At 26.8% G+C, this 223,944-nt stretch overlaps 13 protein-coding genes and 1 non-coding gene across 20 annotated transcripts in view; 9 read left to right on the top strand and 5 right to left on the bottom strand.

The window, feature by feature from the left end:
- The first annotated feature begins 1,150 nt into the window (after positions 1–1,150).
- LOC119670704 (stathmin-like) lies at positions 1,151–1,946 on the top strand. Its single transcript, XM_038081083.1, has one exon. It carries the CDS (start codon positions 1,174–1,176, stop codon positions 1,810–1,812), a length of 639 nt encoding a protein of 212 aa, XP_037937011.1. The 5' UTR covers positions 1,151–1,173; the 3' UTR covers positions 1,813–1,946.
- An 8,516-nt stretch (positions 1,947–10,462) lies between these two features.
- Positions 10,463–24,284, top strand: LOC119670705 (ubiquitin-conjugating enzyme E2 H). 3 transcript variants are annotated; one of them, XM_038081084.1, is made up of 2 exons: positions 10,463–10,777; positions 22,508–24,284. In XM_038081084.1, exon 2 carries the CDS (start codon positions 22,613–22,615, stop codon positions 23,162–23,164), a length of 552 nt encoding a protein of 183 aa, XP_037937012.1. In that variant the 5' UTR covers positions 10,463–10,777; positions 22,508–22,612; the 3' UTR covers positions 23,165–24,284. The 3 variants fall into 3 exon arrangements, with proteins under 3 accessions (XP_037937012.1, XP_037937013.1, XP_037937014.1); XM_038081085.1 differs by lacking the exon at positions 10,463–10,777 and adding an exon at positions 14,303–14,373; XM_038081086.1 differs by lacking the exon at positions 10,463–10,777 and adding an exon at positions 14,333–14,473.
- Positions 24,285–29,959: 5,675 nt separating this feature from the next.
- Positions 29,960–34,721, top strand: LOC119670706. Its single transcript, XM_038081088.1, has 3 exons — positions 29,960–30,363; positions 31,137–31,260; positions 34,035–34,721. The coding sequence occupies exons 1-3, from the start codon at positions 30,089–30,091 to the stop codon at positions 34,143–34,145; spliced, it is 510 nt and encodes a 169-aa protein (XP_037937016.1). The 5' UTR covers positions 29,960–30,088; the 3' UTR covers positions 34,146–34,721.
- Positions 33,021–34,041, bottom strand: LOC119670700 (elongation of very long chain fatty acids protein F-like). The gene is made up of 2 exons (XM_038081080.1): positions 33,688–34,041; positions 33,021–33,620 (listed from the first exon to the last, which is right to left on the bottom strand). The coding sequence occupies exons 1-2, from the start codon at positions 33,775–33,777 to the stop codon at positions 33,051–33,053; spliced, it is 660 nt and encodes a 219-aa protein (XP_037937008.1). The 5' UTR covers positions 33,778–34,041; the 3' UTR covers positions 33,021–33,050.
- A 3,574-nt stretch (positions 34,722–38,295) lies between the features above and the next one.
- Positions 38,296–41,650, bottom strand: LOC119670699 (elongation of very long chain fatty acids protein AAEL008004-like). The gene is made up of 3 exons (XM_038081079.1): positions 41,543–41,650; positions 38,964–39,151; positions 38,296–38,903 (listed from the first exon to the last, which is right to left on the bottom strand). Exons 1-3 carry the CDS (start codon positions 41,601–41,603, stop codon positions 38,334–38,336), a joined length of 819 nt encoding a protein of 272 aa, XP_037937007.1. The 5' UTR covers positions 41,604–41,650; the 3' UTR covers positions 38,296–38,333.
- An 8,470-nt stretch (positions 41,651–50,120) lies between these two features.
- Positions 50,121–53,093, top strand: LOC119670697 (EF-hand calcium-binding domain-containing protein 1). Its single transcript, XM_038081077.1, has 4 exons — positions 50,121–50,424; positions 51,168–51,291; positions 52,511–52,870; positions 52,934–53,093. Exons 1-4 carry the CDS (start codon positions 50,150–50,152, stop codon positions 53,051–53,053), a joined length of 879 nt encoding a protein of 292 aa, XP_037937005.1. The 5' UTR covers positions 50,121–50,149; the 3' UTR covers positions 53,054–53,093.
- A 6,116-nt stretch (positions 53,094–59,209) lies between these two features.
- On the top strand, positions 59,210–76,970 carry LOC119670696 (17-beta-hydroxysteroid dehydrogenase 13). The gene is made up of 5 exons (XM_038081076.1): positions 59,210–59,379; positions 75,633–75,932; positions 76,024–76,201; positions 76,363–76,545; positions 76,612–76,970. Exons 1-5 carry the CDS (start codon positions 59,357–59,359, stop codon positions 76,870–76,872), a joined length of 945 nt encoding a protein of 314 aa, XP_037937004.1. The 5' UTR covers positions 59,210–59,356; the 3' UTR covers positions 76,873–76,970.
- A 2,243-nt stretch (positions 76,971–79,213) lies between these two features.
- Positions 79,214–88,696, bottom strand: LOC119670687 (sorting nexin-25-like). Its single transcript, XM_038081064.1, has 13 exons — positions 87,794–88,696; positions 87,460–87,556; positions 87,227–87,361; positions 85,230–85,406; positions 84,991–85,163; positions 84,682–84,930; positions 84,468–84,613; positions 82,522–83,241; positions 82,201–82,356; positions 81,636–81,773; positions 80,168–80,565; positions 79,636–79,918; positions 79,214–79,583 (listed from the first exon to the last, which is right to left on the bottom strand). The coding sequence occupies exons 1-13, from the start codon at positions 88,011–88,013 to the stop codon at positions 79,317–79,319; spliced, it is 3,159 nt and encodes a 1,052-aa protein (XP_037936992.1). The 5' UTR covers positions 88,014–88,696; the 3' UTR covers positions 79,214–79,316.
- On the top strand, positions 82,068–82,140 carry Trnam-cau. Its single transcript has one exon. It is a non-coding gene; the product is annotated as a tRNA-Met (tRNA).
- Positions 88,697–89,841: 1,145 nt separating the features above from the next.
- Positions 89,842–95,401, top strand: LOC119670683 (RRP12-like protein). Its single transcript, XM_038081057.1, has 14 exons — positions 89,842–90,022; positions 90,102–90,649; positions 90,704–90,820; positions 90,884–91,677; positions 91,742–92,357; positions 92,516–92,775; positions 92,849–92,983; positions 93,051–93,210; positions 93,279–93,551; positions 93,790–94,058; positions 94,132–94,310; positions 94,608–94,829; positions 94,892–95,177; positions 95,280–95,401. The coding sequence occupies exons 1-14, from the start codon at positions 89,881–89,883 to the stop codon at positions 95,380–95,382; spliced, it is 4,104 nt and encodes a 1,367-aa protein (XP_037936985.1). The 5' UTR covers positions 89,842–89,880; the 3' UTR covers positions 95,383–95,401.
- Positions 95,402–95,540: 139 nt separating this feature from the next.
- On the bottom strand, positions 95,541–97,920 carry LOC119670694 (transport and Golgi organization protein 2). Of its 3 annotated transcripts, none has more exons than XM_038081071.1 (5): positions 97,693–97,920; positions 97,337–97,617; positions 97,070–97,192; positions 96,537–96,780; positions 95,541–96,217 (listed from the first exon to the last, which is right to left on the bottom strand). In XM_038081071.1, the coding sequence occupies exons 2-5, from the start codon at positions 97,476–97,478 to the stop codon at positions 95,737–95,739; spliced, it is 990 nt and encodes a 329-aa protein (XP_037936999.1). In that variant the 5' UTR covers positions 97,479–97,617; positions 97,693–97,920; the 3' UTR covers positions 95,541–95,736. The 3 variants fall into 3 exon arrangements, with proteins under 3 accessions (XP_037936999.1, XP_037937000.1, XP_037937001.1); XM_038081072.1 differs by having other exon boundaries at positions 97,337–97,552; XM_038081073.1 differs by having other exon boundaries at positions 95,544–96,217; positions 96,537–96,663; positions 97,693–97,834.
- Positions 97,921–99,549: 1,629 nt separating this feature from the next.
- LOC119670701 (transcription factor Adf-1-like) lies at positions 99,550–100,853 on the bottom strand. The gene is made up of 4 exons (XM_038081081.1): positions 100,684–100,853; positions 100,372–100,587; positions 100,150–100,303; positions 99,550–100,080 (listed from the first exon to the last, which is right to left on the bottom strand). Exons 2-4 carry the CDS (start codon positions 100,523–100,525, stop codon positions 99,738–99,740), a joined length of 651 nt encoding a protein of 216 aa, XP_037937009.1. The 5' UTR covers positions 100,526–100,587; positions 100,684–100,853; the 3' UTR covers positions 99,550–99,737.
- A 5,690-nt stretch (positions 100,854–106,543) lies between these two features.
- LOC119670685 (nuclear factor of activated T-cells 5-like) lies at positions 106,544–183,070 on the top strand. Of its 3 annotated transcripts, none has more exons than XM_038081059.1 (12): positions 106,544–106,671; positions 159,316–159,440; positions 159,503–159,825; positions 165,356–165,721; positions 166,063–166,206; positions 166,274–166,556; positions 167,063–167,219; positions 167,293–167,504; positions 167,578–167,779; positions 177,512–178,943; positions 179,004–179,260; positions 180,438–183,070. In XM_038081059.1, the coding sequence occupies exons 1-12, from the start codon at positions 106,590–106,592 to the stop codon at positions 180,440–180,442; spliced, it is 3,588 nt and encodes a 1,195-aa protein (XP_037936987.1). In that variant the 5' UTR covers positions 106,544–106,589; the 3' UTR covers positions 180,443–183,070. The 3 variants fall into 3 exon arrangements, with proteins under 3 accessions (XP_037936987.1, XP_037936986.1, XP_037936988.1); XM_038081058.1 differs by lacking the exon at positions 106,544–106,671 and adding an exon at positions 141,776–142,102; XM_038081060.1 differs by lacking the exons at positions 106,544–106,671; positions 165,356–165,721 and adding an exon at positions 141,776–142,102.
- Positions 183,071–220,195: 37,125 nt separating this feature from the next.
- Positions 220,196–223,944, top strand: part of LOC119666887 (sorting nexin-25-like) — a gene marked incomplete at its 3' end in the record, with an annotated part of 10,759 nt that continues 7,010 nt past the window's right edge. The window contains exon 1 of the mRNA XM_038076165.1: positions 220,196–220,236. Within this exon, the coding sequence (XP_037932093.1) occupies positions 220,196–220,236 (41 nt within the window). The remainder of the gene's footprint in view (positions 220,237–223,944) is intronic.

The following is a 223,944-nucleotide window of genomic DNA, read 5'->3' as shown; positions in this document are numbered from 1 at the left end:
TGGTATCGACAAGGTTTTGTCGGAGTCCAAAGATGCTCTCATTTGTACACATGAAATGTTTGTCAATTACACCTTCAGCGCTTGTTACTATTGGAATGGTCTTGATTTCCTTAAGGTTCCAGTTTTGTTTAGTTTCCACTGCTAGCTCAGCATATCTGCTAATTTTCTCTATGTACGTACGACTCATGTTTCTGGTAGTAGGGATTGCAATATCAATGAAATAGCATTTATGTTCATTCTTATCAAGAATCGTGATATCTGGGCGGTTATCGAGTCTCGTACGATCTGAGTAGATTGTTCAGTCATAGTATATCTTGACATCTTCATTCTCCATAATTGGTTGTGGATTATATCTGTAGTACGGTTGTTCCTCTGCTTGGAGTTTCTATTTACTAAATAGGTTTTTGTGGAGGATCTTCACGACGTTATTTCTTCGCGTGTACTCTGTTTGTGTCAAATTCGTGCATCCTGATATTATATATTCAATGGTTTCGGTTTGATTCATACATCTTTTGCAAGTATCATTGGAGATATTTGAATCTTTTATGACATTCTTTCTACTATTTTTCGTTGGGATTACTAGGTCTTGTATGACGAACATAAAAGCTACGGTCACAGCATACAAGTTTCTATTTAATAGCAATTTGTTTGACATTAATTTATAAATATTGTCAACGTTTATGGACCTGTAGAATCGGCCGTGAATAGGTTTTATTGACAACTTTTGTTTTCTTAAGTTTTGTTTTCAGCTTATCGGTTGAAACTTCCATTTAGGTTGAGAGATGTTCAATTTCTAAATGCCGCAGTTATTATTTCTATAAGTCGAGATTTTTCCAATTTAAGCTGAAATTACTGGCGAAAACACTCTCTTTGGTTGTCATGGAGAGTTTGGAGATCGACTAGCCCTTTCGGTGGCTCGCAAGTGTGGCAAAAAACAGCAAGTTACTACCTTTTCTGGCTGACGCAAAACAACAACACTATTTTCTCTTTTAATATTTAATAAATAATAAATAAAAAATTGTACAGTCTAAATAAAATTTTATATAAACATAGTAGTGAATAAATATTTTAAAAAAAATGCGCTTAAAATAATTTTTATATCATTTTGTATGAAATTTTGTGCAATTTCTTTTTAAATATATATAAATACAAACAAATTTTCAAACTACAATCATGGTTCAAACTGCTGATAAAGTTGTCGCTGTAGATGATGAATCTGATGAAGCCACTGAGATTCACTGCCAGAAGAAATCTCACGGCGGTTTAAGTTATGAAGTGATTTTAGCTGAACCAGCACCATATGTTACTCTACCAAAGCGTCCACTTTCACCTAGTAAAAATGTCTCAGCTAAACAGATTGAGCAAAAATTGATGGCTGCCGAAGAGAGGCGTATTTTATTGGACCAAAAGAAAATAGCAGCTTTAAACAATAAGTTTGCTAAGATTGAAGAGGCAAAACGTAAAAAGGATGAAATCGCCAATGAATTCATCAATCAAATGAAGGAACAATTGGAATCTAAAATGGAATATTATGTGGAGAAGCGTGAAGCTATTTTTAGTGACCTAAAGAAAAAATTGAATATTGATTCACAAGAAATTGAAAAATTGGAGCAGCAAAAGATTTCTGAAAAGGTGTCAATCGAAGGGAAATTGAAAAGCGCTCTGTCACTGAATGATGATTATATTGATAAGATGTTGGAACGCCTTAAGGATCTTAACGCAAACAAAGTTGCAGAAATCAAAAATCAAATCGATCAATTGGAATCACAGAAAATTGAACATTATAATATAAAATTAAAAGAGGTGCAATAGAAGAAACGAAGATACAAACTGAAACCGAACACCAGTTCCGTAAGATTAACGACTATTTAAAGGAAAACTCCAAAAATTTTTATACTTATCAGCTCAAAAGTAGCAAGGGAATAGCAGTAGTTGTTAAAGGCATCGAACCGAATGCTGATACTGAAAAAATAAAAATTGCTGTTGAAAATGCTGGCTTTGAGGTAAAATCAGTTTTTAACATAAAAAACAAAGATAAAATTCCTCAACCTTTATATAAAATTGAATTAGAACCAGATACTAAAAAATTAAAAAATAACGAGATTCATCCAATTTACCACTTGCGTTTCTTGCTAAACCGTAAGATAACAGTGGAGGAGCCTCATAAACGCAAAACTCCAGTGCAATGTCTAAACTGTCAGGAATTTGGGCATACTAAAAGTTATTGTACTCTGCGCAAAGTTTGTGTGGCCTGCGGTGGTGCTCACCACTCAACTCAATGCAGTACAGATAAAAACAACATTAATTCCAGAAAATGTAACAACTGTGGTGGTAATCATACTGCAAACTACCGTGGCTGTCCAATTTATATCGAAATTAAGAATAAAGCTATCCCACGCTCCGAAAAGGTACCAAATGCTCCATCCATAATTCCACTAAATCCAGTCAATATTAACCAAACAAACACAAAAGAAGTTGAAACAGCTAATTCATACTCAGCCGTCTTAAAAAATGGTTTAGTTAAACAAATTCCTGAAAATTCAGTAACCCCCAATCAAAACTTAGAATCAATGCTAATAACTCTTACCCAGCTTATGACGAACTTTATGGCCTCAATGCAAAACTTAGTGCAAGATATAGTAAAAACTCAAAACCAAATGATGCAGTTTCTTTCAGCTAATAAATGAACTGTCTTAGAATGTGTCACTGGAATGCCAACGGCATCCGCCAGCACAAACTTGAAATCATAAATTTTCTGTCGTCCCACAATATTGATGTTTTTCTAATATCTGAAACCCATCTATGTAGTAAACACAACTTCTCTGTACCTGGATTCAATTTCTACTTCACAAACCATCCTGAAGATAAGCCCCACGGGGGAACAGGAATTCTAATTAATTCAAGAATTAAGCATCACGTCCTAGAACAGCACTCCACAGCCCACATACAAGCTACGTCAATATGCATTAAATTCATTGAAGATGAAGTCGTGCTCAGTGCTGTCTACTGTCCTCCTAGATTTCTTGTAACAGAAGCTCAATTCGTGGATTTCTTTTATAATCTCGGTAAAAAATTTATAGCAGCGGGAGACTTTAATGCTAAACATACATACTGGGGCTCCCGTCTAATAAACCCAAAAGGAAAGCAACTCTACTCTACCATTACAAATCGCCGCAACAATTTAGATTTCATATCATCAGGACAACCCACTTACTGGCCATCTGACCCCAAAAAAATACCAGATCTAATCGACTTTTGTGTAGTGAAAAATATTGACCGCGAACTAATATCTGCGCACTCTAGCTTCGAACTATCATCCGATCACTCTCCAGTTTTTATAACCTTATTTAAGGTACCTATAAGCAATCAAAGCGCATCAAAACTGACGTCAAAGAAAACCAATTGGCTAAGATATCGTCAATATATTAGTAGCCACTTAGATATAAACCCATCTCTACAGTGTGTAAGTGAAATCGATTCGGCTCTTAATGGATTTGACACAGTTTTAAAATTGGCTGCTAAGCACGCTACTCCTACTGATAAGATAACTTTTACTAGATCTACAAGAAAGTCTTCAGATGCAATTGAAAATATCGTCAGAGAAAAAAGACATCTGAGACGTATGTGGCAAAAGCATAGATCACCTACAAGTAAATTCAAGTTTTTGGCAGCTAAACAACGCCTAAAAAAAGCATTGCTCATAGAGATGGAAAATAGTTTGAACACCTACGTACGAAAGCTAACACCTACAGAAAGTACGAATTATTCCCTATGGCGATCGGTAAGGAAATTAAAAACACCTAAGGAGAGTGCACCACCGCTCAGGCAAGCCGACGGAAAATGGGCTAGGGATGAAGTAGACAAAGCAAATGTGTTCGCAGACCATTTAAGTCAGGTATTTCAACCAAATCCTCCGACCAATAACTTTGAACTACCAATTCAATCTCCTCTAGTCAATTATGGGCGTCTTAAACTCAAAACCAAACAGATTCAACAGGTTGCAAAAACCCAATTATGTGTCAACAAGTCCCCAGGATATGACCAAATTACAGCAAAAATGCTAATAGAGTTACCTCAAATAGCTTTCAAAATACTGTCAAAAATATTTAACGCAATACTTCGACTTGGGTACTTTCCTCAAAGCTGGAAAATTTCACAAATTATAATGATTCCAAAACCAGGAAAAAACTTAACATTACCGTCTTCATATAGACCAATAAGTCTTTTACCAATGCTGTCAAAACTTTTTGAACGAATGCTTCTCGGGAAGATAACAACATATCTACAGCAAAATAACATAATACCTCACCACCAGTTTGGTTTTCGTGCCAAACATGGCACCATCGAGCAAGTGAATCGCATAACAAATGAGATTAGGAAAGCATTTGAAGATAAAAAATTCTGCTCTGCTATATTTCTTGATATAGCACAAGCTTTTGACAAGGTTTGGCACGCTGGACTTATTTATAAAATCAAGGAACTCACTCCTGACTACTCTCACAAAATACTAGAGTCATATCTTCAGGACAGGAAATTCCATATAAAAGTTGGAAGCCATACAACAGCTAATCTAGACATAAAGGCTGGAGTTCCTCAAGGCAGTGTTCTAGGTCCAATACTTTATATCCTGTTTACTTCGGATATACCAAGCAACTCTCGTCTTGTGACATCTACGTTTGCTGATGACACTGCTGTCCTTAGTTCTCACCAAAATAGATTCATAGCATCTAGGGACTTAATTGAACACCTCGAACTCATTGAAACATGGTTAGCCAACTGGCGCATTCGTGTAAATGAAAGTAAATGCACACATGTAACATTTACCCTACGTAAGGATACATGTCCCCCAGTAACCTTCAACGGCATCACCATTCCGCAATCAAACACCGTATCGTATCTGGGTGTTCATTTGGATAGGAGACTAACTTGGCGTAAACATCTAGAAGCTAAGCGAACGCAAATAAAACTTAAGACGCAAAAAATTCACTGGTTATTGCATAAAAATTCCAAGTTACGGCTAAACCACAAAGTGTTACTCTACAATAGTTTACTTAAGCCAATTTGGAAGTATGGCGCTGAACTATGGGGTAATGCATGTTCCTCCAACATTGAGTTAATTCAGCGTACTCAATCCAGAATCCTTCGTATAATTACTGGGGCTCCGTGGTATATAAGAAGTGATAAAATTCATGAAGATCTGAAAATACCACTAATCAAAGATGAACTCACTAAAATCAAATGCAAATACAAACAAAAACTTGAAATTCATCCGAACCACCTTGCAAGGAATCTATTGCTAACGCGGCCTTCGTCAAGATTACGCAGAAAAGATGTACCAACGCACTGATTCCTTTTTCTATCTTTATATATTTACTTATTATCAACCTTATTTAAACTTTAATTTACTTCAATTTAATATACTTTTTTTTTTCTTTTTCGTTTATTTTTTATTTTTTATTTTATTTTATTTATTTCTTTATTCTTTGCTTTTCATGAAATAACTTTAACTTTAATTATTATCAATTAACTGCAGTTATAATTGTCAGTTCATTTGTTTGCTTTAGTTTTTTTAAGATTTGAATACTTATTGTAAATCTTCTTATAAAAGAGATTCAATAAATAAAATAGATATTTAAAAAAAAAAAAAAAAAATAATAATAAAATTAATTATCTATAACAAAGTTTCTGATCTTTGTCTTATTATTAATTCTTTATTAATTATATTTTATCATTAATGTAATTATTCATATTATTATAAATTTATTATATTGTTTTGATTTACTCCTTCATTTAAAATAGTTCCTTATAAGACAAATATTACATCGAAAAAAAAATAAAAGATAAGAGATAGCCATTTGGCCGTTCTTGTAATAATTCTTTTTATCATTAAATATATTATATAAATAGTACTTTTTTTAATTATATTATTTAATGATTATTATATTTTTTTTATTTATTTAGCACAATCGCTACTGTATTAGAAATAAAATCCCATGTTTATAAGTAATAAACTTTATGGAACCCAAATCGATTCATGTTTTTGAATACAAAACATCGAATCTTATAATAAATTTATAAAACAAATATTTTTTTATATTCACATAATATTGAATATGTAAATAATTACATATTATTGCACTTTATACGTTTACACTGTAAAAACAATTGTGCAGCAAAAAGTGCAATGGTACAATAAAAATGTGCTAATGGTTTCGATAATTATAATTGTAAACATATTATTAATTAGTTTTATGTCATTATATTGATAATTGAATGCTTGTAGGTATTACTTTCATGAAGTGTTGAAATTGAGAATGGAAATTATATGTTGATGAAATATCCTCAACACCCAATACAACGCTACTTTACTATGTATTTAATGAATGAGACTTTAGTTAAGGTCATGCTGGCGATCTTAAAGATCCAACTGTACCTGATGGCCTATTGTGTGTGTTACTGTAAAAGAAGTCAAAGGTTAAAAAACACTTTGAAATTACAATAATTTTTAGAGGACGGTTCTGTATCTGGCCATGTTACTCAATAAAGGAAGTTCCTAGCATAAGGTTTTAACATAAGAGTACTAACTACATTGTTCAAAATGAAGAGTTAGTGATAGATTTTAACGATTTTGGTTAAAGCTGTAAATATTTTGAATTAATTTAAAGTAGGTTATTACGCTGTTGCTATGTGATCTGTTTAGGTATTTTAGCCTGCAAAATTAGAGACTTGGCTAAGTCAATAGACTTACTTGTGGGAAACTTGGTTTACTTTCACTTAAATAAGAAAGTTGTACCTTTTATAGTTGTCTATACGATTTTCACTACAATCTTTTTGGGGGTCCTTCTGGTCTGCATATGAACAACGCTAATCAGTGTTAAATCAACGGTCCATTATTTTAGCTCTAGTGTGTTTTTGGGTGTACAAGTCAGTCATACAAACTTAATCTAAACTAGGTTTACTGGTCTATTGTTTTCCTTTGCGTAGACTCAAATGATTTATAATCATTTTGAACTTTTAATGATGGCCAAAATGCGTTTTTAATGGGAGATCTTGCAACTAAGATCGAAATGTACTGAATATTGACAAAGCAAATTTGAAGCACTTTGTTCATTTTCGTCACAGGGTCGGTTAGTATTATTGAAGGGAGTATTTTAGCATAGTTTCTAACCAAGAGTGATGTGCCAGCCAGCAAACTCACTATTAGATTGACATTTCTAAGAGGTACAAGTAAGACAGATTGTTAAATTTTTAACTATTTAAGATGGACCTACTTGTGTACCATTGTCTTTTTATTGTTGGGGTCTTTACATTTCCTATTACAATGTTTTATATAGAAAGAATTCAACAACCGTTTGCCTAATACCAGTGGTTAGTGCAGGTTTTTAAAATATTCCGACTATATTTTTAAGATAACCAGTCCGGCGTTATATCATCTACATAGCAATTGTCATAAATGCATGTAGAATAGAATAGAAATAAGCAGAGTAACAGCTTCCAACGGAACGGAGCACTGCGACCACGGATGATCTATTGTGCTGTAACAGACCCTAACCGAACAGAAGACATTTCGCCTTCCGCATGAAAGCCAAAATGTCAACCGTTGAAGACCTCCTAATGTCAGAAGTGGAGATTAAATGTTTGTTTGTTTTAGAAGAATTTTATATATAATTTGTGTAATTTTTTAAAATAACATCTGTTGTATCTCATGTTCAGTTGTTCTCATACATAATTTAATTAACGAAAAACAATAAATACAAAATATAATAATATTTTTTATTATTATTTTTGTGATAACAACAATAAAAACACCTTTTAGTTTTCATTTTTAATTATAACATACGATGGAAAAATTTTTATCTTCATCAGACCGATTTGCAAATAAACTATTATAATTGCTAATTAAGACTTAATGATGCATTCATTTCATATATGCATATATATAATTAATGCATTGTTAATATATTTAAATGTTGAAATGTTGAACTTAAATGCAGTAAACTATTTCAACAAAGAGCGATTGTTTTTAATCATTTAATGTAATTACCGATTACAAATAATAACAACAAGAGCGTTGACTCTGCTATTATTTATTACGTATACTTTATTTATAGAATTAATTTAAATTATTAATTGAGAACACAAAGTTCATAGCTGAATCAGTTTAAGAAGCAAGCGATTTATTTCTTTTGAATAATTATAACAACAATAACAATGACAATAACAACAACAAAAACAAAAACATTGCAAAACTATGGCACAACCTTCAGGCAGGCGGCGCTCACCAAAGATTGGCATCGATTATTCACAAAACACATACAAATTGAAAATCAGGCGATTTTGCTTATCAGCAAAAAAAAAAAATGAATAAAATTAGTTGTGCGAGACGGAGCGGTGGGACGCTACGATGACGCGGTTTATTATGATTTTACGTTTTTGAAAGAGCGAAGTACAAAATATTATTTCGCAAATTCATTTTTATTACTTTAAACACATATAAATGGCATATTAAACAAAATTAAAATGAAATTGTTTTAAGGCTTCTTTTTTGCCTTGCAAACTTACTGTAAACAATGGTATATGCTCTCGTATTGTTGTTTTTCTCTTGTTTAAGGTTTTATTATTTTCCGCAATATATATCTTGAATTTATAATTGTATTATTTTCATAAACATTAAGTTTATTATCAGTACTTCACATATTAAATTTAATTTTAAACTTTCCATAGCCAAATAAAAACAAGTCTGCAAATTTTCTTTTCTATGTTTTTCTTTTACATTTTAGTGTTGGTAAACAGGTAAAGTATATATTCATTGAAATTTTAACAGCAATTCACAATAAAATGTAATTGTGTCAGTTTAATTTAAAAATGTTAACTATGTTCATTTTGCGTTTTTCTTTGATATATGAAACAAATTTAATATATATTGTATATTGCAAACTTTGAACACTCTTTTTATAACAATAAAATATATTTATTGTTACAAATATTCCAATATTTATTTATTTATTTAATAAATTGTTAACATTAATTTATTTGATATTAAAAGTATGGCGGGTGTGTCTACGGCCGTGTGCGAGTTCGAGTAAATTGATGCTAAATTTAGTGAAATAGTAAATTATGTCGGTATGGCAGCGAATGTTGACATTTACTAGAATTTTAAGTAGGGTAAATAAGATAAAAATTAGATATTACCATTGTGAAAATTTTATAAGATGTTTAATAACTAAATAAATAAATTTGAAAACTTTTAACAAAAGATAATATATAAGTGCAATAAATAAGTGTTAATAAGTGCAGTGCTAAAAATCCCTAGCAAATTTCAATTTACTTTACCTCAATTTACTCGAACTCGCACACGGCCTATATAAACATTTGCAGCCTATTGAATTATTTATTATATTGTATTTAAAAAACAATTATTTACAATTTATTTATAATTTATTTGTTGCACATGACTACATTTTGTTCTATTTTATAATCATAAGTAATACTTAATGTTCTTTTACAGGTTGTATTTAAAAATAATAATAAAAAAAAACAATTTCTCAACTAAAATTTTTTATATATATATATACACGAAAATAATAAAAACGATAACGATAATAATAAAGACAAAAATCAAATGTTTTATAATTTTTGGTAATATTTTGAATTTATTTTGAATTTGTATAATTTAAATTTTATTTATTTGTTTATCAAAAATTCTTTTTTTCTTGTTTATATTTTAATATTTTTTATAGATAGTTTTCGAACAGTAGTGAATTGCAGCAACAAAATTTTTATTTATTTTTAATTAATTGTATTTTTGACTGACCATACAACTGTGTCTATTATTGCCGAATACCCATTATCAGTGGTCTTGAAATTATAATTGGTATTATATTGTTTTTTGACAGCATATAAAAGGCATGAATATTCTGAGTATTTTTAAAATCGTCAGTCTTTATCACGCAGCGCTGAATGCTTAGGCCGTCCTCAGACTTTCATTCGCAGCTAGCGGGCTTTCAAAACATATAAAATGAAGCTTAAAGAAGGTTTCGATTTATATAATCCACTTTTAAAATTGGATAAAATGAGCAGTTACTAGATAAAAATACACCACCGAGTATGCTGTCTGTATTGGAATTAGTTTTAAAATATAATTAATCTGAAATAATATCAAAATATAAATAACAATTGTTTCTTCATAGTTTTACATGCAGCTTCGCTATATCACTTCACTTGTGTTCGACATCCATATATGATTTCAAGAATTATCTGAAGTATAACCTATTTTTTTTTATTATATCAAATAAATTATATGTATGTATTTGGTTTTTATTTCAAATGAATTAGTTTTACGAATTTCATAGTAAATATATCAAATGAATTATGAAATGTGATTGTAAAACTTTAGAGCTCAAATTTGTATTCGATATAAAACATATAAAAATCGAAGGTTTTAACGAAACTTGTAACCGAAATGAATATTTCAATAAATGGTTACTCATTGCGAAATTTTAAATTCGAATTTGCATTGATTTTGACTACATCACTAGTCGCTGCTGCGAAATTTTATTTCAGTTCTTCGGAGAACTTCGTTGTGTATGGTTTGCTGTCGTTGTCTGGACGGGATTGTGAATAAGAATACATGAAAGAATAATAAAATAAAAAGAACTGACAAATTGTTAAACAGCAAAAGTGAAACAAGTGTGTTCAATTAATTCAAAATTAACAAGTGCTGGTCTCAATATTTTGATATATTGGTACGCAAAATAAACATTGACGGCGACTACATGTAAGTACATTTTACCCTATTCAATTTTGAAATTCTGCAACTGTCGTCCTTCATTTTGTGTGTACATGTAATAATTGCATTTTTCTTCCTATCTACGTATGAGCGAGCATTCTGTTACTATGTACCATTTCTTCTGCAACCTCTTATTTAACCTTTTATTGATTAATAACTTATAAATATTATATTATCAAAATAAATTCAAGTCTATATAGAAAAATAATATCGACTTCAAATACGCACAACGATTTTGAGTTAATATATCTTGAATATGTGTTTTGGCCTACAATTACGCAGTTATATATATTTTAATGTTTAATCAAAAAAGAAATGTTCAAATCATATGTTTTTCTGTGGTCAATTCTGTGCTTTTACAATAAAACAAAAACAACAATACATTTTATATAAATTTTTATTTATTCTGCTTTTATGTTTTTATCATTTATTTTTTCTTCACTAATCTTTGTCAATTCTTTGTTTTCATTTGTTTTTTTACTTGGCTACGTTGCTATGCTTTTTTATGTACAGTGGCGGTTAGGACTTTTTAATAATATCTTAGAAAAAAAATTAGTTGTGTAAATTTCGTTTTATAAATATTTTTTTTAATAAGTTTTTAATTTTAAAAAAAGTTACATTTATTAGTTTGGTCTAAAATTTTTTATTATATATGACTCTAGTCTAAAAATTGAAGTGGTATATTTAGAAATATAATCAAAACTCTTATAATAAATAATAAGAATTATTATTGTTGATGAAGATGGTCTACGAAGTATATCGAACTATTTTTTATATAAATAATTTTTTATAAAAAATAAAAATATAATTAATTATTAATTATGTTAATTAATTAATATAATGTAATTTTTATTTAAAAACACATAATTTTATATGTTAAATACTCGAGATCTATAAAGAAACAATAAAAAAAAATTGAATTTTGGACGTATTAATAATATATTACGAATAAATAAGTGTATTTTTTTTTTTAAATTTATATGTGTTAAATAAATGACCTAAGCCTGATGAAAATTGAGAACTTATTAATAAAATTGGTCATATTACCAATTTCTTATAAATATTTTTTTTTATAATTTTTAATTTCACTTTAAAAATGTATAATCTACAAGTATTAACATAACTATAAGACAGGTTTCACTAATTAGATAGATTTAATGTTTAAAGGGTTGCTGCATATTCTACATTGCCTAGGCTTTAGGTTATGAATGGAAAATCCAGCAGAAACAATACGGTAGTCAAAAAAATCTTACTGAGCTAACAGCAAAATATAAACTATTATTAAACTGATATTTAATTAAATTAATTTCTTTTCGATGATACAAACTTTAAAAATATGTACATATATATGCTGATATAAATTACAAATTGTACCAAACATAGAACGATAGAATTAATTACACAAACCAAGTTGTTGTTGTTGTTATAATCCTTATCAATTTACATATGGATAAACCATGGAATGTCATATTGCTTTTCGTTTGTGATACCACAAAAGGTTTCGTTATGTAGACTGGTAGCTTCTCAGAACTGAACATATGGTTGATGTCAGCAACGTGAAAAGTTTAGACAAATTGTCTAATTGGATCCATATATTATTTATAATGAATGTTTTTTTATATGCTTATACATTTCAATGCAAGCTGTTGGATACATCTTCCTTGTTCTATCAATTTGATTGTAAATCAAACTTTTCAGTATTCATTTTTTCGTGTACCATGTGATGTTTGTCACTATTTACTTAATATATTTTTAGTTGTTTTAATTACTCAGTTAAAAAGAGCAAATTATGATGACTTAACGTTATTTGATAAACTTAAGACATGGTACGTAATCATTCTTTGGAATCAAATGAAGATAATAAACTTAAAATTACCATATATAGTGCGTATCAGATAATCATTATAAAAAAATTATTAGTCATTTAATTTGTAAATGTTGCTATGAGGATAAAATTGATTATTTATATAACTTTTTATGACTTCCAGATAATTTTGTCATTTTAAATGTTATATTTATACATATTTATATATATGTATTATTTACTTTAGATATATTAAGTGAAAACATTGGTAGTTGTGCGACAATTTTTTAATAAATACGGTCTTATTGTGGTGAAATAAAAGCAAAGCATTTTGATGAGTTAGTATTATGATGATTAATTCTTATCTGAGCTATTGGCTAATAGAGATAGAATTAAATTATATGAGTTATTACTTCTTAAAACTCTTATTTCTAGAGTTTTTTTATTATTTTGTTGAATGTTTTTTTAATTGTTAGCCTGCTAACTTCCAAATTTAGTATTTTTTTATTATGAAAACATTTTTATTAAATTTAATTATTTTTACCAAAAGGTACTTTTCTAATAAAGACAAAGAATGTATTTGTTTTGTTTCTTGTTTTGTTTTGCTATTCGATTCCTTGTAACTTTAAAAAGAAAATATTTTTATTGATATAAATTATTATATTTCTTTTAATTATACATTTATTTACTATATTATCCGCATGTATCTTAAAGTGTATAAAAATGCACTTTGTACGTATTATCAATTATAAACAATTAATTATCAATTATCAAAGTTAATTATTAAAGTTTTCTTTATATACAGAGTGTTTTTCATTACATTAACATTAAAAAATGATTCCATAGTCCGAGATATCCAAAAAGACATGAAATTTATTTTAGAAGCTTACGCGTAAAAAACTAGTCAAAAAAATCCTTAATACTGGATCCACGCGATATTTCTGTTTGTAATTTTAGCTGTCAAAAATTTTCATTTTACATTAAAAGTAACAACAATTGACAGTTAAAACTACAAACACGACAGCTGAAATTACAAACAAAACTAACGTGTAAATCCAATATAACATCTCTAACATAATTCATCTTAAAAGCTCAATTTTAATATGATAACTAATATGTTAAGTACTGAAATGGCTTTGCATATTATATGTATTTCTTTTAATTTTCATATATTTTTATTATATTCACATATAACTCAAGTACGTTAACTATAGCTGCACTTTATTCTCGAAGTAAACCCTTAACTTTGAACTTTTGTCACATTTTTGAAATATGAAACGCTACTGTTTAACATAATGCAGCAGCAGCTGTTTCTCTCTTTTGTTATTGTTTTACATATTCTTCTGTCCTTGATTATATTTTCTGTTGCTTGTTGTGCCTCTGTTTTTTTTCCATTGTTTTGTTTTGCTTTTACGCTCTTTCTCAAATTGCACAGAGCTGCCAGTAAATGTGTTAATGATTTACACAAAATAAGTGTTTGTGTGTGGCCTTTAAAATTTATGTTATTCTAATGAATATATGCTTAATTCTTAAAAGTTATATACATATTTAAGCTAAATATTTTAAAAAAATTTTTTTTTTTTGTATATTTAATATGTTATTTTAAATATTTTCATATAAAACCTTACATATACTCTCCTGCATTAGTGAACATCTTACACAAAAAAGGTACAAAATTTGTGTATAAAGTACAAAATGGCAGAACAAATTTTTACAGCTCTCAATCTGCAGTCCAGTTAATTTTTGAACTTCGTGGAATCAATTTTAATTCAAATCTAAGGTTTTGCAAGATATTTTCAAAATAAAAATAATATATTTAAATAAATAAACTTTAACGAATTTACAAATTTATTTTTTATTCTTATTTATTATTGTATTTTGTAAGTTTAAGTGCAGTAATTAAATTTTTGTACTTTAATCTAGAATTCACAGTGTGTAATAATAATTATTTAAATTTTGTTATCATTATTTTAATTATAAAACACTTACAAAAATTGATTTATATCATTTTTCTTTTTAATTATGAGCCAATGTCTTTATAATTAAAAATTATTTCATCTAAAGCCCGTGCCCGTGCCCGTGCAAGCAACAAAATACAACAACAATTTTGTATTTCAAAATTTTTATATTTTGCTCATGCGTATGTATGTAGTGTAAGTGTGTGTTTATCACGAAGGTGGTGATGAGGAGTTTAACAAAAAAAAAAAAAGTATACAACAACAATTCAAACAAATTGGAAAAGTGGCTGACAACATTAACAAGAACAACAAAAACAGCACAAAAAGAATTGGGTTTTTTTTAGTTTTGTTGCGCAAAGAAAAACAAATACAAAAATAGTATAAAGATTATAAGAAAAAAGAGTTTCTTAAATATAAATAAATTGTTGACACCTGATTTTTAAACATTCATCGAATGCAATATATATTATTAGCAATTCAAAAAAAAAAAATTAAATGTGTAAAATATTTAATTTGTGTTTGTGTTCTTTGCTTTGTAGGCAGCAAAATTATTTTTATTACAAATTGCCATATAAACAGATCTTCTTCTTCAAATTAAATCGTACTTCAAATTAATTGTATGTTATTGTCATTCATTATTCATATCTAAATTATACCACCCACAAACTTTTTTGTCCCCCCCCACCATTACACAAATGTTTTAAGTTAATTACCTTTAGAATTCAGTTGGCCAGACAAAAAAGAACACACAAGTTCGTTCGTTCGTGCATTTGTAAGAACGCAACTACGACAACAACAACAACAACAACAAAAACGACAACAGCAAGAAGAACAACAATAACAAAAACGTTCATAGAAACAAAGAAAGCGCACAACTTCTTTGTTCTGTTCTTTGCTTAAATAGAATTATTTATATTATATTAGGAGACATCATGACCAATTCTATTTATTTGTTTACCTAGTATGGGCAAATAATCTGTGTAATTTGATATTAAAGGCAATTAAATAAAATATTGTTTATTTTCATCTAAATAAAAATGTTTAAAATTTCATTTACCAGTTAATTTTATTGTTTTTTTTTCTCTTTGCTTCAAATTCATTTTTTTGTTTTTGGTTTGGTTTTACTTTCAAACCAAACTCCGCGACAAAATAAAACAATTTATGCCCGTAGCATATTTATGTACGTATGTATTGATGTTGATGTATGTCGTAATTTTTTTTATCGCTACAATGTTGTTGCCCTAAATAAATTGTACATTTGTAGCAATGGTGCAATATATTTACGCGTCACTCAACAATATTAAAATTTCAACAGATGTGTGGGTCGGACAGTGCGATTACAACGGACGAAAAATGTAGACAAATAGTCTAGGGTTTTCAAAAATGAAAATAAAAACTATCTTTCAAATTTGTTAAGTTTTATTAAAAAATTAGAATTTAGAGTATAAAAGTTACTCAAAATTTGTTGCATATATAAATGACATTGTCGGGAAAGTGCTGTTCTAAATTTTTTAAATAATATTAATCAGATATACATAATATATACATTTAATATGGTTTTACCATCTTTTCGGAAAGCTTTAATTTCCTAATTAATAAAATAATCCACTTTAACCCATTAAGTATTAAAAAATATTCAAAGCTAGCCGTGTGGTGCTCCAAAATGTGTTAATACTAGATTCGCACGAGAATTTTGTTTGTAATATTAACTGTCAAAAATTTTAAACTGACATCTGTAATCAAAAAGCAAAAACATCGATTCACACAACAAATCATTGTAATTTGATTATCTGATTTATCATATATCCACACTTTTCAACTACTTTTGAAAAATATTTACTTTGCATATATGATATATAAGAGTTTTATTTCATTTTACATTGAAATCTTATTCATTCCTGAAAACTATTCACAATAGTGCAAGTTTTTTACTTTACTACTATGTTCAGACAGCCAAATTTCCTTAATTTCATAAAAATGGAATTAAGTTAGTTTCGAAAGTGTTCATACTGGCCCAAATTAAGGAAATCATATATTTTTTGTTTATAAATCGAATGTTAAAAATTACATGCTCCAAACACCATTTGTATCTGGAAAATTTAAAATAGATTATTATAATTATGAAGGATTGCCATCCGTAGTTTTATTAGCTTTAGTGGATTTCAGGTATGTGAATTATTATTTTTCAGTCTATTTTAAATTAATAACAGTTACAGTTTTTTCTGTTTATTCTAATTAAAAAATTTGCAATACTTATAACAATTTTTCCCGATTTCATTAAAGTCAACTATTACTGACATTTATTTAAAAAAAAACGAAAATTTTTCGTTATCTAACCTTTATCTTTTGCTTAAAATTTATCTTATACATAGTTGCATTTAAAATGTCCCTTTATTTTAACCGTGCCCGTGCCCGTGCAAGCAACAAAATACAACAACAATTTTGTATTTCAAAATTTTTATATTTTGCTCATGCGTATGTATGTAGTGTAAGTGTGTGTTTATCACGAAGGTGGTGATGAGGAGTTTAACAAAAAAAAAAAAAGTATACAACAACAATTCAAACAAATTGGAAAAGTGGCTGACAACATTAACAAGAACAACAAAAACAGCACAAAAAGAATTGGGTTTTTTTTAGTTTTGTTGCGCAAAGAAAAACAAATACAAAAATAGTATAAAGATTATAAGAAAAAAGAGTTTCTTAAATATAAATAAATTGTTGACACCTGATTTTTAAACATTCATCGAATGCAATATATATTATTAGCAATTCAAAAAAAAAAAATTAAATGTGTAAAATATTTAATTTGTGTTTGTGTTCTTTGCTTTGTAGGCAGCAAAATTATTTTTATTACAAATTGCCATATAAACAGATCTTCTTCTTCAAATTAAATCGTACTTCAAATTAATTGTATGTTATTGTCATTCATTATTCATATCTAAATTATACCACCCACAAACTTTTTTGTCCCCCCCCACCATTACACAAATGTTTTAAGTTAATTACCTTTAGAATTCAGTTGGCCAGACAAAAAAGAACACACAAGTTCGTTCGTTCGTGCATTTGTAAGAACGCAACTACGACAACAACAACAACAACAACAAAAACGACAACAGCAAGAAGAACAACAATAACAAAAACGTTCATAGAAACAAAGAAAGCGCACAACTTCTTTGTTCTGTTCTTTGCTTAAATAGAATTATTTATATTATATTAGGAGACATCATGACCAATTCTATTTATTTGTTTACCTAGTATGGGCAAATAATCTGTGTAAATTGATATTAAAGGCAATTAAATAAAATATTGTTTATTTTCATCTAAATAAAAATGTTTAAAATTTCATTTACCAGTTAATTTTATTGTTTTTTTTTTTGCTTCAAATTCATTTTTTTTTTGTTTTTGGTTTGGTTTTACTTTCAAACCAAACTCCGCGACAAAATAAAACAATTTATGCCCGCAGCATATTTATGTACGTATGTATTGTTGTTGATGTATGTCGTAATTTTTTTTATCGCTACAATGTTGTTGCCCTAAATAAATTGTACATTTGTAGCAATGGTGCAATATATTTACGCGTCACTCAACAATATTAAAATTTCAACAGATGTGTGGGTCGGACAGTGCGATTACAACGGACGAAAAATGTAGACAAATAGTCTAGGGTTTTCAAAAATGAAAATAAAAACTATCTTTCAAATTTGTTAAGTTTTATTAAAAAATTAGAATTTAGAGTATAAAAGTTACTCAAAATTTGTTGCATATATAAATGACATTGTCGGGAAAGTGCTGTTCTAAATTTTTTAAATAATATTAATCAGATATACATAATATATACATTTAATATGGTTTTACCATCTTTTCGGAAAGCTTTAATTTCCTAATTAATAAAATAATCCACTTTAACCCATTAAGTATTAAAAAATATTCAAAGCTAGCCGTGTGGTGCTCCAAAATGTGTTAATACTAGATTCGCACGAGAATTTTGTTTGTAATATTAACTGTCAAAAATTTTAAACTGACATCTGTAATCAAAAAGCAAAAACATCGATTCACACAACAAATCATTGTAATTTGATTATCTGATTTATCATATATCCACACTTTTCAACTACTTTTGAAAAATATTTACTTTGCATATATGATATATAAGAGTTTTATTTCATTTTACATTGAAATCTTATTCATTCCTGAAAACTATTCACAATAGTGCAAGTTTTTTACTTTACTACTATGTTCAGACAGCCAAATTTCCTTAATTTCATAAAAATGGAATTAAGTTAGTTTCGAAAGTGTTCATACTGGCCCAAATTAAGGAAATCATATATTTTTTGTTTATAAATCGAATGTTAAAAATTACATGCTCCAAACACCATTTGTATCTGGAAAATTTAAAATAGATTATTATAATTATGAAGGATTGCCATCCGTAGTTTTATTAGCTTTAGTGGATTTCAGGTATGTGAATTATTATTTTTCAGTCTATTTTAAATTAATAACAGTTACAGTTTTTTCTGTTTATTCTAATTAAAAAATTTGCAATACTTATAACAATTTTTCCCGATTTCATTAAAGTCAACTATTACTGACATTTATTTAAAAAAAAACGAAAATTTTTCGTTATCTAACCTTTATCTTTTGCTTAAAATTTATCTTATACATAGTTGCATTTAAAATGTCCCTTTATTTTAACCTTCGTTTCAAGGAAATTAAGTCCATTTTCCTTAATTTCGCTCTAACCTTAAAACTGTATTTTGTATGGAAAAAACAACTTAATTTCGCTGAAACAAAGATAAAATAAAGATTTTTGCGAAAGTAAGGTGTGTCTAAACTTAGAACACAGAACTGTAAACTGTCCAAGTTAAAATTAACTTGGTTTTGCAGAAATTTCGATTCAATTGTGTTTTAAGCTACCAAAATTCCCATACAAATCTTCCTGATTTCAAATTGTTTTGTTGTCGAAATTTAGAATAATTGCAAATGGCAACTAAAATTACACACAAAACTCTCGTGTAAATCTAGTATAATATACTACGATTAAGAAAACGAGGTTAAGTTAATATGCATTTTTAATCTACATCGTTTACATTATACATTGGAGATTAATTTTGCCATTTGACGTCACAAAATTTGTATTTAATCTGCTATAGTTCCGTCTCCTTGTATTGAATTTCTGTCAATAAAACATTTAATTACAACAAAGACGTAGCGAACGTAAAAAACGTAAGCGGGAGAACGTGAAAAATAACAAGGGAAAGCAGGTTACCTAAACTGGGAGACGCTGAAATATTGATTAATTAAGGGAGTTATGCACAACCCATAAAAAACTATAAGAACACAAAAGACGTAGCAAACGCTCAAAACGTAAACGGGAGAACCAGAATACTGACTAGTTAAGTAGTTATGAGAGATCACAAAACATAAAGAGCATAAAAACACAAACAACAAAACTTTAATCCGATCACTTAACAACTCGCACATCAGTCTTTATCGGCGAAAGACTAAAAAAATTATTGATAAACGTATGTCCCACCCTAGTTTGCGTGATATATAAAACTGTCGATATCTTGCATCGACACCTATTACAACATCAACAATGATTAGTATTAACAAATAATAACCGCACTCTATATTAAAGCTGTGTTTTCTTCGAACCACAATTACTTTGTAACAAAGTTTTCGTCACTCCCTTTTTCAACAATCCGTCTTCACTCCTTTTCCCTTAATGTCACACACCGTGTCTTAACCTATGTATGTATGCGCTTTATTTCATATTTCCTACTCTATATGTGCTCGTATGTTACAATAACAACAATATAGTGAAAAGTGGAGTTTTCTATGTGACTTAGAATCTGAGCGACAGAGTTCCGAACGAAACGCTGCAGAAGAAGCAAAATTCAAAAAATCTTGTTAAGTTAAAAGTAAATATTGATTAGTTTTTATTTTCTTTTTACTTTCTCAAGAGTACTTTTTTCATAGAGTTCGTTCCATCAGGTCTAACAGTTAATGGGTTTTTCTTTTTCTCTCTTGTTGTTTTGAAGCCTTTGATCTCTCGTATTCGATTAGAATATGTTAGTATTTGTAGTATAATAAGGAGTCATCTTATCGATCGGACATATGGTTGAAAATTTTAATAATAAGTAGTCATCTTATTGATCGGACTTATGGTTGAAAATTCACATTTTAACTCTTGACGTCACACTGTATTCACTTGATTTGGAAAAAATGACTTACCAATAATAGAAAAGCATTTCGTGAGAGTAAAAACCATCTAAAATGCTTGTATTCACACCCTAACGGTTGTTGTTGTTGTAGCCCGCAAGAATCTATAAAGCAAATAACATAAAAGGAATAACAAGATGTATTTATGGGTTGAGATGGGGATAGGTATTGGTAGCGTGCGTGGGGAGGAGATTCTTTAGAATTGAGAATAGATTGGGTGGGATTTTCTGCTTGTGTGTGTAGTTTCTTTTAGGTGTACTCACTTGCTCGTCTAACTGAACGAGTGATTCGGTTGTTCTTGAAACCTGAAGATGATCTTGGTATACGATCTAAAACACTTATTGAGTATGTTTTTAGATTCTATAAATTATTTTATTCAGTCGGGAGGGAACTATTTTAACAAAATCTTCAGACAAAAACCAAGATATTGAAGATAACAGAAAAATAAGTTTAAAATCGGTTTTGTTTTTTTAAGAATTGTAGCTTTTATTGCGAGCGTTATTTTTAGTATATTTCTATATGTATTTCGGCAAACTTGCTTCTTTGCCTTCATCCGGAAAATTCCTAATAAAAATTGGTGTTCAACAAATAATTTGAGTTGCTTTTTCCTAGTTTCTATTTATAATAGTAATTGAAAGTCCTGAGTTTTTCTACATATACGGTAACACAGTACGCCAATAGGCCTAAGTGGATCCACCAGGGATCGCCGGTATAACCTAACCTGACCTAATAGGAAGTAATTGTCTAGTTATATTCCTTTATACATGGCTTATTCGTTAGTTTTTTTCGTAACAAGTTTTTTAAAACTTTAAATTATATACATATATATGTATATATTTGTATGTCTGTATGTATTTCATAACCTTTACTAAGGGTTAAAGTATAAATTCTTATACTTATGATATATTGCTTATGGGTCTTTATGTCAACCTATTTTTTTTGCTTATATTGTTACTTTAAAGTGATGACGTCAAAACGCCTCTTAATTAAAATAACACAAATATGTTCTCAAATATGTAAGCGCTTGTATGAGTATTAATGTTTTTTGTGAACTATTATTTTTTTATTTTTTTAATATTTTTTCTTCTTTTTTTTTTTGAAATATTTTAGTCTGAATACCACTTTTATTCATTCTTTTGATTTGCGTATTTTTTGGTTCAACTCAACGCTGTAAAGTATGCTTGTTTTAAATACGTATTTTAATGCTCCATAACTCTTACCCAAATACCTACACCATCTATCCTTGTAAGCTGATGGTGTTAGTCCCCTACCCCGAAAAACGAACCGAAGATGCATGCATATTTAACTTTTCACGTAGGTGCAAGCAAGTTCGCTGCCTAGTGCTGCTGCAGTCTTCACTAGCGTTGCTGTTGACCCAATTTATTTATTTAGGTTTTGAATACGTTGCATTAAGGTTGCCAACGTAGCATTTTTTTCTCACTACACATACACACACACGCATACACTGCAAGCATGCATTTGCATGTCATGGCACATTGTATGTGCTTTGAATTATTATGTGCAAGGTTTGAGGTGTACACTATTGAATTCCTTATATATAAAATAAAATATTTATATTGTTGTCTAAAAATAATATTTATAAATCGTAGGCATTAAGTTTTTTATATAAATATTTATTATATATAGTATATAATAATACATACTTTAAATATTTATTTTTACAAATTCTTTTAAATAAATAAATTATTTATAGTTTTTATTTATATTTTGCAGTTTGTGGTCGAGTTGTGATTTTGCTGCATCTCAGCCGTGAATATAACAACAATTTACATCCCGTCCAAAGGATAGCAGGTAAAAGTACATCAATTTGCAGAGAAAATGTCTTCACCAAGTGCTGGCAAACGTCGTATGGATAACGATGTCATCAAACTGATTGAATCGAAGCATGAGGTTACCATACTCGGTGGTCTTAATGAATTTCATGTAAAATTTTTTGGGCCTAATGGTACGCCGTATGAAGGTGGTGTTTGGAAGGTGCGTGTCTACTTGCCCGATAATTATCCATTCAAATCGCCTAGTATAGGTTTTGTTAATAAAATATATCATCCAAATATTGATGAGCAATCGGGCACAGTTTGTCTTGATGTGATCAATCAAGCGTGGACTGCACTATATGACTTGTCGAATATTTTCGAATCCTTTTTACCACAATTGTTGACATATCCAAATCCAGTGGATCCATTAAATCGTGATGCGGCAGCGTTGTTTTTGCATGAACCGGAAGAATATCATCGTAAAGTAGCAGACTATGTGCAACGGTATGCAACTGAGGAAGCGTTACGTGCCGCACAGCAAGACCGAGATAGCAGTGATAGTGAGTCGAGCATGTCTGATTATAGTGAAGATGAAGCAAGAGACATGGAATTATAATATCCGGTTATTATTAAGCTTATGATGTCAATCTGAATTTTTTAACTCATTTATCGCAAAACGAGACACCAACTATACACTCAAAAAACTCTTTTTCATATTAACAGTAGCAACATTTACTTCAAAACCCAAAACAAACATACATATTTTATATACTAAATTAGTGCAATTTATTTTTTATTTGTATAAAATTATTTTATCTGAAGTTTATCTGAATTTGTCAAAATGGAGCATATTTTTAATTTGTAAAAAATTTTTTGTTTTTCTGCTATTGCTAAATAATAATAAATTAAGTATTTTAAATTGAGAATTAAGTTGTTAAATGTTTTTACTTTTATTTATCATATATTTATATCAATTTGTATTCTTGTATTCTTGACAACAGTTGATTTAGTTAGAAAATTGTTTTTTGTTTTTCTTTGTTATGTTAATAAATTTATTAAATTTAGTAAAAAAAATATTCATTTATTTTTAAAAGGAAAATTTTGAAAAATATGTAAAAAACTTTTATATAAATTGTTCATATATACGAAAGTACCACAAACCATCCAAATACAAAAAGTTCATTAAATAGAAATATATGCATAAAAGTCGTACATACATATATAGTCAGAAAACATATATACAGTTTTTAAGTAAACTTCAATTAATCTTAATGAAAGTATACACACAAATGGCATTAATAACCAGAAAACAGAATTGTTTCTTAGAATTATGAAAGACAAAACCAAAATATAATAAAACTATAATGTTATATATATATTAGATTACACTTGAACGTATTTGTAAATTTAAGCGCATTTTTAAATTAATTTAAAAATTTTCAAAGAATCAAATACGCTTTAATAATATTTGCAGAATATACTAGTGTAACAGATGTATATACCAAGAAAAAAAAACCAATAAAATAATAAATATGAGCTAATGTTATGTAAAAACAAATTAAAATGTAATAGTTAAAATAATTTTTTTTTAAATATTCAACAGTTTAATATATCCAAATGAATAGATAAGAAATATAATACAACATAAATATGCATTCAGTAATACAGTTTTCAATGTTTAGTAGTGCAATAATATAAACGCAAGTTATTCAAATAAACGATTTTTGTATAATTAATAAATTTAAAAATATTTTAATTTTGTTAAACATCCAAAAAATTATTTACTAATGAATAATTTATATCTGAAAGATTCCTAAAACTATTTACTTTATTCTTAATATTTTCTTATTTTTTGGCATATGTTTTATTTATAATATTAACTATGACTAGAGTGAAATAATGCTCCCTCCCTACAGTTCTCTTCAAAATAGTTTAGAAGAAAGAAATTGAAATTTTTTCTCGTTTTTATTTACAAAATATTTTGCAACAGGATTGATTCTAAAAGTTGCAATGTCTCATCTTAACATTTAAATTTAAGGCATATTTAAATTTAATATTAGATTTTTATTATATATACAAAATAAAAACAATTACGATTAATTAATTATGTAATAAATACAAAATAATTACTTTTATAATTATGATTAATGTATGTATATATATACAAATATATACATATATATCACTGGTGATGATGAACATTACGTTTACTGATAATAAATAATATTGAATTATTTCATATAAGCTATTAAGTACATAAGTTAAAAAAATGAACAGACATAAAAATAATTCGTTTTAATTGACTATTTTAAGAATAACATATATATATATATAAATATATTAATATATATTAGACATTAAAAAAATTACAAAAAATTTATTAAGAAAAAAATATTAAGAAATTGTATTTTAGATGTTAACTAACATTTTTAGCAAGTCAAAATGTAAAAATTCGAACAAAATACAAAAACAAAAAAATTAAGAGAAAAATTAAAATTTATTTGTGCATACAAAAACAAAAAAAAAAATACAATAAAATATTTAAAAATAAAATTTATAGTTTTCCATTATTTTCTTTATGGAGTCTGAACAATATTTAATAGATTTGAAAAACTTTGAATTATAGTCTAAAGTTTTTTCGGATAGAGTAATTAAATGTATTCACTGTCGGCTTCCTGATGATTACAATATTTTTCATATCCCTAATAACGGAGATGACCACTATTAGGATAGCTATAGTTTGTCTGGAAGTGTATAAAATATTTAATAGGAATATATACATACTATCAGATAGTCAACCTGCTCTAAAACACTTGAGTTTAGTCGAACTTACAGCCAGGACTTACCTACACATGTCCAAACGAGTTATCGACGCAGTTTAATATTTCTCTACTTTGGGTTCCTGGTCATAGAGATATTTTTGAGCTGGCTAGACGGGGTACTTCAGGTAATTACTTGGAACACTAAAAAATCCAGACACATCGTGACATCAGCAAACATTTCTTGAATTTTTTTGTTGCTGAACAATTTAATAAAGAATAGAAAAACGCAACTGTATGGAGGCATCTACCATATATGCACTAAAAAATGCGCTAAAAAATATCACTCTTGTGGTAGGTTTGCTGCTGGATCACAGCTGATTAAGGAATCATGTTAAATCCGTCTTTTAATCATTACTGTCGCAGTTGTGGAGATAACGATATAAGTGCCTTATATCTGCTTTGTTATTGCCATGCGCGGCACTGTTTTTTGGCCGGGATATACCACTAAAAAATTTTAAGCTTCGCCAAATGTTCAAAGTGGTTTTTAAACCTTTGAGTTTCTTATACGGTAACACAACGGGCCAATAGACCTAAGTTCATTCTTATGAACGTATAGCCTAACCTAACATAAGTCTAAAGCAGAGCTTTGAACTTCAAACAGTTCAATGATCAGATGTTGAAGTTTACTTGTATTCGAGCATTTAGATCAAGTACGGAGAGACTCTTCACTCTTCGAGCAGGGCGAGAGGCTTGAGTGTTAGAACATTTGTTGGCCCAGTTATTTGCAAACCGAATATTGAAGTGTTCGATAAATTCGATAAATGTTCGATAACTTTGAGTCTAAACTTAAAACTGCACTGCATTTAAGATACTGAATATGTCAAGAATAATTATTTGTCGTCATATTTATCAAGTTTCATTACTTTTAAATATTATACATATTAAATAGATTTAAATAATCCGATATAGTAATAAAAATAATGTTCGGTTAATTAGAATCACAAAGTCAAAGTCGACACTTTCTGCGTTGGTACGGATAATGTCTAACTTTAGTATAGACCAGAATCCCTAGGTTTAATATGTACCCTTCTAGAAAGCATCGAATCTCAAACGAAAAGTGTGAAGAAATTTGTTTAGTATTGTTTCGATTAAATGCCAATTGCAATTCCAATGGCAAAGCATAACTAAAAAAGATTTTCGTTGGAAGTAATCATAATATAAAAAATTGATAATGCAATATATGATAAAAGATTTTAAAAGAAAATGGAAGAGCAATACAAAAACAGTCGAGTTCACTTTTGGATTTTTTCTTGGATCCTTCATGCTTCCTATCCCATTCCAAAGTGTATGTTTTGTCATCGATAAACGTCTTGGAGCTATTAATGGACAGGTGTTTAATGGAGCTTTCCATTTAATTTTTAGTTTCAACGGTAGTAAGAATAATGGAACGACTAATATTAAAACTACATCATTAGCTCTATAAGTTATCTGTGAAATAGTATGATTGTTTCTGAAAGCGTTCTTCAAGTTAATCTTTTTTATTCCTTGTAGTTATATCGAAGTGCTACTTTACTTTCTATAAATTATTTTCCAATTTCTATGTCAAAGAAATCATCTTTATTTTTTTATTTGAAAATAAAACACCCTATATATTTGTATAGGAAAACTCTATTTAATGTGCTCAAGCAGGTCGTGTTGTCAACATATTCGTATGAGTTGTTTTGTCAATAAATTCTGCATGCCATCCAAACTAAGAAGTACTTTCTGTCGATATCTTCAAGTTTGTTAATGTGTCACGTTTACCTACCATAATTGGAAATTGTTAACACAATTTCCTAAACATTTCAGCAAAAATATATAGGTAAGTTTTTTCTAAATATTAAGAAAGAACCATGGGTATTTACATTACTGTTATCGAGTTTTTAGATTAGTTGAAGCTTTACTTTTTCTTTGTTGATTTGTTTAATTTAATAAAAATATCTTATTAAGTATTATTAATAAAGTTTAATAGTATATAAATATGTATTATATTTTTTTTATTAATATTTATTCAATTCGAAGTGAAATACTTGTATTTGAGTTATATGAGTATACAAATGTTATCAAGGAAGTTTAAAAATATTGTATAATGATATTATCAATATTAATGAAAAAATCAGTATAAATAATAAACAATAAAATTAATAAAAATTAGATTCAAAAAAATTTGTTATAAAATATATAAATATAGATTATACAATTAAAAATATATGTATTTGGAGTTCACAAGGTAACAAATATATATAATACATATATAATATGCATTCATATATGAAAGATTTACAACTAATTGCATAAATTAATCTGTACATTATTAATAAAGTTCTTTTTTAGCCTGTTTCTTTCTCTAAGCCCTTCCCTTGAATGACACGTTTAATTGCCAGTAGATGGCGTAACAGAATATATTAGAAAGTGTCTTTTGGTAGTCTTTCTGCAATTTACTAAATCAATCAATTATAAAAGGATTTAGCAGCTGTTTTTATGCACATATCCAGGAGGGTTTAGGGTGGATGTATCTCCTAGTCGCGCACTTCTGAGCTTTTAATACGTCACTGCAGTTGTTCACACCTATACTTTTTGGTTCGTTTGGTTGTTAGTCGTCAATCGAGCGTCGTCTCTGCTTCTTAAGCGTAATCTCTGCTTTTACCTCCATCAATGAACTTGTTTACACACTCAATAAATCATCACTAAAATTAATGGATCATATTATAAACTGTTACATAAACTGTTGTAACAATCAGTCGATTCATCTGGAGAGAAAGCCAAGCAGCATATACAACGCAAAGCCGATGACAACTAAGCACAGAGGTAGGCCAAAAACAAGATGGGATGAGAACGTGTATGGAAGAAAAATTGGATTACTGAACTGGAAAAGAGTAACAGATGATCGGAACAGATGGTGACAAATCGTGAGGGAGCCCAAGGTTCTCACTGTACTGTAGTGCTAAATAAGAAGAAGAAGGTTTAGTTTTAATATTGTATATTTAAATCCATCTCAGATGTTTGTTGCGATTGCTGCCTGCTTTCTATGTGTAGATGAAATATGCACTTTTATCGATTGAATAGAATAGCTATAAAAATAAATTTTTAAATTTTATTTTAATTATGCACTACTTGGACAAAAGACAAAGCACTGCTGGATTTAAAACCTATGAATCGATTAGTTTTTAGTGGAATAAAAACCTCTTCGATCCACTAAGAGTATCTTATCATTGCAAAAAATATCATTGTATAGTGTCGTTTCTTTATAAGCCCTCTCTACACTTTGACTGAATTATTGTTTAGACTAAGCAATAATTAACCTCAGATCTGCATACCTCCCCGAGGAGCCTGTAACTATCCTGAAATTTAATAACGCGTTGTGGGTAAATCTGTCAGTTTTCGTAAAAAATTTCAGTGTTCTATCCTTCATATATTTTTTCATCGGATTAATATTGAGATCCCTGAGGATGTTATTCGTCCTAATGTTGCCTTCATCTATAATATAAGGATATAATGAATAAGTAAAGAATACAGTTTTTACATGTTCAATATTTAGAAACAAATTATTGAATTAAATTGAAAAAGTTTAAAATGTAATAAACATAAAAAGTTGTTGTCACGTATATGCAAATATTAATAACTATAAAAGTATATCATGTCTAATACACCTTGATATTTATATGTATCTACTTCTTAAATGATAAAATGATATTTAATATCATTTACGCAAAGCGTACAGTTCATTGTTCGAAGAGTTTTTATTCAGAGCTTTGATAAAGAAACAAATATTTACAATTTTAAATACACTCTCTATACACAAATATCTTTTACCATATATAAATTCCTTTAAATTCTTATACAAATGCAAATACAAAATTCTATTTATTTGTTGAATTTAATATTTAAGGAATTTAAAAATATTTTACGTCTTCTAAACTAATGCTTTTCATGCAAGCAATGTGCATGCACAACAGTGCGTATGAGTAACATTCATTCTTCATCTGCATATACAGACATTAGAAATTTAACCTTTTGGGTTTGTTTGCAAGAAGTGTGAATAACCTATAAAATATGGTAAAATGTGAGTTCAGAACTCATAAAAAAAGATATTAAAAGGTTTGAGTTACATTCTACACAACTATTGCAACCCCAAAATAAATTTAATTTGCGTGTTTTAGTGTCATTGTTGAGGACACGGTTCACACACAATAAAAAAAACTTATCTATAGAAATTATTTATATTGCTTTCCAAATGGCAAATTTATTAAGGAATATTTATTTTCTTAGTAGAAAAAACTCTAACACGCTTATATTGAAACTTGTGCTTTTGAAACTCGGGGTTAAAGTGAAATATATGATTAATAGGTGTTTGGGAAGCCATGATAATAGTTAAAGTAGTCATAAATTTGAAAGAAATTTAGTAAGATTTATTAATATTACCACATTTTAGAACAGTTTCAGTGACATTTTCACACACATAGCACATGAAATCTCATTTATATGAGTTTATAATTTTTTTTGGTTTGACAGTGCTTTCCAATTCAAATTAATATATAATTCTCGTTTAAATGTTTATTTATACTTTTATTTTCTATATTTTTTTATACATATGTTCTAATATCCCTATAATGGCAACACATATGTATATTCCCGGTTGTATTAACACTGTCTTGTTAATGGCGTCTAGAGTGTAAAATAAAGCTAAACAACAAAAAATAAAATTTTTAAAAAAGAACACAGGAGAAAGTACACCAAACATGCCTGGTACTGGTAACATTGCTCCGGTTGCTGGTGCAACGACTGCCTCCACCTCAACTAAGCCTAAGTCAACGTTGCATATGAACAAAACTATTCTGAAAACAGTTACAATTTTTTTGGCAAGTGGTAAACGTAATTCTAGTAATCAGTCAAAAAGTTTTGATACAACATCACAGTTGAAACGGCGTTCGCGGAAACAAAAAATGGACGAGTTGAGTGGTAAAATTAATCCAAAATTACTGGAAAGTCTACGTAAGAAAACGAAATTTACAAAGTAAGTGCAAATGTTGAAGTATTAATTATAGATTAAAAAACAATATGTTCGTTAAAAAAAATGAAGGAAAGAAATTGAAAACTTCTATATTTATATTTTTAAAAATTTTGAAGGTTTCGAATAGCAAAGAATGAAAAGACAAACACAAAAATTTAGTTAATTTATTGAAATTCGGCTGCCCATACAACGCGATTTCGAGTATTACCAAGTATTCATCATGCGTGGTCTTAGAAAATATTCCAATTGCTTCATTAGTTTATAGTCCGTATATAATTTATATAATTTGTTTGGACTGCATGTGCCCGCCTTACAAGTCGTGTCTGTCAAATTTTTACAATTATAAATGTGAAATGTTTATAATATATGAAACATGTGGTAGATCTCACGTAAAACATTTCAGAGATATATTGAGAAATACGAAGCATTCCTTCTTGACTAATAAAATTTTATGATCCTTTTGTATTTCTTATTTAGTCAAGAGCCTCCAAGATACCACTGTAGATTTACATGTTTGTGTTGTTTAATTTATTGTATTGATATTGTTTTATAATAATCTAATTAGACTTACCACCTATTCATACATTATATACACCATGTATCTCTAGGTTATATTGTCAAGGGAATCTATTTTCCTAAACGGATACGCCATAGTTCAGATAATACTGAGGTGACAATACTAGATAATACATTTAATACTGAGGTGAAACATAAAGCACTCATTATTAACAAATTAATGTTATCATATTTCTGATTTTAATAATTTTATTTTTTAGAGATGAAGTGGATGCATTATGTCGTATATATCGTAAACTGGTATCAAATTGTCAATATGCGGCAAAAACTTTAGCAGCTGGTTCATCTACAGCTTCTATAGCGAAACCACATTCGACAATAGAGGTAAGTCTCTATGCACAAACTCTCATTAATTGCATTTATTAATTGCAAGTCTCATTAGCGTAAAAGGTTAAAATTAGCTTTTTGAGTAACCATAAGAAGTACTTATATTTAGAAGCTATTAGTTTGAAAAAGGGACGTATGCTTGTTCATATATGATTAAATGTTTAGATATAAAAATAATTGTATTTAACTGGCTTGAAAACTCTTATGAAATAGTCCAAAGTATCAACGCCTTGCATTTTGCACATGATTAAAAGTAATTTTAAAAGCAATGCCACTAATTATACGGCGTTATAGTATAATTTCTTTGTTGAAAAAAATTTTATATATATATATATATATTTATTTTAAAAAAATATATATATAATTATTTAATTCATGAATACACTAGACAACAGCAAAAATTATTGTGCAATACTGGGAATCCGAAGACAAGTCAGTAAGTTGGTAGGGTTCCCATATACAATATTTTTCAGATTTAAGTCTATGTAACTATTTTCTATTTCCAAACTTTAGGCTTTTGCTAAGAGAAATTTATTTCTATGGAACAACTAATTGACAACACATAGGTTAATTTCAAGAGGTTAAACAAATCGTATTAAGAAGAGTATAAACCAGAGTATTTGACAATGAATTGAACCTGAGCTATTCTTTACTTTGCCGGGAAGGCATATAAAGAACAAACTTATATTGTATCATATTACATATCAAAATTGTATTATTGAGTTTATCAGGGTCAATGCATGTTGGAGCACCATTTCAAAAAAATAGACCTCTTAGACCTCTTGGTACACAAATATACTTACTTACCTATATTTCTTAAACGTGTTTATGGTTAGTTGTACAAAAGTAAGTGGAAAAGTAAGTGGAATATTTAAATTTCCACCTACTCCAAAGTTAATCTATATATTAATCTATATAAAGATTATACTTTTTTTGTATTATTATTATGTTGAAGCTCTTTGAGGTAGTGCACTTGAGGACTTTTACTCTTTTTTAACTCGACGTATTTTCAAAACCTCTCTTTACTCCTTGACTGGATTAATATTTATCACTTCATCAGACTAAGCAATAATTGACCTCAAATCTGCATATCTCCCCGAGGAGACTGTAACCATTCTGAGATTTGATAACGCGGTGTTGGTAAGTCTGTCAGTTTTCACAAATAATTTCAGAGCTCTATCCTTTATGTTTTTTTTGATCGAATCAAAAAATAAAATAAAAATAAAATAAAAAAAAATAAAAAAAATAATGCATGAGCAATTAAATCAATATATGTTTCAATAGATGTTTCTATAGAACGCTAGTAATGGATATTTGACGGTATCCAAAATAGCTAGGTTATGAATAGCCTAGGTTAAGTAGATACTGGACGAATAATACCGAAAATTATGTGTTCTATTGAGCTTTGCTCTCTAGATCTATGAAATTCTGCTATGTAAAAAGATAATCGACATGAAAAACAGGTTCACTTCGAGAACGGTATGATGTGGCACTACACACAATGGCATAGGCTCAGGTATACTGATACTATATTACGCGTATATACTATATTACCCCGTTCATAAAGAACTGGAACCCATTCACTTCATTAAAAATTAAACAAATTTTTGGATATGTACATTTGGTTAGTGTAACACCCTTTTTCATTTGAAATAGAATTCTAATCATAGCATAAAAGTAATTTTTAATTAAAAATCGATTATTTATATAATTATTATTTTATTATTTGATATTTTGTACACAAATTAATTAACAAACACTACTTTGAACTTAAATAAACTTTACACTTATTGGATTTTATAAGTAGATTTTAGTTTAGATTTTTGAAGGTATGATTTAAGATAGAAATTTAGAAAGAGCAAGAGAACAAATACACTTTGGAAACAACCCCACATTTTTGCCCATAATTGATAATCACATTCAATGAAGAGTGTAATCCCATAAGATATTATATATATAACAAATTGTATAATTTGAATTTGTGTTATATACCGTTTTAATCCATCAACATTAAAATATTTTAATCGGAGCGCAGACATAAGATAATAAAAATACATAACAACATGAACTATACTGTTAAGTATCAAAATCACTAGAATATGTCCTCCTGGACTATAACGGGCATATAAAAATGAACCCAATGCTACCATGATATGATGATACACATGTAAAAAAGTTATTTGTTTTGTGCTTTTACGTAGTACAAAGAAAACTGTATCCATTAAGTCCAACATTTTCAACAGTAAGTAACTATACACGATACGAAGTTCAACGGAAGCTGCTTCAGTATTGTCTTTCTGTATAGTCATACAAAGTAGGCTATCATATGGACGAAGAACGATCAAGCGATAGAGACCCTATATATAATATGAATTTAATGTAAAAATAATTATTGCAGTTATATGTAGATATATATATTCTTACCCAAAATGCTAAGATCCCATTTAATACCACTTGTGCAAAATTATACATTAATATCATGCTTTTAATATTCATCGGATTACGTTTTGACATTATTTTTGGTCCCAGATATAAAACAAAAATTGTATAGATTGAAAGTATTATGAAAACGAAATATGGAGTGTATTTAAATATAGATTCAGTGCGAGGATCTAGAAATGAAAAAATTGAATATTAATATGTTAACTAGTAATTAAGTTTAAAGGATTGTTATTATTATTAGTGAGCCTTGTGCGGCGTCATATGATTCTGCACTGCCTTCATACTGGACATAAGCTATTTACAAGTAATTTCCATTGCTTTCATTGCAGCGCAACTTCTCGTATCTGATGCTGTTATATGCTATGATGCTATTTCTGTTGGACCCTGCGTTCGATTGGTGTGGACCTTCTCTAAATCATTTTCGGACGACCTCTTCGTAGCCTTGTGGTTTATATCGGAGTGCCATATTTGCGATGTCAACTATCGATTTGCGTAGTGTTTGTTCTATTCAGCCAAATTCAGCCTTTAAATGTTAGAAATGAGGTTTGGCCAAAAACTTCTGATGATTTTTGCTGCACTTGTTCAGTGACGAACTACGTTTCACATCCATACAAAAGCACTGACAAAACGCAGGACTTAAATATCGTGATTTTGGTTTCAACACTGTAAAAATTTGAAGACCATATCTTATTCAGTTTAGCAAGTGCGCCGATCTATTTCTTTATTGCCGCTACATTCGTTAAAGTAGCTCCTGTGAAGCTACTTTGATCACTCTGTACTGAAAATGATGTTTAACAGAATATGTTATTGCAAGTGTTTTAATCGGATGCAATTTTTATTCATTCCCAAAATTCAATTCTTATATTTAATTGTTAAGATTTGGTATGAACATTTATAGTAGCTCAGTCCTGTTCTTTTTTTTATTAATATAATTATTTGTTTAACATATCTTGACATCCTTTGTGCTTTTTTAGTTGTCGTAAAAGTATATTTTTGCACTGAATTATAACTTAAAAGTTCTAATTTAAGTATTATCTAATCTTAATCCTCATAGACTCATAAGTAATTGTTATAAAATTATATCCAATAAAGCAATTATCATATGTAGATAATTTTACTATTGTTTAAATTATATTTAATTAAAGCAGTAAAACGATTAAAAGTAGTTTCCTTCCGCTGTAATTTATACCTCTATACGTGTCATCAATTTTTTTAAATTTCTCAAACACTTCACTGATCATTGAAATCATTATTTGTTTTATATAGAATACTTCGAATCTCAAATTAATCGATAAAACTATGTCTTTAACGTATGTAACCGTACTAATCAGTTTGATGTTTATTGTAAAACTAAACTTAAAACAGATCTCATATAATAATTTTGTGGAAATATGTTTTTAGAAAATTATTGTACTAGAAAAAATAAATAGTTAAGTTATGAAATCTGTACAAAGTGCATGCAGTCTATAAAATATGTAATCAATAAAAACGACATTAATTAAGAATATAAAATAAAGAGTTTTTTAAATCAATTTGGTACAATAAAACTATTCTTTTATAAACGTCATTATTATAAGTATAGTCTCTCAGAATCTACAAGTTTTCTACCATAATTCCGTATTGACAGCATTTTTCATCTTTAGAAGTAATCCAGTCAAGTATACTTTAGTTTTTTAAATTACTGAAATGTTACTGACTATAAGTTGTAACATAATGAAGGCGAGACTAGCGAGACAAGTCTTTTAAATAAGTTTTGATATCCTCAACAATATGTGGTGCACTATTGTCACTTCATAATCTAAGAAACGGCTACCACAAACGCTTCCTTTTTTACCGGAATAATGAAAACCAAAGAGTTGGATTCGTTAGATGGTAAAATTCCATTGTAAAATGAAATTGGAACAAAATCATGCAATTCATTGAAAATGTGTTAAGGGAAAAGAAGAAAGATCTGGACACAAAAAATTTAAAACTAATAACAATCTGATGACTTTCCAATTCGGATCAGGAGTGGGAGCCTGTACACAAGTTTTTCGAGAAGCACATGCATGGATGGCCAACTTATAAGGGATCCTCCCTGAAGTAATACGAATTTGGTTTTGGGGCGAGAAATCACACAGAAGAAGAGGGGGTGTTTTAGTCCATATGCTACAAAGTAGGAGTCGGACACACCATTCCAGCGAACTCCTCACAACAAAACAAAAAATAAGAAATTGATTGTAAAATGAATATAATGATGTAATATGCTGTGAGCTCTTGATTAAAGTCATTATTATTACCGATAATCCTTATTACTTATATAAATAAGTGTATCTACCTTATTTGGTCCCCTGCGGTATCTTGCTTTTTCACATCTGAAATTGGGTATAAAAGAAAATTTTTCATAAACACTGAGAAATAATCCGTTATTAACCTTGACATAAAAATAAATTCAAAACTCTGAAGCATGCGCATAGTATACTCCTACAGGTCAAATAATAGTTATGGATTATATATGTAGAAGTAGTAGAATAGCAGAAGCAGAAGAGTGATAAAAATGCCTGTTACTGAAAGTCAATACTAAAATCTTCCTCACAGATGGCTTCAAGTTAAAAGATGTAGTTTACTGCGAGCATTTAAACATAAGACAGTTATACCTGCTGCCGGACTAGTGCAGCTTTTTCGATGTTGAAATATGCTCTGTCCAAAAAAAAAGTGGAGCCTTGTGCTAGAAAAGTCGAGAGAAAAACAGGTTAAACGCTTTGATACATATAATATAGTGCGATAACTAGCAAGATATATCCAAACAGAAAACCGTCATAATTCTTAAATTGAAAAGAGACTCAAAAATTTTCTAGTAATCAGATAGTTACTTAGTAATATACTAGGGCTAGGTAACTCTATTTAAAACTAATAAACTTACCAATAGAGTGCAAACGTAGCTCCTAATGGACAATACGTATAAATTTGATTTATGTGAGAACCAGATATACTGACAATATTTCCCCATAATTATAGTATTAGAAAATAATTATTCATTCAATAACACTTTATTGTTCCGATTTCATTGACATAAGATCTTGGATTTGTGAAGTGATATCTATTAAATAAATAAAAAATAAGGTTTACTATAGAGTGAAAGGAAATGCGCATTTTGCACATGATTAAAAGTAATTTTAAAAGCAATGCCACTAATTATACGGCGTTGTAGTGTACTTTCTTTGTTGAAAAAAATTGTGTATATATATATATATTTATTTATTTATTTTAAAAAAATATATATATAATTATTTAATTCATGAATAAACTAGACAACAGCAAAAATTATTGTGCAATACTGGGAATACGAAGACAAATCAGTAAGTTGGTAGGGTTCCCATATACAATATTTTTCAGATTTAAGTCTATGTAACTATTTTCTATTTCCAAACTTTAGGCTTTTGCTAAGAGAAATTTATTTCTATGGAACAACTAATTGACAACACATAGGTTAATTTCAAGAGGTTAAACAAATCGTATTAAGAAGAGCATAAACCATAGTATTTGACAATGAATTGGACCTGAGCTATTCTGTACTTTGCCAGGAAGGCATATAAAGAACAAACTTATATTGTATCATATTACATATCAAAATTGTATTATTGAGTTTATCAGGGTCAATGCCTGTTGGAGCACCATTTCAAAAAAATAGACCACTTAGAGACCAGTATTTGTCGCTTTCTTATTATGCTTGTGGTACACAAATATACTTACTTACCTATACTTCTTAAACGAGATTATGGTTAATGGAACAAAATTTTTGAAAAGTAAGTGGAATATTTAAATTTCCACCTACTCCAAAGTTAATCTATATATTAATCTATATAAAGATTATATTTTTTTTGTGTTATTATTATGTTGAAGCTCTTTGAGGTAGTGCACTTGAGGACTTTTACTCTTTCTTAACTCGACGTATTTTTAAAACCTCTCTTTACGCCTTGACTGGATTAATGTTTAACACTTCATCAGACTAAGCAATAATTGACCTCAAATCTGCATACCTCCCTGAGGAGCCTGTAACCATTATGAGATTTGATAACGCGGTGTTGGTAAGTCTGTCAGTTTTCACAAATTATTTCAGAGCTATATCCTTTATGTATTTTTTGATCGAATCAAAAAATAAAATAGAAATAATCTGTTTCAATAGATGTTTCTATAAAACGCCAGTATTGGATATTTGACGATATCCGAAATACCAAAGGATAATACCAAAGATTATGTGTTCTATTGAGCTTTGCTCTCTAGATCTATGAAATTCTGCTATGTAAAAAGATAATCGACATGAAAAACAGGTTCACTTCGAGAACGGTATGATGTGGCACTACGCACAATGGCATAGGCTTAGGTATACTGATACTATATTACGCGTGACCACACCCCGTTCATAAAGAACTGGAACCCATTCACTTCATTAAAAATTAAACAAATTTTTGGATATGTACATTTGGTTAGTGTAACACCCTTTTTCATTTGAAATAGAATTCTAATCATAGCGTAAAAGTAATTTTTAATTAAAAATCGATTATTTATATAATTATTATTTTATTATTTGATATTTTGTACACAAATTATTTAACAAAAACTACATCGAACTTAAATCAACTTTACACTTATTGAGTTTTATAAGTAGATTTTTGTTTAGATTTTTGAAGGTATGATTTAAGATAGAAATTTAGAAAGAGCAAGAGAACAAATACACTTTGGAAACAACCCCAAATTTTTGCCCATAATTGATAATCACATTCAATGAAGAGTGTAATCCCGAAAGATATTACAAATATTACAAATTGTAATAGTTGAAGTTGTGTTATATACTTTTTCAATCCTGCAACATTAAAATATTTTAATCGGAGCGCAGACATAAGATAATAAAAATACATAACAACATGAACTATACTGTTGAGTATCGAAATCATTAGAACATGTCCTCCTGGACTATAACGGGCATATAAAAATGAACCCAATGCTACCATGATATGATGATACACATGTAAAAAAGTTATTTGTTTTGTGCTTTTACGTAGTACAAAAAAAACTGTATCCATTAAGTCCAACATTTTCAACAGTAAGTAACTATAGACGATACGAAGTTCAACGGAAGCTGCTTCAGTATTGTCTTTCTGCACAGTCATACAAAGTAGGCTATCATATGGACGAAGAATGATCAAGCGGTAAAGACTCTATAAATTATAAATGTAATTTAATAATTATAATTTAAAAAGTCAGACATGTGATCTTACCCAAACTGCTAAGATTCCATTAAGTGCTACTTGTGCAAAGTTATATAGTAATAGGATTCCTTTTATATTCCTTGGACTGCGATTTGCCATTATTTTTGGTCCCAGATATAAAACATAAATAGTATAGATTGAAAGTATAGAAAAAATAAATTGTGGACTGCCTATAAATACAGATTCAGTGCGAGGATCTATAAAAAATAATATTAAATATTAATACAAAAATTAGTATATATTAAAATATTTAAATTTCAATAATATTGAACAATGTTGTAACTATAAAATAATATATAGTATTTAATTAAATTAAAATTAATTATAATAAATTGACAATTAAGAAAAAGCGTAGAAATAGGTTTATAAAAATTTCAAACAATTTATTGAAAGTTTTTATAAATAAAATCTCTACGTTAAAAAATTATTTTATCAATTTAAAAATAATGAATATAATGATACGCAAATGAACCTTTAAGTAACTTATAGTATAGAGAAGTACTATAAATACTAGTATTAATAAAATTTTCTACATTTTCACTCGAATACATTATTTGCCTTTTGTGATGTGCTGAAGTAAACTTCTATAAACATTATTTTTATCATAACTCTATGATATATGTCTATGTCTATAACTTTATATTATAAAATGATACGGAAATGAACCTTTAAGTAACTTAAGTCAACGACCATTGAACTTCCTTATTTTTTAAATTCTATAAGTTAAATATAGCATATAAGCATAGCAGTGTGTTAGTTGATATTTGTTTGACGTCAGTTTAAAATACTTCTTTTGTTTTATTTATAAATTTTTAACATAATTTTGTAAATAGAAATGTAAATAGTAAATAGTAATTGATTATAGAAGTAGTTAGACTCAGTTAAGCAAGGCAACTTAACGCCTCTCGATTTCTTTTTAAGAGACTATGTTAAGTTACTGGTTTATGCCGACACACCAACAACTCTTAAAGCAATGTTCATGCCATTGACATTGACGTCATTGACGAGATACGGCCACATTTATTGCAAAAAATAGTCAAATCTTTGACTGATCGAATGGATCATGTTACTCGTATCCGCAGCGAACATATGCCTTGAAATTATCTATCAGATTATAATAAAAAAAATTTTATTCCAATAATATTTCTGTCTTGTATTAAAAGCACCCTATATAATAGAATGTTATACTTAACATATATATTTCACTGATAAAAGCGGTTCAATAGTGCTAAAAAATGTAAAATATTCGTAGAAAGATTAGGATACCCATTCTGAACAGAGAGGACACCAAAACTATTCAGAATATGTAGAAGTACAAGAATCTAAACTCATAGAACATGACCAAATCCTGAGAAATTATAAACAATGACCGCATGAATACTGCAAGGCTAACAGCTATCCTCTATGGACATTAGTGTATAAGAGCCCACGTTGAGAAACTCAGCATTTCTTTCAACACTCATTTGAGAAGTAGTGGATACTTATGAGAGCAAGAAGAAGAAAAAAAAGAGGTTTTTAGGAAGGTACTTTCTTTGACAACTTGGAAGATCGATAATGGCAAAAGAATCGAAGATTAATCTTTATTTATTGAAAATACAAGGATATTTACTGATCTGCTACTGCAATTAACTAATAAAGTATGACTGTAAGTATTTAGAAAACGTGTTAATCTAGAAATATAGCTTTATTCCATAATTTTTTTTCGTATTTTTTATTTTTCTTTTTATATCAAATATTACAGATACGTGTACTTATTGGTTAACTATTTTGTCACAAACCACAAGAATAAAACCTTACCTTGGGACTGACTATACGTAAATAAAATTTAATATAAATCACGCATAACAACTAATACCTCAATTCTATGACAATATACTTTAATCACATCATGTCTATAATCTTGGAAAGAATTTTAAGTCTAAGTAACTTTTTTGATCTGGTAAAGTATTTGATAATGATTTTTAAAGCAATTGATATTATTTAAGATTATTTAATTTTTTAAATTCCTTGTTCTAATATATATGTCTAATAGTATATAACCACATTCCATATAAAATTATGAAGTAAATAATTATTCTGTTATTGTAATCAATGAGCACTGTAGATAACATAAAATAGCAGGATGGACGATACGTATTGACCTCTGAAGCATAAAAGTATTTAAAGTTCTTATGTTCCTTTTCAAGGAACCTAAAAATTCTACAATTATTTAATAATTACACTAATAATATGTATATATATACATTAACTGTTAATTAATTAATTAACAGTTAATGTACACTATGAGTAAATTAGATTAATGGAACCAGCATGATGGAAGATACGATTTGCCTTTAACTTCTTATGATTTTACAAGAAAATGAAAAATTTTACAACTTTTTTATAATTACACCACCGACCTAGCAAAAACTAAGGTAAGGTACTATTTATTATTTATTTAAAATGTATAATAGAAACAATTTTTAGCTATAGGTACATACATTTAAGAGTATGTAATTAATTAGTTCATAAAATATCGTTTCAATTAAAATATATTATTCAAATAAAAGAAATAATGAAAAATTTCACTTTATTGTAGGTATTTTTACCTTTATAGGTTTCATCAATTTTCTTTAATTTATCCAATATATTAGTGATGATCGACGCCATGATTTCATGCAATACTACAGATTTTTATCTTGAACTAAAGTACTAAACCGCTTGATGTTAAATACAATACTAAACTTTAAACAAATCTCATGTAACTTGCTGAATTATAATTTTCACAAATGTTTTTTATTAAAAAAATAAAAATAAAAATAAAATTGTTTTATTCTAAAGTTATTATATGAAGTGATAAAAACCAAAATAAAAGTAAATGAAGTTCACGCACCCTGTGAACAATTTCATGTGTAATTTTCATTAAATGAAATGATGAACGTATTTAACTTAATCATTTTCGAAGTAATTTGGTTAGGTACTTAAAATCTTTATATGCATACTAAGTACGTACGAATATTAGAGTAGCACATGTCATATAAATTAGTTAAAAAAAATATAGATATTATATACATTTCACTTTGAGTGACTCTATTTTTTTTATAATTTTTTAAATTTATTTACGATATTTATAGGATGTTTTTTTAAGAGTTGTAGAATCATCAAAGTGAAATATATAAAACATAATTGATCAGATGTGTCAACATTTTTTTATTCAATAGATAACTTTATGCCATTAATGAATAATGATGCCAAATATCGATCACTTGACCATCATAGTAACTCTTTTGAACTACTATAGAACATCCTGTAAAACAATTTTGTTTCTGTATAATATGTACCAAATTATTGTTACATGTATTTAAATTGTATAGCACCCTGATGATGACTATAGATTACAGTCGAAATATTGGTAAAAATAAAATCTTTAAAAACAAATAAATATTTTTTAAAAGATCATTATTTAGCTGTTGACCAATAAGCCTGAATTTAAAAAAAAAAAAAACAAAATTGTTTTTAAAAAAATTTTTTTTGCTTATTAAAACATTAAATTATCATTTATATATTGTATCACCTTTACACTACAAAGTTAAGACTTCTTACAGAAGTAGGTTTATAAATACATTCACACGAGTACAATCGTAAGAGGCTTTCTCTAGCCTTCGTGCATTATGATCGTTACACGAGAGAATCCGAAATAGCATAAACATATACAACAGTAACAACGTAAGAGGGTTGAGTAGTTAATGAACATTAACTTCAGTCACCTGAAATACTTATATTCAATACATTAATTAACAAAATCATTGCATCTGTATACTTGAGATACTACGAGTACTTATAAAAATAATAGGAATTTTGAAAATAAAATAAGTGAAAAAAATATGAAATATCATAGCTGGATTATTCAGGTATTGTTTTTACTTTGTTTCTGAATTATCGAAATAATATTCGAATGTCCGAACTATTAGTTATTCGGATTATTGACGGTTCAAATTATCGAGAGACTACTGTACATTGTTTTTATATTAAGGCAATATAATATAATTAATGTAAACAAGACCACCTCACAAAGTTCACTTTCTTTATAAACAATTAGCTGACCCAACGAACGTTGTCCAGTCTAAACAATTAATTCTTTTGTCTTATACAATATATTTATTATAATTATAGTCGTTTATAAAAAATAAACGTGTTTTAATTCTAATTTATGTAATTAAAACTGATACATTTTTAACGGCAGCGTAATGACGCAAAATGTAATTAATACTGTAATTTGTATATTATTTTCGATATAAACTAACAGAAAAAATTATGATATAAAAGTTTTCTCTTTATTTTTTTTTATTTCATTAATTTTTTCTCATTAATTATTGCTCATGTCTTCCCTCTATTTTTGGGAATTCAAGCGTGTTATCTTTTAAGCTGTCCCATAATTATGGTTGAGATCCATTGCAGAGCATATTTAGAAGTGCAAAATATGAGACAGGAATACAGAGACGTTTTATTGTTCATCACGGCTTAAATTTCTATATTGATAGCATCAACAACAATATATGTATTTATTTATTGGACATATTATTTGTTAAATCGGATATCGACGGATATCGTATATTTTCAACGATTTGCATGCAATTAGAAAAACTAATTTACTTAATAAATTTATGTGATGTTAATTAATAAATGGCTAGAATATTTATAATTTGGGCACATAACATTAATAACATTGATTTAAGCCATTTGTCATATTAGCAATTAGAAGACTATTAACAATTAATGGTTAACAATAAACTAATAAGAGAAGTATAAAGAACTAAATTGCAGCTTAATAAAGTTATTTAGACCATTTAGACGCATTTAGAGTTCAGCATTGTTTTCCAAATTTTATATATATCGAGCTTACTAGCTGTTATTATATAATCTAATTATATGTATATCTATTATAATATGTATGTAATATGTATTATAATATGTATTATATACATATACTATAGTTTGAAAATAGTTATATGTTTCAATGCAACATCCCCGAAACATTTTTCTTATATGTTATGTATTCAATTATAGGATGTTTCCTATCTAAGATGTTAGTTCGAAGTCGAGATATGCAACTTGAGGCCATTTTCTTACAAATCAACCGTCCATAATATTTAAAATTACTTACTCGTATAATGTAAATATTGTTCGTGTTTTATTTTGTTAAGAACCCTTAGTGTCTCTTTGATCAATTGATTTTTTAATTCTTATTTAATTTATTTTGATAATTAAATTTTTATTTTAATTAATTATTTATTTGATTCTTATTATTTTATTTACTTTTAAGAATTTTATATCTAACATTTACTGCAAATCGTATCTTAATATTATTGAACCCTTCGATGATATTTTAATCTATAAATCAATTAGAAATCAACCAAATTCTTTTATACACATATCCTTCAATATTAAAGTGCTTCAAACGGTGTTTAGTATCATAACTATGAGTAAATGTCCACTTGGATAATACCTAATGTCCATATAGATATGCAGATACAGTAACCATTATATGATAACTCTAATAGTTATTTATATTACATTATAAACTAAAAAAGATGTGTTGGTACCTTGTTTTTCCTATTTTTATTCCGATAAAAAACTTTTAAAAATCATAGATTTATATCTTATATAGAGAATTACACTTTTTTAAGAAATTAAACTTAAAACATAATTTTATGTAATTTTTTTCATTGGAAAAAATGAATATAAAACTGAAATTCTATTTGAACTGCATGACACCGTTAATAAAATTAAGTATATTATCTTAATATTTTATAATATAAATATTTTTTTATAATATAAAAACAATTTTTAATAATTTTATAAGACGTCAGTAATATTATATAGGAACATAAAACTTTGTTATAAAAACAAAAGTGAATATTTTAAGTTGAACTATGACTTAAACTTTTTATTTGTGTAAAACAATTTATAAAAACAATTTAATTTTCAAATCACAATTATAATATTTTTTAAAAAAAATTGTGACGCTAATTTTAAATAAGTAAACAATTGTATAATAATTTTTTTTTAATTTACTGTTAATAATAGGTATCATTAACCTTTTTTAAAATAGGTTTAAATGTATATTTACTTTAAACTGCTTGTAAATTTTAAACTGAATGTTCTATATTGAATTTATCAGATTCATTGCGGGTTTTAGTTATTATATTATACCACGATGAGACTAAAATATATATAACACACATATTAACAATATCAATTGATGCTTTAGGATGAAATCATTATATCCTCTCAGAAATGACTGAAGGTAATCGCATTTTTTATTAAAATGTCTGCTTAGATGTCTGCCAAGAGTTAATATATATTATATATAAGGTTATAGATGCAAATTCCTAGTTTCATCCTTCACGTGGCGCGACCTAGGCAATGCGTCAAAGGGTGAACTATACCGTATTCAAAGAAATAAAGTGGAAAGGGTACATGAGGTACTTCAACATATTTTGAAGTTGAGGTCAATAGGCTTACATGGGAACAAATTAGGTTACTATGTTTTAGAGACGGTGGCAAAAGAATCTTTACAGGAGATCAATGGCAGCAATCGCAATCTCAAAAGTAGATTACCGATAAAAACAAAAGGATATCTTAATGACTTGCCATCATAAAAGGGGGTTGAGCATAGGGTTAACAATCCAAATACGAAAAATCCAAACTGTTATGAAACCACAACCTATGGTTGAGAAAGCACTGGTCTACCCAGGACTGCAATTACAATTATTATTTTTTTTATAAATTACAAGTATTATTCTTTATTTATTTTATTCCTATTAGCACAATACACAATTGGTAGACAAGTTCTTTTTTGTGTTTTTATTATTCATAACAAATATCAATATATTAAAAATTGTCGTTTCTAGCGTAGTTTCTTTAAGTTGATTTTTTAAATTTAAGCTTTAATTAAGAATTAAGTAATTAATTTTTTTATCCAATTATATAAATTGGTATTCAAAGATGAAAACTTAGAGCGAATTTTAATTTCACTGTTCAAAAAATCTGACAAATTCATATAATAAAAACAATAAATTAAAGATAAAATTTAATAATTTTTTTTATTTATTAATAATTAAAAATAGTGTATATTCTGCCCATTATTATACCCACAAATTCAACAATATTCTCAAAATACGAGTATCTCTCAAATGTTTGAAATAAAGGTTAAATTGCTATAGGTTAAGTTAGGTTATCACAACAGTAAGTAGTTTAGTCATAAACGCTCAGGCCAATGGTTCAATATAAATTTGTTTATTATAAAAATGTTTGCAAATGAATCAAGTTAAATGCACTTGGATTTATATTGAATTGAATTTAACGCATATATTTAGGTACAGTAAACGCTCACGCATTTAAATTCTAAGAGATTAGAACGTCCAAATATTAGAAACTGAGTTTGTCTTACGTTGAGTGCTCTGAAATCCAAACTTGAAGTTATAATTTTAGATAGTGTACTTTTTTTTTTAATTATTATGTGTATTGTATATAATAATTTATTTAAAAAATTAGATATGAAAATAAGGATTGATTGTACGACTGTTGAAAATAGTAATAACTTGATGAAATAATGCTGGAAGACTAAATTGTTTACTCTTAAGTACATGACTAATCTTTCGGCACTATATAATGACTACAATATTTATAAAATTATTAAAATATTCACTTTAGGATCGCTAAATACTTATAAAAAGAGTACTTAAACTCTAAAAAATATTGTAAAAATAACATATAATTTTATTTCACTCTTTCATTTTTTTTATTTTATAATTTTTAGAAAATGTATTTGGCTTTTATCTTATATTATTGACTTATATATAAAGGAAACTAAACATGGTTTGACATTGTTTGTATATCCTTTCCAACTACATTTATTTACCTTCTATGTGTATTCAACTGTCTCGTTACTAAGTATGAGTATTTGGGCACACGTATGAGTTATTTGATCAATAATTTCGACGTGCCATCGGAGGTTATGGGCAACACATATTTTCTGTCAATATTCTTAAGATTGCAAATGTATAACATATTACCATACTTGAAAAATGTCAACACAATTCCTTAAACATTTAACTAAATATATAAGTAAATATTTTCTAAATATTCAGAGAGAACCATGGGAACTTGCATTTCTGTTATTGAATTTCTAGATTAGTTCGAGGTTTACTTTTTCTTTGTTGAGGTGCTTAAAGTTCATAAAATAATATTTTTAAAAATATTTCCTTTATTAATTAGATTCTACTATATATTGTTAATAATCTAAAAATAATAATTGCTGATTTCTATTTATATATACGATATTTGTGTTGAAATATATGTTTGGAGCTCCATAAAAACGTTCAAAATTATTGTGTAAGGTAATATATCATCTTTTTTCACAGTGATTCAAAACATTTAAATATAAAAAAATATGAAAAGATCTATAAGTATTATAATTTTGACCCTAAAATAATATTGTAACAGATAAAAGCATCGTATTGAAAAATTAAATAGTTAAGTACCAAAAGAAAATAATTTTTGAAGCTTATAATATAAAAAATTTATATTCCAAGTATATAAAAGCTACTAATTCTTCATGTTTTTTAAAGAGTTCAATATATCAATTTATAAATCCAATTTTTTTTTAATCATATTAATTTATTTAAAAATTAAAGTAATAAAATAAAGTAATTAAAGTAAAATAAATTTAATAAAAGCTTGGTAAATATATTGTAATAAATAAATTATAAAGCTAATATTGTAAATATTTACATAATAATCCCAAAACTATAATACATATAAATACATAAATATATATATAAAACTCTAATACAGAACATAATATTCTCAACAAATAGAACCGATAAACTTTTGTTAATAAAACTAAAATAAACTAATTCTTAGATAAAAAGTGAATATGGTTTCCAGTTCAGTGACATTATAAAACTGCAATAATTCTATTTTTAAAATTTATTCAATATGAAAATATTTATTAATTATTCTAATGACAAGTGAATTTCAATCGCCAATGCTTTAATTACAAAAGTATTTGTATTTTAATTACAAAATACTCTGAGATTAAACTGCTTCTCTAAAAAGTGAAATAAATTCTAAAAAATAAATAAAGTTTTCAAAGGTGAACAGAAATTAAGCTTAAAAGTATTTCATGTTTTTGAGCGAGCACTGTATTTAACAGTTTCTCATTATGTATTATTACTTATTAATTTCTTACTGTATATTACATCTAACTAAACAAAAAAAATTTTTTTGTAATCATTAATCTTTTTAATTAAGCCGGTTTTAATTATTTTAGAATATACTATTAATATTATAATATTAAAAAATATGAATGAAAGTTTAAGTTTATTACTTAAAATAGTAAAAAAATTATTTAAAATTTATTTAATATAATTTGTATTAACTTATTTTTATTATTTATATTATTTATATAAACTAATATAAATGACACACAACAAATATGTTGTTGTCAATTTTGAATTAATAATAAATTATTTAAAATTATTAAAAATTATATAATATATTTTATATTAATTTTAATATAAATGACACACAACAAATATATTGTTGTCAATTTTGAATTAATAATAAATTATTTAAAATTATTAAAAATTATTTAAAAATTATTTAATATATTTTATATTAATTTTAATATAAATGACACACAACAAATATGTTGTTGCCAATTTTGAATTAATAATAAATTATTTAAAATTATTAAAAATTATTTAAAAATTATTTAATATATTTTATATTAATTTAAATATAAATAACACACAACATATATGTTGTTGTCAATTTTGAATTAATAATAAGTTATTTGAAAGTATTAAAAATTATTTAAAAATTATTTAATATAATTTATATTAACTTTAATATAAATGACACACAACAAATATGTTATTGTCAATTGAGATTTTAAGTAAATAATCTATAATTTTTGTAAGTACTGTATGAATTTTTTGAATCAGTAATAAATAATAATAATAATATTAACTTTAATATAAATATAATAAAAATAAATTTAAATGATTGAACCGCGATATGAGAGAGCTTTGGATATATATTAATTCTATATATTAATAATAATATATTAGTAATATCATTAATTATTAATATAATAATAATTCTATAGTATATTTCTTACTCTACATTTTATATTCTAGTATATATGTGCATCTGTTTACAACATTGTTTTGGTTGAAATTTTATGTACAGTATTTATTTATTTCTAAGATATAATATAATGTTATACGATAATATACGATATATTATTAAATAGTAAAGTAGAAATACATATATTTTTTTTATTTAGTTTCTCACTTTAGCATCAAATTTCATTTTTTTAACAATGGTTTAAATCGGATCAGTCTACAATACATGTACACCAGTGCGTATGAGTAACCTTCTGACTTTGCTTGCACGTGTAAACATAAACAATTAAACTGCTCGGAATTTGTTTAAAAGATGTGTAAATAACCTTTAATATTATAAAATATAAGCAGTAAATTTACAAAATCATGTTTTAAGATGTTTTAAATCGTACCGAGTACGAGACTATTGCACCCCAAAAGCAATTGAACTTACACGTTATTGACATTTTTAGGAGCAGACTTTGAACACAATAAAAGCATATATAAAAACCATTTATATCTAGTATTTCTAATATACTAAAAGCAATAAAGGTGTGTGAGAATAAGGCAATAATCCTCACACGCATGTAATGGATTTTATGGTTTAGAAATACTTGTTTAAATAAAAATATGTGATTAATAGCTGTTCAAAAAGTAAGAAAAAGAATTAAAAATAAATCAGAAGTTTTGAATGAAATTAATAACATATAATAATGCACATATTACAAATATAAGGAGTTTGTATATGCACATTGGCCGCATATGTAATATTAGGCAGGTAGGCATTTGGCAGTTAATCCTAAACATAAGCATAAATAAAGGAAGTGCTTCCCAGTTCACATTAAGATATGAAATTTGTATAAATACAAAATTGCATGATATGCACACATTTACGATTTCCTGCTTATTTATATTTTTATAATGGCAACAAATATATTTCCAGGTGTGTTAACACTTAAGGGCGTCTGTAGTGTAAAATAAAGCTAAACAACAAAAAAATATAAAACTGAATAAAGGAACCTAGTGGGAAGTACAACAAACATGCCTGGTACTGGTAACATTGCTCCGGTTGCTGGTGCAACGACTGCCTCCACCTCAACTAAGCCTAAGTCAACGTTGCATATGAACAAAACTATTCTAAAAACAGTTACAATTTTTTTGGCAAGCGGTAAACGTAATTCTAGTAATCAGTCAAAAAGTTTTGATACAACATCGCAGTCGAAACGTCGTTCGCGGAAACAAAAAATGGATGAGTTGAGTGGTAAAATTAATCCAAAATTACTGGAAAGTCTACGTAAGAAAACGAAATTTACAAAGTAAGTGCAAATGGTGAAGTATTAATTATAGATTAAAAAACAATATGTTCGTTAAAAGAAATGAAGAAAAAAAATTGAAAACTTCTATATTTATATTTTTAAAAATTTTGAGGGTTTCGAATAGCAAAGAATGAAAAGACAAACACAAAAATTTAGTTAATTTATTGAAATTTGGCTGTCCATACAAGTACTCATCATCCGTGGTCTTAGAAAATATTCCAATTGCTTAATTAGTTTATAGTCCGTATATAATTTGTTTGGACTGCATGAGCCAGGCTTAGAAGTCGTGCCTGTCAAATTTTTACAATTATAAATGTGAAATGTTTATAATATATGAAACATGTGATAGATCTCACGTAAAACATTTCAAAAAAATGTTGGTAAATACGAAGGATTCTTTCTTGACTAATAAAATTTTATGATCCTTTTGTATTTCTTATTTAGTCAAGAGACTCTGAGATACCACTGTAGATTTACATGTTTGTGTTGTTTAATTTATTGTATTGATATTGTTTTATAATAATCTAATTAGACTTACCACCTATTCATACATTATATAAACTATGTACTTGTCGGTTATATTGTCAAGGGAATCTATTTTCCTAAACGGATACGCCATAGTTCAGATAATACTGAGGTGACAATACTAGATAATACATTTAATACTGAGGTGAAACATAAAGCACTCATTATTAACAAATTAATGATATCATATTTCTGATTTTAATAATTTTATTTTTTAGAGATGAAGTGGATGCATTATGTCGTATATATCGTAAACTGGTATCAAATTGTCAATATGCAGCAAAAACTTTAGCAGCTGGTTCATCTACAGCTTCTATAGCGAAACCACATTCGACAATAGAGGTAAGTCTCTATGCACAAACTCTCATTAATTGCATTTATTAATTGCAAGTCTCATTAGCGTAAAAGGTTAAAATTAGCTTTTTGAGTAACCATAAGAAGTACTTATATTTAGAAGCTATTAGTTTGAAAAAGGGACGTATGCTTGTTCATATATGATTAAATGTTTAGATATAAAAATAATTGTATTTAACTGGTTTCAAAACTCTTATGAAATAGTCCAAAGTATCAATTTATAAAATGCAAAAATGGAATGATACGTCTATTTCTTGTTAGTATAAACTATAGATCGTAGGAGATCACAAATATCCTTCGTTGAGTCTATTCAGTAACCCAATATTCTCATTTTTGAGATATTTTTTTTCTTAGTGATATAGTATTCTACATTACTGTGAAAACATAAAACACAAAAAATCTATATTTTATAATAATAATGTTTTTTATTCAAACAAATTTACGTATTATAGGTTCGAAATAAACCGAGATCAATATAATTCAATTAATAATTAGTTATATATACTAATAGGTCAAAAAAAACCAAACTCATCAAATGGATATGTGAAAACAACTCGGAAAATAATTAAAATAATTAGTAAAACATGTCTAGCGAGTAGGACTTATAGACTGACATGGCTATGAAAATTTTTCTATTTAATAGATTAGCATAAGGCGCAGATTTTATCAGATAACGAGGTCTCATTGTGTTTTTCAGATAGTATTTTCCGTTTCAACTTTCTCAGATAAATTTTTCTATTCTAGATTTAATGAATTTAGTATTATAAACTAGAATAAAGTTTAAATTTTAATCTAATTTTTATAGTCAGATTTTCTCCATTTGGTTTCTGAATAAACTCAAATTAGTATAATTCTAAGTCTATTAAGAGATTAATTTTATTAATGTTAATTAACAATTATTCACAATATTATCTAATTTTACACCTATATGAAAGTGAACTAAATGTCAACGTTTTATTTATTAGTTAAAATATCATCTTTGAATCATCTATTAACAAAAAGTTGAAAGACCTCTATTCAAAATTTAAAAATTATTTCCCCTGTCAGATGTATTACAGTTAATATATAATTAAATACTGCATTATTTAATTTGATACTTTTGTGAAAGATTAATATTAAATATAAATATTAAAGATTCGTTTATTAAATTATATTAATCATTTTATTTAATTAATATACTTAATCGTAATTAATATATTTTTTACAGGGCATTGATCGCATCGTGTTTCGAGAACTTTTGCATAGCACTTTTGATATTGTCACTGAAGAATTACTTATGGAACGTATATTTTGCAGTTGGGATAAAGCACATGAAGGCTTACCTTTACGTTTGGAAGGTTGGCTTGTGGGGCTCTCAACATTTCTACGTGGGACTATTGCAGAACGTGCCGCATTTTGCTTTCGAGTTTATGATTTAAATGCTGATGGATATATAACCAAGGACGAAATGTTCACCTTATTGCGGAATTGTCTTATAAAACAACCGCAAGATGAAGATCCTGATGAAGGAGTTAAAGATTTAGTTGAAATAATTTTGAAAAAATTCGATTTAGATAAAGATGGAAAAGTAAGTTAAAAAATAATAAATAATTGCATAGTATTAAGTTTATTTAATATTATTGCTTTCAAGGTATCGCTACAAGACTTTATGAGCACTGTAACTGCACAACCCCTACTAATTGAAGCCTTTGGGCAATGTTTACCCAGTGAAAGTGCAGTGATGTCATTTTTTTCAACACTTCAAGTATAAGTAATATGGGAAGACATATCTAAACATAATATAATTTTATAATAACCATAACTGCATTAATTACCATATTAACTCGGAATATAGTAACATAATTAATCAATCAATTATTTAGTTGTTATTATTAATTAAAGTAAAGTATAATATATTCAGTAATAAATTTCCACAGATATTATTTACATAAAAAAATGAATTTATTATTCCACAATTAAATAATTAAAAATATTAAAAATAATAATCATAATTTACTTTAACATAAAATAATTTGAAAGGTGTTCGTAGAAACTACGAGTATTATAAGAACCAAAAGCAAAATTATAAGTAATACTACATATAATCACAAAAAAATGCTACAGTATCAAATAAAGAAGATTATTTATTGAGTATTACTAATATTCTTTTGAATCACTGAATCATCGATTCGATAATAAATTAACTAAGCTAAGGACAACTTTAGATATGTTTCAGAGATCTACACTTGTGAGCTTTATATCATCATACAATAACAATCTTATGAGAGTTTTAAAACAAAAATAGTCACTTATAGGCTAGAAAGGAGATAAGAAAGGAGCTTTTTGCTATAATCTGTTTTGTCATGAAACTAAGAAAACTCCATAAGTTCTTACCTTCAATGGTATGTATGTTTATAGTATTTTTTAATTCTCTAAAAACTTATAGCTATAATTTATGTACATTTCTGCAATAAACATATCAGATATATGTTAAATTCATCCCCTTCAGATCCATTTATTGGGTCTATCTGCATAAGAAGATGATAAGAAGATGAAAAGTAAAATTTCATTAAGGTATTCAATTCTTAAACGATATTAAATGTAACGGCACCATTAGCTACTAAACTGACTTTCAACACAGAAATTTAATCTAATCGTTTCAGTCTCGTGAGATTAACAAATTGTATGACACATCAAAACAGAGGTCTACGTGATAATAAGGTACACTTGCACCAATTGCTTCAGTATTTCCGGTGTTTATTGTCATTACTTATTTGAATCAATTTTAATTAAGCATATATCAAATATTTATTATATTTAAATATTTTAAATATTTAAATAATTTTTTAATTATATATTTATTTTCTTTTAAAATTATATGTAAATTATAAATTTCAGTACGATGTAGTATTACATATAGCCAGTTACGATTATTATGTATGAAATATGTTGTAGCCAAAGGAGATGAACCTTAATTAGAACATTGTAGTAGTAAATAGAGTATGAAATAATTTTATTTCAGATTTTAATTAAATATTTCATACTAATTGGTACTTTTTATGCAATATTGTTAAAGAGTTGTGAACTTTAAGCTTTAAATTTTGCTGAATAATGGCTATAAACTTATCATAGTTTCTGTCTACTGATAAGGATTTTTGCTTAGTTGTCAATTGGTTTAAAAAATAATAGTAAACAAATACAAATAATTATTAAAACTTTTGTATTCATGTATTTAAATGATTAAAAGAAAATAATATTATTAAATCAGAGTTTACACTTTGAACATTGAGTTCAGAATATACGATTATTAAATCTAACCATATTATGTTGTCATCCTAAGATAAATAATAGTTACATTATAAACTAAATTTTATTTCAAAATCGGAAAATGTGATCTTAATAACATTAATGTAGATCTGAAGATCACTCAAATATATTTAATCAAATGAAGAGACACTTTTTTCTGGGTTATATATATATATATATATACCATATATAAACATATAAATATTAATACTAACAACATATCTCCAATAAATATTTACTTACATACAATTATAACATATATATTAGTACTAGTTTTATTTAATAAATAATTTAAAATTAAATTTAATTAGCTTTTACCTGTATTACAATCTTTAATGAATAGAAATCTGTGAGTTCTTAATAAGTCTTTATGATAAACAATTCTAATAAGAATGAAGGTTTGTAAAAGTACAACAAAATTCGTATAAAAGTCCTCACCTTCTCTACATCTGTAGAACAATTTTCTAGGCTTTTGTAGTTTACTCACAACAAAAAAAGAAACGCAGTCATCCCATTAAGTTTAAACAATTAATGATAATTAAATTGTTTCCAGTTCCCAAATTATAACCTCATAATTTTTATTAACAAATTGTATATTTATTAAATTACTCAATCACTTCACGGGACGAAAATAAATAAAATGGCAGCTTTAAATGAAGTTAGCACCACTTTCAGGGTCCGCCTAATATAGATTTCAAAACACAATGACGTTTAAGGAAACTGTAAAGCTAACGATTTAATCAGAAGAGTTAATAATCTTCTACTGAATATAAATATAAACGATGTTACCTATCATACCTATGCTAACCTGTAAATTATTCTTGAAGAATACCGATGCACAAAAGTCCAATAAGCTTAAGTAAACTGAGTAATGTGGCTGATATTCGATAGAAGAAAATCGGGAGACCTACTCAGTCTATCGAAGGACAACATACCTTCTGCTCAAAAAGTCCGAAAAATCCGGATTTTGTTGTTTGTTAATTACTCCTTAAGTAATAGACCTTTTTCAAAAATTTTTTGTTATCTTGGTACACCCTTTCGTGACATATGGTACAAATTTGAGCGCCGTCTGTCAATTAGTTTATTTACAGCAGCTGTTAATGTGAGACTACCACAAGTGCATTTAGCGATTTTTACTATGAAAAATTCCTATTGTACGTGATTTTTTGACCAAACACGGCACCACTGTCATCGCTCAGGCACTATATTCGCCAGATCTGGCGCCATGCGACTTTTTCCTGTTCCCGAAACTCAAATTGCCCCTTCGTGGTAAGCGTTTTGAGTCGATTGAATCGGTAAAAGAGAATTTGCCGAAGGAACTAAAAGCCACACCTATACGGGCCTACGAAAAGTGAATGGAAGATTGGGTTAAACGTTGGCATATGTGTATCGCTTCAGAAGGAGCATATTTTGAAGGAGATAAAATAAATTTGGAATAAAATTTAAATTTGTGTGTTTTATTTACAAAATCCGAGTACTTTTTGAGCAGAAGGTATCCAAGATGGGTTGTAACAATACTCAAATATATATTTATAATACATAACCACATATTTGAATAATTGCTTCTCGATATATAAAGTTATATGACTGTACCTTAATTTCTTTGTATTATTCAAATTAAGATAATTTCATATTATCTAAATTAGATATTAGATGAAGAAAATGTAAATATAACATTAAAAAACTTACATTGCAATTTGTTTAATAAAAGCAATTGAAACAAAGTGCACGAATTACATATTTTAGAAAACTTCATAAGGTTCATTATCAATTGCTTTATTAGTCTGTTATAAACAAAAATGACTGCAATGGAAAACCTCAAAGTGCAGTGCAAAGTTGTCTTCGTAACAATTGCATCATTTCAATTGCTTAGAATTATTCGAATTATCTCTAAAAGTCTAATGTTCTGGCAAGATACATTGTCAGTCACGCTTCGGAATAATTTGCAATAAATAAATAGAGAAAAATATTTTTACACGTGAATGAACATTAGATAATGGTTAGATAGAATTTATTTTTTATCACAATATATGATTCGTATTAAAATACAGGAAAAGAAATTAAATATAATAATATAACGTCGATGTAAGGGAGGTTATCCGATAAAAGCACGTCCAGAACTTTTATTATATTGTGTGACTAATATACAATATTGTATAGTTAATTTTACATATTCAATATTTTTTATGATTTTTTTAAAAAAATATTTGTTAGTGATAGTATCCCAACGTGATAGTTTACTAGTCTTTTCTTTCAATGGAAAATCATAAGTAACTGGTTAATAATTGTTTGAATAATCTTCACTAGACAGTAGACAGAAGAAAAGGACATTTCTACAAGACTCTGCATAGTCGCACAAACTACCCACCCATTTAAAATGGTGCAGAATCAATGTTATACTTTATGCAACCGAGATATGTCAAAAAACATGGCAAAGCGATTTTGTTACGCGACGTCTCATACAGAAAAGCCAGTAAAATACACCTTAAAATCGTTTGAATAAGATATCCTTCTAGACCCGTCGTACTCCCTAGACCTGTCGCAGAGCACACTACAGCAATTTTGAGGAAGTTTGGTTTGCCAAAAAAGACAAAGTGTTACGAATTTAATCATGGCAACAATGGAATGATTGGAAATAATTTGATTATGTCAATTGTTATTTTAAGTCAGTTAGAATTATTTGAGTTGTGTGGTGTTTCGGAAAACTGCTCCGAATAAAATGCTAGAATTTTAATACTACTGACGAAATAAAGCGTATAGATTCTTAAGTCAAGTAGTTTCTTTCGCTGTACAAAATCCTGCGATTCGGACGAACACGCATTACAGGCGATAACTTAACATTTGTTGTCAGAAGTGGGATGCAGCAGTACAATGTAGGGGCTCTATGATGGACGAAATTTATAAAAGTCGTTGGCCAGTATTTTAAATAAATTAATTTTCTTTGACAATTACTTATTTTTTAAATAAAAAAGAAATTGAAAAACATTTATGCATATATCGCATTAGCTTTAAATGTTATTGAGCATATTTATTGTTGGTTTTTTTATTGCTTGTCAACTGTGACGCGTCTTATGACTACCTGGTACTTACAATCCAACAAATTCTATACGGTTTATACACTTATTAATTAAAAATTCGAATATTTCATAAGATGATTGATGATGAGTACTTGACAATACTCCAAACAGCGTTGTATGGTTAGCCAAATTTTAATAAAATAATCAAATTTTTGTTGTTTTTGTTTTTGTTTCTTCATTACTATTCGAACCCTTATTTATTATAACGTTTATTACCAAAACTTTTATTGATCAGAGTAGATTTTATATTGGTATCATATAAATACCATATACATATGTATAACATTTAAAACTGATAAACTCTTGATAATAAAAAAATAAATTCTCAATATTTCTGTGGGAATGGTATTAGGGTATCAAAGATATGGCAAAGCCAAAGCTTGTGTATATTTTTTTTTATATATTCTTAAATATTTTACATTTTTCACACTAAATTAACTTGAGTATGAATATAGTTATTATTGTTTATGTCTGCATAGTTAAAATAATAAACATCAGTAAAAAACAACTTAATTGAAAACCAATCAAAAAAATACAAAACTATCAATTTTATTCCGACAACAAACGTTGAGGCAACTAACTCTCAATTATTTAAAATATATTATTAAGAATAAAAACAACGTCGAGTCGATACGTAGTGATTTTTTTTTTAATTTGAATATTACTCATTAGATTTGTGATCTTCATCTGAATGAGATCAAATTTTAATAAAAACAAACAAAAAAATTGATTGCTGAATTTTACTATAATATTAAATGAGCTTATATATATAACTCATACGCTCCCAGACACAACATCAATACAACAATAACAACATACACCTCAACATATTTACACCTAAAACAATCATGAATTACAACAAACAATCTGACAAAAAGAAACAGAATTGTGCTGTCTACATTTGTACATATTTTTAAACATATAAACACGTGTAAGTGCCGTTAAATAACACATTTTTAAATCAAGCAAAACATGTGTTTTAGGTTTCCCTACTTTGTTTGGGGGCTGGAAATTAAACGTTGGCTGCTGCGCTAACATCAACGCTGACTTTGACGTCAATGCCAGCGCATTGCTTCGTAATGTGACGAATGTGGCCGACTGTTGTTTTAATGCTGTTGCGCTGGGATTATTTTTTTTTTTTTAATTTTATTCCAATATTTTCTCCTCTCAAAAATAGTTCAGTTCAGTTGCTCACAATTAGTTACATTATCGTTGGCGTCATTGATAAAAAGTTAAAATTCTGTATATAGAGAAACAACAACAAAATGTTATATTAAATAATTTCTAAAATGTTTGTGAGTAATTATAGTTAAAATTATCTCTCTACACTCATAAATGTTTATATCAATATAATAAATTTCGACCAAGACCAAAGCATTATCAGAAAAATAATAGAATATATATAATGAAGACAACAACAAAACTAATGGCGTTAAGTTAGCCGATAACGTCAGCGCAGCTGCTACGTTTTGTATTTGCTGCTCTTGTGCTTAGATGAAAATTTTGTTTTTTCAGTTTTCATAGTCTGTCGGCCGGTAACGGTTTAGCTGCGAATTTTGTGGCGGGTAAGCGACGTGCGCATATCCTGATCGAGTAATACTTATAAGGAAGGATTTTTGAATATTTTTTAATATTGAATTTTAAGTGGTAAATTTTTTAATTGACACAAAAAACAAGTATTCACAATAAAAATGGCAGAAACAAGACAACAGAGGTGAGTTTAAAAAATATATATAATATTTAATAATCAACATTTTATAAATATAATATTTAAGATTTATTTAAAATTAAAAAAAAAATTATATGTGAAAAAAATTTATAATATAAAATAATCAGCACTTTTATATAAACAATATTTATGCTTATAATAAAATATTATAATATATAAAATATTATATGTTCAATATGAAATTAAAAAAAAAGGAAGAAATTATATGTGAAAAAAATTTATAATATAAAATAATTAGCATTTTTATATGAACAATATTTATGCTTATAATAATATATTATAATATATAAAATATTATATATTCTAAATAAAAAAAAGAAGAAATTATATGTGAAAGAAACTTATAATATAAAATAATCAGCTTTTTTATATAAACAATATTTAAATTTCATATAAAATTAAAAAAAATAAATATATGTGAAAAAAAAATTTATAATATAAAATAACCAACATTTATATATATGCAATATCTAATGTTCATTTAAAATCAAAAAAAAAAAAAATTATATGTGAAAATGTTCAGCTGTTGCTTATCGAAAGGTACTCTTCAATTAAAACCACAAAATATTTTCAACTCATTTAATATGTAAAACCAACCAACGAACGTGTTGTGGATTAGCCATAAAATATTAATGATGTAATTAATACAGAGTGGCATAATTTCAAATCAATTCTAATAAAACGGGAAACAGTTAATATTTAATCAATATATATATATTTTAATATAAAACTTAAGAGAAATATTAAATAAATTTTAATAGCTCATGTCACACTTGTGTAAAATAGACGATTAAAATTAAATTTTATAACTATTTTCGCGTAGTTTAATAAGTTTATTGATTGAAATTTTACTCATGCTTTGATGCTGTTGAAAAGTTGACAAAACCAATACAATACAATAATTTATGAACACCAAAATAAAAATAATATTACTTCTCAATATGTTTTATTTTGTTTTCCTACACACGCACCACCAAGCAAAGTTCATGTATACAAATTTTCAATCTGCAGACTTCATCAAGTGTAGCAAGCATTAAAAATTTAAGCACCAAAATTAATCCTTAAAAGTTACTTAAGTGTGGCATGTGTCTTTAGTCAATACAAAAGTCATAATATTTTTGTATAATTTTTTTGTATAAAGTCTTCAATAAATTTTATGTATTTAAATTCTAGTAAGGGGAATGTACCTAATTGATTAATTTATTGTGAGAGAAAATAAGACTATAAGACGATTTAACGTTGTGACCATGAATTGGTTACTTGTGCTCTTTGTAAATTTAAGTCGTTGTGTTATGTTTACGAGAAAGTGGACGAATTTCTCAAGTTTAGTTCCCTTCAAGTGTGTTTTTAATCACTTATGTTTTCCAATGAGCAATTACTTAGCGCAGCCTAAAGTTAAGCAATTGCTGGTTAAATATTTTATTGTCTCTTCTGAATTTTAATCTCCTCCTAGTCTATTTCCATTTCTTTTTAGTATAAAAATCTTTCTAGTGGAACTAAGCTAAAGCTAAGAATTTCACAATTAAGTGCTTTATTGCCTCCTTTAAGTTCCTTTTCTTTTCTTTTCTTTTCTTTTCTTTTCAATCCCTTTCTAGATTGTTTCTACTAAGCTAAATCTAGGCATTTGCCTATTAAATGCTTCTTCATTTTCACAGCAGATTTGCATTCGTTGGACTTAGAGATATCTATTTTGTGCAGATGGTAATTGCAGTTTTGATACTCTTTGGTATTGCAAATTATTTATGACGTCTTGTATTATTATATTATTATGATCAAAAGCTTAGAACACATTTTTGGTGTATATGCAACTCTTGGTAGATAAAGGTTCCACTACTTAGATTGTGTTTTTATGTTTTCGTTTATACTATAATACAACAAACCCCTAAGTGTGCAAAAAATTTATGAAAACCCTTAATAGCAGAACGTTTAACAATATTATTTTCCTGTTTTAATTCTTAGTCTATGTTCTCAGTCTATGTTATACATAGACTTAGTCTATTTGGTCGTATGGTGCGTACTTATAAATTTAAAATAGAATTTGCATTAAAAATTTTTAATAACTAATTAATCAATAAATTAACATTCTAAACTGTAATTATATATTTTGATTTTGTAATAATAAATTGATTTTTTTCATTATATGTAAAAATTTATAATTATTAAGACTACTGATATTTTTTTTCTTTAAGCTTTCTTTACGCTAAATATTTAATAAAAGTGGCTAATAGTTTTTTTATGATAATATAATAATTTATAATACGAGTATCAAGACTGCTTTACATACTACATTCAAACAAGATTATTATCAAAATTTTCCCCACGTAACATTCCAACAAATTACATACAATGTATGTGAGGTATCACATTTACTTGTTTTTCATTAATTAAATTATATTAAAAATATTTAATCCAGTACAGGTTTAATTAAGATATACATTACATTACGTACTATATGACGTGTGCTAATATTTAATGAGCTCTAAAGCCAATTACAGCGATTTTTTAACATATAAGTCCTGTATTCCTATAACAAAGTAATTTGATATATCCTTAATGAATTTAATTTAAAAAGTAAAAAGTATATTTCTTGTATTTCCATTAACTAATGCAATCTAACTAATCAAATCTAAAAGCTAATATTGTAACATATTTCAAATGCAAGAATTAATTAATTTTATAAAAATTATATTTATATTATACTATATGAATTAAGTAGGACTCTAACTGACATTACCAAAGACGCCAGATCTATAGGTAATATTCAATGCCAACTAATTCAAATATTTTAATTGATCAAATCAAGAATTAAAGATTATTGAATGTTCTAATTTCAAATATTGATTAAACATTTTTCTATTATTTTTATATATTTTATATTTATATCACTATATCATGTCTTATAACAGTAATAAAGACGTTATTAAAAGTTATTTCCAAATACAGTATAAAATCACATAATATATTTGTAGTAATAATGAATTAATGATATTAAAACATTTAACTGAAAGTTGAACGATTAAAAAAATATATATATTTTTAAACAATCAAATAATTATTATTTATATAATTACTTTATTAAAAATAAAATAAAATTGATAATATATTTAGATTAAAATCTTATTGAATAAATATTTTTTATAAATTTAAAATATAACCATATATAAAGAATTTTAATATAAAATGTATTAATATAATATATATATAGCATATATATGATATATTATAATGCTATAATATGTAATACATATGTATTAATAAGCCATTTAAAATTTAATTTGTTAAAATAAATTTTAATTTGTTTAAATAATTTGTTTAAATTAAATATGCTTAATTCTTATAAAGTACAATTTAATTACAGAAATTATATTAATGTGTCTTAATAATTAAATAAAAAATATTTTAAATAAAATTAAAATATAATGATTTTTATTATTTATTTTTCACTTTTATTTTAAATAATATATTATATATCAATTATTAATTAAATAAATAATATGTAAAAATAAATTAGGATATATCAACGCAAAATTTAAAATTAAATCAATAACATTTTTGTTTTTTGTTTATTTTTATTATTATTAATAAAGATATTATTAAATATAACTATTAATAATAAAACATAGTAACATTTTTAGTGAAATATAATAAAACTTATTCAATAAATGTTTTCCATAAATACAAAAATATTACACAATGTTATTGTAATAATAAATAAAAGAAAACAAAATAAAAATTAATTTTTAAAAATTATTAATAACGATAAAAAAAATGATTTTTGCAAGTAAAAAGTAAGAATACAAAATAGATTTAACCTATTGCTTCTAAACTAATATAGTATCGTTATTAACACAAACTTAAATTAAATAAAATATATATATCCGGTCTTGAGAAATGAATAATATACTATAATAATATAATAATAACGTTATAAATCAATAGAAAAATATATTTCAAAAAATAATAACTCATCTGAAGTAAATACATTTTTTATAACAAAGTAAATTAATAATATAAAATTATATTTTTATTAATTTTTTTAGTATGACTTTCAATATAGTATAACTATACTATAACATATAATTTTCATAATTGCTTTTGGTTGTTTTTAATACTAACAAATTGTATGTTAGTAACAATTATAACATACATTTCTTATATCATACAAGTATCTATTAAAAATGAAATAAAATACTTAATAAATAATTAAAATTAATTATTTTAATAATTAAAATTAATTATTTATTTCTTAAGGATCGCAAAAAATTAATACGACACATTTTAATTAGTAATATTAAATACATAATATAGTCAAATGCAATTTATTGAAAGTTTTAAATGATCATATGAAAGATCATATGACCTTTTGTTCAAAACACTTTTTTTAATGTAGATTGTCTAAACTATGTTCAAAGTATACATATATAATTGTCTTTACTGAATGTAAGTTATAACATTTAGCAAGAAATGCTAGTTAGTGATTTTTCCTACTTTGAACTTAGAGATTTATACATATCTATATTCCATTCAGATTTTAATGTTAGCTTTATGCAATTAATTTATTTAAAAAATTTTTCTAAAACTCCAACTAAGCATTATAATATATATTTATTTAAATTTTCAATATATATTTAAATACATATTTTTGATATAGTATATTGATTTTTGATCGTATATGGCCAATTATATAATAAGCTGGGTATTATCGTATATAGCAAATTTCATAAGCTTTAATTATCTCGCTATACAATGTCTAAAAATTTATAGTTTATTCAGTAAAAACCTATCATACGAGACGTTCGTAAACCTAAATATGAAGATATATAAAACTATTTTTTGGAATATTTTTTTACACTTTTCTCATATAATAATATAAAACATTTGAAAAAAAATTTTAATTGTATAGATTCATTTCTTAAATTCTTTAATATATATAAAATATATTTATTGATTTACCACAACATGTCATAAGTAAATATGATCAGTGATACGAAATTGATCCACCGTTACTTATGCGATCTATATCGTATTACTACTTTATATTAATAATATTAATGAATTTATGACCGTAGCTGTGTTGTACATAGTGATTATAACTACACTATTGATCTCAGACTTTTAATGTATAATAAATTGCATTCGTTTTAACATGAAATATTATTTAACTATTTCCAACTAATTATATCTAATCTGTAAAGTGGAATAATTATTAGTTTGGTTGATTCATGTTAAAAATTTAAATATTCAAATTAGAATTTCAATCTTTGTGAACTTAAAAAATAAATTTAAATAAATATTTAGTTGTAAAATGTTGCAAAAGTAATTAAATATTTTTAGAATAACATATTTATTAAATTAATGTAATTAGTATTATATATAATATAAAACATTTACTTATGAATATTTATTACAATAACCAGTTAGCTATAATTGCTAATATGGTACATATTCATAAAAGAATATTCATTATATTATAATATGCATATGTTTAAGACAAAACTAGTATAGAAATAATAGAGAACCCTATATGTAATCTGAAGACGAACAAGTAAAAAGAATAGTAAATAACGAACCCTATGAACCAAGTCTATATAACAAGTCCTAACGTAATCTAAAAGGTAAATAAATGACTCGACTCTTTAAGATTTACCTGACAAGTTCCTAAGTGGTTTTTTTTTTGTTTCCGATGGTGATATTATTACCACGAGAAAACCCTATTGAGCCTATTCGGCCATTAAAGAAAATGTGTAAAAGGCCATATATATATTAACCTACCAAAAAAGGTTTAGAATATCTAGTCAAGTGCTGATATAGTTATATTTTATTCCTACTTTAATCTTTTACAAAATGGATTTCTATTGATTGATGTCTTGTGTATGTTTTTTAATCGTTCCTGGTAATTAAACTTAAGACCGCTATTAAATATACAACTAATAATTAATATTGATAACTCACTCGGAATTGTTAACAAAATAATTTATGAATTCTATTCGAGCAATATTTATATCATTTATATATAAAATATACTGAATTAATGTAGTTGGTATATTGAAAAATAACTTATATTTTACAAAAATATTATTTATGACTTGAACAACTTATAATTATCATTTAAATGATATACTTACAAAACAAAGATTAAAATTAACTATAATTATTAACTTGAGCAAGTACTTTGTACAGGTAATTCACTGATAGAATTACATATTTAAAATATAATGAAAAGGAGCCAATTTAAAATAAACTTACTATTTTAATTATAAACAAAAATAAAGTTGCATTATAGTTAAAAAGTTAAAGGTTAAGTTAAAAAGTTAAAAAGCTAAAAATCAAATCTATAAAAATTATTGTACTCATTATTGTGTATATAATTATTGTATATTTAATGTATTGTACTAAAAAATATATATAATGTAGTAAAACATATTTTTATTATTAAAAATTTAATTTATATCTTTAATATAATATTCAAAAATAAATTAATAATAAATGATCAGTTTGGCTAAAATGTTTTTCAAGTGATAATCGGGGCTATCCTAATCTCAGAACAATATGTCTTCGCTTTTTGCAAGAATACCATATTTAGTTGCCCATTGAGATCGACGGATAGTAGTACTGATACTGATCCTAATGATTTGAGACAATGGTATATATTTTTATTTAATTTGTACTGATACTTGATTGTTTCTATGTTCTACATTAGTCATATAGGCATAATGGCACAGTCATATAGACTGTGTGTACCAGATCAAATTCTAAAATTTTTCTAAGATTTTTTTTTTGTAATTATTGTTTTTATTAATTTTTTATTTTATTTATTGTAATATTAAAATACAAATTGATTTTTAAATAATAATTTCTAATAAATATTATTCTATTTTATTATTTACAAAATAAATTAAACTCTTCTCTATATATTTATATATATAAAATATATAGTTATTTTTTATTGTAGAACTTATTTATTTATTTAATTAACTACTTACAATTATTTATATATAAAAAGTACGACGGAAATTTGATTAACATCATGCGTCACCAACTGCATTGACTAGTTCTAGCTATACCCACTCTTTTTTTCCCAATCGGTCTCAGAATAATCATCTATCTCAAATAATTCCCTTCTTAACGTTTATATTAATAAATTTATGATTTAACATAAATAAACAGAATATGGTATAAAATGTTACTACCTAGTAACTGTCTAGTTTCTTGAATGGTAACTATTAAATACTTTTAAATTCCTACTTATAATTAAGATACATTATTCACTTGTAAATTTTTATTACACTTAGCCATGATTAAATCAGAAAAATTTACTGTTATTATCGAATGTTTTACGCTTAGTACATTTAATAATGAATAATTCATAAATACTTCTGCCTTTCTTACAAATTAAGATAACATTTTATTAAATGTTACTTAAAACAATCAAAAAAAATTTTTCATTTTTGCTATCTATAGTAAAGTCGATAACCAAAGATAGAGTATTGAAATTGTTTGATTCTTTGAATGTTTATATTAATACTGCATTACACACTTTTAAAGCAGATATAATCTATGTTTTGTCAGGCAGACATTCTTGAGTTTACATCATCGTCATTCTCATCCGTGACTATACAGTCCATGTAGAACCTAAGCCTGTTTAGTAACATACCTCCATTCTTCTCTGTTTAATGCTTTTGTTTTCCAAATCCTTACGTTAAGTTCTTTTAAATTCTGCTGCACATTGTCTTTCCATCGTTATCTTGGTCGCCCTCTTTTTTTACTGGTTCCTACTTCGTTCTCATTCTAATCACATATATTCTGGACTTCACGGTTAACCTTTATATAATCACCACAATAACTGAATAATATATTTGAATGGAAATGGATCATGTAAATGACCACACCAAATGTTAATTAAAGTGGTTTAGACGCTAACTCATGCTCTATCACAAACTAGAATTTTAAAAATATATTATTTAGAATGAAACGCTTATAGTTTTAAAATACAATTCTTTTACTTTAGGTATTACTTTTTTGAAACATAATTTCCAAAAATTTTGACAAAGGTTTATAGGATGAAACCTCAAGCCTAACATCAACTTTATTTTCTCCTTTTCCTTCATTTTGTTGCTGGTGTTCGAGTAAATACAGCAACTTTAATATTAGTTATTCAAATTAAATTAATATTTAAATATTAAAAATAATTTGTTTATTAAAAAATTCCAATAGATCTACTTACTACATTATTAGTAATATTTGAATATTATTTTTTAATTATATATTATTAAAAGCGAAAACTAATACTTAACCTATCTAAGTAAGAAATTTAAACTTCGCTCTAATATTTTAATATTATTTTTTAATTATATATTATTAAAATCGAAAACTAATACATAACCTAACTAAGTAGGAATTTTACTCTTTAATCTAATATTTTAATATTATTTTTTAATAGAGAGTTTTCGAAAATTAGTTTAATTTATTATTAAAATCTAAAACTAATAGTAAGATTATGAAAATAACTAAAATTGTTACTTCTTCATACATTATTCATACATATACAATATATAAACAATTACTCATTCAAATATTGATCTGAAAACAGTCATAAATTAGAATATTTATAGAAAAAAATTATTAAGTAATATAGTTTATCAGGTTACATGTATCTACAAAGGCCATAATTTGAATTTTTTTTATTTTTAAAGTCATGCTTCAATGCATGTTCTGATATTTGAAAAAGTTCTGTTAGTAACAAACGACAGTATCTTATCAAAAAAAAATCCACACATTTGGAATTTCATACACATTTGAAAAACATTATACACATAATCTATTTATTTTGAAACTATTTAGAACTTCGGTAAACATATGTGTCTTATCAGTTTTACTTTCTGTTCGTAAAGATAACATCAATTTTTACTAGACTTTGGAATAAGTTCACCATATTTTTATAATTAAACACATATTGCAGGTTTAATATTTTTATATACTTTAATATGGTCTGATATTCTAATATTCTATAATCTTATAAACTGGATTATTGTTTGCGAAAAAAAAAAATTAATTTATGTATAAAAAATATAATTAATCTTTTAGAAATTTCTAAATAACTTTTTGAATTGAAATAATTCAAAATAATTTTATTATTTGTATATATAGTTATACTATAATTTCATATAAGAGTTCACCTGTAACATACTTAATAAATTTTAATTGGAATGAGTGAAAAATAATCAAAGAAATTTAAAAAAACTTTAATTTATTTTTATTTATTTTTATACCTATGTTTATAATTATAAAAATGATTTAATTATAATAAATTATAAAAAAAAATAAAAAAAATAAATTAAATTTTCCTTTAAAAAAATTACTTAATTAATAAAATTTTAATGATTTTTCACAAATTCCAATTAAAATTTATTGAGTTTAAGTATCATAGGTCAACTAAATTACAAATATTTTATCAAATAGCAACTTGCAATTAGATTATCAATTATTTATATCTAATTACTTACATGAATTATTAAAAATATATTTACGTACAGTACTGATATTAAGTCAACTCAATAATTATTCAAGTTAAACATTAGAACTGTATCTCATAGAGATACTCCATAGAGATATCAGAATTTTTGTGAGTTTATTTACTATTTCTAATGACAAAAAAATGTTGCATTATCTGATGTACCACTGTCCAACATAAGCTCAATGAAGATTTAATATACTAGGGATTAACTTTTTAGAAGATCGTAGACAGCTAAAATACTTCTCTTTAAAGAACATCTTAAACCTTATTAAAGGTTCTAGATGGTATTACACCTTACCATTTTAGTACAAGTGCACAATTGGCCCTCCAGCTTAAGAAAATCTTGGTATTGCAGGTCTATATTGACTTGAAGAGGTTTTCAGAAACCATAAGGTTGATATGAGCACTAATTTATATTATATAACATATTTACATTAACATACAAATGACAAATCGAATAAACTAATATTAATTAATTAAAAGACGAACAAATTCGAAAATTTAATGCAATATATATATATATATACCTATATATATATATATATATGTATAACCAATTTTTAAATAGAAACTATTTTTTATTTAATATTCAAAGTACGACTATTTATGGAAACATGTCTAACAATTTTGTTGTTGTTACTTTTTTTTTCTATATACTTTATTAAATTTGAATTATTAAAAACAAATTTTTATATTTTAATCCATTTATTAGTATATTTATTGAGTTCTATATATATTATCTATCGATATCATTTCAAATAAAGTTTTTGGATCTCTTTTTAAGACTTCAACTAGACCGCTAAACTTTTAAAATATATTAAATATATATTTTATTCCCAACAAATTGAATTATCAGAACATAAAATAATATATATATAAGCGCTGTTATGTTTAGTTTTTCTTTTCTATTTATAAATATATAATATATATTAGTAATTGGCTTATTACTGGGAACATTCAAATTGTTATCAGAAACGACTCATACACACATTTGTCTCAAATATTTGCCTTATAAAATATAAATATACTATCTATATATTATTTTTAAAAAAAGATGAGTTGAAAAGGTGACTTAAATTTTTTTGCATTATATATTACTTGTTATCATTTTATATATTTACAAATATTTATATCAATGAGAAAGAATACTGTTAGTCATCTACAAATATTTATATTACAATGTGTTGTACGTGATTTATTTGTATATATTATATATTTTATGCCTATTATTATTCATACAAAGTAAGGGACTAACGTAAGTCTGCTAATTTCATTCTAAAATTTAACAAAAATGTTAACAATTGCACATTTTATTCTAATTATTTTATCAAATAATATTTTTAAATATTTAAAATAAACAAATAAAAATTAATTTAGTATAAATTAGTATAAAAAGCACTAAAACACTAAACTAGTATTAAATAATACAAATATTTAGAATAAATGCATAAAAATGGCATTGTTTTCCTACAAGAGATTAAAATGCGTTCGGGTTATGAGAATATACACAACACCCATAAAATTAAGATAATTTCCTTAATTATAATTTAAATATATTGAAAATAAAGCAATAATTACATGTAATAATAAATATGTATATAATTCACTTACTCATTTTCAATTGAAATTAATTTGTTTTGAATATTTAATAGAATACTGTATAAGCTTCATGATTTGTTATTAAAACTTTAAGGAAGAAAAATAAAATACGTGAAAATATAGGAGTAGAATAGCAAAAGGCATTAATATTCGAAAAAACTTGTATAATGTAAATCTTGCTTTTAAAATTTAATTATTCAATTATAGAAATTAAATAACAATGGAATTATCATAACTAAGAATCACTAGCATATTTATTTATTATTAAGTAATAAGATTTTATTTTCAACTTTTTATTTATCGATCGGCCAGTATTGACGTCATACTGGACGTCCAGAATTACGCAAAATTTTATTAACTTTATAAAACATTATTTCATTTTAGAACAATAAGTTTGTTGTATATATATTTTATTTTATATATATACAAAAATATGTATTATCATTTTGGTTTTTGGATTGTATATATTTATATTATCAGAACCAGTAGTCAAAGCATAGTGGGTTCTATTGGCAATTCAACAGATATCTTTCATATACTTCATGTATTTTACTACAACATAGAATTAGACACAGTATTACCAGACCTTCTATATCTATCCAAATATCTATTTTCAAATAGGCCTATTTACTTCCGGAATGGATACAGTACTTAAATTCTAGCTAAATCGATCTTAGTAAGAAATTCCGTAGCACTACAACTGTCAAAAAAAATTATATTACTCTATATATGATTCACATACTCAGAAAAAAAATTTATTTAATTTAACCAGATTATAATTAAATCTCAGGACATAATATTACATGTTACTCTTTATATCTTCTTAACCTAATGAGCTAAATTTTTTTAATGAAATGATCAAATCAATTTAACTAGTATGTGGTTAGAGCACTGCCTGTTTCACTGTCATTTTTATGTTCGTTAGAATTAGTAACAGATATTCTAAAATTGGCAAAATCTAACTTGATAATTGGAGAGTCCACAATAAAAGAGAATAAAACTCTAGAGAATTTATCGATAACAATATTACAAGACTATTAAGGAATATAGCTTAAGTATTTCAGAAATATTTTAAAACACAGAACTACGAAAACTCTTACTAGATTTATATTAGACGTCATATAGTATGTTGATGCTTTTTGCGAATATAAGAAGTGCTTGAAGCTCTTCCTGTACCCGACTTTTCATATCCTCATAAACTTAATTGAGTATAGTTTTAAGAAGTTTCTGAATTGCTAAGTTAAAATGACAATATTTATGCTAATGTACTCAATATTATTGTTTTGTTATAAATTTATTTTTAAAAAGAGTTTTTCAATAAACTGTTGATTTTATTGTATATTGTGTTTTAAATTTTTTTAGTAAAACATTTTCATTATTATTCACATTACACAAAAAGTGCATTAGAGTCTAATGACAGATCATAAACTGAAAATTAATAAAAAAAATTAAAAGATTTAAACTTTGTTATTTAAAAGAAACAAGTAACACTAACTTAACTAATAAAAATCAAATTAAAAAAAAATGTTTATACTCATTAATGTAAATAGTGATCCCTTAGAGATTACCTAATAAAGATCACATTTTTATATGACCACTGCAAAAAATGTACACTAATAAAAAAGCAAGTAATAAAAAATGCATTTACATTCAATTAATAATAAGTATAATTTTTTTGTTAGATAATATATTTAATTAACATTATTTTAAATAAAGTCAAATAAAAGTCTCTCAAACCGGCTGTCATTTATTTCATTAACTATTTTTAATAATCTGTATAGTTCTATTCTAATTCTAATTCTAACAAAATGTGTATTCCACAAATTGTTGCAACTGAGTGATCTTTAACATTTTTTGTTATTTGTACAAATGTGTTTTCATTTTTAAAATTTAAATAAAATTAAATTTCACACTAAGCGGATTTACAGATCAGAGATAATGAGCGATCCAAAAAAACAAAAAAAAAAAAAAACATATATTGAACTTTGCCACACATTTTGGAATATATTTTTATATGAGATACATATATTTATTTTTATTTAAATTTAGACTTTATATCTATATTTTTATCTGTATATATGATGATAGATAGACAACACAATTCTATCTGACATGCGCTCACGCAATGTGAGAAATAAATTCAAATTTTTATCTCAACTATATAGAGTTCAAGTATTTTTAATTATAACCATTTGTAGTATAGTATATATATAAATAATTCTCTCTAAATTAACAAAATGTTTATGAATGTTTAAATTTAAAATTTTCATGCTCTAAAAAAATTTTCTATCGCGTAATAATTAAAAACAATTAAAAAGCAAGCTTTGAGTTTGACGATGCTTCAATGTACTTCACCCAGATCGTTTTTTTTTTTGCTATATACATATACATATATATATATATATATTATACTCATTTCTGAAAACTATTTTTATGAGTATTATATTTTACAGCAAATCTATTTTATTCATTTATCGATTATATCCACCTGTATGGTATTGCACTTCTAAATATGTGACCAATATATGATTGTAATATAAAAATAGGTACCAATAGTCCCCTAAATGAAAAACTTTATGTAACCTATTTCTATGGTTTTGTCGAAACATCTTTTAGTTAAGGTTAGGGAAGCTTGCTGATGTGCGTGTGAAAGAACTTTAGTCAATTTTAATGTAATGTTCGACTTTTTTTGATCAATGATTAATTTATTTGATCAATGATCTAATTTTTTTGATCAATGTCTAATTTTTTCGATCATTCCGTTAAACCGACTTTTTAATGGTGGCCTTTAGATGTAATGAACTAATTTTTTTGTTCAATGATGTAATTTTTTTGATTAATGATCTAATTTTTTTGATCAATGATCTAATTTTTTAGATCTTAAAGTTAAATCAACTTTTTAATGGTGGTCTTTATATAATATTTTTATGTGAAGATGCCATTTTGTGTTATGTTCAGACTTAAGTACAGTTATTTTCATAGTTTTAAATTTCACTACCCTTAATATCATATATATAATATAATGTTATCATAGATGCAATATATAAATTCATACATTCATAAAGGAATTGCTTGTTTTTATTTCATTATTTATCAAGTAAAAAGTTTTTAATTAGGGAAATAATTTGAGTTCTTTCCTCACCTCTTCAGGATGTGTTGATGCTATAAAATTATGCGATATATCGTTTTTACTAGTTTAAACACATAATGTAAAAAAATTTTGGAATTGGTTTAAACGACATTTTAAATGTTTTATGTTTTAAACGCGTCTACTGATGTGAATCTGAAAAAAACACATAAATACATACTACCTATTTTTTACTTGTAATCATATTCTTCTTATTTGGCTATAGTCCAGTGTGTAGTGGTAAAATATTTCCGTTCCAAGGTTGCTGGCCTTGCGATCAACCTGGAGGGCCAGATCTCCTTATTTGCTACCCTGAAGATAGGATTAGTATGCAATATTTAGAGAATTTCCTTACAAGTATATGTTTTCAGGTTATATGTAAACAACAGGATGCCCCAGGGTAGGTGGGGTTGACAATTGAGAAGGTTAGGCTATATATTCGCATCACTCCTCCTTTGTAGCGCACGCTTTTAACCCTTACATCACTTTTTACTTCTAATATACGTTTTAAATTATTTATATTTTAATTTATTATAAATACTTTTTCATTCTAAATTAAAACTAAATGATTTTTTTACATTATTTTAATAAGTAACATAAGTAATATTGTAGTTTTGGTTTATAATCTAAACATTTTTATAGAACAACATTGATAAATTTAAAAATATTACTTGATATTACTTATCGTGAAAAATGCGTTCTCAGTTCAAACTTGAACTAAATTCTAATTTTATTATAATACTAAATAACCTTTTTGGATTTGTCGATTATGAAATAATAAAACGATAACACATTATCCGCTTGTACTTACAAATATATTTCAATAATTAATTATGTATCGTGGTAGTTTTTCAACAAGTATACCATATACCATATAAATTATATCTGTATGATAAGATAGAATAGAACCGAAAACAACAGCGTTCTGGTAAATATTTTGTGTTTACAACTGACCCTAACCGAAGAGAAAACATTTAGCCTTCTGATAAGATAACATTGAACTTGATTAAAAAATTTTGTTAAAAATATTTTCTTATATGTATATAGTGATTAAAAGAATTTATTAAAGATTCAATATTGATTAAATTATTATGTGTTTATATTTAAAAGAATTTGCTTAAAAAAGATTAATGCTCTTCAATCAACTACATCCATTTTGTTTAGGTCGTCTATTAGGATTTTGGCGTTTGTTAAGTCAGGGCTTAACTATGTTCAATTTTTTCTTGTTATGGGTCCCTACTATATTATCAATTATCTGGCTTTTCCTTGGTTTATATCTAACTACTTTCTTTTTGCCAAATGTACCATACAACTTTTTAAAACTTTATGGGCAGATGAATTTTCTACATAATTGCAATGCATATACCTAGTAAATATGTTCACAATAAAATTTATAGAAACGAAGTCTTTTTTTAAATAGTCAGACATTAATGAAAATTGTCTTCATAGCTTTCCTAAACTAGATACTGAGTTAAGTAAGTTAAACGATATATCGGGAGATGATTACTATTTGCAAGAAATTAATAAAAGCGCGTAAGAGCGTCCATTAAACAAATTGACCAAAATCGATGGCGTGAAGAAGACGTCTATCCCAAAAAAGTGTTCAATCATAGAAATCCAAATATCTCAAAAACAGTTTAAGGAGCTTAAGGAGCTTACTATCCTAAAAACTTTTAACCTTAAAACTTTTGCAAATGCTTTTTGTTAACCTTTCATGTACCTTACAAATATTATTCATCGAACATTCTATAAAGAAAGAGTTTTTCATCCCTTTTCCTACAATCCACCTTTGATGCAAGCTACCTACTACTGTTCTCTGGTGAAACAAGCAATATCACTCAAAGCGTCCGAGTAATAATAACAATGTTTATAAAATTATATTATTAAATTATAAAATTAAACTTTTTATATCCTTTTAAATATTTTTTTAATATATAAAATTCTTGATCTCTCTTAAAATTACTTAAAATCTCTAAATATATTTTCATTTACTTTTAGCTCCAACGGAATTGACCTTTACAGTGTTGTCGTCCTAGTTATTGACATTATTGTATTGCAAATCAAATTCTGGTTCACCTGTGTTCAATCAATCATTCAGGCATTCCTACCAAAAGAAGAGACTAATGTGCAAGGTGAAGCAGTTTTAGTCACAGGTACAGGCCATGGCATTGGTAAAGAATTAGCTTTGCAATATGGTAAACTTGGTGCTAAAGTTATTTGCTGGGATATTAACGAGAAGAACAATCAACAAACAGTTAAGGAAATTAAAGCTAGTGGTGGAAAAGCCTTCGCATACACGTAAGTCAAAAACTCTTTAAAAGAATTTCCATTCCAAGAAATTTAGTAGTATTATGAAGAATGATCACAACAATATTACCTATACTTACAGTTGCAATGTAATGAATCGTAATGATATCAACGAATTGGCTGACAAAATCAAAAAGGAACATGGATTCATTTCAATTATTGTCAATAATGCCGGTATTATGCCCTGCCATCCTCTCTTACAAACTACTGAGACTGAAATAAGAAATATGTTCGAAATCAATGTCATCGCACACTTCTGGGTATGTCTCTTAATATAACACACATTATACATAAATCGAACTATAAAAAAAATTCATTTTGAGAAACATAATTAAATACCCGATAATTAATATATGTTATACTATATATTATGTATATAAAGATACTATAAAGTAAATTTCTTATTCACGTATATTTACAGATCATTCAAGCCTTCTTACCAGAAATGATTGAAAGAAACCAAGGCAACATTGTCGCATTATCATCATGTGCTGGTCTTTTCGGCTTACCTAACTTAGTGCCATATTGCGGTACTAAATTCGCAGTACGCGGTATCATGTCTGCTTTAACTGAAGAACTCCGCCAAAATAATCCAAACAACAATGTAAATACTTTTTAATTATTGTATAATACACTGAATTAATAATTCTCTATATATTAACCCTTACAGATTAAATTGACTTCTATTTATCCTTACATGGTGGATACTGGTCTCTGTAAGAAACCACGTTATCGTTTCCCCAATTTAATGAAATTGGTAACACCAAGCGATGCTGCTGCCTCAATTATCAGTGCCCAACGTACTGGTCTTGAAGAAGCCAGTATACCACGCCATTTCGTTCATGTTGACAAAATTGGACGTCTTTTACCACGAAAGGCCATGCGTCTCGTTAACGACTTTTTGGACACAGGCGTTGATTCAGACTTGTAAATTCCTACAATAGTTTTATGCATTTAGTCATTTTGTTATTAATTAATTTTAATGTGAAATCATGTAGTTAAATTTGTTGTTAAGGACTGGGAGTTAATTTAATAAATATTTTTTATACCAAAAAATTACATATTAACTGTGGAAGTTTTATTAAATTTTTTTCACAGCCGTGAGCTGTATGAAGAACTATACTTTAAATATAAAATGGTCTGTTAGGCTAATATTCATAAACAGTAATACAAAAATAGCTCAAAAGTTAAATAATCTCTATTTATAGAAAAATTTTGTTCTTATATATAAAGTCCAGTTTTTTCCCAAAACCCTTACTTACTTGAAGAAGCCACATGGGCTGCACAGGAGTTACAGGGCTGCATTTTGAACAGATATCAGGAATAAATGAGTAGTTGTTGCAATTAGTAATGGAATAATAAGTATCTAAAATTTAAAGAAACTTATGCTAGACTAGCTCTTACTACTTTACGAAGTATATTTCTTCTTGAGAAATATGAAGAATGAATATTTTAGTATGCATCTTTTTACTTGTACTGGAGAACAGGTTTCGAGTTGCAATCTAAGTAAATGGGACCGCTTAGAATCGATAAGCCTGTCCATAAATCTTATGTCTATCACAAAATGCTCAAAAAGGATTAGGAACTAAAATCTACAGATATCTATAACGCCAAGTTGTTGTTTTTTTTTACAGAAAAAGAAAGCAACTCCATTTATGTTCAATGTAAACATTTAAACTTTATCACTGATTATATAAGCAGCGATAAAATCAAATACCTCTGACTACATTAAGTTCTTTCCTGTGTTCTAAAGACCAGGTAAGGCACAGAAAGGTTAGCCGCAATATGTAGATAGATTGGTATACACATATTATGTACCAATTCATAAAAAACAAAATAGTATATGAGATTGTCAACAACCCTGTTCGTAGGGAGTTGGAACGAAAAAATATGAAGGCAAGCAATGACAAGGTTTAAACAATGACTAGGTTATATCAAAATTAAACGAAAGAAAGTATACTCGACTCGTACCAGCGCTCTAACAAAAGGATTACAGACCGATCGTAGGTCTACTGGTTGGCTAAAATAGGAATCATTAATAATAAAACTTTCAGAAAATACGGAGAGCTGAAAAACGATGAGAATTTGGAACATTTCTCATGTTTATGCCCTGCGTTGTCACAAACACACTTTAAACGCTCGGTGGATCTTCAATTTATGAAGTTAGAAGACATATTACACTACAAGCACTATTTAGATTCAATATCTATGGTGTCATAACAGGTTATTATTTGTGCCCAAGTTAGCTTTGTTGCACCTTAAGCTAACCAAACCTTAATTCACCAAAAATGTTGAGATCCAATAAAAAAATCTATGCGGTACTTACATCCAAATCAACCAAACGTAACATCATACTTCCACAATTTTAATCTTTTATTTATTTTTGTTTTTTTTTTTTGAATAAATATAGACAAATTTATGAATCATTTTTACATAAACACTTACTTTATTTACACACAATACATAATATTTTTTAGGTGTACACATAACATATCTTGTATATAGAGAGTATTTATTTATTTTGTGACCACAAAAACCATTAAAAATACATTGCATTTAATTACATACATTTAATTTATAGAAACTATTTATATATATTGTATTACAATGTTTACATTTTATATTGTCTTTAAAAATTTTATATAAATTAATTTATTTTACATACATCAAATTAAAGTGTATATGATGTCAAAACATATAATATCTTTGGAATGTACAGATTTGTATTATTTTTCGAGATATTGAAATGAATAGTTTATATTAATACTGCTTACAAATCGAGTTTAAAACTTAATATATATGATTTCACAAAAACAAAAATTTCCTAGATTTTTATATTCTTATAATATATAATAACAATGTATAAAATTCATAAGCAAAAATAAAGATTTTTTATATAAACTTGAAATTTGCACTACATATCAAGACTATACTATAACGTCGTTCTTTTAACATAAAAGTACAATTGATATAAGAAATAATACCAAAAGCCATGAAAACTCAACACAACATATTAATTACATTATATGATAACGTAGGTTTAGTTTTAAAATATTTATAACGAAAATTTTTTATCAATTAAAACAAGTTTACTTTTTTCAAAAATTGTCAATAATTAATTAAAAAATTTTAACTGATTTATTTTTAATTTTTTTTTTTTATCAAAAAGCCACGCTAAAAATAAATTTGTCTGAAGAAAAGAAAAACGTGTACTAAATACAGGTTTTTCATTTATAAAAATTTATAAATATTTTCAACAAAATTTTATATGGTTCAAAAGCATCTTCTACTTATTTACTAATAATTTTACATTACAATTTTTTTTATAAAAACATTTCAATATCAAGAACAAGGTTTTATAATCTACTCTGAGCATTATTTACTACTGCCGCTTGTACCAAAATGGGTTTGTATATGCTGTTGTTGGTGTTGTTGTTGGTGTTGCTGTTGTGAATGATGATGATGATTGTGACTATGATTGTGATTATGATTATTGCTGTTGTGACTTGTTGTTGATGTTAAAGCATTTGCGTTAAATGCATTTGTAGTAGTTGCTTTGACTTTGATGGTCTTGCCATTGGCTGTCACTTTAAGTTGACGTATTTCAGGGAAAAATTCGATCATTAATATCTCAAGTAGTTCCTAATAAGAAATTTTTATTAAAATTGAATTAATAAATATTTTAATTACTTACGTAAAATAATTGCTTATTATAAATTGGATTTTGTAAAGCATCAAAGACTTTTAGCACACCATGTTTGGCAGCTTGTGCACCAACCAAATTGCATAGCACCTCCGGTATATTATCCATTAGTAATGCCTTTGCAGCATTTGTTGTCATCTCTTTCATATCATCAGAACGTACTGGATATGCGGAAGCTAAAACACCTCCTGGCCAAAATGATTTTAGAATGGCGGAAAAATAATGATGTAGCATTGATTCCTCAAAGAGACCCATCACAGATTCACGTATTTGCCTAAGTTAAATAAATGAAAATAAATATTGAATATATATATTTTAAATATTTTATATTTATTAAAACAAATATTTTAATATGTTCTTTTATATATAAAATAATGTTATATTAATCATTTATATTAATTTATATTAATCAAAATCGTCAAGAACTTCTAATGTATAAATATTTATTATAATATTAAATACATTTCAAGGTTAAATGTAAATAACTACTGCATATCGACTGATCCCCACTTTAAGTACTTACCTATTAATTGTTCTACCATAAGTTATTTGTACAAACGAAATCATACTCTTTCGTAGCCATTTAAAAACTCCACCCATATCGAATATTTCTCCCAACAGTGCATATAATGGTTCAGCTATAGAATCTTTAACATCTAAATCAGTTAGAAGTTTTGCATCACCTGCTGTGTCACCTTCCAAATATGTTGATATGTCTTCCTCATCACGATGTAAACCCCAAAATGGATCTGCTGCTTTATTTAATTCATTTGCTTTGGCAGCATCACTTTTAAATAAGGTTGACAATGAAAATTTGGATTTTTTCGGAGATGGCATCGTTTGTTTTAAATGATCTGAACTGGGACTCAAAAATGTATAAATTGCTTCGCTGCCATTTAGATGATCATCTTCTAGAATAAACTATTTTCAAAACAAAGGAAATTATTATAAAATATTATAAAATATGATAAGCTAGAGAAGTCAATAAATATATTATTTTTTTTCTGTTCTGAAATGCTAAGAGGATAAACTTGAAAACCTATAATTGATACAATAACTCCAATAAATGCTAATAATGATAAAGCATAATCTGACAGGATCATATAAAGTTAAGCTTAGCGTAGCTATACACAATATAGATTGCACATTTTAAATAGCACTGGTGTGATCCACAAACAATATATATAATTTTGGTTACATAAGTTTAGGATATTATAAGGTAAGGATGGAGTAAGAAGTAGTATTGTTTGGGATTAAGGATGGATGAAGGGTAGTTGGGTTTCCGGAGCAGCCGGGTTTACGGCCCAAAGCCAGACGTCAATCAGGAGAGGTTTACCACTCCTGCTAATATAGAAGTTTCGTCCTCTTGTCCTGACCAACAATTATCATTATAAAATTAACAACTTTGAGAACTTTGTTGTTATAAAATAGTGAATTTGAAGCAGTGGACATGCTGCAGTATAGGACGCAGAAAGTCATAGACGATATTCAACCTCACTGACGTTGTCTCCGTTGCAATAGATGTAGATGTATTTATGACATGAAGGAAGAGAGATCGAAGTATGAAACTAAAAGAAACGAAAAGGTAAGACTCTACTTACTGTTGAGTCATTTGAATGTTCATTCAAAAAGGTCAAAAAGTAACTACCGGACTTTATTTTCGTGCGTTGTTAGTTGATGTTTGAACTACCTATATAAAATCAGACTCAATCTATTCATTTTAAAACTTTGACCAACAATTTTTCTATATATTTTTTCTATATAAAAATCTATACAATAGTCAAGTACAAACTAATGACATAAATAACTCTTTCACAGCTATGATTAATAAGAGTAAATATACATATATAAATATACATAGTACATAAAAATGATATGTTATTTAATAATGAATTCTCAATGGGATTGCATTAATTATTCATTATACAATGTTAAGCAAATCTAAATTTTTTTTCATATTATAAATAAAAAATATTATTAATAACACTTACGTTGAGAAACTTCTGTATTTGTCCTCTCGCTTTTTCTAGGGCTTGTTTGTCATTTTTCAGAAAGAAAAATTTAAAATTTGTAGGCAAATCAAGTGATTTTAAATTAGCCGAAACGTGCCTTAATTTTCGTTGTAGATCCTATAAAAATAGAAAATTATGATATAAACTTTTTAAATAAAAAATTTATTTGATATACCATACAATCATACTAAATTATATTATGCAAAATAAATTTAGAACTAGTTTTTATCTAGCTTAATATAATTTATTAGTACTTATTATATAGAAATTTATAATTAAAAATAAACTTATAGGAATACAAGAACAAAGTTAAAGTTTATCTTATAAATTTTTATAACAGTATTTAAAAAGCCTTTTTTAAATTAAAAAAAATTATATTATTTAAACAAATTTTGTGCATGGGTATTCAGAGCCTCGGTGGCGCAGTAGGCAGCGCGTAAGTCTCATAATCTTAAGGTCGTGAGTTCGAGCCTCACCCGGGGCAATATTTTTTAATAATTATAGAAATGCATATATACCTATATAGAAGTATTTTCGAACTTACGTGTACTTGATTTAAGGATCTCATAACAACCCAGCCACTTGAAATGTTACCAAGTCGTGCCTCTGATTTTCCAGTACCTGAAGATGGCGGTGCATTTATATCTTCATCAACATGCACTAAAATCATAAATTGCAGTGATTCTTTTTCATCTGAAACCTATGTATATAATAAAAGGAATCATTAGCTAACATTTAAAAAAGAAAGAATTTCGTAAATGAACAGTACACCTAATGCAAATATAATTAATTAAGAGAACAAGAAATATAGTAAGATATAACACATGTGGTTTAGATTTTTCATTAATTTATAAAAAATACATACCTCTACACTTTGTATAGTCGCCTTCCATTTGCCCAGATGTTCAGTCCATGCATCTGTACGTTTTAAATGCGCTTCCGTTTGTCTTTTTTCATTTTTCAACCAATCCATCTCCTTTTCCAGCATTTGCAATACCTTCGATTCTGGTTTCACTGAGTATTTCAAAGCATCGAGTGCTTGAATTTTTTTATCGATGCGTTCCTGTATTTGTTCTAACTTTTTTCTTGAATAAGACGTATGCGCTGCTACATCCATTGTTGCAGTACCACAGCCATCTGGATCTAATGAGGTAGTTTGTTCATCCTGATTATCATTCAGTGTGCGTAATAGTAAGGTGGGATCTTTAAAATCGTCCGAGTTAATTGTTTCTTTAAGTAAACGATACTGTTCGCTCAACACAAATGGTGGATAATATTTTTCTTCTAAAGTTTTCACTATATTCTTTTGTATATCAAAAAATATATCAGGACCAGTATCGCCAAGTAAAAATGTTTCTATCAATTTTCTTTCATGTTTATCAATTTGTATTTCAGGCTTTGGCACTCGAATGTAAGTATAAAATATTTCAGTGCCCAACTGATGCCAAGATGTTTTATTGGTATGTTTCATTTCTTCCACTGCTAAGTAAAATCCAACTAATGCACTGGCTTTTAGTGGTTCTAAGAAAATTGTTAGGTATCTACGACCAACAGATGTGCTAAGTATTTCAATCAATGTGAGATCCTTTAAAAATAAAATAAAATATAGTCAAGTGAGTAGTTAAAAAATATTCAGAAACTGCCATAAGAAAAGGGAAAATGGCGCTCGGTACGGCAATACAAACTATAAGTAAATTTAAATCTGATTCTTGGGAAGGTCGGGCTAAACTTTTCGACTGTACTGTATCCGTAACACTTTTATATGCATCAGAAGTGTGGGGTCTACGTTACTGTGAATCACTAGAAATCGTTCAATCAACGTACTACAAACGTTTGTTAGCACTCCCCCAAGCTACGAACAATGCAGAACTTAGACTTGAACTAGGCCTTGTAAAAATCTCATATAGAGTTTTCAAACGCGCAATCGATTTCATTATACGAATTCTCCAAATGGACCAATCAAGATATCCCAAACAATGTCTCCTTCGTCTCATTTACCTACACGTAAATAATTCTTCTACAAGTGAATTTAATTGGGTTACACAATTTAATGAGTTTCTTAAAGTTGTAAATATGACAAACTTGTGGAAAACACCGACTGCAGCAACTTGGATTGATAACCGAACTACGGCCCTTGAACGCTATCATAGATATCTTAAATTCAAAGACATTCTAAAATCCGCCAACTCACAATCCATGAATTGCAATTTATTAAGAGCCCTGGATGACAAACCTGCCTGCTACCTCTTTGACCGTAAGCAATTTTTTATGGCAAAGGTTATCGCCCAATTGCGGTTGTCATCAACTCACTGCACTCGTTTTTGTATTAACGGGCAAATTCATAGACTCGAAATCAACAACCTTTGTACACTTTGTAATTTAAAAACTGAAGAAACGTTGAATCACTTTATGTTTGAGTGCCCTATTTTACTCCTCAGTAAGAGATCACCATCTTAGTTTCTTACTTACAGTCTTTAGAGACAATAAATCTCTCATTTTCAACTGCATTGATCCGCAATCATCTAAAGCAATATTCACATATATAGTAAATAGTCTTAAAATCAGATCATTTATTATAAACGAATAAGATTTTGCAAAATTACAATTATTTCCCTACTATTTATTTAACTTAACCTTTTTTTTGTTTTTATCTAATATTTTTATTAAATCTAATTAGTAATATTTTTAATTTAAATTAAAAATAAGTATACATCAAACCTCCTTCTGTTACAACTATAAGTTCAGAAGCAGAAGTAAATAAATGTTGAATTGAATTGAAATTGAGTTAAAAAATATTATATGTACACTTACCAAATCACTGGAATAATTACCATTCCAACCAAATTTAGACAAATTCTTTTCACATTGAATTTTTGCAAAGTTCAGTTGCTGCACATAACGTTTTAAACGTACAGCAGCAGATATTTCTGATTTGGAGAGGTTATGATCGTCTGTATCTGGATCAATAAATTAATTTGTATTATATATGCTTGTCTAAATTAGAATATTTTTAAAAAGTTTATACCTTTGGCACGTTGTAAGTTTTGCATTGTGGTGGCATGCATTAAATCATTAACGATGCTCTTTCGTATAAGTGATAATTCCTCCAAATTACCGGAATTATTTATTATCTTCAAAAAATCTTCAAAACTTGCTGCGTATTCATAGCTACGTTTATTGATAGCAGCTGCTGCTAGACGTGACTCAATGTTTTGTACAACTTTTTGATTGATATAATCCGATGATGTCAACATTTTAATCATGGGAAAGAATACTGCAAGTATATGTCATGTAAATCTTTTTTTTTTTTTGAGAAGGTTGTGAATATATTTACTTTTATATGATAAAATTTCACATAGCAACACTTTTAATGGTGGAAGAGAATAACCTCTTGGCAATAATAATATCACCATTATTTCACATAATTTATGCAAAAATTCCATTTCTTTTTCTTCACTGACCAAATATGAATTTGTTGAAAACACTGGCGCACTAGAAGTTTCAACACTGTAATATATAAATGTTTTATGTTAATATTGTATATTGTTAATTGTATATAATTATAATACTTACGCCCTTGCTTCAGCAATGCGTATCTTTTCTAAATGTACTGTAACCCGATTAACCATATCTACAGCTATAATTTTTGGTGCATCCATTTTTATGGCACGATCATGTATTTTTTGAACAGCATTCCAGAAGTCCTCACGTACGATGTCATTGATAAGCTTAGGCTTAGTCACCACATAACTAAAAATAAATGGTTTAGTTGCTATTCAATTATTTGTTTAAGTATAATATGGTGTATTAAAATTAAATAAAAATGTAATTAATAATTTTTATGTCTTATAAGAGAAATGTATATATAACTGTTTCGGTTACTATTGAATATCAATGATCAGATACAATAAAATATCTATTATCAGTCTTCTTGAAAAATACTATCAGTCTATACACCTATTTCGGTCACTATTAAATATCAGTTATCAGTTCCTTTAGATTTTAATAACAGAAGAGTACATACAGCTGTTTTGGATACTATTAAATATCCATTATCAATCTTCTTGAAAAGTACTATCAGAAAAGTCTATATACCTGTTTTGGTTACTATTAAATATCAATTATCAGTTCTTTTGGAAAGTATTACCAGAAAAATACATACAGCTGTTTCGATTACTGTTCTATAGTATACATATATATTACACATATAATAAATAATAGTATTGATAGAATACTGAAGAAAGTAAAGAAAAAGACATCTATCGCATAGTAGAGAAAAGACCTCATACCATAACCACCACCAAACAATTCCAAGAAAATAAATATTAATATTTTAATTATAATCATTATAAATTATTTAAAACCGTTTACGTCACCACTGACATTATATTTATACAATACATATATCTATATTTAACTATAAATAAATATTCATCTATTTTTAGCTCTTTGTGTCGTATTACTAAACTATTTATAACGACAATATGACGTATATACTTTTTTGTATATACGTATATATGTTTTCTAAAAAGTTCATATGCCTTCAGAAAATTCGCTTAATACTCCCGTGGTTACTTTTGTTTTGCTGTATTACATAATTATATGGTATTATATATATATATAAAGCTTATAACTATGGCGATTTTGCAGTCTGCAAACTACGTTTATATCTACGTTTATAGATCTGAGTTTATATAGTTATAGTTCATTTTAGCACAATTAAATTCCAGTAGTAAAGTTTTAATGATATACAGTTTGGTAGCTCGTAAAATTGAAAAAATTTTAGCAATCCCATTATTAGGCCACTAAAGAGACATAAGTCTTTCGATTTGCTGATGGATCACTATAGGTTAAAAAATCGTTCTGCTAAAATTCTCTTCAATGACTTTTGCCGAAAGAGGAGAAGGTAGGGCTTGGAGTCACTAGGCAATGTAACATGTCTAGCGCAATCTTAATCCAAGCATTCAGCGCATTCATGTAGCACTACTGAATAGTTACTTGGCACCCGCTAGGTAATGAACTTATACTGCATACTGCGAGCCCTATCCCCAAGAACGGACGGGTCTACATCCCGGAGCCACTCATCAAGTATGATGACCAAATGTCATTCAACACTCCCAAAAGGGACAATACAAGCAGATCGCTGTTGGCTACAACAACAACAGTCCTATTCCCAAGAATTTAAGTTTGAGTTGTGCACATGATTTGTAATTGTCACGTAAGGGTTTATAATCAGCCGTCAATGTAGAACGTAAAGTAGATAACATAAAAGACATTACATGTAGATGGATATTGGTTCTGTTAGAGGAGAAGGGTAGATATTCTCACATTACTAAATTTAAAAATTTTTATTTTCTTAAATAATAGGCTATCGATTGGATTAGTTAATACCAAAATCAAAAATTTTTATCATTGAGTTGAATTTTTATCTAAAATAAATCTCAAGAGAATACTGCATTATTCAAACTCTATTATCTTTATACAAATAAACAGTAAATGTAAGAAATAGATAACTTATATTCCTAGACCTAATCTAAATAAATTTTTGAAATTTTTTTAAACAATCTTACCCCAACCAAGGCAGCATGAAATCCCGCAATACATATTCAATTATTTGTTGTAATTGTAGGTCAACAGTCTTCCCAAATATCAATGGCAAATTTGATGGATTCTTAATTGGATTTGGCAAATCGAAAATACTGCTTCTGAAAAACAAATAAAAAATAATACAGAATACAAAATACAATAAAATAAAATAATTAATTATTTAAAGATTATGACTTAATGAAATGCTATTATTTACTTTGTGGCATTGTAGAGCACATTGGAAGGTTCCCGATTAGGTTTGATTGGTTCATTTGTGGTGAAGATATAATGTATATAAATAGTAGCGACGACAGCTGCAAATAAATACAAATAAATAAAATAGATTTTAATTAAATTATGGGAAATTTTACAATAAATATATTAATTGGAAAAATATACAAAAATATGTATGGATAAGCAGCTTACTGATAAGAATAGTTTTGCTTTTTTTTGTTTTTGTTTTTGTTTTTAGAAGCAAACAAACTGTCAAACACAGACAATATTCAAACGAAATGGTCAAAGTACATTAACATCATTTGCATTTTACTTACCCGCCAGCGCCAAGAGCAGTGAATAACCTACAAACAGGAAAACGAAGAAAAACGCCGGATAATACCAGAGTACGGCCAATAGTGCCAAGGCGAAGGCGGTAGCATATATTTTCCAATTCACTTGCAAAATACGCAGTACATAACGCAGCTTTGTTGTTGCACTGGTGGCAGCATCGTCAATCGGTTCAATTGGAAATAATGGGCGGCGGCGGCTTTGCATTTTTTCCACTAAAAATTATTACCAACAACAAAAAAGCAACTGTGTTTCTCTACAAAACTAATTGCTTTATGAATTTTGTAAAATTCTACTGCAAACGATTTTAAAATACATTATTTATTTATAATTCATTGCCATAATTACGTCAAAACATTTATTTTAGCTGGTTATGGTTTTTTTTTCTCAGTATGACATTGTTTTTAAGCCTCTACTTCTACCTGCGCTTCTTCCTTATCCATATGTTTGTGCGTGCGTTGTTGTTGTTGTTGTCGGGTGTTTAAAGTGGGTGGTGGTTAGTTGGTTGAAGATTATTACGACCACTTTTTTTGTTTAATCAGGTACAAATCAATATTGAAAATTATTTTAGGCAACAAGTTATTAATAATAATTTTAATTGCGTGATTATAATAATAATTATCGGCGTCGTAAGCCTTAATTAAGAGTCGGCCTTATATATGAAAATCAATCTTTTATTGTATCTATCAAATGAATACGCAAATTGTGAGGCTGTGCTTAGAATATTCACATATTAATTATATTTTTTCAATATTTCAATTTCGTTTAAATTAACCTTTTGCTTTCAATTATACTTTTTCGTTTTTTTTTTATAACTTTATATATTTTAAATGTGTTGATATATATTTATTTACAGTTTCCGCGAAACTCTTGCTATTGCTACAATTCTCAGCGATGATTTTTTCTGAATGACGATAAATCCCAATAAAAACAATGAGTAAACCCCAAAAACTCTAAGTACAAAAACAAATCACTATTTTTAAGAAATACTCTTAAACAAATACAAGAGTATGGAATGAGAGTATAAAACAAAATGAAAATGTTTTTTTCCGTTTGTTGTGATTACATGCTTCAAGAAATGCTTCTTTTTGTATTTTATTCACAATAGAACATGCTAACTGTACTGTGAATAAGTGCTGATTTTGTGTAATATGGTCAACTTTATGCAAAAACTTTTTGTGTGCACAAAAAGTATATTAATAATTCAACTTAAATAATTAATGTATTAAAATAAAAATAAATAAATTGAAGTATACTCACTCATTTCGATAAAGGTTGATTAATTTAGTTGATTTCCAAGAGATTGCAAAACTAGCTTATGACGAAGCTTAAAAATTTGGTCTGTAAAGGTGAATATTCGCAGGTGATCGTATCTGTAAAAGTTCGTTCTTTCACAAATGTTCGCTTTGGTATGGATACACCTTAAGATGAATGTTTTAAAATTTTGATTGCGAGAACCTCTTGCTGCGTTTTTCCATTTTTGTATACAAATCGTATACATTTCTTATAGGAAACTTACAAAATATATGCAAAAATGTACAACTGAAGTTCGATAATCTCAGGTCTAAACGTAGAATCGTGTATGGTGTATAGATTGAACTGCATAACAAATACTTTAACATTGTAAAAATGTATAATTGAAACATTCAAAAAATTGTAAGTAATAAATAATTTTTTGATATTTAAATGTTTTAAAATATACATTAATTAAGACTATATAGTATATGTAATATATGTAATACATAATTACATGCATATAAACTAACACAAAATATGGTTGTGTCAAAGCGGTACACACTCTATAAACCTTTTTTTCTACTAATTCAAATTTTCACTATCCGTCTCAGTTTTACGCCATCTTCTATACAATTTCAAAATAATATGTTATAAGCAAATTAATTTGATTGTTTATGATTTTAAAATAAATTTAATATGTATTATATATTTATAGTGTTGACAACTCTAGCCGCTACCGTACGAGGAGAGCGCATTTTTCCACTTCTTATTGTGCGCCGCACACGTGCTTGTGTAAAACTAAAAGTCGACACAAAAAAATACTTTAAATAATTAAAATATGGGTAAAATTCGTTCAAAACTCAAACGCAATACAAAAGGTAAAACATGGAGCAAAGGACAGTCATCAACTTCTAATCCAGAGCAAATGAAACATCGTTTAAAAGCAAAGTCAAGATTCTTTCACTCCAACTTAAGTTTAGGTAAATAAATAAAAAAAAAGTATTAAAATATCATTAATTTAAAAAGAAATATTAACAATATCTTTTTTTTGTAATTCAGCACAAACAGAAGGCAATGAAACTTCTAATGCACTTACCTTGGAAGCGGTACAAAAGCATGAGCAGCGTCAAGCTTATAAACCTGAATCAACAGTTAATGACGTTGCCTTTAGTTTGAAATCATTTAATATCAATGATGAAGATGAATCTATGTCAGAATCACAACCAGGAGGCACATTTCAGACATTTAAAACTTTTGCTTCCACATATAGCAATTGCAGTAATATGAGCTTTAAAAAGTTGCTTGTAGGTTTTCGTGCTACATCAGATCTACATAAATCAATGCTTGCGATTTTAGCTGCTCTGACAGAAATAATTAAGGAACGTGGAGGTACCGAATCATCCACAGAGTATTTTCTATTATTAATGGAGCAAATTGAATCGAGCACAGAAGATGAGGATATAAAAGCTGGTATTTCTCTCTTAGCAATGGGCATTAAAACTGTACCACCGGCTGTTTTGAGAAAACGTTTCAGTGAAACTGGACAGATATTAATAGCATGTCTAAAACGTTTCATTGATCCTAGCCATCAAAACATAATACGTTATGTATGTGATTATTAAGTTTATTTTTAATTTTTATATAAAAATAATTTATTATAGATTATTGGTTGTTTATCTGTTTTACTGCGTGCACAAGAATATGCAACCTGGACGTATTCCTCTACATGGCAATATATCGATGCTATTCTTTCTTTTACCATACATGCCAAACCAAAGGTGAGTTTGCTAAATATTAATACCAAGAAGTTCTCCAATTGTGTTTTTTTTTCTTTTATGCAGATACGTAAAGCTGCTCAACATGCAATTGTTTCTATTGTACATGGCAGTATTTTTATGTTACCGGCGAAACCAGTAAATGAAAGTAACAGCAAAGATACTAATAAACAAGAGCCAGTAAAAATACATCCGATCAGTAGTCGCGTTGCTAAAAATTGTGTAAGTCACTTCCAGCCAGAAACATTGGCCAACTCACAAACAACTGTTCTACATGTACTTTCATTACTGAAAGATATTATAAGTGGATTTAAGTCAGAAGATATACGGAATATCTGTGAACATTTACTTTCCATAATGACGGCTGCAAATGTGCTGATACGCACTAACTGCTTTCAAGTATTGCATGCACTTTTTGCTTCACGTACCACAAATCTAAATGCTGAACTTTGTGCTAAATTGGTGGCAGCAATTCATGATTATCGACCAGACCGTGCGGATGTGCGACAAACGCTCGCCTGGTTAACTGTAATGAAAGAAGCATACATACATCTATCAATATTAGATATCAGTTTTTGTATGAATGCATTGCCTACTTTAATAGATATATTAGCAAATGATTTATGGTTATCGGATCGCACTGAAATTATAACTTCAGTGGCTAACTGCACAAAAGAATTGCTAAATGAATGTATTAAACCAGCTTGTGGTTCAATTATGTCAAGTGATATGTATCGCACACAAATAGAACGCATAATAACCTTGTTAACTAAAGTGCTGAATGCACCATTTGGTGATGTAGCCAAATATGTGATATTAACATTTTCTATTGTCTTCGAAACGTGCGGTGTAAACTTTAGGTAAACTTTACTTTTTTGTAAAAATTGTTTAAAACTAATGTTCATATATGTTTTGTTTCTGCAGGGAGGAATTAGCACCAGCTTTACTGACATTGGCTAAACGTTACGACACACAAAACACTTTTCGTATACAAATTGAACACTCAATTGTGGCAGCAATAACATACCTTGGCGCTGATTTTGTATTAAAGACAATACCAATTACTAATACGAAGGCTGAAGTTCTATTAGAAAAATCTTGGTTGCTTCCATTGTTGCGTGAAGGTGCTAAAGGTGCATCATTTAAATTTTTCAAAGAATCTATATTACCACTCGCTATGGATTGCTATAAGAAATGGCATCAATCTGAGCAACAAGATTCTACGGCGCATACTTATGAATTGCTTTGCTGTCAGTTATGGGGTTTATTTCCAGGTTTTTGTCGTGAACCAAAGGATCCAGAAAATTTTTATCTTATAGCACCCACAATTGGTAATGCTTTAGATAATAATCCAGAATTTCGTAAACAAATTTTTGATGGTTTCGTTGAGTTAATACAAAACAATGACAACGAAGAAATAAATAACGCACTGGCCAAGTATGCTAAAAACTTTTTGCCACGACTTTTCACTATATATAGACAGAAACCAAATGGTACATATGAAGCAGATTTACGTATAAAGTCTTTGGAAGTAATTAAAGTGAGTAAAACAAATATGTATTATAAATATTTAAAAACATTTAACTTGGTTTGGTATTCGGTCTTAATCAGTCTTCTAAAACGAACATTTTTCCGTTCCATATCGGTCTGAATACACTCCCTATTTTTAAAATTTATGTAACTCTTTTATCTTCCTAGTTATATTTAACCAAAACGCCTGAAGATATTTTAAATGAACTATTTGAATCGGCAAAGAGTCAGTTGGTTAAGGAAACCTTAGGAAGTTTTGAGTATGATGCAGTTTTTGATGTAACCGCTGCTTTGGTGCTCTTTCAAACCAGTGAAAACATACGTATATTTTTTGATACCTATATTGTTCCAGTTTTAAAGAATGAAAAATCTAAGCTAGTAGCGAAAGATGAACAAAAATTAAAAAAACAACAGAGAAAAACTTATGAGTATGTTAATAGTTTTAAATTAATTTTTTCATTATTTAATTAATTGTTTTAAATATTTATAATCCACTTTAAGGCTTTTGCGTGATTTACTCACTTCTGAGAGACCTTCTTGTCAAAAATTTGCACGAAAAAATGTGGTTGCTTTGCAAAAACTATTATTGGAAGCGTTCACGACTAGTTGTGCTGTTTGTCAAGCAGCGAGATTACGGTAGGTTTGTTTAAGTTATAAACAATTCTATAAATGAAATATATATTTTTATCATTTTTATAATTAGTTGTTTGCAAATTCTAATCAAAAACCGCAAATCCTTAACTCATAATGACAAAATCGTTATAAAAACCATACCAGAGGCAGTCTTATCCTTTAAAGAGTTTTCAACGCGTAAAGAAAATGTATCTGAGGAAATCATTATTACAATAGCAGAACTATATCAAGTAAGTTTAAAATAATATTTTATAAACTATAATTATATATTTAATTAAATTTTACTCGACACTATTAGAACGCTGAAAAATTGAATGATTTAGTGGATATACTCACTGCTGGCTTAGCGGGAGATGAATCTCTAGTATCGAATACAATTTTAACCTTCCGTACCATACTGCAGCATCAAGGAAAGAATTTAACTGTTAATACACTAGAGTATATTCTTGAACAAGTCTCAGTATTTTTGGTGCAAAAATCACGTGCACAAACAGAAGCATCGATAGCATTTCTTATAACTTTCATCAAGGTTTTACCGATACCATTAATAGCCAATCATTTGGAGACCATTGTAAGCATATATAAAGTACTTTTAAAGTCAATATAAAAATACTAAAACTTCTAGTTATTAATAGTAATTATTTTCATTAAATATATTATGATTCAGTAACATTTTAAATATATATCAAATATGAACTCATTGCAATGACTTTTAGAGTCGTCTGCCGGAAGCTTGCTTTAATTTATATTTTAATAATAAATTTTTTACTTTAAGTTTTTATTTATATTTTAATATAATTACTTTTTAGATGAAATCACTGTCGGCTATGACAAAAGACACAAAACGTTATTGTCGCATCCATGTTGGTTATTTATTAAAAAAGCTCTGTAAACGTTTCACAGCTGAAGAACTTATCAAATTTGTACCTGGAGATGATGAACTGACACATAGGCGCCTTAAAAAAATACGTAAACAATTACGTAGGGAAACACGCAAAAAATTAAATGAAGAAAAAGATAAAGACGGTGATGAGTCTGATGAAGAATTTGTAGCTGGCTTGGAGAAGAAGAGCGTAACGTAAGTATATTTCATATCGATATATTGTAGATAAAAAAATTTATGATTTAAATTTGTGATAATTTTCTTTTAGAATTGATGACATACTTGCTGATTCAGATTCAGATTTACCAGAAAATATGAGTGATAGCGATGAAGATGACAAAGTTAAATCAACTAAAACTTCAAAGAAAGATCGTAGTATATATATACGAGAAGACCCAGAGGATATTGTAGATTTAGCTGACTTGAAGTCCATTGGAAATGTTTTAAGTAAATATCGTAAAATAGACAACATTATAGTAAACATAATTATTTTATAGTAAATTAATATATATTATTATTATAAGTCATATCATATCGTCTTCCTACATATCATGATCCTTCATTTTTTACTCCTAGTCAAAGACATGATCTGTTTCTATGGTATTAATAATATTGTTAACATCTTTTCGAGTAATGTGATCTCTGATGTTTCTATTGAAATTTGAACGTCAACATAAATTTCAAGCCATTATAAATATGCAACTTTTATAAATAATATATACATTTTTTTAAATATAATTATAGCCAATCGACCAGATATTGTAAAATCTGAAAATGCTAATGCAAAAACAAAAATCAAGGATTCAAATCGTGGATTTAAAACTGCGGAAGATGGACGACTAATTATAACTGATAAAGCTTTACGTGATGCCGATAATGAGAGTGATAGCAGTGAAGATGAAGGTATCGAAGATAAAGACATGAAAAAATCCACAAAGCGTGGTATGGAAGATGATTCAAGCGATGGTATGTAACAATTTCATTATCTTATAAATTTAATATATTTCTAAACTTATCAAAATTTACAGAAGAACCTAGTACCGGGTCTAAAGTAAAGCGTAAATTAAATGATGCTTCTAGTATGCGTTCAGGAAAGACATCTGCCTCACGTTATACTACCGGTGGTAAAGGTATACATCGTCCACTTGGTGTAAGTGACACAGTGTCAATGAAATCAGGTTATACAGCAAAATCAGCGAAATCACAAGGAGGCAATGAATATTCGACTAAAAAAGCTAAAGGTGATATGAAGAAAAAGGGTAAATTGGATCCATATGCTTATATACCGCTGAGTAGAAATACATTAAATAAAAGGTATATTATCCATCTTCAGAGTTTTTTATATATATATTGTTAAACTTAATATACAACATCATAACATGATATAAACTATTTATGTATATTATTTTATTACAGAAAACGGGCCAAACATGCGGGTAGCTTTAAGAATATCGTAAATGGTGCACGCAAAGGCGCACTGAAAGGTGTTAAAAACAGAATTAAGAAATCATATAAGTAATCACATATTAATATTAAAACATTATATAGTATATTAAATAAATAAAGTAAAACAAACGCCAGATATTTGTACATAAATAAATGTTATTTATATTCAATATTATGTATTTAAATATATGTATGTGCTATATTTCATATGTTATATAGTAAAGAGTATGCATAAATAATTAATTTAAATAAATTACTTTATAAATAAGAGAGTATATTTTTACTATCCTGAGTTAAGATTTTACCAGCGAATCATGAAAGTAAATAAAAAGACAAATACGAATATTAAAAATAAATTTTAGTCCTTTTTAAAAGTTAACTTAATCACAAATAAGTTTATATATGACATAAAATCCAAAATAATTTCTTAAACAATATTTTTCTCAATATGGGTTTTTATCCATTCTCCGTCTGGATCATTGCCAGCCATTGTTTCTTCAATGAAATGCATAACGTCATTATTATCAATAAGTATTATTGTGTGTGTTCTACTGCCATAGGATTCATCATCTACACTCACATTAAGCGCACTTAAATACTCGCCCCAGTTGGGTGCACGTCTATTCAATTCGACGTCAGGCCAGAATTTACGTTTACATTTCAGAAGTTCAAATAAATCTTCAATCAATTTCTCTTGTGTTGTCTTAAACATTTTAGGGTCCATTTTATTTTGTGTTTTCACTAAGTTATTCACAATCTCCTCGAAACGTTTACGTCCATAGTGTACTTTTTGAAATGGTGTCTCCGGTAAGCTATTACCAAAGCCATAACATAAACCTTCATCAAATTTCGTTATACTTGGTGGTACATTACTGCAGTGTAAAATACTTGCTGGTTTTGTTGGATCGCTAGAAGAAATTATATGCTATTAGTGTATATATACAGTGAAATGGAAGTACAGTGAAATCTCTCATAAACGGATATCTGTTTGAAAAGAGCAATGTGGCTAGTTCACAAATTTTATTTGTCATTCATAGTACGTTTTTTTAAATCAATAGTTTTCTTAATCGGAAGTAATTACTGGACTCTCTTGCTCGTACCATTTATCACCCAATGAAAAACATTTTTATTGTTGATTTGATAAATGATAAGAATAGTTACAATATATGTCAATGTCCGTTTAAGATAGCTTTCACTGTACTTATGAATATGATCTTATTTCCTTACCCAATTTCAATGGAAACAAAGTTGAAGGCAGTGTATTTTGCACAGTCAGAAACTAAATCTTGGTTATATTTGTCAATGTAACTGTCATAAGTAGAATTAACAAAATCAGCAACAATCATGCCACGCCCTAATAAAAAGTGTTCATTATGTAGTTTACTTTTTGTGGTTGTGGTTGATTTGGTTATTGTTAATGGAACGCCAATTTTCAGTTTGTTGTTGTTGCAGTGCAAATAAATATTATGTGCTTTTTTTTTTATTTGGCAAATAATATTAGAATAAAAAAATTAAAATTACTTAAAATGAGATGCGTAATAAAATAAAAAAAATAAAATATGGAACAAATAAATAAAAAGCTTTATCAAAAAACAAATAATATATGTGCGTTCCAACAAATAAAGAAAAAATTAAATGAATTTTATGCATAATTTCTAGTGGGCAAAGGTTAATCAGTAAAAATTTGTTTTTGTACATAAACAATGCAAATTATTGATATATTTTAAAATATATTTTTAGTATTGATAATTAATTCATACCAATTGCATTCCTGGGCTTGGGCTCACCGGTTAAATTGAGTAAGGCACCAATCTTATATATGCCATTCTTACCGCCAATAGCTAACCATGTGCCACCTTCACGTCCTGGTTCCATATCAATACCTGCGTAAAGAGTTTTTAGTGTTTAAATAGAAAAAGTATTAAATATTTTATATAGAAAAATATTACATATTTTATATGGAAAAATATTGAATATTTTATATGGAAAAATATTAAATATTTTTTGTATGAAATTATTTTACTAACCACCGTAAACATGTTCGGCATTTGCCCATTTTGCTGCAGTCTGCGTTTTGCGTTCAAAAAACTCATCCCGATTAGAAGCCAAAATTAATTTATAGCCAGCAGGGCCAGGATTTGAATTAGCATAAAAAAATATAACACACATTTCAATTTAAGTTTTTTTTTAATTAACTCAAATATAATACGCTGGCAGGTAGTACGTCTAAATGAAGCAATGACCTTAAAAGAAATACAGAAGCGCACAGGCTTAATAAAATTTTTGTTGATATTGCTAATCTCTCGAACTAAAAACAAAGCAATAAAATATATATAAACAATTTTGTAATATGAGTATTTTTATTTGTTGTTTTTTATCTCACCTGCCTCCCAACAGCTGTTTGACAGAGAAATTAGCTACTGTGGAACGCCCGGTTTTATTTATTGTGTGAGGTTGTTAGAGGTACAATGGAACAAAAATCTTTAATAATAAAAAACTCATAATAAATATAATTACTATATTTAATAAATCTATTTCTTTTTTTGTTAAACTACTTTGGGCAACACATTAAGATGTTTTGCTAATATAGGTTTCTTTGCTTCAAATTTTTTAAATTCGTTTTTATTTTTATAATTCAAAGATTATCAGCGTTGTCAAATTAGTCTATTGTGAATGTTTTTTTTTGTGGAAATTTATTGTGACTTCATTCGTATTTTGAGTATGTGTTCGTTTTCCTTGGTGTTTAAAATAATAATAAATCAACAATATAATTTTAAAAATAAAATATACTCAGTAAATAAAAATTAAATTTTATACAAAATCAAGTAGCATAAATTAAAAAAAATATTTGCCATATCTTTTGTGGCACTTTCAATATAACATTATCATACAAACTGTTACTGTATAGAATTAAATAACTGAGTCCTTATTTTTGTGGTTCGATGATTATTTAGTTTAATAAGTTCAAGTTTCTTTGGTACATATGCTCTTCTAAGCACAATAATTCAATTCTTAATAAACTTTATACCTTATGCGAGAGATGATTTCCTAAACAGAACTCTAATGCATTTAATAAAACTTTCTGTACACATTAACAACTAAATTGCAAGTTTAAACAACTATGCTACATCTCATATATACCTATCCCAAATAGTCTACATGCAGTTCTACTAAAATGGTAAATTTTCGTCTATTTAAGCTCAACATCATTCCAGACTGCATCAATCATTAACAAAAATATAGCGATAAGTGCTTTTCAAATTTGTAGATAGTTTACTCATCTATACGAATTTCCTACCAATTTACAACTCTCCTATTGGAAAGGGACTGATTCCAACTGTTGGTTACAAAACTCTCCAATATTTTTTATTTCAATTCGTTGATATGCAGTTTATATTCCTGTTTTAGTAATTCAACACGTTTTTTGTATTCTTTGAAATAAGATTCTGTTCCTTTAAACATTTATTATTTCCAGTCAAATCTCTTTTCCTGGTACTTGACTCAGGACTCAGATTTCAATAACCGCTGTTAAGAATCTATATCCAAATTAAAAATCACTCTATGATATACTTGTTTGTCAGACCCTTATCATCAGTTTGATGTTTACCCTTCACTAACGTCGTCGCATTCTGTATTAGATACGCACAGTGTTCTAGATTTTAAGTCTATTAACTTAAACTTTTTCTTTTGTTAACTCGATTTATACTGTTTTTTAAAACAAATAATGTGGATTTGTTTTTCCATTAAGTTTTTAGCATGGCAAACCCACATATACTTGCAAACATGCGTAAAGCATGATGGGATGTGCTTCATCCGATGTACCTAGTACTGCGCGACAATAATGAATACTGAAATATTGTTAAACACGTATTATGATAAATCAAAAATGTTATTTTCCAAATATGCAAAGCATATTAATTTTTTTAATCCAGATAGTTCAGATACACAATGTGATATTTATAAAGTTAAATTTTGTATTGGATTATTGGCGCTTATTTCTTCATCATGATTGACTCAGAGAGTGACAGAGGTTTCACACTCTGCAAAATTTTTTGATGTAGTATGCTATATTATGTATTATAATATATTATTTTATAAAAGACACATATATGCAAACAAATACATACGTACATATCTAATCAATATAAAATAATTTTAATAATTGTTAAATTTTTTAAATAATTCTTTAATTAAATAATTTAATAATAAAATCACATCTTATTAAGTAAATATATTTAGTTAATATAAAAATTTAATACATATTTGTTGTTAAATATTCTCTTTATGATAAATTCAATAGCTCTGAGCTATATGGTTTCGCCACATAGCAAATTCTTACTATATCTAACTAACCAATTCAATGGTATTAAGTTATTGTTCCGATTACTACTGTATTATTAATACCAGCAGTTATAATCTAATTTATATTTAGAATTTTCCCATGTCTTTCAATTTCTCCTTCATACTTGCCAGCACATGTAGTTGGAAATCGAAAAATTCCGAAGGAGTAAGGTCATACATTCGTATCGTAGCCGCAGCACTATCAAAAAATTTTGAGTACATATCATCGTGTTTGGAGTCATCATAAAAGTTTGTAATACATTTTTTCTTTATCGGTGGTGGTGTTAGGTTTGGTGCTGATGATGGTGACGGCGCTGCTGATGACAATTCGGTTATTACAGGTGAACATTCTGTTGGTGGTGTCAAGGAAGGTGAAATAAATAACGCATCTTGGATTGTGTACTCTTCTTGCTTAATATTGTCTTGTATACTTTGAAATCAATAAATATTGAAAATGAAAAAAAATTATTCGTACAACAAATTTATTAATATTATATACCTAATTGGGTCCATCTCTCCAGTTAAAAACTGTAAATCATGGTAGTATTTATATACTTTTCTTGCTTCTGATCCCATGCTAGTTTTAGTACTAACATCAAGGCGGTATCGGCCGTATTGGTCACGTAAGGACCGCCAGGCCTTTTGTGCGATATCTAAAATATTGAGATCAAATAAATTCTCTCTATTAATTTCATTTCAATAATAATGTAGTTATATTTACCTATCGATATATCTAACTTGGCACTTATATCTGCCCATATTCTTAATTTTGTAATTTTTGATTTATAATTCGGATGGTGTTTATCATATAAAATTGTGTTTGGTCTCACTAATTCAATTAATTTCTTAATTTGTTTATCAGTTAAACTTTGCATATTCTCTGCAGTTTATATTTTTCTTGTCCTCTTTTTATTAATATTTATAAACAAACTGAAAGCTGAAAACAAAATATACACAAACATTTATTTTGACAGTTGCAGCTGAGACGCATATATGTATAAGTGTCTGGTTACAATACAAAACAAATACATACAAGAAGTTCATATGGCACATCTATTGCAACCACTCTCTCTCTCTCTCTCTCTCTCTCTTCTTTCAATACATTCAATTTCCTCTCGTCTATTTTGAATTGTAAACAGGGTATTCTTGTCGTGCAAGAATAGATGTATGTATTTATGTATTCTGTTATACATAAATGAAGTAATTGTGTTTGCTTAATTTAATCTGTACAATTTAAAAACGATCATTTGATTAGAAAAACTTTGAATAGTTGGTTAACAGGTCCATTAATCATTATGAATCAGAATGAAACACACAATAGTTAGTTTCGGACAACTGGTATGCACCGTTTGTCTCAAAGAGAATTCCTACATAGTTATAAACATATGTCCCATGTATATATTACAGCCAAGAAATAATATAGGCCTTTTCGGTGGCTCGCAAGTACAGCAAAAAACAGCAAGTTGCTGGCCTATGCAGGCCTATACTGGCCGCAATGTACGCAAAACAACAACACTATTTTCTCTACCTCGGCCAGCATAGCTATGCTGGCCAACCACATCGGCCAGTAAAAAAAAAAATGTTACCAACGCAATAAGCGAACTATTGTGAACCTTCATTGAAAATTCCAACGAATAGTGCAATCAAATGTCAAAAATTGAGGAAATAAAAATTCAAACAGAATTCAAAAATTTGAAAAATCTTGAAAAGTAACGAAAAAATAATAAGAATGTAGAAATCGTAAGTATTAAGCACATTGAATTTTTTTTTTATGTTAGTTATTACCAAGTAACATTTATTTTATTTCATTTAATTTGTAGTTTACATGCGTAAAAAATTTTTTTATAGAAGTAAAACGTTGCTTTCTTCTCCCAACATCGTCAGTACCTACAAAAATTTACTTATCTTAGTGTTTTATTTTTAAATTTCCAATATTCTTACCATTCCTTTTAATTCCGTGTTTATTTTAATTTTATAATATTTTTATATAAATATATTTGATTTATATGCACATATACAAAATTTGCTGTTTGTCAAAACAAAACATTTGACAGTGATGCCAATGACTCGCGTGGCCAACATAGGCCAACATGCATTTTTTGCCGTACTTGCGAGCCACCGAAAAGGCCTATACAAAATGTTTCTTGAATCAATTATCAATATTAATTAACTAATTAATTATTAATAATTCATCACACATTTATTAAAATTAAAAAATTATTAATAATTAAATAATATAAAATGAATACAACTCAAGAAAATGCATTATTATTTTTAATTTAACACTTTTAACAATTTTTCTATTTTTATTCGGAATTTGCTTTTTAATGTGAGTAACCGTCAGTTTTTTAGTTGGAATAAGAAAAATTAAGTTACCACACTTTGATTATTTTGAAGTAATTTGCAACGTATGATATTTATCATCTGTTTATTTTTTAACAAAATGTTGTTTAAGATGTTTATTCCATGACCCTATTCACACTAGAGCAAGTTGACGATTGAAAATATTTTCAGTAGCGTTCACACTTTCGTGAAACTTTGTCTTGTGTTGTGTAGTCGTATAAAACATTCATGAAAAGTAGTACATAGCAAAATAGCGCTTTTTGACAAAATAATAACATTACAGATGTATGTATATCGAGCTACTGCAAAGTTATTATGGCCGTGTGCGAGTTCAAGTAAATTGAGCTAAAGTAAATTAAAATTTCCTAAGGACTTTTGCATTGCACTTATGCAAATATTTATTTATTACACTTTTTTATTATTTTTGGTTAAAAGTTTTCAAATTTATTTATTTATTTATTAAACATCTTATAAAATATTCACAATCGTAATACTTACTTTAACATACTCGAAATTCTGGTACATACCAACATTCGCTGCCATACCGACATAATATACTATTTCTTTCAATTTACTATCAATTTACTCGCACACGGCCTATGTACCAAATTTGTCAATCAAATCAATATTTGTTGAAACACGGCTAATTATCACAGCTGTTCTTTATACAAAGCAAATCTTTTAGTGTAAATTGGTGAGAACATTATTTAAAATCAAAAATGGATTTGGCATCACTTTTCAGCTGTAACCCACACAAACTCATACCTTGTGACACATGTAGGAAACAGACAGCATTGAAAATACCAGTTGAATGTGTGAAGAATAAAAAGATAGCACGCAGTTAAGAAAGTTAAAATAAATATTAATAAAATAATATTTAAAAAGGCAAAAAATAAATATAAACAAATAGGAAAATATAAACAATAATGTATTTGTCTTATAGCTTTATCATAAAATGTTAATATCAAAGTAGATAATGAATATACGGTAAAGAAAAAGAAAAACATTTACACGCACTTGCCAACATAATACCACTAAATAAATAAATAAATAAAAAGCAACATCGAAAACAGTGAAAAAATAAACGATAAAATATAAAAAATAAATTCACCAGCTTGTAAAAGAAAAAAAATCCGGCAGCAAACAAAATACAGAAAATTGCTAAAAATAGCACAAAAAATCGAATTAGAAATTTCTTACAAATTCACGAAGTTCCTGTCGTGTTAAATTAAATGTCTGAAGGATTTAGTAAAGTGAACTTAAATGCAAAAATTTATTTTAAATATAAAATAAAATTTAATTATATTAGCAGACATACAATTTTAGTGTAAAAATAAATTGTAAATAAATTTTTATAATTCAATTAAAGTGTTAGTGAACTCTTGAAACAAGCATTTTCATATTCAATAAAAGTAAGTTGTTACGAAAATTAATTAAGTGCTTATAATTTAATTAAATATTTAGTAAATATATAATATATTTTTAATGGTGTTATGGCTTTAAGTAGTTATAAAAATGTATTATATTAATGTTACGCATAGTGTGAAGTTACACGTTGCCGCAAGTAGAAGTATGCCTAATAAAAAACATATATATATATATATATATATATATATTTCGTAGATTTCTTTTTTTAAAAATATGTAGAATGGGTCATTTTTTTAAAAAAAATATTAATAGCTGAAGAAAAAACCGCAATAAAAAGTTTTACATTTATATAAATCTACTTAAAATCTATTTTATATAAAGTGAAAAAAATTAAAAATCGTTTTACAATAGTACTCGCCTTTCTTGTATAATTATTTTTGTGTATTAGTTTTTAATAAAAACTTTTTTATAAGTGATTCTTATTTCTAAGTTTGAATAAAAACCAAAATATAAGTAGCAACACTGGAAAAAACTATGAAGTTAATAAACAATAACATAAATAATATTAATTTTTTTCTCTTGATTTTGCAGTATATTATTTTTGATTTCAAAACGTGTAGAATTTTTTTTTATTACAAATAAAAAAATAGAAGTTGAAGTAAATTATAACAACATTTTTTATTTAGATTAGATTAAATCTATTTTCGGCTAACGAAAAAATTGTTTTGCCGTTGCTTATATGTTGCCAACCCTACCGGAATTTTGGAAGCAACAGGTGCCTTTTTCAATCAACGGTTGAATTGTAGTTCTAATATATTGTGACTAATAAAGAAGCACAAAACAAAAATAAATGAAAAAATAAATAAATAAATAGTTAAAATTATAAATAGTTAACAAATAAAAATTTAATTCTCTTCTAAAAGTGATTTAAAAATAATTAATTTAGCCCGCGGGATTCATTCGAGATTCACATATTTTTAAACACTGTGAATAGGAGTCTGATTGGGAATATAAATATGCCTTAAATTGAATTTATTATTTTATGACAATTATTTAGATATAAAGTTAAATACTTTTCTAAATAATAGTTCTATACAATTATTTTCAAACACAAATTTTCACTGTAAAGTAACGTAGTTCCTGAAATGGTTTGATTTCTGAAACAATATCATACTTGATTTGTATTCTTAAAACGTGGACTGTTATACTAGAACAAATAAGTTAGAAACTATCGTAGATAGGTTATGTGGGCATTTAGGGGTTATAAAGGCAAAAAAAAAGAAACCCTGCTCAAAGCCAAAGTTTAAAAAAATGCATAATAAATAATTAATAATACCACATTTACTATAAAGCAAAGCTTTTTAGAAAAAAAAAGATTTGATTAGTATCATACCAGCACAAATACAATTAACTACCAAATCTAAAAACTATTTTTAATACTAACTGTATATAAAACAAGTTGAGAATATAAAACAAACGAATAGAACTCAAATGAGTGAATGCTTAATACCAAGTGAACTTATTTAAGTAACCTATAATGATTGGCAAAACTACTTATGGGTTTTGTTATGTTTTGTCTTGCTATTATTCTATCTACCATGCTACTCTTCTTACACTAGTTGTTTGATTGTATGTATGTATGAATTGATAAATTGCTATTCATTCGAATGGATGCATAAATTGATAAATTGCTTTTAATTCGAATGGATTTCGAATGACTAAATACTAGCACTTAAAAAAGAATGCTATATGTCTATTAAAGCTCTGAATCAAATAAAATTAATACAAAATTAATATTTACACTCAAATCTAATAATAACTTCTTCTGACTAGAAGCTATTTCCTATTAAATGATCTTAAATCATGTAATGATTTATTCATCTATTTAACACAAAAAATTTTATTTGCCTCAAAAACTAATTTTATGAGATTAATAATAACTAGTTTTTGCATTTTTCTTTTTATACGATTAAAAAATTTTAATTTATATTTAATAGCAATTTTAGAAAATTGTGTTTTGTATCAATTTAGTCTAGTAACAGTAGAAATGGTTTTTGCTATGATATCCTATGATTGATGTGAGATCAATAAATTTGTTAGATTTAATGAGTGCTAATCCTGAATAGAAGATAAAGTATTTTTAATGAACTCAAGAAGTGATCTATTTACAAACCATAGCTATGTTAGTAAACCGTTGAGAATATTTTTGTTCCAATTTTATACTCGACATGGTAAACTACAGAAGCGATTGTATAATAAATATTGTTACATATTCCAAGTAATTATTGTATTATTTGTAATTGTAATGTAGTTAGATCGTATATGAAGATAAATTAGTTCTTAGTAACTAAGGACGTAAAGTCCTTCTTCATACCATAACTTCATAAAGTGTGATACTGGCTCTGAAAATATAGTCAGATCATAGATGAAGTCAAATGACTTTTTAGAAACTTAGGATATAATGTCCTAATATGTTCAGTATATATAATATACATATATTAAATTATGCTATTATGCCGAAAGCAGGAAGAATGTTTTGTATATATGACTGTTTGTTAGTTATTCCTAATAGGTTAATCTCGTAAAGACAATGGCGGTAAGAATTCATAATACTTCACATTCTTTTAATAAGCCCTAAGATAGAAAGTTCTCCGATCCAGAATTACATTACTTTATATGTTGTGTGTGCTCGTATATATATTTATATTATGATTGTAATATTATTTATTATCCAGTTATAATCATATCCGGTTTTATTTTTATTAATTTCTTACAAACTTTATTTAAATATATTCATGTTAAGCTTTTACTGTAACGTAATTATTTTAATTACAGTAATGACTAGATAACATCAGTTACAACTCAATTATAAATAGTAATTTAATGTTTAATTTAAATTAAATAACTCAAAGCATCAATATTGTTGTTTTGTTATTCACATACCTCATTTATATAATGTACCTATGTGTAGAATATATATTTATATATATAATAATATTAAATAATTTGAATATTTTTTAACAAAATTATATTGCTGGCTTTATAATTTATATAATATATAAATTTATTTTATAATTAAGTAATTAAAATTAATAAATAATTATAATTGAATTCAAATATAAAAATGTTGTCTCTTTTATTTTTCATTACAGATAAAAAAACAGCAAATATTGTAAATTTTTTTCACATATTTTAAAGTTTAAAAAAGAATTCAAAACTTACCGAAAAATGCTCTTAAAATGTATTAAAACCAGTGGCTCTGGAGCTGGATCCAGTTCTTCAACTTCAACGTTGATCGCTCGCGGAACAGGTTTGTTTGTTTCATTTTCGTTTTAATATTGCGTTCTTTGTTTTCATCTTTAGGTTCGTTTATTATTATTATTATTATTATTAATTATAAATATAAATATATACATATTTACACATATTTGTCTTTTCTTTTGTGTTTTTATTATTTGAATAAACAAAAAAGTTGGAGCAAAATCATTTCTGAAGAAAAAGTGCTCGAGAAGTGTATACTGAGGGTTTTTGTTTTTTAACTTTTTGTAAATTTGACTGTTAATATATTTGCATATATTTTTGTTTATACTATACAGATCTACATTAGATTGCAAATAGTTCCCAGCTATTCACAAAAGTTTAATAAATAAAATGATTACTCAGTAGTTAATCAATCAGTCGATGTATACATAGCAAATAAGAAGATTCGTCGAAATTGTAAAAACGTTTTGCTATGATATAGTATAGTATGACATTTATAATTAGAGAGATGTAGGTAGAAAATGGCAGTTTCGTTATTATGATAATACAGTGAAACTGCATGAAATCCTTTGTTCCCAAAACTACTTTCAAACGGTTTTTCAATCATGGCAATTATACGCATTAAGAAGGATTGTTTGAGTGTCGTGTTAGATCAGGTCGACGTTAGGGTTCTCTATACCGAGAACTTAACCATGTACATACGCGACGAGCCATTTAAGTTTTTCAAAATCACCGAATCGCATCCGAACACTTTACTTTTTTTCACTAAAAACAACTAACTAATAGATATGAAAAACATATATATAAACACTACACGGAACACTATACTGGATGTGGTAAGTATTGTAATGTAACATCAGAGTAAGGATGAAGGAAATGTTAATATTAGTAAAATTAGTTTGGATTCTAATGTAAGAATCTTGGTTCCGTCTCGTTAAGACCCATAAATTAATAATGCTTAAGATTGTGTATGCATTTAGAAATAAAAACAAATGGGCGACATTATATGGCGTAGACCTGCAGTTGGGACACATATTTAATACCTTGATATGTCCTAACCTCAATAAGACAAAAATAGTTTTAGCTGCACGAAGGAGGCATCTACTATCTCCAAGACATAACACTGCTGAAGAATTATTTGAGTTATATATGCCAACAGTGATAAACAGACCCCATTTGACAATAGAGTCTACTGATAATACACTGTAAAATACTGCCAAAAATATTTGTTTTAGTACATTTCCTCCCAACCTTGGTTATAGTTTTGTTAAAAAATAAATTAAAGTAAATGAGAATTTTAATCAAATTCTTTATACTTAAAAAACTAACGCTTCATGGCACTTCATGGATTTCACAATAAACATATTTTTGATTTTTAAAAATAATTTTATCATTCATTGTATTGTCTAAAGAATTATAACCTTATAATATAACCTAATATTCTTATTATATAAGAATTATATAATCTTGAAAACATTCAAGATGTGATAAGTATATTTTACAAAGTATTTTGTAATTATAATTCTCTATTTTAAGTTTCAAGAAATAATTAATTATTCATTTCATTGCTTATGCATTTCAACTATTTCCTGCATTTAAAAAATATTTTATATACTATAATATATAACTTATAAAAAATTACAAAATTTTTTAAACATGTATTAATTCATTGAGGGGAATTTTTGACCGCAATTTAAGTATATATTAATGTCTGCCAGCCTTCAAAACAACGTAATACTCGCCAAAGTCATAGTCACCAATCAATAAGCAATTGGTATCGTCTGTTGAAGTATTATGAAGTTTCATATTCATAATATATAATCTGTCTATTTGTACTAATATTGTTAGGTTCTTAATCAATATTGCAATATTTAAGATAAATTTATTAAATAAATTAAGATAAATATTTTGAAAAACAGTTATAATTTATTGACAGTATTATATTATATATATATTTACTACGGATTGATATTTTTGAAAATATATTTTTGTATACAATTTACAGCTCATTTTATAGCGCAATAATAATTTAAATTATTTTTATTACTATTAAGAGAATACAACACCAAAAGCCATTAATTCAGTCCCTCCTCTAATTTAGCTATTCTTAATACATTATATTATTTGAATTATATTATTTGAGGGAACCATGACAAATCGTGACCTAAGTAGTTCATTATTTTATACCTAGCTAAAGTTTTTGCACCTAGTCTGAACGGGTCAAAGCTGTTGATAACTTTTACAATACTTTTTGATTCAGATTGATTTTGATTGATTTTAACTTTATTCCTCACTTGTTTCATGAAACGCCAGCCAGAGATATCCGGTCTATTTCTGATAATCGCCAGTCAGAAGCAGTTTTTTTCTCTTCATTTTACAGAAAATACATTACAAGAAATTGATTAAAGCCCTTTAATCTTGCATATCGAAGGTAATACTTTATAAAACTGTGTTCATTGCTTATTCGGTTCATAAAAAGCTAAGAGGAGGTATTTGAACTTTTTCCTGATAATTGCAAGACATGAAAGGTTAAGTTGTTTCACTTTGTATTTTACAAAGTATACATGTGTCCTTAATATCATATATAAGAATTGACATTTGACAGAGTCTTTCCAATGTAAGCAATCAGTGATTAATCGGAATTGAAATCTATGCTAAAAACTTTATCAGTATCTTTTAGCTTTCTCACTTAGGAGAGAATTATTCTTCATTCTTTCCTTTTCATTAAAAATAAGATTCATGTCGTTACTATCACAGTTGGTAATATTAAACTCGATTCATTCTTTAAACGCGATCATTTCTGAATGTCGTTCAAGAGAGAAAATCGATGAAAATTTTGGTGAGCACATCATTCAGCTTCTCGTCAAAATGTTGTGAATGATAGTCTGTCATCCAAAAACTCGTCATTCAAGAGCATATTTTTGCATGGTTGCACTAACACACATACAGCGTGCGTAAACACCCTTATTCTTTAAAAATTTTGCTTGAATGACAACTCTTGAATGTGAGCATGTTCAAGTTAGGTCGCTAGAATAAATTCGAGCAAGAGAGAGCGTAACTCGAAGGAGATTCAAAAATGATAGTCTACACAGTGCTTTTGAAGTACTTTTATTGGATTGAAAGTATACAAATTAAATATCACAGTTTACAAGGCAGTAAAATATCTCAATATTTCTATTGAGTTGTAGTCCGTGCTATCGGAGTCGAAACTTTCTTAGGCGTTAGAAAATAGATTCATTGTGATAATTAATAGTAATAACTGTTTAATAACTACTTGTTACTACTACTATCACCAGTGATTAATAAATCACTATTTTACTATATTTAAATAAATTTACATTAGCGTAGATTCTAAAGAAGCTGATTCACATTGCTTTACCTATGTAATATTAATTTCAATTCTACTAAACGTTTAAGGTAGCTTTGTATCTTGACTTGTTTTTAATGGACTTGTAATTAATTTTACGTTTTGTAATATGTCTGTAAAAATTTGTTTTGTAATTTTTTCTTTGTATACTAATCATGGAATTGAATTAAATATGCCGGTATTATGCATGTAATCCATAATACTTAAGCTTCTGTTTTAGGTGATTTGGATAAGTCTACTTAAAAAGTTAAATTACTTTGTGAGAGTTGCAGAGCAAAGGATTTATACAAAAGTTTTTAAAGTGTGCGAGTTCTAAGGGATATTTTAAATTACTCAAGGCATGATTAAGTATGGAAAAGAGATTTGCATAAATAATTTTCTATATTCATTAGGAAAGGAAATTTGTATTATATGAGTATGAGACACCTAGTGCTTTTCCATTAGCGTCATTTGTAATTTAAAATTATAATTGAACGAAAATAATAAACAATACGTATGAGTTGTTATTAATGAAATGTATTGTCAACAATGTTTATGGTACTAGTTAATACAAATTTTATTGAGTACGTATATTTTTCAATTGATTGCGATTCTTTCCAAACTTAGAATTATACAGTTTCTTCAACTGCGATTTGTTTCTTGTCCTTCGTTGTGATGACTTTTGATTTGATTGCATATGAAATTCATAAATTTATATCTTGTCATCTGTTATAAAAATGGGATCACAATTGATGCGATTCGAGATATATGTGTGAAAAAATTTCAGTTCTATTGAACCAAATCATGGGAAAGGTGTCTCATATCTAAAATATTGATAAATTGAATTTTTCGTGAATATTTTTGAAGTGACCACTGTTAGTATTTTAGCATCTGGAGTATTTAGCGTCATCGATTTTTGCTGATACACATATAATATATATTGCTTAAAAGAAACCTCTTTTCAAAATATGTACCATATATTTGTGGTATTGTCCGGTGGTAAGGGTCTGTACTGTTTGAAGAAATTTCAGTTCTATTGAACCAAGTTATGAGAAAAGGCAATCTGATGCCCAAAACATTGATAAATTGCAGTACTTCGTGGACTTTTTTAAACAGACCACTATTAGTATTTAAGCATCCACAGTATTTACTGTCATGGATATTCACTGATTCACATTTGAAAACCTATGTATTGCTTAAAGGATACCTCCTTTCAAAATGTATATATTTGTTGTATTGTGCGGTGGTAAGGGTTGGCACTTACTGTGTGTTGTAGTGATATAAAAATTAGCGACAGTTTTTATATATTTTTAAATAAAAATTTTCTTTCCTAAAAATTAATTTTAATTAAGTATATATTGGCAATTATTATTTATGACCTGTTGTCATTTTTTGAATAGCTTTATAATTCCTGTGATTCATCGGCACAAAACTTTGCCAAGCGATTTTTGGCGACTGTTCAGCTGGCCAAATTATTACCGTTAAAAAACTTTTGTAGAGACCGAAATAAGCAGTAATCAGATGGTGCAAGGTATAGGCTATATAGTGGATCCATCAAAACTTCTCAACTAACTTCTGTCAATTTGTTCAGAGTCATTAAAGATGTGTGCGGCCTGGCATTTCATAATGGCACACAATTTAAATTCTGTTGGTCAATTCTGGGTGGTTTATTCTTGATTGCTTCATTAAAGCGGTCGAGTTGTGATCAATAGAGGGCCGAGTTAATTAAAATAAATAGTATTTTATTATAATATATATAATAGTATTCGTTTAAAAAAATGGTTCAATTGGTAATTCGATTAATTAAATTTCTTAGCGTTAATTTATGTTTAAATCACACATCAAACTTCTTTGTGTAGCCTGGTCTTTTTAAATAATTCCAAAGTGTCATGCGGTTGATGTTTAATGCCTCCGCTATCTCCTGACAGCTGGCGTGTCGGCCTTGCTCTACCAGTTGCAAAATTTTATCGACTTTTTCAGTGCCTGGCCGACCAAAGCAAGATACATCTCTGACATCCAAATTTTGGACTCAAACGGACTAGTGCTGCCAGATATATGGGTATCAATATCATCTAGTGACAAAAAACCGTCGCTACTTTCCATATCATCAAACATATGAGTATATATATTGAGTATGCATTTTTTATATATATTTATATATTATATATTTTGTGTGACTAACTGTTACAACTTTTATAAACTCTTATCACATGACACTGATTTGTAGTTGGGGATTTCTTCTGACTATGAGATCAAGTTGCTATAGGTATATCTGTGTTATAAGACGGATTTAGTAATACTATGAATCAGATACTTTTAAAATTTTCCTTTTCATATTTAAGCATATTCATATAAAATAACATATAAAATATGCAAAAATTACAAGTAATGATCACATGATATATTGTGTATGTCAATTCAAATGAAAATGCAGTAATATTAATATTAATTTACAATTTTATTCAACTTTAGACTGTTAGTAATTTCCTCGCTCCTCGCTCCTCGCTCTTTGCTATTTGTTGAGTAACCTTAATGACTTGTTGTTGTTAAAATTAATTCAAGTTTTTTATTTATAAGAAAATATAGTGTATAACAACACAATTTATTTTTCCGAAAGATAGGTCGTGTGATTTGCGGACAATAAAGCACGCGATCGTTTATTAACATGATTGCGGTAATAATAATCTTAAGTACTTTTTGCACTCGATTTACTTTGTAAGAATATAAAAACAAAACTATTAAGGCATGGATTTTCCTATTGACTCAGTTAAATATTATTTATTATAATACTCATGAAAGCTTCAATATAAGTCGAAAGATTTCTATCAAATTAATAAATGATTTTGTTTTTACGTATGCTCAGTTTGTGGTTTATTGAATAAGTATAAAGAGAAGTATGCATGCTATATGCGGTCTTATAGATTCTCACAGTATAATGAGAGTAAATAATATTGTTGCTTAATATTATTAGTGTTAATAATATTAGCATTATATATGTGTTAAGCATTATAATTAACATGTTACAAGTGTTTTTATTAATTCGATGTGACTAAGTATATTTATATTATTGCGAATGAGATGTGTCACTGCGACCGTCGGGTCTATTGTGTTCCCTTCTATATTTAGAATAAGTCTCTAAGCCATGTTGCGCAAGGATGCAGTGACGTGGTGACAAGTTCTCAACCCATTTTAAAAATCTAATCTAATCTAAGCCCTGTTGCGTCGATAAAGAGTAGTACAGAACCTACTTTACAGAATTTTGTTGTCTCATCTGTAAAGGTATACATTCCCAGCACTCCATATGTGCACTAGCGCAAGGCATTCTAACAGCACATGTGTGGATGATATTCTCTTCGCAAAATTTACAGTTTCATCCATATATATACCCAGTCTTGTAAAGTGATATTTTAGTATACAGTGCCCTGTTAAGATTCACGTAATAATTTTAAGTTTTTTTTTTCGATAGGTCCCTACAATTCTGGTATCTCCTATTGTTATAGGTGCCAATAAGTGATTGGGATTGTGTTAGTACTATATTATCCCAGTAATTCTTTTTGTTCTTATTTTTCTCTATTTTTATGAGAGAAAGGAAGGTACTGTGTGATTAATCCATAGAAAAGTTCAGGCCCCATTATGGGTGTGGCTGCTCTTTTCCTGGCTAGTCTGCGTATTCGTTTCTGCGTACGCCACCCTGTCCCGGTACCTAGAGATTTGATACCTGATACGATTCGCCGAGCAAATTTAGCTGGTCAGTGTCTACGTGTAAGTATTTAAATATTTTTTGTGAATTTAAAAGCTTATTTCATTAGGACATATAACTTTTCTAACGAATAAATCTATTAGAGTTGAATAAAAATTTAACATACTTTTATTTCAATAATGACAATCAACAAATATGGGTTGATAGTAGAGAGCTGCTTCACTTGGATGCACATAGTTATTTTAATTTTTTGGCTTAAACTATTTATGGTCCTGAATTAAAAATTTTTTTGAAAAGATGTGGTAAAAATAATTTAAAAGAAAATAGAATATAGGAACTATTGTAGTCTATGTAAACATTATTGACTATTATATGGAAGTCCTTATATCCAAAGCTGTGTAAAAAAAACGTCGACCCGATTTATTGTACTTCAACAAAACCGGAACTAAACTATGTTTTTATAAATGATTAGTAATTATTAGTTTAACTGTGCCATATTCCAACAAATAGATTATATAAAAATTGTCTGGTCGAAGTAGAGATAAAATTTATTAATCATTTTCACCGTCATTATTCAGGACTACAGATAAATCGATTTTTATTTAGATATTAGTAATTAATAGTTTAATGGTTTCATATGGCGACAAATAGATTGTACAGTTGTCAGGAATCCTTGAATCTCTTTTTTTGTCATTGTTCAGTGTTAATGGCTTGTACACCTTTAATGGTGTGGTAGAGATATCGAAAGCCGACCTGACGTATCTTCTCAGGTTTCATTGAAGGACCAAATGGCTTAACAAGGATAATATAAGTTAACACTCTCGGCCGCTTAGTTTCATTAAGGGCAGAATCATGCGATATTATTCGATTGCCTGATTGCTGCCAAACGGGACAGCAACCAGGCAATCTGGAAAAGTCCCATTTAGCTTTTGTAGCTCTCAACTCCACGAAAGCATGCTCGTTCACTTTTATTCACAAAATAATAACTAACGCAGATAATATCTAATAGTATAACTCGTCGTCAAACCATCAGGCAACTTTGATGGCATCAAAAGAGAGTAATATGGTAATAGAGTTAAAGTGCTCGAGTTGAAGTGTTGGTAGTTTTATAGGCGCGCACTCTCTTCTTCTAATCTACTTTAAATATTATTTAAAATTAATTCAGATTATTGATAGACATTATTTCGTACTGAACGACTTATTCTTTATATTAACTTATATTAACTTTATATTAACTATATAAAGATAAATATATTATTTTAGATATGCCTATACTATATAGTATACTGTAGTGTATACGAAGTATTTTCATTTTATTGATCATAAAAAAATTATTGCTTTATTAGTGTTAACATATTAATTTATAAAATATTAAAAATTTATCAACTTTTTATATATACCGTTTGTTATATAAAATATACTAACAGGCTTATTAGTTCTCTAACCCCATAATTACTACATTATTAAATTGCATTACGTTGGCAGTTTATCTTTGAATAAATTTTAATACTAAAGTGCACGACACTTGATTCTAATATCAAACTAATATGAGTAAAATTCTTAGAATAAAATAATTATTTGTTATTGAAAGCAAGCCGGAAATGCTCCTATCAGTGACGTATTAGCTTATACGGCGTATAGTATACGTTTAGATACAATAATATTTGAAAACGATATCATTAGAATCATGAATTATGGTTTGGTTTTGGAAATCCCGCTAAAATATTTATATTGCAGGCGGTATACCTAATGTAGATACAGTCCGGTCTATTGTTGTTTATAGCAGAAGAATAAAGACCGGCTTGACTTGTTCTCATTGATTAATGTTTAATTTGAATTTTTTTCACCAGAAAGATGAAATATTTTGATTACAAATGTTGGCAATTTTTTGTTGTAATATCTTGATTGTTTTTATTTTTTATTTTTTGTGAAACATTCTAAGATTTTTTTTAATAATCTAAATAAACAGCAATAGAAAAAATTCTATTTAATTTTTTTTTGAAAAAAAATTCCCTAATTTGATCAATTTGTGATTTTGTACTAAAATTAATTAAAATTACATTTCTATTAGAGATAGAACATATTTTATTATAAAAATATATGTACTTCAATTAAAAATCAAGATTTTAAACAATATTGCAATAATTTTATAATAAATCTCCTATTGTCATGGGTACGAATAAGTGATTTTGATTATGCTAATCCTGGTAGCTCATGCCAGTACTCCTTTTTGTTCTAGTTCTTCATTTTATGAGAAAAAGAGGGAGAGAGGAGAATACTGTGTCTACAAAAAGATTTTGACCCCATTAGTGCTAACTTGGATCTTAATTTTATCATTTCATCATTTACTTGCCTAGAAGAAAAATATGTCCCTACAACGTATTAATCATAGTAAAACTATTTTGCCTTGAAATGAGATGCTTAAAACTTCAGAGTGACAATAGTTTGCGGAATTCAACGTATATATTAATTTATAGTAGTATGTTCGCATTGATTAACTAAAGTATTAGATTCAAGACAAAAGTCTAGATGAAGGGCAAAGAAAATATATAAAACAAGTTTTGAAAGGTATTGTTCAAAAATATAACTCGAAAACATATATAAGAATTTGTCTGAATGATATCGAAGAGAACAACATTATTGTTCCACAATAACACTATAAAAAAGAATATATCTGTTCAGTTCAGGTCTGTTCAGGTTTTTTTTTCACCAAGGACCGCTGTGATTTAGTAGGGACCACAAAATATAATAAACTGTTTGATTATTTTAATATATCTGGTATAATGTATAATGAATTGTATTAATGCACAGGTATACATTATATAGGTTGTAAAATAGGTATATACTTATTAGGAATTTTTTTGTGCTTATTTTCTAATAAGTGTGGTCATAGTGAACAAACTAGACGCTATGTATCCATACTTGTTAAATTTGATTCACGGACTATTTTGAACCATTTAGCTCGCGGACCACCGGTTGGGAACCACAGGTTTAAAATATTCGTGATTAACAATAAATAGGGAATTTTAAATATATTGTTTATACATATTTCTTGACATTTTAATATATAAAATGTCATACAGACTATATACAGACTATATGTTATATATGCGTTTATAAAAGAAAATAAAAACGTGTGTTTTTTAATTAACGCTTTATAACATTTGATTTAAGAAAATAAATCCCTTTCGAAATTAATTAATTATTTTTCAACTATCAATATTTATTTTAAATATTGACTAATATTAAATATTGGTCTATTAAAAATTAAATTATTTATATAGTGGTGGAATCGAAAAGGGAGAGTACTCAACAACAAACTGATCTAATAATATTTGACTGCTTCAATGCAACCTAGTCCACGGTTTCTCAATCGCCATAAATAGTACTACTACCGGTTTGAGCCGTTTGTAGCACTGGTCAGCAAAATATATTTTTATTGTGTTTTCGTGATTAAGGGTATTCTTTTTGAGAAGATTGTTACAGGTTGTTTCAGAATGCATTAAATATTTTACGAGTCCTTGTAAAGATATGATATAAATATAATATATATAGTAATTGTATAATATAATATATATAATAATTATATAATATAATATATATAATAATTCTATAATATAATATATATAATATAGTTTGAAATATACATATATATGAAATATAAATATAAATAATGCATATAAATATAAAAAAAAAATATAAAATATAAATATGGAATATAAATACAAAATATTAGTACATATAAATATAAATTATAAATAAAAAATATAAAAGATAAAAATAAAATAAAATTTAAGATGTTTATTTCCGATCCACAGTACGTTTAAGGTTGAGAAAGACTGAGCTAGGATTAAAACATTTTTATATATTTAGGTGTCGGTTCAAAATAAATATATATCGGGACAGCGACAGCGTAAGGGTATTACTGCTTAAATTTGTGTTTAAGAAAAAGAATAGCAAAAAATGTACCAAGCTTTGATATATTTTTTGAAAGCGACAGGAGGTCCATTAATTTACTCAAACCCATTAACGTTTTAAGTATTCAAAATATACTGAGGTTTCATATCTTTCAATACTATATTAATATTTTTAGCATATTATGACCTATTGTTTAGATATAAGAAGTAAACTACTATAACACTTAAGTGTTTTAATTCTTTAATCATGCTAGAATATATACTATTTTCTAATTCAAAAATTACATTTACTTTCAATTTAGTTTAGTTAAACATTTTTAAACTGTTAGCAACTGACAAGATGGCATTGACCAAATTATACTAAACTTTTAGTTTTATTTGCATATACAATTATTACATTATTACATTATTAATATATATACTAATGCTGTTATAATAAATTATTTATGCATATTAATTTGTGTAGCATTAAAATATCACTCATACGCCACCAACGACATCTGAAGCATTGACTGCGGCTTACCTAGGGTATGAGCTTTTTTTTTTTTTTTGATGAATTGAAAAACAAGTTAAGGAAAGAAAATGTATTTACAGTATTTCGATTTAATGTAATTTAAAGTTCAGATTTTGAATTTAAAAAATGTTTTCACATTACTTTGCTAATAAGTTAAGCAAACTTAATTCTTTGAATCAAATAATTAATGTTTTTTTGCGCATTTATTTTTTTATTTTACAATTTTTGCTAAAGAATCCTATATTTTTTTTGCAATTAGGTTTAAAAAAAAATCACTTTCTAATAAAATTTAATTTGTTTTTAATATGTAATGCAAAATCTATATTCAAAGGGAAATTAAATGGAAATTATATATAATTAAATAAAAGCGCAGTGGATAAATGTATTAACCTAACCTATTGACACCATATTTCATTGTTATAATAAGTGAAAAAAATATATTGTATACTATAATGAATTTAATACTTATTCTATGAAATAGTGTTGATATTGTGATGTCTAATTTCTATTCACAATCCGGGGTTAAGATGCATCTGGTTTCTAAGAATTTTCAATTAAAATTGCGTAATTAATGTAGCGTATTTTGATTTACGAGTATCTGAAACATAACATTTCGATTGGAACTCATTGTAACTGATGAATGAATGAAGTAGTAAGTAAACACGTTGTTGTTTGCGCTAAGATAATTTTAATTATCGCGTGCTATCAATTTTTATTATTAACAGGGTTAAAATGAAATTGTTTCAAGTATTGCTCATAAAAAACTTGATATTTATTACCTAAATTAGTGTTATAAAAAAATACATAATAATCACATAACAAAAATTATTTAATTCGGTCTATGAAAAATTCATTAAAATTTTTAATTATCCAATTTTATGAAAACTAGGTTTTAATTTTATTAAAATATTAAAATAAAAAATAATATATATATAAATTAATTTTCTTTCAACATATTTTGTAATTAACTCTATACGAAATTTATTATAAATGCATATTATTAATTATAATGCATATTTATTCTAGTTAATTCTAATGATGAGATGAAGCAAAATTTGTTAATATTTTAAAATAATTCAAACAATTCAAAACAATTGAAACTATGAAATATTTTTATGAATACATGAAGTCATAATTTTTAATGAATCTTTTAAGTACTTTATATGAATCAAGCGTCGCAATCAATGATCAACTTGAATGGACCGCATTTTTCTGGGTGCATTAATATATGACCAAAGTATTCCAGTTTTTACCGTTTCATTTTTTTTAATATTTTTCTTTCTTTGTTAAAGCGTAAAAGTACTGCCGAATTTGTGGTATGCTCCATTGAACTAATTCTTAGAGAATAAATATTAGTTTAATTTCTGACTTATAAACAATTTTTTATATATATGTAGGTGAACTGATTCTTAATATACATCGATAATATCATAATTAAAATTATCACTATTATAATATTATAGAATAAATATTAGTTTACTTTCGGACCTGTAAAAAAGTTTTTTATATAAATGTAGGTGGAGAGAAAAGTCTCAAGTTCGATATATAGATAGCGTACCTATATGTTAATATATTTCAAATTTTAATGACGGTCCGGATATTTACTGACAAGTTGTAGTGGTTTTTATAAAACCACTTTTGATATATTCAATTGATAAAAAAAACTTTTTTTTTAGATTGATTAAACTTTGCGTTTTGACAAGAAAAAAAATATGGTTTAAGTTAAAGTTCTATAAGCTTGATAAGTTTTACGGGGACTTTGCCCCAGAAAATCAGTCATCTAATATACTGTTGACTAATAATTTCAATATAAAGAAATTTTTGAAAAAATATAATTTTTTAATTTCTAAAATGTTAATAAATTTGGGATTATCATTAGAATTTATATATAGGCATATTGCATTGTAATTAATATCCATAATAAATGATATAGTTGATTAAATTTAATCGTGTTCATATAGATACCAGTGACAATTGCTTTGGTTGCACAAATGAGACTATGATTATAGAAAACGTTAAAAATGAATTCACAAAATTACTTTGTATAACCGTAAAGTAGGCAGATATAACTAACATTATTATAATATTAAAAGTGCTTTTGTAGATCAAATCTACAGACTTAAATAAAGACCATTGCAGATGATTCCTGCTGTCTCTATCTCTAGATATTAAAAGTCCATTTGTAGATCAAATCTACAGACTTAAATAAAGATCATCGCAGACGAATCCTGCTGTCAGATCTCTACATTGACCTGGTCTGAACTTATCCTATAAAGACACGGTTGTGGCTCTAAGAATGAGGAAGAAACTATGCTCCATCTCATGTGTCAGTGCCCACATCTGTAGCTAGAAGAAGATCTATAATCTTCAGAGCCCCTTATCTTATTGATCTGAGTGAGCTGCCATATTGCAAAATTAGGAATTTAGCGCGATACCAGCTCCTAGGAAGAGAAACACTTTGACTATGATTAATTTTATGTATTATCTTTACACTATATAGGCAAATTGTCAGTTTAGTGGTAACTAACAAAAATCTATCAATACGACCAAAAGTTATGAATTCTGTACTTTAACATAATGAACCTTTATTTATTATTTCAATAATTGTAACAGTAAGAAATAGTAAATATTGTATAGTATTTATTGATGTATTTGTAGGATAAAATCAAAAAAAACTTAAAAAAACCAACAAATGGAAAAAAATTAAGTGATTTTCTATCAAGATTATGTACCGATTATAACAATTGCCAAATTATATGAACTACCATTCAAATTACTACACTATACGACGTAGTCTCCAGTTTTTTTTTTAGTTTTTTATGTATATTATTATTTTTTTCAATCAATTTTAAGTACGTCACTTTTCAGGTTTTACTCCTTAATTTTATAGTCTTAACTATACAATATACTATATTTTACTACTAATCTTTTCTCAAAATATTACTTACGGTATATTATATATATTATAACTCAGCTATAATTTTAGTTATTATTTTATCACTCTATAAAAATTGTTTCACACCCAGAAGATGAGCTTCTATTGGGAGTGTCAGATAGTTCTTTGCTAGACAAATATGCGAGTATATCCGGAACAAATAACTGTTGATTCATAAAACCAAAAATTTCATGTTATAATTTCGTTGATAACATATTTTATTTATCTCATTCAACTTTATGCTCAGATAGTAATTGATAGAGTTTATTAGTTAAATTTCTATTGGTTAGTTTTAGATTTTTTGTATTTTCCATATGTGCGTCAATCATTAATATTGAACAGTTCATAATTAACTTATTAACACCAGAAAAACGTGGAGCGAAATAAAAAATTTTGTTGCTTGCTACTAAAACTTAACTAATTAGATCTATTAAATCAGTTTATTTTGTGATATGACGTTATAGCAAGGTTCACTTAAAAGTCAAACATAAATTTTAATATTAAAAAAATTAGTTCAATATAAATAATTAAAAATCCAGTAGAAAAACAAAAATTATTACATCCGGATGTGCAAGTCTTTTGTTTAGTATCTTTCATTTAAACACGGGAATCTCTGATTTTTTTATTGTAACTGAATCCAGCTGCAAGCTAAAGCTAGAAAATTTTACCTGGACCCACTTGTGCGAAGTCCGAATATATTTATTTTTAAATTTATGGAAATATCTATGTTGCTAAGTAATAAATATAAATATTAAATAAATATTAGTTATGTTAATTGGACTGTTTCTTACTAGAGCATCCGGTTCAGTTAGATATGCACTAAGTAGTGTAGTGTCGGATTTAATTAATGAAAACAGATCTGTTTCTTATAACTCCAATAAAGACTCAAGTAGCATAAATTATTTATAGTTCTTAATTATTCATTAGGAAATCTTTTGGATCACAAAATTGGTTCCTGGTGTTTAAGCATTTCTTTTTTCTTATAACGCCAACTCAAAATAGTATTCTTAACGTCTTTTGCTTTTGTCAACAGAATATATCGTATGACGCATTCAATTATGTTTAACCGATTTCAATATAAAGATAAAGAAAGGAGAGACAAAAAAAGAGAGAGAAAAATAAAGAGAGAGAAAGAAAAAGAAAGAGAGAAAGAAAAAGAAAGAGAGAAATAAAAAAAGAAAGAGATAGAGAGAAAAAAAAGAAAGAGAGAGAGAGAGAGAGAAAAAAAGAAAGAGAGAGAGAGAGAGAGAAAAAAAAGAAAGAGACAGAGAGAAAAATAATGGAAGAAACAAAGAAAGAGAGATAAAAAAGAGCGAAAGAGAGAGAGAGACAAAGAAAAGAAATAAATAAAGACTGTGAGACAGAATAAGAGAAAGAAAGAACAGAAAGAAAAAAACAAAAACAGAAAGAAATACACAGAAAAAGAAAAAAGAGCTAAAGAAAGGGAGAAAAAGAAAGAGATAGATAAAGAAAAAAGTGGGGAAAGAGAGAAAGGATGTGAAAGAAAGAGAGAAAGAAAATTAGAAAGAAATAAGGAGAGAAAGAAGGTGAAAGAGAGAGAGAGAAAGAAGAAGAAAGAGAGAGAGAGAGAAAGAAGGAGAAGAAAAGAGAGAGAAAGGAAGAAGGAAATAGCGAAAGAAAGAAAGACAGAAAGAATAAAAGAGAAAAATAAGGAAAGAAAGTTGATAAGAAAGGTAAAAAAATGTAGAGAAAAAGAAAGAAAGGAAGAAATACAAAATGAAAGAAAAACCAAACACTCTTGATTCTTCAACTGCATATAGTTATGGTAGATACTCTAGTATTTTTCAAAATGATGATCAGGTATATCATGTTTCCAAGATTGTTCGACATAATGATGCATTTTCACGATTTTCCTTCGAGTTTTCATTTTAAAAAATATAAAACAGCTTTTCTTTTTTGTTTATTGAATGTGTGCTTTGTTGTATTGAGAAATTTTAAAATAAGACACTAGGAGATTGTTTCCGTTTATCGGAGTTAAATATATCTAGTTTGATTTGAGAAACCACGATTAAGACCTTTATAGATAACCCTTAAGTTTTCATGTTTTTTGATAAAGAGAAACTACGGATATATGTATATGCATTTTTTTCAAAAGACCTTTATGTTGTTAGAAAATACCTCGTGACTTCTCTGTAAAGAGTTTTTCATTTTTAAAATGTCTGGCACATAGCAACATTACTTGATTACTATAATATAAAAAAAAAAAAAAATAGTGCCTTAAAATATTCCATTCGTATTACGTTAGAGAGAATTCACCTTAGCCCATGCATTTATACCAATTTCCGTGCTAAACTTTAATAAGTATATTAAGCTTTAATATATATACTTAAATATAATTGATATATATTTTTTTTCTATACAATTACTACTATGTTATACTAATATTTAGTATAGTTGGGAACGTGTGTGAAACTCAGCAGTCACGTTCTGAATTGACTGCTCCGGGTCTGCTATTCAAACTCGTGTTTATGGAGAAAATAATTTCAGAATGCGTGAGTGTTTAATAAATTTAATTAAATCTTGTAGGTCATTTCTCAGCTGAGAGAAGCCGGATAAGATACACGCAATATTTAGTTCTTCTTTTGTAATGAATTTCTTGTTGAATTTAGTAGAATTCGTACGAAAAGATTTTCAATATGTAAAATAATTTTAAATTAATACGGTCCATAGTACGTATAATCACGTGTACGAGACTATGTCTTTTTGTCTTTCATTTTAAGATACAAATATTCACGTCAACAGCGGTATTTACTCTTTGCGCTAATTTTTGCAAACATTTTTTTAGGGGCTCGTTTTAGTAGGGATACAAACAAATCTACGGGTACAGTGTGTCATATTTAAAAATTAAATTCAAAACAAGATTTAACTGAAATAAACCGAATTTTTCAATTTTAATGACGCATTCAATTAGTTTACTTTATATAGACACAAATATGTTATTTACTTATTTTCATTTGTTTGTATGGAAATAGATAAAATTCTATTAAACATAAAAAATGTATTATCATTTCTATTGCTATATTTTTTTCGAAGAATTTAATTTCTATATTTAATGTTTTTTTTTTTTATATTTTTATTGTTTTCTTTTGTATTCAAATTAATCATTTAATATTTTTAAGGTTTCGCTTCTCAATCTATATATATAAATATATTTATATATTTATTTATTCGATACATTCGAACCCATTATATTAGAAATCATGCACCACCAACATTTGCATATGCGGTATCCGTATCGCCATTTGTTTTAACCAACTTTATTAGAAATTCAGATACAATAGAATAGTATTTAGTACAAAAAATAAACTAAAATTAATTATAAATGTGGTGCGTTGTAAGTCTAAAAATAATTTTTACTAAATATAATTAAATTGTTTTTATTTTTAGGTAGCATAAAAATAAATTCAGTCACAATTTAGTCTCTAATTAGACGTAGTTAAAAATATTACATCATTATATAAATATTATAATTTATTAAAAATTAGTTTATTTTTTATTAAATAAATATTATTTCCATTTTTAATATCTATTTTAGAAATACTAAGTTACCAGGATGCTTGAGATTGCAATAAACTGCAAAGTAACTAGTTAGTATCCTTAACCCTAAATAGTGAAAGTATCTCTTTTTTATGATCGAATTAATTTGAGTGAATTTTTGTGACTCCAGAGAACGGCTTAAGTCTAATCCTTATGTTCCATATGTGCATTATCTTTATGTCCTGGGGCTCATTCTAATATTATAGTCTTAAGGTTCTATAGTAGGTTCAGAAAGTTTAGTAAACATTTATCATTTTTAAGGCAATCATTACAACCTGAAAGGCTCTTTATGCCGCTTGGTTGAGTGAATTTTTGTGATTCCAGAGAACGGTTTAAGTCTAATGAATACTTATGTTACTTATGTTCATTATCCTTATGTCCTGGGGCTCATTCTAATATTATAGTCCTAAAGTTCTATAGTAGCTTCAGAAAGTTTAGTAAACATTTATCATTTTTAAGGCAATCGTTACAACCTGAAAGGCTCTTAATACCACTTGGTTGTCTGCTAGTATGCAAATATAGTACTAGTACTTTTCAAGATCTTGTGTAGAAATTTTCTGTATTTTTAGACATGTATTTCTGTATAAAAGATTGTTGGGTAGACACCAATAGAAATTGACTTTTTAAATCTTAGTCTTTTTATTCCCTCCCCTATTATCAAATGCTAACATCTCATGTCGGTTACATTCTGCTCAGTTGCCTAGCTTTTTTCTTTCAATCATATATATATTAATTATTTAAATTTAAATTATAATTTAACTTATAATATTTAATGGCTATTAAGTTTTCTATGATATATAGGTACACAGCATTTTTTAAATAATTTTGTATACTATACAGTTCTTTAATCTAGTTCCAACCTAGTTCCAAACTTCAACAAGTGCATCCAAAATGTTCTCATATTCATCTTAATGGTCCTGTAATTATTCAATTACTTAAAAAATTGTTAAAAGCAATGATTTAATGCATTTAATTTACTTTCGTTTAAACTTGTCTGATTATTAGATAATATTGACTCTAAAACAAAAGCCGTCACCTCCAAGTCTAGCCGCATTCAGCTTACTAATAAGTTTTGTATTAACCTTTTGTTTCCATTTTTCGTTTTTGTTATCTTCTAGTGAAAAAACTCAGTTTTGCATTGCTCGTGCCTTATTATTTAGTTAATTACTGCTAAAATATTATATATACATCACTGAGAGAATAGGTTTTATAATACTTATTCTCATATCTTTAAAGTGATTTTTTTTTTATAAAATGATTCATGTATACTCGTATCTTTTAAGATGTGTTATAGTTGAAATACATAAAATAAATATAGTATTAATAAATACATAATGTACATTGAGTATATGTATACGAGTATAATCTTTAGACTACTGATTATATATATATTGAAATTAATTTAAAATAAATTAATGTATATAACATTTTATATTATAAAAAAAGCTTTTATATACATCTTTAATATATATATGTTATTTAGTAGTATTTATTGATAGGTGTAGTAAAAAGAAATCCATTATTTTTGTGTGAAATTACAGGCTTATTTACCATACTTAGAATGATTCGATTAAGATCAAATATAGAAGGCCTCATCCCTATTGTCAAAAAAATTCGATTTTCACCTCTCTGGAATCGAATTTTTCACCAGAAAAATCGTTTGCCATGGACAAGAGTACAGTAGGAGATGGGTCAAAACTTCCCAACTAAGCACCTAGAGATTTTCGTAAGTCATTATCGATGTGTGAGCGTTGTGTTGTATTGATGGGAAATGACTCAATTCCTTTCCTATTACCCAAAGCTGGCGCAATTGTTTTCTTCAGACAGTCCAATTGTTCCAGTTGACAGTACAGTTCTGAGTTAAGAGTTTTGCCATAGAAGAACAACATATAGTGGATGGTTCCCTTCTCATCTTACCAAACATACAGCAAAACCTAACTGGCCGTCGACCCTGACTTGGTCACCATTTCGGCCGACTCATTGCCATTCGACTACGATCTTTTTTGCTTGAAGTTGTTGTAAGTAATCCATTTCTCATCACCAGTCACTAACCGCTTCAGTAATGGGTCGATTTTGTTGCGATTCAGCCAATGGAAATTGGGTTTGCGTTAACTTATGTGGCACCCATACAGCGACCTTCTTTTTGTATCCAGTCTTAATCAAATAGTTCCCAACGGTTTTTTATACAATCTTTAGCTCTTGGGCAATCGAAACAGTGCTGAGATGACGGTCGGACTAGACAATTTCCATGATTTTAGCGGCAATTGACTTTCCAGGGCATGGTGCATCTTTGACATCGAAATTACCGGAACGGAATCAAACAAAACTAATGTTTTAATACAAAATAAATAGTATATTTGCAAGTATATTTGTTATGATAATAATTCAAATATTGCAAGCTGCTTTCTAAGGGTCATTGTGTACTATTTTAATGTTATTTTAATTGCATTAGTTTCCTTTTAAATAACATTTTAATATATAATTATTTTGAATATTTATTTCTAAAAATAAACTTAACTTTTAATGAAACAAAGCACAATATTTTGTTCACTTACTTTGAATAGCCTTGTTTACGCTTCAAATATGTAATTAGTGCAAAAATTATAATTTACATTGAATACATTATTATTAATGTAGTCGTATAATTTCAACTAATTTAATTGTTCTGGTATAAAATAGTTCATAATAAAATTTTAAGTTTTTATATATTAAATTCCTTTTAATTTTTTTGTAACAAAGCATATTAAAAGTTTTTGTTATTAAACAAATAATTTATTTCTTTGTTGTATTAATTAATTATGAATTTGTGTTACTAAGCTTTATTGAAAAATGTAATAGAAAAACTAATGTGACAAGAGATATAAAAGAAAGTGAAATTGATGAACCACGTAATGAACATTTGAAAGTTGAAAGTTTTTGCGTAGAAACATTTCACGTTCACAAGAATATACGAGTACAAATAATAAGTACTTTGATATAATTTGATTTTGAATATTCATTTTCAGTGATCTTCAATACTATCTGATTGATATAATTTTCTGCATATAATTTTTGGAATGTAAGTGTCAGGAATTGAATTCTGCCAAATTTCAACCGTAGACCTGTGAGTTAGCATTCTAAACCAACGCAGGTTGGTTTGCCTTATTCAAACTTTGAATTTTATCATTTTTTATTATATATTTGTTAATGACAATTGCAACCACTGATGATGGATATTAGGTTAAAAGTTTTTTGGATTTGATAAGTTCATCAGTATCAATTTTTTTATGTTTAAAATAGATTTCTTATCATAGGTCATAAAATTCAAATATATGTATGTATATATTTCATTTAATAATTTAAGTTTAAAACAAATGAATAGCTAGCTAGCTGTTAATAATAATAATAAGAGTAAACAGGGTATTAGCTCCCACTTGAGCAGAGCACTGCGACCATGATTGATCTTTTGTGCTACAACAGATCCTAACCGAACAGAAGACATTCTGCCTTTGAATGAAGGCTAAAGTGTCGGCCGTTGAGGACTTCCTAATGTCGGAAGGTGCTAGCTGTTACACACCTAGGATATAATTTATCAAGTGAGATAATTGAAGCGAGATCTAAATTTTAGGTTCTTAAATTGATTTTTCTTCTCTATTCTTCTCACTTCTAGATTTTTCTTCTAACTCTTCCTCGTTATAGCGACAAATCATTATCTTTGGTGTGACGAGTTATATTAATGAAGTAACGAAGCAGAACGGCAATAATAAAATCTATTTGGAGTAAAACGTTGCACTGCAACTGTTTCTATTTCTACTTTCTATTTACATATAACTATTTAATTGCTGCAATTGTGCTTCTTAATTGCACTTTATATCAGTTCATCAGTTACACAGTTCATGATTCCAAAAGCTAAATACTAGCATTTTATTTTATTTTATTTTAATTTTATTTTATTTTATTTTATTTTATTTTATTTTATTAGGAAGAATTAGTACTTTTTAAAAGAATAGTATTGAAACTTAAAAATTAATCATAACTACAATTAATTAATTCAATTATTCTATAGCTGGCTTATGATATTATTCTAATATAACACAGCAACTGAATTTGTTAATGAACTTTCATAGCAAATTAACAAAACTTCAATTTGGAACATACAAGTCATATATGGTGTAGTTTTTGGTCAGTTGGTTAATGAACACTGACTCTAAGCTTCAAATTTGGTAGGGTACGAGTTCAACCCTTGGTACTTGCAGTCTCAACAAATTGTTTATGAATAATTAAATATAAAAAATAATTCCAAGACCACTGATGCAAAAAATTAAATAATTGAAAATAAATAAAAATTTTTGTTGTTGCAAATCATTACTATTCGAAACCTCTTTATTATAATTCATTTTAGTCACTGATCTATTTTATTAAAATTTTAAAATCTGTCTATGACTTCAACTAATTTTATTTTTTTTGTTTTCTCTTTATAGGTAAAAACACACATATGAGGTTTTGGAAGGTTTTGAACTTAATTCCTTACAACAGATGATTTTAAAGGTTATGTGTATTGAAATTATTATTAATAGAATGTTACTAACGCAAAAGCAAAAACATTTCTATGTTTTTGGCAAAAGATCAACTAACATAATGTAGTAGTGCTTCATGCTAATGGGAGCTCAAAATCCTGTTAATTCTACAAGACGTTATATTTTGATTACAATTTGATTTGTAAGTCTTATAAGATAATTTTTATATTGAAGTATATAGTATATTTATTTTCGTACATCAAAAATGTCAAATCAATAGATGATTGTGAGTAGAAAAATTCGTCAAATTCTCATCGTATGATCTCTTATAAAATGTTCAGCTCAAATCTATCTTTTTGAATTTTCAATTTTGTTTTGTTTTGAATTTTTCGTTTATTTATACAATTTAATATATTCCGCGAATAAATTTTTTTTTTTTATAATTGATTTTATTTTTCTTAACACTTTAACATAAAAGTGGGTACACATATGTGCTCAGCAGCTTCGTAGACGTCAGCATTTAATTCAATTCATCGCATTTAAAAAATCGTGATTATCCATTTATCAAATTTTGTTTACGTGAATCTTTTTATTTTACAACAAACACAAAAAAAAAAACAAAAAAAATAACCAATTATTGAATTTAATCGTTTTGTCATATTTTACTTTGAAGTATTTGAATGAAGTATTCTTTCTGCAGATTGTGAGATTTTTATACAGAATTCTGGTTTCATAGATTATTGATAGAAGAATAATTAAAATTTTTTCACTTTATCGTACTTATCTTTACTTATCAAAAAACTTTTAAAATATTTCAATTAACTAATTTTCAATTGTATTATAAGAAAAACAATTTAAAATTGAGAATTGATATGCTTTATATCAGTTAAGCATTGGAGGAGTGTGAAATAGAATTTTATTAGCTAAATTAGTTAGTTATATTTGATAAATATATAATCAAATCGGATGATAAGCAGAACTTCTGCCTTTTTACAAACAAAAATGACTTGATTTGAAATTGTTTTAATTTTACGATAATATTTTTATAGGTCATTATCAATTTTGTGCAAAACATGAATACCCTTGATGAAAATGTATTATAATATAATCAAATATGTTACTCATACGAATAGAGACTAAAGACGTTGATAAAAATGAATATAACAAAGAAAGAATATTTGGTTGTCACCTATTCTGAGATTGTTTATACCTAAAAAGTACAAACTCTTTTGTTGAAAGTAGAGTTCTAGAGTGTGCACCTTGCGCTATAAATGCTTGTAATTTACTCTAAATTCTCAACCAAATCTACTCCAATCGTTTTAAGCAACATTGAAATTCTTTCGCCTTTGTATTCTCTTTAAATTGAGAGAAAATTCTTTCCCATTTGTCTAACTCAATTTAAGTGAAAACAAGGGACTTGAAACACTTCGATTTTAACATTTCACTCATTATTTTTTCATAATTATTACCTATATCCGGATCGAAGGACTAATTTTATTTGTAACATAAAAAAATCCTTGATGGAGGAGTGTGTTTATTTCTGTACCAATTAAGAGTTCTTGCAGAATGCAGTACTAATAACTCCAGTAAATACTCTTCGTCTTATATGTATATATTTTCATGAAACAAAAAAATTAATTCATAGTGCTGCTATACTAATCAGTGGTGGCGCTAAGTGTCAGCGATGTCACTTAGACGGCCTTGCGCCTAGAGGGACCTTGCAACATATTACCTACTGTGGATTCAAAGTACTTAATGAATATATTGAACAATTTGGTTTCACACACATATATGGTATTAATTATATCCGAAGTATATCCGAATGTTTATATAGTAACCAGAAGCATGTTCACAGTTTCAGTCAGTACAGCGTGTGCGGAAAGAAACTTCTCAAACTTAAAATTGATTAAAACCTACTTGAGAAGTATGATGATTCAAGAGAGACTATCTTTATTGGCAAGTCTATAAACTGAATCGAAAATAGCAGCTGGAGCAAATTATGATATAATTTAAAAAATAATTGAGTGAGGCTAAAAGTAGGAAAATTTATTTATTTTAATTTGTGTTTATTTTAATTTGATTAGCAATAAAACTTTCATACATCCTTCGTCGTATTAGTGAATTTAACTTATTTACTTTTATACCTGGGTAATAAAAAGGGCCTCGCAATTTTGGTGTCGCTGAAGTCCAGAGTTGGTCTAACTCTGCCACTGATAGTAATACTAACTTTTGATTCTAATTCGTAATACCGTTAACGGTCTCTATGCTACAAGCATTTTTAGGACTCTCTGATTAGAAGTTTGTTGACATAAAGTTTTTAAGTTAATTGCAGATTGTACAAATCATATATAGACAAATAAGAAATCGACAAAAATTTCAAGTTAAGCGGTTGTTAAAATAACTGATTGAATTTAGATAGTCACTTTTAAGTCTATGCTTGTGTATAATGTTGGCCATACTAAGTTTATCTACGCCATGCCTATGCTTTTTGGCTTAGACAAACCTAATCTCTTAGGTACTAAGCCTCCTGCTCATGTCTCTCTCTCCTATTTACTGGAATAAAGTTTCCACGTTGCCGTGGAAATCTACTCCATTCATTCTTAAGAGATGGTTTTAGTCGATTAAAGTCTTACACTGTAGCTGCTGTAGCTTTCATGTACTGTAAAAATAGGACGCATTATGTTTATGTTATTCTATATTTTTCATGATTACATCTATAAAGTAAGTAAATTAGTTAGTAATGCTACTTGTAATGAAGCCACTGAAAGAGAACGCTAAAAGGAAAATGTTAACTAGTACAACGGTCTGGGAAGGTTGCACCAAAATAGAATCCGCGGGTTTGTTAGTTTTGTAAGGCATATGTCATCTTCATAAAGATAATGTTAACTAACATTAGGATAATATCGATAATATATCAATGATAATATCGTTGTTGCATCATTACTGCCTTCGGAGTCGATTAGACAATGTGAAATAGTTAATAATCTACTATTTAGTGAGATATTACTGACGAATTGACGGTAGGGCCACATTCAGGATGTCTTTTTGTAGTGAATTAAAATACTAATGCTACTTATTCAATTATTTCGTACACTGTGTGTTTATAAATATCGGTTTATTGGCTGTATGAATAGTGTACCGAGGAACTCGTAGCAAAAATAGTCATCAAAATGACAAAAGAAATATATCATTTTATTAAAATTGGTTTCTTGATTGTCTAAAAGAGTGGTACTATGAACTGTCATCAAAGTTGACAAAAATAAAAAATATATGTCACTTTGAAATTTTTTTAGTGCTAGCTAACTGCACTAAAAACACCAATAAAATAAAAAGCGCCATTGAAGCATAAGGTGAGGACGAAGAATCACAATAAATTTTAATAAAAAAGCGTTTGTATTAACATTTTCCATGTGCCAAATATAAAGCCAATGCTGCAAAAAAATCATCACAACCAGATTTTGTATTTTAAACAATAAAGCAAATGCTCAGTTTCGTGAATGCCCCTAACATTATTTTACGATTAAAAATTTAAGTAAAGCAAAAGCTATAATATAATGTATTAATGAAGAACTTTTTAATCTTAATAGTAATACCATCGTCTATTTTACTTTATTATGTCTGACTGTTGTCATAATTTGCAAGGTCAATGCACTGATAACAACTTGCAAGATGCAACGATTGTGCTGTTGAGTAATACTGATGACTAGTGTTCTTAAGATTATTTATAAAATTTCTTTTTCTTGCTAAATAATGTGTATATAATTGTATTCGTACAAAAGCGAATTAAACAATAGATACTTTTAATATATAGTAGATTACAATTAAAATGGAGAGCACGTTTAACTCTCATTAAAAAGTTTATTTATTGTATGTGAAAAATAACTATATAAGTAGTTAAGTATATAAGTCTTAAATTCCTAAGTTAAAAATTGGTTTTAAATTTTATTAGTTTTTTTTAACCGAATGCAAACGTTTTTTTAAAGGCACTATTTCCATTTTCGTCTAACTTAAACAGTAATTCCCAGTCACATGACCTCGTAGACGATTGCAAGACTAGCTAGCCACTGTGCTTAGGAATACATATATAACATCTGAAAGATCTGGGTATATCGTTGTCTTTAAGCAAGCTGGCCCAAAGCAAACTATAATGAAGATGAATAAGTCTAACTCATCTCATAATTGTAATATGCCTCTTTGAAGCATTAGTCTTACTTCTAATTAGGCTTGTGACAGTAGTAGCTTTTGCCTTAAAGCACTCTAATCAAAGACAAAATATTTAATCTTTTAAATGAAGGCTAGAATGTTCCTCATTGATAAGTTTCTAACATCAGATGACTCTGAGCAGAAAACATCAGAAAACAGGAAACATCTATATATACATATCTATCTAGAAACATCTATATAATGAGGCAAAGGCGCCTGAAAAGGCTCTTAAATAACGGAAATAGTTAGGTGTTGATCCTAAACGTTCTACGCAACCCAACAATCAAATGTAAAAAAATACTACGTATCTAATCGCAGACAGACGTATTCATATTTGGCAGAGAAAAAAAATCTAGCTCTGGAGGTCCCGCCTCTGTCCTGCTGAGATGAAACATTTGTCTGTAGCTATAAGGCCGAATTAAATGTTTATAGCAATAGTTCTAGGAGTTATATGGTGAAAATCCAACTTATGCATTATTTCATTAATTTTTTGAATTATTAGTTTCTTTTTTATATTTTTGTTTGATATAATTGTTTGATCTCTATCTGAACAATGTTAGGGGAAAATTGACTTGTTTTTTGTATAAAAAAATAATTGGGATTCATAAGCGGGTCAATCTATTTGTATTACGTACGCCCAATATGTATAATTTAAACCATTTTTTATATATAGAAATCTTGTACTTAAATGTATAATAAAATGATTATTAATGTATTATATTATACCCTATCTCGCGTAATATGTTTTTACTATTACAATTTAACAATTTCTACAATTTAAACATATGTAAAGGTTATAATTAATGTCATATTACTTGTCGTGCTTCAAGGATTAACTATGTATCTGTGTAATCACAGTTTGTTGCACTTTTTTGAGATACAAATGTATCTCGTGCAGTGTAGTTGTTTTTCCGCGCACCTCATTACGTATAATGATAAAAACAATTATGAATATAACAATATTGTGATGTTTTAATTAAGAACTAGTTTTATTATTACGTATTTTGTTTATACGATGTTTCATTTGCTTAGTATTTTTCCATATTTTATTAAAATTATTTTTTGTGATATATTTCATATTTTTTTATTATTATAAGTAATATATTTTTTTTTAACTTTTTAAATGTTATTAAATTAAACTTTTATCGAACAAATCCTTTTTGCATACGAATTTTGATACAACTTTTTTTAAATGTTTTCATATACCTATTTTATATTTTTTATACATATATATATTATTATTTTTTATACGTATATTTTTATTTATTTTTTCATGTATATATTTTTTATATACGTTTTTTATATATTTTTTTAAGTTAATGGTCTTTGGAATTTAGCACGCCTATGCGAATTAATTTCGTATACTTCCAAAAAATATCAATATGCATAAGCTGATACTGATCATATAAGTATAAATTGGTACATATGAACTTAAGAAAAGCAGTGTGTCTTATGGTAATATACTTTCTACAAAACATTAACGTCACTGCTAAAACAAACAAAAATTACTTAAATGAAATGTATTAATTCAGCTGTAAAAAGTTAATGTACTTTAAGGCATAAGATTCTGTTATCTAAAGAAATTTGCAAGATAAAGTGCTATTTAATAGCATTAAGAACTTCAAATTAAAAAAAAACTGATGGTGTCACCCAACTGCACTAACAATATAGAATATCAAAAATTAAGACAAGTTCTTTTTTGAATTATTACACAACACTCTTGCTATGCTATTTAATAGCATTAAAAAGATTAAATTAAAAAAAACTGAAAGAAAGTGTCATCCAACAGCACTAACAGCATAAAATAATAGAAATTAAGACAATTTATTTTTTAAATTAATATTTAGTACTCTTGATTCTAACTTTTTTCGAATTTATCATTTACCATCTCAATTACTTTGCTAATTATCACAATATGATCTTCTGTATTAATAGAGAAATTCCTATCTCTATCTGGCCTGATTTTTGTATATATTTTTATTTTATATTATCTTTCAAATTTCTGCATACATTACATATTTTCTTCTAAAGTATGAAAAGTATGATTTCGTTAGCCTGTTAGACTGGAGATCATCTTCTTCGTTTTGGCAAACGTTTTTTTACTATTGTGAAAAAGCTTTCGTAAGTCCGCTCCAACTCCATCTAACTTTCTGGCTTGAAGTCATCAGTCCTGTCTTCTTCCTTCCCATTTATCGGAATACATTATTTTACTATTGCAGTATGCTCTCACGATCCTCTAAAAAGATAAATATAGGTATAGAATATGCTGTATAGAAATTTCTCAAATTTATGAGTTCGTTAAGCAAACACACTCCCCTTATTAAATATCAAATTTGGTTCTACGTCGTTGCAGACAATACGGATAATGTCGTCATCTAGCTGTATGGAGCACACCATTCTTTTCAGAAATATATATATTTAATCCTTTAACTCCTAGGAGGAGCATAGGGCCGTAACAAACAACTTCCACTCGGTACGATTGGTGGCCAAGAGCTTCAACTTTCCCCAGCCTTTCCGCATGTGTGACATTTCCGTGTCGGTTTGTCTTCTTCAAGTGAGAGCAGGTCTGCCCCTTCTTCTGCTACCCATCGGGTTCCACTTAATCGCCATTCTTGTGGTGTCACCAGTCGGTCTACGCAAAATGTGACCGATCCATTCCTATTTGCACTTTTTAATTTCGTTTCTCATAGGTGTTCTTTTCAGAAATGTTCGTTAACATATTTTTTGATATTTCGTAAGAGCCTTTTAAGATTTTAAAGTTCCAATTGTTGAACACGTACGTTAGTTTTGATCATATCACTGTTTTGTGTAGCTGGAGTTTCAGGTTTTTAAATATCAATTGGTATTTGTTGTTAACTCCAAAAAGTCTATAAATCTGAATTATAGTAGTATAAAGATTTAGTTTTTTACAAATTGAGTAGATTTAAGTATTTGTAAATATTCGATCAACATGACGTATGAGTAGTCGTTTTTAATTATGTTAAAAATTTAATTTTGCAAACATTTTTAAGACTAAATTAATCTATCAAAATTAAAAATACTTTTAAATATATAAAAGTTATCAAAATTAGAAATTTTTTTAAAAGGTTTATTAAAATTGGGAAATTAAAAATTGTTTTTAATAACATACAAAAAAACTAAAATTATATATATCATTAAAAATATTTTTTAAAATATACACAAAATTATATATACATAAAAACAAAATTGTTTTTAATTATATGAATATATTGCATTGAAAATAAAATATTGTGTACATACTTATTTATGAATTCAATTTCTTTCAAAAAAAAAATTTTATTAAAGAAGCGTACCAACGTGACGTATGACACACAGGAATTGCCCATATATATTTTAATACAATAAATATGTATTTTAATATAATTTATAATAAATAATAAAAAATAAATATAATTTGTACAGGTAAAGTTAGGTTAGGTTAGGTTATATCGGCGTTCTTAAGGAACTACTTAGGCCTATTGATCCACTGTATTTCTGTATATAACTTTGAATAAGAATGTATGTATAAAAATTGAAATACGTAATAATAATATAGATTTGTATGTTTTGATGTTTAAGTTTACAGTAAAATAGTAAAAATGATAATTTTTGTACTATTTTACGCACTTTAAAAAAAGTATTTACAAGCCATAATAATAAAAATATTGTGAATTCTCCACAAAATTTATTTTTTTCTGAAATTGAAAAAAATAACAAAAATAATAACACCAATAATCAAAATAAATAATTGACTTTTATTCATCTTTGTTTTGTTCGTGTTTTTTCATTTTTTCAACAAAATCAATTCATTTCTGTAGTGAGTAGCCAATCATCGTTTAACATCTCTGTCTTATTGCTTTATATGAAAGAGAATGCATCACCTCCCCACTCACTACATACGAATAATTGAATAAATACAAGTAAAATATATTTGCTTTGATTTTTATTTCAAATTTCAAAATATTTTTGTAGTTTTGTTTTTATTTTATTTTTCTGCGTGCAAAATTCGCTGTTCTCTGATTGGTTGACTTGCAACATAAGTGTGAAATTCACGTTCAATTGCATAAAAGTGTGTGAGTGTGCGAAATATAAGCGGCTTTTTCAACAACATTTTATTAATTTACACATGTAAGCACGAGATTTCTCTTTTGTTATGTACGTCATCGGTTTGAATCGGTTTGAAATATCAAAAAAATCAAAAGCAAAACAAAATGAAATAATGGCAAATAAAAATACCAAAAAAAAAATTCAATAAAACGTTAACGACTAAAAACGACAAGCATTAATTCGTATTCGTATTCATGCCGTATAGAATAAAGAACATCGGCAGCGATGACATGTAAGATCGTGCCTCTGCTAATTAGTTCATTTTTTTTTTAAATATGTATTGATTTTGCTTGATTATTGCTTTTTGCATTAATTCAAGAAGAAAGCAAAGAGTTCATTATTTAATCGACAAATGTTCTACTCTTTAAGAAATCATTTTACTATTCTTATTAAAAATTGAAAAGTGCTTCAACAGTTTAGGCGCAAAAAATATAAAATATCTCTCACAAAACATTGGCTCGTTTCCACTCTCTCTCTCTCAGAGTCCCGCTCTTAAACAAGTGATTTCTACACTGATTGTTGGTATTTGTTCTTATGAGTAGGCGAAATACATTTTAGTTCATTGATCTGAATAGAAGTGTACGGTACGTCGATTTTTCATAGAGATCTTTTTTAACAAATACATATATAATATTGTCAAATTTGTATCTCATTTAGTAGATAGTCAGATCAGACCATGGGTTCTCTGTTTATATTTGGTTGTCATTTGCAAATTTTATCTTATCGTGTTTTGAATGCGTACCTGTAAAGACTTCTCGCCGGTTCGGTTAATTTTAGGCTTATAAGCAAAGTTCTTAAATTTATGTATTTATATTGCAAAGAAAAACCGTCGCTAAATATATCAGTTAATTTATGAATAAAATTGTTAAAAAATATTTTTTGAGAATTTTACATGAATTTATTAAAGTTATAAAAAATTGAATAAAGTTTTTGTGAAACTTTTTTAAGTGCCAATAATTAAGAAATTAATTATAATTTTTTAATAAATTAAGAAATTTATTCTTAATAATTTATATATATATCAAGAACTTAACAAAATGAAATTAATAAAATTTTTCGGTAAAAAGTGTGAAATATTTAAAATTGAAATTAACAAAACCTAAAATAATTTTTTAAAAATTATGAAATTAAAATAAAATATATAAATAAACTGATTATACAATAAAAAAATGTATTAATATTAATATTTTTTAAATAAAAAAAAACTATTTATAATAAGAAAAAGCATAAGACCAAAAAATTATTTTATATTATAATAAAATACAATTTTATAAAATTTTTTGTTTCACCAATACAAAAAAAAAAAAATAATTTTATAGTATAATAAAATTTTTAAACAATATAAAAATAAACTATTTTATATAATAAAATTTTTACCCAAAAAATTTTAAAAAAAAATCAATTTTTGAAATAATAAAAAAAACAGTCATTAAAACAAAGGTTTGTTTCGTTCAATACACGTAAAATAGTTAAGATTAAAAAAAAAAATATATAAAATAATGTAACATAATATATTTTAAAATCGAAAAACTATATTTAAAATTTGTGTGTGAATATATTATTAATATCTAAATAATTTTTAAAAATTTTTAAAGAATTAATATATGTATAATATATATTATACCGATAAATATTTTAATAATTGTAATTATTTTTAATAATTTTAATCATGTTTAAAACTAATTTGTGTTGCTGTTAAAAATTTTCCATATCCATATTTTTTAGTGTATATAAATGCATATCATATAAAAAATAAATAAGTTATTTTTTTTGTTTCGAAAATTTGTCTTAATGTTTATAATACTCATAATATGTCTATAATACTGAGTAAAAATAGTCTGTCATAGGGTAGACTCAATATCCTGTACAAAAAAGGGCAGTGTGTAAGAACATTTGTCTTAATATTTATAATACTTTAAAAATTCTATTAACTGTCACTTTTAATAATATATAAGGAAAACAATTTTTTTTTAATGTCTTATAAATTAGTATCAAATTTCTTAGATACATTTCTATAACCAACCGTTCAAATATAGTATGTGTACTTTATTATACATAGTAATATAATAATTGCAACAAAATTACATTTAAAAATATTTAATCACTTCAAAAATAATTATATTCATTTATTTTTTAGCATAATTTGAAAAAAAATATATTACTGTACTTTCGAAGAGTTTATTCTTAAAGTTTGTTAAAATAAAATAACCTCAAAAAATAAAGCTCAATAGTTAGCATAATAATAATATATTTTTTTTTAGCAAATTTATTAATTTAATAAAAATTATTTTTGATTTGTCTTTGTCTCGAAATAATAAGATTAATGAATATTTTTGATTTAAAAAAAAAATTAAAAAATAAATAAATAAAAATCGAATATACATTAAGGAAATTTAAACTCACAAGTACTTCAACTTAAAGTTTATAAATAAGCAATATTTATTTATTGTTAAAAAAAAATATTTGTAATTTTATGAGAAATTTTATATATTTTGAATATTAACTTTAGAGTGATATTAACGTTTTAGGGTAGGGTTTATAGTAATTCATGCTTCACCACTAAAAACAAAGTACTATTAAAATAATATATTAGTATTTAGAGAAATATATTATACTTTAATAAAAGTTAATATATTTATAGTTTATAAAATTATTTTTAAAAAATATAATTTATTCTCACCAATATTTTGTTTATAGTCTATAGTCATTTTGATGGCATTGATATAATAACAATGTTTATAAATATATTTTCCAACTGTAATACTAGAACATTTTTTTATTTTTTGTTTGGAAAATTTTATTTTAAAATTGTTTCCTTTTTTTTTAGTTTTGCGAATTGCTTAACTTTTTTTGTTTTTTTTTTTTTATTTTTTTAAATTATTTTTTAATTTGTTTTGAACTGCTTTTAATATATTTATAAATTATTTCTTAATATTTTTTTAAAATTTTTTTTATTTCTTATTTAAAAATTAAATAATATTAAAAAAAAGAATAAAATAGAAATACAAGAAGTAGATTTTTTTTAACGGGCTAAACATAAACATATAAACTGATTTTTAGTTATAAAAACAATATTAGTGTTAATAATAATGGTTATTATATAACATAATGTTAATTATAATATATAATAATAAAAAAATAATATAAAAACAATATTATTGTTAATATTATTGTTAATTATATAACATAATGTTAATTATAATAATTATTAATAATAATATAACATAATAATTATAAATAATTTATATAGTTCTATTATTAATATATTTTAATATAATTAATAATAATGTTATAAATGTTAAATAATATAATATATATGTTGAAATGTGAATCCCTTCACTTCTTGCTTGCATTTACTCAGTGCTCAATAAATTTAACTCAAATAGAAACATCAAAATAACTGAAGTACCAACTTGTTCTTTTTCTTGTACTGAAAACGAGTAACGAAAGATACTAATAGTACCAGCTAACAGGACTAAAAAATTATACTAATATTGATATAATAATATTGAAATAATTAATAATAGTTAAATTAATAATTATACTCAATAGTAAATACTGTAATTAAGGTGTTAGTTTATAATTACTAAAATTCAGTTATAAAAAACAAACGTAATATAAAATTCCTTTTCAAATTCTTCAACTTTTGTTAAAAAATTCTGTGGTTTAGTTTGTTGTTGTCTTTTCGTTCAAAAGTTTCGTATTGTTTTTACGAAAGTATCTTTCAGCGTTTTTAATTTGATTTGATTATGTTATTTTAAAATGTTTTTTTGATGTGGACTTTGTACGAGATATTTTCATTGTATTTAGTTTTTTTGAAAACGTTTTCCCGCATTTCGCTGCGCTGCTCGCGATATTGGCAAAATAATACAGTGTCACTGCAACAGTATCAGTGCTTGAAAAATATATATTTCTGTATATTTGTATATATAGTATTTCATATATATTTCGTATCTTAACACAATTTGTGACGAATTACCGGCGGCTGCGCTAATCAACGGAAAAAAAACGCTGAATAAAAACGCCAAAATACATAAACAACAAAATTTATTATTAACAGCAACACAAAAACACGAGATATGCACGCGATAAAATGTTGTTTTCATGTTGACATGTTTTTATGTGATTTGAATAAATTTAATTACAATTTATTTATATATTAAGTATTATTTTATACAGTTTTTAATATATATATATATATATATATAAATCAAATTAATAAAATGTGTAATTAAAAAAAATAGCAAATGTACAAAAAAGGTCACATATAAAATATACATTGTTCTAGACTGAAACAAAATAAAGTAAATAAGTAAGAAAAAAAAAAGAAAAAACACTATTACGTGAAAATAAACATACAAACAGAAACAGAAAAAAAATAAATAAATAAATAAAAATTGTTTTAAATTAAAATGCGGTTCACATATAATCAGTTCAATTATGAATCCGGTTATCGGATTCCATCCAAAATGTATAACAGCAATAATAATAACAACAGCAACAGTAGCAATAACAACAGCAACAGCAACAACAATAACAACAATAGCAATAATAATAACAACTACAACAATAATAATAATAATAATAATAACTATAACAACACTAACTCAACTATATCCTCAATACCAACTTATCAGCATCAACATCAACATCAGCATCAGCATCAATATCAGCATCATTATCACAACTATAAGAGTAATTTTGGTAAGATTTGAGCACAGACACAGTCCCTTCTTTTAAGATAAAAATGAAATTTATCAATGAGTCTGCATCTGTACGTTAAGCAGCGTTAAATGTTTGCAATTTTTATATGCAAGATATGAAATTTTTTTTCCTTTCCCTTTGTATCTTTTTGTGTACCTACTGCTGATAACTGAATGTCTCTTACTTTCTCTTATCACAAATTATTTAAATTATCTTAGATAGATATAAAAAATATTTTAACTATATTTTATTGTAATAACATATATGTAGAGTAGTTAATTTATTTATTAAAAAAAATTCTTAAAAAATATAATTATTCAAGAACGCTTTAAATTTTATAGTAAAAAAGAGTTTTTTAAAAAAAACCTACTGGAATCTGTGCATTTCCGTGTTAAAAACCAGTGCAACTATTGAACCAGTTTGAATCGAGATAATTTTTAGCAAATTTTCAAGGGCCTTTAAAAAAGTGTAAATATTTTTTCTGATTCATTTTACAATTAATTTTGTGTATTTCTTAAATTCGTTTAATTCGTTTAAACTGGCTTAAACAAGATACAATCCGATATAATAAATGAATTTTATTATTACAAGCGGTAACTAAATTTTCTTTAACCTTTACAAATGCCCACGTAATGTCGTACTTCATTCAATATTTAGAAGTCAAAAGTTGTTATCTGTTTTTTTTATTTTTATATTTGCCAAATTAAATTACTGATGTTTAAAACATTTAAACGTACTTTCACCTGCCTTAACATTTTATTAATTTACAGGCTTCATTCAAAGAGTACAATTTAAAAATAACTTTTAACTTTTCAAACCTGCGTATAGAATTTTTAACTTGAGGTTTTTATTAAATGTATTTGAAATACATTCACGTATATACATATATATATATAAATGTAAATGTATAGAATTGTTTTTATATGAGTTCTAATTTCATTTTAAGTTCTCTAAAAATAAACTTTTAGTGAATTGAAATTGTATACAAATTTGATACAATAATTGCTTTTGTTTGTTAATGACTAAAAACACATTTCACTAAATAAACAAAATAAACAAAAATAAATATATTTATATATATAATATAAAAATACATAAAAAATGTGAATATAAGTGGCTATGTTGTTTTATAAATAAATTCAATTAGATTAGAATTTTAAAGACAATAAAGTCAATTCGTAATAAAAGATGTTTATGTAGATTTTATTAAAGTCTGTTCAAAATTTATTTCAAATATATAAGTTTTTTATATATAATATGGACCTCAAGATTGATTCAATCAAAAAATACATAAAGCATAGAGCCCTCAAAATTATTTACGACAACTGATAGGCTTACTAACACCGAGTTATCGAATCTCAGAATGGTTACAGGCTCCTCGGGGAGGTATGCAGATCTGAGGTCAATTATTGCTTAGTCTGATCAAGTAGAGAGGGGTTAGTATGAAGTAACCTCGCAGTTAATAGAGAGTAAAAGTGCTCAGGTGCACTGACTCAACTAGCCTCAACATAATAATTGAATATTTTGCTTTAAATAATTTTATATGAACTAAACACAGTATTGTAGGTAATGGGTTTTTCAGTTTAGCAAAATGTTTAAACCATATACATATGGTATGGTTTTAATCTGTAAAATAGGATGGCTCGCTCCTATTATGTTCATTTTTTTGACTACATTTCAATTGAATGTTTGTTACGCATTAAAGAATATGTCGGAGATCAGACAGACTATACATATATCTTCATAATCAGTACAAGAAAAAGAGTTGAATTTACCAATGTTCATCGCTCTAGTTAAGTTTATGACCGACCAAAATGTACTCATTTACTTAGTAGTTTAAAGAAAGCGTTTTAAAGCAATATCTTAAAACAAACTTGTATGATACAGACGCTTATTTGACCATTACAGAAGTGAGTTATCCTTGGCTGTGTCTAGTAAGCTCCTCCACCCAGCCCAATTAGTTCTTGTACCGAAGATACGAACGTCTTCTATGTACTTACCGATCTGACTGAGCTGTCATTCTGCAATATAAGGACTTAGCTAGATTCATAGAATTATCAGGTTGGTTTACCTTTACCTAATGGGGGATCATATAGTCTATGTACGAACAAACGCTATTCCTGTGGTACCACAGCGGGCCATTATTTGAGCTCAAGTGGGCTTTCTTGATACACTAGGTCGCCACTCCAACCTAACCTAACATAACTTTTATGTACGATATGATTAATTCAACGAGCCGTTTAAAATAGTAATATTAACATAACAAAAACAAATAAAATGAGAGAATAAAATATAAGGACAAAAATATTTCTAACGCAGTGTAGAATATGTCGGAGATTATACAAATTATGTATTTTCAGCAAAACATTTTTGAAGATTTGATTTAACAACGTCCGGCTGTCTAGCTATTTTTCTAATTGATTAAAATGTATGTAACGTTGTGTAGAATATGTCGGAGATCATACCAGCCAATACAACAATACGAGTCGGTTTAGCCATCCTTCTCTGTTTCTTCTCTATTTCTCTCTATAATCTTTTTTCAGGTCTGTTAATAAATAAACTAGGCTCACAATTCTTAAATTAATCGAATTAAATTTAGCATAAGATTTTTTATGCAAACAGACAGATAAAGTCAAAAACGGATGAAATTAGTTAACTACACACAAAGCTTACACAAAGTATCTGTCAAATATGATATATAATATCAAGAATATATATGTGAATTGCATTAACTCTGCTCAAAAAAAAAAATCAAAAATTTGGCTGACAAAATAAATAGTTAATATTAGTAATTAGTTGATAAATGATTTGTAAAATAACTGTCTGAAGGTTATTATAGGTTGAAGATATTTAAGCTTTAGTACAGCTCAATATAAATTTTATTCTTTTAATATAGTTTTTGTACATAAAAATAAATGAATTTGTACTTAATTTTGATTACTGCTTAATATAGTGTCGTGTGTCGAAAACAGTTAATATTTTATGAATTTTATTTAGTAGTATTTAAAATAAAGTAAAAAAAAAATAATATAACATGCAATAGATCTATTGTTGAATTAGAATGGTGATTGCAGAAATGGCTTCCACTTCGTCAGTCTGAGCCATGGTTTACTAAATAACGTGTCTAACATAGATAGTACATATTTAAAATATAGGGTCATCAAAAAGCAGATTACTGTGACCTTAAAAAATATTTTGCACTACTAAATGTTTTGCCATTTATTTTAATATCATTGTTTTTATATTTTAACTCCTGTCCTGTAGGCGTTTGTGTGTCATATAGTGGATAGAAGATCGTTTACCCGGTATACCGGAGTCAAAGAAAAAATTTTTCGAAAAAAAAGATTCAAAAAAAAATTCCAAAAATCTCAATATCTTCTAAAGGGTTTATCCCAATACTCATAGTCTAATTTATACCTCATCTCATACTTAAAAATATATTTAAATAATATTACTAAAAATTAATTTTTTTAGTAACGATTTTATTATTATCAATTTTTTAAATTTAAACTTAATTGTAATTAATATTAAACAGTAATAAAATTTATTATTCATAGAAACTATAAACAATATTTATAAATATATTTTTTAATGACGAGCTTAGTTAGAATCGTATAATAATAATTGTAAAAAACAGAACATTGCATATATCGAATTTCTTAATCTATAAAAATACTTCACTAATTTCTTTTTTTTTTTTTTTTTGAATAAAAACAGTTAACAAAACATCAAATAACTGAGCTCAGCTTTATAATAAGAAATTTATTTCTAGTCATTAAATTCTAGTTTCATTACATAGCTTTTTTTAAAAATAAATATTTTTTTCATTTTGAATAGTTCCTCACGCCCTTTGAAACTTTTGGGCTGTTTTGCTATGGTACTTTAAAAAAAAATAATTTATGCAAAAACAATGGGGAATTTTTAAATAAGTTTTTAATTAAAATAGTTTTAAAACGTTATTCACGTTATTGCGTTTTATATTAAAATTAAATATAAGACCGATATGTGAATAGTGTGATTTAAACTTAATTTAAAGTATATTTTTTATATTAGAATTTATTAAGATTCCAAGCTATATGCTTCATATCATATACCATTTGGATATTTATCTATTGGGAAATTATCTATGTAAATCAATATCAATCAATAAAAGTTCAAACAAACTTATATTCAATAATTAATATAAGTTTGAAAATATTCAATTTGTTTAATAAGGCAATCGCTCTAATTGGCCAACTCACTTAGATCCTTCAGATCCATTGTTATATCACTGCTTGACACAGCAGTATATTTACTTATAAAACTATTGTGAAATTCTTTTCTATACTAGAAAAAATATTCTACTTTTTCTTTTTCCGCTTCACCTCTACAATATCTGGAAGGACAAGCCTTGGTGCACTAGTGACTAACAAATATCCACACGACTTAAGAGTTGATTTCTATGAATGGGTTTCTTCATATTTTTCAGCAAGTATCAACCACATGAGTCTAAATGTTATACAATTATCTGCATTTATCCAGAACCTGTTGTGTCTTTAACAGCTCTATTTAATAACTTAAAGATCCCGATAGCTAGTCTAATATCATTTCTGTCAAAGCTTTACGGAAGTTTTGTACATTGTCTTGCTTATTTGTTAGCCCTATAATTTCGTTTAAAGCCATTGTGCCTCGAAACTAATATTAGATTCACACTGAAAAGTATTTCATGTTGTTAAAGATATTATATATATACTTTATTAATATGCAATGTTTTCAATTTTTTGTTATTAAATTTTATTTTTTTTTTCCTATTATAACATTCTTAATTACGAGTAATATTTACGTATATTTGAATATATAATATATATATATAGAAAATGAAGTACAGTATTTTACCAAACAGAACAATAGAAATCTAGTTACATCTGTTAGTTTATACGTTTTAAATATTTTTTATTGAATAAAGTTCACATTATATATAATTTAATTGTTAATACTATCCCGCTTAGCGACCATATTACTAATGACTATTATCTGAATCTGTAATCGCATTTTGATCATAATTTGTACTGATTTGATAATTAAATAATTTGTTTTGATAAGGCATTACGTTAGCCGTTAAAATGTAACCTCCTCATCTAATAGTGCGCCGCTGATATTAGATTCTACTTATTAAGATGTAAAAAACTATAAATAGATTTATTATTATAATTATCTGAATTATTATTATGTGATTTCAATTCATTACAATTTGATTTAATTATACACATTATTAATAATATACTATCACTAGATAGTATTATTTATTATTAAATAAATTATAAATAAAATGAATTATTTTACATTAAGATAGAATAGAATAAAAATTAACATAGGACCTATTATCAACAGAACGTATCATTGCGATTATAGATCTTTTGTTGACCCAGGTTTAAGCTTAACGTAGTTGTGAGAACAAACAATTCTTGTTGACGTAAATCTTCGCTCGAAAGATTGAATTGATTTTGTTAAGTACTTTTCACATCTTCAACTTAATTCACTGTCACTTTTTAATAATGGGCGCGTAAAATTAAAAACGTACTGTGTCTATGTAACAGATTTAATAACTCTTAATACAAATATGTCTTTCAAATAATCAGCGGTGAAAATTTATTATATATATAGAGTCTATGTGTGAAGGCAATAACCGTTAATCAATATATGTAATATAACAATATTAACCGAAGTTAAAATCGGTTTGTCCGAGCTTTCTTTAAAGCTATAACCTAAAAGTCTTAAAAATTAGGTTATATGTCGAGTATTATTTGATAAATGTGTTCCAATGTTCTTGCTCAAATTTGCTTTCTTTAACATGTCTTTTTTTATTTTGTACAAATATTCCCTTGACAGCCTATATATTTCCTTAATATTTCATTTAATATCCAAAATTGGCAACTATTATAGTATATAATTTTTTAGTTTTTTTAACCAAAGACTTATTGAAGTTTTTATCAGCTTGTCTGGATACACTGTAAAAGTAGGATTAATACTAAGTTATAACTATATAATGCAAAGAATATGTATTATAATTGTTTTTCAAATATTTAAAAAATTACATTAACCTAAGGATTATACTTTCTTTTATATAAAATATAATTAATGCAGCAAATTTTCGAAAATTGAATTCTTCTATTTCGGAAAGTTTTCTGCAGAGGAAATATCTTAAATTTAATAGTATTTTTTTTAGTTTTTTAACCAAAAATATCAGAATTTTTTTTGGTCTTTAGAGTACTCTGTATAAGTTGGTTCAATATTGCATTTTATAAAGCGTAAAAAATGCATATTAATTATAATTCTCATCTTGTTTATTGCTTTGAAGAATAACAATAGCATGAAGTTGATCGATTTTATTATATTTTCTATAATACAAAAAAAAAGTGTTACTCTAATTTTAACATTAGAGCTTTATCATTACCAGCGGTAGAGTTTACTTGTGATATTCGAGTGCTATTTCAATTGGATGATGTGCTATAGTACTTTCATTTTTTAAATTTTCAATTGGGAATTATTTCAATATTCTGTGAAGCAGTGACGATTGAAAAATGACGCATTTCTGATTATTCATTTGTTCTATTACATTAAAGTTTTATATTTAATTTCCATTGAAAGCTATAAAAAATATGAAACTTGTGATTAAAAAGTGGCGATAGATATATATATGGTCACTAAGAAAACGAGATTTATATGAACCAGAGAGATGATAGTAAATCCAAGTAAAGTCTCTATTCTCAAGAAGACCTTTCTGAGGTATTCTAAGGCATGATATAGATTTTGATGGCGTGCATTTGTAAAACTAAGAAAAAATCGCTTTGAAATCGTGTAGTTTGATGTGGAATCAAATGGAGTTATATAGCGCTTGATCCATTGTGAAACCATACGCACACTTAGGTATAGACTGTCTAAAGTTTACGACGTTTTCTTATTATTTTAAAACAATAATTTTATTTTTGATCACTTAAATTATATTATTTTTTATTTGAAAATCAGTTGGTTAAGGTGCGCTGATTCTGAGCTTCACATTTGGCAGGACCCGAGTTCGATTCCTGGTACTTGCAGTCTCAAAAAAAAAAAATAATTATTATTTCCAAGACCACTGATGATGGGTATTTGGCAATACTCGAAACAGCCGTATGGTCAGCCAAAAATTCAATTAATTAAAATAATATAAAAAATAAATTTTTGTTGTTGTATTTCACTACTGTTCGAAAAAACCTCTTTTAGAAAATAATAAATTTAAATAATTGATTTAACTTGATATTATTTCTACTTATGAAACAATTGAAAAAAAATTTTTTTTCTTCCAATATTATAGATAATAGTGAAAAAATCGTTGACTTCGCAATAAGTTCATAATTTAATCAAACTTAATAAAATTCAATTAATTTCAATAAATAACACAAATTCACATATATAATAATTTTTTTTATAAACTCTATTCTAAGGCAAATACATATGAATATACAAAGGCATTAGCAAAAAGTAAAAACAAGTATTTGCTTTAGAAAAAATGACAAATAATAAAAATAATAAAAACATTCAAATTTGCTAATAGCTTTGGATTTTGCTCTTTATAAAAAAATTAAAAAATATAAACAAAATTTTGTGTCATATTTTTCAATCTCAAAATTCGTATTTCATTTTATTTTATTTGAAATACTCGTATTTTATTATTGCCTCTCTAATGGCACGCGTTTCTAGCGTTTGGTCATAAATGGGATTAGTAGTAGCTGCAAATTTTACTGATAAGAACCTTTGCCCATTACAATCGCAACTTAGTATCGCCTCACCAGTATGTTTATTTTATGTTTCAATTTATTAAGTATTAAACTCTTTCAAATAATAAATTTTTCTCTTAAAATCAAAATTTCTTTATTAGTACATAGTATACCATATATATTAAAGCATAGAGTATATTTATACTCAATAATTAAAGTCGAACGCACACATAAATGTTCCAGAGAGTCTGTTTGGAGAGCAATATTGTGTCATGATAATGTGGATTTCGATGTATGCAGTTAAAAGCGACTTCAAAATAAGTTGATAAAAATGCTAAAAGATACTTTTGAACTGAAATTTTATTGAACTATTTGAGTTTTGCTTTTGAGTGATATTTCTTTTGAATTTTTATTAGCATGTATTGGTGTTCTTGTAGATATTGATACAAATTTTTTAATCTGGCAATATATACACTATTGGCGCATGGATTGTTTAAAACCGTGGTGTTGTCCTTTTCATAAAATTTATTTGTATTTCTGGCGTGATTTGAATTAGTAGCTTATTAATATTTATTTTTATATACATTTTTTATAGTATTTACACATAGAAATTGTTTTTGTAGATTCGTTTTTTTAGATAAATATTGTGAAATTCGGTTAGGAGCAAGTTTAGTCGTACCTTGTACTACCATCACGTGGCTTTTGACTTTTAAAGCTTATTTTTCTAATGGTAAACTGTACACATGTATTTCATGTTATTTGGCAAAATTCCGTGAAATTTTTTATATACCTAATTTAAATGCAAACATTATGATAACTTATCTACCACTTTTATACACGCGCCATTATTATTTTTGAGATTTTTAATTAAGAAAACATGTATACAATATAAATCCTGGTCGAATATATTAAGGAATTGAATAACTATTGTTCCTGTTTTATAAATGATTAAATTAAATAATTAATCAAATTGTATTCATTTTAGAAAGCAAAACAAAGATAATCTGGCTTTTTAAAATTCTGAATATATTTTGATTTAATAATGAGACAACAGATTTACTTGCTAGTGTTCCATTCTAATTGTAATTTATTTTTTTTTAACATAATTCCTTACCAAGTTCAAGTCTCAGTTTATTTGAAAATCAAAGTAATAGGTTTATAAGATACTGGTATGATTAGATACTGGTATTATATTGAAGTATGCCGCGAAGACATGTTAGTTGGTTAGTTGTGGTAAAAGGAGAACCGAGTCCTCTTCAATTAACTAAAATAAGCCGTTTTAAATCCACAAAACCTCATAATAGTGGGTAGTAAAGAGAAGATCAAGCTAGAACCAGCCACAGGCATTTATAAAGGCAAGCATCTGGCGAATGCTAATGCTAGAGATATCACCGAGTGTGTTGAAGTAGGGGACCCACCGAAAAATAAGCTTAGTTCTGGCCAAACCTGGACATAAACAGATATTCTGAGTATTTGCCTGGTCTGGGGAAGACCAAGTCTAGCTCAGTGCCGTCCTATGGTCCACTGCCCTGTAAAGACAGATATTATTCTATATACCTCTGATTTGCTTCTGTGTATTAAGTCAAAGGTTCTACATTTGGAATAGATTGACCATGTAACCCTTGATATTATGGTAAATAAACAAATAAGATAAGATAAGCAAGATAATAAGTATATCAGTTTGGACATCTAAAAATAGTCACAGTTGGCCCCGCTTGCCCAACTCATGCTGTAAAAACTGTAGATTGTAACGAGTTAAATCTTCTTTATTAAGACTTTTTTAAATTAAATTATACAGAAAATATCCACAAATGCTAATTAAAATTACAATTAAAATTTAATTAATAAATTCAAAGTTATTGAAAGTTGATTTTTATTTGTATTATAATAAAGAATTGGAATAGTGCCTTGCTTTATTTTTATTAATTTCCTATAAGCTTTTTTAAATTGTTTTTAAAATTTTTAGTGGAGTTATTTTTATGTCCAGTATGTCGGAATATATTAAAACTATCCTTATGTCTATTTTGTTAATTCTTTTTTGGCCAAAAAATCTTATATGTTTCCAGCTATTTTGATAGAAACTCATCCAAGATAAGAAACTTTTGGTACTCCACTTTTTGCCTTCTTCTTTAATTTTTTTTTAATATACTATACACTTATATGTATATCCGATTTAAAATAAATATATTTTTATTTTCTTGTGTTCCTTAACTTCTTAACTAACGATCATTTCTACTTATTAATTGTTGAAAGTAAAAGAAATCATGAGAACTGTACATTATTTAGTATATAGCAAATATATATCTATGACCTATCCATGACCTTCAATCTTTTCAATGGCTGATAATTCAAGTGTTTTTTTTTTTGAACTGGAAATAATCTTTTTCAAAATATAATACACTGAAATAAATTTATGAAATATATACTTTAAAAAAATATAATATAAAACTAGTATATTATTTCAAATTGTTTAAAGAACTACAACTATAACCTAAGAGATCATTAGTTGGACAATACAGCGTTTAGTATATCCTGCAATGGATGCTATGTTAGAATAAAATATTACTAGCATAAATAATAAAACATCTAATACATAAAACTTAATATTGGATCAGAAATCAACGCATATACGTCTGTCTCTGTAAGAAATTATTGAATCAAGAATATGTCATCATCAGTCAGTAACAATATAGGTACCAATTTGGGTGGCTAGATGTGCACTTTAGATTCCTTTTAGGACCCCATTTTATACATGACATGTGCAGTCTATTTGCATCAATCTTCCCTCAGCAAGCTTAGATTGGATAAATTGGCATTTAGTGAGAATAGTGAGCTACGTCTTTCAAACTTGTGCCAGCTAGCGTGCCATACTTCATTAATCTTATATCTGAACTCGCTGAGATTTTTATTTGTGGATGTAGCGGGTTTTCAAAATTTTATCATTAAATGTGGTGGGTTGACTTAGTCACCATTCAGCAGGATGTTTGTGTTGATAGTAAGATTTTCTAAATATACATATAGGTATTTATTTAATATTTTTTAAATCTGATTCTAAATAAATAAAAACTTTTATAATTAATAGTTTTCATCAAGTAAGAAAAAATGTGAGATATTATCTAAGCAATTCTTTTAGCTACTTAAAACTTTGTTATAGAATAAACTATAAACTATTGTCTAATGATAATTATATACGATAAAATTGCTTATATTATCATATATATGATAGATATTATACCATTATTGCATAGCATTCAGTTTCTTAAACATTAACATAATTCTCAATATACGTATATTTATATTTCATCATTCGAATAAGTTTGCTAAAACAATTTTAATAATTCATTTGTAAATATAGCAAAAATGTTTCAGTGTACATAAGAAATTTTGAGATTACAAATCTAATTAAAATTTAATGCATTCAAATATAATCTTGAAATTTAAAAAGGTATTAAAATAATGTACATTAGCGCCGTTCCCTCCTAACATGCTCACTTATAAATATCGTGATATTTTATATAAAAACAAAAACCACTCGAGCACGTTTCCTTACACAAATATTTGTTAACAAATAGATATGTGCTGTATTAATACAGAGATATAGCGTTATATCAAAAATTTAAGTAACTTTTGTTAAATGAATTCAAAAATGTTTTTAATTTTTTTTTATAATTTTTGAGTGCAAAAATTCACAGATTCAAACAAATTGTTTGCTATTTTGTCTATTTAATTTTTTTTTTTTTGCCGGCGTTTACGAGATACGAGTTCATAATCTACATAATTTATTTCTATTAAAATCTATTAAAATCAAAAATAATTTGTAGTTGGCGAAAGCAGTTAGAAATGGTGCTACGATTTAATTTAATATACAACAATTCAATGGAAATACTTCTCATACTTCAATAAATTGAAGAGAATTGTTTTAATTATAAGTTCCAAGAAATACTTTAGTATATCAAATAATTTCAAAATCATATATAGGACGTGTGCGAGTTAGGCAAAGTTGCGTTCTAAATGAGGGAAATTCTAAGTTGTGCCGATAATGTAGTGATGTGTCGATACATGTTGATAAATGGCTAAATGTGTGCAGTGCAAAAAATCCCAAAAAATCTCCCATTTGGTTTAGCATCAACTTAGCCTAACTCGCATACGTCCATAATACTACAATTTATAAATCGTGAAGTTTCCTCTTGTACAATAAAAACAAAATATAAAAAAATGTAGGAAATATGTGAATTATAAGATTAATAAAACATAACAAAATATCTTATTACAAAATTATATAAAATCAAGAGAAAAAGTAATTCATACAGATGGTTTTTATAAAAAATAGTTATTTAGTTTTTACCTAATAAATTTTTTTATCTATATTTAGAATTTTATTTTTTCTAAAATTTAATACACATATGCATTTATATATATCAACTCATTTTTATTAGTGAATTTATATTGTAATAATATGATAGACAGGTTCATACAGTTTCAATTATATTTAAAATTGCTTTATTTGGCTTTACTTGGTTACCTGCCTTGAAGGCTCAACACCATGGTGTTCTAAAAACACACGTATCAAGATAATGCGCTTATAAATGCCCTATTAAAAAGTGCAAGGAATTTCCGTCGGCGCATATTTAAATTATGTGTTTGGCAGCTATCATGACACTGCCAATCTCAATTGGTCAGGACAGCTGAAGTTGTGGGCACTTCACCCCCGTGGAGCTCCGGTCGGATGTTGCAAATGAATGTCACTCACTGCTATTTACACTCCAAACACTGTCGGAATGGTATCGGGATTTTAGATTTTTATTTATTTTATGCATATTATATATTTTGTTTATAACATATTATATTTTTTGTATATTAAATTATTTTATATTATTTTATATTATATTATTTTATATTATATTACATTTTTTATAGAAGTTATTGGACATTTATCAGAATCAAAATGTAATCATTAGTTTAGTTTTATTTTTTTAACTTATTCTTGCATCCGATCATTTTCTATTGTTCTATATTTTACACTTCTTCTTAGGCAACTAAATATATCGACATTTTATGTAGGGGCACGCACAAGTGCTACATATAACACTAGCCTACTTTTTTTTTATTTATGATTTAATGTGACGTTAGTGCTTCAAAAAATGTGATAAGAAAATTTAGATAGATGTTGAATAAAAATGAATCAAATTTTATAACAATTATAATAAGCATTTTGTGATAATTGTTTAAACGTGCTTTACTAAATCCAAAGAATGACTTGGCGTATATATAAAACCTACAACAATACAATTGTTGCTAGATAAGTTAAACTTTTTTGTTATCAAATTACTAAGAATTATACATTTTTTGAGTACTAATTAATTAATTAATTAATTAATCAGTTAATTTAATAATTAATAATATTGTTTATTATATTCTCTCATATTGGTAGTCCCATTATATGTATATAATTAAATCCAAATATAATTAACAAAAGTTAGGTGCTGACGAATATCCAACATTCTCCGATACTACCGTATGGTTACCATATAATTGATTTTAACTAATAATTGTAGTCATTCAAAGAAAATACCATTATCCTAAATATAATTTAATTATTCTTTTATTTAAAAAAAAAACGCAAATTTCTAATCAAGTTTTATTGTTAATGAATAATATTTTGTTTAGCATTTTTTGCACATATTTTCAAGGCAAAATTTCATTTGTTTACTAAAATTTTTATATTTTTTGATATTAATTTTTTTTTATAAAGTATTTTGCTGTGTTTCTGTTTTGTTATTATTTGAGTGTGTTTTTATAATCATTTTGTATCAATATTTATTTTTCTTTAATTACGCATTTGATGCGTAGATTTGACGTCAATGGGTGTGTTCTCTTTCTAGGGTACGTTATCATTTAGAACCCCAGTAAAAAATCATATAATTTTTGCATCTCGTGATTCTCTTACTTTTATCTTTATAGAACTGCACCTAATGTTTACGATACTAAATGACAATCATTTTATAAACAAATTATTGATAAATAAAATAATAATTGATGTTTTATAGCGAAAAATAAAATATATGTATATATATATGCAATATTATATATGTAATATTATGATTTTTTTAGCATGGCTTTTTGTCAATTAAAACTTGTTTAGGTGTTTCTTATACAATAAAAAAATATATCTATAATATAACCAAATATTTTTGATACTTCAAATTTATTTGTTATTTTAAAGAATAACTCTTTTTCAGACAAAAAAGAGTTAACGACTTTTCGATTACTTAAATAATTCTCGTATTTAATTAATTTATTTCGGATCTTGAAAATGCTTTAAAATCTTAAGTCGTTCTAAATTTAAAATGGTTATCATACAAAAGTCTTTGTAAACATAGAGCTAAATAAATAAATCCGTAAAAGAAATATACTAGAAATACAACAATTACACACCCTAACCAAATATTTACTATCAACTAATTCTTTATATCAAAATAAATGTTCCTTAGAATTTCAACAATTTGGCTGTATTATAAATCCTATATCAATAAAAGTAATTAAAGAAGATGAGAATTTTAGTTTGAACACATTTATTATTAAAGTAAAATTTTTACAATATTTCATAAGCATGACATATAATTTTTTTTATTTGATTTATACTTAATTATTCGTTCGCGGCAATACAACTCCCACCTGACAGCTCAGCCCCTAGCACCCTTCCTGCGGGCTTAGTTCAGGCCTTACGCCACAAACCCCCCAATACCTATCCCTTTACCTCGATGAGTGACTCTGATCACTCCATCATCCCTTTCTTCAACCGCGGCTCTCGTGAACCGGGTTCACAAAGTGTACCACTAGTACCCCCACGCTTGTGCAATAACCTCACCCCGTTCACAGAAGAAAATATATATGGAATAAATAAATATACATGATTTAACTTATATTTATATAAATTAAGTAATGAAATAAATTTATAAAGTTTAAAAAGTATTTTGAACTGAAATTTCGGGATTAGACGTTGTTATGATCAAGTAAACCAACATTATTTGGTACTTTTATGTATTTAAAAAAAGTTAGTTTATATAAATACTATATTTATATATTAAATTTGATAATCATTTAACATATGGATCCCCTTTTTAAATATTAAAGTACTATTCACTTTATTTAGTATCAATCATAGAACTTCATAAATACATGCATGAAAAAACAAGAAGTACCACAAAATCACTCCCGAAATTCCAGTCCTTAAAAAATTAGCTTACGAAAACTTATAAAAATCTATAAAGCTCTCACATTAATTTTATCCATCTCTATCTTATTTTTTTAACCCATTTTAGTAACGTTCATGTGCTCTATATATATATACGAGAAGAATATATACGATTATACTGTCTTAATTATGGGCCTTTGCTTCTCATAGGATCTACGGGAACTAATATATACTAGATTAATTAACCAATCTAAAAATCAAAAATTTCGCAATTTTAAAGTAGAACCCTTTATTAACAATTGTCTCCAAAATATTTTTCTATGTTATATATGAAATTATAACAATTTTGCAAAATTCGGGTTCTTGTTTTGACATTGCTCAGTGGATGTTTGTAGTAGTTGGCCTTGTGCGCATAGTTTTATAGCTTTAATCTATTTTCTCTATTCAGTTTAATTAACACTTCTTTCGGTTTTGTTCTTTATAAATTCGAGAATTTATATTGTTAACATGAGATTATTTATTTATGAACACATAAATATATGTTATACATATACAATAATAAAATGTAGCAATCGGCTTTATTTTATTGCAAAGTACAGTTTTCAATTTAAACTTCAATTTATTAAGGATTTGTTCAATATTTACAGAGCATGGGTCCGTAATATTTTGCAAATTATTCTTTGATTAAAAACATCTGTCATAAATTTAAGTTATATTCTTCAAATTAAAAAATAATGTTATAGGAAGTGTAAGTTCTCTCCCTCATTTTAATGTAGCTTTGAACATCTATTATTTTTCGAATTATTTCATATTATTTTAGTTCATTAAAAGCTTCCTTCATGTAATTTTTGAAAACTTTATATACCATATGTTTATATATACAGTTAAACTTCCATAACTCAAAGTTCCATTTTGCAAATAAAACGTTAGACTTATACTACGAGTTAATGATTTTTGTTGTAATTGTATGTAATTTGCTGTCTAAACCCTGCTGTACTCTATTTAGTACGAGCTACAGAAAATTCGAGTTATAGAAGTTCAAGTTATGGAAGCTTATATATATATGTTTAGTATATATGTGTTTAGTATATATATGTTTAGTATATATGTGTTTAGTATATATATGTTTTGTATATATATGTTTAGTACATATAAATTTAGTATATATATATACCACATGTATCATATCAGGATCATGTATATCATGTTTCACATAGAATATATTATATTATAGCTCTTTGCCATTTTGACTTCCATTTTTAAAATTGTTTTATGTTCCAATTCAATGCAATTTAAGTAATAATTTAAATATTGAATTTATATTTTTACTTCATATTGGAAATTTATAAAAAATCTTTAAAAAATCAATGAGGAATGTTCGGTTATAAAAATATTTAAATATTCAGTCGTACATCAAACACATCATCATACCTACATCACATGAGATTGGATACAAGTGTGAATCGGTTTAAATTAGCGTAAATTGGTTCATCTTACCATTATTCCAGTATTCATATTACTCGTGTTATCAAAAAGAGACAAAAATATAATAAAAAAGGGAGCGAATGACACTGCGCTTTTGCTGCTTCTTATCAATTCGGGGCATAAAATAATAAAATTAAACCCAACTTCTGTCTTTCTGTCTTTCTGTAGTTGTTCTGCTGATGTTTATGTAAAGTACAAGATACGTACAGTGCAAAGTTACAATGTCCATATGAAAATTGCCATAATTTTCATATAATTGTTTATTTTCTTATTTGTTTTTTTTTTTCTACATTTTAATAATTTATTATGTCAATTCTTATATTAAATCAGTAATATAAGAATAATAGTAGACAACAAAAAAGCAACAGAAACGCTGAAACGCAGCACAGCATCTCGGGCAATAGCAAAATAACTTGAATAATAACAACAATAGAAAACATCACTCACTGGTATCGTGCCTCGCTCCACACTTTTTATAATTGAAAATGCCTATTTGCATGATTCCGAAATGTATGCCTATCTGGCCGACTGTCGGTCTAATTAAATGACTGACTGACTATTCGTCAGTATGGCTGGGTGTTATGTACTGAATACAATGTTTGCGATTTGAGGTTGTTGTACTGTATTTTATCAATTGCAATTAAAGATGCTTTTTCCTTGAACATTTCGTAAGATCAAAGTAGAATTTTTTTGTTTCAATATATTCTTAACTACACATACAAAATAATTTTAATACATATATATATATATATAAATATAAATAGATATATTATTACATTTTTATATTTTTTAAATTTTAGGCATGCGTATGACTATGTCAACAGCATCAACAATGACTTCTCGTATTCATCGTAAGGGTTTTCGCACACCATCGAAAAGGCACCCTGGCAAAGCTTTACCAGGAAAATTACATGCTATGTCACGGGTAACTTAATACTAAATATATTATTTTATAATTTTATTTAAATGTTTTTTTTTTGTTTAAAGATTGGTCCTGGTAAATTAGTGCCCGGTAAAAGAATACCACAGCGACCACATCCACCACCTTGTGATAATTCGAATGACAGTGGTTTTGGCTTTGATCCACATGTAGAGGTGCAACACCATCAACAACAAACACAAAATGCTAGCTCTAGTTCCAGTAGTAGTAGTAGTAGTAGTAGTAGTAGTAGCAATATAGCTACAAATTTAAGTACCAATAATAACAGTCATCATCATCATAATCAAAGTGGTTCACTACATCATCATAGTGCTACAGTATTGCAGCATTCACCACAACAGCATTTAATTCGTGCTATTCCTTCATCAAGGTATGTTCTAAATGATTTTATCTTTCAATTCTTAACTTAAATTTCTACTTAACAATTTTTTTAAACTATCTCAAATCGTTATTATTTACAAGATATTTTTTAACTCATGCTCATTTGTTTCAGTTTATCGACATGCTTTGCTAGATTTTCTGAAAATTTATACATAATACCTATGTCATTCTGTGAAAAGGGGATTCTTATATACAAGATTATATATTATTTATATTTCTAAAATTAAATTGGGTTTACACATGAAATCTTGAAAATAATAAAAGTATTAATATAAAATTTTTTAAATAGTTTATAGATAAATTTAGATCGCAGATATATCCCTTAGCAATTATAATATTATTATAATATATATGTATATATTATATTATAAGTCATTGTGGATCGGTGATTGCTTTACAGTGTTTCTCTAATATACACGGTTACCGGCTTTAATTTTGTTATATCGAGCCGTTTATTAAGACTTTATTAAAGTATTCAGACATAAAGTATTCAGATTCTCTTTCTTTTTGGGTTCTGTAGTTTTCTTTTAGTAATCCGTTTTCGTTTATTTTCGAATATTATGAACACAAAATTAAAAATCAAATATTTTTTTCTAAAGAATAACGTGAAATTTCAAGAAATTTCCAAAATTTGGATTTATTAGTTCATATATCTTATCTTTAATGCATGAAAAATTTTATTAAATATTAAATTTATCTAATGTTAAGTAATTAACCACCATAAGAAGATCGAACTATCTCATATGACAAAATGTCGACTTTGCTCAGAAGCAAATGGGACCTCTAGTGACATTCTTTACCCTTAACTGAAGATTGAATTCTTTTTAAAATTCTTGAAATTCTTTCTAAGAAGGTGATATTTTGGTCATTATTCGAAGAAATGTTTTATAAAAAATAAATATATACATAAAATATATACCATGGTATCAGCATTCCGGTCATTGCTTTCTGTTTAGTAAGGATTGATCATTATTTGAAAAAATGTTTTCGATTTAGTTAGGTCAGTTAGGAGCACAAAATATCTACCGTGGTATTAGCTTTTCGCTCATTGATTTTTGTTTAGTAAGAGTTGGTTAACAGTGTAAAAAATTTTCAATGGTCGCAGTATATCACTCCACTGTGATCCAGTACTTATTTTATTTTAGTGTTCAGTTGTTATTTAGAGTTGCAATTTCTTAGAACACCGTATATTTCGACTAGGAATAGATTATCATTTTTAAAACAACTTGTAAGATCTTAGGGGACTGCAACCTCTGGTCAGTGACTTCTGTTCAGTTTAGGTTGATTAGCAACACGAAATATCTGTCATATGATCTTGTCATATTCCTTAGAGAATACTCTATGCCTCAATTAGGAAAAGATCATTGTTTTTAAAACAACTTGTAAGAACTAAGGGGACTGCAACCTCTGCTCAATGACTTTTGTTCAGTTTAGGTTGGTTAGCAGCACGAAAGATATGTCATATCATCATTATATATGTCGCATATCGGTTTAGTTTTTAAGAGAACTGTGTTGGGTTTATTATTTATTATTAAAGCTTTGACGTGAAATCCAACAGCAGCCGCTACTACGGTTAGAAGAGTAGAAGAGTCCTAATGTATCAATTTCACTATTGATTACAAAAAGCCCTTTAAAGCTTTGTGAACAAAGTTCAGAATTAAATCTAAAGAAGAGTTCTTAATCTGTTCTGGTTCCAGAAATTCCATATGAAACAAGTATCTTCTGTGCGTTATTAAAGCTAGATAGTCACAAAGAATATGCATAGGAGTTTCCTCATCTTCGAGGTATAATCAGCTCTCCGAATTAACAGATAATCGTAGTTTATGAAGGTGACATTTGAGGCCATAATGACCTGTAATAAAGCCCACTGTGATGGCTTAGTTTCACTTCAATTTTGTGATTATATTTGACCACTTTTCACTTTTTATTAATTAATTAATTAATTAATTAATTCCTGTCACTTGCAGTCCAATAATTATTCTTGGAGAATTAAACCAATAAACGTTCCCAAAGACCACTATATACTATACACAATTAAGTATTGTAGAATAATAAGTTATTAGTTTTTTGTTTATTTAAAAAACCAATTAACCGTTTAAAACCAATTATTTAATGAAACTAAAATAATTAAATAATATTGCTCAACGAAGCAATTGTTTGTATATTCGGTAATTTTTTTAGTTACTTAATTATTGCTTAGAGTTTGAAAAAATGCCTTTTTTATTATAATCATAAAATTTTTTATCATGTTAATTTGTTACAATTGGTTTCACACAAATTATCTCGTTTTATTTATTTATTTATTTTTTTGACAAATTTTTCTAAATGACTTTTCATATAATTGTTAATGGCTTATGTTGTTGGTGTTTTTAAATTAATTATCACCTTCTCTCCAACTCTTTGTGATATAATTTACAGATAATTCCACATGTAAATAATTTTTGTTGAAATTTTTCATATATCAATATATCTGTGCTATTTTTTAATACAATTATTTGTTGTTCTAATTTTGTGTGAATGTTCAGAAATAGGTTTTCTTGGAATTGAAGTATTTTCATGATTTTATAAAACCATATGCGAATTTTTTAGTGAATTGGTATAACAAATATAAACCCAATTTGAACCCACTTTTCTGTGTTATTGTAAATAGAAATCTTACTTACTAAGTGCCTTTTTTTGTTAAAGTTACAGCTCAAGTTTTAAAATTAATATTATAAATATTAAATTATTAAATTTCGGCTTACAGACACAAATAATTAAACAAAATCGTAAAAATGAAATATAAAACTTAATTGCAAACACTATAAAATATATAAATAGTATTTATATAAATATATATATACTTATATAGGCAATAAAAAAAATTATTGTTAAAAATATTTTTATTAACCATTTAATATGATATTTTAATGTCTGTAATATTATCTTATAATTCATAAAAAATAGATTATAATTATTAACAATATAATATGATATTTTAATGTCTGTAATTTAATCTTATAATAGATAGAAAATAGAGTAGACAAAGCAATTTAATGGAGATCCAACAGACAAGCTAGACGACCCTTATTGGTTGTAGTTGGGAATTAGTTTCCGCACGAAGATCAAATCGTTGGTCAACAGAATATTTATTATTATCATAACTATTCAGTTTTTATATAATAATATTATATTTCACTCTTACATAAGTAAGTGTAATTATGAGAGTAAATATGCAATAGATTCAAAGTAGATTGGCTATATGTCCATTGTAGAGTTTTATAAATTAATATTTTATTCTCTTACTTTTTAAAATTTTTCAAATGAATGTGGTTCGTCAAAATGGATTATTGTAGATTGGTTTTTTGTTAAATTCAAGCAACTTCACATTCAGTAGAGTTCCTCCTCTATTTTTTTTTAAATTCTATGAGGTTCAATTTTCAGTTTTTAAATATATATTTTTTAGTTCTCGAAAAAAGGTATTGTAAATCTTTACGAATTGAAAATATCTGCGCTTGCCAGTTAGGTAAATCCCGATTACAACTAACTATAATATTAACAATATTGGTCCTACTAATGTCAGTTAACTTCTTAGTTCTAGATGGATTCACTACATTATTTCTTTTTTCTTGATACAAACAAAATTTATTTGCAACCTTAGTTGTGCTTTTAAACAATTAAAATTTAAAGGAATACTATTCTTAAATATTTAATATTTTTTTTATAACCGTATTTATCGTATACGCCATACTGTATATAATTTTTTATATAAGTAATATTTTTACTTTATATATTCTTATTTTGATTTAAGTATCATTTTATTTATTTTCATTTAATTTATTGCAATTGAAATTGTTTTTAATTTTTATTTTATGTATATATTTACTTTTTATTTAATTTTTTCAAATTTATCTTTATCTTTCATTTTATTATAAATATTATATTAAATTATATTATTATATTCAATTATTTATAATTTATTTTTTAATTATTTAGTATTAATATTTTATGATATATCTTAGCTACTGACGCCTTGGAGTTATATTATTATATATTATTTAAAATACATAAACAGTTTTTTTATAATACCATCTACTCAACTTTTGTTGAAAGTTGGATTAAATAATACTTCAATATAAAAGGAAAGGAAAGTATATTTTTATACTATAAATATAAATAATAAGTTGATAAACAGTCTGACACGTTCTGTATATGTGTTTATAAATAAATATATTTAGTGAAATTGAATACTTAAAAACGTCATAAAATTAACAATTGGCATTATTATTAAGTTCTTCGGAATTTCCGTACAGAGAAAATCTTATAAAATATAAATAGATATTTTTTTTGAATACCAAAACAATAAATAATTGAAGGTTTTATATAAATTTTATAGATTTAAAACTAACAAAAACAATTAATATGAATGGATTGTATGATTTTCTAATATAATTTTGTATAAAACATTTTATGGAATAATAATTTTCATACCTAGTGGGTATTTGAAAGATTAACATCAATTCTTTTAAATTTTTGATAGGCTATATTTTATTTACCAGAAAGGTTTCAACTGGTCTGACATTGCGCGCCTAGTAAGATCATGTCGTATCGTAATGACTATTGGGCTTCTAATATACAGTAGGATCCTTGTGTAAATACCTTAATACTAAAATAAATAAAAAATATTATAATTTCCTAAGTCCCTGAATTTCCTTTCCTTTAGTCGAATTTGTTGTATATAGTATATTATAAATTGTGTATTATATGAAATAATGAACTAGATATTATTTTAAAGTTAATCAACGTGATTCAATGCTCTCTTAAATTATTCAGGGTGCTAATTTAACTCTAATTGCTTAGTTTAGATTTATATAGTTTCTATATTTTATTAATAAACATGCTTAGAATTTTTGAAATACATGTTCATCTTATGAGAAAATTCTTTCCCATACCCGTGATTGCTGAATATTTAGCATGTTAAATATTCAGCTAAATATTTAGCATGTTAAATATTCAGCAATAACGCTAGTGTTGACGCATGTGAGGAAGTATTTCTCTGTAAGGTTAACTTGCCTTTAGCAAACTAAGAGAGAATACTTATTGACACTACATTTCAATGTAGATATCTGTCTAAGAGAACGTCTGTTTTACAGAGCTTTTCTATTATATGTAAATAATGATTGAACACTATGAAATTTTGTGCAAATTAATTTTGTTGATAAAGTCGAATTAACTTGTTATAAAGTCGAAATTATTTTTCTGTCAAAACTATTAAAAAATCAAAGAGTATTTAGTAGTTCTAACACAAACATTTACATACTGTTTTCATTTGGTAAATTGTTTTACCCTAACTTTTTGCGCATAGTATTGTTCCTGGTACTTCATTTTTAACTTTGAACTCTCATTCTAATTAACTATTAAAGTTTCTTTAAAAAAATATGCATTACTATTAACATTGGCAAATTCTAATTAGTTTATTATGTTGTTAAACTTCAAACCATTAATAAATTAAACAAAAAATTGTAATATAAAAACTATAGATCAGCACCAGCAAAAAAGTTACCTTTCGTCAACATTGATGAAGAGAATGATGATTTTTCGACGGATGACTCTGATGATTTTTATCTAAACAAAAGTTCAGATACGGCATCGACAAATGGTTCATTAACACCAAATTCTTCACCGACATCGTCAGTACGTGATTTTCAACAACAGCAACAACAACAGCAAAGTGGAAAATGTTTTAAGCGTAGACGAATAGAGACTCATGTTGAATTGGACAATGATGATGCTTGCAGTGAGGATGCGTTCATACGGAAAGTGGCCAGTGCAACTGTTGTTGAAAGTGAAATACCAATACAACCTATGCAAACAGTACAAGCACCTCTTGTAACTGCTCCCATAAAGTAAGATTTTTTGAATATTAATTATTTTCCGCTAAAAAATTTTTTATCAAAACTCCAGCTAATCACATGCTTAGTCTTAGCTATAAAAAATCTAAATATGTTTGGAAACGGTCTTGTAATGTAACTTCAACGCACTTTATGCCTTCAGTTGATTACTAAATTAGAATTAAAATAATAGTTTTCATTGTAACCTGTTCCTATTCACGCGTCATGTATGCTGCTAATTGCTATGCTTAACTTCATGCTCATTTTTATTTTTTTTCTCTTTCTATACTTTAAATTTGAAATTAATTTTAATTAATTAAAGATTAATGAATTTTATATAATTTTATTATTTCTAGATTCATGTCAACAACTGCACGTGGTGTAGCACGAGTAGCAAATAAAAGGCAACCTGCAACACCTTTGAATAGTGTTGCCACCTCTACAAACTCTAATATACAGCTAGAAATTATCTCTCAACCTGAACAACAACATCGTGCCAGGTAAATTGTTTTATATAAATACCTGTATGATTTTATAATCAACTGTTTTGTTTTTACTTGCCACCAGATATCAAACTGAGGGTAGCCGTGGTGCAGTTAAAGATCGTAGTGGAAACGGTTTCCCAATTGTACGTTTAGTCAATTACAATAAACCAGCTGTATTGCAAGTATTTATTGGTACCGATATTGGACGTGTTGCGCCACATATGTTCTATCAAGCCTGCAAAGTAGCAGGAAAGAATTCTACACAATGTAACGAAAGAAAAGTGGATGGCACAATGGTCATTGAGATAGATTTTAAACCTGAATCAGATATGACAATTACATGTGATTGTGTTGGTATTTTAAAAGTAAGTACATATATAAAATCTGAACTATTGCTACGATAAAAAACGAGGTTATCTAGCCTCTGTATCTGTCTGTAGATGCAGACAAAATTCACAATTTTGTTGTTAATTATGTGAGAAAAGAATTATATGAGGAATACATGGGTTAGGATATGAATGGGTGATAGTTGTGTGAGAGTGGAGAGGAGAAGTTTATAAGATAGTGGGAATGAAATGGGGGATGGGTAGAATTTAAATCAACCAGGATCACCTCACTACTTGTATGATACAGGTTTAAAGATCGATTGGACTTAGGATTGTATGTGCATTGGGGTAACAGAATAGATCGGGGATATTATGGGGGTAGAGCTACAATTTGGGCACACATTGAAAAATGACAATATTTCGTAATTCGATTGAATTACATAAGTTCGAAGCATTAATTCGATTTAAAATCTATTTACAGCCTTGTAGTACGTGTTTTTTTTTTACTTCAATATTTACTTAATTATATATTAATTTTTTTGAAGGAACGTAATGTGGATGTCGAACATCGTTTTCCAGATAATCCAGCACAAAAAAATAAAAAGAAATCCACACGTTGTCGTATGGTGTTCCGTACACTCCTTACTCATGATGATGGTAGTACAGAAACCTTACAAGTTTGCTCAAATCCAATTATTTGCAGTAAGTCCTTATATATCTATATATAAAATAAAATCATAAAAAATTAATTATGTGTTTTTATTTTAAATTTTAGCTCAACCACCAGGTGTGCCAGAAATTTGTAAGAAATCTTTAAATTCTTGTCCTGTGGAGGGAGGGCTCGAATTATTTATAATTGGCAAAAATTTTCTAAAAGACACTAGAGTTATTTTTCAAGAAACATACGAAAGTGTTGATAATAACCAACAAATGATTGGCACATTGTGGGAGCAAACAGTACTACCAGATAAAGAATATTTACAACAAGTAAGCTTATTTATTAAATAAATGCCTTGTAATATACAAATGAGAAAATATTACTAATTAAATACATTTATAGACTCATTTAATTTGTACTGTACCACCTTATCAACATCAAAACATACTGAAGCCCATCACTATACAAGTATCGGTCATCTCTAGTGGCAAAAAAAGTGAATCACATGCTTTTGTTTATACACCAAAGGGCACATATACCGCTTTGGCAGCAGCGACAACATTAAGTAGCAATTTACACGGTACAAACTTATCAACTGCACAAGGTATTTATTTGTTTATTTTAATTTAACAGATACAGTACAGAATCAGAGCAAACGTTTAGTAGTAATTTCTGATAACGTTTGCGAAACATAGGTAGGCAGAAAAGTAGGCATTAGGCAGTTATAGGTAGCGTCAGGATATATATATATATATATACATATTTGTATGTATATACATATATCAATATATACATATATGTATATATATATATATACATATACTTACGTTTTTAAAAAAAAGAAATATTTGTTTGCCAATAAAATTTTAAGTATTTTAGCTAAGCTTTGTAGAAAAGTTTTTCAACGCTAGTTACTAAAATTGATAAAAAGATTATACATAAATATAATATATATTAAAATAAAACAACGCTGCTAAAGATTAAAATAAATTGTAGAATATCGACGTATAAATTGTAAAGTTATTAGTGATTTTTATTTTTAATAATTTGATTCTATAAGAAAAAAGTATTTAATGATTTGTAATTGCATTAAAAATCATTTTAATATGTAATTTAAAATATTTTATAAAAATATAACAACAATCTTCATCACTTAAGTTCAATATATATTTTTTTTTTTTCGAGGCTGGGGAACAAAAAATGTCAACACACACCTGCAGAAACGTCTTTCTGTGGGTAGTGCACGGTTCGCGCTAGTCGCTGACATGCTAAAAAACTCCCCTTTCCAGGATGAAGTACATGACCCGGAACCACCACTAGGTATTGCTTCAGGTCATGCACATCCTGATTGTAAGATTTAATCTTACGACGCTGCTGTTGTACCTGCGTCCAGGCGCCTCTTTTTTTCACGCAGTACTGTTCAATATATATTGGTATATATAAATCAGTATACTCACTTTAAAACTAAACCATGTGTATTACTGGTCATTCGTTGATAACGGGTACTGATAACCAAACTTTTCTTTCCTCTTCCATACACATCAAGTTGTATATTGAAATATTTCAAGCAAATATCTGTTAACAATTTCAACCTTTAGTACCGTAATTATATTTCCTCTCTTTCTAGTGCTTTTAATTATTAATAATAATTATTATTATTAAAAACCTCTCCCGTAAATAACTAATAAATATTTTTAGAGTAAGACTCGGCCACTAAAATCTCATATCAATACTTTACAAATAAAAATTTATCACCTGTATGCAATTTTAGTAATCAAATTATAACGCTCAAAGATCTGCTAGAATGCTCTGCTTAGCAGATCCTCAATTAAAGAATCAAATCTTAGCTAATATGCCAATATCTTCAGTCCTATAAAGATAACGGATATTTTATAATATCCGTAAAGGCTGTATGGTTAGCCAAAAGATATAATAACATATAATAAAAATAATAGATTAATAGTTAAAAACATTAAATTATTGCTTGATCTAAGTCTCTTTCTTGTAAACACTCTTATTCTTTTTGTGCAGCATACTCCAGATCAGATAATCCTGGGCTGTCTGTTTGTATATACTGCTACATTGTATTATATAGGCCTAGGAAGTGAATGTAACTATTAATACATACGTAAAAATAAGAGAAAGACATTATCTAGAACGTTTCACGTTGTCCAGTGAGCACTACATGCTGCGCCAACAAGTGAAGTGTTTTATAATCTACTGTGTCGGTTTCTAATAATATTTTTCTAGACTTTTAGTAGCCTATTTGGCTCTCAGCGGTGATATGGTTTTTGCAGTGTTGCCTTGATCAAAGGATTGTAGGATTCCTGCTACCTTTAATAAAGTTGCTTCGTACCTTTTCAAAGTAGTAAAGAGATATACCTGGTCTATTCTTTATCTCTTTCATCTATAAAGCATGACTTATCGCAAGAGTCTCTGATATTCTCATCTCATTCTTAGAGATTTACATCGTTCGCATCGACTTTACAACTTCCGATAAAAATTCTTATACATATAAAATATATATTAAAATATTAAAATATTTGAAATGCAATTTCTTGAGCTATTACCTTATAAATAAAAATGAATTAATTTTTAATAAATTTTAAATATTTTGAAGACTTCTAATAACTTTACAAAATAATAAATTAATTTAAGAACAACGCAACGCTAATTAATTTTAAGATTTTTTTTTTTATAAATAACGAATGATAAAATTCTTTTGTCTACATCGTTTGACGTATAGAAATTATCGCATGCGATATTATTTAAGATCGCGCGTTTCGACAAAGCTGTAACTAATCAAAACAACTTTGCAGTGTATGGCTGTGGTTTACAAATTAGATATATATATAAAAAGTTTTAAAATTATTTGTAGTCAGTCAGGGAAACGGTACAAATATGAATTTATGAATAAATATGCGATGAAATGTGTAGATTTCTTTATAGGCTAGTCCCTGGGGGACTTGAGTAGAATTCGATAATATATATTATTTCGTTGTGAACGAATTTAAAAATCTCTTAAAGCTATATGAGGGGGTGAAAAGAGTTGGTCTTTCAAATATTGGTATGTGATTGTGTACTTGAATGAATGTATGTGTTGCGAAGTTTTCTTGGTTATGTTACAGCTTTACCACAGCTAAGCTATATAAAAATTATCATATATAAAAATCGAAATCAAACAAAATTTTAATAGTTGGCCTTTAAAAAAAAAAAATTCTTGTGGAACAAAATTTCTTGAAAAATTTTGATTTCTTATTTTTTTTAAATTATAATTTAATATAAAAAAGTTTACATATTTAGAAATATTTTTATGTGAGGACCACTTATTGGACTACCATTTATTAATAATAAGTTAAAATCTACCGCAACGAAAAAATAAATAAATAAATAAAATTAAGAAAAAAATATTGTAGCAGCGCTGATATATTCAAAAAAGAAAAAACAAAAAAAAAATTAATTTTTATTTAGGTTCCTAATTTTTCTCTTTTCTACTACAACGGCAAAGTTTTAATGGAAGCAGATTTTTATGTGATTAGGAAATCATATGAACAAATTGAAATGAAATGAAATATTTATATGCATTAAGCATCAACGGCTTCAAGTTAAACTCACAAAGATTTAAAAAAAAAAAAAAAAAAATTTTAAATAAAATTAAAATTGAAAAAATTTAACAAATAACCCAAACCACAAGAAATCGTCTACCCAACTCAGTATAATCACAGGATTTTTTTCAACACTAATCACAAATTGTTATTTTTACTTTATTTTCCCTTCTCTTAGCAATTTAGGTTCGTGATATGCGAAAAATTAATTAAAAAAGTAATCATATAATATATAAACTGGATAAAGTAATTAAATGAATCGTATTTTTCAATTGTTTCAAAAATAAAAAATTGCAAGCTTTCAATGATTGATGTTGATATCGAAATCGATAGTTTTGCAATCGATAAACAACGATAAAACAAAATGATGAAACTTTGCAAGATACAGTTTGTCACAATGGAAAAACGAGCATAAACCACTATAAATAAAATATGATAATTGCAAAAAATTAATATTAATTAAATATTGAAAATAAAATATTAATATTAAAACAACTTTAACTACATTTGCTACTGCTGCTGTTGCTGTCTTAGTTACGCCACAACTCTTTTTATATTGAATGATAACTTAGATAAAACTGAAAAGGAATGACGAATCTTTTACGAAAGAAAACTGATATATGATATAAAAATATCAATGATTAAAGTTATCTTAAATTTAATGGCATGATTCATATATTATGATATTGAAAGATTTTGGATTACTAAAAACAATCTTATGGAATTTATGGATAAACTGTGCACGTCAAACCACTACTAACTGAACCGAGCGGCATCACCTGGTCATCATATGTACTTCTCATCTCGTCACGCTGCAGCTGCTTCATCAACTTTATATTAGGGTACTGGTTATAAAAAAAAATACATAAAGAAAACAATATCAAAACACATTTAATTTTTTTTTACATACATTTAATTAATTTTAAAATCAAATTTTAATATATTTAAGCCACTCTTTCTACTACTATAATTACTACTAGTACCACTATCCTAATACTATTTTCTATTTCCTACACACTCTCCTAACTATTAAAATTAAAATTTTTTTGTTTTTGTTTTAATATATACGTTTTTATCAATTATATTTATATTTTTTATATAATTACGCGATCTATATCTATATTGTTATATATTATATGGAATTTTTATATGTAATTAATTTAAATAACTAAATAATGATTGTACATGATAATCAAATTAATGATAATTTTTTTTTTAAAAGTCTTAAAATTAGAAGCTATTTAATTTTCAAAAATCGTACGTTATATCTATTCTGTACCATAGAATAGAGTTATTATAGAAAATCGTTCTATAATCTATACATAAATACCTTAGATTATATGTAAAATTATTTTCCATAATTACTCTATCGTATAATATAACATATGATATAACATAGTAAACATAGCAACTATTTAGAACTTTAGTTATTTGTTTTTATTTAAACAATTATCTGCATATAATAGTTTGTTGGTAGTACAAAATTTTTAATCTAATGAGTTTGTTATATATATATATCCCGTTTGAGAGTTTTCGAAGTATTATGGTATTATAAATATCGAGGTTAAATAATTGTAAAAACTAACAAAAATTGAATATAATTAATTTAATCAAAAAAAAAAATTAAATTAATAAAATAAAAATTCTTATAGTACTATAAAATAGTAGTACTATAATATACTACTATATTGTAGTACTTTACTATATACTTTACTATTAAAATCTTTATTTTTACATTGCTGTTATTTAATTCCTTCTACATAAAAATAGGTTTTGATTTAAATATTTTTTAAAAATATATAAAAGTAATTAATTCAATTAATTTTTATATATATTACTAAGTTTGATAATTTAATAATATAAAAATATATACTTCGAGCAGTTTTCATCTGTCCGTGAGTTTATCTTGTCAGATATAGAAACTTGCCTGTTATTTAATAGGTTAAACATAATTTAAAAATAATGGCTTTAAATAAATTAATTATATTTAATATTAATTTACAGTTATTTAATTAGTTACGTCATTTTTTTTTTTGAAAAGAGGACTTTTTAATTATTTATTTTTTGTCCTTTCTCTATCACTAGTTTTAGTTATATTATATATGTTTTTATTTCATTAATATTATTATTATTGAGTAAGGGATCGTGCACTGCGACCTAAAAGATCTATTGTGCCCCTTTGTCGGGTTAGAGTATTTCTCCAAGTCCGATTTCTTTAATGAAAGACAGTTCCCCAGTCTTGAATCCTTATGATCCATGAAATACCCTCCTAGGTGTTTCTTTCGCTTATGCATCAGTGCCGGGCACTCCCCAAGCACATGGTATGCCGTTTCTCTTCCCTCTTCCCTGCAGTATCTGCAGTCTGAGTGGGATTTAATTCCTAACTTCGATAGGTGATTATTCAATCTGCAGTGACCGGTCAGTAATCCCGTAATAATTCTTATGTTAGTTTTTGATTGTACTATACAATCTTTAAAGCATTTAAGGTTGTAAGTCCCTAAAAACATTTTAGATTGTGAGAGTCTTGGTAGCATTACCCAATAGAGTTCTCTCTCTCTTTTTTCTCTGCGTCATTCATAATAATGGATAGAGCTCCTTTGCCTAGACCACAGAATGGTTCTGGGCCTATCATATTTCATTAATAAAGATACTTCAAATAGTAAAGATAGATTCTTATTATATTTCAAGGAAGCCTTCTATAAATTAAATGTTTAATAAGTAATAACTTTAGATTAAGTGGAAAATCATTCACAATTATATAAATAAGGGATTTTGATATATTTATAAATTAAACTGTTGAAACTCTAGCTCTAAAATAAAAAAATAATATTTTAAAATTTACATATTGTATATAGTTTATTATGTATAGGTTTAGTGAAGTACTACTATCTTAGAAAAGTATTTTGTTATACTCGTATATATATTGTATATGTTTTAAAGTTTCAATTAAATTGAGAAAAATCCGTAACTTAACTTAGTATTACTAAATTGTATACAGCTTAAGATTTGTTAATATATTATTATCTTAGTTTATAGGAAAGAAATCAAATCTACAAAATCTATCCGAAGATAGATTTTTTGTCAGAGAAATTAAAGTTAAAAGTAAAAATCACTAAAAAATTTTTAAATCTTAATGAAAAAAATTATCTGTAATTTGTATATATTTTATTTTTGATTCATTTAGAAAGATATATATGTAAAAGTTCCATATAAAATTATGTATTTTAATAACAAAAGTTATGCTGCGCGTAAAACTTTTTATTTTGTGTGCGTTGTTATATATTTTTCCAAATTCATAGCCTATTAAATGTCCTTTATTTAATCTATCGATGTGTTGTTTCTACGTCGTCCTCGAAATATTTAAATAAGAAAAAAATCTTCCGGTAAAGTAAACAATTTTAACACCTTTTTTTATTTCACATTTACTCTCATGCACAAACAAATTCATTTTATTTATTTTTTTTTTTTAATTATAATTTTTATTTTTTATTTTGTTTATTTCGTTTTATAATTTAAACATAAATTCATTTACAACTTTAACTTTTTTTAACCAAAACAAATCAAAAAAAATTTTTCTTCCTTTAAACAGTGGCTTAAATCGGCAGCAATTGCGAGATAATCAACGTTGGTCGTCTTCCCATTCACTCACAGCAAATTGGGCATTTTCAAATTTTGCATTTCTTTTACAGGGTGTGCGATATGTCCTTAGACGAGCAAGTGATACCACAATTACTCGTTACTCGTTACTCGTTACTCGTTATTCGTTACTTACCTTTTCGCTTTCCATACATACACCAAACAAATTCTTTCTTCTTTAAGAAATTTTATCTTAAATTACCGTAAAATTATTTTTACATTTTTTACAAACACATACATACTCGTTAAATCGCAGTAAAGTGAACTCACACATTTCTACACACAACAATATTTTTAATATAAATTTATATTATTAATAAAAGTAATAATTAATTATAGTAATTTTTTTACTATTAACTTACCACTACACTACCACTACTTTTACTATTATTTACTACTTACTCCTACTATATTAATTAGCATTAAACGGTGCGGTTACTAGTTTTAAGTTTACTAGTTGTTAAGTGAAAATACTAGAAGCGAAAAATATTTAACTATTGAAATTACTTTGATAATTAGCGAGTGCGGGTGTGCCTGTTAGTTTTGATATGTGTTTTTTGTGTGTGTTATATATAAATATAGTGTTGTGCCTGAAATATATATGATAATTTATGAACTAGGTTAATGAGAATAGTTTTATGTGTTGGGAGTCTCTAGGAGTGATCGGTATCAAACATATATAAGAAACATTACTTTTAATTATTTATAAAAATGTTAATCATATGAAACGTATTGGTTAATGTTCTGCAATTCAAATACTAATATAAAAAATAATTATTTTTAAAAATAATTATGTATATCTTATAAATAATTCAGAAAATCTTGACATATATATTGCTAAAAAAATAAAATTTAAATATAAAAATAAAATTAATTATACTGAACATTATAAATAAATCAGAAAATCTTTTTATATATAATGTTTAAAAATTAAACCTTAAATATAAAAAACTGACAATTAATAAAACATTAATTTCCAAAAAGAGTTTGAAAAAATTTAAAATAAATAAAATATTAAAATTGATTTTAATGTCAGTTGTGATAATGGGTATTTGGCAATACTCAAAACAGTTGTATGATCAGCCAAAAATTCAATTAAATAAAAATAATAAAATTTTGTTGTTTCAATTTACTACTATTTGAAACTTTTCTATTAAATAAATAAACTAAAATCACAAGGTATACAAAAAAATTAATAAAATAAAATAGAAATGTTCATATTTTCTTTAAATAATAATTTATGAGCTGGCTAATTGGTCATTTAAATAAAAATAAAAAAAACTATAATTTATTATTTATATTTAAAACAAATTATTTCATTAATATATTTTCCGATATTTTGACTTTCTTCGAAGATGACTATTCAAGAAAACTCAAGGAAAAATGTATACTTTTATAGTTTAAACAAAACTTGCTACATTATTTCAATTTTAAAATAAATAAAAATTTAAAAATTTAAAAATAAAATATTTTGTTAAAAAAATTAAAAATTTAAAAACTTAAAAAAATTAAGTAAATAAAAACACATAAAAAAATAAATAAAATATAAAGTGATTTAACTCTTTAAATGACAAACATCTATTTTTATAGTGTAGACTGGACTACTTACCTAAATTACTTCATTTATATTTTTAATAAAACAATTGTTTTGATAAAAAAAATTAAATTTATTATATTAGTCTTGAATAGTTGATTGAAAGCGTTTGCGCACTACAATGGTTGAACAGCACAAGTATACTCGAATTCGAATATTTGCATGGAATACTTAAAAGGTTACTAAATGTTCTTATGCTCGATGTTGTTTGAGTTACTCAGACAGCTCATCTGCCCAATGTTTCATTTTATTTGCGGTTTGTTATATATAAAAAAGTATAGCTACAGATGCTCGCATATAGAGTAATGTTCGAAGTTCATCAAGCAAGAATGTGTTCAAGCAAACATCGAAATGTTCGAAACTTCAATTAACTCGAATAAAATATAAGGCCCTACTTTCAAATCATTTGCAGTAATGTTTAATATATATAATATGTTTATAATACCGAGCTACAAATGCTCGAATATAGTATAATGTTCGAAGTTTATCAAGTTGCTCGATGTGTTCAAGCAAATTCGAACATCGAAATGTTCGAAACTCCAATTAACTCGAATAATATTTGAAACTCTATATTTAAATCATTTGTAGTGATGTTTAATATATTCAATATGTTTATGATACCGATAACTGTTTTAAGTCATGTTTCTAGATTTTAAGTTAAATTACAATTTTTTTTATTAATTTGCAAAGCATTTTACATTACTCTTGCTTGTAAGAAAGCATTCATAATTTTTTTAAAATTAAAAATATAGGTTAATTACTTCTTACATTACTAGATATACTTATATATATATATATATCAATAATTAAATATATGAGCTTTTAATTAGATCAGGGGTCCTGATAGTGGATGTGAACATTTTAAGCTTTTGTGTTAAAGTTTAATATATAATTAATATATATGTGTACATATATATGTATATGTATATATGTATGTGTATGTGTATGCGTGTGTTTATTGTAAAAGTCGTATGAGTGCTTGTTTGAATGTTTTTGTGTATATAAAAAATTTAAAGAAAACCAAAGTAATTTCATAACTCATCAACCAAAGGAGGAAAAATTTGTTTAAATCAAAAAACTTTTTACTATGAAAATAAATAGTTCAATAGGCTTAAATCTGCTCATTTGGATGATGAGTATTAACTGTATTTATACTAAAAAAAAAATTTAATTATAAGTCTTAGTCTTTAAGTTGACCTTTAACCAATTAGCTTAAGAATAATATAAGTCAAAATTGATATTTTTGTTATTTTAACCAATTGAGTATTTAAGGTTTTAGCTTTTAAGCTCGCTCAGTTTAGTTCTAAGATTTAATTTTAATTCTGTAGCTCATTATTTTTTTTTACTAGTTTTAAGAACTCTGAATTATTTTTTTTTAGTTTGTTTCTAGAATTTAGAATTTTATTTTCTTATTTTTGTTTCATTAAAATTTTTTCGTTTGTTTAATAACATAACAACACTTCTTAGTGCGTTATTAACCTAAGATTCTATGTATTTGTAGATACGACTTTCATGGATACAAGTAGTAGTACGATGGCGAAGACGGGTGCCCCGGTAACACTTTGGCCAACAACAGAAACGAAGCATGAAATAGACGCTGATATGATGCCACCACCAATAACAACTCAAATGCCAATGGGCGTGCGACGTCCCTCATTGCCGACCAGTACACCCATGATAACTGATCAGTTAGCCGCTCATTTAAATATACCCACTGATGTGTTAAAAACTGAATTGCTTGATGAGACCTCACAAGGTTCAATTGCAGAAGTAATGCATTCTCCAGAAGCAGCTAATAGCTGTGGACCACTAAGCCCAACAGCTTTACAATATCATTCACGTTATGGACGTAAAGCCAGTTTGGAGTCAATGATGTATGAATCAAATAGTTTACCAGGATTTCCAGTGAATCAAGCTGTTCCTAATGTTGGTACAAATAACCCGTTAGAAGCAGCTACCGTTGCTGCTGTTGTTGAAATGGCAGTACAAAACAATATATTACAAAGTCAACAACAGCAAGTTGTGACTAATAGTGTTGATAAATTTATAACTGAATTAGCTACTTCGAATCCAGTTACAATGCCAAATGCTCCTGTTAATACTGATCCAACTCTTTTTGGCGCTGCAAATGCCACAGTTATGGATATATTGCAAACTACTGTTGTAACAAATCAACCACCGCCAGTTCTTGAACGTAGTCTCTCAATATCGAGCAATTCATCAAATCACTCTTCCTCTAATGGCGCTTCACCACTGGCTTTACTTGCTGCAAGTGCTACTACATCACCTGTAAATTCACTAACTAACCACAATTCACCAATAACTACACAAGATATATTGCTCAATTCAGAGCCTACTGCCGCTTTAAATAGTTTGCAACAATTATTACCTCCGCATGCTTCTGCTGCTGCAGTTGCTGTAAGTCCTATTGCAGACGTCCCAACCATATTATGTTCAGCTAATGGTGCTGCAACAGCTGTTGTGCCTAATATTATGGCACCTCATCAAGTAACTATGGCAAATTCTATACTCAATGATTTTTCCCTACAACCACAACCAACGGAACAAGATGCAACTGTTGCAGCCTTAGCACTTAGCAATATTATTCGAAGTCCAACTGCAGTAACAGATGTTAACAATGCTACAGTTTCTGCACCATCAACAGCTGCCACATCAACTGCTGTTAGTAATATGATAATTAAAGCCGCCGCTGATTTTATTTCGAATCAAGAACAACAACAGCATCACCATCATCAGCAGCCAACACCAATGCTAACCAATACAGCCACTATAGCACCAACTGTGACAACTGTTGATCCACTCGTAAATTTATTACTTAATCAACATGATGTAGTCACACCAACAGCTGTAGTGGCACAAGCAACAGCAGTTGCTGCTGTTAATGAAGTACAATCACAATTTCCTTTGGGAATGTAAGTTTAATGCTTTTGTAAATCACGTTTATATGTTTTTTAAATTATATATTTTCGTAGACCTCCCAGTGTGCAGCAAGAATCTCCACTAATTGTTGCCTTGGCTGCGGAAAATGCAATGCAAAAGTCTGTTGCTACTGCTGCTGTTACTACAAATGGCGCTGTTGTTACTCAACAAACTGCAACCACAACTGTTGGTGTAGTTACTGCCGCTGCAACCGGTGCTGTACCATTACCTCCACCAATACCACAAGAATTAACGACAATGTCAGACCAAGATTTAATAAGTTTTATTAATCCCAGCACATTTGATCAGAGTAAGTTCACATGTAAATTTAACAATTTTTATTATTTCACCAATTTATAAATACTAAATCTGGCAAATAATATGAAAAAATTAATATAAAGATAACATATTAATAAAGAAATCAAAAGTATATATATATCATGGTAACTGATTTATGGGAAAAAGTTCGATTTCCCAGGCATGACATCTTGACAATGATTTTAAGGGAATTTCAATATTTCGAGTATTATTTTACTCTGTACTATATGTTCAGAATATAGTTTAATTCTCAAGATATCGGTTTTTATTCAAAATTAAAAACATTATTTGTTGCCATGTGCTTTCTACTATTTTCAACTAGATTTCAGTACTTTTTCACTACTTAATTGTAGAATTTCGGCATTTTGTCTTCGAAAAATTAACACAGTTATCTGTTTTGTTAAATTTTCCGCCTGTGTAAGAATGAAACATACGACAATCTGCCGGTTCAATTCTTCCTTTTTCTAATCTTATACTTTAAGCACAATCAATTTTTTCGGCGCATTTCGAGTATATTCGAAGTTCAACTTTTAGATTTAGCGCTGTAAAGTTCGAAAATATTCGGTGTGTTAAAAATTGTTAAGATACTTAAACAGTAAATCTGCTTTGTGTTTGATTTTTTTATATAAATATGTATATATACTAAAACACAATATGGCATTTGACTCTATCTCATGAATATAGGCAGTCCAAGTTTGAAATTTTTCAGTTTCGAATAGCTCGAATCATATTTGCGGCACTAGGAAAAAAGCTAAAATTGATGTTGCTTTTATAGTCCCATAAAACACATAACATCCTTTTCATTCTTACCAACCCTGGCTTTACCAACGTTTCTATAGCTTTCTTTTTTTTTGGCTAAGACCGTTTTTGTATATCGTATATTTTTTTTTAAACCTATAAAATTATTAAAATAATGTCCAGATCTATAAAAAAACGGCAAAATGGTGTGCTAGTATATCTTATAAATATTAACAATTATTATATTTTTTTTGCAAAAAAAAATAAAATTAAATTTTTTATCATAATTCCGCATGAGACGACATATTGTCTATGCTATAATGTCTTTGAGTATTATATGTATTTGATTTTAAAAAACTTATAACAGTATTTGAATATTTTATAATTATTTTATATATTTAAATAATTTGTTTTTTATATTTTTTTTCCAGTTTAAAGTATTTAATGGCAGAAATTTATTATTTCAAAAATCGCGATGAATACAGCATTAATATTCATTTGTCAGATTGTTCTATCCACACAATATTGGTGCGTATTAACTGCAAATCTAGATAATATATGAAAACCAATGACTTATGCTAATAAAGATAAAAAATTAAGTGGTTTTACAAATCAAGAAATCAGATGTTAAGAGAGTAAGAGACGTTAAAAACTGAAATGTTGAATATAAGCAATCAATTACAATCCTTAGATGAATAAAATAATTTATTTACTGTATTGAAATGATTAGTAAACCAATTTAACTAGTTCAAAGAAAACGAATTGTAAAAACAGTAAATTAAATAATTGTATATATAAGATTGGGATATAGTAACTTGACAAAAATGTATTTATATGTACAACATGGTTTTATATGGTCTAGTTCTAAATGAAGCAAAGAAATAATTATAAAAATAAAAATATCTACAATGTAGTTAATTTGAAAAGTTGGGAGTTAAGTTGGTTAACTTACACAAAGTAAAGTATATTATGACTGTATACCATAGTTTGACAAATCATAATGTGGTGATGATATTATTATAAAGTATAAAAAATGACAAAATTATAGACTGCAAGAAAGTTAGGATATACTTTTCGAAGCGGTCAGTTCTATTTCTTTACGGCGGTCAAGTATTGCTGGGAAATCGTAAGAAAACCGCATCAAGTAGTTTCTTCAAAACCATATTCAAACGTTTAGCATATAATAATAACAATAACACAAAGTATTAAGTAGAAAATAACAGAAGTAATATTTTAGAATACATAAAAAAAAAAAATAATGACCCATAATGGTGACTCAAAAGCTGATCTGCTGAATTATATAGACTCCGATAGAACAAGTCATGAAAATAATATGGTTGTTGCAACCTGAAAAAATTTGTTGGTATTATTTCTGTTTGATAGTGTAAGCAACATTGACTGTCTGTGCAGACGAGCGGTTTCAAACAGCTACTGGAATATATATATGTTATATATAAAAAGTTCATACCCTATTATTATTTTTGAAGCCTGACTATTTGTTCACTCAACTTGTTACTAAAGTATGTATGCAAGTGTAAACTATTATAGCATTTATATAAAAATGCAATTACATATTGAAAAAGTGATTTAAATTAATTGAATTGAAGCATTAGAAGTATGTTTCAATCTTACTTATAAAACTTTGCGGCACAGAGAATCTGGGTTCAAATCTAACAAATGTCTGATCTAAGAACATGCTTTAATAAAATGTTGAAAATGTTTGGTGGTAGTATCTCAAAAACAGAGCTTTAAGCACTCCTTAAATTTCCTATAAAATCTATATAGTAATTTAACTATATCTAGTATCGTTAGGGACCAATTTTTGATTTAGTATTGTTGAGAATACTACCAGTATCAGCTGAATGTTATTATAACTATGTAATAATAATATATGTGAAAATGGTTTTTAATGAAAGAGCTGTCAATATTTTTAAATATCTAATTTGCCTGATTATTAGCACCCTTTATTGGCAATTAAAGGTTAGGTTAGGTTGGAGTGGTGGCCTTGTGCCGAAACTCAATGTAAACGCAAATAATATCCCATTGTGGTACAGGATTAGCCTTTGTACATACGCCGACGAGAGGTCAGCGTACGAACAACGCGGAAAGGCATGACTTCTTCATTAGGTTGAAAATTAACTTTGGCAATTAATAAAGACTTCAAATTTTTTTTCAAACATTTCTCATGATTTAAAAATCTTTTTTTGCTTGCACAATATTTTTAGAAATTCTTCAAAATACTATGAAATAGTTCAAGTATATTTTCTCACAAAACTTTTAGTATAAATAAAAACGCATAAAGCCATTAAAATTCATAGTTCCTTTGTAAGGTTGACGCCCTGAAAAGTGCCCAAAGTAACGACCAAATCATTCTTTTACTTAACCTATCTAACTAATGCAGTATTTAAATTGGAGATGGGTCGCTTTTATTAATTATCCTGATTTTCTGCTGACTATTCTGATATCCTGCTGACTATTCTGACTTCTTGCTTGGACAATACTATAATATATATCGGGTACTTATTAAAAATGAATCCTGAGAATAGGTCTATCGTGACCTAAACATGTCGGATGTTTATTAAAAATTTAGACATGGTAAATAAAGTGACCAAGAATTATGATTTTAGAATTTTTAAGCAAATTATAGCGTAAATAATGCTAAACCACAACTAAAGCTATTTACTTATATTTTTAATAGATTTGTTTTTAACAATTGAATGCTCATATGGAAATATTGTTTGGTCCATCTTTTTTATAAAATATTACTGAAATTCTGTACTTTACATAGATACTCTTCATAGAGATAGTCTTTGAAATTGTTTTTTATACTAAGCATTGGGTTTTAATTATGTCAGTCATTAGACCGTAGTTATATAGACCGGCGCAATTAAGGTTTGAGAAGCAACTGGTCTTTATTTTTTGTAAACAACATTTTACAAAGTAAATTAAATGATATCAGGGTTGCCAGGCAACTATTTATGATTTGTCTAGACAGAGGTTTTTTCGAACAATAGTGAACTACAACAACAAAAATTCATTTTATATTATTTTAATTAGTTGAATTTTTGGCTGACCATACAGCTGTTTCGAGTATTGCCAAATAAATAATATTTATAAATAAATTATAAATTTATAATAAAAAATTAATTACTTTTGAGATGTAACATTTAAAATTGTAATTTTATTGAATTTTTTTAAAATTGTATATATATTATTCAAATAGCTACAATATTGACTTATAAGTTAAAGAGAAGGTAATTATTTTTATTATTGTCTTTGCTTTATTTTATGTAGAATAAAATTATTTTAGTAATCATTATTCTATATCCAAATATTAGTAAGATTGTAAAATACTAAAAAAGTTTTGCTTATGTTCACATTTTGGCACGTCAAACATTTTATTTTAAGCCACATAATTTATATATTAAATGGTTTTCATTGTAACTCAAACATAAAAAATATATATATACAATAGTTACTTATTTTTAATTTTAATACATAATTAAAAAATATAATACTATAATGTTTAAATATACCTATTTTGTGCAAAAAATGGTTCATTCTCGTACAAATGAAAAATATTGCTTTAATTGTTTTAAAATATGTTTAGTCAAAACGATAAGTCAAATTATCTCATAAAGTAAATGTGTGACTGCCATTATACAAATTAAAATAATAATTGTTAATGTTGTGCTTAAATTATTATAATTAATCAAAACAATAATAAAATGTGTAATATGAATCTATGTTAAAACATGCATTTATGTGAAAAATTAGTTTTTAATTTTATTTCCTATTAAGTAAAAAAATAATTTTAACATAAAATTAAAAGTTAAAATTAAAATTAAAATTAAAAATTCAAAAGTGTAAAGATAATTTTAAATTAAGAAAAAATATTCTGAGAAAAATGTGTAAATCAACAAAAATAATTTTTTTAAATTTATTAATACAAGAAATAATAATTAAATTTAATTAAATCACAAGCCAATTAATAATAATTCACATATTTAAAATAAATGTTATATTTTTAATGTTAACATTTTTAAAAAAATTTTTTAAATGCAAATCAGCTCGAAATACTGAATAAGGTTTCAAAAATTTTACAGTAAAATTAATAAAAATGCAAAGGTTGTTTTCATATTACGAAAATCAGTTATTTGTTATAAATATATTTATTGTATATTATTAAAATTAAATTTTTAATATAAATTTCAAGAGAAATTTAATAAATATATATATATATATATGTATATATATGTGTGTATATAATAAATATTATCTTAAATAAATAATAAATAAGTAAAACCATAATATTTCGATGCCTTATGCTCCCTTTAGAGGAGATGAGGATAACAGAAGAACGTAATCTTTTATTAATTCTATAATAATATAATATATATAATATATATATATATATATATATATATATATATATATATATATATATATATATATATATATATATATATATATATATAATATATATAATATATATTATTTAAATTAATCAAGGATTTAATTATAACTATTAAATTGATTCTTTTAATTTATAATATAATTCAATAAAGAAAAAATTGGAACTGAAAACCTAAACTAACAAAATTAAATGTTATAACTATTAAATTGATTCTTATAATTAATAGTATATTTCAATGGAGAGAAAATTGGAAGTGAAAAACTAAACTAATAAAATTAAATTTCAAAATTTTGTTAATGTTTATTAAATAATATATTTAAAAATTATTCGTTTTGATGACCAAACATTTTTAACATAAATATTTTTTTAATGGTCATTAGGTCAACATATTAAACACATCTTTTTATTTTATTTTTTTGATTTAATTTGAAGGTTATGGAAATAAAATAAAAACGAACCGATCAATATAAAAAATTCTTGGTCTAAGAGCCTTTAAAAAATATATAAATAATTGATATTTCCAATTGTTATAAGAACATTCTTGGTATTTAAAACAAAAAAAAAATTAAATTAAAAGCAACATTTAAAAAACATTTATAAAATAGATTATAAAATAAAAAACAAACAAAATATAATATGCAAAGAATAATTAAACTGAAGTTGTGTTAATAATAAAAAGAAATCTGAATCTAAAAAATATCTATAACTAAAGAATTGTTTTCAGTTTTATAACCGTAGTTATAACTGATTTATTTTTTTTTATTCCAATTATTACTGAAATATTCAATTATTTGTAATATTTTTTTTTATTGTAATTCTTACTGAAATAATAAACTATATGTTATTCGTAGATTATTCATCTTGGATTTCAATTTTTTTATATCTTATATTTTATTTCATTCAATTGTCAAAATAAATAAATATAAATTACTATTTTTTTGTGAATTAAAAAAAAAACCGACCAGAAATATGATGATCCGACTAAAAATATAACTTTATAAATACGTAATATATAATATGATAATGGTGCTCAGTTAGTAGTCTAACCAACTTCTTAGTGAGGATTTAATAGTGAAGAATAATTATACAATTCATGATCTAACATAAAATGGCATAAGATAAAGACGAACCATATGAATGTGACGGATGAAATGTGTTTATTAAAGTTCAGAAAGATTGCAACCTTAGGAGCCAAAAAAAATTTTATTATATATATTATGTTGGTATATAAAAAGTATTTATATACTTATAATCTAAAACCATAATTATGAACTACATAAAAAAATATTATAATACTAAATCTAATAATATATAAATCTAATAATATATTATAATTCAAATAATATATTGAATGTATAAATTTTAATTGTAAAAAAATTTATATGCAAAATGTCATAATATATAAAAATTTAATAGAATTATATATAAAAAATATAACACAATTTTAAAACAATATACAATATATAACTTATATATAATAATATACTTACTGATATAACATATGCAATAACTTAATTAAAAACTTAATGTAAATTAATTAACTAATTATGTTATTTTTGGATGACTTATATTATTATGACAGACGTATATTTTTGGCTTTCAATGAATTAATAAATGAAATTTTGTTGTTGTAATTTACTAATGTTCAAAAACTCCTCTCTATTGAACTCTATAGTTTCTATTAAGAATTTAGTTTGTTTCCTCAAAACGAACGTTAAAAATCAATTTAATAAATATGTTATTCAATATATTTTTATATTAAAACTAACAATTTATTTATATAAATATATAAATAAACATAATTCTATTAAAATATATCACTAAATTGAAATAATTATGGCTTCTATTTGCAAATAACAAAACTAAATTAAACTATCAAAAATGTTTAGAATGTTTAAATGTTCAAAAGTAAACAAATATTGAGTAATATGAAAACAAAATTTGTAAAAAATTTTCTAAAATAAATGTTAATGAAAAAAAATAAATTTAAAAATAAATTTTATAAAATAAATATTTTTAAAATCTATAAGCGCATATTTAAATTTTGTGTCATGTTGTTTTTAAAAAAATATGCTAAATATTTTTTTATTAAATTGTAAAAATTTTAGTAAATATTATTTTCTTCCTTTTATTGTCAACATTTAAGTCTGATTTGCACTAAAATTAATCTTAATTTATTTTTAATTTAATTATAAAGGAAATGGAATTATATTCATTTTTATTGTGTTAAAGTATATATAAATTTTCAAATGAAACAAAGAGAGAAAATCACAAAAGACTACAAAATTACGTTTAATAAAATTAATTTACAAACACTTATTTTAAATTTCGGCTTAAGTTTTAATTTTAATATTATGTTTATAAGTTAAAAATAATTTTTATTTTATTTTAATAAGATTCAAAAGTTTCATTAAACATTTAAGCACATTTTAAATATATTATTTTTTAATTTTTTTTCGATTTTTTTTCGATTTTTTTTTTGATTTGTTTTTATAATAGTAAATAAATAATTAGTTGAAATTGCTTAAGTTCATAGATAATTTAGAATTTAAAATCAAAATTTTAAAAAAGACTAAAATATATTAAATATAATTTAAAAATTTTTGATTTCCTTATGTAGTGTTTAAAGAAGAATAGTTAATATGTTAAAATTAAGTTATCCAAAAGTATATATATAAGAGCAACAAATTTAAAAATAAATTAATAATTCTAAATAATTTTGGTTACTTTTTCAACACAAAAAATAAACAAGTTATACATATTTGTTTCATAAATTTTGATATAATTCATATAACACAATTTTAGACAGTTATACTAAAACTTAAATTGACAAATAATTAATAAATAATTTTATATATGACAAAAGCGTTCAATATTATAAAAAAATATACATATTGACTTACTGCCATAAAAAATAAATACAATAAATGTACCAATATTCTAGAGAAAAAAAAACTAATCAATTACAATAAAATAAAAACTTATTAAAGAAATTATTAAAGTAAACATAAAGTTTTAATAACATTTTTGAAATCAAAAAATAAATAAATGCGTTGCTCTTTATAAATCGATGCATTTTTAATTCTTGTCCAACTAAATTTATAAGTTAAATTTATTTTTTATTTTTATTTTTTTTTATTGGATATTGTTTTTTTCTATTTAGTTTCAAAAATATGTACCAATTATTTGTAATTTATATTTTTAATATTGGATTAAAATTTTATTTTACATAAAAATATTTATTAATATAAAAATATATAGAAATTATAAACATATATATTGAAATAATTAAATTATATTGTGGTAATCAATCTATAAGATTGTTTTATGTGTAATATTATTGCACACCTATCGATGTTATTAAATGAATGAAATTTATATATTATAAAAAATATACATATTGAATATAAGTGTATTTTTGATGTTTTTATGTACGTAAAAGATGGATATTATATATAAAAAAATTGAGTACAACTTAATAAAAAACGTTTGTTATTATTGTTTAAAATTGTGAAAAAAAATTCTATATATAAAAATGAAATAAATATAACGTATTTTGAAAATAATATAAATTAATTTCTTTTTAATTAATATTATACAATTGTATTTAATGGTTTCATGGAATAAAGTGACATATTAAAAAAATATGGAAAAAATATTGGTCTATTTATTTTGAAAATATTAACATTTTTTAAAAATATTTTATATTAAATTTATATAATATTCATATTCATAATCATTTATTCATATTAAAAAAATATGAAAAAACATTGGTCTATTTACTATGAAAAATGTGTTCAGAAATATATAAGATTAGATAATAGACTTCTGATGTTTTTGGCCGATATCAAAAAAGAAAGAATGTATTCTTATTAGTGTTTACTGATCGCTTCCTGTAAATTTTGGGATCCTTATCAATTAATAATTGAATTATATTTAAATATTAAAATATAAATATTAATAATTTTAGTAATTTTATATTAATATTTTATATTAATATTTAATTAATTTAAATAATTTAATAACGTATAGACAATTTATCTACTTTTGCATATAGGAAAGGTTTCGTAGTATAGTAGTATAGGAATATTATTAACAATTCATTTTTGTTATCTTTGTTTTATATTAAATTATTCGTTATCATTTTGGATATCATAAGAATTCTATCATTTCCTTTCTCCAGACATCCTCTCTACTTACTGCTTAATCTTTCTTTGTATATTCTTTTTGCCCCTGTGGCATTCTTTCCATTTATCTTTTTTTTATCTTTCTCCGGATCATACTATCAATGTCTCTATCTCTTTCTACAACTCTCTTTTTTCATTCTTTATCGTTTTATTGTTTGATTTTTCTATATATTTGTTTTCATATATCTTATATTTAATCAAACAATTTATTTATTTATTTGTTTATTAAAACCCAAACGTCTATTTTAACAATTTTAAAGCCTTTTCCTTCAATCTTAAGAAACTGGCAGTTATTTTAATTTTAAGTGATACTTTATGGAAGCTATAGCTTATCTGGAAGTGGTTGGTCTATTTAATAAAAATATATACATACTATCAGACATTCAAACTGCTTTAAAGTCCATAAGTTCAGTTCAATTTACTTCTAGGACGGTTTAAGACTAGACTCTAAACGAGATATTAAAGCAGTTTAATATTTCTCTAATCTGGGTCCACGGTCTTAGCAGACGAGCTAGCTAGACATGGTGCTTCAGCTAATCACTCAGAATACCTAAAAAATCTGAACATATACTCTCATTGAGATGCCTCGTAAAGATGTCAGTCATGTGGTTGGCTTGTTCACAGATCACAGCGAATTAGGGAACCATTCTAGAGGATTGAACCTCCCTTTTAATTATTAAAGTCGCATTGTTTTTGTCCAACGCATTTTAACTTTAAAGCTTTTTAAAGGTTTTTAAGCCTCTGAGTTTCCTCTTATACGATAACATAATTAATCAATAGGCCTAAATGCATCTTTTTGGATGACTAGTATAACCTAACCTGACCTAGGCCTCAACATCGAATACTTAAGCGTTCATTTTCCTATCGTTATAGCATTGCAAATTCAAACTTTTTAAATTTAATATTTAAAAATTTAAAATTAAAAATAAAATATTTTAATTCAGTGAACGTCCGGTAAGAGAATTAAATTTGGAATAATAAAATTTTTTTTTGGATTCAAAGAGAAAATCCTTTTAGTACTACCAAAAATTTAATATTTAAAAAAATTTTATTATTTTGGTACCGTAAAAATCAAAATCAATCGATAAAAATATCGATTTTTTCTTTGGAATTTTTCGACCCCCAAAATCTCTATTAATTCCTTGGGAATCGATCGATCGGATGTTTTCGACATAAAATTTCATGTATCATTTGAGAACAACATTTAATTCAAAATGTGCGTACCACTTGGCGACTTAAAAAAAATTTTACGTAACCAAACCACCAATCAAGAATTCTATACATCGTCCTTCCGAAAGCGTTACGAATATTTGTTGAAATTAAAAGCATTTACCGAACCAGACATATCTAAAGAAGATGATGATTTGTTACATAGAATGCGTATAGATACCCTTGGTTTCCTAGATCACCTTGTAGAAAATGAAGAAAAATATGATAACGAGAGAGCGCGTCTTCGAAAGATTCTCGATAAGGAGGACGAGATTGCTGCCTATTTTAATTTTAGAAATCGGTCTAATTGGGTAAAAGCTTTAACACCAAACTATGGCTTAAAAGCTTTCGAAAGGCAATATCCTGAAGGTTATAAGGAGCTTATGAGTAAAACTGAAGAAGAATTGAATAAATTTGCGCTTTTGGATCGTTTTGTTTCAACATATACCAAAGACTATGACAGAGCGGATGACGCCGTGAGAGAAAAACTAAAAATTGTATATCAAGACTGCACGCCATTCTTCCGGGATCATGATAAAGAGCGGGTTAAGATTAAAATGATGCGAATAGCTGATGAGAAAATTGAACGCAAACGTTCCATTGTTGAACTTCCAGAATTCATGAAGGATAAGAGTTTCGAAACAACCGAATATAGAGCAACAATTAGTAGAAACGGTTGCATTATTAAAAACAATAAACTGCACAATCATTCCAGATGTCACAAAGAGTGCCTTCATGAACTGAAAAAGAAATGCGGTTATATAAAATGATAGGACTAAAAAATATTATTGTAGATATAGTGCAGAGAATGCAATGGGCACAGAGGATTTACACAAATGTCAGACGAAATACTTGATGAGGAAACTGAGATACGCTTTTGTTTTTTAATTTTGAAATGAATTCATTGGTAACATGTGTGAGATAAATAAATGTTTGATGGCAACAAATATCATACTTAATAGTTTTTACATATGTACTGCATAATAGATCTGTGAACCTCTCTGATAAGATTCACTTCAGTTATTCGTTTTCTGAAGCATTGATTCGACACAAAAACCAATTTCTTCGCCTTCGCTTTTGATATCAATTTTGCAAAAGCAATGATTTGGTTCATTGGTAGGTTCAAGGTTCATTGGTTGGTTTTTCCAGGTTAGTTGAGTTTGTTCGAGCGAAATATTTTAATTATTAAACTGATTTTGTCTGCGAAGTCCATTCGTGAGTTGAACATGGCTTTAATGAAACGTTTAGATATCGAAGTTCTGTTCACTTTGTCAGCAGACTGAATAAATGTACCATTAAAATGAGGATAAAGCAAGGAAATCGTTCACTAACACTTATCCATTTTAAAAAAAAAGAAGGTCGAACACACCTATATAAATAAATAATGCTTAAGCTTTTATATATTACAAATTTTTAAAATTTCTTTAATTAAATAAATAAATGATAATTATTTAACTTATTTTCGCCCTCATATAGTTACTAGAGAGAGGTTACCTATCCCTCCTTTCTATCATTATTGAAAATTACATGATCTTCGTAACACATTAGAAAATTTAAAAGACCGTAATATATTAGAAAATACAAAGACCGTAAAATATTGGAAAATACAAAGACCGTAATATTATTAAACTATTATATTAGATATATTAGTTTATAATATATTAGAATGTTAAAAAGCCCATTTTACATATTAAAATATTGCAAAGATCGCAATATATGAAAATATTACAAAGCCCATTACATATTAAAATATTCATATATAAATATATGAAAATATTACGGTTAGATCGTATCATTCGCTCAAAAAACTATGCAACGCTGAAATAGTAACAATTAACGTTAACAGCTAAAAACAAATACGGTCTATTCAAAAAGTGAGATATTTTCGTTAACTTCAATTAATTAATTTCAAATGTTGGTTTTTGTCTAAACTGTGCAGTAACAGACTCGAATCAGTTTTAAAATATTTCACTAAAAAATATATATTACAAAATTATATTGCATTATATTTGTTATATATAAATTAGCATTTATTCAACACTATATTAAACAGTAATCAAACTCTTAATCGATATTTTAGGAACCAATTTGAAAAAAATCTATGTGAAGTAGGTGTTTTTAACTCTTCGCACTGCCTTATCCCCAACATCTACTCATGCATATGTATGTGCAGCGCGCTATTAAGTTGGCAGTTGTTTATGTTTTAAGCCAATTTACGTTACTTTGCCAACTGAGTTCAGTTGTTCGTCGAACTTCGACAAGTGTGAACGTGAACGGTTAGAAGGAAAAACGACAGCGGAAATATTTTGCTGATACGCGATTGTGTGACGTTCATAAAAACTTCGTTTGTTATTTGAAACGCCGAAAAACCAAAAAAAAAAAAAAACGAAAAGTGTTGCAATTTTCAAACGTAATTGTTTTTGTGCTACGATTTTGTTTGTTTATTTGTGGTATCAATGGAGTCCAATTGTAATAAATTTTAAATATATATTTTAAAACAATAACAACTAAAAAGTTGCTTACCTTACGAATTATATAAATCACAAAAAAAAATAATAATAATAAATATTTGTTGAATGCAAACTAAGCACACTCACACACACTACAAAAACAAAAACAAAACTAAAATCAAATTTGAATTAAAAAACTCACTCACATTTTGAAGTCACGGTTTTGTTGTTGCTTTTTTGTGTCTTGTTTTTTTTTTATTTAAGTTGAATTGTGGGTGCAAAGTGGGAAACTTTATTTGTGATTTTTTTGTTATTTTTGTGCAGTGTTGAAAAAAATAGAGATTTCTAAACTTTTATAAATAAAAACAAAATAGTTGAAATTATTAGAAAAAAATTAAAAAAAAAATTTATTCCAAACTTAAATACACGTTTTTAATTTGGTAAAAAGCAAAAGCATAAGCCCAAAAAATAGTGGAAAATGTTTTTGATATGTGAGCCGTGATTTATGCACGAGCCGTTGTTGTTGTTGTTTTTGCTCTAGTGTGGAAAATTTAAAGAAAAAAAATATCAAAACAAAAAGAAAAGAAAAAAGAATAAATTAAAGTGAACGGTTGTATAAATAAATTTAAAAAAATTAATAAAGTTAATTAAATAAATATTAACAAAATTTTTTGTTATCTGGCGGAATCGGAATTTGTTAAAAGCAAATAGCAACGACTTTTATTCAAAACTTTTCAGCTTTCGGATTATGCAAAGTGGAATGAGTGGCGGTCAAAGGGGAATTGATATTAAAAATAGGTAAGTGTGTCTAAGTCAATAATTAAAATTTAAATTTATAATAATAAATAATAATACTAGAATTTAAAAATAATAATAAAATAATTTAAAATCTTCAAAATAAATACTTCTAATTTAAAATTTATAAAAAAAATAAGCTAACAAAATATTTAAAACTCCTGTCACAATTTTATTCATACTGTACATTTGTTTCCTACTTTCTGCCTATGGCTGAGGCTGAGCTTTATATTAAGGTTTAATATGAGCAGCAAACTAACAACCCCATAAAAACAATCTAATTAACTTCTGTTTTTATCGGATGATCACTTTCAGGTGTAGTTTACATTTATGATTCCCATTAGTTACTTCTAACTATTGTAGTACCAATATTAATGGAATTTAGTATCTTTCTCATCCTACGAAAAAAACTCTCACTTTCTTTTTAAATAACTTAAGCACAGTACCAGATATATAAATTATTTTTGCTTTAAAACTTATTTATTTTTTAATTACAATTATTATAATTACGCTGTCCTACATATAGGGCAGTAGATAGGAACAGATTTATTTAACGTGATTATCTATCGTGAAGGCTCCAAGGTGTTCTTAATATACATATCGATATAATGCGGCAATAATAATTGAATTTCCGATATAGTTCCTACCTTGATAGAGCCATAGATATAAGATAACTTATAACTATAAATTAAATATCTAATACCGCCGGTAGCAATTAAAGATATTAGCTTGGATATATTTCCTACCTTGGTAGAGAGAGCCTTCTTATAAGATTTAAGATAACTAATAACTATACTGTGCCCAGATCGTTGGTCATTTCGCGACACTTTAGTAGAATCATATATACTAGGGTTAATCAACCGCCGTTCGTGTTATTAACACCACCAAAGTACTTTTATTTCACTAAAGGGTTAGTGATATCATTTTTTTGAAAACAGGATATTGACATTGGTCTCTCTCAAACTCATTGAATATTTTACCGGTTTGCTTTTAGTTGAAAAACACTGATATATACAATATTATTAAGATTGAAAATATTGATATAATAAAATATACATAGTTCAAAATTATAAGTATTACGTGTAGATATTTACGAGTATTTTGATATTAAATTATTTAAAAAAAACTTTGGTGAATAAAATATTTAAAATTAAAACATATAGTTATAATAAATGTGATGTTGAAGTCAATTATGACATAAGAAACTATTTTCTTAATATAAACTATTTTTAATAAGCTGTTTTAATAAAGAGATTTCTGAATAATGGTGAGTTACAGCAACAAATTTTTTGATTATTAATTAATTAAATTTTTTGACCGAACATACAGCTGTTTTGAGTATTGCCAAATACCTATTAGTAGTAGTCTTTTTGAAAACATTCCTTATATTTAAATATTCTTTGTCTTAATTAATTATTGAAATAAATATTTCAGATAATTATTAAAGTATTATTTAATTATTATTTGATTATTAATTATTATTATTTTAATATTTATTGAAACTTTAAGTAACAAAAATTAAACAAATTAAAAGCCGAAATATAGTGTTAATTTTCCACTGTCCAAAAACCGTGCTTCAATTAATTAAAAATAGTAATTTTTTGTTGTAATTTACTACTGTTTAGAAACTATCTAGTAAAACAGTTTTAATTATGTTAGAAATGTTGCTGTATTCTTAGATAGGTATGAGATATTCATAAAATAAGCTCCTTTATTGACCGCAAAGGTTGGTTTCAAAACCACTTGGATAGAAGAGGAAGGCCTACCATTACGGAAACTGACGAAATTAGATAGGTGCCTCTAAATTCCTATTCAGATAAGTCAGTAAGTTGTTGTAAATGCGATATACCATAGTGTATTCAATAAATCTAATCATTAAGGACAAAATGCATTATCATATAAAATGCAATAGATTATTTTTTCAAGTTTATTTTGTAGACAAAAAAATAATATTTCATATAAAAGTGAAACCATAAAATGTATTTTTCTACTACATTTTTACTCCTCAAATTTAATGAATCATTTGTGTTGGGACCATAAACTATTATTGCACATGACTTACTTTCAATACTGTAGGTATATGATAACAGTTCTCTAATTGATGACGTTTTGCATTGTAAAATTAATAGGATCATTGGCTTACTGAACTATTTTGTTATCGCATTTAGATACGAGTAGAATAAAGATATTAAATGCATTTGATTTGGTATTTTACATAGTTTATTTTATGCTTAATATTGCATATTAAGATATTATTACAAAAACAAGTGACTTTGCTTTATGCCCTCTTTGGATGTTAATAGAAGAGTGGTAAAACTTTGATGAAAGATATAGAAAATAGTTTTCTTTAGCTATTTGCAATTCAGCTAAAAACCAAATAATTGAAATCAGAGCACATTCTCAATACAGTAGGGCACAAATACAATAATATTCCTCGATAAGTATTGAAGTGGAACCTGCAAAGTTTGAGACGCCTCGATGCATCAGCCATGTTCGAGAACAGTGAAATGTAACTCAAGAGGTGCAGATTATTCATAGAATGACATAATTGTCTATTGAAGTCAGCATTAGGTTCAAATTGATAATAGTAGTATAATGTTTCATTAAGTGGGACAAAACCCAGAGACATAATGCCGTGTTTTTTTTTGAATATAGTTTTTGAATTTTGTAATAGAGCCGCTTTTAAAAAGCCTCTTGAGTTTCGCGCCCTACAGTGGAAGGGCCTCTGCATTATTTTTTTAGTTAAATGCAGTAATTATTTATTTTATATGTGAAAAATATTTATATAAAAATAAATTTGTTGCACGTGCTTTATAATTGAGTGCATTTCCTAATAGTAAAATGTATATTTCTTTTACGAAATTACTTTATTTTTATATAATCGACATATGTTGGCTGCAAAAAATAATTAAAAACTATAGACCCCCGAATGCGTTAACAACTTTTCGGCCAATAAAAGCAACAAGCCACCATTGTTTAAAGGCCAAATTCCTTCAACCAAAACTAATGCAAATGCTTAATGAATTATTTTTAATTTCTTAACTTAATATTTTAAAATAACTTTAACAATTTTAACCTTAAAACAAAGTAAAATTATCACTAATAAGGCAATAAATTACAGGTATTATATGGAGGCCCATTGCCCGAAAGAATTTGTGTAGGAAATCAATAAATCTTAAAATTGAAAATCAACCTTTACAATTTTGTTAAAAATATATGTTAAATATGAATTTAATAAATTTTTTTTATTAATTCTTGTTTAGATATATTTGAATAAAATTTAATTAATTCTCTTCAAAAAAAAAAAATTAATGGAACCGGTTGTCTGTCACCGCAGACACGAGATTTTCAAACCATAAAAATCTTTAAAAAATTCCGACAAAATGTCAAATTGCAGTTAAATACAAAAATAAAAAAAAAGAATTTAAATTGAAATTAAATTAAATTAAATTAAATTACACAAAAAAAAAAAAATAATAATAAATAATTGAGAAAATCAATAAACCGTGTGAAAATTTGAGTACCTGCTTTATAAAGACTTTTCCTTGGTGTCGTTTGTATTACTGTTGTTGTTGTTGTTGTTATTGATATTGTTGTTGTTGTGTATGCACTTTTCAATTTTCCCAAAACGCGAATGCAGTTCAGAATGAAAAGTCAAGCAACAGATTTTTGAACAAAACGGCGACGTAATGCATCGCGCCTACACGGCACAACTAATATCGACTTTGACTATTGTTTGGTCAATGTAGCGTGCAGTGGCCTTAATGGGTTTATTCCGATCACACATCCACACATGCACCTCGACGCGACATAGAATAATAATGGTTCGCTACGGAACTGTCATAAAATAATAAAATTATTCAGAGTACCTTTGCGTGCATTTCGTGCAACAGGTGCGGCACAATTACTAGACACACAATAGCGATGCACATACTAAACTGTCTCCATGTCTTCCACTTACAAAGGTTCTAAATAATGCCATGGTATATAATATATTATACTACACACTAAATTAGTTACGTTAGTAAATAGAGGCAATTAAAACTTTTATGGTATAAAATTTACAATTGAGGCAGTAAAACTTTTATAACAAAAGGTTTACGATGGTTTCATACTATTGTTCTGGGCGATATTCGTAATATCGCCTTTAATGCAATTCATTAAAAATTAGTAGCCATAAATAAAGAGCTTACTATATTCGATATAGTTATACGTATTTTTTAATAATTATTCATAAAAAGTTATTACTGCTCAGTAAAGTAAATTGAGACATATATGTACGTATATGCAGTAGTTTTCTTTAATGTATTTAAATCTCTTTTTTTATAATATATTTACTCTACTATATTATATCAAAACGTTTAGTTAAGAAACAATACGTTGGAATAAAATGTTCATATGTCTTAATTGACCCATGATATTCTTCAATTGAATGGTCAAATATATTTAAATGATTGACGACATAAATGCTTTATTTTTTCTTCCATATGGTTCACATGTATCACCTTGAGTTAAATTGCATGGAGGAGAAAAAAAATTAAAATAAAATAAAATAAAAAAATTTTTAATAATAAATAATAATTTAAAGAAATCTAGCTTTATGTTTTTATGTTTTGTGATATTAATATCTTTTGAAATAGTCGAAAGTGATTCTGTTTTAATTATATATTGTAATAAAATGATATATGGTAATTAAAATATTCTCAAAATCTTTCAGTAAATCAATATGACCTATATTACATATTAATTACCCTACTCTGCATCAAAATTAAAAAAAAAATCCATTCGCTTTACCCATCTATACGGACTTTGGGCTAGTAATCTTTACTTTATTACAATAATTTAATATTAAAAATATTTAGCGAATACAAATATTTGAATTTGCATAAATAGTACGAATATATCAAATTATTCGAATAGTTCAAATAGTCCTAATTATTCAAATAGTTCAAATAGTTGTAATGGTTCGAATAGTTTTAATTATTCGAAAAGTTCGAAAGGTTCTAATTATTCCAATTCGACTTCAAATAGCTTTAATTATTCGAATAGTTCTAATTATTCGAACAGTTTTAAGTATTCGAATAGTTCGAATACTGCTCAACATTCGAATAATTGTTATAGTTCTATGTTATTTATTCGAATAGTTCTAATTAATGAATTAGTTCGAATAGTTTAAAAGTTCTAAATATTCGAATCATTTGAGTAGCTCTAATTATTCGCATTAATCGAATTATATTAATATTTTATAATATTATATAATATAATATTAAAATAACGAAATATTCGAATAATTGAACTGATTGGGCACCTCAATGCAATTTTATATTATAGTAACATATATTTTATTGAGCAAATTAATAAACGATGGAAAGACAACGAAATATTCAGCAGTGTCTTTGAGATACTACGTAAAGGTAATAATCTTCTGGTAGGTGTATTGACGGGTCACTGCCGTTTAGGGAACCACGCTAAGATACGGAATGTTTTATTTAATCAGTTGTTTCGTAGTTATGGATAACGACGCATCTGGTCGTGTAGTACTTTGCAGATTTGACCTTAGTGCCTTTAGTGCAATATTGCTATTTCGTCTTCTTAAAGTATGCTATATCGGTCCCCAATTTTTTTCTATATATCATCTGGAGCTCTAGTTTAGCGTTTTCCGAGCTCACAAATCGATATTCTCTGGGACCACCAGTAAAATCCCTGTGTATTTTTTTCTTACGTGATTATTGTTTAATTTTTACGTTTCAGTGAGTGAAGTTACTTCTAAAGATTTTATATATAACTTGATAGGCGCTTAGATAAGAACAGGTTTAACACATTTCATGACATTCAACTTTCTTATTTTGATAATTTTTCTGAAAATTATTTAAAGCCATTTGAACTAAATATATTCCTCCCAACAAAACGGCACTGGATTGGAATAGTTCTGACGTTAAAGATAAACTAACATTCCAAACATTTTTTCTTATCAAATCTTTCGGAAGAATTCTTATGCAATTATTTACTAGGAACAAATAGAGAAATTTCTTTGTTAATTACAAAAGTTAAAGTAAAATAAATAAAAGAAGTAATAATTATAAATCTACAAACTGAATGAGTCATTAAGAAATACAAATACTATTGATTAAATTTATTTTATATTGTTTGTGTTATAATCTTATATTATAAGTATGATAAACTTTTGATTATAATAATTATTATTGTTTGTATTTATTACATATTGTTGGTATTATTAATTTAAGGCTTTATATTATTTTAATATGCCTTGCATGGTCTCTACTTTGAATATTTTTAAAAATAAACTTAAAAAGATTTTGTCTAATCTTAAAAACTATTTAATTGCGGAGTCCATTCATATGCGGGCAAATTGTCCCGCAAGTCAGATGTGATGACGATGATCAACATTTCTATAATAAAATGAGTTGATGATATCTGATATCATTCAAAACAAGATACTAATAAATGATAAGCACTATAAAAAAATATACAAAATTGCTATACTATATAAACATCTCTCAAAAATTATTGCATAAAAGTACATATTATATATCCCAAAAAAATTGTATTTTATTAAAAAAATGCTATTAAAACATGTGATATTCTCAGAACACTTAAAATCAAACAATAACAAAACATCACGGGATTCGCAAATGTAAACAATCCTATATAATTTTATTTATTTTATATTTTACATTTTTTTTATTCAATATAAGCCCTAACACCTTTTTGAGAAAAAGAAAAAAATTTAATAGCTTTTAAACCTAAAAAAGTGTAAAAAACACACTTCCAAAGATCGTAAAAATTTTAACACGATTTTTAATAAAAAATGGCATAAAAAACATAAAAAATAACAAATAAGCTTTATAACACAATATTTTTTATATAAAAATACTTATTTACTTATATGTGTAGAAATACTTGAAGATCTTCTGTTTAATCATTCACAGTTTAAAAACTTTGCTCGTCATCGGTTTTGAAGCTTAAAGACGTTTCAAGGTTCTAAATTGAAACAAATTTCCGATTTAAATTCTCACAGGTAGAATCTTAATATTTTTTTTTTCTCTTAAATTATCTTGAATCTCAGTAAAATGTTAATGAATTTGCGCAACATTTTATTTAAATATTTTTATTGTACTTTTCAATAAAATCACATATTTTTGTGTAGAGACCCCGCATTGGCCGCGAGAAGTTCGTGTTGAGATTCTAAGATTAAAAAAAAACTTACAAGATCGGCGTTGAAAGTACATACGGGTTTTACCCGGTAGCCGCAGTTTAGCATTCTTGAAGTGCTTGAATGAGTTGTTCAAAATGCTTGGATTACTAAAGTTACTAAAAATAACATTTGTAAATAATTTTTATTAATTATTTTGTATTTTTTAATGAATGAAATTAAAACTCTACATAGAAAACTATGTTCGGATTAAAAAATAAATCAATTTAATTATGAAATTCTAAGATACAACTATTTGAAGGTGCTTCTAAGAATTCCTCCAGAAACTACTCAATCTTGTTTAGATCAAAAACACAAACAAACTTTAAAAAACAATATAATGTTAAAAAAAACTTGAAGATGTACTGTAATAATAGCTTGTATGATTTTTGGGTATCTACGGTCTTACTCTGTCGGTGACCGAAGTCACCGATGTATGTATACCATAGAAAAGCACATAAAGAAATTGTATTTAAAAAAATTTGAAATCAATTAAATAATTTTTGAATATATATGGTCTTACTCTTTCTTAAGGCCACCGATGTATCTACCCAGAGAAATTCACATTGTATTCACATTATAGTAACTGTGGAAACTTAGATGAAAGAGAAATCATTGCACGATTTTGTGTGAGTGCCCAACTTTGATTAACAGAAGGAGCAGATTTGTTGTTTAGGTTAGATTGGAGTATAGGTCTTGTACACCATTTGATCTCAAATAATGACACGTTGTGATACCACAGACTAACGTTATTCATACTTAGATCAAAAGGACTGCAGTAGTCAGCGTACAAATAACGCTGAATGTTACGACTCTCCCAGATAATTTAAAGTGACCAACACGTACTTTCTAGGAAAGTATTTTTTAATAACTTGACAGAATGCTTATCGACCTGTACAAAAGGTACTTTTTGCAGATCCGAAACTATTCGGTAGGTTAGAAATAGTTAAATTGTCATTCATTTTCAAATAAGATAAACAGAGAAAAGTATACTGGAACAATCTACGAAGGCTTTTACAATTAAAATTGCTAATCTTACCAAATTGGAAGTTTGATCTAGTAGAAATTGTAAGTTGAGTGGAGAAGAGAATGGGATCTCAAAGCACGTGCTGAAAGTGATTCCAACGCTAATGCCAAAACGGAAGAGATACTTACGGAAGTATCTTACATCGGATAAAGAAATAAGACTTAGTAAAGTAAGGTTCAATATTACAATTACTTGAGATCATCAGACTCACACTTTCATTTTATCACAGAGAAAAAATAGATCTGTAGGTTTGCATTGCTGAATCTACTAACATAATAGAAATAATAAGAACAATAATAAGAATAAAAGTTCTGTTAAATTCCAATAACTTAGCAGTATGAATGAGGTATTATTTAAAGTATTTTATTAAAAAATATAATATTAAAACGTCGAACAATCTCTTAAGAAGTAAAAAAGTAACTTTTGATCAACCACTACAGCCAACCATACAACTGACTAACGATAAATGCGAGATATTATTTCTTGGGGGATCTTAAGAATAAAACGGATGTTAACATATATAGATTGAGGAGGTTAATCAAAGATATCAAGCTGCTATATTTAGACTAGTGCGAACACTAGGATCATACCAAAGCGCAATAGACTTTATTGCTTTCAGTGAAATGGATATAACGTTTGTCGTACCTACTAATTCTAATCCGTTTCAAGTGTCACGTTAAAAACTTCTATTAAATTCTATTAAATTCATTTCATGTGTATAATGTTTTATGTATATAATAATAATAGTTTAATAAAAAAATTGTTAAATGTATATTTCTAATCATTTCAATTTCATTATTAATTGAAAGTTCTAACCAATTTATCTGAATTGTATATTAGTCATCATACTTTACTAATATACATTGTTTATATTTATAAGTCAACTTTTATAATATTTATAATAAACATTGCTTTCGCAAAATCATCGCCTTCAGTGCTATATCGATAATCAGTATGAGTATTACAGTTGAATTGTTATCACTGCTTTCCGAAGTGAACCTACTTATATGGAAATATTTGGACTGGAATGGTTAGAATTGTGGCAGCAATTTTAATTGTCTGACGATTAAGTATAAAAAAAAAATTATCTCGTTCAGTGACATCGTCATTGATTATGATAAGATTGTGCACTTGTACATATGCGTATGTTAAATACATTTTTAGTACAAATTAAGTTTTTATTAACAAAAGCACAAAACACATTAATTTTGCACTTAAAAAGCCTTAATATATATAATAAAATGGGTTAGTTCCAGCTTTCTCGAAGCCAATTTTAAAAAGCTATCTAGATTCAGTTATGAACAACTCACAAAGAAAACTGTTTCTTGTTAGAACAATATGTTAATATAGTAAAGTATATAATATATATCTAAATCTAAGCTGTACGATACATTTTTTTAATCGCAATGTTTGGTTTCAGTTAAGTTGTTTTACAAACAGATCGGAATTTATTAATATATAAAATTGTTTTTCTTAAAAGAAATGATATCTTAAACTACAGCCTGATTTATATCTAAAACAATGAAGTCAATTTGTATACTTTTACGAACAGACTTTGGAAGCAGAGGTGGATGTATCGGAAATGAAGCAAATTTTTAATGTCTTGATCAGCTTAGCTATCTTATTCGATGTAGCGATGTCTGTCTGACAATCTGTTTATTTAGTTGAGAAACTAGTCACACAATTCCTTATCTAATTAAAACACTTTTTGTGAATTTAGATCGACGAATGTTTTATTTGTTAATTGCAAATTCAGCATCATCTCTATGAGATTACTAAAAATGAGTGTATATATTTGAATATGTATTGGTCACTGGTTTACACATAAAAAAATAATTAAAAAAATGTAAGTATAAGATCTACAATTCTGTATCGCCTATTGTAGCATAGGACCAAAATCTTCAACTCGTTCCACGTTTTTCCGGATTGCTTGATTTCCTTGTGTAATATGTTTCTTTATGTGTTTTCAGGACGTCTTCTCTTACGACTGCTTTAAGGGTACCAAACAAGACCTTGTCGACAAAATTCCGACCATTTTTCATATAAGTCACAGTTACTGATGACATTTGGCCACCACACCTTAAGAATACGTTGAAGACATCTGTTGTGAAAACTTTCCAGTGTACAATAGTTTATTATAAGTATCTGTTCATGCTTCGTTCATAATGTAAGTTGTATGCTATGGATATTGAAAGATAGATAGTGCAGATAGTGTCTCAATTTAAACATCTGATTTCTATAGTAACAAAGTGTAAAGGTAACGATAATAGCTGGATATCAAAGAAGTAACCGAATATAACCAAGAAGCGCAGCGAAGATGTCATACTTCATACTTCATAATATTTTACGAAACTCTTGTATTATATAAGAACGTCCAATAGCTAATATACATGAAGACTACATTATAAACAGATTCAATATATGTAGTTGGGACGGTTTAAAGCTCAGCACGTTAAACAAGGCCCTGTTAGTGAAAATGAAAATGCCAAGTTCCATAAACTTTTCGTCAAAAAATTCCATATAAGGTCTGGAACTAATTTTCAAAAAAAAAAAAAGCTGTTAAAATCACTTCCTTGGATCATTTACACACTTGAGCTTGACAGTGTTATTAAAAATGGGGGGTCTTTTTAATATCAAAGAGAGACCAACACTCGATTTGTGTTTAATTATAATAAAACTTTCAGTGTGATGCTTTAGTGAAGCCAATGTTAGCTGCACTTTATGGAATACTTCAGTGAAAATGGAAAATTTAAACAAAATAGGTAGAAAAATAGAAACCTTTTTTTTTAAGTTGTATCTGAAGTAGTAGCTTTTATAACATTTACATGCAAATTTAAATCAGTCGTTGCAATTTTTACTATTGATAGATAAGATAGATGGTAAAGTAAATAAGACTTATCAGACTTATAAAAACAGGTACTTTAAATGAGCCGAGTCATCTAATGGTAATTTTATGAATCGTTATTGCAAGTCGTTACCAATTTATTGTCAAATATAGTATGTATGGGTTGTGAACGAATGGAAGCGTTTCAAATTTAACAGAGTTCAATGCCTGACACTTTTAGTCTAAAAGTTATAGAGGTAGTTCAACCAATCAATGTTTTCACTGACGATAGATATTTGGCAATATTAAAAACAGTTAATTCAAGACGAATTTTTTTGATTATACTCTTTTCACTATTAACAACTTTAAAACTTTATTATATGTGAATAGCACAATGAACTCAGTTCCGATTTAATTGTGCAGCTTATGTTTCAACTATGGATTTAGTTAATTAGTTTGTCGATAAATATTTTAAGAATTTAAAAGGTAATACATCAAATTTTATACTGTTAGTTCAAAAACTGAGGTGTCAGTTAGCGTTAAAGTAGATACTAGAACTAACAGATATACAAACACACATTTAGATGAATAGAGGTATAAATCTAGAATAGATACATTCCAAAAAATTCTTGAATTTTGATGCAAAAAGAGCAAACATCGTTCTCAGCTTAAACAAGAAGAGTCTAAAGTCACTCTTTGGTCACTAATAAGTCACTAATAGACCACACCGCCTGCTATAAACACCTACATAAAATAGGTATATCCGTCACAAACATTTTCAGATTCTGTGTAATGAGGAAGAGTCTATGAAACATCTGATCACCAACTGTGATGCACTAGACCACAGAAGAAACAAAATATTAGGTGCATACCAACTAAAGGATGAAAACCTTCAAAAACTCCCTCCTAATGGAGCTGGTTCGATTCCTTGAGATACTAAATATCTAAATACAAAGGAGTGTGCAACAGATTTAGCTGGTCGCAGTGCAGAAAGGCCTTAACCTAACCCATAAACCATTACATTACATAAGATGGATATAGCTAAATTAGCTTATATTTCATTAGTCTAATCAAGAGTAGGGCGATCCGTTCTATCTATTTTTAAGTTTTTAGTTAATCACATTCTCGTTTGGTATTAAAAGGTTTTGAAGTACTTAATTGCATTATTATCTTATAAACCACTCAAAATGTGGATTTAAGCATACAGAAAAAGAGTTTTCAAAGAACCTAAAGGGAATTACCCTTTCTATTTTGATATTCTTAAAAATATTAAAACTATTTTCTCACAATGTAATTTATAAATAAAAGTAATTTGAAACTCAAAGCTTAAAATTAAACAATAAATTTATAATTGTTAAGTATGATTTATAACCCCTTCGGTATGAAGTAGTCAATACTCGGTAGTCAATCGTCAATGCAAGACACAATTAATCACTCATCGATAAAAGAGAAGACAATACACAACACAGTAGCATTCGCTGAAGACAGTCTTCCACACTTTAATCAATTTCAAATTTATTTGTCTATATACTATATTGAAATTGAAATTCTTCTAAACGGATTTAGAAACATTCACGCGTGTGTTCCTCAAAAGAATACAAAATATCTCCATAGATACTTTTCAAGAATAAAAAATAATATTAATGATGTATCTTCGATAAGCGTGAAGTTGTGAAGTGAGTAATTGCTTTTATTATACAAACAATGGCTTGCAAAAATAAACGTAATTAAATTACTTTAAAAATTTACTTCTCATGAAGTTAAAGTTTATTAATTAAAAATAAATTATTTTCGCTTTTAATAAACAAAAATAAAGATTAATATTGAAGAATGAATGTTTGTTTCTGATTCCTGGTGTTGGAGTGTTTTTTGGGAGTAGTATCTTTTTCGCTGTACATTTAGATTTGCAAAACATAATTGAATTGCAATTAAAATTTAATTTTTATTTATTAAAAAATGAAGTAATTATGTTAATAAGTCTAATACATTAATAATAATAATAGAAGAATTCATACAAAAACACTATTAATAATTATTAACAAACGCGGAACTAGAAAGAGTTGTAGTGTAAAAAATGAAGTTATTAATTTTTTTATTAATAACTAATTATTTATCATGCATAAATATATAACTAATTTTTTTTCTTTATAATAGTAGTTACAAAATTTAAAACAAATACAAAAGAAAATAAGTTTAGCTCCCAAAAAAAAACAATTGCAGTGAACATATTTAAAGGTCAGATTTTTAATAATTATATTTTTTTCTCTAATAATACATTCTAAGTACTCACAACTATGAAAAACTAAATATTTCAAATGACTTCAACGTTTGTATCTCAATAACATAATAATAATATAATAATAATTATTATTATAATAATATAATAATAGCGTATTTATTTATATTGAAGCTATATGAGGCAGTGCACTTGAGCACTTTTACTCTTTATTAAATCGAGATATCTTCAAAACCCCTCTTTACGCCTTGACTGGAATATAGCGTCTAATAGGTAAGATTGTTTATCTACCTTAACAAGCCTTTCTGGGCTTAGATCTGATGTAACAATCCTCTTTAGATGCGTTTGCTTAGTGTGCACCTTCTACAGTCCTGTAAATCAAGTGTAGTGTTCTGATCCCTTCACCGATCTATCACTTCGTCTTTTTTTTTGATTCGTGCTTTATACATGATAATTATCTTCCACCTATGTAAAAGATATGCTCACGGTGTATAAGGTTTATCGGTTAAGTGAGAATTATACATTTCAATTGTTAATTCTTCATCTTATGTTCAATCTCAGACTTTTGGATTTCTTGGCGTTGAATTGACAATATATTTCTACTAGTTCTTTACGGTATATATTTGTATATATTGTATAATATAAATATATAAATATATATTGTAAAATCTTATAGGTAAAAGGATTATCACACCTGAAGGCTCCCTCGGTATCAAAGGTTCTTACAGATTTGATACTTATTAGGTATTAGAATAGGTTATTGGTTAAAAGACTTTTGTCTAAAGTAGCGGTATTGAGAATAATTAGTTAATGGTGAAACGACCAGATTTGAAACCATACTAAAGAAATGCAATCATTATCAACCTTTCACACATTACACTTGTGTGCAAATTAGATATTAGGCTAATTCCACGTTAATTGGAGCACATTTTTCAGAATAGGGCGGAGTATGCTGAGGTTCTAAGAGTTTAGCACTTGAGATGATTCATGCTCCTTATCAGCACAGTGCTACCACATTTCAACAATTCCGTATGCAGTCCAACTACGTCGTCTTGATGTTTTTGAATCGTTTAAATGCTTGAAACGAACTATAAGTTTATTGTCACAACCTGATCATTAAGCTTTCAACTTCGGGTTAAAATTTACCCAGTTACATAAATTTGTTACTACTATAAATTTCATTCTTCTGTTAGATCTATAATATATACTGTTAGTAGTAATATAATATATATCACCTCCGTTAATATAAATTACCTCTGTTCCTAGTATGTGGTTATAAAAAAAGAAATAAAATAAATTAATTTATTTCTTCTAATAAAAAAGCATTTATTATTAAGTAAATAATCTTAAGGCAATTATTAAATTAACAAAAGAAAAAAATAATTTTATAGCAATACATGAATTTATTGATAACATTATTTCTTTATAGGATTATATCATTCGGGAAATTCATTGTGATAAGAAATACAACCGCTATATCCAGACAAGCTGAGTGAGATTATTGCAAAAACCATAAAATAAAATAATAGTAATTTTTTGCGATAATTAAATCGAGCACTGCATTTTTAAATTATTTTTAATTTATTGCATTATCTTCAATATTAGCAATAAATTAATTGCTTTCATTCTCAACTTTTTCAAATTAAAATTTTATAACAAATTATTAATGCAATTTCCGTGCAAAAAGTGAAAAATGAAAATGAAAACAGTTTCGAAATAAATTAGAGGAATTTTTAGTGCGGAAATATATTAATAAATTAGTATATTTCATATTAATATAAAATTTTCTCGAATACGTAAAATATAAAATAAAAATAAAATTGCCAATAAATGAAAGTAAACATTTTAAGGAAAAAGTATTTTTAATTAATTCGTAAAAAAATTGTCTTATAATTCTTCATAAGGTTTTTTACTTATAAAATTTTTAAATTGTGTGAGTTTTTATTAAATTGTATAAAATTAATTTTTAAAAAATAAAAAAACTATCATGGATACCACATCGACTAGTACAGATACAGCCAACAGTAGCGTCAGCAGCAACAGTTCGGACGGTTTATCTTTTAGTTTTATACGGGTAAGTTCTGCTTTTATTTTTGTATAATAAATTATTATTAATTTCTGCATTAATAACTTATATTTCTTATCTAAACATCGTTTATTTTTATTGACAATTTAATTCACATAGATTATTTTTGTTAAAAATTTTTAATTACTAAAAAAGACAAAGGGAATTAATGTTGAAGATAATGATCTTTTTTTTCAATAACGTAAAAAGATAAACATATATCGATTAAAATATTTGAAAAAGTTTTGAAAACTATTATTTATGAATTTGTTTATAAAAAAAAAAATGATAACTATATTTGTTTTTATTAATATATGTTATAATAGTATAAATTCACATAATTTTCTTTTTACTTTAATATTATGTGCAGAAGTGTCTCTGAGTTTTAAACTCAAACAAACCTACACGATCGATATACTAACATAAATATATTAACTTATTAATTAATTATATATATATATTGACAATATATGAATAAACTAAAATTTTTTTAAAATTGACAGTACTGTTAAAGGCTTTTAGTCTATTCACATAGCATGCATAAATCTTTCTTTATTACTGATCTAGATTAAGTTGTTACTGTTGTTCGTGTATTTGTTGTTTTGAAACAATTTTATAAAAGATGGTTTTAGACACTTATTTTCAGTTTGATCTTTATATTCCATTGAAATATGCTGTTTCTTTATTTATATTTTACTTTCAAACAATAAATATCAATATTAAACTTAATCTGCCAAGTTCTTGTTGCAAATAAGTAGTATCTTTATTAGGTGAGATTTAAAAAAAATTAGATTTACACCTATTTGATTTAAAACATTGCATGAATATCCCCACAAATCAAAAATGTCCTAAGATGGACCTTGTTTCACGTTACTCTAGAACTGTTTATTAAGTAATAGAAGAAATTTATTAATTGTTAAAATGGATTTGGTATGTTCACACAAAATATGGTCTATATTTTATCTTTTCTGAAACTAGGATCAATAATCCGCTTGTTGGAATGCGCCAATGGTAAAGCATTGGTGCAACAACACAGTGTCTCATTAGTATTGAAAGAGTTTTCAGAAAGAAGTATAAACCTTTAATTTATGTTATTAGAAAAAAGAAGTCTGCAAATTGCTTTGTAATAATATCTAGAGTATTAAGAAGTCAATATATAATCTTTAAAGCCTGGATTTATCTTTACTTTAATTCGTTCAACTCGTAATAATTAATGTATTCAGTGTTAAATAATACACAACTGTTTTTAAAATAATTTTAAATATATAAATATATATATATAGGATTTGATAATTAAAACAATTAATTATATATAATTGCTAAAAAGACTGGTGTGAAAAAATAAAAGATTATAGATTAGTTTTTATTTTTGTCATTATTTTTATATAGTAGCCTATATACCTATCGCCGACTTTTCGAGTATTATTATAAGGGTGGAGTGTTATTGTTCTGTTTACGTTTATGACTTAGAACTAAAATTGTTAATAGTTTTCTGTATAAATAATCGCCTTATATATTTTGGAGAGCAGTTATGTTAATATTTCGCCCTGTGGAAGAAGTCACTCAAATTTCAAAAAAACAAAAATAAAAACTGATCTATAAGCTTTTATTTTTTTCACTCCAGTCTTTTTGTCAATTTTAAATAATTATTCAAAAAGTGAATTACTACTAAAAAAAATTATATATTTAAATTATCTGCAATTATCTGTAAAGACTAAATTATAAGTAAAATGTCATTTATTTTTTAGAAAAAACGGGGGTCATTGTCTTTATAGAGTCATTTTGCTTGAGTTATGAAAATTATGGTCAAACTCTTTTATATTTTATTTATTTTGTATATGTTATATATGACAATTTGAATATGCATTGTTTGGCATAACTAGTTAATTCTTCTTTAAAGTAAAAAAAAATGAAACATTTTTGGGTCATGAACTTTTATATAAGCTTTTAACAGTAAATTACTAACATTTCAAAGAAGTTTTGCTAATTTGTTAAAAAAATCCAACATAAAGAAAAAAAAAATAAATATTTACAGTCATATAAGAACTTGTATAATTATTATACTATCTAAACTATGGTCTAGTGATTTCAACGAGCACTTAATTGGAAAGCTGCGTTAATCTTTTAAATTAAAGTTACTTCTAAAGTCACTGTTCTGTAAGAAAGATTTCAAAAATAATTGCATATTTCACTGTCACTTTAAAATACTCAGAAGAATTAATTTATCTTAAAGTAAGCAGATAAGTCAGAAAATTTACAAAAAATATCTGTAAAAATACCACAAAAAGAAAGAAGAGTCAACAGTAATGATCATGAAATTATATACTTGAAGCCGCAACAAACGATGCGTGATTGTGTTTGCTAAAAGTCATTAACTTGGTTTACAAAATTAAATATGAATACATATATACATTATATATGTACTTGATTATGATCTTATATGAAAATTTTTGTGTAGTTCCAAATTACAAACGAATAAGAACAAATTTTGGTAACACATCGTAAATTAAAATCAAAACGCAACAGTGCGGTCATTGCATTTATTTCACAGCGGCTTAATGCTTCCTTTTCCCCTTTGAAAAGAATATGAAATGAAAACAATAAAATGAAATGAAAATAATAACTGTAGAGAACACACCTATAAGATACATAATCTGCCCAAAATGCACAGATAGTTATACGGGTATATGAGAATACATTGTAATTATGGTGTTCGGTTGACTGTGGCAAGAGTTCAGCGAAAGGTGAACAAATCAGTGGACACGATTGTGAAGAGCGAATGCATAACATTCACTCATAAATCATTACTTTTCACAGAACAATCGGAGATGCTCAACTCAACAATAAACTTTAGACTTTGATACTTTTTGGTTCCATTGAAATGAGAAAGAAAATTTAAAAAAATTTTTTACAAATAATAATAAACAAATTAGTGTCAATAACCGAAACTTGGTAGTCAATAAAAACATAAAAAAAGTCCAATGAATATAAAAAGAGAAGTTACTCGTAAGGTCTGCAAAAGCTTTGGGGTCCATAAGTGACTTAAGGTGAGTTTCTTCAAAATTCAAAAAAAAAAAGCTAAGGTACTTTAATTTTAATATTGTATATGTTAGTTTTTTTCGACTTTTTTTTTACCTCTACTTAACTTAAGTTCGTTATGAATATTAAAAAGGGTCAATGTATTATGGATGAGAGACACGTAGGCTTTCGTTCACAAGTCTCAGTCTTTCTGACTTAAAAGGTTCTGCTTCGTTTCTTGAAGACAGTAATTACTATGCTGGGCTTAGTTTGCTGAAGCAGCTAACAAGTAGAAAAGCACTTACTTACCCTGCTTTGTCTGCAAGTGCGATTCTTTTCACTTCGGTATTCTTTATGAAATTGTATTCCCGACTGCATAAATCAAAACACCCGCATAAATTGTCTCGAAGAATTGCTTGCTTACCTCACTCATCTTTGTTGCTGTTGTTGTTCTATGCATATTTTGTTGTTGTTGTTGTTATGTTAGTTGGTAATTTTGATGTTTTGATTTTCTTATTTAACTTAATTTAATTGTCTGAGGTCATGGCTGGTTGACTTCCTGCTTCTATCTTCCTGCGGTATACAGGTAGGAGTTTCGGTTGAGATACTTTCCTGTAAGAAGTAAATTTGTAAATATGGTTATAAATTTGTAAGATATGCTTTACCGAAATATCCAAACAAAAAAAAAGTTTGTTTTCTCTATGATTTATTTATATATATATAAAAATTTTTTAAAAAAAAAGGAACAAACTTTTTTAAATTAAATTTCTAAGAGTATGAGTAAACGAAATTATCGTGGGAAAACATTACAAAACTCTAATTTCAGACTATAGTGTAGAATATTTAGATTTTTTTAACTAAAAATTAGTGGATTTTCCTTTGAATAAAAAAGGAAAATATTAGTATTTTTTAAAATTTCTTATATTTTAATGATCAAAAATTTATTTGATTAATAAAAAAGATTTATTACTTTAAAGTTTTTGTTGTAATAATAATTTTATTTTTAAACGTGTTGTTAAAAAAATTTTTTTTATTCTGTAAAAAATTTTATTTTAATATTTTGACTATATTCTCTAGTCGTCTTCTGGGTACTGTTCAGGATATTTTCATGTTCAGGTCTTATTAGAATATTAAATACTCTTATTATAAGAACATTAAATACTCTTATTATAAGAACATTAAATACTCTTATTATAAGAACATTAAATCCTCTTATTATAAGAATATTAAACCCTCTTATTATAAGAACATTAAATCCTCTCATTATAAGAACCTTAGCTTTTCTTATCATAGGAACATAATAGCACCCTGAACATGACTATAGAATAAAGTCGAAATATGGAAATAAAATGTTTTAATAAAAAAAAAAATTTTTTTCAAAAAGTATATTATTTAACTATTGATCAATGAATACTACCCTGTAGATGACTATAGAATAAAGTCGAAATATTGTTTCAAATAAAATATTTTTTTAAAAAGTGTATTATTAAACTATTGACCAATTAGTCCGTTTTAAAACAAAATTTATATTAATAAATTTTTAGTCATTAAAACAATAAATTATTAAAGTTTCATTTTTGAAATATTAGAATAATTTTATTTTAAAACCAAAATGTTGATTATATTTAATCAATATTTCTACTATCTGCGATAGTCAGCTTTGGGAACTGTTTTTTTAGATTTTATTTTCAAGGTGAACCATTAATGTTTAATGATTTTTTATTAAATTTATAAAAATAATGATTATAATAATTAAAAAATAATATTTATTAAAACTAGTATGCTCTTAAACTCTTTTGACCGATTATATTAATGTTTTTAATTTTATTGCAAACGGAAAAAGGTTCAAAAGATCTTTGTACCATACGACTATGTACAGATGGGTCTATGGTGCCCTTTGCAACGTTTATTGACTTTATATTTTGGTAAGGAAACAAACCAAGTTTAAGATTAAATTCCTTTACAACCTATTTCTTATAGTTCCCATTTTTCAATTACCAATCTGTGCTAATCTGTGCGGGTGCTATTACAGCTGTTAGAGTTATGGTAGTTCCTCATAAGGTTCTTAAATCCCGATTGTTGCAAAGAGTGTGTATCCAGATTGTTAATGTTTATAATATACAGTGGTTGAAACAATTTGATAGTTTACTATCATATACTATTATTTTATACTGTTTATATTATAAGTTTGTATTGGGGCTTGGCAGAACAATAAAACTAGTTATTCATTGTACTATAAGTCGACGGACGTTGACTGTGCCTCAGTCCATATTTTGCTTATATTTATTTATATATTAATTTAAGATTCACATAAAGGTACTGTGAAAATAAAATTTTAAAATTAATGAATATATATATATATACATCTGTAGTTTGATGTGATCTGATATCATATGCTAGGTATACCACAAACCTACTAATACTTTATAGTTCAAATATTTGTGTCTATAGTTATACTCTATCGCTGTCGGAATAAACTATTTATTTTGACTTTAACTATTGTATTATGTTTGACATATATAAAATATAATTAAATGCTTTTAACTTAAATGTTTTTAGCAAGCTATTAGGTCAATTTAAATGGTTCTTATATAAAATTATTTATTGTAGCAAATTGTTCAAAATTTATTAATGTACCATAATTTCATTGGCTTTATAACTTCTTACATACATTTGTAGTACCAGTAAATGTATTTAAAATTAACTTTTATTTTTTCCTTATACAACAGTAAACAACAATATACATTCCTTAGATAAAATTTATATTTTATTATTTTATTTCAATATTAACCATACCGAACAGCGAGCATATAAAGTAGATTATACTATGCCATATATGAGTAAAGTATCTTTATGTTGTTGCACTATCTTACTGCTTCCTTGGAGCAATCCAGTTTGGCCTATAAGTTTATTGCATTAAAAATGGCTGTATCAAGTGAATGAAGCAATTAAAAAGTAGTAAATTCTTATTTTAAATCTAGTCGAAGCAGACAGATAACTTAAGCTGAACATAATAAACTACTTAATTCAGTGGAAAAAACATTTTTTCTACGTTAGTTTACTTTTTAGGTATAACTAATTTCCCTTTTTTACGATATTTAAATTTTTTTGTATATAAAAATTTTTCACTCTTATCGTAAAAAAAATTTAATAACTCAATAAATTAGAATTTTATTGCATTAAAATCAAGATGATGTCTCAATATGCATAATTTTGCAATAAAATATATTAAATTCAATTAAGTGAATTGTAATTCGATTTTTGAAACTTTCATTTTCAAAGCACTAAACTCTTTCTTTAAATTGAAATTAATGGGAATATAAAATGAATAAATTGAAATAAATCTTTTTGAACAGAATCAATCATCTCATATATTGTACAACATACCAAAAAAAAAAAAAGATTACCTACTCGTATGAGATATTTGACTCATGTTTACTAATTTATTTAGGCAAAATTTTTCACATATTTTAGAGTCTGGCGATTTGTCATTCACTTCAGTCACAAACGGCGAAAATATCTTTGAAGTTTCACTAATGAAATTTTTCGCCTCTCAAAATGTTTTACAATCTTTAAAAATATTTGAGGGTTTTTTTTGCATTCCGTGGAATTAGCTACATGTTAATTTGCCACACCTCTGAAATCTGATTAAGAAAGAAATTAAAAAAATCTTAAAATTACGAGTATTTAAATGAAGATGAAGTAACTAAAAAGGAATAACTAATTGGATGCAGCGCGATATGTTAATGAGCAACGTCGAATCGATAACTCAAATAAGTTTATTGATCAGCTAATGTAATGCGATATTATTGGGAAAATATTTATAAAAAGATGTAGTTTGTTAGTGTTAAATATAGATACATTTTTATGTGATATATGAGTACAAAAATATCGTTCACTTCAATAAATTTTTTTTTTATAAAACTTAGTTTAATTTTATTTTTATATTAATATGGTTGTTTAAAGTTTAAGTCTTTTTTAAAGAAAAATTCATTTATTAATATTATATTTTTTTTTTGGTATCAAAAAACGAAATATAGCTTTCCAAGCAGCATATCAGTATTAAGAGATATGTCAATCATGTTTTATTTCATTTAATTAAGATATGATAATATTGCATTATATTATTGCAAATAGTGATAATAGATTTTAATAATTGATTTATCTTGAGCAAAGTACTGATTTTGTTGAAATTAGACTTAATGAGTCTAAAACTAATTATAAAGAATTTTTTTTCATAATGTTACAAACCGAATCTAACTTTGATCTATCGAATCAAAACTCTAATTTTTTTTTGTACTAACTGATCCAATATTTTGGCTTCATAGTTTTAAGCGTTCATTTATCAGACTGTTCATCGGTGAAGGCGAAAGACCTATAAAATTATCTAAATTCGGTGGAATGGATTTAGTCTCTATTCTTCTATACTAGTATTCTTGAGAGGAATGTGATAGCAAAACGTCGGAAAATTGCTAATTGAGATACATGGAAGTTAGCTAATGGCCTGCCCTTGCAACCAACTAAACCAACTAAAAAATAAACTCAGTTTTTTTAGTCAATATGTACAATGTTGAAACTTTCTTAACAATAGTTCCACAAATCAATATGCCATTGAAAGGTTGGAACAAAGAGCACTAACATCTGCATATTCGTTAAAATACAATATGAAAAATTCATATTCTAACTGCTCTTGCTATGCGGTTATCAGGAGACAAGCCTAGACCCTTTAAGAACTCAAGAATGCTGATAACTGCAGATTATCTGAATGTTTGAGTGGAAAATTGACCTATCTCTGAAATCAATTTTAAAGGAAAAAAAATTTTCGATTTTATCTACTCTTGCTGTATAGTTATCAGAAAACTCATTAAAGTCAATAGAAATTTAGCAAAGGACTCCACACTTTGCTAATCAATAAAAACACGAATATTTAACAACAACAAACAAACTTTATTTAAATTTTCTAAGAGCGAAATTGGAAACGTTTTCCTTCAACGAATTCATAAACATTTAAATTACAATTAACTCATAGTCTACTGCGTCGCCACAGTACCCCCTCCTAGCGACGTTTGGGCGACGGCGCGCTACACATGAAGAGAAGTTAATACTGTTACTCGCGGTAGTCACACAGCTTCGCTGGGAAATGCACTGCGAAATGAATCGACCGACGGTTTAGGAACCCTCTTCTCGAATGCTTGTTTCCGCTCATGACTGACTACGGACGATGGCGAAAACTGCTTGCCGACGTCTTCATCGTTAGTAAAATAAGCTGGTAAATAAGCTAGTAAATTAACCTGTCTAATGCGACGGTGCACCTGCTCCTTCTTCTGTTAATAACGAAATTTTTCTGAACTCGTTGCAGCACTTGAAACGGTCCTTCATAAGGCTGTTCCAATGGAGCTCTCACCCGATCGATACGCACGAATACAAACTTGCTGGTTTGCAGATCGCTTGGAACATATACTGGATGATGTCCATGTCTGCTGCCGTTGATTGTCTTCAGCTGAGCCAATGCTTTACGAAGTGTTGAAACGAAATCGGTTTCACCTGGTTTTTGGCATTAATGTAACAATAGCTGTCCAGGAACACGTAACAGGTTTCCATACAACATTTCAGCGGAACTGACGCCTAGATCTTCCTTTGGGGTAGTCCGCAACCCTAGCAGAATTAATGGGAGAGTGCGCGTCCAGTCATTAGAACTATGGCAACGCAAAGCAGCTTTCAACGTCCTATGCATACGTTCAACCATCCCATTCGCTTGGGGGTGATATGCTGTCGTGTGAATGTGCTTGATACCCAATAATCTGGACAACTCTCGGAAGATCGTTGATTCAAACTGACGTCCTAAATCTGTGGTGATAATGAGAGGAACGCCGTAATGTGCTACCCATCCATAAAACTGAATATATTTTAAATTGAATTTTACATTTAAATTTCAATTAACTCATAGTCTACTGCGTCGCCACAGAAACAATGTTGACAGGTTTCTCAGTTTATATATATGCTTAGACTAATAAATGGTTTCTTAAATAGGCATGCTCGGTAAACTACCACCATTCAAGAATGGGATTTAAGGATGCAGATTCTCTTAAATTTAGAATAAAAAATTCACCTGTCTGTCTTATCAGCTCCAACCATGCCATATGTCACTGAAAGAAATGAAGATCGTAGCGTTGACCTAAAACATTTGTTGGGTTTTTTGGCTTTGTCGTGAATTTGTCTGGACACTTTCTATATTCATAACGTATTTGATCCCATGGTTCGCGCTATACTCAACTTTAGAAATGAAAGTAGTTTCCAAAGCTCTACTAAGAAATAAACAATATAAATTATTATATCACAATAATTAATATTTTCTATTAGTTATTCCTATTAGAATTCAAGAAGTATTATATTTTGGCATTAATATTTTATTCCTTTGTAGCAGAGCTATCCAAAGCACGGCCAGAAGGTCACATTCGGCCCATTACTAATGTTTGTGCGGCTCGCGACATGTTTTTAATCTATCAAAATAACTCAAATTTTCTTTTGTTGTACTTGTATAACTATAATATTTTATTTTTATGGCATACCAAATGAATGAAGTTAAATTAATATATTAATACAAGTAAATTTAACATTATAACCGAATTTTTATTGTTTCTGCGGCCCTCCAATCTATACAGTGATTCGTATTGGCTGGCGAGCGCTTCTGGTCTGGACAGCCCTGCTCTATTTTATGAAATACTGCGATTTTTTATACAAAAATGTATATTTTGCTTTACTCACACTTTATGTGACAGAAAATTTAGAATTATCATTCGTAGTCTTCTCTAAGTATCATCCAGCTTCTTATGTCTTATATCTTTATGTAGGTATATCGCTTTTTAGATAAGCCGTGTTTCACTTTTTAACTGACTGCTGTCGTACACTGACATTTCCAGTTATTAAAATTAGGCCATCGTTGCGAAATTGTTTTACTGTTTTTTAAATTTGTGTAATACAGTTAATTTGCTACTTCAGTTGATTACACGATTACACAGTTTCAGCAGATCGCTGCCGAATCAATTTAATTGAATTGTAATGAATTTTTTATTACACACAGTAATTTTCAATTAATTAAGATTAAATTAAATAACAAATTTAATGCACTTTTTCATTTAAAAAAATGAAGGTATTTTTTATATGTAGGTATATAATTTATTTAAAAAATAAATTCGATATATAGGCTGAATGTATTAAAACTAAAATTCGGTTTGAACGAGTTTTTAAGAGTTCAAATGCATAATTAAGTTTATGTATCTGAACTTTTTTTATTTATTTATTTATTTTATAGTGAAATTGTTTAATAGCGGATTGAACGGCTTCGAAGCTGATAGCCTGAATGGGTTTAAAGCTGATTGCCTGAATGGGTTTAAAACTGATATTTTGAATGGCTTTAAAGCCAACAGCCACATAAACACCACACGACAAACTTGTTGCTTTTACGGGTTATGGACTGCATTTTAATTTTTTTTATTTTTTTTCATTATTGCATAGTAAATTTGATAAAGATAAAAGTGACTTTTAAGGCTTAAGATACAATATTTAAATTTTTATATAATATGTTCAGCAAGTGCATTAGTACACACTTTTACGATTTTATTTTAAAGAGTTGTGAATAAATATTCAATATTAAATTTAATTTTGAGTCACATATAAAAATGGCATAAATTTTTAAAGAAACATAAAATATTGAAGAAAGGAAATATACACAGAAGCAAAACGTAACTGAACTCAACTATTTATATTGTTAGTATTGAGTTAAATAAAAAAAAATCGTTCACTTAAGTTTTAAAGATGAAAATGACTTTAGGCTGCAGGGAGAAAAGTTGCTTAAATGATTTGAAACATTAAAAAAATTATGATTTGCATAAGTGTTGAAAATTTATATTTGAAGATTGAAGCATCTCCTGTTTTTCTGAACTACTGCGAACAAAAACCTATAAACCTTAAAGCAAATATTTTTCATGTTTAACTGGAAAAACTCAAAAAAAAACTTATAATTGTGTAGTTATACGAAAATGCATTTCATTTTGGCATATTTGCTTATTTTAATTTTGCGAAAATTTCACTTGAATGTAACGCAGCTGAGGAGATTTCAAATGGTTGTAATGACAAAAAAAAAAAATGAATAAATTTGCAACAGAAGAAATAAAAAATACAACAATTAATTGAAACAAAATAAAAACAAAAATTACAATTCATTACAAAGTAAAAGTAGTTTGTCATTTTGCCAATTTAACTGAAATTTTTTATCACTAACAAAAAGTTTTGATTTTCCTTTTAAATAAAAAATAGAAAAAATCATATAAAAAATCTGTAGATATAGTAAAATAAGTGCAACTTAAATTGAGTTTATAAATGAACTGCAAAGAGCCAATAGCTCTCCGATAGACTGTTAACGAACAAAAAGACAAATAATAAAATATACAATATATATTATTAGACAATATATACGGTTTTTAGCTGTCATTGCGAATTTACAGTATGTTTACACTATCGGTTTTAAATATGTAGCTTTATTCATACAGAATCTATACAGAAATGTGCTCTTGAGAATTAATCTCTCTAAAAATAAGAGTACATTTACACTAACACATTTAACTCGATAAATATGTAACAATAAGTATAATTGTATATACAAAATCCCTCCGAAGAATAGAAGTCGAAATTCCTCAAGGATCGTTGCTCTCCCCTTTGTTGTACAACATCTTTACGTCGAACATCCCAATGCTAAGTCCCTCGATACTAGCATTATACACAGATGACACGTATATGTTATTTTCCGATAAACATGCCAGAAATATAACCAACACGTTGCAGGAGCATATTATTCACATCCTGGAATTCTTTCAGAAATAGAAAATAAAAATGAACAACGGAAAAACTAAGTCCCTGTTTATAATTCATAAATACAGGCAGCATCTACCGAGAGTGAGAGTTAGTGACATTGGGATAAATTCAGAGAACAGCATCAAATACCTGGGAAACACGTTTGATAAGCGGTTCACTTGACACAAGCATATATAAGAAAAAAATGTTAGTTGTACGAAAACACTGCAGTGCTTAAGACGACTTTTTAAACACAATAATCTTAGCGCTAAGAACAGAAAGTTAATCTACATCCTGATAATCAGGCAGGCACTTCTCTACGGGTGTGTGGCGTATAGTAAACCTGTGAACTCTACTATGCAGAAACTGCAAGTTGCTCAAAGGCAGATTCTCTGAAGACAAAATCGATAAGCTACAATCACTGGTTACTCTATTGCAAACAAGTAGACTCTAGTAGTCAGCTACTGTTACTCGCTACTGTGGTCAACGACTGTAGTTGGCTACTGTGACTATCGTATGTTAGGCATTGTGTTATGTTGAAGAAATATGGCAGGAACAGAGTATTGTCTTTTATAATTACTATATGGATATTAAAAAATGCTCTCTAAAATTTATTTCAAGATTTGTCAGTCTAATATTGGACAGTTCAAGATTGAACAGTTTAAGATTGGATAGTTCAAGATTTCCAAAAGATTGGACTGTTTCCAAAATATTGTTCTGTTATTCTGTGTGGATACCTATAAGATTAAGTTATGTCGGTCTGATGTGTTCAGTTGTTAGCAACAGTCGTAACGTCCCTAAAATTAGTGTAAAGCAGATGTCACACTAATTGATTCAGTTGCCCATTGCAAGCAATTTACCGCTTACTTGTTAAGTTGTTGTATTTTCATCAGTACTTGCAACGCGTAATCAGTAGCAACAACTTGTTGCAATGTGAAAGCTTGCAATTTTTTTTTTCTTATGTATTTTCTTTACTGACGTATGCAGAAAAAGCAGAAAAAACAAGCAAAAATTGAAATATAAAAAATTCCACTCGCACTTTTACTTGCCAATTGCTTGTATCTTTTTTATGCTTTAAACAATTTGCTTATAGATACATATTTCAACATATGTATATAAGCATCATCAGTACATAAGATGTATATAAACAAGTAGTCTCCTGTTTATGCTGTTGCCACACATTGTTTCATATGATTGCTGCAACAAAAATTAAAAATCTTGCATACACACGCGTTGATTTGCGATATATCTCAACGAAAATGCAATTAAAAAAAATAATCATAATAATTTAACTGATAATTGTCGTTGGTAAGTTAAATTAAAAAATATTTCAACGAAAACAAGACATCATAAAAATTTATGAGCAGAAAAATATAAGCGCTCAGAAGTCTGAAGCCATAGACACAGATATAGACAGAGAAAAACAGATTTAGAGAGAGAGGCAAAGAGATAAATTATAAAAACAATTAATCTACAAAAAGTGAAAGAAAAGTATTTTGATTGATTTTATAATGACAAGATAAATAAATTAAATAGTTGATTGCTTTATGCAATAGTAGTTTCGGCAACATTTTCAGTTAGTCCGTATTATATTATAAAGTAAAATTGCTTCCGAAGTGAAAATCGTTCTCATATGTGTTAATAGTTACGGTAGTATAAGCAAAATTTATTAATTTAAGACATAATTACAATTAAAAAAAAATTGTAAAGATAATTATAAAGTTGATAAGCGAAGAATTTTCAGTTATATCTGTTCCGTGTTGTCAGAATTCGCTGATTGTTTTAATCAACTCTTGATATGACCAACATAATATACTGTTGAAGTTTGCATACAATAGTTCTAATTAGTTAAGAATATAATGCTGTGCTCTTTTCTTAGTTTTATTTATTTATAGCGTGTCTAACATTAGCTATCGCTTGTCTCTGATTATTATTATTATCTCTGCATAAGAGAGAAGTGGGAACATTTCGTGTGAAATTTCTGTCACCAGTAGAAATCAAGAGCTCTTCTTCAGATTTAGTTTTGGAATTCGATACAGTTCGGTACTCTTTTGGCCACAACACCAGCTATTTTGCAAATTCACGTCATTAGTTTAAAAAAAAAAAGAAATAGTTGAGCATATTCTCTTGGTCCTCTTTCTTGGTCCTCCAGGACCACAAGTTTCGAAGGTGTATTTGGAAATCTCTGCGTTTTTCATAGTACCTACAATAGGCAAATAGGCCTATTAATCCTTCAGATCGCCGATATAATCTAACCTAACTTGAACCTAACCTAGTCCAAGTTTTCTTAGAAATATAAATGTATATACTCTATTTTTCAATCTGATGTTACGGCTTTCCAATCCTGTAAGCTTATTTTATAATAATTGTCTACTACATAATCAATGTATCCTTATCTGGTAAACTTATCGTTAAAATCTGTATTTTTTTAAGTCGTCTCAGAACCATTAATGCATGCTTTTATGCTTGACTTATAAAAAATTATTTTAAGTTTTGAGCTGTTTAGGAATTAAATATATAATAAAATCTTTAAATGTTACTTAATTACAAATTCAGGGAACCTAACATAATATATTGGGTTCATAATATTATTTTAACCACTGTATAAATAATTACAGTGACTTAATTATATTATTTATCAAAATTTGTTTATATTACTTTTAATATATAAACAATAATATATCCACTGGAATTATATCTCTACTTGTGTCGAGATACAACACTGTGTGTCACGTCTTCTGATTGTCACTGTCAAGCAGCAAGCGAAGCCTATTACTTTCTATATTTTCCTGCAAGCTGAAAAAGTAATATTTAACACTAAGTAATATTTATAAACTTCTTAATAGTGTAATATATTACAATACAATATTTTATACCAAAAAAATCTGTTATTTAAATAGCAATAATTATGCTACTTGCACTGATGAACTTTTAATAGTTCCCAGTTTATCTAACTACCTATTTTCAATCTACAAAACTTTATTCGTGTGATGATTTAATTATGATTTTTTATACCTTTTGCTACTGTAATTGTAGCTAACGCTTTCTTCAAACTAGTTTAAGATGATAGAAAGTGTTTTGGAGTTTTGGAGATGATATTAAATTTAAGTGGTGTTAGCAAAACGCTAATTACTTTATAAACGTCTAATAGTATTCACACTGTCGATACTATTGACCTATAAAGAACATACATTTAAAAGTATCAATACTTCCAGACGTCGTGCTATTTTCCTCTAAGTTTTTCTCGTAATTTGAGTCCTCTATGCAAATGTCCTAGCGCACCCATTGTAGTTAACAATTTAATTTAAACTTAAATGTATGTTATTTTTTATTTGTGAATATTTAATAATCTGTTTGTATGTAGAAAAGGAAATGGAATCATTAAAAACTCATAAAATATAACAAATATGCATTTATTTCGTAACTGAGCATTAAAGCATATAAGTATATATTTTAGGAAATAATTTTCTTATTTTACGACAAATGCAAATATGCCGTTTACAGACAGAAATGTCGAAATTCGTAAAGGAAAACTTGTCTGAAACAAGAAATTTTTATATTTATTATATTGACAGCATACCTTAAGTAGCTGGCAACAGCAACATTAACAAAGACAGCAACAACAGCAGCAGAAACAGCAACAGGCA

This window comes from Teleopsis dalmanni, chromosome 1 (assembly GCF_002237135.1).
Source record: "Teleopsis dalmanni isolate 2A chromosome 1, ASM223713v2, whole genome shotgun sequence".
In the NCBI taxonomy this organism is placed as follows: domain Eukaryota; kingdom Metazoa; phylum Arthropoda; class Insecta; order Diptera; family Diopsidae; genus Teleopsis; species Teleopsis dalmanni.
Note: the sequence above shows the minus strand (reverse complement) of the source record. Positions and strands in the feature narration are given on the sequence as shown.

Coding starts and splice junctions, on each gene's coding strand:
- LOC119670704 (XM_038081083.1), top strand. CDS start 1,174: ATGGTTCAAACTGCTGATAAAGTTGTCGCTGTAGATGATGAATCTGAT.
- LOC119670705 (XM_038081084.1), top strand. CDS start 22,613: ATGTCTTCACCAAGTGCTGGCAAACGTCGTATGGATAACGATGTCATC.
- LOC119670706 (XM_038081088.1), top strand. CDS start 30,089: ATGCCTGGTACTGGTAACATTGCTCCGGTTGCTGGTGCAACGACTGCC. Junction 30,364..31,136: donor AAGAAAACGAAATTTACAAA/GTAAGTGCAAAT, acceptor TTTATTTTTTAG/AGATGAAGTGGATGCATTAT. Junction 31,261..34,034: donor AACCACATTCGACAATAGAG/GTAAGTCTCTAT, acceptor CTTTCATTGCAG/CGCAACTTCTCGTATCTGAT.
- LOC119670700 (XM_038081080.1), bottom strand. CDS start 33,777: ATGTCAAAACGTAATCCGATGAATATTAAAAGCATGATATTAATGTAT. Junction 33,621..33,687: donor ATGGGATCTTAGCATTTTGG/GTAAGAATATAT, acceptor TATTATATATAG/GGTCTCTATCGCTTGATCGT.
- LOC119670699 (XM_038081079.1), bottom strand. CDS start 41,603: ATGGCGTCGATCATCACTAATATATTGGATAAATTAAAGAAAATTGAT. Junction 39,152..41,542: donor AATTGATGAAACCTATAAAG/GTAAAAATACCT, acceptor TATTTTTTATAG/ATCCTCGCACTGAATCTGTA. Junction 38,904..38,963: donor ATGGAATCTTAGCAGTTTGG/GTAAGATCACAT, acceptor TATAATTTATAG/AGTCTTTACCGCTTGATCAT.
- LOC119670697 (XM_038081077.1), top strand. CDS start 50,150: ATGCCTGGTACTGGTAACATTGCTCCGGTTGCTGGTGCAACGACTGCC. Junction 50,425..51,167: donor AAGAAAACGAAATTTACAAA/GTAAGTGCAAAT, acceptor TTTATTTTTTAG/AGATGAAGTGGATGCATTAT. Junction 51,292..52,510: donor AACCACATTCGACAATAGAG/GTAAGTCTCTAT, acceptor TATTTTTTACAG/GGCATTGATCGCATCGTGTT.
- LOC119670696 (XM_038081076.1), top strand. CDS start 59,357: ATGGCAGAAACAAGACAACAGAG. Junction 75,933..76,023: donor GGAAAAGCCTTCGCATACAC/GTAAGTCAAAAA, acceptor CTATACTTACAG/TTGCAATGTAATGAATCGTA. Junction 76,202..76,362: donor ATGTCATCGCACACTTCTGG/GTATGTCTCTTA, acceptor GTATATTTACAG/ATCATTCAAGCCTTCTTACC.
- LOC119670687 (XM_038081064.1), bottom strand. CDS start 88,013: ATGCAAAGCCGCCGCCGCCCATTATTTCCAATTGAACCGATTGACGAT. Junction 85,164..85,229: donor CGCATTGCTGAAGCAAGGGC/GTAAGTATTATA, acceptor TATATATTACAG/TGTTGAAACTTCTAGTGCGC. Junction 79,584..79,635: donor ATAATAAGCAATTATTTTAC/GTAAGTAATTAA, acceptor ATTTCTTATTAG/GAACTACTTGAGATATTAAT.
- LOC119670683 (XM_038081057.1), top strand. CDS start 89,881: ATGGGTAAAATTCGTTCAAAACTCAAACGCAATACAAAAGGTAAAACA. Junction 90,821..90,883: donor CCATACATGCCAAACCAAAG/GTGAGTTTGCTA, acceptor TCTTTTATGCAG/ATACGTAAAGCTGCTCAACA. Junction 94,059..94,131: donor TTGGAGAAGAAGAGCGTAAC/GTAAGTATATTT, acceptor ATTTTCTTTTAG/AATTGATGACATACTTGCTG.
- LOC119670694 (XM_038081071.1), bottom strand. CDS start 97,478: ATGTGTGTTATATTTTTTTATGCTAATTCAAATCCTGGCCCTGCTGGC. Junction 96,781..97,069: donor CAAGCCCAGGAATGCAATTG/GTATGAATTAAT, acceptor TAAAAAAAAAAG/CACATAATATTTATTTGCAC. Junction 96,218..96,536: donor TTTGTTTCCATTGAAATTGG/GTAAGGAAATAA, acceptor AATTTCTTCTAG/CGATCCAACAAAACCAGCAA.
- LOC119670701 (XM_038081081.1), bottom strand. CDS start 100,525: ATGCAAAGTTTAACTGATAAACAAATTAAGAAATTAATTGAATTAGTG. Junction 100,304..100,371: donor CAAGTTAGATATATCGATAG/GTAAATATAACT, acceptor TCAATATTTTAG/ATATCGCACAAAAGGCCTGG. Junction 100,081..100,149: donor GGAGAGATGGACCCAATTAG/GTATATAATATT, acceptor TTGATTTCAAAG/TATACAAGACAATATTAAGC.
- LOC119670685 (XM_038081058.1), top strand. CDS start 141,811: ATGCGGTTCACATATAATCAGTTCAATTATGAATCCGGTTATCGGATT. Junction 159,441..159,502: donor AATTACATGCTATGTCACGG/GTAACTTAATAC, acceptor TTTTGTTTAAAG/ATTGGTCCTGGTAAATTAGT. Junction 167,780..177,511: donor AAACTTATCAACTGCACAAG/GTATTTATTTGT, acceptor ATGTATTTGTAG/ATACGACTTTCATGGATACA.